We start from the raw sequence: 261,825 nt of genomic DNA, 5'->3' as shown, positions 1-261,825 counted from the left end.
GGGATTATGTGAGAGTATGTAGGGAAGGTTGTATTTTGTAAAATAATACATACCAGAAGATTTCTGCTTAAAATATAGCTTTACACACTTTTAAGATGTAGCTTGAGCAATCATTTCAGTAAAAATTAAGGGGTGAAAAAGACTCTACTATTCAGAATTTAAAAATGACAAGCACAGTAGATAGGGAGTCAATGACAGCCAAGGCAAGTGGCAAAAGCACACTTCATGACAAAATACCCTCCTGATGGTACTCATTTCCACACAACACAGCCAATGTGACCATTGCGGTTCTGCGTGGCCTCGTGCCCTCCGCCGCTCCACCTCGTCCGTTTCATCCCGCAACACCTGGGGGCGGAAACTCGGGTCTCCAGCGTAATGCAACGGGGAACCAGCCGCATGAGCTAAAGGTGACCTCCCTCAGCCAAGGCAGCTGAGGTCCCTGCTACACACAGGGAGGGTGATGACATCACCGTGTCCGAACTAGGTCCGCTACACCAACAACAAGCTATTGGGGACAACAGTATGCAATAATTACATAATTTTTAATTGTACTGTATATTGTATATTGTGCATTGTGGATTTTACATTTTATTGTGTGAATGTGAATGCAATCAAATAAAAGCTCTGGTGATCTCCTTGGTAATGTGAGAGTACATTCAAAAGTTACCTTGGAATACAATGAAGACGGACCTCATATCCTGAATGAAGACAACTACAACAACTGACACAGCATCTATAATGCTGCTTTGGATGTATTTGTACAAAAAGATGCTTTGAAAAAGAATAGTATATTAACCACCTGTAACGGAGCAGTGATATATCGAGTGTCAATGCTCATGTAGGCCACTAGCTAAATAGTTTCCGTTCTGCATTTACAGGAGATTATGAAACGCCTCGACTACAGCTGACAGCAAACTGATTCTTCTATAAAAAATTTCACCATTCAATAAACTTTCTATTCAGGATTAGACCGGTAAAGTTTTGTGGCAAGACTATAACTGTAGAGGACAAGATTAAGTCTCACGTTGAGTTAGAAAATCAAACCAGCTGCTGCTGTGTCAGGGATGATAGTCTTGGTTGTCTGAAAAACATCCCTGGCCAAACAGGATCAGATTCAAGGGGAAATGGAGTGGCTAGCAAATTACAGACTAAAGTAGGTTTGGGAAGTACACTATGTAAATATCAGGGTTAGCAGGCTGATATAGCACGAAGTCTATATTTCCCCATATGCAAGGGATTATTTTGCATACTGTAGGTGAAGTATGGTTTCAGTATGCAACAAATACCCCAGAAAGCAAGCACAACTGCAAGAAGTATTTTGTCCTAGTGTATCATTTTTTTCATCAGTTTCTTATTTTTATGCATGAGGGTCATTTTCCTCAAAATTGTTCAGAAATAAGAGTTGGAGTTTTGATCTTGATTTTCCCAAGACATGTTAATATTGAGTTTGATGTCCTTGAGATATTGTATTATGGGTTTTAGTTAGGTTTTGCAGGTCAGAAATGCCTCTCTCCTTGTTCACTTTCTAGGGCAGGACTAGTTTATTTTTTAAAAAGCTCTAACATGTCAGTAAAACTAGAAGGCATTCACAATTTCTCATTTCTTGCTTGTGAAAAAAGAGAAACAAAAGGTGTTACTTTATCAAAAAAAAACAGACATACTGTACAGTATTTCGGTATTTCTCAAGTATGGCAGCCCATTCAACTAAAATTAAAATGACATGAGGCTACTGCAAACTTTTAATTAATGAAGGAGATCAAAACAATCAACTGTGAAATTGCAAAAATGCTTCAGTTCTGAAGTGGAATTTAACATTCCAGAATTATTTTCTAACTGAAAAACAAAATGTTTTTTTGGTCTGCAAAATAAGATTTTGGTAAAGTACTATACATTGAAAAGGTGTTATGATAAACTATATTGTGAATTTAAAAAAATCAGCAAATGAAGAATAATTTAGAACAATAATATCCTATAGTAAATGAGGAACTGCAAAAATGTTAAAAATATTTATTTTTTGAACTTTCAAAGCTTCTCTTATACTTTAGGATATTCTTATTTTATCTGTATTACATTTTCTTCACTAGCATTCTAGTATGCAAGACATCCCCTTATGACATATGCACTAGATATTAACTTTTATATACACAGGAGAACTTTCAAAAGCACCTTGCTCAGGGAAAAATAGTTCTATTAATTCATAATTGTGAAAAAAGGAGGATTTTTTAATTTCCCAAAACTAAGCTTAAGTGAAAAAACTGTCCCCGTACAGAAAGGTGTTCAGAATCACATTACCAACATTTGAAAATTGCTACCACTAAAATATAGTGTATAACTCTAACAACTAGTTGTAAAAACTAGTTTCATCTAACGCTACAATATAAAACTACAGCAAATAGCACAACAGAATTCAACACTTTAGCTGAAAAAGGCTTTGCCCATGTTATCTACATGACTTGCCAAATGTCAACTTTTGCTTTTCTATATTACAATTAGTATATTTATTCATAAACCAAAGATCAGGTTACAAACTGCAATATATTTAATGATTCTATAAGATGCAAACATTCCACAAATATTGTTTTTTATGTGCCAAAATTTCACAGAGTTAGCTTAGCCAAATGATTTTTTAATGCTGACAAACATGCCTTCCATTTAACATGGCCTGCAGGGTATAATATAAACTCTTTCTGTCGTGGGGGAAAAAACTTCACACTATAATTTGCCTAATCTGTATTCATCTTTTTGCACTATGCGATGGTATTGCACAATGAGATATTTAATATGGGCTTTTATTCGGAAGGCAACACCTGTGCCTTCTACATAAAAAATGCTAACAGATTGTCACACTTTGTCATTGTCAAGAAGTCCCATTAACGCAAGATATTTTGCATTCCATAGCAAAGCTTGATTACAAAGACAGAATGTTTGTGTCATTTTAAATAGGGTACTGTCATCTTGAAACCTGCACTTGCTCCGTCTTTGCTTTACCACTCATTAGGTTGGCACACCTTACTGCTGTCAAGATTGCTCGTAAAACACATGCTCATTCAGTAGATGGATTTAAATAATGATGCATTATGCCATTAAATAGCAACCCTTTAATGGAAAGAAATTAATTTAAATGTGCTAATATTTTGAATTCTTTGGCTCTTGAGGCATTTTATTTTACTACAAAATATTCACTGTCAAAAACATATAAAACTTTAAAATATGATATCTTAATTAAAACTCAGTATGTCCTGAACATTTTTTTACCTCTGTGCTCCTGTTTTATTAAATTATAATAAGCATTAGTCACAAACAGGATGGCACAGTGGCGGAGTAGTTAGTATCGCTGTCTTGCAGCACTGTTGCCCATAGTACTATTAGCATGGGGTTCGTATGTTCTTCCTGTGTTCTCGTGGATTTCCTCTGAGTGATCAGGTTTCCTTCCATAGTGCAAAGACGTACTGGTAGGTTAACTGACTTCTGAGAAAGTTGTCTGTGGTGTGAGTGTGCATGTTTTTGTCTCTTTGTACCTTGCAGTGGACTGGCGTCCTATCCAGAGTGTATTCTGCCTTGCACCCGTTGCCTGACAGGACAGGCTCTGGCTTCCATGCAACCCTGAATTGGGTAAATGGATTAAAAATGGATGGATCTATGGCAAACTAAACATCAGTGTGTACTATGCACTATGCACTTTTTTTAGATGTTATTAGTCTCCCCCAGACATGATAACAAAATAAAATGCCATCTGAGATCAGGATTAACTTTAAAGGCCTGAGTAAATATGTGGACAAATAAATGTTGTCTTTATGGAGTTTTTAAACACAAGTCAGGGAGAAAATTGAATTATAATCACATCTACTTCCACTCTCCAATGGAAAAATTTTGCCTCTTGATAACCCTTTTGCAGATCTTCCTTCCATTGCACTGCTCCCTGCAGCCCACCTTCGCTATTGCAGCAGCTCCCTGGCTCATTCCTTGCAAGCAAGTTTGCAATTTTCTCAGCCAGGCAAGTTATGCCAAATAAACTAGCTATGCCATTCCCTGTGTTATCCTAATAAACTGCCTCCATATTTAATTAGGATTTGACTGAACTTCTGAAATAGTGCTCTTCTCCATAGTTTTATTTGTGTTCTCTGGTACATATTTCCTTGTTGATTTAAAAGAAGGCCATATGGATAACTTTGTCAACTGCCATTAAGGATCGTGAATGTTTGATTCAGGTCTCCTCTTGATCCTGGTGTTTCTAAAAAGACAAAGGTTTAGTAGTTTATCTGTCAGTGAAGGACATTCCTTTGAGCCCAAGAATACATCTGGCTGGTCATTTCTGGATAGTTTCCAAAGCAGCTTATGTTCCAAAATATGTTTTGGAACTTGCTGGCTAAAATTGTGCTGGGTAGTATTCTAAATGAATTCTTTTAAGTGCAAATGTACAATTTTACTTTATGACTTTATAATGAACATAATCTGCCAGGTATTTGTGCAGTGTTGAATTGTCTAAATCTTTTTTGAATTTCCACTGCAGTGTTTTCAAAATATCCTAATCTGCAAACAACCAGTTTACCACATTCTTTTGCTTGTTTGTTCGGTTTATGATTGACACATAACATTGGAAATACATTTAGTGTATGTTGTTATCACTGCTGTGACACTATGATTTCCCATGAGGCTCAAATTGATATGGCTTCTTTTCCCTTATCAATCCCTCCACCAGATTAGAAAAGAATGGACACATTGCACACTTATGTTGTATACCTTTGTATTGGAAATAGTTAAAAAAGAATAACATAGAGATCCACCCAAGATATAAGTAGGCCATTATTTAAGTACTTGTGGTTGCATTTAAAAAAGCAGAAGCCAAATGTTTTATATACTGCCATCAACTTGAAAATAGCATCAGCGTGGCATATACAGCATTTACTTTGCACTTACACTTAATGTAAAAATAAAAGAGACTGTTGGAACAGTAGGCAAGGTAGAATATGCTTTGAGCACTTGCCTGATCTTTTGGCTTTGCCAACCATTATCTATGGTTTCATATCCTTTTTATACAAAGATGTGCATTGTAGAACACAATATAAAAGGTCTGGGTAGTAAGTTAATACAGCTATGTTAACAGTTAAGTTAACATAGGGTATGTGTTCCCTTTTTGTTGAAAGTAAAAATATTGAGAAATATCGATGAGTCACTTGGCAAACATCTTCACCCAAAAGCAGAGGTTTGGATGGTAAAGTACATGTACATCAATTAATTTGCCAGACAATTTTATCTAAAGAAAATGTAATTACATTAAGTGTTAGGATGTTACATGGTGCTGAGGAGTCTCAATATTGGTTGACAGGCAGAAAGTGCATAAATTGTGAGTGAGGGTTAGTCATACTGTAGGCCTCTGGGGTCAGGTGAATCCTGAAGAGATACGTTTCCAGTTTCTTCTCATCAGGCAAGTGAGTCCGCAGCTCTGACACCTACCTCTGGGGGGCAGTGCGAGGACAGTCAGGCCTGGACATGCAGCCCCTCAGAGATGGCATTGCCAGCCGGACTGAAGAACTGGATTTCAGTACCCTAGTGGGAACGTAGGGTCTGACATTGGTCTGGAGGAATGCTCATGCTGTCCCCTGTAGGCCAACACCAAGGTTATGAAATCCACAAGAACACATAACAAATGCTACTGCAGTATGTTTGCAATAAGTAAACCTATCTCCACCCATATGGCGAAATCCTGCTTTCCCTGTGAATAGTGCGTGTCCATAATATATACAAAGCAATTATAAGAGACTGTTTTTACCACTAGGTGGAGACAACAGCTTTCTAAAAATTGTATAATTTAAATATTTTTCTTCTCATGTTATTTCCCTGCACAGATACTGTATTTTCTGAATTGATATCTTTTTAAACCTTTCTTGGTTAATCCAGTCTGCTAGAAACATTCAATATTTGTATTATCAAAGTTAAAACCATTCATTTCTTTTCTAGGAGGTTATGTTGGCATTTGTACGGTTATTGCTAGTTCAGTTGCAAAAATATAATGCCTAATCATTCATATTCATGGAATGGGATTATAAAAGTTATAAAATTATAAATAGTGCGAAGGCCTTAAGACTGGCAACTTAGATTTCTTTAACATCTTAATACCCAGTTAATTCTCTTATTAAATGTCAAAAGTCATCTTAAGATCATACACCTCTTGCAAGAACTGCTACTATTATTGCTAGAGAAAGAAACTTTAATTACAACTTACAAATGTACTTGTTTGAAGTTTATTATAATACTAATTTCCTGAATGCAAAGTTATATTGTTAATTACTTATTACTTCTATTTGACATTCAAAGAATGTTTGAATTAGTATTATCTTTGTCTGGCTATGCTGCCCTGGTTGACAAAACTACACTGAGTCAGAGGGCCATGATGTTAAACCAATCGTAACATTGTGTTGGGTGTGTGTTTCTTAGTTCAAGGCCAGATCTGTTTGATTAGTTAATTAGTTAATTAATTAGTTAATAAGTGTGGGACGGAAACCATTTATAGATTAATATCTTATTCCTTGTAATAACCTTTTATACTTACATTTTTACTTTACACAAAACAGAAATCAGTCAAAAATATGGCCAAAATCTTTAGCCAAACTGAAGTTTGTTTAACATATATTCATGTTATATGGGCATCCCACATTGTAGTGCATTTGCTGGGTAACAGAAATATAGTTTTCTTAAGCCCGAAACAGGCTAGTTATGAGATGATGGGCTTGCATGAGAATGAGGCCCTGGGAACCACCCAGAGAAGCAAGCTAAGGCATTACTACAAGGATAATGATTGGAGGGATGGAGGATTCAAAGCAACTAACACTGGGAAAGGATGGCTAATGACTAGTATTTGTATGGAAGCACAAAATTAACTCAGCGTTATCATTTGTGAATACTGATATTACTTGTTATACTGTAATGTGCATTTTATTCCCTCAAATGTCAATTATGCCTTTGTTTTTTGTTTTTTCTGCCTCTCGACTATCACACTTGAGTCATTGTGGTTGTGTTGTTACTTTTTCTCCATGGCATATTTTTAACCTCCTAGGCTGAAAATTAAACAAAAATAAGAGTGTCAGGTGGAAAGTGACAGTTGAAAATGACAAAAGCCCTAGTTTCCCCAGGCAAGCACCTTCTTTTATCCTCCCACATTTTTCCTTCTGTGCACATACCTTACTCACCTTGTTGTGTTTGATATTATTCTCATGAATATAGTGGGTGACACTTCAAATACTAAGCATGTAATTTTCCCAGCATGTTAGCACATTTAATACAATATTGTTCTGCCCACAACAGGAAACGTGGACCTAAGAAAATTGTGTAGAAGATAAGGTTTTTCACTCCTAAATACCTATTTAAATTACTGTTTTTTGAATTATACAAGAGATGTAAAGAAAACACCAGCAATATGAGTTTCAGCAAAACATTCTGTGCTGAAAATAATTCGAATCCTTCCAGAAGCCTTATCCTAATTTTTCTTGGGCTTTTCCTGTGACTTTTTCCTAGTGCTAAAAGTAGGGGAAAATAAAACATACAAGCCTCTGAAATATTAGACATATCACATAATGTCTTGTTTTAGGGCGGAATGTCAAATGATGCAGATTTAAAACATCCAGTATACTGAACCCATTTAGTATGGCTGAGCTTTTCTGCATGACAGCATTTTGGCACATCATCAGTACAGTAATAGAGCTGTCATCCTGTGTGCATCTCTCACATTACTCTGTGCTGCACAGATCATTTTTGTTCACCAACATCTCTATAAGCACCCTGTGGTTTGGGCTATTATCTAGAGATCAGTAGCATTGTTAGTTATGGACCCAGTTCCTTTATAGAAAGTCACAGCATTGCCTTTTAAAGCTAATTATTAAAGTTATTTTGTGGGCACATGCTTTCAATTACTGAAGTTGAAACTGTGTCTGGGTATCCTTAGAAATGAATTATAACTGTCAACTGGAACTAAAGTAACAACTATGTTAAAGGTCAACTTTAATGACTAGATCTTCCTACCTGGAGCTTCATGGAAGGAGCTACAGCTTATTGTTTAGAAAAGGGGGCAGATGGCTTCACCCCCATTCTATGATGTAATAGGACTTTTAACCTTCCAATTAATTAATATAGAAAATTAAAGATAAGATGGAGCAAGAACTTTTCATGGAATGGAAGTGCCAAGGATTGCTAACCCTGGTTAATAATAATATACAGCACAAGTCACTACAGTAAAAAGCTTAAAACAAATGGGCCTCATCTACACAGCTCAAATGAAGTATTAAATGCATAACTAGCCATTACCTTGATATGAGGACTGTGTATAGATTTGATCAATATACAATATACCCAGTTATACCTGGGCTATGAGGAGCTGTGAAGGGCAGATGGGGGACTGCTGGGAAATGTTATCAGGCTGGGGCAATGGGATTTATAGGCTAGCCTATAAATCCTACCTGATGCCTGTATTTAGTGTCCCTCGAACAGGTTTTCACAATTCCTTTATTTATTAGAGGTGCCACTCACTCTAATGCCTGTCTTTTACAACATTTGCTCTTTTCTCCTGTTTGTTTTCACAGTAGATCCTCATAACAATATCCTGCGGGAGACTTCAACCAGTTAGTCACACAATGCCATTGGCAAGCATTCTTTCTACTGTATTTGTATGTATTTTCTATACTGCCATTCTTTTATTCTGCTGACCCTTCAGGACATGCTAGCATCAGTGATGGTGAGGGGGATGGCTAAGGTTGTTAGCCCACAATAAAAATACACAAGGGAGCCTGAGAAAGTGCCATCACTGTCAGAGGTACAGTATCTGCTATAATAGAAGTGCTACAGTACATGGGAAGCAGCCTACAACTGCATCTCCATTTCTACAATGCAAACAATGCACAACTATTTCTGTGTAGGAATACAATGGAACTTTTTCCTGCTTGTGGGAGGAAAAACAAAAGTGCTATCAGAACTCAGAATATGTATTTATAAGCCTTTAATGTCACAATTGTAATCCCTCCCCCTTAAGGGTGCTCCGGCTCTTTCACTTTTTAGTTGATTTTGCATGCATGCTCCCTGTTCCTGCCCTTCCCTACAAAAGCCAGACACTCACTCTGTTCCAAGCTATGCCATGGAACACAGACGCCCGGAGGCCCACCTACCACCGAGTCACCCTACGTCTGCGGCTCGAGGGCATAGGCCTCCTATCGGCGTCCCGAACCAGCCAAGTCCGGGACTTGGAGCACCTGGTCCCGTTCCCCCTTTTTCTCCCTGACCCTTGGCCGGATCCAGCTCCAGCTTTTAACTTTGTCTTGTCTGTCTCGGATTGGATCACCCGGCTCTGGACTTTTCCCTGTACTGGATTTCCCTTCAAGACTCCCTTTGGACTTTTTGCTTGGACCGTGCCTCCCCGAGCACCTTCCTCACGCCCCCCTGTTTGTCTACCAGCCCAGTTCCTCGTCTCTTCCCTGTGTCTGTTCACCCCCTCCGGATTGTGCTGTCTGCTTAGGGTCCTGAAAAACACTTTGTAACATTTAATCTGTAACAAAAAAATACAAATATGCTTACTAATCATATTAATATTTATAATAGGGCTTTTTTTCTGGTTTTAATATTGCAGAAAAAAAACAAACTGCAAGGTAATAAGATAGACACCTACGGTATAAATAAATGTGCAGCAATATGATTGATGCTAGAACCTAAAGCATACCTGTGTGCAAAGTACACTTTTCAATAAACTAATGCCCAAGGTTTTCTAATTAGATTCTGTCACTTCTGGTACAGGATACACATCAGATCTAATTGCTTAAGACTGGGCCATTGTCATATAAACTGCATTACAATTCAATTCAAAGTGACTGTTTTATGCTGAAAAAAACCCTTGCAAGCAGCGTCAGAATTGATTAAGGCATAGGTTTAAGAGCTAGCTTACAGAAATCAATTCACAATCTGAGAAGAACATTTCCCTTATGAGTGAACTTTCTACCACTTTTTCACCACCTACTGAATGGGGTGACTCCATGTATTAAATTCAGTAAGATGTGGCAAAATTAACTTGCTTGGCTACAGACATTTTCCCAGTAACAGGAAATGTCCTTTTCTATATTGTTTCAGAGATATCCTGTGTAGTATCAAAAGACATAAATCTCATGAGGGTAGTAGTGAATAAATAACGTTTTTTTTGTTTTCTACTGTCGGTGTTGCTACAGTGATCATGTATTGCCATGCTTAAAGAATTAAGTGTAAGATTGTGTCAATAGCTATTGTGCAAGCACATAATATTAACTGTTTAATGTTAAATATTTTAAATAGGGAACAAGTACATTTTTTGAGTTGTTTCTCCGGATAACAAAATACTGCACTAAAATCATATGATTTTGTAATACACCAGGAGCTCAAAGTCTGGTATTTTAATTGAATTAGAATATACTGTACACAGTGGGTTAAATGTGTATGTCAAGCATAAGAATCCATTAAAAATGTTTTAGCAATGTAATAACCAGAAATTATATGACTATGTCCCACTTGAGTAATGAAGATCACCTGGCTGCTATTGGGATGTTTGAAAGCAACCCGTTTCAAAGATAAGGTGCTCAGAGAATGTCTTGCTTTACTGGTCAGCTGAATAGTTCACAAAAAAACAAGATATCCGATAATATGAAGCACAGGTCATATCTGGAAGGCAAAAGGTCAACACAGGTTCATTTAGTCTATCTGGTGTGTCATTTGCACACCACAGAGCCCAAGGCATGATAAATGTTAAGCAGAAATAACATACATATCAGCAGAAAGACTGTAATGCAGCATCTGCATGAAAGTGATCTGCAACTCTACAAATATTCAGCTGTAACCTGACAAAAGGAACAGTAAATCACCATCTTCTGGTGGCCAAAGAACATCTGAGGTGGCTATAGGAAGAATGGTGCAGTTTTATTTGCTCATGAGAAAATGGATGCATGCTGTTTTTCCCTCAACATACAGTACCTGACGGAGGTCAATGAGCGTTGAGCTCATACAAAACATTGTATGATTTGGATAAAAACAGCTGATTATTAGATGTTCCAAAGATAAGACAAGCAGCTGAAGTGGGTATTCCTGACAGTGAAATTTAAAAACAACAACTTGAAAAGAACACTTTCAACATTTTAACAAATAGTAAATTTAACCTCGACCTTGAATGAAACCTGATCCCAAACCCATGTAATCTACAGTAGAAGCAGACATGCATTTCTCACTCAAGCTTATCAAAATCCATCTCGTCATCCAGCAGATGAACGGCACTTACAGGGGCATGAATAAAATGGAAGGAGCCAAGTATTTCAACATAGACTAAACTTTTTATTGAATGTTAATATACAGTAAAAGCAGTTTATCTTGTAAAATCCCCTGCATAACGGGTTAATGACTTTATTAAAACATTTTTTCCATGTAGATTCACACAGTTTAAGCTGTAAATTAATACAAACAGCCAGTCACAATACATAACACAGATGAGAAGAAAATCTGACTGTACTGTTTTTTGGAACAGCTTTGCTTCAAATTATGTTGGGCATATTTACACATTATTGTAGTGCATTTTTCTCATTTGTCTGATTGGCACAATTTTGTCTTGTATAACAAAGGCCAGATTCAACCCTCAAAGAAGAGAACATCGGATATACATTAAAATGTGAAACGTGGAAAACAACCTTTCTCAAAAATTAACGTAGAATGTTTCTATATAAATACATCTGACTTCAATTGTGACTAATACAGCACTGTGCTCCTTCTGAAGACTGAAATATCAGAGGACAGGAAAATACAGCCAACAATTTAAGAAATTCTGTACATTTGAAAAATGAATACACAAAGGCAGTGTACAGTTTAAATTGTAATTGGTAAAACAAGTTTATTTAAGACATCTAGTCTGCTCTCAAAATGTTGATACATTTTGTTAATATTAACAGGCTTTAGTAATTGTCACAACTCCAACATACAGTACCTGCATGGAACAGCATTTCATCTGGACTCCTGGGTGTTTCAGATGGAAAAGATCTGTACTTGAACCACTATAGTTCTAAGGTCTCAGGTTTCCTTCTGAAAGTTTACCAAAGCTCACTTGCAGCTTTCTTGCACATGGTAGTCCCATTGTTTTAACATGTATTTCATGCATTTTCTACGCTTTACAAGGATTTCCCTTGCTAGTCTAGTCACTGCCTGAGGATGCATAACCACACTTTACTGCGCTTTACTACACTTATCATTTACCATTGCCGTGCTTTACTATAATTTCAATATGGTCTACTGCACTTTACTTCCAGGTTGGCAATATCTGTAGCTCAACTTATACCAATTTCTAAGTTTCAGAACTGCCCACATTCAGGTGTGCTGCCTGAAATGTAACTAGTTAGTTAGAGCTATTTAGTTGGAAATAACTGCAAACGGGTTGAGGAGAGGCTGTATTAAATTAAATTTTGTCGTGAGGGATATTAAGTAATGAAAGAGATTCCAGTGCTATTATTTCGACATCACTGTACAATATACAGTATAAATAAAGGTTTACTATGATATCCCAGGGCATAAGCCAAAATACGGTACAACAGTATAGTCACAGTGGAAATATGGTGAAGTATTAAAGTGTATAGCAAACCATGATACAATCCATTTGCCTAATGGTGCAAAGTAAGAGAATGTTGTACACATTGGAAAACAACAAAACTTAACAGTAGTAAACCTTTACAAGGTAAAAATTCATTTCGATTTAATTTAGTTTTTCTTTCATGAAACAAAATGAGCCATCCAGAAACTTCTGCCTTGCTATCTCAATTGTGATATTGTTTTCAGCACAAGCTAAAATGAAGGACTTTAAAATGTCTTGTCAATTCTCTTTGTTTTCAGGATTTGTTTTCTTTGTACTTTCAGGATAAAAGAAAAAAGCATGTCATTCACTCAAAATTATTTAAATATTCATATTCAGCCTTGGCAACAACTGTTGACATTATGATGTGGCTTTGGCACCATTTTCACATTTCTTCAGTCTTTCTAGTTGTCTTTCTAGTTAATGTCCTCTGTGTTGCAACCTTTTGTTTTAAAAATAATTTAATATTAATTTGCTTAAATAAAATAACATAATATGAGTAACTATAAGTTCATTTAAGCCAAAACCTTGTGTCCATTGAGTCAAGAATGCATTTAGTAGACTGTGTGTTTAGCAATACTTCACCAATACAGTTTTTTTTCTTTTAATCCAAAATGGCCACAGTGCATCAGACGGAAACATTCATTTACTGTACACTCATTGAATTAATTCTACTTACTTTGGGAACGTCAGCAATACATTTCTCTTTAATCACCCTTAATAAGGGTTTATATAGCTAAAATACTCATTTAAAATACTGAATTACAGAACTTATTTATTGCACTACATTTTCAGGCTTCCATTTAGTTATGTTATTAAAGTTATTTAAATGACTGATTATATAGGTAAAGTGCACTTGAGCATAATCACACAGCTGATTGTGAATATAACCAGGTACAGTATTTGAGTGGTGTGTTTGTGCCATTTTACTTTCAATCACATAAACACACTTTCATTCAGTAGCAGAGAATCGACATAGACAGCTAATCAAGTGTGTCAGTCTGAAATGAATGATTTTTAAAGAGTTTCTTTTGTTAAGGCACTTCTTTACTTATGCATAATTCCATAAATAATGGAAACAAAGATTATATTTTAACAAAACAAATTATTTTGAAGATCACCTACTGTACGTTGTTTAATATGCATATGTTTTGAAAACCAAATCCTTTCTGTAAATGTTCTTATTCATTTTTAAATTCACTTCTATTATTATCTAGTAATCTATCATCTGATTCTGTACTCATTAATTGATAGTGTTTTGGGAATTCAGTTTTCATGGGAAATCTGTACTAGGAAACATAGGAGTGGCTTCACAGCACTAGGACATAAGTGTTGTTTTATGCAGGAATAAATGCAACAACATAGTTTTTGTTTATATTATTTGCTATGCATTTGTTTCTCTTATTAAACTTTTGTGCTACAGAAGAAAATGTGTTCTTCTTTACCTGAAAGTAATCTAGGTATTCAACCCAATATCTCATAGATCCATAGTCTTGCTGCGGCTAAAGCTATCTTTCTGTGGTTAAAGGTATCTTTGAACTAGCAGCTAGTTTGTATCTGTCAAATTAATAATCAGAGCAGTGACTTTAGTGACGTTAATGAGGACTAGAATAGAAGCTAAAAGACACTGCAGCCCCCGTTGGAACTGGGCTGATTGCCACTAAAAACATTTCTAACCAAACAAGAAGCAAAACAGATGTGGAAAAATAGAAATAGAATATGGGTCCTCTTTTTTTATTGACTTGTTTTACTTTTCATTGCTGGAGCCTCTTGGTTCAACCCAATGGATGCTCACCAAGTGCCAGGACCATAATTGGTTAATGGGCGAAAGCTTTTATTTAATTGGCAGCATAGTTTTGGAAACTCATTTGGAATTTATTTGGAGCCAAGAAAACCAGAACAAATTTTGCGCTTTGAAACTCGTCTTGTGCAGTCTCTACTCTAAAGCTCTAAAATAGCTCTGCAGAATACATACAGCATGTAGAGAAGAAAACTATTACAATAGTGCTGCTTCAATTTTAATTCCTTAGGAAATATAATGAGGGCCTATGTGAGCCCGGGCATTCAAATGAGACCAATCTCAATATAAAAGAATATTCTTTTTAAACAGAGTTTTCCTCACTTTAAGCAAATTAAAATCCAGAAGGACAATGCTCAAATAAATTGTCTTTCATAAATATAATTACAATAAAATGAAAAATCAAATCAATTATTCTTCATATCTCCAACATTTTTTAATTTAAAGCACTTTTTTTTAAATACTAAGGACAGTAATGTTTCAGCAGTTTTTGTTATTTGTAGAACATATCCATTCTGTAAAGCTTCAGAACATGAGCTGAAAAAGAGCAAAATTGTGACACAACTACATTGGTAGGCATTCACACTAGGTTTATATACTGTACATGACTAATAGCCCTAGTAACCATACTAAGAAAAATTATGAAAGTTGTGTACACTAAAAGCTCAGCTAGCTCTGTCTTTAGGTAGAATACATTATGAATAATAATAATAAAATCACTTTATTAACCCTTTACAATTTCTTGCATTAGGAATTGTTTTTCCGCATACCCCAGCTTGCTCTCCATGAGGCACACAGATACACAGATAGGTAGAGAGCCTGGGGTCAGAGCGCAGGGTCTGCCATTGTACGGCGCTCCTGGAGCAGTTGAGGTTAAGGGCCTTCCTCAGGAGCCCAACGGAGTAGGGTTCCTCTGCCGGCTGTGGGATTTGAACCCACATTTCAATACATTTGAATTTCAATACATTTGAATTACATTTACAATGTATTTGAATACACAAGGCCTGATTGAAATATGAATGATGTCTGTATTATTTTTTAAACGTTTGTCTGTGGAATATTCCAAATACTGTAAGTTATGACCCTATAATATTTTATTTTTTATTTTAATATTTTATGACCCTATTATAATTATCTTTATATAGCCCCTTTCATTTCTCAAGGTGCTGTACATTTAAAACAATTATCAGCAAATTATTTAAAATGCTATTAGGATGTTAAAAGTCACTGTTGTTTCTTTAGCATTTGATGCTTCAATGCTTCATTTACCATAATTAATTTGAAGCTGCGACACTCATCAAGTTAAGTATAACGGTATGCCCTTCAAAGGTTAAATGTATATTCAGCTACTTCCTTCATTAGTCACTCTCCTGTGAAGATCAGTGCAGTGGAAATTACCCTATAAAATTAAGCTGTCAAGAGAAAAGCCTTGAAGCCTTATGGTCTGACACTTTCCAATAATTAGCTTCAGCAAGAACAATAAGAGAAATCTTGTCATAGCTGGGCAGACAGACCTCTGACCTGACTTCTTGCTCACTTGCACTGAATCTGTTTTTTGAAATCCATCAAAGTCTAGCCCTGTGAGCATTAGATTGTGGTCTTGAGAGAAATCATCCTGTGAACCTTTTACTTGCTTCTGGTAGTTATCGTACTGACAATCTTTTTGTGGAAAAAAAATCAGGATACCCTCTTCACGTTATTGGGAGTTGTGTATGCAATCATAAAGGGCAGCCAGTTTTTCGAGACAACATGTTGGAGAAATGGTTCCATTGCAGTCTTTGAGTTACAATGCACATAATGTTTGAGGGAATGCACATTCCTTCCTCTCCAGAATTTTACGACCACTGACCACTTTTTTTATTTTTGCCATTCTGTTCATTTACTATGAGTGTCTTACAAGTGCCTTTTCGAATATGTCACATTCTCAACGTAAACAAGGTGTCACAATGTAAGGGTATAATTACCACAACCCTCCACCCATTTTTAAAAATCATTACTCATGTCCCAGATGCTTTATGAAATATTTGTGTTCTTGTGTGTAGTTATAAAAGATTTATCAAATTAAATTAGCCTGTCTATAGAACTTCGCCTATATTTCAGGCATTTTCACTAGTGAAAAATATATTTTTCCTCGACATGTATTGTGTGAATGCAGGTGCAGAAGTGTGACAATAAAAGCTCAAGCCCCCTGACTTGTTTCGCTAGTTTAGAAAAAAAAATGATTAGGATGGACAGGAAATACAGTAGGTCTCTTCGTAGCATTATGCATGTACACCGCTTCTCCACTGATGAGTTGCATAAGAAAGCATAGACAAAGCTGCACAAGATAGTCATCAAAAAGAGATCTCAGAATACTATGTTAATACAGAATCATTTGATTTTATTGACAATGAAATTGTCAGCATTAACTTTAGTCTCTAGATGACACCATTCACAACTACTTTTGACTTCCATAAAAGCAAAGAACAATTCCAGCTACAGTATCACTTTCAATTTTACACTTACCTCTTTCCAATGATCTGATACCCCAGTGAGTGTCTGTAGGGCACATTCTGTTGTGTGCCAATAGATGACCTGAATCACATTTTTAATGTATTTACTGTAGGTCTGTGCAACCATACATGTATGGTACGGTACTTCATCTGCCAACTTCTGTAGTAAAAACTAGAGCAAATGGCCATAAAAGACACAACAGTTTATATGACTATATATGACACGAAAAAAGAGATGATACAGCATAGAGTATTCCTCCAACCCAAATTAAAATGTTCTGTTAACTTTTAAAGTATTTTAATATTAATTGAAACTTTAGTCAAATGAAAAAAAATGGCAAACTTCCTGTTTTGAGTGCAGTGGAAATATCTATTAAATGTATTTTCCTCTTGGTACTTTCTGTCAATAATATTGAGTTTGAGACTTTATTCATCAAATGTAATGTTCAGCACTGTCTCCCACTACCAGCTTTTTATGTAGGTAAAGTAATTTTTCAAAAACCAACATTAATCATTCAAACCCTGCAATTTAGAAAAGCTATTTGTATTACAAAATGACAAAACAGAGCAAACAAAAACCCATATAATGTATTAGATAGTCACGAAGAAGGTTAATTGCAATAGCTTAATGATGGAAATGCTATTGGAAAAAGCAGAAAAGTGTGTTACAGTTGCAGTTGCTCATTTTAAAATGGCCGACCTCCACAATGTTGTTCTCTGTGTTCAAGTGTTGAAGATTTCTGTAAAGCATAATGTTACAATTTTGTAATCTGGCAGCCAGGCACTTAATAGAAAAAAGATTTGATACTGTGCTTTAGTGCCAAGTTGGCTTCATTTGCCCAGTGTTTAACAAAGTCTTTACAAATCAAATCTTTGTGCAAAGCTAGATGTGTTTCTTCAGTTCTGCAAATAACTGACCTACAGTATTGTTTGTACTTTGGACTCTTTGTAAACATTATATATCTTTACCTTGGCTGCTTGTGTGCAATCATATGTCTTAGTGTTTTCATTGCTTATTATATAAACACCAAATCAAAACTCCAGGAGCAATGGTTGCTGTTATATGTTTTCAAAATTCTACCATACAGTATGTATCTCATTACAGCAAGGGGGTCCATACTAATATTAGCCTTATCTACTGCATGCTTTGGCCTTCAATTATATCTGTGACATTGTGCTGCTTTAAATGATACCTTTTCAAGGATGGTTGACGATAACAGATAAGATCTGAATATAAATATTACATAGGAGAAAACAATGTCACAGGGGCAATAGTACAATTTTCAAAGGCCACTTGCCAAGATATATTTCATCCAGAACCTTGAAAAAGACTAGACCACTGCCATTGCTATTACTAAACCTCAACTTACCACAGACTGATTTACCTGCTGCTTAAATTACTCAATTCAAGGCAGGAAAATAATGGTTTCTGTGTGATCTGACTGGGATCACAATGCTGACATTCTGAACTAATTATTTTAGCCATGTATAAAAAACAGGTGTTCAGAAATGTGTACAGATTGCCATTTCCTTGATATTTTAAAATGAGCTACAACAATAAATAAACTTTGCCAAATAAACAAAATGTGAGATCCTGACACTGATGGTCATGCTTTTGGTTTCTCCCTTTGTACACAATGTAAATGACAATACTTTCCTTCATAAACTGTGGCATACTCAGTCCTGTGATGCTACAGAACACCACATACATCAAATACACACCACATACAAAAAATGAAAATTTCTAACAAATGCTAAGGACAGCCACCTTTGGTATTTCTTTGGGGGGGATTTTAAACTCAAATCAATGGATGAAAAATGAACAAAAAAAGTATTTTTAGTTTTATTAATTGAGCAAAGACATCTGGGGTGACCATACAAAGTTGTCATAGGATGAGTATGGTGCTAGAACTGTACAATGGACATGCATTCTCCTATATTTTTCAATGCCACTAAACTAACACGGAACAGAATTGCATGGAAATATATTCTAGTTTCCATTTTAAGTAACATATTAAGTAACAATTTTTAAAAAGCAATCAATTAAATGTACAAAGATAAAAAACTGTCTATTTTAGGTGTCTTGCTACTGTTTATGTAAGTTATTATTTAAGCATAATACATACTGTATATATTTCTAACTCTGTTACTCAGTTTACTTAATATTCTTTCGTATTACTGTTTTTTGCACTTGCAACTGAATTAACTGAAAACAGCTCAAATAGCATGTTAGTGAGATGATCCTTCAGGCTGAATGTTGATTCTTTGTTTTTGTGTCCTTCAGCTCCAGGGTATTAAACATTGGTGTGTGATCTTGATATCACCAGATAAAGGGACAGAAATATGTGTCCTGATAAATGATATTCAGGAAGAAATCATTAAAGAACAATAGAAACAAGGGTAGATTTCAATATTATATTTTGACATGACAACCTACATTTTATTAGAAGCAATAAAAATGTTTTTTTTTCCTGTTTTCCCATAACTTTTCACACGACATTCAAGACGATAAAATAATAAAGAGGCTATTTAAGTAATAGCGGATCAAGTAAAGAGGTCACTTTCCTTTCGTTGTAGACTTTAAAATTCGCAGCACTTGGCGCCTGTCTCTCCTCATTGACCCAACTAATTTTGTGTGGGCTAAATGAATACATGTAGCATATTCTCCCATTTTAAATGTATTTACCTTAATATTTATGACCGTGTATTTCCTTAAGGACAGCATGTACTCCAATGCTTTTGGATTTTTTTTTAAACAACGAAATAAAAAAAGGCTATTTTTTCTTTATTCTCTCGCTTTATTTTTACGGCGAGGTACTGCCAAAGTCGTTCAAAAATGAGATGTAGAGACACAAAGAGCTGGAAGCACAGGTCACAACACGTTATCGCCGGCGACGCACTTATAGAGTGGATACTACTGGATGCAGCTCTTAATACATTGTCTAAAACTAGTATCAAGTGCCTTGGTGCACGAAATTAGAGCAGGGTCAGTCTGAACAACGTCTAGGCGTGCAACTCAAGAACGACGCCGTGGATTAATGGAAGCTGAGTTAAAAACTGGGTAAAGAAAGGAGGTGTGTTTTGGGGAAGGGGGGGCGAGGAGGGTTCTGAATCAAGGGCTGACTCATCCTTCTCAGTTTTCCTTTCTTGGATTAAACCCCTTAAGGTTAGATGGGCAATTTTTCGTCTCTCACAAAACTGTTACACGAGGAAAACATACTGTATTGTTTTGCTTAGTTGTAGTTACAAAATCCTTTTGGACTTTAAAACTTTTTTACTGTGCTGTTTGCAGGCCAAACAGGTTTTGTTTTTAAAATTGCAAACGATAACAGTATGTTTTATTTTCAGGTTTTAGGATTATAACGTTTAATAAATTTGCTATTTTTGTATGCGAACTGATGTCCCTGCCTTTCACTACACGTTTTGCATTCAATGAAAGGATTTTTTTGTTGCAATTGGCAAAGCAGTCCACGGGAAAGATGTGATAGGAGTGAGAGAGCGCTCTCAGGTTTCCACTAATGTAGTTTTCATATCGAATAACCAATACAAATACAAACGGGTGTGTGCACTTAAGGAATACCGAGAGAACCCAAGATCAAAATCAATTTCATCATCGCAGTTTATACTATGTGAGCAGTCTAATAACGCTGTGGTAATACATATTATTATACTTAGTGTCTAAGGTCTTTTCCCCACTACCAGTCTGCTCGTAGGGATCTAATTTTCATACCCCGGCAGGAACTCCGAGTGCTCATAACTGACATGTGGTTTCTCCAATAGGCGTCTTTTCGACTCGTTGGGATTATACAGGGCATCCTGCTAACTTGAAGCTAAACTTGAGTAAACAGATCGGTGACAAACAGAGCCTGAGAAAATGCTTTAACCGGAGGGCAGAAACACGGGATTTACTCACCGGCGAGACCCTTATAAAATAAGGTAAGGAATCACGGTTGTGTTTTTTTTTAAATAGAAACCCAGCATTTGTGTAACATATTAAAAGACGGTTTCGAAACTTCTAATAACGAAGGGGTAAGTTTTCGGTCTTTATCAAAATGCGGGTTACAATGTTTATTTAAAAAATATAGAACAAAGTACAATAAAATAACCAATAATAAAAAACGATGTACTAGAGGATACCCTTGCATTCAACACCTTTCCGCACTCGTATTTTACAGTATGAATGCGATAAACAACTAAAGGCATAATAGGACGCAAAAGCAAGCAGTGCAACCCAGTCACGTTTATTACTTTGCGGTTCATTTACAGTTAAATGACCAACTTTAGATGCGAATTAAATCTCTGGGCATATTTTATAAAGATTGTGTTTAGTTTATTTGTTGCCCAAAAATTAGCTTGATATTTCGCAATAGATAAGATAAGAGGAGTACAACACCACAAAACCCCATAGACAAACGTTAGCCCTTACATTTAAGTAAATTCAGTATGCTGATTTTGACATCCACATGATATAGTTGCCGCAGAAAGTAATGAGGTTTGTTATTATTGTGGCGGTTGCGTTGAAATATAATAATACAAAGTTTCTGGATCTACGGTTCTGTATAAATCTGAATGGAACCACACTTTTTGCCGCGTTTTGGATAATATGCTTTTAATATTACGTTTTAATTCGGTTTTCTGTGGCAAGGTCCATGTTTCTACCGCCACTTCGTTTTCTTAAGCTATATTGAAGTAAAGTTTGCGCGTATAAACCGATAAAGAACATATAAGATGCAAAAAGAGCAACATTGATTTCAAATAGGATTTCACATGAGAACGTTTCCATAGCATGTTGCATGTATTTCTCTTGGGAAAGGGAGATGCTTGCATATCTTTCATCAATAATAAGCCAATCCATAAAACAAATACTGTAAATCTAGAGGCTATTACTGTCTGACTTACATAGGAAATCTAAATTTTACTGGACTTTTACATCTGCATCAATTTCTACTTGTCTGTCACCCACATAATAGTGGCTTTTCAGTGTTAAAAACCACTTTCAAAATCACCTCCGCCTTCAATTAAACTCCCAACCATATCCATGAAATCAAAGTAAAGTTTGTATTTATTACACAGAGTTAGAAGAATGCGAGGAATCAGAGATCACAGTAAGCAATGCCTGAGCAGATCTGTTTTGTGATCATTTTGATTTCACCCACTACTAAGCTTATGATAAAAGGTTTCCCATTTGTCTGGATACCTTTAACATAGCCCGGATTGAAAATCCCTGCTCTAGAACAAAACGCATAATAATGTGTCTATAAAAGTCGAAGACCTTTTCATTTAGTGTTAGAATTTAAAATAATTTTAAGTAACAGGTGTCCATCTTTCTGAAGTTTTAACGGTTGTGCATTATCATGTGACTGCTTTGTGGCTTCTTATCAAATGTAAATGCAAGGTGTGTTCTGAACTGATACACTGTATGGAGACGTTACTGAGAGAAAAGTCGACTGTGAGTAAATGTGTCCCTTGTGTCTGGAGGGGAAGTTATACTGTAAACAGTCTGATCTGGATCCTAGGATCTCAATATGCAAAGCAATAAAAATTACATGGACCTCTCATAACCTGGACTTCAGAAAAATAATTATTATAATGGTACTTGAAGCACCATGATATCCCTACATCCAAGCACTGGAAGAGCTTTCTTTGGTTTCCCTTGCAATGCATCCTGAAAGTCTTGAACTTGCACTTATCTGTGTGATTCATTTTGGTGTCCTGCCAGGTATGGCTGCTTGGTGGTTTTTGTGAAGCTGAATCTGTAATATTGCGATTCACAATCACTCGTGTCCTAAAAAGTTCTTGGAGTCAAATCTCTTGATGCACTGAAAGGGAGAATTAGTGTTCCCCTCAACCAGATGGATTTCTTTAGTACTAGCTAAATTTAAAAGATCAAGGAAAATAGAGGAAAAATAGTCAACATCGTGTGTTTATTTACAATATTTTTTAAGTTAAGCCTCAGAGGCTCCAAGCTATAAATTTTTTTTTTTTCAGCTCACAGTTGTGGTTTCTAGTTGTCCAGGCAAATTAGAACAGATGAAAAGTTTTCTGGTGTTCAGGCATATTGAGTGCAGAACATATGTATTTCTTGAAGAGCATAGTCATGCATTGGTCAAGAGACAGAACCATGGGGAAGTTGTTGTAACCATTCAAATGAAATAGAGTTCAAAAGTTCAGTGTCCAAGTAGTGGAGTGGAATTGTTTTAGAAGGAAGTGTGTGCAATGCTGATTAGAACATGAGAGGAAATGTTTTTATGAATGTCTTGACACTCCTATTGAGCTTAAAAAAAAATTTTGTATCCTCAGATGTTCTTTGTTACAATGTGCCTGGAGCTGCCCTTAAAGTTAATGATTTATGGTTTTAAATTAGTACAGTGTAGAAATTGCATTTGAGGGAATTCCTTATATTGTATTACCACTGTGGCATTTTAAAACTGAGATGCTGCTCTCCAATACGTCTTTAGATTATCTGTGCATTGAGTGGGTGATTTGTTTGTGAAGTGTTTTGCTGGATTGAAAAATGCATGATATTTTCTGAAAACAATCATTAGAATTAAAGGTGAACATCTAGCAAGAAAATGATTTATATGGAATAAGAAATAGGTGGGTTACATTTTTTTGTTCCACTGTGAAGTTTTGAATGTTTTCCCATACTTTTTCAGTTCATTCAAACTATCTGTGAAAATACGATTCTTTGATCCTGGGATAATTTTGCCTTTGAAAAATAAACTGTTTCGTATTTTACTTGTATTTGAGGTTGGGGTGTTTTGTTTCATCTGGGTGTTTAAACACTAGGGTAGGAGTCAGGTCTGGAGGTGAATTAAATCAGTCAATGACTGCCAAGGAAAGCTTGTTATCTCACTGACAAAAGCGCTGCATATTGTAAGTTGTTGCTTTTAAGTCAGCAATCAGAGTTCAATTCCTCTTTGAACCTGCCTACCCCCTGAGCAGGTTCTGTAAACCTTTTTTGTTTTTTTTCCCCCATTGTTGGATCTTTGTATCAAAACCAAGTATACTACTAGGACATTAAAAACCATAACTTTGAAACTGAACCTGTAAAGAAAACATTAAATTTAAAGGCAATTAGCTACTGCACAGTCTTATTTGAATTGTTTCTCTTGCTTATTTTCTCTCGTCAACATCCCTGTAAACATTTATTAACATTTGTTTTACATTACATATCGGACCTTAACCTAATTGATTGTTAACCAATGAAGTGACTAAGAAGTCAAATTAATTGTCTCAGTCAGATGCTAATGGAAAGGTACCTCTAAAACCAGTGAGAAGCTGGCACTGGAGGATCAGGCACCAAAACCCCTGCTGATGAACGAGGTGTTTTCACTGAATTCTTATTGGTAAAATGAGGATGTATGTACTAGAATTTCACAGCTGCAAAACTTTAAAAAGTTCTGGTCAATAAAGCTATGAACACGGTCCTATACCTATACTGTAGGACAATATATTTTGCTAAATTGAACCAGAAAAAGACTGTGAAGTGCCCACTAAACACTCTGTGTGTGTTGTTGAAAATGCTGAATACAAAGTGTCATTCAAATGCCAATTTGGCTTATGGCCTGTTTTCTGAAGACCTTAATAACACTGTCTTTACCATATTTGGTTCTTTTGGTTCTCTAGTTTTCAGTTACTTTTTTGCGTCTTCCAATCCAAGTGGTTTATCTCTAGCTGAACGGGTTGGTTTTCTTTTTCCGCACAAGGGCTGTAATCTGGGTGGAAGCAGATCACACGCCAGAACCAGATGGCAGTTTAATTTCACTCAGGACCGCCACTTTGCAGTCCTGCGATGCTTAAAGTGCTTAAGTCAGGCTTCTATATACCTGGAGGGTAAATAACCTACAGCTCAATATCTCGAGAGGGACGTGCTGCATTCCTCATGCTGACAGATTTTTCATTCAACAACCCCATTCAAGATACCTAAATGGCTAGTGCTTCTGTCTTTGGGATTGTAAAATTCCAATGAATTACAGAATGACACTCTTGCATCAACATGATTTACCCTTAGCTTGGTCTGAAGTTTATGCATCGACAAGTCAAGTATGTTGTTGGAATGCCTCTTATAACCATAACCCATTAATTTATTTTTAAGATTCATCTCAGTTTCAGTTTTTAAACAAGAAATATTGTTTAAAATATTGTACAGAATCTTGAAATCCCTATGCTTAGATTTTTCCCTTTGCCCTTAAAGATTCCCATAAAACATATTTCATGGCCAGTTAACCTCACAAGTTGCTTTTGTAGAGGAAGAGAAGGGATGTTGATTTGGCAAAATAGATTGGGGTTATCAAACCTCAGTATATCATGATCATGATGTGACTATTCCCCTGTATTTTGTTCAATGTCTCAGTTACTTAATTCAACTAATTTACCCACTTGGAGCTTTATAGCATAATTTACTCAGTAAGTACTTTTTAATTTATTTAATCTGTTAAATTTTAGGAGCTAAAAAACAATTAAACATTTTTTTAATTTAGCTACAGTAAAAAAGGATTACTTAAGTAGGTCAGTTGTAAGTACTATTTGAAGAGAGTTTCTTTGCCACCTATTCTTGGGGACCCCAGAGTCTTGTTTTTTTCCAACTTGATTGAACTAATAATCAATAGACCATTTCAAATTGTTTTCGTCTCAGAAACAGTTGGAGATTTCAAGCTACCTGTTACAGCTTAAAAGTAAAAGTGAAATTTGCCACCTTGTTGAGAGCTGGAAATAAAGGTTTAATTGAGCAAATTATTTGAACCGGTGCCGTTAGGCACCAGTTAAGATCATCTGAAATTAAAACCAGAAAGGACCAGGGACACAGGAACCGGGGTTTGAAGACCCTGGGTTTGAGCAAAACCAGTAGAGACAGGTGTAGTACTCTAGGAGCAGGGGTAGCAGTTTAGCAGGTTTTATAAGTGATCCTTAGAGCTTCAGTTTTTTGATTATGTGAAATATTTCTGTTTTGAACAGTTGTGTAATCATAAGTCATTTGCAACTACAAGATCAGCATCATGCAGAGCTAAAGCATCACCATTTGCCATGTCTAGTTAAATGAATAAATTAAATTACATAAATGATCAAACTGTCTTATATTTCTGGTCTTTATAAAATTCTGATTCATGGGTGACCTTTACAAACTGCTTGATCAGGGCTTTCCAGAAGCAAGGCTCTGTAACAGTCTGTGTAACAGTCTTCTTTAAAAACACCTGTTATATACCTGTATATTACCTGTTTTCACAATAATGCATTTAGAATGAGAACTTTACTGTCCTCGAATTCTATTGGCATTGTAGGGATTCTGCCAGAAGAAAATATATAGACTGTTTCATGTTCCATTTCTCAGACACATATCATGTAAGAAATAATGAGAAAACACATTATGGAAAAAGTAAAAAACTAAAGGAGTTTAAAAGAAGGGAAGAAGAATGAAAGAACAGACCTAGTTTCTTTGGTCATGCTTAACCAGGTAATACCTCAGACTGTCCACCAGGGCATTCTGGGTCAACGATCAATTTTCTTGCTGATTTTCAATTCGTTCAAACATCTTAGATCAAAAAGATTTTTGAATCTGAGGGTCTACGAAAAGAAATCCCTGATCTAATGACATAGGGTGGTGTGTTGAGGGAGTGTGCAGTAAAGCATGTGGTTTAGAGTTGCGATTGTTGTATAAGATCGCATTCTAGAGATTGAAGAAATACCAGGTGCTACTGCTGGAGGTGCAGTTAACTGTAATGGCAGATAGAGACGGTTTGAGTGTAATATGTAACCTGCAGATAGAATCATGATACATCTCTGCATAATTCATCATCTCTGTAAAATCCAGTGATGCTATTCGGTGTCCATAGTCGTATCATACAGTATTTACATCCTTTCATCTCCTTTTCTTGGAGGTTGGAGATCATAAGATACTTATGAAATGCAGTAGTGAAAAGGAAGTCCCCTATAAGTTTAAGAACTGAAAAGTCCATATGAAATATTTTATTAAGTCTATTAGAGAGATCAGAGAGATCACTTTATTAGCCATATACAATTTCTTGCATTAGGAATTTGTCTTTTCGCATACCCCAGCTTGCTCTCCATGAGACATGCAGGCACACAGACGGGGGGAGAGAGAGACGCTTTGGGGTCAGGCACAGGGTCAGCCATTTATATTGCACAAGGGCCCAATGGAGTAGGATTCCTCTGCCGGCTGCGGGATTTGAACCAGCAACCTTCCAGCCACAGGCACAGATCCTTAGCCACATCTTGGTTATTAAGGTTTCAAATGAGAGCTCAAATAGGACTAAAATCAGATTGGACTTTGATCAAGCTTTTTATCATACTGTCAAGATTTTCTAAAAATGCCATGTAAGAAAAGCCACAGATGATCTTTTCAACCTACTAAATAAAACATGGATAATTATTTTAATTAGTGCGCTGAAACTAAATGACATACAGAATAATTCAGCCAGTTGTGCTTACCTTTCATCAGACCACATCATACTGTATATAGCAAGTGACAACTGTGGTTTATTAGAAAGTCAATGTTTATTAATACTTTTGGGAGGACTTACTTATATTAGGAAATTATACTTAGATGTATGGTTTAGGACAGTTAAATAGTCTTTAAATAAGGAGGAATCCTTGAACAGAGATGTGGACAAACAGAAGGCTTGAGTTAAACAGTTATATATTGTGATAAAGCTCTTTTTGTTACTGCAGAAACGCATTTCAGTTCTTTTTTTTTTAGAAAAGGAAATTCTGAATTGTTTTTGTACCTGTTTAGGTCTGAAGATAAAAAAACAAACTTTAAAATGGATTGTATGTCATCCATTGGCTTACATGGTTGTATTATTCGTATTGTTAGTTGCTTATTGCATTATATTATTCCTGTATTGCACTAGTAGTACAATTCTTAACCCTGAGAACAGGCCTTGTACAGTAAAATGTTTGAATAGAAGCACAGAATGCTGAAATATACTGTATAAATGTATTTCCTGTCTTTTTTTTACATAATACTAGTCTTCTGGAATGGTTTTGCTCTAACATGTTGTTGTCTGCCTGTTTACTGCCCACTTCATAACACCACCCCAGCTCAGTGCCAGTGTCGGTGCCCATTGCAGACTTGGTGGAATAGAGAAAAACTAGTCTAGTTTGAAACTTGGAACACTCATTTCTGCTGTACTAAGCCTCACCCTAACCTTTTTCCAACTTTGCTAAATGGTATCACCAACACTTCCAAGTAATGCATTTACATCTTGGCTCACAGTGACTATCCCTGTAGTCACATTGGGAAAATGAGAATGTGATCCTTTGGCCTGCCCATTCATGAAGCCCCATAGTGAGATACAGAAGGTTTATCTTGGTTTGGAGGAACGGAGTGTTTCTCACTGTCATTACCACAGGTCTGTCTTGGGTGCCCGAGAAATCCCAAAGGCCATGATTTTGAGACAGTGGCTGACTGATTTTAGGGAGTGCCACAGCAGCAGTGTGCCAATCTTAAACTGTTCCTTGGAATCCTGGTTATGGACACCTAGTGAAATGATCAGGTTTGAACTTATAATGTATCACAATCTGAACTCAAATTAAGTGCCTTGGGTTCCACTCAGGAGACCCCGGGAACTGTACTTTTCTCACAGAGTGCAGGCTAGGAAACACATGGCTATGTGTTTTTGCAGGTTCTTTTTTTTCCTGATAGCTATAGAGTTGAGCAATGTGATTATAACTTGAGCACCTGTTGCTATGAATAAAAAGTCTGAATTTGGGAGTTTATTTCCAAGGAGTTGACCATATCTTGAATGTATATGTAACTTTCGTGGTATTCCAAAAAATGTGAAATCCTATTGGGTATAAAAACATTTTTATTGGAGCGAGCGTATATTACCATCTGATGTGAAACACATTTGTAGATTTTGGCTTTTGCAGACTCCTCTTTAAACCTTTTTCTTTCACCATTTGTTTCAAGAACATGCTACTTTTCTTGTCTGCGTTGCCACTAGTTGAATGGCATTGATTTCTGCACTTTTGGTGTGAGCCTTCAAAGCTGAATCCAGGTTTTCTGTGAAGAAGTCCTAAATCTGAGATACTTTTAACTTGACCACGTTAATACAAACTACAGCCTTTAGTCCAGCCTGGCCATAATCTGGGTCTAGTCGAGATGCTGTAGATGGGATAAACGTGAGAGTTGAGAATATTTCTTTGTCACTTTTTTTATGCTCTTGAGCTGGAGGCAGGGTGCTGTTCAAGTATTTTTGGAACTGAAGTTGCATAGCAGAGCCATACCAAAGACTCACTGTTCAGAGCCAGTCTGTAATTTGTTAGAGCTACAGTACCTCAGCCAGCAAGTAAGAGCCTTGCCATTCCTAACCCACAGATAACAGTACCGTGGTCTTGGCATTGGTTTTAAATAAGTGGGGTGGGGTTGGGGGGGTATGGAGGAGAAAAGCATAGTTCCTACATATTGGATTAATACATTTTTTATAACGAAACCTATATATAGCTTGTAATGTAGAAGTGGAAATGCAGTAATCTTCATTTTCATATTTTGAATGTAACACATTCCCATGCTATCTCTAGCTCAGAGAGAGATGTTACTTTACATTACTAAGATTTTTAAACTCTCACTCAGATAAGGAGTAAAAAAAAAAACTCAAATCTGTGTTTCATTACACAGGGATTTTTGAAGCTAAAACTTCTTTAAACAGCAGTACGGAAATATGTATGGTATGCACACTAAGAATGACTCAAGTGAATCATACTTTGTCCAGTGAAATGTTTGCTCTTTCTCTGAAGTGCAGTGTTAAAATAGAGAATTATATATCGCATAAGGTATTGAGTCATTCATTACATAGCACAACACTGTTAGTATGAAACATAGCACTCAGTATGAGAAAATAAAATGTATAGGCTTTTTATTAATATTTTAAAATATATGACAGAAATATCATCAGTAAAATGCAGTTCAATGATAACCTGCTTGAGAAAACATTTTAGTGGGTGAATTAAGCTTCCAAAAATATATTTTTTAACTTGTTCCATCTAACATGAATCAAAAGACAACAGATTTTGCTGTAAATGGAGTATCATTTAATGTCTACATTAACAGCCTAGCATATGGCATATGGCATTCTGGGAAGAGATGCAACAGAACTCTTAATGACTTGCAGATTTTCTTTAACATAAATCCCTGGCATGTTCCTAAGTAATTATTCTTTGTGATGCATCTCTAAGCTTTCTGGTGTAATTATTTCCTGCCATAATGTTTATCTCTGACAAGCGCAGGTCAGAAAAGGGAGTTTGCACACCAGTTCGATGTACTCTAAGTTTATGAGCGGTACTCTAAGGTTTTTAACAGTTGGATGAATGTACCCTAAGTTCATGAGCGAATCAAAAACAGGATTTCCATGGAAAGCCCCATCATCTTTCAGGGGTGTAAGGGACTTTCATCTGTTACCACTAGAGCATTTTAACTGGAAAGGGTAAACTTGGGCCTCCTGTGGAATGCTGTTATGTTTCCTTTTCCCCTTCAAAAAAACTCACCTTCTTTTATTTCGACAAAATATCCCCCCTCTCCTTCCTCAGTTGCTGTAACACTGATGCCAGAAGAAGTGAGGTTGCTTGGTAATTTTAGGGTTTGAGGTTCATTTTGCACCATTGTCTGAGAAGACCATTCATTTCCCAGGGACTGTTGAAGCTTTGTAAAACACAAAAACAATCTGGGTCTGGGGCCTTTCTGCACTATGACTCATCTCCTTAGAACAAAATAATGCCTGGCAGGAATTGCTGCGTAGTCTGGAGCCTTATTCTCTTTGTTGATTAAAATGGATTAATTTTACCACAAAAAAAAAGAATGACAGGCGACTGCATTATCAGTAATTGAACCCCAGTATGCCCAATGAACTCGAGATTTCTTACAATTATTTTAGTTGTTTCTTTAAATCTGAACTTAACGTAACTGTGCTGTACGTCAAATTGCTTTGCCATTATATCAACACTGCAGTTGATTATTGAAAACTGCACTGCATGCTCTCTTAGCACGGTGTGTTTATTACACCAACAGGTGGGCTCCTGGCAGTTAGGTGTAAGACCATGGCATGTTGCAAGATGTGTATAATTGCTTTTCAGCTGTACAGATGGAGAATACTCTGCTTTTAGAAGGGAGGAAAACTGTCTGACATTTGAGTCACATCAGTCCAAATGGAATATCGCAGGAATGTGATGCTAATGCTATTTTATGTTCTATGTAAGATTGTGTAACAGTTTTGCTGGTGTTTTCTTAGGCGAGGAAGAGCAAAAAGGGAGTGACATGGCTGTGTTGAAACCAGTTTGTTCACTGCTTTGTATAAGCCTTTTAAGTCTGAATCAGAATGCCTGGATGCCTTTTTAAAAGCCAAATTCAGGCAGCAATCTGATGTAACAGTTAGATGATGATTATATTGTACTATGTATATATGCACTAAAGCTCACACGCCATTTGTTTGCTATGAAATTCTCATGCGAACCACAAAATACGAAATGCCATTGCTTAGGCCTGTTTTCCCTTACATTTCCATGATCTGCAGCTGTATGTGTCCTAAATGAAACAATAAATCTGACTGTAACAATGCAGTGTTCTGCATAATAGTTTTCAATGTGTGTTTTGTTTCTTTTTTTACCTGGCATTGAAAAGAGTGCATGCAGTGTAGCAGTTATTAAATAGATAGGACATGTCTAGTATTAGAGGACTCAAGTTCCCATTCATTTAATTTTGATATTGTTCAATTTAAAGGTCTTTTCTTCCTCCTTGCCAAAAATACTTAAATGGGACCATTTTTTTAACTGGACCCTTATGCAGTTGAGTTGGTAATGCTTATAATTGACATTAGACGCACCTAGAATCTGATAATATAACCTTTAAACGCAATGTGGCCTGTAAAACTGTTATGTACACCTTTCATCAATTACATCTTTTACGAGCAGGGTTCAGCATAGAAACAAACCTAGGCTATCACAAGTTCCACCTGCGTGTGAGCTGTCAGCCATTTAAAAATAGCCCTCGAAAGTTCCATCCCTGGCGAGGCGCAGCATTCCTGACTCCTGCGGTCCTGTAATGCCAGCCTGTATGGGAGTACGTAAAGATAATCCTACACAAAGAGTGGTGTATTTGGGTCAAACTCTCCCCATGCCACTAGTAAGGACTATTGCATACCACAGAAGTTGCTGAGCCAATGTCAACCAGGGAAGAAGTAGCTGGGTTTGAGGCACTCTGAAGGGATGACTCATTTGCTCGGAATACAGTTTCCCTGTGCTGCTGTGTAAATCATAGTAGACCTGTTGCAGAGACTGATTTGCAAAGACTTCTTTGATTTTTGCAAACTGGTCGTCGTTTGATCATTTTCCAAATGTTCTTTTGCCCAAGGAGTCGCATATAAACTGTACCTGTCAAATCTGTTGGCTTGTAAGGAGCAAATTTGCCATTCAGCTTTAAAACCTTTGCCTTGAATGATGAAAAAGTGCGGTCTAATATAAAAATTTGGGGAGTGGAAGTAAATGGGTTTAATTATGACGTTTTTTTAATTCTCCAATGTTATCCTCCTTTTCATTTAGCAGATATGTATTACAAAATACAATGCTTTTAATTGGCATTTCATTATATTTACACAGTATTCTTGTAGTTCTTGACTAAAGATAGATGTATATATATATTAAATATATAATACTTAATAGTATACATAATATTCATATTTAGGAGCGCTTTTTAAGAAACTCAAACTTGTGTCATGGCGCACACAATATACAATTCAGAGGCTTCTCAGGATATACTGAAGGTTGGCTCAGGCCTTACGGAATTTTACTATCTGTGTTATTACACATTATACTGCTTGTAAAGTAATTAAAGCTAAGACATCCTGGATGGTTTCATAACTTGAAGGTTGTGGGTTCAAATCCCAGGTGAGGCACTGCTGCAGTAGCCTTGAGTAAAGTACTTTACTCTGCTCGATCCAGTAAATTACCCAGCTGTATAAGTGTCAAACAAATAAAGAATAGTTGCCATTTTTTGTAGATGTAGTCAAGTACTATAAAATAAAATATACCGAATTTCTTTCAAAAATCTTTCTTTTCTTTTAGATTTAGAATATCTAAATGTTGCACATTCTATAGATATTCAGTCTTCTTTCTACTGCTGCATCCTTCACATTAGAACAAAAATTCATTCATGTCCTCAGTTATAAGTACTGTGAGGCCATTTTCCTTCTGTTGCAGTGAAAATCTTGAGAAGCAAAAGATATGAGCTTTTGTTTTATATGAGGGACAGATCCAGATTGCACCAACTTTTTCAGTATGCACTCCTGGGTGATGGATGTGGCTTCTGTACAACAGTCTGCAGCTATTGTACTGTTGTGAGCCAGGGTTGGATTGCATTCAGACAGTTTTGTTCTTGCTTTCTGGCTGGCCACAGCTGGTGAGGGCCATACATTGGATAGGTGCCTGCAATTTCCAGGCTATAGAAAACAAGCTGTATCCATGGCAGAGGTTTTCTCTTCGCTCTCCAGCCTGTTAAAGGCTTAAAAAGTCAAGAAACATGTGGTTACTCAGAAATGTCTTTTTCCTCAAATGGGTGCATAACTCACCTCTGTCAAATTGAAATGGGTGGCTTCTTTAGCATGTAGCCACTGGGAGAGAGTGTAAAGCAGTTTCATCACACTTTGTAGGCACAAAGGGCTCAGAAGAGTCATAGATGCATAAAACAGAAAATCACAGGAAGATTTCCCTCAGATCCTGAAACATGCACAAGTCATTGTCACAAGCTTCTTGTATGGTGGACAATTAAAGGTGTAAGATTCCAACAGTAATGGCGTGTTACTCTGAATACATGAAAGTTTAGAAGGTTTTGTGAGGTTTAATTTTAAACCATTTTAAAATTCTTTCTCACAGTGGCTCATTGGCTGATCGTAGTATTCGAGGAACTGAAATTGAGTGCTATGGTTAAAGCGATATAAATACAAGAATTAAATAATGACAAAGGCCTCCTCTGCAAGCCACAAGAAGATCTCAGCCTGTGTTTTTTTCTAACCACAGAACAGGCCTTCGAATAATCTGACACCTGGCTGCCAGACCAAAGTGCATGCTTATTACATTTTTTGTTTTATTTTTAAAGTTAAAAATAAAATACATAAACACCCAAGGCACATTTAACATGTTAATTTATTACCTTCAGTTTCCTCTTTCTCTTTCTTTCCCTTTTTCCATTATAAAATGCAGTTCTTAAAATAGGCATCCATTGTGTAATGTATCCTGTAGGTTAATTATCTGTGTGTCATGTGTATTACTCCGTGATGTACTGCATTCAGTGAAGCATGCAAAAGCAAAGCAAATAAACCTGGAAGGCAATACACTGCTTGCAGGCCCATAAAGTTTACTGCCATTTTCTCAGAAGTTGTGTGTGCTTCAGCTGTACATCTAGTACTGCAGAGCGTTCCTTTTCTACAGTTTGTTTTTCTGGGTGAATAGAGGCAACATTGCAGTGATTAACCATTAACCTTTACAGATTTTCTAATGCGATATTGGGACACAGAGCTATTTTGGAAAAAATCGATATAGAAGTAAAAATGGAACATCCAACATGTTTCTGTTGAATCCTTTGTGTTCTGAGTTTTTCATTGCACCATGTTTTTAAACTTGAAATGTGTGGCAGTAAGACATTCTACTGTAGTACGTAGAATATAATGAAATGGTAACTTGAAATTCAAAATTTGATTCCTCCTTGATTTTAGTGTTGTTAGTTAATTAATCCAGTTCTTCAAAGCACATAATACTGTAAAGTGCATAAATATGTTGAAGTAGTTCAGGTGGGCAGGTGCGTCAGCTAGCATAGGCTGCAAAGGAACAAGTAATAGATTTATTCCATGCTGAAAAGCGAATAAAGAAAACACAATGTTTTGGCTGTGGAGCCTTCTTCGGGTGTGAGAAAGACAGGGCAGATGGCAAAGATTAAGTAGCACAGGAGAACAAAAGCTGGGAGAATGGAGGACGCGGGAGCAGGGGAGAAGCGAAGAGAGGTGTGAAGTGTGAACTTGCATATGAATAGAAAAGATTACATGAAAACAAATCTGACGTTGAGAGACGGGGGAAGTTGTGAACCAAGTTTCAAGATAATTTTTGTTTCTGATGTCTTTCTGCTATGGGAGTTAAGAAACCCTTCTTTGAGAATGCAGAGGGAGAGATCAGTGTGATCATGGCCGTCAGAGGTGAAATGAGAAACAATGGGCTTGGCGAAATCTTTCATCTTCACAGCACTAACATGTTCTCTTAGTCTCCTTCTGGTTTCCCCAACATAGATAGCTGGGCAATTCCTGCAAGAGATACAGTAAATGAGGTTGCTGAGGTATAAGGGTTTGTCTGGGTGATCCGGAATTGTCCTGAGGGGCCTTGAATGAGTGTGGTGTTAGATGTGTACTTGCAGGTGATACAGTGAGCTCTGTTGCAAGGGAAAGTACCTGGTGTGGATGGTTGTTGAGGGCGGTCAAGGGAGCTGTGAACAAGAAGGTTACGCAGATTGGTGGTCGGCGATATGAGATGATGTGGCGGTCAGCAAACAGGGCCCCAGTGGAGGGATCAGCCTGTAGGATGGAAAAGTTGTTGTTAAATAAAAAGTGAATTGTGGGGAAAATTTAGGAAGACCAGATAATGTACCCTCAAAGGTCTTAGCCAGGATACTGGGGTTAATACATCTAGTTTTTGAACAGTGTCATTGGCTCTCTAATGACCAAGTGTCAAACCCTAGATTTATCTTCTCACCCTACAGCACAGTGTCCCTTGTCATACTAAGGCATTGATTTGGAAATTCGTATTGAGTGCTAAGAGGGCCACTTACTGGTCCATTAATGTGCATAAATAATTTATAACAATGGGAGTACAGCTGAACTCTTGTACATCACTGATCTGCACGTTAGCCTTCCTTCACCCTCAGGAGTTTAAGCAGAAATTTGGTTTAATCATGGGATTCAAATAGGAACTAATTCATTTATATAAATAATTCTTAATTGAACTGAAGACTACACATTTGTAGTCTAATAGTTTGGATTAGTCCTGCCTCTTCTAATAGTCCACAAACACTGGCACAAATTTAGAAAAGAAAATCAAGAAAATGTTTTCTTTCCCATGAAACAATTCAAATAACAGAATTTTGTCTATTTTTAGTGATAATTAGGAAACGTTTTGTTCTAGGAATTCCTCTTTTCTTGTTAGAGATGTGGAGTTATTGTATTTGTCCCAAGGTACCACCCTTGCATTCCTCTCAGAGGTCAAGGTTTGTCTTCACTGCATTGTACAGAGGAATTATTTTTAGATGAAGTGGTTAGGAGGGCATACAGATAAGGACAGAGCCCTGCTGTGAGCTCTAATATTAGCTTTGCCAAGTACAACAAGGAGAGCCTTGTGTGGCCTCATTATCCGGGGCAAATTTCCAATGAGCTGTTAGCATTGTAGAATGTCAGAATGTCATCTTCAACGTAATACTGTATTCAAAGGGATATTTAGCTTTTTTCCTCCTGGAATCTTTCAAACAAGCAGAGCAGCTCTGACGCTGAGGACAGCAGTTCGTAAAACTGGTCATATCCATTAGGCTTTTAGCTCTTGCACGTACATCTCACGGCTGTAAGGGTTTCAGCTACATTTCTTAGAAGTGTATTGTACCGAGTCTGGAGCCAAACTCCACTCCATGGGTACATTCCTTCAAAACTTACAGTGAATTTCCCAGAGTCTTGAGCCACATTATAAACTACAGTACACAAGACATATTTTAATAAAACAAAATACAAACTGTATATTGTCATCAGATATGAGGACAGTAATCAGAAACGTCTCTAACATTCCTTGCTATGATTGATTAGAAAATTTTATCAACTGTTATTTGTTTCTTCAGAAATTACTACCTTAATTTGCATTTAATAGGAATAACGACAATCTGACATAATGCATTAGCTATCAAAGTTGTTTTTGAGTTGAGGTTTAGAAATCGGTTAATAAAAAGGAGAAACAGTAGGGTTGACCTTTCAAAGTAATGTTTCCATCCAACAGGAGAGTGAAGTGTTTGACATTTTCTTTTTTTACATTTATAATCTTCAGATTTCCATTTGTCCATCACCCTCGATAGAAATGAAATGAATATAACTGTCCATTATGGTATGGAGTGTACAAGAGTTTAAACCTAATTCCATTTCACTAAAACCCTTCTTGGGTCAGTACTTGTAGACAAATGTAGTGAGGCTGATTAGTGTTTGAGTGTCTAATGAGGCAAAGATACTGTGTGGCTTAGTACAAATATATGGAGTAAAATTTGAGATTTTGAACAGTTTATTACCTTCTATGTATTTGTAAATTGTTTCTATGTAATTGCAGTATAATTGGGACACCTTACTCAGATTTGTCCTTAATTTGATTAGGATTTCAATCGGTTTGCTGTTTTGGAACCAGGAATTAGTTTACTCTTATTTCTGGAGACACCTGAGTTTTATTAACATAACATTTAAAAACTCTCAATCACGAGGAATGAACCATCCATTTAGAGTGGTGCTATATTCATACCCTTCCGGCGACATTCAGCATGGTTTCAGTCCATTTCCCAGATCATTTAAAGCTTTTTTCTTCATGCCGCAAATTGCTTGAAAATGTTTTGCTTTGCTTTTTGGTCTCCAGTAAGTTTCCAGTCATTGCAAATTTGTTAAAAAGTGCCAACTCTGTCCCATAAATAAAATTGTTCTCTTTAAAGTTAAGTCATTGGAATCAATGGTTTTGAGTATCAGTGTGTGTGGCCATTATTTCAGTTGTAAACTTGCTCTTTGAGGGTTGCCTTTAAGCAGACTTCCAGCAGTATTACAGTGAGGACTTGGTTTATTATACATTCCCCTGGGGCCACATTGTTACCAGAATCAGAATCAGAATCGCCAAATAATTAAGAACTGAAAAAAAGTATGTACTTTAGTTGCTTCAGGTGATTAAAAGTGATTACGGAAAGCAAGTTTTTGTTAATTTTATTCAATAGATTGCCTCCTTGAAAAAAAATCTGCACTCTGAAATCTGTTACTCTGAAATTTGTTACAGATGCTGCCAACTAAGGCACAGTTCTATAGTACTACCTGTCTCTTTTAGTAGAAATGTCTATTTTCCTCTGGGACAACATCTGACAAGTCCAGATGTTAGACAAAAGGAATTTAATCTATCTGTGTATGTAGAGTATATGTTTATTCAGTCACTTGTGCTAGTTGTTATTGTAACAAAGACTCAACTGAAGATGGCCTTTTCAAGTATGTTGTAGGCCAATTCATTGCGCATTACACTCCTATGATGAGGACCATATTTCATACTTTTGCCTGATTTTATATTCAAAATATGTCCATAAATATTTACTTTGTAAGCTCTGGGGTAGTGTTTCTTTTTAGCCTAAAATATAGGTTACCTATGCTTAAATGTTTTCAGAGACAATTATGAATTTATCATAATTTATCATAATTAAATACAATTATGACAATTATCTGCATTACAGGTCAAAATAGAACTGTAATGATGAACTATATATTATCCTATGGGTATGCACGTACAGTTAAACTTTTCCACTTCCGTTGTGTTTTACTATGTTTGTAAGTGACTGTGAAATGGCATTACATCTGTTTCATTATGTTTAGTATTTTTTCTAGTTGAGCTTTTGTGATTTAGGGAAGTTATGATTAATTTTGTATCTGAGTATCAATCTGGTATAGTAATTCCCATTTGGTCAAGCCATTGGCAAAGATGTTATCAGTTAAGTAACATAACATCATAGTAACTTGCGGTTATAGATAGCACAGACCCTCTTAGCACAGACCTTCTTCCCATGTGCTGCCTTTCAGTTAAAGGTAAGGATTTTATTGATTAAATACACCTCCAGGACTAATCATAGTTTACCAGAATTCACTTCTAAGTTCCTTTTGTTAATGTGTATGAAAGACATTGCACACAAAAGGTTTTGGCAAATATCCCACAGCCTCCAGTGATTCTTCATCCTGGAATGCTTATGTTATTGTCATTCATGTTCACCTGCTGTGCTGCAGGCCATGTTAAAATCTATATTATTAACTACCTGAAATCTTAGAGGTGAAAGGCACCTTAGTCTTTTTAAAGCAATGCTTGTTGCTTTTAAGGTGGCTCTCTGCATGTTGTGAGGATAATTTAGTTCCACCTCTGTGATAACATCAAGCCCAGTTATGCCAATTTCAGATAAATGATTAAAGTGTTACCTGTTTTTTTTCCATATACTGCGATGGTAGCTTTGTGTACACTTTCTAAGTCTATTTTGTGAGAAACAGAATTTAGAAAGGAACCCTTAAGGAAAAATGCGGGGGATTTGTGGGTTGGTGTTGCTGCAGGAAGAATGTTTCAAGCAGTGAATCTTCCTTTATGTTTACCTCAACAGGATGTCCAGTTTGACCATATCCCCTACATCGCTTGTTTTTGTTGTATTACTTTGGGATAAATCTGGATAAGTAGCCTTGACTGTGAGATGGCTCAGACATTCAAGATCATTTACCTTGTGGCTGGAAAGCAAAAGAGATATTTCTCTATATCGATTCCTTATAGGTGAACGATCCTGTAACACTGGGCTGCCTAAAATGAAATCAGTATTGTTTGCAGTGGTGCTGTGATCCAGTTATCTAGATATCCATTTTACAGTGTCAGATAGGAAACACAGTGTTTATACTAAGATGAATAATGAAGCTGGAAACCTTGGGTCACCAACTGGCAGTCCTACAGGCCTTGTTTTTCCCTTTCCACAGCTGCAGTATTTCTGTTCTGTGAGAGAGCACAAACTTTAATTGAATATTTCAATGTCTAAAACTGAAGAACAACTCAATTACATTTGAAAAGCTACAAAGAAGAACAGGACATTGTCACCCATCTTGAACATTAATGTTAGCAAGATGTTGCGGGCAAATTTCCTATGGGAAATATAAGGATCTTTAATCTGTGAATATATGCTGGTCATTTTACAGGGAAAGTCCTTGGTGGGACTGAAACTCATTCAAGGCAAAACTCAGATGAGTTTGGAACCGTTCCACCCACCCCCGCCTCCTCATAAGTTAACAACAAAGTTTTTAGGTGTTAAATAGAGCACACTTTTTATATTAACCAAAGTAATTAGGTACAAATTAACTGGACTGAATAACAGCCTTTTCCTTAATTTTAAAACTTTTTTATTTATGTTTTAAAACAAAACAGCATACAAATGTATCTACACAAAAAATAGTGTTAGAAAGAACAAAAATGTTTGGTTTTTTAACTGCAGTAGTGGTGGGCCCAGGCAGACCGGGGCCAGAAAAAGTATGTTGTTTTTTCCTGGAGACATTGAAAGAAGGAAAACAAATCACTGCTCAATATGCAGCCTCAAAGAGCTACAGAGGGACAGATGCAGAGCTGTTTGACTGAAGCAATTAAAAAAAATTCTACAGTTGAACAGAATTCAACAAACAGACAAACAAAATTATTATTTTAGCAGGAATTTTTACCAAGGGTGATTTATATTGTTGTAGACAAATAAATAGAACATTTATACTACAGTAAGTGTAAGAATAAGGACAAATCTAATAAGGTCCAGTAAGGTAGAATACATTAAGTTAATAAAATGACACTATGGATTATACAAAATGAAGACTGACACAAGTACTGATGAAATAAAATGAATTGATAATAACTAAGGTGGTATACAGTGTGGATACAGAAGATTAAAGACTTTGCAAATATATATCCCTTATTCGTAGTGAATGAGTGTGTGTGCTTCAGCGTGCTGTCTTTCTTTGCAGACTTGTGCTGAAGCTTACTCTGTGTGATAGACTGAATTGTTATACAATTGCAATAATCAACATATCCAATATTACAAGTAGGCCTAAAATATGTTTATTAGTGATCAAAAAGTATTGATTTTAAGCAGTGTAAGTAACAAAACTAGTTAAACACAACATCTTGCACAGTAAGACCTTGCTTAATTAGTTAATTAAGTACAATTAAAACAGAGTGGAAACACAAGGAGCTTTCTTTCCATTAAAATTCTTGCCTAAAGGAGGCATCTCATTTGTCAGAGTCTTCTTCCAGCTACCCAGTGGAAACCCACAATCACGTATAGTGGGTTTGTAATTGGTTTTGTTTGGCAGACTGAAGTCTAAATTCAAATTGGACCTAAGACCTCTATTTTTTTTTGCATGTGTGAAGTTGAATGACTGAGAGGTTTCATTTGGATTGGGTGTTGAATACCCTCTTTGTGATGTTTTTGCAGATGACAGGTTTTGCATCATGCCCAGGCTTTCTGATTGTCACTCTGATCGTACCTCTAACCTTCATCCCTGTCAAGACAGAAATATGGAACAATGAAGGTAAGACAGTGCTATGTGTGCATTGGCAGTGAGTAAATGAGATGCTGACCTTATGTATGTGGATGTTGCATAAACACCACCAGTCTCTTTTTTTTATGAATGTGGCTTTCAGAAAAGATTGGCCATAAAGGTTTACAGTTATGAGAGGGTAATCATCCTTTCATTTGTTTGTTACAACATTACATTATAGGATGTCATTACTGCAGTGTTTTATAGAAAGAATGTTAACTGTCTCTTTTCTACAAACTTTGCACATCTCCCTCTGAGGATACAGAATGGCAGTTGAACTGAGAAAATAACAGTAATGGGTGAAGGAAGGAAACTTTCAGGCAAGGAAAAGGAAATGCTGATGTTTTAAGTGTATATTGCAATCAGGCATTAATCAAGGAAGAAATCAACAAAGTTCTGTATTGAATCATATTAGCATGGAAGAGACAGAAGAGTTGTACCTTATAGAAACACTTAAGATAAGTCTTCAAGGCCTCATGGAATGTAAATGATAATTGCTCTTAAACAAGAGTTGTTTTGTTAGTGGCCTTTTGAATAACTCCTTCAACTGAGATGTCTTTTAGTTTTGTTGTTTTGTGTTTGTCATTAAATAAAATATCAGTTAAATGAAGAAAGATGACCTCCCTGTACTGGTGAAAAAATAACTGTGGCAAGAGCAGATTTGAATTTAGTTGGATTCGTTAGTCGGTGAACTTTGCAATTCTTATAAATTCACTTTGATCCAAGTTATTTTTGGCAACTTTCCAGCGTGTAGGCAGATGGATTGTCCTTCACCTGACATCAAGTTTCAGTTAGTGTCACTTAAAACACATTTCATTCTTGATACCTACCACTGATCGTTTTAGCAGAATTGTATACAACATTAACTTTAACGATTGCATTTTGTTACTCCTGAGTTTCATTAAACCCGAGGTTGATCAATATTGATTAAGCTCAGCTGTTGCTTTTGTTTTTTCCTGTAATGAGTAATAAACATCTCTTTTTGGACTCTATAGAAATGCCCCTGTTATGATGATGATGATAACTTAAAATTGGTTGCATTCATGTCGTGTTTCTAATCCGAAACTGTATGTACTGTACATGGCAGCTATTATACACCAATAGCCCTGCTACCCAGCAGATCAGGTGAAGAACTGAGCAGCGGCTTCTCCTGTTGAATTAAGGAGTACATACAGGGATTGCAGATTGTGCAATATTCTAATTTAATCAGACCTCTAGAGTTTATACCCTTGCTCTTACAAATAGTGCTGTATGCTATGTAACTGCTTCTCAAAGCCCAATGGGAGTATCAGAATTGTGTTTAGACTGCAGTAATCATCTGTATTTTTCTTTGGCAAGTTTCAGACATTGAGTATGGAAGACTGGGATCCAATGTCACCCTGGTGTGCAGCAGTTCCAGCGATGGGTATGTGCTAATTTCTGTATGTCGGGATCTGTTACCCAACAGTAGGGCTTGCAGAATAACAAACCTAGTCTTTGACTGTTGCAGATAATGAGTCATGACATGCACTGATTCTGTACAGATTGCCCTGTATTACTGTACTCTGGCAAACAAGTTGGTTTGGTTTGTGGTTGAATTGATGATGAGGTTGGAGACTGCAGTATTCTTTTATCCATGTGCCATCAGCTTTAAGTAAAGCAAATCAGATGGTACTGAGTTTAAATTGGACCTTCATTGGTTTCAGAATCTTAAAACTCACAAATTGCTTGCATGTGCAGTGAGCACTGCTATTCTGAGGCATGCATTCATATAATAAGGTAAGGCCCCTAAGCGTCCTTGCCATTAAAGACACTTGCTGCAAGTGCAGGTTCATGTCTGTGTCATTAGTGTCACTACCTGAGTGTGATGCCGATTCCTCACACAGAGACACACAGTTAGTTGACAGTGCCACCAGTGGCAGGAATAGGCTTGGGCCTAATCAGCCAGGCACTCTCAGCTCTCAGTGTCACAGTGATCCCAGTGATTTCATGGGTGAATGAGTTTTGTGGTGATGGCAGTGGGGGACGCACCTCATCTCCTGCATAACTGCGTCATTCATACTAAATGACTAATGGCTTGTTGGATAGATGGGTGGCTTGGAGATGCCTGTCTACACTCCCTCATTCTCCCCAGTCTAGCAACAGGGTTTGTCACTGTGAGCTGAGACTTAAAGACTCAGTTGGCTTTTTGAAATTGGATGGATATATAATGGGGGGAAAAAAAGCTGGTAATTATAAAATAGTCAAAGAATGTGAGGTGGTCAACATACAAGCCAGCATATCTTTTCAGATAGAAACTCAGAAGTGTACATATAGATAGCAATAATACAGATGTTGCTTATTTTGGAAACATTTTATCATGTGTTGCCATATCATTTATTTGAAATACCTTTTATTAAAGAGGTGTGATGAAAGTTTAAAATCCAATTTGAATCTATATGATGTTGTATTGTTAATTCCCACATACCTTGTACAAGGCTATCAGATGTTGCATTGCCAGTTTATCTAGCACAAGACTTTTTACAATATATCACAACACAACAAACAATTTTATGTGTGTGTTTCCTTGAAGAGTTGAATTTACTCTCCTCTTTACTGGCCTCACCTTGAAGTGACGCTCTTATTCAAGACCCACAGCCCATGATGCATTTGCAATAACCAAAGCCGTTTTTAGAAAACCATTACAGTAGACGATATCATTTTTCCCCCCAAGAAAAGCCTCTGCAGTAAATGTCTGTGATGTCCTGGCTTATGTTGTCATTTACCACCAGTTTTGTTTCTTGCGGTGCGTTTTGCCAGGCCTGTGCAGTGGCAGCACAATGGCAGCAGCTTGCTCTCTTCCCGGTTCCTTGTTCAGAACGGAAATCTCATTCTCATTAATGCGGACGCTTCCATGGAAGGCAACTACAGCTGCTACGACAGAACCGGACTCCTCCGGGTGACCAAGCTCAGGCTCGGAAGTGAGTGACTTCATTCATGCCTCTTCGCTACCTCACTCCACTACAGCTCAAACATGTTACGTGTTACACGTGATGCTGGCTTGTATTTTGTGCCTTATTTTAAAAACAAAAGGAAAGTATCTTTGTGTACAGTCAGGTTCACCCTACGACCATTGGTGGTTGTACATAATTATTTAAGACATCAGAATAAAACTGCCTTGAGGAGTAATGTGCTTTATTCTTTCCTTAGTGTACATCTTGCACAGCTCCTGAGATATATGGCTGATTTTTAATATTTCAAAAACATGCTTTAGATAAAATTTTCATGTAAGGACGCAAAAAAGCATTAGCTGCTCGCAGTTTCAGCTTTGTTTCCAGGCAGGCCTTCCTGATCTATAATCTCCTCAGACAAAATTCAAGTCATCATGTTTCTTATTTTAAAATACATTTTCTTCTACTTATGATATTCAAAACAAAAAAGTACTTATCATAGAGCAGGTTTTCCCATGACAGAATGAGAATGCTACATTCTGTCATGTCACTTCTTAATTCCTGACTGATACATGTCAACAAAGCACAAGGTTCATTTATATACAAAATGTGGTTCAATTCCTCTGCATAGGCGAATTGTTTTGTCCTGTTGATGATTATAGATACTGAAGGTTATATTTTTCTCAACATTTTGACAGTTGGAAGAAATTCAAGTATCCAGACAACTGTTAAAACAACCCTGAATGAATTACATTGTGTGGTTTAATAAACAACTGAAATTCTGAGTTACTTATAGTTTAAACACCTCTTACTTCTGGACAGAATCTTGAGTGTAATCTGTACTCATGAGCATACACACATTCTTGGCCACATGCAGTTGTATATATTCACATGCAGTTTGGGTTCATACACAGTGAGGTACACTATCCTGCCTACACAAAATTCTAACATACACACAAAATTATACCACGCGCACAAAAATGACACTTAAATAGTGTACATGCTCAAGCATGACACCTAGATTATAAAAAAGGAGTCTTTCTTGAAGAAATATTAGGTGGTTCTGTTTAGCTCTGCTTTTTTCTGAGTATGTGTGGTGTGTTGCTACCCAGTTATTAAATATCACAGTTAATTGGTCTATATATTTTTGAAACTGCCATTATAGAGATACATTACATTTTGGCATGCAAAATCTGATTCACTGCAAGCAAACTTTTTCTGATTACTTAGTACAGTCATCAGCTATAATGTATCTGCTCCCTGATGGGAGTATGGAACAAGTTACCCAGCCATGTTGTTGAAGCTAAGACCCTAACTTCTTTCACGAAATGGCTGAACTACTATGCACCCAATGGGCTAAATGGCTTGAACTCTCTTCTCTCTTTTGTAACTGTTCTCATATACCACATTCCTCCAAGGGTATAAAGCAGAGTCTTGTGTGATTTGCTTTTGACTATGCTGTTGTCTTCTTGAAAAATGAAGAAGTAAATACATTTACACAGCATTCCCATTCCTTGGGACTTACTTGTGAAGGGATATATATTTTAGTTGATTTTAGACAACTGTATGTCAGGAGCTGGAGAGTGAGACAGGAGTGGGAGAAACTGAGCCTGAATCAATAGTGCCCTGGCCCGGTGAAGGTCTGTACGTTTCCTGAGAGAAGAAGTTGCAAACCACATAGCACTTGATTTCCTGAAGGGAAGAGGAGGAGTAGAATGCTGAATCTGGGTAACAAAAGCTATTAATGAGTGCTTGTGTGTTTCTTAAACTGGGAGTCTTCACAAATTTACACAACGTGTTAGTGCACAGTGTGAGTCAAGTGAACTTTGCACTGCAGAATTAGTTGATTTCAAACTACATCATTGAATACGGAATTATATATACTGTATATTAATATGACTAATTTGAAATTAATAATATGATCAAAACAAATACATAATATGAAAATTAGTACTGCACTCCTTGTTCTTAAACATTTTAATATTTGGTTATACAGGGTAGGGTTCAGATGAAAATAATGATACCTTCAGCTTGTACTGCTTTCAGAATTTCTTGCAATTAAATGTTTTCCAGCTGTCATTTATTGTTTTAACAAGAGCTATATTTTTTGTGTAGTTTCATATTTAAGTTGTTTTTGTCCTAAAGTGTCAGAGTATTTCTTTTTTCTTGTTTTGGGGTACAATACATTGTAAAAATGCAAATTCAGTTACATGCATGAAGATGTTTTCTAGAATGTGTTTTGAACGTTAAAGATGAAATACTTAACCTTAAAGCATTTGGCTTGGCATTAGATGTGTAAACAATGGATAGCTGTATGATTTAAAAACCTTTATAACTACCAGATGAACATTAAGCATAACATAGGTTGCTATTATGAGGGATTCATTTTTGAAGTAACTTGCTATGTAACCTTTAAAAAACCATTTAAAAACCTTTAGAGGAAGTGAGGTCATGGATCACAAAAAAGAGCATCAACAGTCTGAGAATCACATGATACTACTTTTGTACTGCAAGCACTTGCAGTTTGAATGCAAGACTTTAAAAAAAGTTATATCACTGACTATATACAAAAATGTTTGCTTTTGATACTATAAAAAGAATGTTGCATTTTTTTAGCATATGATAGTATCTAAATATGAATTGAGGTAATTGTACATAATATTTGCATTTAGGCTGCTGATTATCCACAACTGGTTGACCATATGGGTGGCTTTGATTTTGGAAAAGTAGCACAGTGCACTGACTTGCCTCGTAATTTAAAGCATGATCATTTAATTAGTGGGTTGATTCTCTGCCCAGCACATTTATAGTTTTCAGGACATTTATAGGACAAACATGCTGGATACTGCAGGCCGGTTGCAAAGATTTGTCATTAGTCTTTTTAGTGATGTGCCATTTTGTTTTATTCCTAGAGGGATCTGGATTACATTGTTCTCTTTATTTGCTCTGTGCATTGTATCACTTATAAATTTGGAGGGATAGACAGTACACGAAGCAGAAATATTTTTCTCCTTTCGGTTGAGGCTTTCAGCAGTAATTGTTTTTCCATGCAGTAAAAAAAATGTGCAAGGAGTCACTAAAAGATATGTGGAAAGTTTAAATGTGACAGGACTTTTTTTTTCTTTGAGTGAATTTTATTTGGCATTTATAATTAGTGTATGCACATATTATTATGTTTGTTATAGTATTACCCAGTCCCAGTGTCTGCTTCTGTGGTTGTGGGTCAGGAGAATTTTTGATTTTTCAAAAATATGACTTGATGTCTCTTTTAAAAGAACAACCATAAATATTTCAGAGAAAAGCGAGTCGGCTTCCTCAATCCTAAGAAAGACACTTCACTAAGATTCTCTTCCAGCAGAGAGACCACAGTATACAGTACTCACCACACAAAACTGCTCTTTCATCTCTAAGAAATAGGCTTGCCACATGTTTGCGCCAAAATGTATGGTACAGTTCTTCATTTCATCATTTATAACTTGGCCATTTTCCTCACACCATGAAAGAAAGAGCACTGCATCAAAACACCACCATTTCAGTTATTATGTAACAGTAATGTAAGAAACACTTCTGTTACACTATTTAAAAAACATTTAGCTTTTTTAAAAGGGTACTTCTGTCTGACTCATTACAAACAGATCTGCTGGTGCGTGATATCAAGGGATCATATTTGAGGCTAGTAAACATATGTTTGTTACATCCAATTTTCTTTTCATGAATTCAGAATAGATTTTCCATGTAGAAATCTGAGTTGATATCCAGTCTGACCTTTCACTGTGTTTTCACGCGAGCAACATACTTTTTCTTCCATCCTTGACTAATGCGGAAGGAAGCTTGTTCTGAGCCTTTTCTCCCTCTCCTGTTCTTCCCTCAAAAAAATGGAAGTTCGAAGCAATAGAGACACATCCAACATACATGATGTATGTGATGGACACATCCAACAGTTCTTTTTTTTTGGCCTCATGTTATTTTTTTTCCCAACGTTTCCAGATTCTCCAGGGTTAGTGCGGGTGACCTGCAGGGCGCCTAATTACACCACTGTCCTTTGCTCCTGGGAGCAAATGGAGATGACCTTTCTTCCCACAAAGTACATCACAACGTACAGGTAAGGGGACACGGTTTGGTGGAAATTTGTTCTTATTTGCCGACCTGAACTTCAGTCTTTCATCACCTCTGGGTATTCTGCTTTTCATTCCACTCAAGTACATTACATTACTGAGCTCATTTTGGTCAGTTGGGAAAAGTTAGAACTGGCCTGGGTCTAAAGGATGTAATGATTTAAGAAGATTTGTAAAATATGCAGAGCTCTGACCTTGAGAAAGCGAAATCCCTTGCATCTGGAAACTAGCTAGATGCACCCAAACTAAGTGCTTAAAATGTTATATGTACATTGAAGAAACTGAATAAAAATGATTCTTTTAAACACACAAATTCACAGCTTTTTGTACCTCCTGCATATGAATAAGGACAGACTGGATTTAATTTGAAAGTATCCTGCTTGCATTTGTAACTTTTACTTTAAGTGCTTTGTACAATGTTTTTTTAATTCACCTTCTTTTGCACTTTAACATCCTGTCTATGCTGTGATCTGTGGTACAGTAGTTCAGCAATGCTGGAACTGTGTGCAGAAGTCTAAAAGTATTGTAGTGCAAGTTCTATTAAAAGCTTGTTATTGTAACATTGTGTTCATTTAGAAATAGTTTCATTTTCACACACCAGCCTGCGCAGTGCTGTCAGATGTTGTCCTCAGCTGATCACCAAGGTATATTTGGATTATTTAATTAGTTTGGTGTATTGATTTTTTGGCTAGTTTATCAGAGAAAATACACATTTAAAAAGTATCTCCATTCCAGGTTGCCACTGAAATTGGTGATCACCTCTTAACAAATGCAAAATTGAAGGAGATAGCGGTGAAGTAATAGACAGGGAGGTTGAGTAAGGCACATGGCTGTTAATTATTTTCTAGCGGACCTATCCGCCTATCTGAAATGTTTTTTTTGTTAACAGGGTTTTGATTCCCACATTCCTGTTGTGCAAGGTGAAATTGTGTTGAGGTGCATCATTATTTTAAGTTCTGAAGTCCACTAGTTTGCTTTCTCATGCATTGTTTTCCTGTGTAATTGCCTCTACTTTGATACTGTGAAAATCTCTTTAAAGTGTTGAATAGCTGAAACACCTTCACCAAAACACTTCAAGTATTTAATTGACTCTTGTTGCCAGCGTGTGAAGACATGTTTGGGGTCTTGTGACTATATATTATGTGGCTTATTTCATAATAAGCAATTTATTAAAATAACATCGTAGCCTGTTTGTTCTATAACATTTCATCAAACTTAATATACTTTTAATGAAATTGTCTACTGTATGTTACATGATGTTTAATTTGTTGGGGACTTTGTTTTTCTTCAGCTACAGAACTGTTGTAAATGTGTGTGTGATGCACAGATTGACTATACAGTAGTCACCCATTTTGTGGTCTGTCACAACCACATGGTGACAATCCATATTCGTTCACCTCCGTTTTTCAAAGTGTATTTTCAGAAATGAAAAAAAAACAAACGTGAAAAAAACTCTGCCACTTAATTTCAGGATTCTGGTACAATGAAGTCAGTCAGCTGACAGTCTTGAGGATCTGAAGCCTTTGATGTGGACTTTTAGTTTCCTGTTATTTAATATGATGTTTCCCAAATGGCAGTTTCAGGTTTGTGCTCTGCTTCATGCATGTTTTTTTGCCATGCAGATGTCACAGTAAGGAATAAGGAACTTTAAAATGAGCTTAGAAATTTTAGGCTTAACTTGGACTATTTTTTACTGACCATGTTCTTATATCTTCTACAGGATGGGAGAGGACACAGTCCAGATGTGCCACCAGGACTCGTACACATTAAATGAATGCATCATAAGAAGTCCACCAATCTGGCACCATTACCATGTTATTAATATCACAGAGGTCAACCCACTTGGATCTAAGTTCACATTATTAAAGTTACAGATACATGACATTGGTAAGTTACTTTTTAACCATATTTCAATCATGGTGTGGGTTTTGTTTAAAAGTGTCAATTTATGTATATAACTTCATTTTAATGGATACAGTTGGTTAATTTATAACTGTGACAGGATTTGACAGATGTTCACCAAGTCAGATATTTAATACGTGTATGATGTTGATGGATAATAAGAAATCATCACTCTTAGGAAGAGCTAGTATGAACCAGAAAAGCCTTTCTCAGAAATCGGTGATGTGTGGATGTGATGCTGCTCAAGCACATGATTCATAGCATATGAAACTAGTGATGTTTGGAAATGTCCAAAGCTAGGTAACTACTCAGAAATATTTGCTTTTCATTTAGAATCACCTCACCTCAGTTATTTTTATCATGTTCTCACCTCACAACAGACTTTGGATAGGTGTGTCCATCATGACCTCACTGCCAGCCTACGGGTTCCCAGAAAGTGTCAAAGGAGGCTCTTTTACTGGGATTCAGAGAGCCCTGGCTGACAAGTCCTAACCCCTCTCCCATTAGGCTTGTCCAAATAATCTTTTTGTGGTTCTTTAAGATGATGCTGCTGTTTTACCTGTTTTATCTCTATCCGTATTCTGAAACAATACTAGAGTGTGCAGCCTTCACTGTAAAACAGGGACATTATTTACTTTTCAGGAAAAAAGCGTATAGAAAGTATGCACTTTACACTATGCTTTTTGAGAACTGTAAACAAAATGCAAGCATTTCAATTCTTCTTTTATGCATTGCATGTCTCAGATTTGCAATACATAATGCCATACAATACATGATCCTTTACTAATATGTATTACACCTTAAGGTGTTTTTTCTAAGACGAAATCTGTCAAAGTAACAGCTTCTGCTCATGCAGTGGCATCAGAGTAAACTGGGCAAATCCTGAAAGTGAAATTGATGCCCGGCAATCCTAACATGAGCTCAGAGACAACACACCACTGGATAGATTTACAGAACGGGAGCTGAAATTGCAAAAACTGGAGCTGTGATAATCTGTATAGAAACATTTGTATTACTCTGGGATTCATTAACATCACTGATCTAACACAAAAAATGACATGTTCTCTATTTATCTCTCTAACTTTCTCAGTAAACTCAGCTGTTGCTTCTGGCAGGCACGAGGCAGTTGACCAGGCTGCGTTTGCATGCGGTCACGTAGGCCGGCAGTGGCCTCGTGTGTTTGTGTGTGTGTATAAAACTGACAGTGGCCTGTGTGTATCTGTGTCGTGTTACAGTGAAGCCTGATCCTCCTGAAGGGGTGATCGTACAGCCTGTTCCTGGCCAGCCAAGAAGACTGGAGGTGAAGTGGCAGTATCCTTCTTCGTGGATCAATGAGAAGCACTTTGCCCTCCGCTTTCAGCTTCGCCACAGGCCTGTGGGGTCAGCGGCCTGGTCCCTGGTGAGTTCTGTGTTTGGGTTTGCATGGAGGTCAGCCGGCGGTGGTTGTGTGGTCAGATGACACATGCCTGAGGTTACAATTGTTCTGTGCTTTGTTGTATTTACACAAACCAGCCAAAACCTTGTCCCTTGGACAAACTTGTGAAATAATCTAATGACATCTTTTTGACAAAACCGGCCACACATAGACTTATTTTGCTTTAAGAAAAGTCATTCATTGGCAGCTGTTTTTTCTTTGGAGGTGAAATTGGTCCTGCTATACCTGCCACATGAGTGTACATATTAAAATACATAATGGTGCACTCAGATAAATAACACTATGTATGGATTAGGATAAGATAGAATGCAAGTGTAACAGCAGCAGTCAAGTAAGATTGATATAGAAGTATCCGTAAAGATTTGTTTTCTGTCTGTTTTAACCTGCCTTTCGGTTTTATCACATCTTGGAAAAAGTTATTGTCAGAGTTTAACATCAGTTAATATGCTGTATCAACACAGCAAATACATGTTTATTGTATGTATAGTTTTATTGTTTATAACACAAATGCATGGAAGTTATATGTGTAATTACAATGCATTTCTGTACCTTTAATGTAACTGATTCAAATTCATTTATCTTTATTAGCTTGACAGTTGCAACAGAGCAATTATTTAACTATACACATTCAAATTGTAATCATGTGAAAATGGAGATACAAATGCTAAGTAATCAAACACATAAAGAATTCCCCAAAGTTTCACAGCAATTAACTTGCGATTACATTCTAGAAAGGATAATTAATGTATCTAAATTGTCCGTGAGTCTGTGTGTCCTGTGACGGCCTGGTGTTCAGTCCCTGTCCAATTGTATAGTTCAGCCTTGTGCCCAGTGTTTCAGAAATAGGCTTGGTTTTGCTGTGATCCTTGATTCCAGGGAAAGAATGATAATTTTTCAGTATTTACCTTTTATGGTGTGAAATGGATTACTAGAAGATGAGAAATTAGTAACATATACAGTATACTGGGTTTTTCAAATACAGCAAGATGTTTTTTGGTGGTATTTTTTCAGTTCAGAAAGCTTCCCTCACCCATACCTTATTTTATGCTGAAATATGCTTTCTGGTTCCTTAGGTGAAAACGACAGACACAAACCTAATAATAACTGATGCATTAGCTGGTCAACGTCACCGAATCCAAGTACAGGCAAAAGATGACTTCGACAATGGGGACTGGAGTGAATGGAGTCCAGAAGTGGAAGCCTTACCTTGGATAGGTATGGAGACTTGACAAGAGGAAAGACTAAACAGTTATCATTAACAAACAAAAGGAAGGTTATCACACTGAAGGCAGCATGGTCCAATTTTGTCTTTTTGACAAGAACAGAATTTTATACAGGCTTCAGAAATTAATCTGTACTAGTACAGGAAGTGATAAAAAATGTCAGTGTATATTATACTACTGGTGATGATCCTGAACCATCTTACTTAAAACGCTGAATCACATCTTATTCTGTGAAGGAGTTTCCTTTCTTATGCCTGAATTGTGTCAGAAAGTCTTTGGTGTAGTTAGGAAAAAAGAAATCTGTGCATCTAGGATAATGTCCAGCTCATTCAAATAAATGTATTGTACTCTATTTTACTATATAGGTACAATAGGCAAAATAGTTTTCTCTGTCTTCCTCGGTGCATATTTAAAGAGTGTAAATCCCCTGTCTTTCTTTTTCTTAAGTTTTTAAGGGTAGAGCTTTGTTCTTCTGAGGGTATGAGTTTAGTTTTTTTGCAGAATGCATTCTGAGAAAACTGGAGCATACATCCCCCAGTCATGCTTACAACTAATAAGCATCCCTGTAATCCTAAAAGTTTTTAGAAGTGTTTAGATGGTTGCAAACTTACCAGCTTGCAGAGTTAATTCTTCCATGACTGAAATACTAAGTGTTCTGCAGAGGTCATTTACACCAGAGTATCCATGTGCCAGAACTCTGGAGGCAAGAAGTGTAACAGCAAATATTTTATGTGGCAAATGGGTATTTTTTCTATTTTCCTCATTAAAGCCATTTGAAAGCCATAAGCTATCTATCACCTTTTTCCTTTGCTAAAATAAACCATTTGTGTTACAGGAATAGTTCATTTTAGGGTTTGTGTTGTACTATCATGTGTTATCACTTGCTTGCTACTCAGCCACAAGCTGACTTCCAGAAATCATGCAGAAAATCAGCAGTCTAAGGGGCTATGTACTCTAAGAACTGATTCAGATGAATTTCTGCTATCTTTAGGGTGAAAAGGAGCCTTCTAAATAGCTTACACGAATCACTGCCCACACACAGCTTGTGAGAGGTTTTGCCTGATTTGTCTATCAGGCTTTTTATTTGCTATTATTCTTTTTACTTTATTTTTAGAACCAACTGTTACACCAGCTTCTGCTCAGGATTCAGACTGGGGTACTGAAATTGTTGAAGAATCTGCAACACCGAAAACAGGTAAAGTCACCACAGGATGAACCAAGGTTTTAAACCCTAAGTGTTATTTTACACGTAAATGTTAGGAGCATCATCTAAAACAGACTGATATACACATTTATTATGTAGAATATTGTTTGTCCCACTATACTTGTTTTTAATTGGTATGTCTATTACGTTTCTTGAACAGTCAGTAAATGGTTGTAGTAAATAATGGTAAAATGTTGTAGTGGACTAACTGATTTAAAATTCATATTTACTGTATGCAGTTATATACAGAATTTTGAAATGTACTTTATATGTAGCACTGATCCTTGTGAAAAGGAGTTCATTTTACCTTTTAAAGTAAGCTTTTTCTATGTCTAGTATGGCAGCACTACATTCAAAATGAAATTATTTTATATGTAAAAAATAACTGCAAGACAAATAAACCTGTGGTCCATGTTCACAGAAAGCATAAAATAAACATTTGAAGTTCCCATAAGAAATCTTACGTGAGCTGCAACAAACTTGTATAAACTACAGTATATTGTAGTGTCTTATAACTTGACATAGAATTATTATATTGTTTTTTCCACAACAGTAAGTGAAAATGCATCAGGTACTGTTTGTTTTATGTATTGTGCCTTTTTCTCTTCGAAAGCATTTGGAGCTAGACCTAACTACAGTGTATATCTACATGCCTAAAATTAAAAGCTGATGCTTTTGTTGAGTGGCTTAATACTCATGGCTTAATACTGCTGTAAGTCTACATTTAAGAGCTAGAAAGACCTCTGTTTCCATTAGTGAGTCTCTCTCTGTTTGTTTGTGCAGTGCAATTTACTTTCCAAACAACAAACAGACCTTTAAAATCCTGACTTCAAATGGGAAGAAAAAAATAATTTCTAGCAAATTGTTTTGTAATCACAGTAAAAGAATGTGCTTGGTTTAAAACAGCGGTTAGGGCCTTAAGACGTCAATTTTGCTCTGCCCAATTGTTTAAAACTCTAGTGCTTATATAATGAAAACAGTGTCTTGATGTGTTGGCAAAATTCAAGACAATCTTTCTTTAGAATTTGGCTGAATTAACTTTTGTCCTTTTTGAATACAATAACATGCTTTTACTGGTTAAGAGCAGTCTTTTACCTATAGCTATATATACTTAACAGAACTGTTTTAAAACCTTGATTTTCTGAGGTCATATATAGTCTTGACATTAAGGCCATGAAGTGCTTTCAAACTGACTTTCCTGTTTGTAACGTACTGTACATGTAGCTCTGATTAGACCTCCAAACATAAATCCCAGTTCTACAGAAGTACTTAAGAACTTCTGGCAGTGGTTGTCAAATTATGTCTTAAACTTTCAATACCTATGAAAAGCAAAATCATCATCCTTCATATTGAAATATGGTTTTCCTGGTTTAAGGTTATAACCTTTCTGAACATTACACAAGCACATATGCACACCAAGGAGTCAACCATTAATGCTGTTAATGTCAAACTAAAATAAGATTAAAATCACTTTTAATCATTTTTATTTTTTAAGCTCAGCAGTTTATTTTTTTAAAGGAGAGAGAAGACAAAACTTTCCTAGCAGTTTTCTCGCTCATACATTCAGTTATTAGTCACGTATTTCTTAGCACTGCAGTGGAAGATTTGGAAAAATTCAAAGATAAAGACTAGCCTTGGTGGTTTAAATTATAATGAGGGGTTTCAGCTATATATAGTATTTAAAGAGACAAAAGGCTTAACCGAATTTTGTGAAGAGGATGCTGCAGTCATAACATTTCAAGCATTTCATTCACATGGCATTACTAATCCCTGTGAGCAAGTGTGTGTAGTATATACTGTAGATAGCAAATATGCACAACAGAAGAGAAGTATCACATCAGGAAAAGAGACCTATTAAACACCAACATGTACGTGCCTGTGTGCTAAATTTAAACAAGGAAGTTCAAACTCGCATCAAAAGCCTTGCGGGCTGCTTGTGTGTTTTTAAACTCTGTCCCTTTAATTATTCTTGTTTTTTTGTCTCTCCTCAGATGTACGTATCCAGCATTATGGCGATTTGGGAATGCTCATCTCTCTCGGGCTGTTTGCAGGAGTAGTTCTGGCTCTGCTGGCCTTCTTTGTTGTTTTGATCTGGTGAGATGTGCTGTTGCACAGGCATCTTTTTTTAATGAACAGCAGCCTCTGCTTTCCCTTTGGGCACACAAGATTTCAGCTTGTGATGTGATGGCTATGCTCTAGATATAGAAAGTTTTCTAGATTTCCAAGAATTATGAAAAAATCCTTCTGTGATTCAAAGACATAACCTGATGATCCATTGGTGTGTGTTTTATTACTCCAAATTAAAATTAGTTAATTTCTTAATTCGTCACTTGCATACAAATCTATTAATTAAGTGTGTTTCTGGACACTCCACTGAAAACACTTCATAGGTAATGGGGACTCCCCTCCACCACCTCCAGCATCTACCTGGATGAAGCGATGGCAGCCATAGTGCGCCAGAACGCTCACCACACATCAGCTATCAGTGGGGAGGAAAACAGAGTGATGAAGCCAATTTAGAGATGGGGATTATTAGGAGGCCATTATTGGTAAAGAAAAAATGGTAAATTTGGCCAGGATGCCAGGGTAACACCCCTACTCTTTTTGAGAAGCACGCTGGCATTTTATCACCTATGTGATATATCAGCATTTATATTTGCTATTATGAAACCTATTCTGATTAAATAGAATAACTCTTCATACTTCTTACCAGGAGATCCGCCCTGGGGGAAGCAAAAACATGTTGCACCTTGTTAAGAAGTATTTGGTGTATCACATGTGTACCTCTACACACAAACCCCCTTTTAGAAAGGTTCCCTCAGGCAATTAGCAATACACCGCACTCTGAGCAGAAGGAAAGAATAACACGGTTACATATAACATGCACAACATGATTGGTAACTAGTTATTAATTAACTGAGCAATACACACACCTTGTGCTGCCTTTTAAGATAAAGGGAAAAAATACACTTTTTGGATTTAACATGTCTTTCTTATTTTGTGGGTACACTAATGTTTGAGGATTCAGTGTTGAAAATAAGTCTTTAGAGTCTGTATGTCTGTGCCCGTGTCTTAGAATAGCTTGGAAATAGCTCTTGGTGAACAAAATATAAAAACAAATGTAAAGGCAGGGAATTCACAGCTGGTTTTCATTGTCATGCTACTAATGTTCTCATTCCTTTGGGCTAGTTAACCGAAAAATCAAAGAATTTACTGAGCTGAAGTTGTTACTGGGGCGGCACGGTGGAGTGCTTAGCATTGCTGCCTCACAGTGCTGGGGCCCTGGGTTTGATTTGGACCTAGGGTGCTGAGTGGAGTTTGGATGTTCTCGCCATCCATATTTATGTGGATTTCTTCAGTTTCCTCCCACAATCCAAAGACATACGTGTACTGTACTGTAGGTTAATTGGGTTCTGGGAAAAATTGGCCCCAGTTATAAGTAACTATTATTTCCTCTTATTTATATATATATATGTATCTGCATATGTACTATGGTTATTTTAAAACAGTTTTGTATTGCAATGTGTTACCCAGCAGTAGCAGTGTCTGTAATATTAGCGTAGAATGTTTTTAGAAACTGGGTTATACAATTTCGGCAAAGTAAAAGTATATTTCCTGGAGGGCTTGAAAATCGTCTCCCTAGGGGCTTTATGACATCCCATATATCACAAGGTAGTGAAAGTAGGCGTTTAGACTGTGTGACTTAAAGGTTGACCTCCATGCATTCTGGAGATAGAATCTCAGTTGAATCTTGAGGGATTTCAGCACTCAAGATGCCATTTGACTGACCTGTGTTCACTTTATGCTCTTTATTTAAAAAATAGTCTAACGGGGACAACTAGAGGGATAGCGAATCGCACACATTCAGGCTTTATACAGTATATCATTTAAATATATTCTTCCATAATGAAATGAAATTTTTAGTCGAGTATAAGCACACAGGTCCTAAATTATTATCATCTAAAGCTGTTATTATGTCAGACATGGAGATTTTATTATGTCAACCCCAATACATTGCACTTGCTGTTCTTATTCCTAATACAGAACTGCATGCAACAGTTCATGTCAGACCTTCGTTGACAAAAATCATGGCTGGAATAGCCATATTGTTTTGCTGCTGTATTTTGTTCTTACACTGTACAAAATGTGATTTGGGTATTTTTAAAGCATAGTGCTGAGGTTATGCTTCTTAGTTTATGCTGAGTGTTTTGATAAAGTGCTACAATTAACTAGAGATAATTTGGAACAGTGTTGAAACCAAGTCCAATGAAGAAAATCAGACTCATCTAGCTACACATCTCTTTAGTTAGTGTTTGTAACCACTCTGACATTTTATTGTAATTTTTAAGTATTTTCTAACAGTTATTTGCTGGTCCTGTACAACAATGATATGAGTAGAACCACAGTAAATCTCACCCTGACAGTGATTGTCAACCCAGTGATTTCTAAGCTTGTCTTTCTTGGTAATTGCAGGTTAAAACGTAAAGGGAAGGAAGAGGCAACAAAGCAGGAACTTACCTCAATGAAGAAGATGAAGTCACTGCCAATTTAGTGCGTAAGTATAAAGTCATGAAACATGTTTTGTCTTTATCAAAGTTTACAAGATTTTCTTTCGTATTTCAGTGCACTGCTTGCAGCCCCCTGAAAAGAAGGGGAACCGTAGCTGATATTTTGTTAGTGTATCGTTTGTGCTTGAGGAGCCCACTCAATAAGACTCAATCACAGCTGAGTCTATTTTACTCCAGTAATTTCAATATCAAATTTCTGTAAGAGATAATTAAGTTACCAACATTTTCATTAAAGGGTAATCATGAAGTATCCTTCAGCTGTGAGGGACAAGTATGACTCATTTGTATTACAGTTGAAAGTGAATATTAAAACAGACTGACATTTGATGACACAAAAATGAAATATGTCTATTTTGTCTTTTGGCAGTCTGTATGGCTTGATTGACATTTTGAGTTTACCGAAAACAAGTGGTGTCAGGCTGTTCAAGCTCATCTGTGAATTTTTGCCGAGCTTTGTTTTGTAACGTGAATGTCTTATTTTGATCTATTCATCTTTTGGCGAAAATGAATCACAGTAGTGAAAACAGAACTCTGTTTTGCGGAGGGCAAAGTGCTTGTAATACCTTAACAACTGAAGATGAAAAGTGAAGGCTGGAGGAAAAATCTTGAACAAAGGAAATGTACACTGAACTATAAAAATGCTTTTAGTAATTATAGCTATTCATGCATTCACACTTGAAATTTAAGCCTTTTTCCTGTTACCCAGGGTGAGGCTCAGATATTAATTATTCATGTTCTGCAGGAAAGCAAAATCTTACTGTTGTGATGATTCAAAGGAAATTTGATAAATAATTCACCTCGGGGGTCTTTTCAGTTACAAAACCTCTCATGTTTTGTTATCCCATGCCCCTTTAGAAACACAGCCAGTAATTATTCGAATAAGTGTAAAAAAACTGTGCTTCAAACATTGTTCCTGCTTTTCTGATCCTAGAGCATTTGTGGTTAAAATAAGACTGCATAGCATCAGCTGAAGCACACCTTCAGTCTTTGTATACTTCAGTTTCAATGTATAATCTCTGTTTAGTACTGCCCTGAAGGAGATGAAAATGAGGCTTCATCCGTAAAGCAACTGACTTTTGATTGAGAGTCTTATTTTCTACTTCAAGATCTACAAGAGAACTCACACTGACAAACACGTACCTCATGTCAGCAGCAATTACATTTAAAATGTTCCAGTTCTAGAGATTTCAGCTCCCACAAAATCCAAGTTAACAGAGTTAATGTTTCAATATTACTGGTTGCATTAGACATGCCATATAAAAACATAAGAAAGTAAGGTTACTAATGAGAACCCATCTGCTCCTTTTGCTCCTAAACTACTGTTCCACTGGGATTTTGAACAAATCTTCCATTACATTTCTCTGAACTGTCTTCAGTGATTTACCAGAATTGTATATACCCCTGTGATTTAACAGTGCTCTTTGTATCACTTTCCAGTCTGTAATTTGCATGGCACAGATGCAGTTTATAATGATTAGAAATTAACATTTTTAAACATCTTTAAAAAGGTTCTGATAATGTTTTTTTCTTTATTTCTAGATGCACAGATTGGCGTTTTCCAATGTCAACCCTTATAGGGTGTCCTCTGCCAGTATCACCACTGCCAGTAAAAGCAATAAAACAGAGCAAGGCTCAAGGCATGAGATCCACAACACTTTTCTCAAGTGCCTTGTGGTGCTAGTAATGGTTTCAGGTTTCAGTTTCCACTTTTTCAGTGGTTTTTATAGATATGCAGCAACTTTGTAGCACAATGATCGGAGACTACAACAGCACCTTCAGCTTTATACTCGAAGGACCTACAGTATATTTACTCACCATCACTTGAAAACCTGGTCATCCTGTAACATTTTGGACAGATCTCTGCATGCCTTTCATTCTGATGATTCTATCTTGGACTGCTGTGAAAAATCTTGCTATTCTGCTAAGTAAATTAGATTTGGGGGCATTATTACAGGTATTATTTTCTAGCTTTTAAAAAAATGAGTTGGAAGCAAAAACCCCATTGCTTGGAGCCACTGCTCTTGGTGATATTGATAAGTCAGGTGAGAGGCGTTTTGCGTACCAATTCTCTGACAGTTTTCAGGTGGTTTTAACACATTTGTCTCAGAAATTCAATACAGCTGCTACAGTTTGACAATTTCTAAATAACAGCATGGCCTGTTTGGAGTTTGGTGCAGTGTGCATGGACTCAGTATCGGTTGTAGGATTTCTCTCATCTTTGTAAGGGATCCTCTGGGGAGTTTATCAAAGAAGCACACATGGACTTGGAAAGGAAATCGAACTGTTGGACCAGTTGAAGACTTGATTGGTCTACCAGTTAATCCAGTGCCTAATTACACCCTTCTGAGACAACTCCATGCTCAATTCACTGGCTTGGCTGGAATGGGGATTGGATCTAAAGCTAACCATTCATTCATTTTTCCTTCCATGCTGGATACAGGAGAAGGGGACATTTAAAAAAACGAATAATACATATTTTCGTGTTCTGAGAGCCTGGTCCACAGACAGGTGTGGTCAATGATATGCTTTGGCTCGAATCAAACTCGCATAAAATGTCAAACGTCTAGCTTTTAAAGGGTAGGAAACATTTTGTAATTGACTGTACTTAATCAGTTTTCTGCTGCTGTTTTCAATTGTGGTTGATACTGGAGTAATGGTTTTCAAGCTGAAGTTGAGTTGGTGAAGATGGAAGCTGACAGGATTTTTTCAAGCAGAAAGTTTAAAAAACATACCTTTACTGTATGTCCGAAGGTACAAGCAGAATTGAGGTATACAAGCTAGAAAATACTGCATGTGCAGTGTTTTCAGTTTAGAGGAATTGTGCTTTGTATTATGTGCTGAGGTCTTTAATATCTCTGTCCACTAATTGTTTTTTTTTTTTGTCATTGATGTATTGAATTGTCAGGATATTTCAGTAGTATTGCCTGTTTGGAGTCAACTTGTTTGTGTGTCAGCACTTTTAGGTGATGTTTTTTTAAATGACCATATGCACAACCTTCCTAGGATTTTTATATTCTTAAAGAAATATGTGCAGTTAGATCTGACATGTTTAGTGTTTCATGGTGCATTGCTAAAAATATCAAGGCCACTAAGGTCTGCTGAAAGTGAGAGCACCAATTTGTGCAATACATTAAGCAGTGTGTCAATGAAAACGCCTCAAAGTTCTGAAGCACGGAGGAATAAGACAGATTTTAATTAAGGCCTGTGGAAAAATTCTTCCACTGGGGTATTGTTAATGAGACATTCACAGCACCCTTCACTGTTTAAAACATATATTTCATGGGTGTTTGTAATTTATGACAATGCTCAGTGGTGTGCATCTCTTCTGCTTAAAATGTCCTGATACTGGGGATCCCTGTCTTTTCTGTTTTCATCCAACCTCAGCTCATTTATTACGCTTTGATATTTTTATTCTTTTGAGTTCTTAAAGATGGTCCAGATTACAAGTCAGCCATATTTTATTTGATGAGTTTCAGTTTAGATGCATTGTTTTAGACTTAGACCTACAGTCCAATGCATAAACAAATACTTCCTGATCTCGGTTTTAAATGCACTTCTATTTAGTTTCCACTTGTTTTTTCTGGTTTGTGCTTCACGATGAAACTAATAATAATGATTTTATTGATTTAATGCAATCAAGATTAATAATTATATCATGCTCCCCTTTTTACATTTTAAACAAATTCAAACTTGTTAATCACAAGATTACAGTACAGTACATAACTACATATTGTTTATTTTAGCCTATGTAAACAACACATCTCTTGGTATGATTAACATTTGCATCTTGTATTTTTGTTGACAGTTATTGAAAAGACAATTCAAGCTCTGTTGTTTCATAGTTGTGTGATTAATAATTTAGAAAATTTGGAAAATTCTAAAATAACCCTTATGGACTCTTACAGTATGAGATTTTTCAAATATGAAAATTACTTAACTGTTGCACACTAAGTGTTCATACTGTTATGGGGGAGCAATAATGGAACAAGAAAACTGATTTTTTTTAAGTACGGTATTTTCTGAAATTAAGACATTAAGTGCTGAAAGTACTTTAAAAAAGAGTAGTTAAGCAAAAAAGCACAATAAAACAACAAGTTAAAAAGCACCTGTTCTGAAAACTAGAGGGAAGATCTGATCCCTGAATTTAGCAGAAGAAAAGCAGTTTTTACTAAAGAGAGATCAGTACAGTGGCGATGGGATTGTAGTGCAGGCTCATACAGCAACGCATAAAAGAAAAAATGAAGTTCATGAACAGCACTGCAAGATGGTTTTGACTTCCAGTGCAGGACATGGAAATACAGTAAGAGATCTTTGCATTACCCCACTGGATTTCTTCTTGCATTACCCCATCTAATGTTTTTTTTTTCTGTATTTGGAATATGTTTGAATAAACGTGCTGTCAAAGATTGCAGGTTAAACCAGGATTTACTCTTCAGGCACAAAGAAGTCTAGTGGGCAGGGTGCAGAAATCTCAATTGTAGTGATTTTGTGCATATTGGAATATCATGGAGGAGAAAAAAGGGGGTGTTTATTACTGAGATTGTCCTGTTGCAGTAAGTTTAATGTTGAATGCTAGGAGCTAATTTTGTTTTGAGTACTCTACAGGGAAGTGGAAAAGTGTGTTTTCTTGGATGGAGCTCAGCGTCTGCACAGGTACCTGCCAGTTTATCTCTGAGGGTAGTATAACTAACTGATTGTAATAGGTCTTATGTTCAGTGTGCTGTGGAGTCTCTGGAGTCGGAGGTAAAGATAGCTGATTTGCAATTGTGATATTTGTCAAAAACTTTCTGGCTGCTATGTGGCCTCTATGATGAATCAATAATTCTCTGCTAAAATGTGAACAGATGCATTTGTATGCTTTAAGTTTCAAATGAAATCCCAATTTTAATATGGGTTGTTTTTAGTATTGCAGTCCTTCCATTTTATTGTAACAGTTTAACCTTTCTCCAAGTAAATCTTATATGGAAGTATGCTAAAAAGTGTTTATAAATTTATATAAAAGGGTTTATATAAATATATAACCTGAATGCTATTAAAAAAACAAGTAAATATTAGGTCTTACTAAAAGAAAAGGTTGAACTTATTTGATCTTTTCCAAAACAGGTTACCAACCAATGTTATATGGTGTGTAATAGTTAACTTGGAGCTTAAATTGCAATGTGTTTAATTTGGACCAATCTTTGTTGAAACTAAAGAAATATTTTTTTTACTAATATACATCACCCTTTCAAACATTCTGACCAAATTACTTATCCCAATTTTTTTCCTTCAATTTTTATATACCACACTCAACTCCTACATTAATACTAGTCTGGTATTCTGCAGATTGTGAAATCTACATTATGAAACTGATATTTTGTCCAGATAATTAGTAAACCATTTTCTTTTGTGCCCCTTTAATCCCTTTTGAATGGATTTCAGTTACATCTATCAGCAGTAGCTGGCAGATGATCCCATTTGCATTGCATGCTTCAATGCAGGCATACCTACAATCTTAAAGTAATGAGCGCAATAAAAATGAAAAACACTTGTATTAAATAGCAGACTGGAGTATTCACGTACAGATGACGACACATAGGCATATTTGTATCACAACAGTACATGTAGCAGGTGTTGCATCTTAAAAGTCCAGGAGTATAAATCTGTAACATTGCTCTGATATTTCAGACAGATGTTTATTTAATGTTTGTGGAGAATGTTTCTTTTTTCAGATGTTGCATTAATGAAGATGCAATGTTATTGAGCTGTGTGTATTAAACAGTGATGTTAAATGAAATAGATGTCCTGAGGCATTTATGTATATTCATTGACTTAATTAAAGGTTTGCGAAATGGACCTTACTATAAAATTTTAGAAAAGGTGCGTACCGCAAGTATGTATTATCAGCATTACACTATTGTGATTCAACGTATGCTGTTTCTTTTTCTGATATTCTAACGTGAGTGCCTGCATTTGTACATTTGTATACTTTGTTTTACAGCTCTAATGGTTACAAGCAAAACAAGTTGAAAAATGTGTTGCCACCACACGGAGTATTAAGTTAAAATGTCTTTTGATCCTCTTGGTGTTCTTTGAAGATGTGGAGTTTTGAAAGGTGTTCAGCAGGGGTATTTTGTTTTACTAATTGAAGGTAACGTCATGAGAGAGTAGAAATACATGTGATCAGTGTAAGTTCAAAATGTGTCTAGGCCATCATTAATGGAGCTGGTGTTTTTCCTTTGTTCCCATCCACTGAAAGAGATTACACTTTAAAGCTTGTCTGTCGAGGTTCTTGAATCAACACAGACATTTTCTCAATGTTAAAACCCATCTTCCACAGTAATAATTTCAGGATGCTAAAGGTTGTTAAATTAGGTTATGGTGTTGATCAGATACGTTGGCGCTGTGCAAGCAGCAGACCCACTTGCTTTCCTGTATCAAAACCGAGAATTATGGTGTTTTTTTTAGTTGATGCCTTTGAGGCCATATTTTTGCTAGTATAAATATTTGCAGTACTAGAACTACAAATGTTGTAGTTTATTTAAGAATGTTGCACAACACCATCAAAAACCTGGCAATGAACCTCACAAAGTGAAATTAGTATTTTTAACTGTTAATATTTCCCATTTATTTATAACTTTAAAAAACATGTCATAGAAAATTATAACTAGACTCTGCAGTTTAAAAGATCCATTTATTGGGTGTTTTACAGTATGAATCAGTCCAAATGTCCAACTTTTTGTTTTACAATATTTCAAGAGTATCACATTGATTATACAAAATTGATGAATCCATTAGTACTTTAATATTTCTCAGATGAATAGCAATTATTTTTAAAAGTACAGTATTTTTGTTTTCGTTAGTTTCTGGATTGCCAAGACATGTTTTTGTTTTATGAGCTATCTTTTTATGTTTAACAGCTATACTTTGTTGACTAACTATGGTTTTCAGTTGTTTTCCACAGTAAAAAATGTTTTTTATCTTTCTTTTAACATCATCTGTCAGCACTGTACTAAAGTGGTAAATAGGTCAATGTTTTTTTTTCTTGCTTGAAGCACTGAAACTAGTAATTCTCTCATTTATCATTGCCCTAGGTTCACTTCTCATCGCTGTAAGCACACGACTAATGTGTCTACTGTGAAAAGATGTAGAATTGTATTTGCTAGGTGTGTGGCAGGAATACATGTTCCAACTTAAAGAAATCCCCTTTTCCAACACCACTAAAAATACAAATTTGATAGGTGTGGAGATGTTGTTGTCAGGATATATCTGTTCATATACAATGTGACATTCAAATTAATCCTTTTTTATGGTTTAGCAGATCTTATGCTTATCATATTATTAAAATGTCCTGTATCAATAAGGGATCTACCTCGGATCATTCTGACAAAGTAACATTGCATACTGTATTTGCTTGTATTAGTGCAATGGGTAAACTGATGAGTGGCTGAAACATGCATTTCCTTTTTGGTGGTATAAAGCTTAAGGGAAAAGAATCTAGGTAGTTATGGTTATGTAAATGAGGTAGTCCCTTCCTCTATTTCTTCGATGGTCATTCATTTACAGTGCAATTTTCTTACCTGTTACTGAACCTTGTGTATGATATACAATTTGCATTAAGCATTTCTACCAAAAACTGGCAACTGTTCCCTTTAAATTGTTTTATAGGCAGCTCTTTCATAAAATTGTCAGTCCCATTGTTGGTTTTGATAATTTTAGTTTAAAAGAAGCCCCGTGTAAATGTATATTGTGCTTTTTTTGTGTACGACAATATAAAGAATAAGCTGTTTTTGTCACTATCCATGTTTGTAATTCTGTGAAATAAAAGATTTATCACATAAATAGTTTGCTGATTTATTTAGTGTAGCATATCATGTTTGTCTATACTGTATATGCTGTAGGACCTTTTGCTGCCTTTTATTTATGATTTCTTTCCTACATTGGAAATGTCTGCAGCTTATTTTTAAGACGATAGCAGGCAGACTGTAGAGCATGTGTCTGGTTTTCACTCCATACTGTATATATGAAACATAAATCCTAAAATTAATTTTCTAAAGAAATTCAAACCTAAAATCCAATCAGTTAATTTTTGATGTATCACATTGTTGTACAATTTTCTGTTCAGCCATTTTCATTGTTTTACATCCTGGAAGAGAGGGTGTGTTTTTTTCTGTTGGAAAAAAAAGTATTCCTTCTTGTATGGGAAACAGTTCTAAAATGGTGTTAAGAAGTTCAACAAAGTTTCCAAAGAATTTATACTAGCATTTTCAAGAAGCTAACAAATGTCTAAAGGATCTAACATGTTTAAGTACCATAAAGGGTTCCAGTTTAAATGAAAGCAGCATCCTGCTGAGTTCTGTTCCAAGGTTCAATGCCTGATCTAAATGAGAAATGGAAGGCCACTCCCTGTGGTAATCAACTAATCAACTATGGGTCCTACAATGTTAAAAAAAACATGCAACAACAAAAGCGTTTGATGTTCTTATGTGTTTTATTCATTACGAAAGGGTCCTAAAATTACATCTCGGCACTGACAAGAAAACATCAATTGCAAGCTCTGAACTCTGGCTTTGTTTGTATTTCTGATGAATAAGATAACAAGCTATGTCAAACTCGTCAAGAACACAGTCCCAGTTCACCCTTGGCTCGATTGGCCAGATCATACCAATAACAAGGAAGAAAGAACAAGGACTGAAGTTCAAGGAAATGTCTGGCATGACACCAGTGTAAGTTAAAATATGTGCTGAAGTCACATAGGTCAATAAAGCTGCAGCATATTCTGTTTGCCTAAGTGCAATGTTACCTTTTCTGTATCAGATGTGTTGTGAGTAATGGCCTGGTTTCAAGTCCCCACACTGTTTGTACTGAGGGCATGCCAGCACATTTGGTATTCTGGATCCTTTATTTACATGCTGGTCCAATGTCAGTTCCATGTGTAACAACCATGTCTTTCTTACTGACACTTTCACAGTGAGTTTAGAATTTGTTTCCATTCACATGTATTTTAATAAGATTATATGCTTAAGGATGTTAATCCATTTGATAATTGCAGATTATTAAAGCATCTGTAACTGCTACATGAAAATGAGTATGTAGTATATATAGGTACACAAAAGAAATGCAACCCCGGGGTTAATGGGTTTAATTAAATATTTTTAAGTATAACATCACCTGTGAATAAGTATGTGATTATTTTGTGGTGCAAGATTAGTGAATTAATGTAAAATATATGAGAGGTTTGGTTGATATGTAGTTGGCAACTTTTTATTATTATTAGTAGTAGTAGTAGTAGTATTATTAGTATTATTATTTATAGTAGTATTGAAGACCACCATAAATATTTTCTATTTGTAAAGGTGTGGCAAAATTCCATTGTGATCAATTAAGCAGAGGAGTTAAATCAAGTGATTTGAAATAGAGATTATATGAGACACAAATCCACCTTTCAGCCCTTAGACTACATATTTGCTTCAATAATAAATTATAAGTGTTCATGATCTTTAGAAACTGGTCACTTTTTTAATTTTGTAAATTTATATTTGGGGCATTCAAAAAGTGCAACTCGCAAACATCATAATATTTCAAAATTAGGATTTCTACAAATTCTTTTTTGCCCTAATATCATCAAAATATAATTTAATTCCATCTGCGTCCTTAATCACATTATTGAAGCTGAAGCCTTTCCTTGTTCTTAAGAAGCTTGAGATTTAAAAAAAGCTATTAAACCTTGTAGGACAGTAGCCTTTGAATACCAAGTTGGGCTATCCTGTCAATATCACAATTCTTTGATTAGTATTTTTTTCACATTTTCTGTTTGATAAGTTTCCAGCATGAAATGTTACACTGTCGAAATGAAAGCATTTCAAAATTAGTTTCAAGTATGACATCCCTGCAGATTAACACAGCGTTGACGCCTACTGCAGGGCTGATCAGCCTCTGGTAGACTGCTGTGGGATGTTCCATCTCTCTTCCAGTGGTGCTGGAGCCAGCTGGCAAAGGTGGATCATTTGTAAGTCCTGTTAATGGCATTGCCTGCAAATATTCTACTGGATTCAGGTCAAGACCTAAATTTGGCCATACCAAGATTTTGACATTGTTTTCCTGAAGTTCTGCCATTATAAGCCTGGCACTATCCAGACTTGCATTGTCCAATTGGAACTCAACACCCCCCACCCTGGCTAATGGGGATGGAAAAAACTTTAAAAAGCTGTTGGCTTGTTTAGTTGAACAGTAAAGCAGCCTGCAATGTGCAAAGCATTTTTATGTTTTTTAGGTGACGTCTCCCTTCGTCATCATCACTGCCCTATTAGTTGGCTTGAACACTATGGCAATCAGCTTAACACTCACTGTGACATCTTCTGTCTTTTATTGGTGGATAAAACACTCCACCACAATCAGATGTTCTCTGGACCACAGAAGATGGTGAGTTAGTCATTCAGCTGTTAAGTTTACCCCTGAGTGTCCTCAGAGCTTGCAAGTCATTTGTATGCAAATAGTAAGCTTTAGTCATTCTGTTGATGCATGAGTTATATTGTTTCTGGCTGTAGTCACTGCAGACTGCAAACAATTACACAGATGTATAAGATAGACATAATGGTCCTGGATTGGTGTGTTGATACTCTGTCTTCCAGGAAGTAGCCTATCACCGAGTCAGTTTCCTGATGTTTGATTGTAGAAGCAGAATATTTCATTCACTAGGCAACATCTCTCCTTGAATCATTCCAATATCCAGGTGATTGTTATTATTCACGTAATAGCTTTTGCTGCTCTTGCATTTATAAATAATCATGATTTTTTTTTAAATTCAGGATTTTTGACAGCTTATACTGTATAAAATCAATGGATTAAGCTCATTTTAATAATTTTAATAACTGAAGTACAAACATCGAGCATCTGCTGGTTTTATGAGACTTGAGCTCAGTATTTTATTCTGTGGAACATGACTACTCAATCAACAAACTCATCTGCTGACTACTTAAGGTGAAAATAAATATTATGCTCCCTTCTACTACTGTTAATTTTTTACTGCTAAATTTTTCATCAGTATATAATGCAAGTATGTGTTTATGTCCGTTAAAAAAAGAAAACATAAAAAAGTATGTAGACTCACAATTGCCATCTTGTGGGCAGATTATGCTATTGTGCTTATATGATAAAAATCCTGAAATAACGTCACAAGGAGAAACAGAATCACGAGTTAATATATGGTTTTATTGATTGGAGGAGCAGGGGAATTCAATAATAATATGGATTTCAGCCTTACAAATCCTATTGTCAATACCTGTGGGCAATTTGACAAAAATACAGAAAGTAAACTCGTAGTGGACTGGACCTGAAAAAAAAACAGTATTTTTAATACCAAAATCAAAGCTTTGTAAATGGATGGTCTGTACATAGTTTTCACTTACTTCTGTAGACACTTCTGTGGATCACCATCTGACCTTGAGTTACAGGCTGTATCAGCTCCATTGAATCCAGCTCTATTGAAAACCTCAAACCATTGAATGTTTTTTTTTAATTAAAAGCCTTAATCCACTCTTCCCTTTCTTTGTGTCACTCAAAGCTTGACTGGGTTAGTGTTTTTTTGTCTCCACAGGATAGTTGCTCTGCAATCCTAAACAGCAAAGAGAATCCCTAAAGCATTAACTCATCCTATTTCAGTACTACTGATGGTAAATAAGGAGCAGGGCAATCTGATATTAGATTACAAGCACAAAAACTCTGAGAAAATGATTATGAGCAGATAACTTGTCTATGTACATAGTTACTTTACAAACACAATAAAATGAATTACTAACAGGAGCAAGTCTCGGTTTCACTTACGTCTTAAAGAAAACATTTAGGATGTATAAAAAATAATTTTAATAAAAATGGGGAAATAGTAAGTTCAAACTATTTTTAAGAATAGGCAATACTGTGCATAATATTATAAATATTAAATAATTATGAATTCATAATTTAATTAAAATGAATTTAACTTAGCCATTAAAATGCATTTTAAATACATTATGTAGACATGTTGCAATTCAAAATTATCACTTATTCTGCTATAACTAAATACTTGTGTATTGGGATATGTTTAAAGTAGTTAATTAAACCTATGTTCTTTTACCAAAGTACTGTTTCAGGTAGATGAAACACAGGCAAATTATTTTGTAATTAACTGTGTCTAAATACAAAAATTGCTCTGTTCAAGAAACCAATGTAAAACAAATGTTTTGAAGAGACGTAGCATGATAAACTTTTACTGTGCACACTATGTTATCACAATGAAAAGGTGAAATTTTGGAAAGCTATGAAAAGCAGTTTCACTCTTCTTAAAGAAATAGGCAGCCATGTCCCAGACACCAGCAATATAATTACCATATGCACTACATAGGAAAGATAACAGCACATTTTTATCACAAGAACTGTCACCTGGGTGTTGCTGTCTCCCAAACCTTAAGTCAGTGAATGATGGAATCCATTATACTAAACCAATGTTACTCTAATATCTGCATGTGCCAGATGACACAATAATTTAGATGGATTTAGGTATTTCAGGGGTGATGATCCCAATGTAGATAAAAAATGTATCCAACCTACTGAGAGTAAGCTATACAATACTGTTATGTATGTGAAAATAATAATGTTTCTTTTCTCGGCTCAAGGTTGAGAGCCAACTATTAAAAAGACTACCAAGTTCCAAGTTCTGGAACAAGCTCTGTATTTTCACGTTCAACAATGGGTTGCTCTGGTAACAATCCCTCATACCCTTGGCATCCACATTATACGGGTTTAAAAGAAAAAAAAATATGACTACAGAAAAGAAAAGCATCAGCGATAAGGACACTGGAATAAATATTCTATTGCACATCAATAAAAGAGTTGAACAAATTCACCCAGCACACTGCTATTCAGCAGTGATGCTAAAGCAACATTCTTTTGAGAGCTAATTGAGAGCTTATTGAGAGCTTATTCCTCTATGGGGATCTTCACTCTCGCTTAACAATCCCTTTCCCTCAACAGCAGATATTCCAGAGCTCAGGTTTAACACACTTAGTTCTGTGATGAGACATCACAGTTTTGCTCAAATCAAAACTTCAGCCCACCTACCAGTTTTCCACAGACATTACATGAACACAATTTGGGATTCCTAACTTTTTCATTATCAGTTGTTATAATACATAATTATATAAAAAACACTACATACGGTATTATCATACATGCAGATTCTTTAGAAAACAGGTTATAAAGAATTTTAACGAAGTTTACTACTTATGGATGTACAGTATTATGTAAGCTACACCGAGCATCATTCAAATTAAGCCTTCGGAGACACAGATCAGAAACACCTGCTGTCATACCATATCACCTCTACTTTTCCAGAGCTGAGGAAATATCACAGGACAACTTCCTGCAGGGTCAGGACTTCAGCTGAATGCCAGTGTAGACTGACATAATTTTGCACGAGCCCTGTTCTGAATTCACTCATGTCAGCCTTCATTACTGAAGAGATCCCCCCTTACAGAAGGCAGTGATCTTTTAGGCTTCTAACCAGCACGATGCAAGATTGATTGATTGAGATGCCGGGTATGTACCGCTGAAGGGGAAAAATAAAACTGCATGGCAGCAAACTGAGCTATCCCTCTGATAAAAATGACTGCAGATGACAAATGGTAAAACTGCTGCTTGTATAACCAACACCAAGCTTCTATTTCCTCACACCTCTACTAACAAGACAGTTAGACATTCAGATGTCCCAGTGCCCTGAAGAACAGTAAAACCATCATTAGGCTTAGTAGAATATTTTAAGGAACTGCAGCTGGAAGTTGCATGACAAGATACTATGTCATACACTGTTACAAAGTTTTCATTACATGCATGTCAGGTAATCTTGCCTGGGAGCGAAGTTAGAAATTAATTTGAGCTGAAATGTGTTCACTGCACATTGGAAGTGATGTTTCTTGGACGATAATATAACCTTTCCTGAAATGTGCATATTCATATATCAGACAAGACGACAGCATGATTGTGCACGTGAGGTGAGCCGTCTTCATCTTAAATATTTCAGGTTTGCAATATTTGGAACAAAGCTGTATGAGGAAGTCCAAGGAAATGGATGTTACCTGGACTCTTGTGCTGGGATTAGTTGATACGTTTCCACACAATGTCATGTCTGGTGGCCTGTTAGGATTTGGCAGAATTGTTTCTGGGACACTAAAAACATCCTGACATGTATCCAATTTGGAGTTGGAGGAATATAACACTTGTCTTCCATTTTACAAGAGTTTCTGTAAAAACTCCTTATAATAGTACCTCAGTTGCTCTCTGAAAACAGGATCGTAGGTATTGAGGGAGAAACAAACAAAACTTTTTTCTGCCTCAGAATCCATTCATTCCTTATCAGAAAGTCACCTGTTCCTGGTAAGCACTGTAGCAAGACAGAGCCTATCCCAGAAGCATCCCAGAAGCTTGGGGTGTCAAGCGGGACCACACCCTGGACATGCTGGCAAAACATTGCTTTGTGAGTACACGCACAATGTAAACATCTGCCCACCTAGACAGCATGCCTTTGGAAGATGGGGGAAAACCCAAACTGACTCAAAGAATGTATCCTCTGAATGCTCCATGTACATGATTCAGTAATGCTGTCAGAACTCAGGCAAATATTTAATTCATTTACAACAAAGCAGTCTCATGTCATAAAGTCACATCTATAAAAAAAAAAGATTAAAGGACAAAATTCATTGACTCTAAGGGAAAAAATATCACACATCTGTGCACTTTGCCCTTTGTTTTGGGCAAATTCCAGAATAAAAAGCAGTTTAATCACCTAGCACGTTTTCGGATGCCACAGGCCATGAGACATTTTCAGAGTTTCTTACATGGTTAGTACGAAGAAAAAATAGAATTTCTGAGGCAGCACAACCCCCTCACCTGCCCGAATTAATTTCTCACTATTCTACTGTAACTCAAGGACTCAAGATCACCACCACTGAGGAAAGATCCTGGACATGTACTTTATTCCAGTTACAATTTTACAGTGCAAATATCCAGAACAAAGATGAACACCTTATCAGCTACAGCCTCTTTATTCTTACACCCAAACAAATCTGATTATTAAACAGTTTTTTAAAAATCCCATTTGATTGAATTGAGATGCAGAAATAAATATGTGCAGAGGACAAATTGAATCTTAATCATTAGAAAACTAACAGCCTAGATCCGTCTGGCCTTTATGGTACAGTGTTAAAACCACAGGTCTATGTCATATTACTCAGTGGGACAGCAGTAGTGACAGTGAAAGTAATTTTGCTTCTTAGCCCACAAAACAGTAGGCCTTGGTGCACAATGAACACACAAATCGTAATATCCCGTGAACACAGTAACAACATTAATAAAACAAGAAACTAATGAGAAGTGGGTAGGGGTGTGAAGCAGGCATATACACAAATGACTGAATTCATCAGAAATTAAACACTTTATTCCCACACCAGTAAATGAAATCAACTGGTCTTGTGAATATTTTAAATGTCCATCATTAGAAAACGTGCAAGAATAAGTCTATGGTCCAAACCATGGTTCCTTTTAGTAATTTCTTCAGATTAAATTATGAACCTTCAGCAGCTCAAAATAAGTTAAAAGCTCAAAAACAAATGCCTTAAACCAGGAGGCATTAGTATGCACTACTCTTAAAAACACACGGGGGACTCACTTATTATCAAGCTAAAACAACACAAGTCCCATTCTTCACAGCAAATTGCAACCAAAAGCCCAATCACTATTCCTCAACACTGGCCTCCAGGCAGGTTGTGAAACACTGGTCTTCATGTGGTTTTGTGAAAACTGTCACACTCAGAGATCAAGATTCTCATGAGATAACACAGGCAGACCACATACAGTTCACCAATACAATACAGTACATACAGACTGTGTGGAGCAGTAATGGCTTGGTGCCACCTCAGACGTCTATAGCAATACCATGCTTTGTGGAGATCATGTCCCTGGTGCCAGTCAGGTACATGAGCACTGAGCAAAGGTGAGGTAAGGTAGTGGTGATGGCAATGTAGAGCCAGTGAGGGACGGGGGCGGTATTCCCAAAAGGACAGATCCACAGGCCGTGGCGCACACCATCTCGCACATGATGAGAGGCCAAGGAGATGAACAGCATCCAGGGCAGGAAGCACCAGGAGTCCTTCAGCCGGCACGCCCACATGAGGAACTTGAGAGAGAAGGCCAGTGCTGGAATCAGAGAGGAACAGTGCAGGGGAGGCCTATGGGGGAGGTTCAGGGCAGCCTGGAAAAGAATAATAAAACACCATGATCCATTATTGACAACTCAAGGAAAGCCCCTTTTCTTCATAATCTTAAAATGTGAAAATGCTAGTCTAAAGTACATACTTTATGTTGGCAAGATTCTTGTGAGAACTTGCAGGTACAAACCATTTCATTTCATTCTACTTCAACCGATGGAGCAAATGGTCTATACAATTCCAACCAAATCCACATGCAATTATTTAATATTAAGTCCAGATGTTGTTTGCACATTTTAAACATAAGCTTAATGCCAACATGGCATGCTGTTAAACTAGGACACATATTCTGGAGGCTTCATATCTATGTAATCCTCATTTCGTAAGATGAAAGGTGCTACAGAACATAAAGATGTTGTTTGATTGTTCTGGAAGACCACAAACACTGAAGGCTTAAGGATCAACTTCTCAAGTCATCTACTCTCCCTACCCTCTTTGTTTTATTTTTCAGATGGCTCTGCCCTCCTTTCAGTCTCTGCCACCTTGCTCAAGAGAATAAAAGGGGACTTACTTTTAGAGAGAGGGAGCCAGCCAAGAAAAAGTGGTCCAGGTCGATAATGGAAGCCAGAACCCCAGCCAAGACAACTTCATAGAAGTCACTCCTCTTCCTGAGCCCGATGACGATAGCCCAGGACCAGAGGCCTACTATGCCATGCACGGCATTGTCCGAAATGGCACGGAACCAGTCATGATGCTGGACAAAGGACAATTGCAAGAACCTGTCGGCGAAAAAGCAAAACATTCCCAGTCCTGTGCTGGCTACGACAGAGGCAGTGCTGAAGGTCTGGAGCAGAGCGCGTGCCTTTTCGGTCTCCGTAGCTACGTTGAGGGCAGCCATAGTGAGTGTTACTGTTTCCAAGCAGGGTTGAATTTTCCACAAAGCAGGCTTCTTCCATGGCAGTTCAACGCTGAATCATCCTGGAGCACATGCAATTGGAAAAGCAAGCTGGTATTATTTGTGAACACTGCAAACCATGCATAAGACACCATCACAAAATCAAGAACATCACAATATAGTTCTAATCAGACCAGAATGGCACAGCCTGATGCTGATGACAGCAAAATGAATAAATAAAGTTTAAGAAAGTTTTTGATGGAAGCGTGTAATAATTAATAAATACAAGACGAATTCGTTTGTAAAAGAGATTTAATTTTTCTGAGCCCTGAAATGAGCCTCTTGAATTATCAGCTAGGTCCAAAATTTAGTAGCATAACAAATAAATACGCAATAAGTTAGTGATTTACATTTATGTTTTGCAAAACATTTAAGCTATAACACAGCTTGCTGGAATGATGAGGAACTTTGCACTTTGTTGTGAGGTATAAAGATGCTGAGTGCAAGCAGGGTTCATTTATTATAATGATTTTGTTCCTATCAAACCACTCATCAGCCTTCTAAATAACCGAAAATGAACAACCACACCAACCCAGAGCCATCAGGCAAGGTTTTTGGTGCAGTAACAGATGCTCTGAAATCTGAAAACCTCATTTAAAATTTTAAAATCAGCCCTGGTGCACAGTGGAAACCAGCCAAGAGAAGTAACAAGGTAACATGATTTTGGAAAGCTAACTCACTGCTTCTACTTAATATGCATTGTACAGTATGGCATACCAGCTCAAAATGAATTTATTACTCTATAAAAACAGTATCTAAAGACATTTTTTGGAAAAAATATCTTGTATTCAGAGCCATTTGTACATGCCGCAGACAAATCTAATTTTTACTAAGAATTCTAATTCTTAGCAGCCTGTTTTCATTGCAGAAAAGAAGGCAAAAAAATAAGGTGGTGTGACATTTTATGGTATAGGCTTAAAAAAACAAATATATTTAGGGTTAGTAATTTCTTTTATGATAAAAAATAAGAATTTAATGTAAGATCCACACACCTGGTGAACAATCCCACAATCACAATAGCACAAAACACAAAATATGGGTTGGGTTAGCGTCAAATAAAGGTTGTTTTTTTTTAATATCCCATACTATTTCATTATACAATTTAATATATCAATACCTTATATATATTTTGGTATATCATATGCACATTTAAGCATATGTTCATATGTATTATAGCTAGCTTTTTAAATTAAGTAGATTTTTACCGTATAAAAACAAGGACTGTTGGGTACCAATAACACAAACCCTTTATTATCTTAAATAGATATAATGCAGGACAGGTCACAGTTTATCTGTTACATACAGTACAGAGGAATAAAGAGATTTTACTTTGTTTTCGTCGAAGATTTTTTTAAATACCCGATATAATAAGGTACAAAGCTAGCATGACTATCGCCTAATAAATTCCAGCACATGCTGCTTTTTATATTAAGGTGTCTATTTGACACAATGGGGAAACATGCCCAAAACATACAGTATAACGTCACCAAGGGAGTTTCCCTTCAGAGAAATCAATATGCACAGCTTATTAAATCATGTAACTAGAGTAGTGTCAAAACCTTTGATGAACTGAATGGGGAAATCGATACATCATGACTTTTTTTTTCAATTGACAAAGAAAATCTGCAAGCTATATATTAAAAGTCATACATTGCCACATGAAATCATATTGGCCTGCCTTTTTGCAGCTCGGCGTCACCACCGAAAATTATCCTTTCAAATTACAAAAAACAGAGTCAAATAAAGAAATAGGATTTCATACTAACACAATTATAAGGATAAGGGAACCTCTATTATACAATGTTTTATAATTAGCTGTAGCTGTAACATACTAAAACATCAAGGATTTTGGCTAGGAGCTGATTTGACAATTGCATGAATGTGATAACCTCGAAAAACAATTATTACCCCCAACAACAAGGCCAGGTATTAAAAATATAATTAAAACGTTCCGAATGTCTACAGAAACAAAAAATTCCAGCAGCACTCACCTCTGTCAGATGCTTACTTGTACAGTACCTTTCACAGCCCGGACACACTTTCCCTTTGAGCTGGGGACCAATAGCAGCCTCCCTTACACAAGTGCAATTGGTCAAACACCTCACACACTCCCACCGGATTGGTCAAGACAAGTGCCAATCAACCATTCAGGAAGAGACACGGACAGGACATGCAATGCACGAATCTACTGTACGGAAAATGCCTCAATACATAGAGCATTGTTCCATCTGGTGGCGTTAAGGGAAAATGATGAAAACCGTATTACTGAATTCACTGTGACGTGAATTGTGCAAAAAAATATAGATTTTTTTTAAATAATAATTTTTGCTGCCTATAATAGAAAATATGACGAAGTAACCTTAGAGCAGCGAAAGAAAAATAGGGTGCCAATGTATAGTTAATAACCAAACCTTTAAACACACATTATACTTTGCTGTGAATTAAAGAATTATGTGAATTTTGAACAACGTTTTTATTAAAAAAAATGCTTTAAGGCGAAACAAAAGAGAGGTGAGCTGTGTATTCTAGGATATGACTAGGCGGTACTATTGACAGAACAGACGGTGACCGACAGATGTGTGACTATACAGTACTGCAGTATATGTGTCGCTGTGATTGGTAATTAGTGTGCTATTTTGAAAAGTGATATTGTTCAATAAAATTTACTAAAACAATATTGCCAATTTATCGTAGCTGCATTTCAGCACGATTTACTGACGGCCCAAAACATTGACTCCCATGTCATCCGTGTGACTGTATTACAAAATCTTGTGTGTGCTGTATAAAGTACAGACACGAAAGTTAAATTCTCCTTATAAAGTACTGGTTTCAGAAATACTTAACCATTGTTAACAATATTCGCATTTGCAATTCGGAAATGCCAATATTTACAAAATGTGAACTGGTCATTTAATCGGTTCTAAAAAGTTTAAATACTATTGCAAGTCAAAGGAGCTCACATTCAAAGTACAGTAGCTGTGAATTTTAATCTTCTGCTAATGCAGTTTACATTGTTCAACTGAAAATCTGAATCAATATACCAAGGTCAGCTAAATGTCGAAAAAGTAATACTGTTTTAGCACAAAATTACATAACATTGGCTTCAGAAGGGATTAAACATGTATATGAGGCCAAGATGATGTGTTGTTCAACCCCATTCCCTGAATCCTATGCCTTCTCCATTCCGTGCCGAAGCCCGCGGTCGTTACAGTGGTATCAGAAGCAGGAAGGAGTGGAACGGTCAGAGGGCCGGAGCGACGCGGGGAGAGAGCCCTAGCCGAGCCGGAGGGTCCTGGCCTGGACGGAGAGCCTGCCCAGACGGAGAGGCTAGCAGGACGAGCCCGCGGAGCAGCCTGGATCGAGGGTTTGGAGTCGGCGGGACGCTCGACTCTTCAGGCGCGGGCTACGCGGGTTGCTTTAGCCATGCGCACGCAGGGTGGGCTGAGATCAGCGCCTGGGGGTGGACCTATGGGACTGTATATAGTGGGACGGAGGGTGGAAGACAGTCTCTTCCTTTCGTGTGTGTACTTTTCCCCGGTTTGAGTTAATAAATGTGTTGTTGAGTCCTATGCCTGCTCCATTCCGTACCGAAGCCCACAGTCATTACATTATTTTATTTAATGCTACACCGGGAGCGTCAGTTGTGGAAGACGTCTAGTAGTAGTAGTTTCGTACCCTGAGATTGCTCATTGTTACGGTGGCAGTGAGGTGTTAGTATCTACAACCTGCAGGGTATGACAATGACTCAAATTTAATTTCTTACTTGTACTGAATTTCCATCTAAACTAGGGAGTATAACTGGTTGCAGCACGTTTTGCAATTTTGTATTTTTTCTTCATAGTTTAAAACCTTTCTTGTGCCTCATGGCCACCAGGGGGTACTAAAAGTAAAGGCTAGACAATTTTCTCTCAATGGGCCTGTGACAAGTTAAAGGCTGCATGTTGAACGTCTATGTAACAAAATTCGTATTTCATTTGTCTTTTTATTTAATTAAATATGCCACATTCAGTTTAGATTAATGACACAAACTGTCACACATGTTTTTTTTTCTGTATTACTGCCCACTGTTTTCATAATCTGTCAGATTAAAACATTTCTCATAGTTATTTACAGAGAATCAGTGCTTTCAGGATGTCACATGACATAGCTCACGTAAACAAAATAATTCAAGTTAATTTGGTCTTTTCTCAAGTGAGGGTGCCAGAGAAATATTTCTGAATAACACTGGGATTGAGTTATCCCAAAATGTATATTGGTCTTAAACCATGATTGTTCTTTACAAATTTTAGTAACATTTTCTTTACAAATTGATTTACAAGAAAATGTATTTTCCTTCTCAAACTAGGTGAGATGGCTACATACTGTACAATATAGTCACATACAAAGTGTACTGTACAGGTATATATCATTTATAGTACATGCAGCAATGAATCAAGTACTGTAAAAAGCTTAAAATTGTATAGTGTGCTGGCATGACCTTATTTAGAATATTGTGGTGTGCATAATTGTAAATTAAAAAACTCTACTGCTATTCTGGAATTAGTCCGGAAAAGAGCAACTAGATACATTAGTTTAAAGGTATGTCCTACAATGACAAACTAAAATAGAGAAGAGTAGTGGACCTGATTCTAGAATTCAGAATCCTCACATGAATTGTCAAAGTCAACCCAATGGACTTTTTCATAGACAATGAAGCACAGACTAGAAGACACAAGTGGAAATATTGTGGAACAATACTGAAAATCAAGAAAAGGTGTCACTTTTGTATCAAAGGGTTTTGTAGGTCTGGAGCAAGCTTCATGTGTGTGAAGTTTTGGAGGATAGAGCGGGAGTTTGGAAGGAGGGAGTAGGATATCTTAATTCACTGTATTGATGAGCTGAATGGTCTTTTCTTTTCTATGTACAAATGGAATTCCACATGCGTCCACAGTGGCGAAGAAGAGTACTTTTCTTAGACTGAATTAGCCATTTAAACTAATGTGTGGATGAATCCCATATTACAGCATCCATTACCAGTACTGTCCAGTACTGGTAATGGTGCCAGTGCTGCCCTACAGTTTCTTGCCATCTGCTATGTTGCAGTGTTGTACTTATACATACGTGTGGAGTCCCTTTCTTTCAAACAGTTTGGATCAAAAAGCAATCAGTCCTGATATGTGTATTAAAGTGGGTAAAGTTTAGAAGGCTAGTGCACACACACAGATGGGGACGAAGGATTTATGGGCACAAACTGCATTCAATGTAGGTAGGGTGTAGTATTCACAATTTGGTTCAAAATTCACTATCATTCACTAACATACTTTTTTAAAAATTGTAGGTCAAACAAATCTTTTCATTTTTATTTGATGTATTTCATCATAATGTTAAAGAACTTATACTAGATAGTGAATTTATTTTTAAGATGGCAGTCTCATTAAATTTGCAGAACATTAAAGTCCTTCATTCGAGTCTGAGTTGGAAAAGTTGTATCCCAATGTCTGAGATGGGTTCCATCAGGCACCTAAACTATGAAATGGCTTTACTCATTACTTTTTAATTAAAGTAATCATAATAAGATTTTTTAAAGTCACCTTATTTTAGGTCATGTAGACCATAATTTTCAACAACAAGGGCTATTTTGTATCTCACCAATGTTAATGAGAGGCTGTATTTTTGCATGCAGATATTAAATACCATACAAGCATATTGTACTGTATTATGTACATTTAGGGTTTACAAATGTGCTGTTTTTACAGAAAATTCCCCATACGTGAAAAGGAGGGAAAAGTGCAAGAAAATGATTTATATGAAGATCAAGTTTAAGCACACACAGGAGGGGTATCAAGGATTATTTCAGTAACACGGAGAACAAGCAGCATGTTAAAACATTAACAGTAATTTAGCTATAATGATGAAGACACAGTAATATGAGAGAATTGTCTTAAGCTAAGAAATTGATTTTGGCAGATGGGGATTAAATCAGGTACTAGTGGTAAATGGTATTTTAGCAGTCTTATGTATTTTTTTTCCAAAATTAATAGAATAAAGATTAATTTAATTTTGATATCAGGATCATGAACCATATGTGTAAAGTAAGATCTGATTTAAAAAAAATGTAAATACCACTACTTGTGTCTTAGTTTCCTAGCCTTCCAGAAAACATATTCACAACATCATCAGTCAGACAGGCTACAGTGCTACAGTTCAGCGTAGATATTAAAATAAACTATTCTAAATTTCACTGTAGAATGTACCCTGAATATAAAAAATTAAAGTTAAACAAACTTACACTAAAGCAATGTGTTTTAAGTTTTTCAGAAGAGTAGAACAATTCTTCAATTTCTGAACAAGTAGAATTCTAAGAAACTAAAAACAAAGCAATGTATGAGGTGCCGTTTAGGCCATTATTCAAACTTTACCTCTCATCCACACACATATTGCTCTCATATTCACACAAAATGCTCTCACACTCTCCATTTTACCTCTCACATTCATATAAAATGCTCTCACACTCTCCATTTTATCTAAAAGACACAAGTTTGCTTATAATTTAATTCAAGTTTATTTTCCATGTGATAATTCATTAGTTTGGATATAAATATTTAGTGTAAAAATAAGAGAGAATAAGATCTTATCAAAATAACACACAATATTGGAATTTAGTAGAAACCTTTAGTATATACAGTACCAAGCAGATAACCGTATTTTGGTTCTTGGTGAGCAATGAAAACAGGACATTGCTTCTCTTAGTAAATATTAGATCATGTGTGTACAATTTTCTTTATTGAAGTCTTAAAGCAGAACGAAAATCTGCTGCTGTTTTGAAGCAAAGATGTCTGACCATTTAGAAGGAATAAATCCTACTTTTTTACTGTATGTGACAATCTCAAAACTGAGGTCTTTGAGGTTGGAACTCAATGTGAAGAAAAGGTGCATATTTTGAAGATCATTCAAAAGGAAATATTTTTTATATATTTAGTCACACTGTATTAACATTGTAAACAATTATTGCTAACAGTATTCATATTATATTGCCACACAAACATTAGATTATATAATAATAGGAGTTACCCTGCAAACATAAGAATGCAGACGTTTTTTAGTTCATCTTCACTTTTCATAGTACTGAAATTGACCTTGTTTACCTAACTGATTATTTTTAATTTGTGTAGTGTAAAAATATCCAGATTGTAATTCCTTTTCAAATCCTTTGGGTTCAAAATACAGTATTTTATTGAACTATTACTAGTACTATTAAGAATTCAGCCTACATACAGTGCCCTGCCAGAATAAAATAGGTGTCTGTGTAACAGATAACACAGAGAAACTGTTGGGGCTGTTGATACTGTAGAAACAGCTTAGTTTCATCTACGTTTCAACCAATATTTACTTTCTTACCATTAGAATAATAATTTTGCACGCCCCACTTTTCATTTTTTTATTAGTTAAAAAAGTTTCAAAAATCCAATAGATTTCGTTCCACTTCACAATTGTGTCCCACTTGTTGTGATTCTTCACATAAAATAAAAAAATTTATATCTTTATGTTTGAAGCCTGAAATGTGGCAAAAGGTTGAAAAGTTCAAGGGGGCCAAATACTTTCGCAAGGCACTGTAAATAGACATTTATGGAGCAAGTCAGGTCTTGGGTGGAGGAGGTGATACACACCCGTAGAACATATTTCATTTATGATCCAATAATCATAATTGGATAAAAAGTGCATTTGAGGGATCTTTTTATCACCCAATTTACTTACCTACAGTGCACCTGTGGAGAGGGGTTGAACAGGTCCACATAAAACTTAATTGTGCTTATTCATGTTAGCTAAATGAATCTCCTTGAGGGGTGATTTAAGGAGATCTAAAAATATCTGCTATGCTCCTACCCCCAAGGCTCAGACAATAGCAGACCTTTCATAGAGGCTTGTGCTTGCGTAGACATCCTGTCATGTCACTTTCCCTCACTGAGCTTTTCCGAGGTTTCTCGAGCCCAACCCCCTTTGAATCACAGAATCTTAATGTTTCCATTCCAGCTGATATTTTAATTAGGTTACTGAAGTATTCATTTACTTGCCTAAATGGATCTCTCTCAATTTCTTGGTGGAAAAGAAATCTGCTGCACAGAAACCTTTGAGAAGCAGAGGTGGTGAACATCTCATTATGTCAACTTGTCTTCCCAGTCATCCATTGAAATAGATGAAGAGTGTAAAACAATTCCAGCTTTGTACTGCTATTTAAAAAAAAAGCAACAGAATACGATTTTGAGCAAAACAACAGGTCCCACAGGTTCAACAGTTATCTTGGATCTCTTGCATACACAAATCTGCAGGCTGCAGATTAGCCCCAGCAGGCAAGACTGATGAATGACATTACAAAAGTGGCAAAAAAAAAAGAAAAGGCAATTTGTACTTTTCTGTATGAGAAGAGCCAAGTTATTCTTGTGCAGGTACAAAATGCATAGTAACACCAGCCTCTGGACTGCAACATTTCTTGCAGCTCAAAAATCTAGACAAATGTACCGTACAAGACAAGGAAAATGTGCATAGTAAAGTGCGTAATACTTTAAACACAAACATGAACACATATGCACCCAAACATTTATTTTATATGTACATTAAGAAAAATAAAGTATTTTGAATATTGATCAATTACATTTTTTGTGTAATTTTAATTACTTAATCACTCTTGACTGTCTGTCATACCATGGAACTACCTAACGTGTTCACAAACACTAAATCACCTCATTAGTGAGACAGATGATTGGTCACAGGCAATAAGGTAATTTAACTTGTTGAATGTCAAACCTGGTCAAATCAAGAAAATAAAATACACACCACAAAAAACAGTAAGTTTTGCAAACAAAGAGAATAATACCTTTGTGCCATCTGTAAGCTTTAGAGTCTTTTGTTCACTAAAATGTAGAGAGTCACTAAATACAGTAGATCAATTTATTGTCCATATACAATTTCTTGTATTAGTATTTTGTCTTTTTGCATACCCCAACTTGCTCTCCATGAGACACACAGACAGGGAGAGAAGCTTGGGGTCAGAGTGCAGGGTCAGCCATTTACTATATATGGTGCCCCTGGAGCAGTTGGGGTTAAGGGCCTTGCTCAGGGGCCCAACGGAGTAGGATTCCTCTGCCGGCTGCGGAATACGAACCGGCAACCTTCCAGCCACAGGAGCAGATACTTAGCCACTGCAAAAATTAGCATATTAAAATGCCACATGTAAATGTATCCTGTTTGTTTGTATTCTGTTTTAGATGTTTAGAAATTGATTTTTTTCTGTTTTTGTATGCTGCCAATTTATAATTATTTCTTCTTGCTGCAACCCCAAACATATATGGGGATAATACGGATGACAAAACACACTGCCCCATGCCAACCACAGGTACTGTAGGAGTTGTTTGCTATTTGAAATTATACAAGTTCCACGATGATGAAACTGATTGTTAATGAGATGCTTTTCTCACTGACATCACTTCAAGCTTGTAGCCAACACCAAGCTCATTCAATCATACACAGCTGCTTGGGGGATGCCCCTCACAGATGGCTGATAACATACGCCAGGTTTGAAATGACAGTGAGCCAGTATGGAACATTTAACATCACCCCTTTAGTGTGATTTTAAATCACATATACACTGTATATGTAAAATGTAGATGTAATGTCTTGAGTGCTTGTGTAACAAATACTGCAGGTCATATAGCATAAACCCATCATTTTGACTTAACAATGAAGGTAGATACCACTTATATTAGTACAGTGTTCTGTAGCTGGGTTTACATGCAAGTCCTGTTTATCATTGTTGCTGCACAGTATCTCATTTCTCAACTTCATTTTGAGGGAAGACAGTGCATGTTATCAGGCTGAACTATTCACAAACTATCTATATTACAGTGCTGTATAATTTACATGCCTAAAACAAAGGAGTGACCTTTTCGATCAATTTGCTTAATTTCTATTCAATAGTGAAACCTGATCAGTAACTGCATTTGTAGTGGGTAATAGTGTGAGGTTTTAAACGTCCACTCAGTCACTAAACATTCCTTCTTCATTGTACAGTATATTTTAGTTTTGCCAGAAGCTGCTATAATAGCACACATACAGTACAATGTTTAACTCCATGCATTATTTTCTGCTTCAAGACTGTTTTGCTACAGTGTCATTATTGTTCACAGTTTCATTTAAGACTTAAAGTGGAATGCAGATGCTTTATATAGCTGTTTTCCTCTGCACCACTTTTGGGCTCTTTAATCATTTTATACGATTTCTGACATAGGACTTGAAACAATAGATAAGGCTGTTAATTTGTCAAAGCAATTAATAAGACCACAAGCCACAAATGAACTGAAATAGAGCCCATCTGCTCTTTAACTTCTGATGCATTCAACTGAATCTGTTTGACAAAGTAAATGACAATAGCATTTCAATCATCACTGCACTTATTAATTTTCTTTGTCAGAACATATTCAGTTTTAAAGCTGTTTGTAAAAAGGAGGTGGGAGGTATTAATTGTTTATCATTAACTCATTGCTAAAGTGGAGCAGCTTGTGTAAAGACTGAAATCCACACAACCCTGGGAATAAATGAGAAGGAATGTTTTACAGATTTCTGAGTTCTACTTTACTGCTGTCTTTTTTTGACCAGGTGATCTGCCAGATCCAGACAGCTTCATGCCAGATGGTCTACTACACCATATAATCTCATTGAAACCAGATGACATATACAGTACATGCCTGCAACTTCTATGATGTCCTTGTGTACTTTGGAAGACACTGTCTTATGTCTTATGAGAGCAACAGAGAGCAACTAAGCCCAAAGCCTCCCTTTACTGACTGGCTTTTAGAACAGCAGGACATACAGAATTGCTTGTGATTTGTCATACTTTGGGGAACAGAACTAACTTGCGGCTGTTCTGGTTGCGTTTTTTCTTTCAATGCTCATACTTGAAAAGCTTTTCTTCCACTTCCTGGTAGGTTCTGTCTCGCACTTAGATAAGATAAAAAAATAAGATACTAACTGTATTAACCTAATCTCTCCTGCTTGAAACATTCTCCTGCTGTTTGCATTCCAAAACTATTGGGTTTTACAATAAATACTGTATGTGGTCATTTTTTTAAATATTAAGTATTATAGTGTATATTTTGTTGTTTCTACAATAGCACCTTGGTCTACTGGATCAAATGGGAAGGATTTGGTAATGCTCCATTTTCAAACTTGTCGAAATTAAACATGATTTTAATCTGGAATTTCTCATGAGTTCTGATAGGAAATTATAAAAAATACATACTGTATTTTGCCAATTCATCAATAATTTGATGCTCATTTTGAACTCCTTCTATGACTTCAATGTTCTATTGTGGTTCCTAGTCTGGTTGAAATTACTGGCTAAAGACTTTTTACAATTAGACAGGAATATTCCAGCCACCACCTTTTTCAACCATACTGAACATCTTTTTTATATACTGTAGGAAATTTGCTTTCAGTTTACCTTCATCTTTAATTTCTCACTCCATCCAGGCACAAACCGTGGTACCATAGATAAGTGTCTGCGGATATTCTAAAACATCAACAATTAAATATATCTCTGCAGCCGGAAATTACATGGCTGCACATCCTCTGGGCAGTCTGTTGACTAATTATGGTGGTATTCCATTCCATCCATCTATTTTGTAACTACTTCATCCAATTCAGGGTCACAGGGGAGTCAAAAACTTTCCCTCCAAACAACCAGTGCAACTGGTGCAATGCAGAATACACCATGGATAGCACATCAGTCTAGCATAGGGCACACGCAGATACACTCATACTTACACCAGGGTGGATTCATATACCAGTATGTTTTTGGACTGTTGGAGGAAACTGGAGCTCCTGGGAAAACCCACATGTACATGAGGATTGAACCTAGGGCTCCAGTGCTGCAAGGCTGCACTGAACCATCCTTTACATTATTCTATCCAGTCCTAATCGTCTCAAAAAGCATATTTATTCTGGTTGCTACTTTATCCTGTCAAAAAACAACAACAATGCCCAATATCATAAATATTAGCATGTTCATTTTCTTTGCAATAAATAGTACAGTAGGTTTAGTTTTGGTGTATGTTTATCGTCATTATAACCAAAAAACAAATCCTACCCAAAGTATAGGATGAGGCTGAAAAGTTGAAAGCACTCCTAAGAGTTTAGGAAAGCTTTTCTCGTTCCTTAATAGCAGACAAAAGAAGCGCCAGGGTGACAAAATGTTAACTTTTGACACCGTCTGAGGGGTTTTGTAGAAACTAACACATTTGAGAAGCTGTCAAACGAATTATGATTGAGGTTCAGCTGGGAGCGCAAAAACCACTGCTGCAGCAGCTCCAAGTGTAAGTCAAGACACGCATATCTCAAAGAGAGAGGGGTGTATCCGGAGGTGCTTGTGTACAAAAATTGAAAAATTACCTTCCAGAGCAGTCTAGACTTGTTTTTGTATTAAAAAAGAATGTGTGTTTAAAACTAAATCCTATGCCTTAGAGATTGTCAGCATGCCATGCTGGCAGGTAACATGCTTGGGTTCATACTGTAATTTAAAACATGCTTAACAAGTTAACAGGAGTTAAAAAAAATATTTCTCTCTGATATTTTTCCACTTCATGTAACTCTTGAAGTGGTACTCTCTGGATTGATCTGATGCAGGAAATGTAGGTGGGAAGATTTCCTGCGTCCGATGTATGTAGATACTGTATATAAGCACATATATGTCAAAAAATAAGTTAAGGAAATTTTGCAATTGCAATTAAATTTATTTGGTCTTATAATCAAAACACTTAGGTTCTTACAGTCTCTTTTCATTTATTTGTATCCAGATTTGATGTCTTTGGTTCTGTTATTCTGTCAACGATTGTGAGACGGTTTGATTTTTATTCTTCCATGCAACCCCAGTGATATGATTACTCATTTGCACAGAGAGAAAAATTTGGATAAAATTAAAACCTCAAATTAAAATTAAAACTTGCTACATTGTTGTCTGGCTGGCATGTTAACATGTACTATGGAATGTTTTGTCTCCTAGGAAACTGACATGAGTGAATGACACAGCTGCAGCTCTGATTAATCGAGCGCCATTATTCACTAATACCTGTATGAAAAACAAATAAGTAATCTGCTAATGAAAACAAATGTTCTAGTAGAATGTAAATCATATTACAAGCCTTTTGTTCTGAGGTGCCAAAATCACATCAATATTTTGATTTAAATATATAAAATACGATTACAAATGGATGTAAAATAATATAGACATTCTATGTTAAGAAGAGATATATAAATGCAGTAAGGTGTTTCTCTGAAAATATAAATGAAATATTTGGGAACCCTTTCTAATATATGGAAAACCCCCCAATCTATTAACCTTATTTAACCAGTTCTCAGTTTAGGGTCTAGATAAAAATAAATACAAAATACAATAAAAATATTTGAATCTTTTTTTATTAAATTACAAAAACCATAAGGATGAGCTCATTATTATATTCTTATGACAAAGATCTGTAATTTGCTAATTTCACTGCTGCTTTATGAACACAGAACAGAAACACTAAAATATGTAAGCTGAACAATAAGGTTTTAGTGCTTCATAACAATGAATCCGGAAAAAAGCACATCATTACTGATCTTTCACCCTTTTCTATTACACTGTTTGTATTTTAATTTGGAATGTTTAAAACAGGAGATGCTTATTACAAAGAGCAACCAATAAGTGCAAAATTGTGCCTCTCTCCTGTAACTAAAGACCCTTACATGACAGATATCTTTCCATGGTTGGGCCAGAACTGATATTCAGTTTGTGTGGATGCAAACTGGTTTATTCTATAATTTTAAGTGAGTCCTACATACGTGTAGAATAAACATATACTGCAGATTTATTAGCCACAAAGTAGTGGCTAATTGACTAGACTAATTTGCTATGCTAGTGATGTAGAGCCAGGGTAACCTTGATAATCTGGGGTCCATTACAAGTGCTAAATGAGCTATTGACCAACACATGCAATGTTATTTTTGTTCAGTTCACAAACAGAGCTTAGAAGATGAGCAATAGGGATCATGAGTAGACAGAGTTGATTTTTTTTAAAGTAATAAAGTTTACTGAACAAAAGGTGAGCATTTCTAAAAGGTATGCACACTGCACAAGACAGACAATGCTGCAGTACGCTGTTTAACAGCCATTTCGTACTAAGCAACTAATGGTTTGTGACATTCGTATTTTGTTTCATAATAGCTGCAATCCAGGACAGATACTTTTTAGAGAGCCGTGTGTAAACACCAGGTTTCTCTGGGTTACCACATCCACCCCCACCAGAGACAATGCCAACAAAATCATTACTGCATAGTAGCGGGCCACCAGAATCTCCCTGAAAGAGAAAAACATACAATATATAAACCACGTAATGTGTCAATATCCATTTCCTAACCACTGTATCCATTACAGGGTTGAGGGGAAAGTCAGTGTCCAAAAGCAAATGTACACAAGGCAGGGGACACACTGAACAGTATGCCAGTCTTTGTGTCACAATGCACATATAGACACAAACACCCTTAGCACAAGGCCAATCTCCACAGAAGCCAATTAACTAGTACTGTATGTCTTTGGAAAGTGGGAAGAAAAAAAAGCACCCAGAGGGAGAACATACAAACTCCATGCAGATAGCAGAATTGAACCCAGGGCCCCTCTGCTGTGAGATAGCAATGCTATCCACTACGCCACCATGCTGCCCATAGGTTTATATACTGTATTTGTACTAATTTTATTTCAATTTTTCTTAAAGGACAGTGTAATCATATAAACTCACCTTGCATGCATCTTCTTTCTCCTTCTTATTTCCAGCACACAACATGTTCTCAGTTATGATAGGGTTTCCTTTATAGTAACGATTGCAGAGTGCCCTGTCTACAATTATTACATCTGCCACTTGGAGGGTATCTGAGATTTTCACTATTTTCTCATTTTTTGTTCCCCAGCCTCTGACAGTGCATTGTTTTCCATTTTTAATGTCTTTTTTAGATTTAGGAAGACTCTTAGTACTGATTTTTTTCCCTTTCACTTTCTTCTTCAACTGAAACATAAAAAGCAACAGTAGAGAGGAATTACAAGCCAGTTCTAGCTCATAATGAATATAATGCTAGGATACAATGCCAAATAATTTGTTGTGTGAACAAAAAACAAGGTTATTTCTCTTCTTTTAATGATTTTGTTTTCACTGAACAGTAAGTAAGGCCAAAACAACAGACCCTTCAGGTTAAGAAAGGAGATTTGCAATATTTTTAAAATTTCTGAACAGAACTGAAAAAGTCCATTTATATTTGAGATATAGGAGATACATGAGAATACAATTGAAGTGGTATCCTGGCCCTGTCTAGGATGTACAGTATCTCTATTAAGACAAATAATGGGGAAGCAGATGGAACAAAGCGGATATGAATTTACTGAGATCTACAGTATTTTGCCATAAGATTTATCATCTTCTAACAGTTCAAGTCCATTGCGGATAGACCAAATGCTATCTCTATAATATCTATTATATGCCAATTTAAACCATTCAGAAAGTCATATACAATTTACACAAACCAAGTGTTCTGAAAATGTAATGAGAAAGAAAGGGGTACCTTCATTAGCATGATGTCATTCAATTTGGTCTTCTTGTCAAAGTCCGGATGCTTAAAACATTTCTCAATTTCTAAGCGCTGCTTGTATTTTTCCTTCTTAGAGAGAGAGTGTGCTCCAAGGAGGGCTGTTATTGTTCCATTAAAAGTCCTATAGCAGGATCAGACATATTGTATTCAATTCAGTGACTACTGGGTGCTGTTGAGTGAGCCTATTATCTGTGCATATAAAGTTGTTTTGTAACAGAAGAATGATAGGTTAGGTGCTTGCTCATACAGAAGAGAAATCGACTGAGGAACATAAATGTTTAATTATAATGGAATTGAACCATTGGTGGAATGGGATTAAGCCTTGGAGAGTTGAACAGCTGGGTTATGAGGGGAAGTCAAATGGAAAGGACACCCCCCAAGGCAGCTTGTGGATGGAATCCACAAGGGAAATGAAAGACAAGTTGACCAAGAATAGCCTAGAGGAACACAATGTAAGCACAGGGACACAGGCCTCTCCCTCAGTGAGCCTGAATATGGTGCCAAGGCCAAGGTAGGGGGCATTCAAAAGCCAGCACTTTTTCCTGAATGTTTCCAGTATTAATTGAAATGGAGTTGTCTTATCCGTCATTTATTAGACAGATACACAGAAGATTTAGTTCAAATAGGTAGCTGTGTCAAAATGCGTATGATGCAATAGAAGTAAAGGTTTTTTTCCATGCTGAAAAGAGAAGAAAAGAAACAATGTTTCAGCTGTTGTGTTTCTTTTCTGCTCTTTTCAGCATGTACTAAACCTTTACTAGTTCCTTTACATAAGATTTAGTTTTGTTTCGTGTTTATGGTCAGTATAACACCCACAAACACATCTTGCCCAAGAGTGAAGGATGAGGCTGAAGAGCTGAACATACAGTACTCCGATAAGTGTCACAATCGTTATCCCTCCTCTAGAGGGTACGCCTACCCTTTATGTATTGGTTTTTAGTTTAGTACATTCACCTGTAACTCATCCCCATCCCCTATATAAGCCCAGTGTTCCCGCAGTTCCGGGCTCAGCATCTGGAAGACGGACGTCCAGAAGCCTGCCTACCACCGGGCACAGGAGTGGCCCGAGGGCATACTGTAGGCTTCACCACGGCGTCCTGACCTACTGAGTCTGGAACTCGGAGCACCTTGTCCCGTTAACATTTTAACTTCCATGTTCCTGGTTCCAAGTTCCCTGTTCCTTGTCTTTGTCTCGGATGGACCTCCCGGCTTTGGACTGCGCCCTGATTTCCCCTTTGGACAGTTTTGGACTTGTTCGCCTTCGCTACGTCCCCCAAGCACCGGATCACTGCCGTCACTGCCCCCCTGTCTGTCATCCCATCCTGTTCCAACTGTGTTTTCCCTGTTGTCCTAATCCAGTCACTTCTGGATTATATACTCGCATAGTGTCTTTTACAACGCACTTCATGAGAGTCAGGACTGGCTCTCGTGACTAAGTTTATGAAAGCTTTTCTGTTTATGTAGTAGTAGACAAAAGAACCTCTACCAACAAAAAATTAACATGACAAAATGTCCATTTAACCATCCATTTGACACTATCTAATGGATGTTGTGGAATTATCTGTTTAGGAGGCCTTAATATATGTACATTTTCATTATTTACTTCTTAGATGTTGTAATGTGGTTATGTCTAAAAACTTCCATATGCAGTGTTTTTCAATGGCAACGTATGAATTTTACATCACTTGTAATGCAGTGAGAAACAGTTTTTACTTAAAATATGTAGTTAAAATATGAAAAGTCTTTATTGTAAAATATGTTTTATTTTTTTCAAATTCTTATGCAAAGAGACTCCATTTCACACCTGACCTTTTAGATACACCCTTTTACATGCAATGTTCTCTATGTTCTCTGAATATAATAGTTTAAGCAAAGTACATTAACAATATGTACTGGAGATATTTCATAGAAATAAAGTATAAGCACCTATTTTCTTTAATAAAATCCTGATTTCCTGAGAATAATACTGAAATAAAGTATTATGTTAAAAATGCACTGTATAAAATTAAAGAAAAACTACAATCATTCACATTTCCATATAACCCCTGAATTATTACTGACTTTCTAAAATGTGTATTCACTTTTATTAGTGGCATAATAGTAAACAATAAAAATACAGAACCAGGATTGGCCATAAACTGATAGCAGTTATAAGAGTTACTTCAGAGGCAAATAAAATGAATTTAATTAACATTAAATTTATTTATATTTTCCATCCTTCTTTTACTCTCCTGAGGGTCAGGTTAAGTCAAAGCCTAACTTGGCACGTACAGGGTATGCAAACACCTGTTTGCTTTTGCATTTAAAAGCTTGATTATTGAGATCAAACTCCTAAATGTGTCAACTTTAGAAATGGAATAGATTAAATAAAGGTAGAAATTTAAAGAGAACTCTAAAGAAGTAGGTTGTCTTCCTTTCTGGCATAACATCGTACGTACAGACTTCAGCAGGTAATGGCAAAGAATCCTTTTACTTACAATTCACAATGTGCTGCTGTCAGAACCCACTGGCTCTTAATCAGTGTGCCTCCACAAACATGTTTCTCGGATACCTGGATGGACACCATCCAAGGGGAGGAGTGGGCCTTTACTTCTCTACCCCCAACGATCTCAGAGCCAGAACCTGCTGAGCAAAATAGAAATCAGCACACTTCTTTCTTCACACTTTCTTCTGTACCAGAACTACTATAAATACTCGGGGACGTCACACATGCATATTCACAAATAAAACTGATAAACCAGAAACAAATAACAAATAACGGCCACACCTGTTGCTAGAGAGATCGCTGAAACATACAAAACATCAAGAACAAACTGGCTCCAAGTAAACATTTTGCCAACTGAATTGCTTCTCAGAACCACTTGCATTTTGTAACTTTTTTAAAGCAGGAAATGTCCTCTGAAACATGATATACATGTTTTTTTTTCACACCTAAACCATACGTGGTTGCATTACTGGCTCTTGAAGTCTGGTACAAAGTTTGTGTGTGTGTTGAACACGGAAGATCTGTGTTGGGCTTGGTGTCTCAGATTTTTTCTATATTTGTATTTGTCAGCATTAAAATATATGGAATCTTTGAAATATTTGGAAGGTCTAAGTCCAAGGCTTGTACAAGGGCTAAAACTAGAGTAGCTGTCTTGAAAAAATTGCTCAGTGGTTGTTTGTGAAAGGTGAGAGAAATAAGAATACATGACAAAGTCCATTGAGGCAGGGTCAGAGAGCATCTGGCATGCGATATCTTCTCAGAACTCTTTTTTCTCTGACATAGATATTCCACCCATTGTACTGTTTCCGTAGTAAATGAAGAAGCTGAAACTTGTGTTTTTAGGTAACACTAATGAAAACCTAAGAATTATTACAACCTCAATAGACCATTTGGACAATTTTTAGCCCTAATTTACTTTATGTCACAGCTAAATCTAGCAGGTTTAGGCCACATTGTTTCATAGCAATTGCACAGTACCTTGATGATAGATCACTTGAAAATGGAAGGTCTTATGGTTTCTTGGAAAAGTGCACCGGTTTGTTACTTTCTTTTGTTTGAAAAAAAATTATATCCAAAAATTAAATGAAACAACGGTTAGTTTAAACCATGATTTAACATTGTTCAAAAACCTTTTTAACCCTCATCTTGAATAATTCTAAATAATTGGTCATCTTTGCATGTCAATTGTACAAAACAACAAAACATATTCCTCATTTTAAGAAAAATGAATTAAAAGGTTGGTGCATTACTGCGAATCTGAATGCTTCAAGCTTTGGTTTCTCATTAAAGGTAATGGAGCTATGAGGTGTCCCACTGACACCAATGAGTCAACATATACTGTACTGTAGATAAGAATTTCAATTAATTATGCGTCTGTTTTTTAATTTAAACGTTCTTTTCAAAACAAAAGAAAGCTTGAATAATGCACGTCAGCTTCATATTCCTTGTAGTTAAAGGAGCACATCAACACCTTCCCAGAATAACTACATCAAGTGACTGAGTTAAAGATGTTGATGCAGGAAAAGTTTTTGAAGAAGGTGGAATATTGTTGTGTACGCTATTTTGTATTTTTAGCTACCACCACCTGCTTTGAACGTACACTATATTATTCTTCAATGTTATTCTGAAATGGATATTGTTAATGACATCCAGATACGTTATCATACTTTTTTGCTACCAAAATTTCCCTTTAGTTACATTATTCCATATTAATATTCTCTATTAAGTGGTGTAGCTGCGTACAGTATGTATCTTCCACCATAATTTCACAGAAAAGTGAATCAGGAAATGTTATACAGTAAGCACTTCAGACTTAAACAGTATCCAATTTTGGAATGAAATAAAGCTGAAAAATCCCTCATTCGCCCTTGTATGAATTGTATGAATGTCATTTATACTATGTATTGCACTAGAATAAGATAAAGTGTACTGTATTAAGAAAACAAAAGCCTTCAGGATTTTCAACTTGTCTTCTTTTTGACTGGAAGAAAGTCATATAGTGTGCCACATCCACCTTAAAATAACACAAAGCTCAATTTTATGCACCTTGTATCTTTAGATAGGTACAATAGTTTTGTACATTATAAATTACTCCAATGGTGATAAACATCAGCGGTTGATAGTTGTTTTTTACATTTTACATACCGATATGGAAGAGCAAGAAAAAACACTACAAAGGGGGGCATCTAAGATGTGAAGAGGTTTCTCAGAAATGAAGCATTTCCTGTTGAGTCATTTAACACCTGTTCTGCAGTATTATCTCTTGGTATACTGATTCTCGACTGGTAACTGTCCTTGTGATGACTGCAAATAAAACAGCATCAGAAACAAATTGTGTATGCTGGTAATAAGTAAACTAGCATGGCATTATTCCATACACCATTAAGTGTTCTTGTCAACACTTTGTTTATAACAAACACGAGGTGGTCAGGTACTAGCAGAGTCACTGCAAATTTATTGTTATTTAATTCTTAAATTTGTGCAGAACCATATATTATAGTTAAACAAAGATTACTATATAGGGTGAGAGTGATCCAATCCATTTCAACCAGATTCTGTCTTGAAAAAAAAAGTTTCAGATTGTGCCCCATTTCTCTAAATGTTTCTGGTCTGTATGATTGAAAATATTGTTTTATGTCATTTTACTTACCTTATAATGAAGGCTGGAACTTCAAATAAAAGTAAAAAAAATAAAACTGAAATTTTAAGTCCAACCACCTGCTGTTGTGTGCTGATTGTCAGCAGCAGGAGATGATGAAGCAATGCTTTTCTGATGATGATGAAGCAAGGTTGACACAAAGTTCCCGAGAAGCATTTAACAAAAATGACAGTTTAGACATATCAGTTTTTCAAGAGACAGCTATTCATGGTGTTGGAGTTCTGTACAGCATATGATGAATTAAACCTTGATGATTTTGTTCTCTGGAGATGAACTTCCATGTCAATAAAAATGGAGTTCATATGAATGACATAATTAAAGAGTCTTTTAATGTTTGAGTTTAATGCTCAGTAGCAGATATACTGTACCCTTAATTAGAATTAAGCTGCAATTTTCTTGTGAAATGTTACCAAGGATAACAGTGTTTATTGTTTAGGGGTATGTGACTGTTGGAATGTCTTCATACAAACCTTATGTCTGGATCTAGATGGTTTTGCACTACTTCGGATTCTAACTTTGAATTTAGTAGTTATGGCCATGATGAGCAATATGTTGCTTGATAGTATCTGACAGTTTCCTGGGGGGCATATTTAGGGAATAGGTCTCCAGGGACCTGTTCCTCACATTTACGATGAATCATGCACCTTAATCTCCAGTCACCTCTATTTCACCAGAAAAGTCAGTGCTTTAAACTGACAAGAGCATATAAACGTACTGAGGCAGACAGACATAAATTGGTACCTTACTGTCAGTTCTAGTACTTCCAGATTACACATTGAGGCAAATCATTCTTAATTTTAAAATTGTTTCAGTTCTGTCAAAGGAAATATAAAGGATTTGTTTTTTATATTTTATATTTAAATGGCTACCTTTTCTCAAGGGGAAAAATGATAATTTTAAGAAAAATACAATGCCCTTAAAAGTAGCTTTGCAAAGCACTTTACAGTAAGAAAAAAATAACAGATAGGAGATAGAAAATACATCAATTAAAGACAAGGGTTTAGAAAGCAAGGTGCAAGCAGAAGACACAGACAGCAATTAAATTAAAGCCTTTCTGAAGACGATGTTTTTGAAGAAGGATTTAAAAATGTTCAGGAAGGTGACACTCTGATATCCTTGGGGATAGAATTCCAGAACTTTGGGGTGCAGCAACAGAAGGCACGTCTAGTATATCGATAAGTTTGGGGTACAAATAGGAGACCAGAGTCAGGTGAACAAAGTTCCAATGTGGGGAGTAGGAAGATAATAAGTCAGATAGGTACTGAGGTGCCAAGCCATGTAGAGCCATATAAATGATCATGATGATTCTGAAGTTGACAAAAAACTAATATGAAGCCAGTGCAAAAACCCTAGGATAAGAGTAACATGATTATGGCTGCCAAATTCTGGACATACTTAAGTTTGTTCAGTGTGGATTTCCTGAATTCACTATATTTAGATATAGCGGATCGGGTATTGCAGTAATTAATGCTGGAAAAAATGAATGTGTTGATCAGCTCTTTGGCTACAGTCAGAGACAACATAGGACAGTCTGGTGATATTTCTGAGATGAATGAAGAATGATGGAAAAACAATGATTTGTTAAGTCTTGGTACTGTAGCCTCAGTTGTAAAACATACAGTATTAACTCAGAGACAACCTGATGATACTTTTTTTCAAAACAAAGTACTCTGTCACAGACGCACAGTAAGATATTCTGAGGCAGTGGTTTTTCATAAAACATACAAGTCTTATTTTGCCATTAAATGGGATAAATTTACATTTTCCTCATGTGTATGTTAGAGTGTGATTAGTTTCTGCATTTAACAGCCTGGTTTATCCAAAATTACACTAAAAGAGTAGCTGCAAGTTATTATCAGTATAGGGGAATGTTACTTTACTGGTAGAAATTACAGTTTTAGGTGTAAGGAATTATTTTTACATTAGTTACAGTACAGTGATCTATGTAGTCTGTATATACTTACTAAGTAAAATATCACATGATGTCTTAAAAACAATTTCTCTCACCATTTCAATTTTAAAAAGTAATTCCTTACACAAGTAACCTTTGCCTGAAAATGTGTAACTTACCTGTAACTTGTAAGTACCAATCATTTTAATCTATAAATGTCTGGCTATAGCTATGAAAAAAATGGAGCCGTGCTGTACTGTCACAATGTGTGTCAGAAGATGGATGGTTCAGTCAATTCGTGCACAGTCATAACCTTCCACATTTTTTTTGATGGGTACATGGCCCACTGCAGTGAAAAGAATTAAAAAAAATGCTGATTTATATAAATACAATACATTTATATAAAGTCAGTTACACTTTAGCTTCCTGTTTTAAGAGATACGGGCTTTGACCACATTATTTATCAATGTTATTATTTTATCTACAGATGATATACAGGTAAGTGCAAATTACAGCTTTTTTTATTTTAATTAAATACTGTTGTTAATGTCCATCTGGTAGGAAGACATTGCTTTGATTCTAACTAACCCTTTTCTAAAATGTAAAAGCACCTTAAAGCATCAGAAAAAAGGTTTCCTATATTTCTTTGGACTAATAAAAGTCAATAAGATTACAATTTTCCAGCTAGGCTATATACAGTATTTGTACATTTTAATGCTTAAAATTAAGTACTTTAGGTCCAAATATTGAGGATATTACCTACTACACTATTAATTTGAGCTTCATTTTGCAGTTATGTGCCTTATGTCAAATTGGTAAACTTCACCAAAACAAGAATCAATGGAGCAAATACAGTGCAATGTCAAACCTCTTGGGAACACCAATAAATGCAGAGCAGCAGACTTCACCCAGTACAAATACCAAGACAACATTTATTTTAAAAAACAGCAGATGTAACATTGGTCAAGGCATTTACAGTGCTTATAAAGTAACACTGTATAAAGGCAGGAGTGGTGATGACCTGCAACACCTCATGAGAGCACCACTGTCTAATAGCACCATTGAATAAAAGAGGCAGAAAAAACAAAGCAGGTTAAATTCAGATTCTCTCCCAATTCTCTGATGTTAATCATCCAGTACAATACAATATACATCAGTTTTGTATCATGCACTGTATTTTTTGTGCGGATGATTTAGTTTTATTTTATTCAAAAATATTTAAAAAATGAAAATATTTCAATACTTAAGATCTCCCCACACATACAGTCAAAAAACATGTGTGACTTCACCTGTAATCATTGCAATGAATAAAAAAGATGTAATTTTATTCTTTCTTAAAATGTATTAACTTCTTGTTGTTCTATTTACTTGTTCTATGTCCAGATAATGTCAATGAGGCCCTGATGTTTTAAAATCACACAAACAACATTACTGTATGTGTATTAATACACATGGTCTCATGATAATATGTGGTCTTCTTGTACGCTGTGCTAAGCAAATTTGTTTCATAGATGATCAAAAACAAGATCAACGAGTATGGATACATACTGCGTAACTATGAAATTACCATAAATTGCTTCCATCAGTGAGTCTGAATTATTGCTGTCCATAGTCATTACAGTTTGCTGTAGACCTATGACAATATTATATTATAACACCTGTTGTGTATGTTGCTATTGAATTTAACTGCCAATAGTGAAAAGAAAACAGAATTGGCCTGAACATCAGTTGTATGAATTTGGTTTTTGCCATTTTCCTGTAAAAGCAAATGTAAACAGAGAAACTGATGTATTGGCATTATAAAAAAAGTGTTTTCAAGCATTTTAATTAACTCTAGAAGTTATGTTAAAAAAGAAAGTGACAGTAAAAAAAAACAAAAACAGGTGGTGATTTTATTTAGTGTCTGAAGTGTGGCTTAGTCCACTCAATTTTTGGGACTACGTCCCCTATCCTGGAGGAAAGAGGGTGAATGGGGTTCTATGCCAAACACTGATAGTCTTCTACTGTAGAGGAATCACTTTGTGTAGAAATAACTAAAACAAATACTCTTCATAAGTACATAAAACAACAGGATGCACATTATTAGTAATATCCATCATGTTCCCTTCACACATAGCATTATTTCCAAGGCTACAAAAGCTGCTAAAAACCTGCCTGATGATGTTGATATAGCTAGAGGTTAAAAAGTGTTTTTGGTCAGTTTTGCGACAGCTGCAAACAAAAGCATTTTAGAGTCTAATTCTGGGAAGTGTGTCAGCTAAAATCATTCCATGCTGTGGAAGCAACCTTCTCTCTTTGCTCTGTTAAGACTTTACATAGACTTTTTATGTTCATTGCCCCTTTAATCTTTTGCATATGTATCATGCACTCCTATAAATAAAAGTGATGGTGTGGGAACAGCTTAAAGGTGTCTTGCCCGAAGATTTAAGTGCATGCCACCTGCTTTCTAGAGAGACGTGATGGAGGAGATCAGCTGGATGACACAAGTCAAGGTCGGAAATCATGCTTGTTATAAGGTTGCTGTCACACACTTACTGTACCATGACACACATTTACCTTCACACCGGTGGCTGCCTCTTTGGTAACTAATTGCTGAATCAAAGGAAAACAGTTTGTGTGTACTACATCCAGGAGGAAAAAGAATATCACAAAAAAATTCAAGTAGCATTCCTTATTCAGAATTATAAGAAAATGTCCTTTGAAATTCAGATGCTAGAAACCATGTTGTCTGTAATCCGAGAGGTGACATCAGGCAGCACAGGTGGAGCAGCACTGCTTCCTTATTGAACTCACTGAGCAGCGGCCAAGCAACTTTAGTTTTTCACAGAATCGAGTGGACATGTGGTTTTTGCTGCAGGACAGCTCTAAATGGGGGAAAAAAAAACATTAGTAAAAATGTGTAAGAAAAACACAAAATCCAGCTAGAATATTTAATCAAATAGTTCAGGTGGGTAGCTGCGTCAGCATGTGTAGTCTGCAAAATAAAACGTTATAGGTTTATTCCATGCTGAAAAGAGAAGAGAGAAAACACAACGTTTCGGCTGTGAAACGTTCTTCAGGTGTGAGGGAGAATATTTAATCAAATGTTTTAAGTTGTGTGCACAAAACATTCAGCAATGTCACAGAAAAATAAATCAACCCTTCATTGTTAATTTGAGAAAAAAAGCAAAATTGTAAAATTGGAACTTTGATGGACTATAGGAATTTACAGACTATTATGTCAATGCTGATCTCTTTACGAACACAGCTTGCAATTACACTACTGTATATTACATTTACTCAATATAAAAAACGTTAGTGGCCTAAATCTACAGCACATACAATATAAAGCTGATAATTATATTGTACTATGCATTAGAATAAATCATTACTTCAAATAGTTTTAATGTACATTTTGGCAATTTGAACAGTTTAGCTAAAGCAAAATTAAATAATGCCATAGAGTATCATTGCTCTGTCAAGGGAATCTTACAATTTTTACCATTCTATTATTAGGCTGAAGTTAACACATTACATTTTCAACACATTGGACACATACTGTAACATAACAGAGCACACATACCATTGTCATACCACTGGACTGAAATAAGAAAGAAACTGAATATACTGTAAATAACATGGTGGCTATGATGGAAAAGTATCAGCATATAACAGGCTAATAAATTAAGTGCTTTTTTCCAGTATCTTCAAGTTACAGTATGCACAGTAAACATCAATGAAAACTCCAGCAAACTAATAAGATTGGTTTTCAGGTAAATGCATTTGGTTCTGAAAGTAGACATCCATTTAATACAACGTATTTTACCTCTAGCTCTTATAAAAAGCATTTCAATTAGATCCAAGAGGAATATAATGTAAAAAATGAATAAAAATGTCAATACTAGCAATATTACCTTTTCCAGTTAAGAAAGAAAACATGAAGGAGTCACATGGTTTAATTCACTTCACTTTTTTCTGTTCAATTTCTTTTCTTGGAACAGAAATGGCAGAACGAAAAAAAACCTTCAAAAACTCTTCAAAGAACACTGTCAAAGTAATTGCATTATACCTCTTTTCGTTTAATTTATGTTCATACAAAACTGTAAAGAGGCAGTAAAGAAGAAACATCCATTTGGAAACATTCTGGCCATCACAGAGGACAGTCACCACCCAGGGCATGAGCTCTTCACCCCACTGCCCTCAGGCAAGAGATATAAGAGCATACGGACACTTACCACTAGATTCTTCAATAGCTTCTATCCACAAGCAGTGAGACTGGCGAACACATTTAGCCATCCCCCTCGGACCACACCTACACCATCACCATCTACCTCATTGTAATTTATTAATTGTACGTCTCCAGTCATTGTTTACACGTCTGTATTGTTTACATTCAAACTGTCTGCATGTTTACTTGCACATTGTCTATTGTTTGTTTGTACATTGTCTTGATGCACTGTTTGCACTTTGTTTTGTTTTTTACACTTGTTTTATAATCGAGAGACTTTCTGTAAGTAAGAATTCCATTGTACCAGTACCGGTTACATATGGCAATAAAGTTCAAGTTCAAGTTCAAGTACTGTACTTAAAAGCTGGCAAATTCAACAATATATTTGTTGGTAATGTTATGGTGAAAAATGAAATCTTCAATACATGAGAAGTCCAGATTATTGTATGCCATATTGTATCACACTTTAAGTTCTCACTTATTTAAGCAAGAGAGAGTCTCTGCTGCATGTACAGTATACTGTACAAGTGATCATTGCCAAGCTAAAGAAGAGATGGAGATTATCTGGAGGTTTATAAGAGATAGTGGATGGATTTAAGAGGCCCTACAACTCCACAGGATCATGTTGTATTTTGTTTTCCTGCTTTTGGGCATCAAAACATTGAGTGTGTCAAGTGACTGAATAAAATACTGTCATTGACTCATCAGCAATCTGGAGGATGTAGAGAGCTCTGGCTTCCCTAGAAGACAGGAAACAGGAGGTGACACTGAGGCCCAACTCTTCAGAGGCTTTGTGTGTTGCGTGCATAAAGTATATTATACTGAAAAGGACATAAATCACAGGCTATGTCTTTTTAATGAAGATTGTGATGAGGCAGTCCTAAAAAAAAAAAACCTCCCATGTCTACATGGGAATCCTGGCTGATTTGAAAGAAACCTTTCTGGTGTCAAATCAACACACCTATGTCAGCAGCAGCCCTTGTGTCAGTAAATATTAACTTCTGAAATTATGCATTGTTCTCTTCAGTAATCTCTCTCTCTCTGACAGAGAGCCAGGATCGTACATCGTTGGGCAAATGCACAGGACAGTGCCAAATTGCATTTAACAGGCCTGAGAAAGAAGCTCTTAAGATAAATGCTGGCCCTGTGCCTTCATCTCAGCAAAAACAGTTGCCCCCTCAGTCTTTCCAGTTCACAGTACAACATTAGAAAAACAGAGGAATAAATTAACATATTGACGTTACCCCGTGAAGTGATGGATGACTGTCTACAGTATGCCAAAACCACTTAAGAATTATATTTGTTTTTAACTTAGCTATTTTTCTATTTTGACAGCTTGATTTTGATCATGGACTCAGGCAACATGATTGATTTCTTTTGGACAGGCTTTTTTACCACTGTATTATATTCAATAGCCTTCATGGAGGTGAAGAAGGGATTCATGTGTTCAAAGCAAACACCTGTCCAAATCTGAAAAATTCTCTTTTCCTACAGGCTTCACTTTTTTCCAATATTATACATTGATATTTAGCTTTTCTCTGGACTACAAAAAACAACTAAATGCAATCAATTAATTATAAATGTGAATTATTTATAAGATTTCTTCAGAAAGGTATCATTCTTTAAATATTTCACTGCCTTTTGGTATGTTGTTTATTACTTCCAGAACAACGTTGAACATTACCCTTGTGGCACTAAAAACAGAAGTGTCTGACAAAGTCATTTTTTTACCATGAAGCATTTATGTTTAGATTTGTGTACTTGAGAAGAGATTCCATGTATCACACTGTACATTACCAAATACTGTATTTCATCTTAATATAAATACATTAAGACAAGAATTTAGAGCGTCATTTAAACTTCAATAAGTAATATATTGATGTAAAATAATTGATTCTGTACTATCCAGTTTTTGTAACAAGTTGATAATTTAATTTAGGCTAATTTGTAAAGGTGTCCATAAAAGCAGTTTGCACAGTTATCTAAAATTACTTGAAAGCTATATTGTGTGATCTGCTAATACAGCAAAAAATAAGGAACATACGAAAAGTTACTGAGAAGAGGAGGCCTTACTCTTTGGTTAACTGTAGCTTATTGAAATGAGGAGACTATTACCAACTGAAAGAGGTAAGCTTGGTAACAACAACACTTCATCTAAAGCAGTATCTGCTTTTTGTTCATTCTAAAAGACTATTCTCCTACTACAGCCTTGGAAAAGACAAAATTAAAAATAATTTCAAATCACTACTAGTGTAAGTTTTGGGATTTTCCCTATGAAAGTTAATTTCTCATTTGTACTGAGTAAAAAAATGTTGAAAACTATCATATAGTGTTTAATCACACAGTAGAAACACTGACATGCTCTTTTTTGTTAATTGTGTGAAAGAAAAAAAATGTACCCTGGGTACATTTCTGTAACAATGGGCCGGTAGGAGGTATGGATCCTGTGCAGGACTCAGGAGAGGGAGAGAGAGAGAACACCAATCCTTATCACTTAGCAAAACCTATACCAGGAAGCAAGCAAGGAGGTCAGGAAACAAGAAAGACAACCAGAGAGCAACAATCCAAAACACAAGGCAAAGTCAAAAACGAGAGGCAGGGAAGAAGATCCAAAACTGAAAGTAAACTAGTTATAATATAACACGCACTTGTGGATTCTCTTAGAACTCAGAGCATACTGTATATCATATCACAAAGGAAAACTAGAAAACCAGACAGGAACTGTTTATTTAGTGAAGACCTTACGGTCTCAGCAAACTATTTTTCCGAGTATATAACCTAAAATTCTATATATATTAACAGATGTATTAGAAGGTTTTAAAATTTGAAATATTTTAAAAACTTTTACAATTCAATTTTCCAAATGCAGTGCATACCAGCAAGTTATACGTTTTGTTAAAATTATTTTTTCTGCAATTATCTAAGTAGTTTTTTTAAACATGGAAAATGTATATTGTGCAAGTGATAACATTTACTCAAGTACCAAATTAGCTCTATTTTTGCCATCATATACTGTAGAAAATAACATAACATATGTTTAACAACCAGAAATGGGTTCTGGTGTTTTGATAAATCCAACTGTTTAAACAATTCTCTCTCCTAATGAAGATATTTAACCTGAACAGCTGTATGCATAACTATATTATAATGTATATACAGTATATAGCTTGTACAAATCAAAAGGCATATAATTATAAAGTTGTAGGTACATCTCATAATGTACTGAATATGATTTCAAATTAAACATAAGTTTCTAAGTTATATAATCACAAACAACTGCACACGTCTTTAAAATATAAACGTGGAATATAAACACCTGCACAGCAAACTTACAGCATAGCCCAGGATGTTTGCTGGTAAAGAGTGGAACCCTTGGTGATTTCTATTCAAATATTCGCAAAGGCACGGAAGAGCTAAGGAAACAGTCAATCTAAGATGTGATTGGTAATTTAGCTCAGTTGAAAGAAAGATAATTTAATCAATATAGCACTTGAGGAATACCCAGCTGTGGAATTATGAGAAGGGCGCCAACAGTTACAGTATTCAGTATGAATTCTGTATCAAGCTCCCACATTTTATAATAGCAACCTCACATGTACAATACCATGTACCTTTATTAGAATATCTCACGGTATAACATTGCACACACACTCAGATGTATTTTTTTACTGTAGAAGGAATTAGTGACTATTTTTTCAAACTATTCTTAAACATCTAAATTTATTTGTGAAGCAATTTTTCACTTTTCAACCTTTACTACTGTTTAGTGGTTCTGCTGTGGCAGATGGCTTCCATACTAAGCCCAAGTGGGTTCTTAGGAATGAAAAGCGCTATATTAAATTCAATAAATTATTATTACTACAAACCTAACGACACTTTGTCTTGGAAAAATGTGGTTAATTGCTGTAGTACACCTAATAATGATTCTCTTAATTTTGTAATGACAGCCAAAACCAATTTTCTTAAGAGTCACTTAAAAGTTTTCACCACTTGCGCCTTCTTGTTGAATAATCCGAATTCTGACACGTTTTCAGCTATTTCTGTGCTATTTAAAATGCAGAACATCAATTCTACAGGAGCCATGGTGTGTTCCAGTACAATTGCCCTCTATTATTAAGTAATTTAGAAATACCACATTTGTGACTGAAAGAAGAAACATAAAGCACTGCTATCCGAAAACACCAGAACCATGGTTTTCAATACATACAATGAAAAGTTTCTGTTCTAACAACTTTGATATTTTAAGTTCTTGGAGTGTACAATTTTCTCAGTGAGAAGCCAAAGGGATACTTCAACTGATCAGTTTTGTGTGATTTTAATTATGTACTGTGGATGGGCTTTAAGTAATCAGCTTGATTGCTGTGCTGTCCCTAATGTGTGATGACTGTTACAATAAAAATGCAATAACATTTCCACCATAATAACATCTGTTTTGTATTTCTTTAACAACAATTTTTTTTAAAAGACCAGTCTTTCGACAAATTAAGCAATCAACATGGAGAATCTGATAAGCTGACAACATGGGAACTCAGCAGGAGGCAGGAGATCAAATACTAATGTGCGGAGCAAACCAGAGAAGGGAGGAGAGGGAACAGGTGCAGAGAGATCTCGTTAGCAGCTCTTGGACCACACAAGGCTAAAAATATGTTGCCTTAAAAAAACTTCCCTTAAAAAAGGGCTTTTATTTTCTCTCATACCAAGCTAGCCCTACAGTTGTCTTGCACAGGACATGGGACTGGCTTTTAATGATCTCCATGGATAAAACATTCTTACTGGCACAGTATGTATTCTTTATGTGCACCACCCACTCCCTGGCATCCACAAACTCCACCCCAGGTTCACAAAGGCACCAAGAGCAGCAGATGTAGAGATGAAACTGGGTAGTTGGTGAAAATCTGGGAATGAAATCCCATTGTTTTATGATATACAGTAAGACCCCCATATCATTTCAGCTTAGCACTCTGCTTATCAAACACAAAGCACATCAGTGGAAACAAACACAACACATTCATAAATGTATTTCTATTTTTTATTTCTTTATGGCTTGTCACTTTGACGTTTTATCAAACCCATAAAAATAAGGTACTGTATATGAGCTAAGATGTTATTTTGCACTTTTACTTTTAAAAAGCATTTAATAAGAAGAAGATAATTTCCTCCATGTTATTCAGTGGATGCCCAAAAAATGATAGGCATTTCTAAAAAGAAATCTGATGCTTGGTTTTCCTTTATTTTATAATCATTAGGAACAAATATGGATGCTATAAACAGCTTTTCATTCATGACTACAAAAACAAAAACATGTGTTTATTTTTTATGTTTTATAAAGACTAGGGGCTTATTGACACTCTGTAAGCATTCTTTTGAGGAAAGGAAATGATTCACAAGCTTAAGAAAGACAGTGATGGATGACTTATTTGAGCTGCATCTCTTGCAGATGAATCATAGGTACTTTTTCTATTACTGTGAAGCCAGAAAGATGCTTCTTTTCTTCATTTAATTTTTCATATTCTCTGACTATAGCTACAAACTTGGAATTATTCTTTGCAAAAAACTTAGACAAAGTGTTACTGTAAACTTGAATGACCCATGATATTATGATATAACTGGAAGGGAGGGAATAATTAATTTAATTGAAGCCCACAAAACATTTATTAAATTGTTTAGGTTTTCCTAAATCTATTTATTTCTGGATCGTATTGCATTTATCATTCCTTTTCTAATAATAAATTTAATTTCTCTGCTTACATAACTAGATGCCAGACATTTTATGTAACTATAGATTACAAATTAATTATTATATTTTTGAAGTATATTATTATATTATTTATATATAGATAAATATTATTATATTATATATTATTTATTATTTCATTTACAGTATTTCCACATTAAAATATATATATAGTTGCTCTGTTCTGGAATCAGATAAGAGTCCAGATACATTCGAAACCTCAATGGAGTGTCCTACATTGATGAGCTAAAAGAACTGACTTTTTCCAGAATTGAGCAGACAAGACTATGAGGGGACCTTCAAGTCTCATTTACAAAGTCAATCCATTAAAAGTTTTTGAATAACTGATTGAGTTCTGCTTGTAATTGTTTTCAGTTCTTTTAGCCTGTCAGTGTAGGACATTCCTTTGAGCTCCTCACTGAACTCATTCCATAGCACCACTTTCTTGTATCTTGGTGACCTACTGTACAGTAGATTCTAGACAATATTTAAATTCTATGCTTTTGACTATACATCCTAACATTATTTTGCTTTCCCACATTGTCTTGGAGATGTAATTGATGCGTCAACACCTATATCTTTTTATAAATAGCTTCAGTGTTCAGTGTTTTCCATTTATATTTGTAGGTTATGTTTTTGCTTCCTATGTAATAGAACTGAGGCTCTCATCCAGCCATTTCTTGAAAGAAGTTATAGTTCCAGATTTCCTCAATTCTTTATGTAAAGTAATTCTTCCTGTTCTCCATTTTATATACTCCCCCATAGGGAGTGAAACAGAGGACCCAAATGTGTAAGCTAAGGGGAAGCACTTTGAAAACTGGTACTTTTAAAGCTGAACAATTTAAACAAATTCTTTACACAAAGGGTTGTGTAGGTGTGAAAAAATACACCCAGCAATGTTGTGAAAGCCATTATTCTGGCTTCTTTCAAGCAATGGCCAGATGAGATGTTTAGATCAATTATGTTTAACTTAATTTGCATGCTTTCTTATTTTCCTATTAGGTATATCACACTCATTTTCAATCACATCATTATAAAATAGAACGATATCACTTTATACATAAAGTTCAAAGGGGTAAGAATCAGAAGTAACAAATAATATCAAATGGTCTCCTCTTCTTTGTAATATCTCTCTGTGCTCTTTTGTTTCTACCTTATTGCCATCGACCTACGAAAACTCCTGATATTGGCCATGAAGTTGAAACATGTATGTTATGTCTGATGCCTTGATATCTGTTTTTAGTTCTAACATATTTTGTCTACAAAGAGAGTAAATGAGTTATGAAAGAGCTGAAAGAATAACAACTTTAAAAAATGTCTTACTGAGTGGCAAATAAATATCCTTCCTGAGATACGGATCTTTAAAAAATCAACTAGCCTGCTCACCAACTCTCGTAGGCCTTTGCTGCAGCTCAGAAAAGAATATCAGTTTCATTCCAGCATGCTGATGTTTATACAGTATCAATCAATTCTCGGCCTGCACCATTTTTTTTTACTTTAAAAGCTATTATTTTATTAACTTCATTAGCTGATTGCTGATCGATTCCCAGCATTTCAAAATCCCCAGCCAAACAAATGACAGCTCCTGAAATCAGCTCTGTCCTGGGTCTGGTATCACCTGTTCTTCACCAATAGCTCAGAAAAAAGTAATGGTTTTGCTTCGGTCTCCAGCCAACAGAACTGGCCCTAGTGCTGCTGTGGTCCCAAGGCCATTTCTGTTATTCTTCAGTTGGCCCAGTTTTACCTCTGCAGTAAATACTCTTTGCCTAAACACTGGGCCCCAGGCTGCTTTCCCACTTCCTTCCTCAGTTCTCTGGGTTTTCTCTAGTCCTTGGGTAAGGACCATATGGGGCTGATTTTAAATGTACCCAAACAGTTCATGTAGCATTAATTACAAGCCTAATGGAAATTCTGACTCCATATTCCAAATTGTTTTATGTTGTTGCTATTTGTTTTCTTAAACAGTAGTCCTGGGGCTTCCTGCTGTATTGATTTTCTCAGTGCAGTGAGTCTGTTTCTACTACTCAGCAGCAGATTTTCCTTTTGTCTCTGCTTCCTCTTGCTCCTCATCTGGAACTCCAGAGAACCAACAAGATTTTGGTACAGGTGTGTTTAAGCACGTGCACACAATCAGCTTTCTGCCTGAAATGCTGGAAACATTGCCTGGCATGTTTGTTTGTTCCCATTTTTTGTAATTTTGAAGTGAAGACCATTGTGAATGATCAATGACAGAAAAAAAAGTCTGAAATGCTAATTTTCACGGCTACAGCATTGTGATTTCAAACATAAAGCTGAAAAACTAAGGCAAAAATATCTATTTTTATTAATTACTAGTACAGACAAAAATAACAGCTTGACAGATTTAAGACAGAGCCAAGCACACAGAAAAGCCAATGTCTACAGGCAAAAACAGCATCTGATAACATTTAAATTAAAAATATATATTATTCTGTTTTAACGTAATTTAAAAACCCATTTCCACCTTTTACACCACTTATTGATGTTAACAGTATATATATAATTTTTATTTAATATACTTACTGCTCCAGGATCTAACAGGCACATCCTCAAATACAAATGCAATGAATGTTTAACAAAGAAAGCTGTTTTCATGAAAGATTTCACCTATACAGAACTCTAGCTGATACAACTATGTACTGTATGTGGTGTTGTCTAGAACATCAGTCTAGTTCAAGGCAATTTTCTTGCACATCGTCTGGGAGAATCAGCAGAGAGTTACCAGAGCCCCTCTGCTTGACCTGGAGCAGATAAGCCTCAGCAAAAGCTCTTAAAACAGCACAGATCTCTCCAAGAATTCTTTGTTGCCTAAAAAGCAGGAGGAGATCTTCTATGCACTTTAGCATCAAATAAAAACTTAATCTGCTTTGCGCAGTTTAAAGGCTGAGTTTGAAGTGATGAAAAGTGCTCTTCTCGGCCTCAGAAAATCACCCCACCTCCTACTACATTCTTAACCCTTGTTTATTAATTGTGCTAACTTTAACTCTTCTCTTTGTAAACTCCTTCTTATTGTAAAGTGCTCTGAGAAGCTACTTTTAAAGACATTATAAAGTTTATTAGTAGTAGTAGTGTCTAACTGATGTTTATAATTGAACATTGAATTGGTGGTATCATTTGGTGGATCACACAGTGCAAGGGCACCTGTGCTTTTAAAAACGTGGGTGGATATTTTTTTGTGAAATGAGTTGCAAATTGAAAGCTGTTTTTTTATGAAGTGACTTTTTTATATGAATAGATTTTATTATTCGTTGCAGTACATTAAGGGAGCTCACCAATAAAAAAAGAAATTCATCCAACTAACATCAATGCAATAAACTGGTTGAGAGTTTTGTTGGCCTTATTTATCAAATATTCTCTTGCTGCAACTAAAAATGTTTGCACCGGAAAATGAATTTTCAGGTTTACTTTCACATTGGAATATAAGCAAAAGTAATATTCTAGTATGTCTTATTTTTACTACTCAACATGTTATAAGAAAAAAAATATATGAAACAATATACTTCTTTCAAAACCTGTATCACATAAATGTATTTATTACAATATAATGTAAATGTGTCCTTCATTTAGTGTAAATACCTTAAGAAACTATTTTTCCCCATGACTGCCCCATCTTTTCTATACAATCTTTTCTGTTCATAGAATGATTCCCATATAATCTTCTAAAAGTAGATACAAGTAGTGAAAAGGGGGATAATATTATTTTTATAGTAACTTGTGTCAAAATGCTCTGTAAATAAACCATTTTAAAGAAATTTGGTTGCAAACTTGGTCTTGAACACACACAGCTTACCCTCTATTAGCTGTAATGTCTTTCCTCCCAGCAATGAAGAGCTATGAGTCACATAAATTTAATCAAGCACTAGAGGTCCAATGAATAAAAAGAGGAGAGTGACCCGTTTACATTCCCTAACTTAAAGGGATGTCTTACTCTGATAGGTTAATACAACTGAATCTTTTTAGTCTTGATGAAAGATGACTGTGAGTGAGACATTTGATATAAAATTATCAAGGATACTGACAAAATGTCTAAGTGGTTCATTAGAATTAAACAGTTTTATTCTTATGTGGCATTTTGTTTATTTCATCCTGCCAACTCAGAATCCCATAGTGTTGTGTTCAAGTGTTTAAGCTGTATTCAATGTAGCAAACAGAGGTGAAAGACTTAATTGGAATGGAGTTTTAATTGCTCTCAATTATACATTTCATAAGGCAATATAAAACAGGTCCCTATACACCAAAATAAGTTTAACATTATATTTATTTGAGCATGTCATATTTGCTTTTAAACATTATCCAGAGTGATAGCCATAACATAAACCTACTGCAGTCACAGCAGAGTAACAGTAAAAACTAAAATTAATTAATTAACAATCATTTTCCTTTTCAGACTACAGCTTAATCCCTCCCAGTGTACATCCCAGACTGCTGTGAGTTCTGATTTTGCTTATACATATTAGTTTTATGCTCTGAAAGAAAGTAAATACTTCTCCTTTAAGGCAGTCTGTCTTAATAATAACAACCATAATAACAACCATAATAATAATAATAATAATAATAATAATAATAATAATAATAATACTTTATTATATATAGCAATGAACAAAAATAGTAATAAAGGATAAAAAAATTTAGCACAAACAAACTCAAATGAAGTTTTTGAGTCTGGATCTGAATGTGCTCAGGGGTAGGTGATATATCCGATTGATATATTGCTCCTTGGGTAAAGAATTCCATAGCTTTGGGGCATAGCAAGAAAAGTTCCAGCTCTCATAGAATGTAGGTGAGTTTGGGAGACAAACAGAAAACCAGAATTAGATGAACGAAGATTGCTAGGTGGGGAGTAGGAATATAATGAGTGAATAGGCACTGAGGTGCCAACACATGTAGAACCTTAAAGGTGAGCATGAGGATTTTAAAGTCAACATGAAATTAACAGGAAGCCAGTGTAAGGACTCCAAGACAGGAGTAATGTGATCACTTGCGTGCAAATCTGATTCTGGCTGCTGATTTTTGCATATACTGTACTGAACTTTGTTTAGTGTGGATTTTCATATCCCAGCATTGCAGAAATCAACTCTGGCTTTAGATAGCCGATGGGAGGTGCTCGACCTTGTTGCAGTTTAGAAGAAGTCATCCTGGATTTTATGTCAGAGATGCAACGAGAGAGTGCAGAAAAAGTTGCTTTAGTGTCAGGTTTAGTGTGGGCATTTAGTAGATTTGAGTATCATCAGCATAAAAATGATAATTCTGCCCATGTTATTTTAATAACTGTTCAAGTGGGAATATATACATGTTGAATAGTAGGGGAGCCCAGTACTGAGCCCTGAGGAACACCAAAGTGTTGGTGAGCAGTAAAGAGTTGAACCATTTAAGAGCAATGTCAGAGACTCCAAACACAGTCTCAAGACAAGTTACTAAGACGTCATGATTAAGAGCATCAAAAACAGGGATTGGGATAGATAGAGAACTGAAATCAGCAGCAATAAACAATAACTTGTTAGCAAATTTAACAAGGGCGTTTCAGTGCTGTGTAATTGTCTGAAACCAGATTGGAGGGGTTCGAAGAGCTTGTTTTCAACATGCCCTCGAGAGACTTCTGTAGTAGTTGGTATGCAAACTGGTATTTGGCAATAGCAGCAGAAATTGCTATGCTGCACTGATTTTATTTTTTTTCCACAATAACTGAAAATGAAAAACAGCACCTCACAGTTGGAAATTTTTATATTGAGATTTCCATCTGAATGTTCATTATGCTCACGCCATACAGCAACCAGCCCACATAAAAAATGCACTCATTGATTTACTTATTTAATATATATTTTGAGATGGGCTTTTCTGATGTTATAGCAAAATAACACTTGTTGGTGTTGTTTATAAGGAAATCCAGAGTGTGCTGTTTTGCTTTGGAACATGCCATTTCTATTATGCATAAAGGAGCCCCAGCATAATGCAGTCTCTGCCAAAATCAATTAATATCCTCTGAAGGTTGTATGCTGGTATACTATTTGCATAAAAAAGTACATCAATGTTAATTGTAAATGCAAAAAATATGTAATATTTTCCATACAATTTACTGTAACCACTTACAAGACCCTCTTAGATTCAAAACAATATGAGTCAGAATTTCAAAAGTTGTATTAAAACTTATAATAAAAGTTGCAGAAATTGTCTATATTACTGAGACTTGTTTATACTGGTGGCCTACTAGGTAATTCCTGTAAAACAGATGAATTGCCCCAAAATTGTCTTGAAGGTTCCATATCAGTGAGTGTTGCAGTTCTTGCAAAGAAATCACAACAATCCATGAACAATAATGGCAACATCTCAAAACACTTCATACCATAACAGACAAGAGATCATGTGGTTGGTATACTTGAATAAAATGTTAAGCATTCAAAAATTTTCTAGTGGTTTGAAAGAGTTTTATTTTTTTCCCCTTACTAGGGGGAAATTTTTGCTCTTTGTGTCATGGTTTGAGAGTCTTGAATTTGAATCCCCTCTCTCCCTTCGGTTGTTTTTTCGAGAATGGGGCTTCCAATTCTAACTGTGTCTGGGTTGTTGTGGGGGTGTGTGGTGATACATTATTAAGGCTGAGGATGTGATTTCTGGTTTTTGCAATTGTTGATATCCTGTGCTTCTCTTTCACCTAGTAACGACTGTGTATGCTTTATCCACTCAAAACATTATTTCTCTTTGACACTGAATTAAGTCTCTTTTAGAGATGACTAATATTGGTAGTCTGTCCTGAAAGTGAATTGCACTTCCAAATGTGCCTGCTGTTTAGATGTTTAATGAAATTTAAAAAATGAATGTCAATAGTGAAATCTCACTTAAAAATATATATAGATATTTGCAAATGTGCTAATTAGGATTATGTGCTAGCCTCCTCTCTGAAGAGAAGTAAAGAAAGGCTGTTTAAACCTAAGGGTTTATTGCAAAGGACTGTAAGGTAATAAACTAGGAAGACTTTCTTCTTCTGTCTCAGCTTATACCCTTGTGATGTTAAAACCACATTTCTGGAATCTCTGGACCAAACCCCTGCTTGAACGTGCTGAGATTAATGTGATGCTGGATGCTGATACAGTATGCTACTGTTGTGAATCAGACCAAAATTAAATGATGGAAATACGTGGCCTCTTGCATTTGTAGAAATAAATCTCATCTTTGTAAAATTAGTAAACTACGTTTGCTTTTCTATAACAAGCTCACCAACTCTCTGATTCTGATCCCACTGCAATGGAAAACAAACTTGTAGGAAAAGAACTGAATTTGTTGCTTGAACATCGTACCAAATTCCTTAGATGTTTATTTAAGCAGAATTATTACTTTAATGGAAGTCAACCCAGCCCCTGACTAACTTTTACACTGCTGCAGTGAAAACCATTTTCTGTTGCACATTATTGCAGATACAGTATTTCTAACATGAGATCAGCACAAGAGGTTACTGTTGTCATGTTATAATGTGCAGTTAAACTGCTCATTTGACCTTCTTTATCTGAATTTATAAATATCAGACATTCTGTGTGATCAGGGAAACTTTATGAATTTCCTATCTTGTCCTGTTTTTGAATTTTTTTTTAATTAATAGAAACCCGTGCAAAAGAAGGAAGTGTTTCATAAGAAACCAATATTCAGTATGGAAATAAAAAATGCAGCAGGACACAGTAACCTAGAAACATAAGAACATGGCAAATTAAATGAAAGGGAAAGTAATAACTGAATATGATGCACACAAAGTAATCAGTGATAGTCTTTCTTCAAAGGGAAAACAGAAAAACAGGAAAGAATACATTCTTGTACATTTTAATTTAAACAAATCCCAGTTTAAGGGTTAACAAAGCAAAACATGTTTGAAACAGGCTTCTAAATTGATTTAAATACTTTATTATATATATGTGATACTATACTGCATATATAATATACTGTCTTTTAACTCTGGGTTTGATAAGATCACAAAAATATCATATGGTATCTTTGGGATATATCAAGTGAATAAATTCGATACCTTCTGACTTAATGAAATTGCTAATTTACAATTAGATCAAAAAGTTGAAAAAATATCCACACTAATTATTTGTTGAAGATTTATTTTTTTTCATGCAGATTTAAATTATGCTTTTGAGATTTTTGTTGAATCAATGCTCCTAGCAAACCATCAAAGAGAACATGGGAATTAGTGTTTTAATAGCCTAGAATCTTTCGTCTTATAAATCTCAACTAAAGAGTACTGAGAAATTGCATCATCACCTTTTAAAAGTCTAAGAATAGTGCCTTGAGATAAAAAAAAACAAGAAAAATGAAAAGAGCCAAATTTGCAAGCCATTCACTGGTTAGCATTATAAGGCCTTAGCATTTATTCTGTCCACCTACAACTTTTAGGAGTGACAAATGCAACCCTGTTAATAATACTGCATGAAATGTCTTTTAAGTGCCTCTTTTCAGCTAATACCCTAAACATTACAAAAGGAATTTGTTCACATACAGTACTGTAGTACATTTCAGGCCAGGTCAGGGTTAGGGTTAAAAAGAACCATCCAGTTTTGAAGCCATTTCTATATCTGCTTCCACATAAAATGACAAAATCGAAAGAGTTGACCTAATGAAGGAGTTTTCTTCACACTTGCAATACGACTCATTTTTTAAATACACATCCTGAAATGTGCAACATAATTGAAGCGGCCAAAACTATCCAAAACAAAAATGGGAAGATGGGAGAAAATTATCACTGTTCCGGAAGTTAACTCGGGCTCCAAAATACAACCTTGAGGTTAAAAAATGTAAAACTAGTGAGGGACTGTTAACTCTAACCCTAGGCAGGGCTTTAATTCAGCAATACTGCAATCTGTCTCTGAAGCCTTCCATTCATCAGATTTGAAAATGTTCCTCAACCCCAAAAACATGAGCCTAAAACAATCAAATCCAGTCATAATGGTTCTCGTACATTTCTCTTCATTAAAAATGTATCTTTAATAGGGAGGTTTTCAATGAGTTGAAAAATGTTAATACAGTATCTTAATGAGCATATCTGTATTTTGTCAGCGATCTAATGTGTCTGTCTTCATACAAGTACTTGGTAGGATAAATTTAATAGACTCCACTTCTTTCTTCATCTGTGGTTTAATTTTTAATAGTCTTCTTCATGGGTCTAGATAATTTATAAGACATTTCATGGGTGACTACACCAAAGACAAGAACCCCAAAGATGCTGTCAGAAATAACAAGTTTAACAAAAAGCTTTATAGTGTCTTTTTGCACTCTGAAAGCTAATCCACTCATCTTTCTTGGTGGTGGTGGTCTTCCATCCACCTTAAAATGAACTTACAGTATCAGATAGGTTAACTAATACAATAACACAGCATCTAAAATGAGTATGAAAAAGAGATAAACCATGCACAGAAAATGCTGACATTATAACCAGTGTCACAGTTTACTTCCTAGAAAAAAACTCCATTAAATAGATGAGACTGTCCAGAGAATAATGTAAATTTAGAGTGCATTTTCTTGTCATTATAAAACTTAAAAATGAATAAAGAGGAAAAACTTGATTTGCTGCAAGAAAGTGATTGAAGTTGTGGTGTTCACTTTGCACCCACAGCCTGACAGTCCATACAGTGTGTAGATGTTGTGCATACCAGCTCTGGAGAAGCAATATCATACCAGTTTCAATGTCATTAGTGTTTGCTGTACTGTCTGTAGCGCTGGTGCAGGAATATAACACTGTAAAATGAGCAGTTTTAAAAGGTTTTGCATTCTTCTTGTACCAGTTCTTTCCAGGTTGTGAATGACTTATTTATGGCTCTGGAGGTCAAGGAAAGTCATCTTGGTTTTGTTGAAGGTTTGTGCAACACTTTAAGCCAACTGTAGATTAAGCTGGTGAATTAATAATGAAATAAACCTTGCTCACTTATTAGGTTTAATCAATTAAGTTGCTTTTATTTAGCCAAAATCTGACAGTCTGCAAAAATGCAGAATCATGTACAAGGATGATATTGGAGAATACGTGCATGTGAGAACATTTGTGTACAGAATCATGTACAAGGATTTCAAGAAGGAGATGTTTATGTCCCGGACAGAATAATTTCTATTTTATTTATGGGAAAAGACTGTATGATGCTTTTCTGAGGAGAGGTGTAAAAACAACAAAAATCATTTGCATTTTGAATTCTGGAATTGGACTTCATTGACATCTAGAGATATTACATTAGTGAGCTCTTGGCTTTCCCTTAGCTTTGTCTCCAGGAACTGTGGTGAGCCTGACACAGGGGCTGCTTCCATGTCTCACTGTAGCATTTTAGCTGCCAGTAGGGCTTTCATGCCAAACTTCTGCAAAACTGAGTTACAGATAACAGTCTCTCTAACACGCCCTACAGTTCCTAGTCATTTGTGTCCCCCGCAATGCAAACACCTGCAGATAATTCCTATCTGCTCTCCTCAGAGACCATGGTTCTTGTTCACAGGCAAGAACAAAAACCAGATATACACCTTATACAGTACATACTGACCTGCATAATTCTCTAAATGTTAAATTAAATGGCAAAGAAGATCAGATTAAATAAAGGAAAAGAAAGAAAGGCTACCATAGAAAAGTACCATAGAGTGACATTGTTGAACTTCTGTTATTAGCTGATGGTTAGCATTTTGACAGAATCTGTATTGACGAGGTCATGAATTGAATGAACTGCTATATACAAAACAAATGCATGACCGTGAGAGTTTATGATACTTCAACAACTGACTGGGCAGCTTTTAGTGATCCATTAACTACTGTATTAGGATCTTAAGTAGGATGATCTGACTGCTTTGTTAAGTTGTTATCCTATGACTTTAACCTATGAAGTTATGTGTCCTATGACTATATTCTCAGATACAATGCACACATGAATTTTGCCAACAGTCCCAAGTCTGTCCAAGAAAAAGAGTTTAAACAAATGTCCAGATTCTAAATTGCAGCCCAATGTCATACTGTATTTACCTTATTTCCATATAGATGGATTTTGTGCCAGCAATTGAGTGATGCAATGAACACTCCCGGCTACAGCATGTGGGTTAGAACACTTTAATCTTTCCAGGCAAAACTGACACCCCCTCATTTTATGAAACAAAAAAAAGCAGCAGAATTCTTTTCTCAGAAAAAGAGCTGTCAAATTTTCCCAAGTCAAATAACCACCTCCTCCACACTTTTCCATGCATTACTTTCATTCTAAACAAGAATTCACGTCTCAGATTTTTTGTACATTTTCACAAAAACAGCACTCTCACTGATGCCCAACAGTAATACTGGTACAGAAAAACATATGCAGAGGACATGTAATGGTGGTGTGGGGGATTCAGAACAAGTTTAGCATAATATTTAAATGTCAACTGAAACTAGCCTCTGTCGATTATGAGTGATTTTTTTGTGGTGTCATTTCACTAAACAGAGCTACATGAAAATGTCTCTTTGAAAATTCAAATAGTTCTTCAAGGAGAGGAGAAAAATGGTTATTGAGTTTGAATAAAATTAACTGGCTCTGGTGAAAGAATAATAGTGTATAAAAAAACTTCTAACACATTACGATGTAACAAGTGCTATAAAGTGTCCCTAATCAGAAGGAAAATGCAGAGAAATACAGAACTACAGTGTAGAAAGTAGTAACAAGTAAACTCCAAGTGCAGGAAAAATTTTACACTTTGAAAAGGTTTCTTTTCAATTAATATTTAATATCTAGTTCCAAATTAGTTATCTGCAACAATATGCATTCTAGGGCAGCACGGTGGCGCAGTTGTTAGCATTGCTGCCTTACTGTGCTGGGGCCCTAGGTTTAATTTCCTGGGGTGCTATGTACTGTATATGGCCTTTATATCTTCTCTTCATGTTCGCGTTGTAGTGGATGTTGACTTTCAGCTGGGATTTAAACTAACTCAGTTATTTGCATTGTTAAGCGCCTTGGGGCACCCTTGTTGTGAAAGACGCAATATAAAAATAAATTGAATTGAATTGAATTGAATTTAAGATGGCAGACTTCAGAGAAAATGCACATGACCTATTCAGGTCAATCTTCTGTTGGCTTAAAACTTTAATTTACTGTCTGAATACTGGAGGTTCATATCTTCATGTAATTAAAGGACTACAACATTCACTTTTCAAGGCAGCAAATGTTGTTTTAACTTATGAAACAAAGTTTTTCATTAATTGGGGTACTTGAAAAACGTCTGTGACAATGCAATTAATCAACACTCCCTACTGTACCATATAATTTAACTTAATTAAATACGTGAGGCATGTCAAGAGCTGAGTAGGGCATGTAAAGTGAAAAGACAATCAACAGCAACTCACGCAGCTGCACCTATGATGAAATAATAAATCAGCGTGAATCAGTATAATTTTACCCCTCCACTCCAATAAATCTTGAGTCCCTTGGAGAATGAGACATGTGCATTTCCAGCTACAGGGAACTGATGATAAATATTAACATGCCATCTGATTTGACATGTAGAAAAAGCACACTTGTACCTCAGGCACTGAAATCTCTGCCAAATTATTCCTTTACTTTTAGAGTAAATGTGAATTGCATTTGTAAATGGTAATACATTCTTTTGTCTATGTTGATTATTTGTAAAGGAGTTCAAAGTAATGACAAAACAATAGTTTAGTTTTAAAAGTACAGATTCCTTGAGAGTTAATCAGGAAACTGTATGTACTGTATTTTTTACTGTATATTTCAGTACAGAAAATGTTTTTTTAATTAAATATACCAGCAGTAAAATATGACAAAAGCAAAGGTTATCTATCAATAATTAAGCAATGATTTCATTTAATCAGCTGACTTTTGTCAAAAAAGAGAAAAATACACAACTCTTCACTTTCTTTCAATTAATACTGTACTTAGCCTATGAGTTTGTAGATAAGATCTGGAGTTAATCTAGCACCTGCAGAATCCTGAGTCATCTATAAGCATCACCAACTAATGATCTGACTTCAAGGGTAGTTTCCCTACAGCAAACCTGAAAAATGTGAATGCACCAGAAACACTAAAAATGACAAGTGGTTTCTGGAGTTTGGGTAGTCATTGCAATGTATCAATGTCAGTACAGACAAATTGTGGTGACAGACAGTGGCAGGTGTTATTGAAGTGTGGTAACAAAAGGTACATTTGTTTTGCACAGAGTTGTAACGTACCATCCTGATGCCAGAATAGTATTGATAGAACCCCTGCAATTCTCTTGAATCATGGGCATGCTCCAACTACCACAACAGAGAGGCCAAACTGGCAATACCAAACGAATGGCAGTAAACCAAATGTACCATACCTTAAAAGTCTTCAACAGTAACCGCTGTCATTTTCCACCACCTGGTTTGGCCTGTTCGCTAGCAATTTTATTCTGTACAGTAATGCAAGAACTGAACAGCTTCAAGTAAAGTATGTATTTTATAATTTCCTGCCTTTCTTTCTTCCCGATACCACACACAAAAGACACAGCATGTGTGGTGTCAGACTGGTGGCTAAGAAGGTCCATCTTTGCCTTTGATATACCTGTCTTGTGGCAGCCCAGCCTTGCTACTTATCAACCGCTATTCTGCATGTGAATTATGATATCATAATTGCATAACCCTCTGCTAGTCCGGATCGCGGTCACCGAGGGGCACTCCTGTCTCCCCAGATGACACTTTTTTATTTTTAAGATAAACGCGAGATAAACAACGTTTGTTTGAAACCGCTCCACAAATTTTCTCACATGCACGTATTCTCCAATATCACCACAACAAAACCATAAAGTTTGTTTCCACAGACCTGACACTATTATGCAATAAACCAATAAATTAATGAACTAGCAGAATCCCAATAAAAACACACGCCAACCCGGCAAGCACAGCATGTCAATATCATACATTTTTACCAAAAACCGCCAAAGCAAAAACCAGCAAATATATATATATCTCCCATGTTTTTACCTTATTCTGGAGCATGATATATATACAAAATAACCCAGACTAGTTTATCTCAAGAGCTAGAGACTAGTAAACGTCATTGATTACGTAGTAAATGTTTGAAGAATGACCGCTAGAAAAAAGGTGATTTGATTGGTAAAAAACACTGTCATTCATTGTATTTTCAGCCATTCAGAGCCCTTAGGGGGTGAGACTTCCTCTAGAAGCTTCAGGCTGCATTTTTAGCTGTCAATCATTGACTCAGAAGGGGGTAATCAATCAGTTTTTTATCAGTTTCTTATCAGTGCTCCTTTTTTTCCACACCAGAAGGCAACTCCGAGGTTTTTTTTCATTGCATAACAGAAGATAAAGGCTCTCTAGCAGTGTCTAAAGGGTTGTATAGCAATTGCAATGGTCATTATTCTTTTTTTCAATATTTTCATGATTTTTTATTAATTTATTAATTTCATTCCAGGTCCAGTCTTCTCAAAACATGATGTAGAATTTTTTCTAATTGATCAATTTGTCCCAGATCTTTATCCAAGCTAGTAGTCACCTAGAACAAGGTTTTCAAATCATTCCCAGGCCTTTGACATGCATATAGTTGAAAAATCTGACCTCTGAAGACCAAAAAAACATGTTTTTTTCATATGTTTGTCTGCTGAGTGGACACATTAAGAAATATAAGAAATTTGACTATTCACACTCAAAGCCAAGGGGGTTAGCTTCAATTTAAGACCTGAACCAGGCTCCTGCTATGTTCTGCTGCAGAGATATAACAAATGTTTAAGGGGGAGGAAATTCAAGGCGGACATTGGCTAAATATGTCACTGGTAGTAAACGGTTAAAAAACAATCAAAAAACACTACTTGACAATAAATGGCCTTTGAGATTTTTAACCAGAATAAGCAACATCTTCCACTACTGGACACCACTCCTTAAAGACATTTCTCCCTATTCACTTTTGTAAGATATTCACAAAAGAGTTTTTCTTTCCTTTTGACAGTGTCCTCTACACAAAGACAGCAAAAACTGAAGTAGCTTTTTCCTGACTTGCTGCTAAGCTGCAAATATTGTCAGTGAGGAACACTGAGTGGCCCAGCTACATCTACACACTTCTAGCATGTTATCCACCTGAAGACTGCAATAAAAAGACTGAGAAAATATAGATTAGAGACAGCTGGAAAAATTTGAAAATTTTGAACGAATTACCCAGATGTCCAGGGACGGTATAGCCTGCAAAATGCCTCACATGAAGTAGATACGCATGTTATGCTATCTGCGGTACAGTCACAGTCCCATCTTTCATCCGGTGTTTATCAGGTTAGGCCCATGTTCATTTCAACCTCCTAAGGATAAAGCTGTTCCTGAAACTGGAAGCAGGGACTGAAGACACTGTTTGCATATTACAAAATTCTTCCAATAAATGAACAAGGTCTCACTCAGCATTACACAATATATTTATCACAGGTCTGCTATATTAGTTTTTTAAACTTGTACAGTATCTTGTCTCAGCTTATGTTCAGCCTCATCAAACCTCTCAAAGAACTTAGAGTTCTAAGTCCTTTTACTAAAGCTACCTACATGGAAAAAAAAATATATTTCTTACCCTTGCTTTTTTCACACTCCTGGAGATGACACTTCTGAAAGCTGTCTGGTCTGGTTGTCTTCTCACATAGGCTGTTGTTTTCTACATTCTTGGTTTCCTCATTCACACAATTCACAACCCTATGCTGAACCCCTCCACCACAGGTAACAGTGCACTGATATTAAAAGAAAAACAAGAAAACAAACATTTTTGCTTTCTTGCTCGCAAGAATCAAAATCTTCTAAATATACACAGCTGAACCTCATTGCAATGCTTACTAGTATTTATAATCAAGGGTCAAAAGAGCTACGGAGCAATCATTCTTCACATGAACAATAAACATTTTGACACTAATTGAACATTTAAAATTATATGCCTTCTTTAATTAGATCTTAAGGCTAAAAGTTATTTTTTTAACCTCCGCATGTCCTCAGGCTTTGCATTTTTGGCATTTTTAAAATGATTTTTTTTCTCCCCAATGCTCTGAAGAGGAAGCTTTCAAATCCACCTCCATGAAAAAGTGACATCAGGATAACTCAACCTGTTTCAGGACACACACAGTGTAGTTGGTATCAGGTAACGTCTTAATTTGTTTTCCTCTGTCCTTCACAGTCAGCAACAGAAACTTAAAGACTACTTTTATAATATAGAATTTTTGCCTAAATCCCTTGGAGCTATAAAATAGTTCTGAATCTCATGCTAATTTTTTTCTTTTTGTCCTGAATTGATTTTCTTTATCAGACAAATTACAAGAGTTGGTTCTCTCTTCAATAAAAGACATCATTTTGTCTCAAAATACACTTCATACAACACTAAAATTTTAATAGGAATGGTTTTATTTGAAAGTCATAATGTAGCTTTGTAAAGGATTTATGTTTGTGTATACATTTGCACTAAAAAATCTTTGAAATTGTTATTTGGACATAGGAGATAGTATAGCATACTTTTCACTGGAACACAACTGCTTTGAAAATCATCCTGTATGCATAGCAATTAATCATGCCATAGTCTATGTAATAAATGACCACAGTAATGATTTTATTACTTTATATCCAGTAATGAATGGCTTCTGTTCACCTTTAATTTACTTTTTTTGAATTGACAGCGATTTGGCTTCCTGACAGACTAAGCACACTCACTCATTCACACAAGGAGTTTGCACCAACTTTATAAGCAGTGTTTTTGACTTTTCACTTTTTATAAATAAAAAAAAAATCACATTACTTACTGAATAGCAAGTAAGATCAATAACATTTAAATTGCTACAGACATGAAATAAGAACTAGAGACTTAAGGACTGCTTTCAGGCATTTCAGCTCAGCCCAAATCCCACTAACATTAGATGTACAAGGAAATTACAGCAGTAACAAATGTCTGCCCCATCAGTGCCCATGTTTGAGCTGAGGGGCAGATTTCGGCACAGCTTTTTAATGAGAAGCACAAAATAGTGTCAGAGAAAACATTATGGGGTTTGCGCTGACAGTGTATATAACTTTGATTTTGCACAATAGTCTAAACAAAGCATTTATTTGTTGAAAGAAAGTTAAGTTCAGCAAAGACTATAATAATGTATAATGTTGCTTTATTAGCCCTATCCAATTTCTTGCATTAGGAATTCATCTTTTCGCATACCCCAGCTTGCTCTCCATGAGACACAGACACACAGACAGGGAGAGAAGCTTGGGTTCAGAGCGCAGGGTCAGACATTGTACAGCACCCCTGGAGCAGTTGGGTTAAGGGCCTTGCTCAGGGGCCCAACGGAGTAGGATTCCTCTGCCAGCCACAGGATACGAACCAGCAATCTTCCAATCACAGGCACGGATCCTTAGCTACAGAGCCACCACTCCGCCCATGTACAGTGGGTAAGCTGGCTGTCTGCTAGACAATAATGGGCAAGTTCAGATTAAATACATAGATTAGTGACTGAATAAGAACTGAATTTACCCTGTTTTCTATCTCTGTGTTTTTTGTTGTAATTTGTGGGTAATTCTTGTGCGTGTATTGATATAATAAACTATTAAACTGTTTTTGATATTAGTAGCCCCTCATTAATATTTAATTGCCTCACAATAGCTAGTACTGGTACTGGTATGGAAAAAAATCAATATTTGAACAATATTTGTTAAGTTGAGTAGGTTCATAATGCACATACTGCAGCACTTTGGTATTATTTCTGTTTAAAAAGGGAGTAAATTTACTAAATTAAACTTATTAATTGTATATTGTGAAGGGTTACACTCAAAAAGGTTACCCAATTTGATAAAGAGTAGCTAATTGAACCAAGGATCTTCTCTGGCGGTGTCTTGAAAGAATCTAGGGTATCAGCTTCAAGGACATGGATGGGTAACACTGTGTTAAAAGTGCCTTCTATTCTCTTCTCTTCCTTATTGTCTTCACTGATGTCCTCTAGGTTGTGTGTTCATTCTGAAGAAATCTTCTGGGTTAAACTGGGTTAACTCATCCTCATATTTCTGAGAATTTTTAATACTTGTTCTATATCTTGGCACTGAATGACTTTCCCTTAAGCTGAGGAATACAGTATATCTGATTGCTCTTCTCTTGACTGATTCCAGAGCAGTAATACAGTATATTTTCTGTAATGCGACTATCTAAATTGTACACTATATTCTAAATGAGGTCTCACTAGTTAATTGTACAATTTTTACATATTATCCCCTGAATTAAATTATACAGTTTTACCTATATATTCTAAAATTTTGTTTGCCTTTTTAATCGCCTTTCCATATTGTCTAAAAGATGAACAGTAAATGACCAGCCAACATAAACACCTAGTCTTTTTAATAAGTAACCTCAACCTTTTATAATTGTTTTCCATTTTACATTTATAGTTTTCATTTTCATTAATACCTTCATGCAAAACCCTGCACTTCTTGAGTTTCATTTGATGCATTAACATTTTGTAATCCTCCCAATTTGGTAGCTTCTGCAAATTTGAGTAGATTACTATTCCAGAATATTGATCATTGATATATACTGTAATAGTGAGAACAGTAGTTGTAGTACAGATTCCTACTCCATAATTATATCACCCCATTTTGAATAGTCACACCTTATTGATACTCTCCGCTTTCTATTTATTAACAAATTCTCAATTGTAAACACGTATGTTTCCCTGAATGCCTGCTGCTTGCAATTTTGCAATTTGAGAATTGATCTTTTATGGTTAACTTTATCAAAAACCTTCTGAAAATCTAAATACACTGTAGCATATGCTCTGTGAATTATTAATAAATTGGTTAGGAAAGGACTACCATTTCTAAAACCATATTAACTACCCCCCAAGATACTATTTCCATATAGGTGATCCTTTAATATTAGTTTAGATCTAATAATTATTTTCATAGAATTATTTATCCATCAGTTAGAGATGCAGTGATTCACTAGGGTAGGGAAAAGCCAATTCACCTAGTTTGTGGCCAATTCACCAACATACATTTATAGCCAACATAAAATAAACATAGAATCAATAAATGTTCAAAGTCCAAGTTTCAATGCTAAATTATTGACATCTTTACAGAAGGGCAAAACCCATGCATGCACAAGGAGTTCTGTGTGTGTGCTTTTCATGTACAGACTAGCTTTCAATCAAGCCTTGTGCTTCCACCCCCAAAAAAGAGCTGCTCTTGTTTCCACAGTCCCACTTTGAACAAGGGAAAACAATATCAATTATCAATGGAGATTATCTAACTTCCTGCACATGTGGGACCAGCCTTACCACATGCAGGTGCTGGGAGTTAGGTAAAACACAGCCTGACTAGCACTCTTCACAGCTGCTAGAGAAACACTCTGCTCTGTGTGTAAATTACCTCTTCCCAGGCATCAGCAACCCACTTGGTACAGAGACGTTCACTGCAAGGCTCAGTGCTACTCGGCCTTTCTTTCAAGTTGCAGCGATTGTACTCGGGGCAGTATACAAGGCGTTCTCGCAGGCCAGGTCCACAGCTCTTGGAGCACTAAAAGACATTAAAAATTTCACAGAATAAATATGGATTTTGTGTCAAACAAGCCAGCAGCTCTTCAGCTGAATAGTAAAGTGGTGTCTGATCTTTTTTCCTCAGATTTATAAAGTTCTACATTTTAAATTGTTTTATTTTGAAGACGATATTGATATTGATTTTAACAGGATTCATACTGTACATTAAACCTTTCAAACATTTTGGTCAATAGAGAACTTGAAAGAATATTAGTTCTCAAATCCTAACATATTTTGGAAGCATCAGCCACATCCATTGTTATTGTTAGCAGGGGAGGCATTTCCTTTTTTCCTGAATCAAAGAGAACTTAAATTAAGTTCTGCTTCACACAGTTTATTAAAGAACAATGTAAGCCTTTGAAGTTATATGACACAAACACAGGAGGTAGATGCTTAACTACATAATCCACATCCTTAGTATACCACAAGCCTTTTTTTTCACATTTTCTCACATGATAAAGATTAAATTGACATCAAAAAGCATTCCTTGACTCAAACAGTCCTGATAAATATAAGCTTAAATTAAGTTGTTCATTTATGAAGGACTGCGAGGCAATTTTTAACAAAGGCACCGTGGGGAAAATCCTTTTCATTGTGGAATGTGGCCATCAACAATTTAGGAAACTAAAGCAATGAATAATTTAACAAATAACAGTTCGATAACTGTGAAATCATCCATCTGTCAAAACAGGCATGAAATGCTAATGGAGTCATTTATCCTCAGTATGAGCTATTTTTGGTACAGTTCAAACACTGGAAGTGCAGGGACTGCAGCTAGTGAAAGGATAAATGGCAGCAGTACCTTGCTCCATGGTGACAGGCGCCATTCCAAGCAGCGCTGATGGTTACAAGGAGCAGATACAGAGGGCTTGAAAGCCAGGGCTTGGCAGTGAAAAGGTCGCAGCTGTCGCTTGCTCTGAGTGTCTATGCACTGCACATCACGAACTTTTGTGGCCTCTGTGCAGCCTTCTGAACACTGCAAGGAACATAAGAGAGCTTACAAACAAGAGGAAGGCCTCCGGTCCATCTCGCCCATGTAAAAGTTAGTTGTCATCCAGTGGTTTTCTGAAGGATGCCAAGGTATTGGCTTTAAGAACATGGCTGGGCAGCTTGTTTCACACTAACCCAAAACTTTGGGTAAAGAAACACCTCCTGTTCTCAGTTTCAAATTGAATTCCATGTAGTGGAACTGAACAGAAAGGAATGGGGGGTGGAGAGGTTCTCACTATTCTCAGCACAAGTCACAAAATCAACATAAAACACTTTTTGATGTTATAAATGCATATACTATCCATTTTTGAGCTGATAATATAACAAAAAAGGAACAGGTAACCATTGTGTATCATAAATTCAAACAAATTGGTCTAGGAAGTAACACACATATGTAAAACGTCTTCATTTCAAACTTTGAAAAAAAGTTTGCTTAGGAACCATGGATAATGTACAAAAAATATTAATCATAAGGTGATACAGGCTTAGAAACATAGTTGTTTATAATAATTCCAGTAGTTTATTAGTAAACTATTAAATACTGTTATGTACTTTCTGAAAAACAACTTGCCTGGGAATGACCTGTGAAACCGGAGGGTACACTCGAAAAACAGAGTTTACACCAGACACCTTTTCATATTTTCAAAGTGGTTTTAATGAAATTCACAGAGTATCAGGAGGTGCCTATAGGGGACCGAACAAGTGCAATGCAGCTAATTGAATTTGTGTTGCTCCGGCTGGCCTCTCTGTGGACAGATTACCCGTCAGGCAAAGCCTCTCTCACCTTACTCCACTCTCCACTTTTCCAGGCAGCACATGGGCGGAGATGGCACCTTCTGGCTGGGTCAGGCCTTTTGATGTTTTCACAGTCTGAATCCTTATTAGTGCTGCACACAACTGTTCTCCAGACTGCACCCAGTCCACAGGTCGTGGAACACTATCAGAGGAACAAGGTACTCTTTATCAAAGCTAGTCTTCCCAGTTTGGCAAAGCCGTTGTGGCTCATTTTGAAGAAATGTGTTATGACTCAAGAGAACTGTGTTGCTGTTTGTTTCACATATACATGTGTGCAAAATGGAGATTTCAAGACTTGAGTGAATAACAATAGAGTAGCCAGCCTCATGTTTCTCTGTCATTTGCCTTTTCTTCTTATCAGTCTGGGCAAGCTGAATGAGGACATCATCAAGGACATAAATACAATGAGCAAAAGAAAAACAGTAGAAGAATAGAAAGAAAAGTTGTATGTATGATTGAAACAGAAGTACATAAACAAAAGGAAACTCACAAGTCTTGTTATATTTAGAAATAATGCAAAATTATAATTTTTCATAATGAAAAACTAAACTTTCAAGTTGTTTTATCATCATATGAAGGCAATGTTTCAATATCCTGGAATCTCCTGAAGACTAAAGTGTGAACAAATGCTTACCTTTCTCCTTCATTCTCTTCATTCTCTGAGGCCCCATCCAACCACAACAGGCTGAAAGCCAAAGAAAGGAAATTAAATATGAAAACTCACCTCACTCCAGTTTCCAATGACCCAGTGAGCATTCCTGCTGATGTGAGGTTTGCCGTGGATGTTTTCATAGTTTCCTGTAAAGCTGAGGAAATGTCCATCTCTAGAGCCATAGACTTCTGGAGCTGCAGTGGCATTTCTCGTTGCCCATGGATCAGATACCTTCTTAAAGTGCTCTTTCAAGACTTTAATTGTTGGATAAACAGTGACAGCTGTATGAATCTTTTCTGTTTCTGAGTGAGGCATCCAAGATGTAGTGGGAGTTGTCAGTTTTGTCTTATATCTAATGGGTGACATGGTCGCTGTCCTTGTCCTTGTCAACCATTTGTTACTTGGTTTAATATGGGTTTTGCCAGTTGAAACAGTTCTGTGATAGGGAAGCGTGGTCCTGGCCAAAGGGCTCTGACTGGTATAAGGTGTTGGAGCAGTAGTTCTGTAAAGATCCCTGGAAGAGTTTATGCCTTTGTGTGGGCTACCTTCATTTGCCTCTTTTCGGGTCAAAGTGGAATCATCCGTTACATAGTCATATCCAGGAGTATATCTCACATGCTTATCTGCAAATATAATGTCAGGGGTACTCCCATGATCCTCGTCCAGACCATTATTTGGTTCAGGGTCCTTGCGATTGGTGATACTATCTCGAGAGATCTTAGGAATGCCCTTTGTGCTTCCATTTTTTACTACAATAAAGTTGAAATAGTAATCCTCACTGTCGACAGTATCTTCTGCAATAGGATTTGCCCATGTGGAGAGAGAAAGGACGCTGGTCACAACAGATGGACTGGTGATAGTCATAGCTGTTGTAGTCCATGTAGAGGTTGGGGTGGTTGTCATTGGATCTGGCTGGAGAGTTGTTGAACTTGGCTTAAGAGTTCCATTGTTGGGGGAGCTCTTTGTGAAGATTTTCCGGAATTTCAGAAATGAAGGGGGGAATGTCCTCCGGCTTGAGGGACAGCTCTGTAGGCTGCACAGAAGCTTGGAATGGGGCTTCTTTGATGGGTCACACTTTTCTGTGGCCACTGCGACACAGCTAACTGATCTAGACCTCACACCTCCCCCACAGGAGACCGAGCACTAAGAATAAAAAAGGAAAAGTCAACATTAATGAAAAAAATGTATTTTGCAAATTAGTTATAAACCTGTTGATGTTTAGAATATTGACTTTATTAATAGTTGTTAATATGAATATTATAATATATATATTGTAAGAGGACCCGGGGCAGGGTCATTTATAACCGGTATTTCCGGAACAAAACACTGAAAATACTCGATATAGACCTGGGCAAGATGGCCACCCAGGATAACCAGCTGACCTGCTATTGGAAAAAGCCTATGCAGCGAAACAAGGAGACACAGCTGAACTACATCAGGAAACAGGATAAAAATGCCCCAGAAGCGATGAGCCGGCGCAGTAGCCGATAAGGTGAAAGCGTTTTGGAGGAAGGAGAGATATTAGGAGTGTGCTAGAAGAGAATTAAGAATAACGGACTATTGGATACGGATTTTGACTAGGATTACGGATTACGGCTTGGATACGACGCAGAGGAGTGTGGACATACGGATTTGGGAACTTGGATTGTTTAAGGATACCGACTACGGATTGCGGAACGGATTTGGGGAGGCACACAGACGAAGAGCACAGGAGAACAGTGTTGTGTGAGTTAAAACTCTTATACGCCTATTTTCCCCCGGCGACACCACAATATATTTAATTAATTTATCTAACGTGCCTGCTTCACCTTTGTCAAAGCCTACCTGTAGGGGTCTCCTCAGTGCTGTTTAGTGACTGGGAATCATTCATTTCAAGATATATTTGGAATGGCAAAAAGACTAAGATTTAGATCAACTCAACTGCCAAAGGCTTGGTTTTTAAAAGATTTTTAAAAGGAAAAAACAGTCATGTTATCTTTGTGAAGGTAAAAATACAGTATGAGCAGCGGTTTTATAAACTACTGTAGCTAACTGAGAATTCGGATAGCCATTACTGTGGCACTTTGAAAAAAACTGCTCTTCAGGCCTCTGCCTTATTCTCCTTGCATCCCTCTGAAAGACAGGGTCAAGGAGATGGCAGGGAGTGAATAATAGCTGGGATTTGAACAATAGCTCGTGAACCCATGCAAAACAGAGTGGTAACAGTACCATAAATGAAAGTCTGTGACTTACTTGTTGTTTTTGCACATTGCAATATTTGCGATACCCTTGCATATAAAATGCAACAACTAAACAAAAATTCACATGTAGTGGGTGTGGGTTGGTCACACTCAGTGAAAATCAAAGACTGATGACGAACAAGAAGCTGCCTTCTGGAATTCTCAGGGTTAAACAAAAAGGGTCATGGCAGATGTGTGTTTGCAAAATAGTCAGTGGGTAGGTGGAAACCAGCGGAGGATGACTGTATGCAACCCACAGTAAGCAAAAGCAAAACATCTTTTACCAAGGAGATCTAATACGACAATTTCAATAGAATCTGATAAGACCTGCACATATAGACAGTGACAAAGGTTTATCAGCCATCCACAGTTATGTTTTACTTATCTTTTTGTGTCGTATTGGCAAAATTGATATTTTTCAGCTATTATACTTTTTTTTTACTTTTAGTTTTATAGTGTGACCTTTTCTAGCAAAAAATATAGCCAGACAACAGTTTTAACAATTGTTAAAAAAAAACTTATTACCAGCACAAATTGGAGTCCAGCAATTTCTAAGAAAAGACCTTATAAAGGTCAGAGCAAACAATAAATCCACTGAGGGTTTATTTCGCTTGAAATAATACGATATCTGAACTTTTAGCAGTTGGATGCTGAGACTGGCTTACTTTCTCACAACACACAGACAGCTCAGAGGGGGTCAGTACGTGCCTTGCTCCAGTTCCCCACAGCCCATTCGGAGCCACAGAGCACCTCTCTGTTGCACGGCACAAGGGACTTGGGCTTCAGGAGGTGTTTGCATTCTGTAAAAGGGAGAACACGCTCTTCTTCTCCAACAGTGCGCACACACAGCACAGTGCGTTTCTTCACACCAGATGGCCCACACGTTGCAGAGCACAGCTGCCAGCTTCCAACCCACCACCTGGAAGTAACAAGGTGAGGGGAATTTCAAAATGAATTATTTCCATTGTGTATCACTTTCAACTCCTGATTCACAAATCTTAAAGTTCAGAACAAACCAAGGAATCAACCTAATAATAATAATAATAATAATAATAATAATAATAAATGAATGCGTTACAATTAATTCTTCAGGCTTGCCTTTGCACTCACAAACCTATGCATGAGTACAATTAATCCATTACTGACTTCCTGACCACTGCGAAACTACACATTTAATTTGTATAAATCTAACATTAATGATAATATAAATGTTTAAGACAGCAATTATCTGGCGCTATATATTAACCAATATGCAGGATCTTCACCTCTGACAGACCCCCAATAAGAAATTCTGCAGCTGAGTTTGGATCTGTGTGACTCTTTCCTTTGAGAAAAGGCAATGTGCTGTTTTGCCTTAGGTAATGAATTAAAATGTATGTTTGAGAAAGCAGTCTTTACACTGAACACTGATACACAGCAATTGTATTGCTATTTTTTCTAGAGAACTTTCAACAAGTCATGTGCCTTGGGAATGTAATACCTAGCTTAAGACTTACAAATTCAGTCATTTTCTTTCTAAAATTTGTAATCTATAATTATTTTGAGTTATTTTTTCATCATCCAATTTGAAATGACCCCCACACATGGGTAACTTGTACCACCACAGGAAGGAAAAGAAAAAAAAACTGTGTGCTTTCCTCTGGGACCTGCAGTTTTCAGCAAATCCATTTTGCATTCACATAACCAGCCCTGCAGTGCTCACAGAAGACATTGACTGGAGGAGCACTGTAGTTCCCACTGATGGCAGTGGGAATGTTTACAAGGAAATTTTGGCAATTTTAGGAATCCTAGCTGTCAAGCCCACCCTCCCCAATTGTACACTACCACATGGGCATTCCAGGTCATAGTCACTTAAAGACACAGCTCAGATTCAAAACACCAGTAGCTGGAACACAGGTCAGAGCCCACACTCTTTGACCATATTTGTTGATTAAAAAGAGCTTAACAGAGAGTTGCTTAGTGGAGAGCTGACAGTATACTTTGTTTTACGATTTACAGTATACCTTGCTGGACAGTCCATAGTCTTGCATTTTCTCTGCCTGTCTAATGGTCTTGTGTCTGGATCACAAAGCGTCTCCTCTACAACTCCAGTCTCTGTCTCAAAACATCGCACAGGTTGCCGCTGAAAGCCTAACAGGAAACAAGCAAAATTAAGCAAAAACACAGACAATATCTTGCAATTAACAAATTTCCTTCAGGGATCTTGTTGTTTCAGTTGAAGTCTGACTTGTTCAAATACCTATATTAATCCTTATTATTGTAGGGTGTGTCTCAATTAATGATTCAGCAATATAAGTTATAATACGTATCACTATGAATGATAAAATGCACAGTCATTCATTTTAAAAAATTCAAAGTGTTAATATTATACCACAGAATGCACTACAGTATTCAGTTCATTTAATGCTGTTTCCTATATGTTACAGAAAAGATCACTTCTGTAAAAACCTACCCGGACTAAAATATGTTTGTCAAAAGATTAGATCCCAGTGTTCACCATTCACTACTCTTTTGACAGTGTTTCTATCAAGTTTACCATTTAATGTGGTGAGTCACAAAATCCTGCACCTGAGAAATTCTATTTTTCTCTGGTTTTCTTTGCCTCAGCCACTTTAACTTTTCCACTCATCAAAAGTTCCCTTCCTTATAGCATCCAGTGTACAAGCAGAATCGCTGAAATTCTGATTGTGAATTGCCATCTTCATCTGGCCTAGGTCTCTATAAAACTGATCCTCAACAACAACATCCAGGAGGTTCTAATGATGATTAACAACGCAAACTAGCCCATTTATAGCTTAATTGGACCAACATAAACATCCTAAACTGTTTGCGATATAAAGAGTCCTACAAAATACACAGGGCAATGGCCTCTAAGAATTAGAGTTGTTGAGTCCTGCAGCCAACATCAAAGAGGAACATCATCTGAGTATTTCAAATCGCCTTGGATTTACCTGTCCCACAGGTGGCACTGCAGTCAGTCCAGGCACCATACTTCCATTTATACTCTAGAACACTGATGTCATTTCCTTTCACACGACTGTTTCTTATCGTGTACTCATACTCTATCCCAGGGTTTTGTTCTTGGAACAGCAGCTAGAAAACAAAACTGATAGTTGATTGTCTTACACATAGCATAGGTTTCCAAGGGTTACCTGCTGTAGCTTTCCTGCTAACCAAACCACTGGTACAAGCATGGCTTCTAGGTGCTTCTCATTATGAAAGCAACTGAAGTGCTCACAGTAAAAAGCACTGTGTATCTAAGCAGGAGCAGTATTTGATTGGATTACTGTAGTACCAAACCAACAGACTGTGGAAATAAGTTATTGATACCTTTTACCATCTACTTTACATACAAAATATTAGGTTTAGCTTACCTTTAGTTGCTTAAGAGAATCACAGCTAGCCACCCAAATTCTATAGAACATAACAGAAATTAACTTATTTTTCAAATTTTTGCTGACTTAGCTATTTTTCTTCTCACAATGTTGGCATTCCTGAAGTGGCTATCTATCAAATACCTGAGTTGTAGATATAACACTCGCCATTCAGAAGTAATAGTTCTACCCGACAAAGACACTTCTCAAACCATCATATGCATAGTCACCACACAAACCTAAAACACCACAAGACAGAGACTCCAGCCTAAAGAGGAGTGTGGTAGGTGATGATTACATCTTCCCAATTCAAAAACAGAGCAATTTAGCTGTGAGAATTCAAACAGGTGAACATTTTAATTATCAGTAAACAAGCAACAATGTGCAACAAATTCCTTTTATCACTCAAGGACCAGTGTTTCCTAAACTAGCAAATTTCCTGCTTATTTAACCAATCTCACAAATATTTCCAATCTTTAGAGACAGGGGCTTAAGGGTGAGGTATAAGACTAACTGGATTGGAGACCTCTGGTCTGAAAGCCCAGTATGCTCAGCAAATGAGGAACCTGGCTGCTTGAGGCACTTGCAAGCCCCAGAACCACAAGGTCTTCATGCTCCCCCAGTTTTACCTGTAACCACACAGGCTCTCGTGTTGGGCCAGGGGAGGTGAGATTCTCCAGGTTCCCTTTTCTCTCATAGTAAAATGTCGTTCCTCCCGCCAGGTACTCTCCATTCCACTGGATGATGAAATTGCCGTTTAGGTAATACTTCTCCGGATCTTCACTCCTCAGAACCAGAAAATTCCCAGCCTCCTCCACTTCTTTCACTACAATATCCCTTGCGCCCTCTGGGATCATGCCCACATCCACATAACCTACAGGTTATGAAAAAATGAATATCACAAAGTCATAATGTTGACAAAGCACCTCATAATCAGGGTTTCATTTTCAGGATAGACTGTAAGGACTGATAATACTGACGTGCTCAACAATTACCCAGGCAGCTCAAATCAAATCCTCACCATAATCTGACCACACGTTTAATAAACTCAATACACCTCCAAAGCTCTGAAATTAAGGTATTTTGAAGAATTTCTAGCAGTTATCACATCACTCCCATTTGCATGATCCTATTGCAAAGTTAAAAAAAAACACTGTTTTACATGCTAGTCGGCATGTAAACCACTCTGAATTATATATTTGACAAATATGAACTGACTGTACATTGAAAAGAAAATGTACAAAATGAAATGTATAAATTGCATAAGTGTTTACTGTAGATACTGAGGTAGACATTGTTGGCTTTAGGTGGCATCCCTAACCAGTTTCCTGCAAGTTCAACTGCTTGGTTTGGGATGGTGACCTTATACAAATGGTGTCTGTGCCTCTCTATCACTGTATTTCTGACTTATTTGGTCTTCAAGACTTTGATTATGCCTAGGTGGAAATTTTAAATATCTAAAATAGATTACTATTTAAGTAATCCAGTGACCTTTCAAAAAATTAATTTGCACTTGAGCTGATTTAGGCCTGCTGTACTAAAAGTGATGAATATTTATGCAAATAAGAATTGTCTGTTTTTCTCTGATAATCTTGCTTATTTATATTCTAAATGCATTCCTAGGTTTATCTATGTTGAGATTCTACATAGAAATTCTAATTTGAAAGCACTGTAAAGCAACAAAATGTGAAACAATTTGCAGTAGCTGAAGGTGTCTGCAGATCACTGCATAGAGAAGCCAGGTTCTTATATGGATAAATATTCTCATAAAGGCATAATTATTTCCAGTCTCACACAGTCATTTTTCTAAGATAGTTAATTTATTGTCTCATTTATTCACAAATGTAGAAATGCCTCTAATTGTGAATTAAAGAAATACTATGATTATGTGTAAAAGCAAAATAAAAAAAGTCTGCTATCTGTTTGTTCTTTCATACAGAGCTTTGTGTTCTGCACATGATCATTTCTAAGTGTGCATAGAGCCCTCCTCTGTTTGTGAATACTGTTTGTGAATACCGAACTCTCTGACAGAAACAAACTGCCGTGGAGCTGCTAAAAAATGATTGGCACTCCTTGGCAAGGTTATTTGACAAACTTCTGCTCAAAGCACTTTATAGACCTAAATGCCGAAATCTCCTCAATCCTCCCCAAAAAAACAAGTCCCTTTACACCCTGTGCACAATTTTATCTACCATTTGCCAAACCATCACTATACAATTCTTTGATCACTGACATCACTGACAAAACCTGACAGGGTCAGAGAATTAATCAATCAAATATTGTATGTGCTGTGGTAAACGTAAAACACGACCACTTTGTAAGGATTTAAATTCCACATATATTTACATATGTCAAAATAGTGTTGACAAATATATTTGACATATACAGTATATGGAAAAAGGAGTAGAATTTAAGTCCATGGGATGTTATGTTATGCTGTACAATGCATTTAGAATACTGTGTTCAGTTTTATTCACCATAACGTCATATTATACATATTAAACAGTTCGTAGAAGAATAAGAAGAATAATTGAAGAACTTGGGGAGATTATTGTACTAATGCAGGCTAAGGGAGCTAAATTTCTTCACAGGATGACAAAGACCATGGGGAGGGGTTAAGGTCTAAGAAAATCCTAAGGGATGTGGTCAAACAAGGAAAAATATTTCACACTTGCAAGCCAGGGGATTGCCTAGACAAATGTTTGATTTCACTTATTGATTACTGAATGAGCAGGCCCCCTCACACTTGTTACCTCTCTTAGATTCTCTTAACTGTTATTCTTTATCTCTCAAGTGGAGATTTGTCTCCGAGTTGTCCTCTGTAGCCGGAACATTGAACTAAAAATTATTCTATTAGACTCCAAGAATGCCAAGAAGGTTCTTCCTTTGATTAACAAAATGGGCGCACACACACAGTTCATCCTCCATATTGCCTCACTATCACTAGTGTAAAGAGGATCTCTGGTTAAGTTTTAATGTAAAATAAAGTGCATTCTCTCTTCACCCTCTGGAATTTATGAAACACGGGCAACAATGCCACCTATCGGCCACTGAGTACCACTATTATATGTAGAACGGTTTCCCCTGGAGACCCCCTCACACTAAAATACATGACCCTGCTATCCTTTAACTCCTGGAAATCACACTTTAAAGTGGCTTCAATAATAGAGCTGCTGTCAGAGTGTTTCAAGCCAACAAGTCATCAATTGGAAATTAAAGGGAGAAAACGAAAAAAGTCCTTTTTCTGCGGAAAACACTTGCAGCCAGTGGGATTATATGGTTATGCCTAAACCTTTCAATCTGTCAATAGATAATGGAGCAAAAGGGATGACATATGCATCTTTCAATGCCTTCACATCTCAAATGATGCCATATTCATCACAAGTTGATAAAGTAACAAAACACATGTTGCAAGCAAAACTGGATAACATTTATCTTGTTATTAATAAGAATAATAAACACCTTACATTTACAAAAAAAAGCAAAAGATCATTTCATAGACTAAATCAATAAATAAATTAATTTTTAAAAGACTCTACTAGTAATGATGTTTATTTGAAGTACAGTTTGAGTCCGGTGCTTGAACAGAAGCACAGTTTCACATTGGACCATTATTGGGAATATTATCCCGAGTGCAGGTGCCACTAGATAAATTACGTTGGTGTTAGGTGTTCTTGAGATCCCTGGATATCTTTGTCCCATTTGTAACAATGAACCCTATGAACTCACAGTGAGAGCTGCACATCTTCTCAAACTGATGCAATATGCAGCTCATAATATATGAATAAAAACAACAACAGACCTCACATTACAGGAGCCTATATGACCTGCATGTGAGAGGGAACATTAATCTTCAATCTCAGACACCTGAGAGGATCAACCAGTCAAGACTCTCATTTGGAGGGAAGTTGGTTCCCTATAATCTAGAAGCTGCACACCTGAATCTGGTCCAAGCGTGCACCTTTGAATGTGCACTATTATTCCTAAGGCCTACATCAGCCCGTGTTTCTGATTCTGAGCTGTGCTGTCTGGGGTGTAGGCTTCCAGTATGTAAGATGTGGACCATCTGACAGGTCTCTTCAGAGGAGTCACGTGCATCTTGCATTCATCGCTCCAGTGTTGGTACAAAGGTTTCAAGCTAAATTCATTTACAGATAGGATTTCCAAATCAAGGTTGGAGTATAAAATAAAATCTAAACTGTTGATTCTAAACTAAGAAATAAAATCTATCCTGGGCACAAAAACAGATGAAAAAGAAAATTTAATCAGGCTAGTTTCAACCAAAGTGCCCTTATTAATAGATACCAGTAAGAATCAAATATAGGAAATAATATATTAATTTGCTGTTGTTGTTTCTTTGGTTCCTTCTGATTATTAATAGTAATGTTATAGTATTAGTGGTGGTGTAGCAATGATTAAATGCCAAGTAGAGAATTTTATGTGAACAGCCCTGATTATGAAATGAAAAGGAAATACACAAATAAGGAAAAACTGCAAAAGTTAAATAACAATTAAGCAGCAAGTTGAATAGCCTCAGTACGAGTAAGCCGCTTCCCTTTGTCCCTATACTGTACACTCACAGCACATACTGTACTAGTGTTTATTCACTCCTGAGGTGTACAGTATCTGGCCAGGCACATGGCCAATGATTTCATTAGCCCCAATCAGGCCCACTTTCCCTGGTGATCTCATAAAAGTTCCGATAGCAAAGGACTGTAGAGTATTTCCCCGATTAAAAATCAGACTGAATGTCAATGCACATGTTAACTGATGTGGAGTTCATGCAACAGTCTCATATCGAGTACTCTAAAAATCTTTTCAAACCCTACCACAAATAAAAAAATACATTTAGTGCAGAGATACCCTGAAATGCTTTAAAACATTTTTCTAACATCTTTAAAAATGCAGTTGTTGCCAAGCATAAAATCCGTTTGAAATCAAACTACAACAACACTTGCACTTATACAGATGCAGTATATTTATAGACTTTAACTAGTGGGGAGGGGGGTTATGTAGGATGAATATATGTATAAATTCTGTAACATTTCCACCATTGCATTTAAGGCCTTTGAATTTCCACCACTGAATTTTTAGTCAAAGTGAATGTTAGAAACAGACTGAATAATGCAGTCTTCACACCAAAGTGAAGGGACATAATCTCTGTTCTCCACCTGGACTTCAAGCAATGTCTCAGACAAGGAATGTTAATTTTCTCCTTTTTACCTGTAAAAGTATTTTTTCTAGCCTTTACTGGCAAGAAATTACACCTCATCATTTTGGCCTAGGGTAATTTTAATGACTAGCTTTGTAGGTGAAATTATGGTTTACATTGACACTGCACTTGGACAGATTTAGTCAGATGAGTCACATTTCACCTCAAATCAAATTTGCTACAGAATAATGTAAGCAAAGTGAGATAAATCCCCTATGGAAATGAGCAAATGAGCAAATGAGCTTGAAATAAGTGAAACTGGTGCATTTAAAGGTCTATTCAAAATAGACTGGTGAAGCAATATGCTTGTTAATCAAAGATATTAAATGAAATTTTCCATCAGGTTTTGGAAAGCCTACACTTTCTAAAAAAAGAAAACTGTTTTAATGTACATGTAAGAGTAGGAACAGTCATGTATCATGCATCATAGAGGACTTTTTGTGATCTCTAGTTCAGACACACCCAATCTAATTATATATAGTAGGCATCTAGAAAAAAGGTAACACGTTCCACAAAATGACAAGCAACAACTGCAGAGTACCGACATGTACACAACTAGATAGACTGTACTAAAGTCTTCAATTATTTCCTCTAATGCCTTGAGGAACCCCAGTTTTCATTCCACCTGTGAACTTAATTGGCTAATTGAACAAATTACTGAGATCAGAAGGCACTTTGCCTGTTGTTAAATCTTAATCTGTTGCTGATTGAGATGGGAGGACACTGGAGCACCTGAGGAAACCTGCACAATAAGAACATACAAATACAGATACACATCTGAGGCCAACGTTGAACCCAGGACCATAGAGCTGTGAGGCAGCAGTGATAAACGTCACACCACTGTACTATTTCTATGCAGCATTAAGAAGCTTGAATACACACAAAAGACACTTTTTCCAAGGTTAAACAGTTATACAAAGCTATAATTATCATTTAATATTAGAAATCACTAATATTTATCTGTAAGCTCTTCTGGTTAGGTGTGTTTCACTAGCATATACTTAGTTTTCTTGGTGATGTTTTTTTATATCATAAGTATGATACAATGAGTCTATTGCATTCAAGAATTTGTATCTTTTGCAAACCACAGACAGAAATGCAAAGATTTTCAGAGACCACACTTGATGTGTGTTTATGTATCAGTTCATAGAAGTGAAGCTCATCAGTAAACAGTTTTCTCATCAGGAGTGCAATAAAGCAAGCATAAAGCAAGCACTTAAGCTTCATGAGGCTGCAGAAGGAGACTGTACAGAACCCTGACTGCTGCAACAAAAACAAGATAAAAATCTAACTGCGGTTCCAATCTATGAAATAAGAAGTCTTGAAAATTAAGATCCATTGATCTAAAATCGGTGTTATAAAATCCCTTTAGATTTGAACTGAGAAAACTATTAGGGGATATGAATCAGGAATTCAACCACCTCAGAACCATTGTTAAAGCCAACCCAGTGGACTTCATAATGGTGAACAACACAAACCAGAGGCCACAAGCAGATACTAAGAAGAAATGCATTTAATACAGAATGCTTACAATGGGATCCTTAAAATGACTTAAAATGAATGAGTTCCTTATATGTATTAGCTACCAGCAAGCAAACGAGCTAGATGGATCCAATGATCTAATTTCAGACCTTCCTTGCACTATTTTCAAAAATTAATATGGACCTTTTAGAAGAAGAAAAAAATAGAAATAGTCCTGTCTAATAAAAAAACACAAAGTTGGAACAAATAAGCAATAATGAACAAAGTGAAAGTTATGGAAGTTAGACTTATAATAAATTAAAGATAACAGTCTAAATTTAAAATGCATACAAGTACAAAAAAGCTAAAACTGCCTTCTTCAGATGATGACTGTGATCTGTTTTGGCTCTTTGGGACAAGCAGTTAATCTATTCCAAGGCTGGAGAAGAAAAATGCAGGCAGCTAAGTTGGACATGAGTGACAGATATTGTGGAACTCAACCACTGCAGAACAGCAGGAGAATTTCAAAGCGAAATGAAACAGGAAGCAAGTCAAGGTTACATGGGAAAGAGGAAGATATGATCAGATTGAATTCTCTCGATAACATAGGGGTCGATAAATTTGGAACAGATTGCAGACACAATAATAAATAACTGGGAAGATCAGTCTGAAATCTGTTATAGTAATATATCCTTGACATGTAAAAAGACAAATAGCATATAAGATAAGAAGGTAGTTTGGGACTGCTGCAAAGACAATATAATTTCTGCAATTGCCATCTATAATAGGGAATGATAGAAAAAAAAATGACAGCAAGATTACTAACCAGCCTCCTAAATCTGGCTCCAATATATCCAATATAAATCAACACACTCACTGTCTTATCAGTACTTAATTTTAACAGGCTGCAAACTGGCCTATCGACATCCTCAGTAATGTCCACAGTATTTCAACCTAAAACCACACGAAATAATAGACAGGATGAAATTCATTACTTAAGGAACCCCAGTCTTCTTTAAATCTTATAATTACACTGGATGCTATTGCTGCTGTGTTCATGTTAATTTACTCTAAAAACTTTACAATTTCACAATAATTTGCTAGTTAACTTAACATGGTAACGACACAATCAGAAATTATTTACAATAAGTTTAAACATACCACAGTTAGGTCTATCTAAAGATGCAGGCATTTAATTGTGTAACATTTTTTATTGTAATCTGTTTGAGTATATAATCTATTTCCCATGAATATTGATATACTGAAGCACATCAGAGATAATGTGATGCCAGACAATATTAAAATTAATTCAGTAGGTTCAGACAAACTTCATATGGGGGCTTTTGCATAATCCAGTGGATAAGCAAGTTGAAATACAAATCTGGCACTTGCGTGTCTGCTTGAGGTTATCAGAGCTCCCTCACAATAAACTATCAGCCAAGGAGCAAGGACAATAACAGGGATAAGGTAGAGATGTGAATTAATCCTTGGAAAGGCTAGTAAGGACTGGAAAATAAATTAATGGAACCAGTAGCAAGTCCTTGTTTATCATGATGTGTGCCATTTGAAAACAGCTGAGGACAGTCTCAGAATCACTGTGTAGAAAGGTTACTTTAAAAAAAACAAATCTATTACTTGTGTAATGGACTAATTTCTACAATTATTTAAAATTATTAAAATGTTTCTGAAAAATATGTCTTCTCTTACACAAGAAGCTTGCAAATGTAATGGATTTCTTTTTAAAACTGTTCACAATAGTACTTACTCCAGCAGTGTGGGATCACAGTGAAACACAAGGCAAAAAACACAAGTGGAAACCATGTTTAAGCACATTTAAAATTGAAAAAAGAGACATGTCTTTAGGGTGGTAAAAAGTATAGAACAAGCTATCCAGACATGTAGTTGAAGCTGATGTGCTGGCTTTTTCAAGAAACACATGACTAAGATCTTCAGATTAATTAACTACTAACTACCAAACAGGCTAGAATGGTCTCTCATTAGTAAACAATTTTGGTTAAAAAAGCAGCAGCACAAAAAAATGAGTACAATACAGCCTTACCTGAGCCTTCCTTCGCAACAAAAGTCTTCCTAACTGTGTGGCAAGAAGATCCGTCTCCCAAACAGATACCACAGCGATCTTCTACTGCGTTGGAATCAATGGCGTAGTCGCATCCCACAGCCTGAGGGAGCACATCACCCAACTCTGAATCACAGACCAACAACTGCTCACTCCAGGAGTGAGTTTAAAAAATGGGGGGAGTGATTTTCCCGTAATTGTGAAATTGCATACAGTAGCTGAACACCTTCAAGGCCTCAAAAAACCTGGCTGATCAACTAATACACTATAAAATTATTCGAAATGTTAATGCAACCCCTTATATACAGTTCTGCTCAAGAATCAGCAAATACTTGTCTTTTAATATCTGCAATATACTGTAGATGTGTCTGGTACTTTTCTTCATATGCTTTGGAACTGTTCTGTCACTGCAACATTTTGGAAACACTTGGCTAGTATATTATCTGTTTATACTAGAGTGTGAGTTGAGACCATATTCATGTTTATTTCCACTTTTCTTAATGAAGATTCACTGAAAGGTTTAATTGCAATGCAATGGAAAACTTGACTGGCGACTTTAAAAGCTGCAAAGAAAATTATGCTTAAACTTTGCATGGAGTCTATTATGGTCACATTACATTACAGTCTATTTGCATTTAGGGATATACTGTACTCAATTTTGAGTGATCCAACTCCCAGACTGCAGACTTGAGTATATTAGAAGCAGGGACCTGAGCTCGGCTTTCCTGGTTAAGCATCTGATGGAGTTAAATAACACTAATTTTAGATTTACTTTATTAATTCACTATGTACCTGAGCTCCTTATATAAAATTATGTTGTCTATTGCTTTCATGTTTCTTTTCCTTTTCCAACAAAAATTAAATTGTTGATTGCAAATAAAATGGGTGGAGGACCAAAGGTTTTGATCATCAAGACTTGTTTGTTTATTAGTCATTCATTTGCTTCACGTCTATTCATTGCTATACGTAAGGCTAGCATGTAGCAAACTCATGTGAGAAACATCTGAAAAGCAGGTCATGAAGACATTTATTATAGCGCAGAAGCTGCAATATTTGGTTGACATTCGTTTTTTCCACTGCAAAAATATGCTTGCTAATGTGGAAGAATGAACTCTTGATTTCAAAAATGAAAATAACTTACAGGACTTGTAGAAAACGTACTGAAAAATTAACGTTTATTTTTAAATTCTAGTTTTATAAATGAAGCAGGCTAGTAAAGCTGTTCTATGGGCATACAGCCCAAAGATTAGCCATTGTGCAACTCAGGGACATGCACTGCTCAAAAAAAATGTTCTACACAAGAACAGGTGATGAAACTGAAAATTTAAATAGGTAGTAGAAGGTTGATCTAGGAAAATGCAACTCATCTCCTTGGGAAAAAAAACTAGCTTTTTGTACTTTAGTAATGACACTTGCAATTAATCAGTATGGATTGTTCAAGAAAGAGCAATAAGAAAAGCTTAAAATTTAAAATAGCTTCTTTATTTATTGGAGTTATTATATAATTACAAAAACCTAGCATGATGCATAAATGAATGTGACTGGACTGGAAAGCAAAATTAAAACAAAAATACAGTGTATCACAAGTTTCCTAGGAATCACTGAGAAAAGACAAGCAGTTTGTTTTTTCTTTATGTTAGCACGACACAGATAGGAAGATATTTAGAATTGTACATCAAATGCAAAACCTGATGTTTTTGTCACTGAAAACAAAGTTGAACTAAAATTCTGCACTTGACAAATGTACATTCCTTATGTTATAAAGCCACTGAAAACAAATGTTAACACAGCATGTTGCCACTAAATATTTTAGACAAGCTGTGATTTGATACCATCTACAGTACATGGAAAGTTAAAACTCATTGCAATCAGCTGGCAATTTTACATGCAAGTTTCTCATGAGTGTGGCTGTTGTAACTAAAGCAAGCAGAGAAAACTGAAAGTGCAAAGAAAATAGTCTATTTTCTATTTTCCAGGTACGATTCCAAATCTCAATGTGAGACATACAGAGACCACTCTTTCCCAAACCAGAGGAAAAAAGAAACCAGGTGTTTGGGCTCCTTCACATCACATGTTATCAAATGACCTCCTCTTGTCTGTAACGTTTTTATGTTCAGTGTGTGGTAGAGATTATCTGATTGTTGCCTCTTTAAGTCGTTGAATCGTAGTACTTTAATCCAACCAGCACTGCGCTTCTGTAACTGATAAGTGCAGTATTAATACAAACAAGAGCTGTAGCCTAGGGTTTCAAGATTATAGACAGGATCGAATAAAAACTTAGGTTTTAGCCGATAACCTGGCTCCTTTCAAGGAAAAAGCTCCTTCAGGCTCAAATAGCTATTAATTATCAAACGGGCAACCAAATGGCCTCCTCTCATTTGTAACCTTTTTTATGTTCTTACAATATCAGTCCACCTGCCTGTGGAAACTCAATTTTACGGAGCTTGGAATGCGTGATTCTTAGATGGCTCACAGTTCTGAACTATCTAGCCCAGTAAAACTATAAGATGTCGGGTAAGCATATACCGCAGTACATATAATTACATAAAAAAGAGAACATGATTACCAGTTCTCTCACTGTACCTTTCATGCTATAATTGTCAAGGATGGCGTTAGGAGCACCTGGTTGGACCCTATGCGGCACTGAGACTGTAGGTAGTAGCTAGTGATTGGCGCCCAGATCCCAAAGGCAAATGTCGTAGTCGAGGTAGAAGAGCTAGGTCAGGTATCACAAGAGTCATGTCGAGAGTATCCAAATCGAAAACGAGAGATCAGACAAAGTCGAAGCAGGAGGAAACAAGGTCGGGTAGCCAGAAATCAGGTCGAGAGTAGTTTACGCACCAAGGGTTATTCTCAATAGTGAGCGGGGACTGAGTGGAGTGAGAGGGTATAAATAGGGAAGAGCTTGAGGAATTACAATTGATTAATTAGTGCACAGGTGTTAGCGGTGAGAGACGCTCGTAGGAATGCAGTTCATGACAATTCTTTTTTGGCAACAGGATTTTGCTATGAAATTAAAAACATGCAATAAGGGGTTAAGTTATAAGTGTTTAAAAGTCATTTTAATCAAAACCCTGAGTTCAAGCTCTCAGAGTAAAGTACATCTACAGTACATATAGCAGGAGGAATAGATTATTTGTGTGTGTGCCATATTTTAATTTAAAATTTTAAGATATCTCTCTGAACTCCTCCTGACTGCTGGCACATTCAATTTAATATCTTGGAGTACAAATCAATAAAATACCTCACAAAAAGCTCCCTAGGAGTCCAATTAATTAAAGCTCAGAAAAAACAAATTTAGATCATTATTATAGACAGCGATAGAAATGGAGGGCTAACACATTTTTCAGATGTAAAAAAATATATTGAATGTATTGAACAATGAGTCCCGAAACCTCAATAATGTTCTACAAGCATACAATCACTGTAGGAAGCGTAAAAAAACAATGCATAATTGCAAAGCAGTGGTAGCCATTGAGACTGTTCTGAGACCTCAGATACCCTATGACAAATGTGAAGAACGTCTGTTTCTAGACAAAGCAGAGGGGTAAGAGGGGTAAGAACCTGGTTGCCACATGAGGGGGCTAGGACCATGCAAATACAACTGTGGGGTAACTGCCAAGGTGATGGTACCAAAAGAATGGCATCAGGATTCCAGGGTGAAATATTGCTGGAGAGTAGGCAATGATTTATGATAAACTGTCTGTGCAGACAGGTGCAAATGGGCTAATTCTTTCTCTGCTTCCAAGTTCTTCTGATTCCAAGTTCCTATTGTGACATTGTGGTATTGTGCACTGCTTACTGGCATGATGTGAGTCTACTTGCGTTTGTGAAAAGGAAAACCACTGTGATTTTTTTGTAACCATGCAGTTTTCACGATGTTACAAAAAATGGGATTTTAAATTTATTTTTAATTATTGATATTTAAGTGATTACATGCCTCAAGGTTATCAAAAACTCACCAACATTCCTCAAGATGCTTAAAACCAAATATATTCTGACCCTTTTAGAAATGAAACCAAACCAGATAACAGGGGAATCTGACAGGAGGGCATAAAAAATAGTCACTTCAAAATCACTTTCATACATTAAACTGTAATATACTTTAATATACTTTTAATTTAAACTGCAGTATTCAAAGGGTCAGCCTAAAAAATCAAGCATTTGAATATTATTCACTTAACATACAGTACATGTTGACTTATTGTTGAGATTTAAATTCAAACAGGGAAGAATTACTGTAACACATATGAATCCTAAAAGCATTTTTAGAAGACATAATCTGAAGAGCTCAATAACTGCAGAAGAAGAATCTGAAATTGCTTTCCAGCTGGAATGTGTGAAAAGGCCATTTTCCTTTACAAAATGAGAGCTCAAATCACACTTCTTTTGTAAGTCTGCTTTTCTAAATAAATCCAAGATTTTTTTCAAGCTGAAGCCTACAGAATGTCTGAGAAAGGCGTTCAGGAATAGTGTTTTGTGGTGTATAAAACAATATATTACTAAGTTTTGATATGAATAAAAGTAGAACAAAAAATGTTCAATCCTTCTGGTTGAACAATGCAGACAAGATTTTATTAAAGTATTCGCTGTGCAAAATACATTTTGTATTTAATCTTTTCCATTTACCACATAAAAGCATGTGAGTCAATGCCTTTCCATAAAAGCTGTCATACCGAGTTATAAAGAAAAGGAAATCAGCACAGTAGATCTTAGTGAGAAAAATTAATACCTAGATATGTGGTAATAAACGTTTCTCATGAATACAGTATTTGAGAAAGAAACATACCCAACACTACCTTGCATACACCATTGATACAGATGTTCCTGCTGCTGTTGTTCATAAAGCAGGGGGTCCCATCAGTTACCGCATCCAGCATTTTCTCTGAGAACTGTTCATCAACAGGGCGACAGTTAAGCTCACAAGGGTTTACTGTAACAAAATGAGCGGAGAAGAAATTTAAATTCCCGTTATTAAAGCCCTGTTAAACATTTATGTTGAAACAGTGAGCAATATTTATGTTAAACTCCAGTAGTTTTTGACTTTATGATCTGTAAAAGTTATTAACGGAGAAAAGAGTTTTCTTTTCTCCAAGTTGACTATATAGTAAACTAATATACAGTATACTACACTACAGTACCATTCAGGGGGCAGTCATGTAGGGTTAAAGCTACAGAAACCAAGATAAGCTCTGTCCCAGTGACCTACTGGGCCTGAGTAAGAACCTAGTTAATAATGGTTACAGACTCAGATGCACCATTTGCATCATTGAAAAGCAGCTATTCATTTTCAAGGCTGGACTGAGAGATGCCAAAAAGGTTAATGCTCTGTGAAACTCAATGTTATCTTTGTTAATCAGTCTTGTAAGCACATTCAGTTTTGTCAAGGGTAGTAACTCAGAGAGCTGTGTCCATTGTGCATAGAACAGTGAACCATCAAAAAAACAAAGGAAACAAAGAAAAATGTGCAAGACAACAACCTGGGACCCACAGAAAGATTCTTTAGGCCTGTCTTAACCTTAGAGTCCTGTACTAATAAAACACTTTGACTGGGCATTTAAGTGTACTGTGAGATAACACTTGGAAAGGAAAAAATGGGCAGACGTATCATACTCTCTTCTGTTCCTCTAGTATGACTCGTAACTGCATAACCACTGTTTGTTTCTTTACAGAAAACTAAAACAAAAAACAGACGTGCATGATTTTGACACTGCAGGCAGGATGGCAACAACATGAAAATGTGAATTAGACAGCAAGATTATTTAAAAATCCATAAACAGTATCAACACACTTAAAAGAAAATACAACCTGACATGCAACACATGTTATGCATTGGGACAGATGATAATGAGGTATAATGGGAAAAAAGGCTTCAGGGTTTCCTCTCCCAAGGAGGGCACAATACGTACCAAGATTAGCCACTGGAATCCACTCATACAGCTCATTTTTGTAGGGAACAGTATCAAATTCACTACACTGCATTTCACGGAAGGTGGGCCTGTCTTTGGGACAGGCTTTAGTGTTGCATATGCGGTATCTCTTGCGTTCTCCAGTGCAGTACTTCCCTCCATACTCTGGCCTGCAAAACACAAAATCATTTTATATATATATATTCATTACAACCCTGTGGCAATTAATGAAAAAATGTAATCATTTTCAGGAGTAGCAACCCTGGTTTAAAAATCTCTTAAGAGCCTAGTATATTTTATTTTTGAAACAGGTAATAAGCAAATCAGCAGCAGAGCCTGTGTGTGATATTCCCATAATCTCTTGCCACTTCTGCCAGTGGGAAGTAGATCATTATCATTGTATGTGCCCAAGTAAGGGGGCATCATAGTGGGGTAATTATTGCTATCACACCTGACAGGTTGTGGTTTGTGTTCTTGCTGCAGACACTGTTATTGTGCATTAAATTAGATATTTTACCCCAATCATTTCAGTTCACCCACCTGTAAAAGTGGGTACCAGCAAAAGAACTAAAACCAGCATGAACTCTGGCTCGATGAGCTACAGTACTTTGGTCTGGAATATATCCTTTAACCTGTAAGGCAGTGCACCAACACCTTCAGTCTGAAAATGTCAACTATGGCCATTCTAAAAAAAAAGATTCTGATATTATAATATAATATAATAGAAAGACCAAAGTGCTTGGTTGTGAATAGGTTGAGGGAGATAAATGTGGGCTTCCCTGAGGGTGAGCTAAAGGCACAGTTTATACTCTAAGTTACAACAGCTAGAATGCAATCTGAAAGATTAAGTGAAACTTCTTATTTTATTGACTCTGCAGACTATCAAAATAGGCAATTGTGGATTACATACTTCTTCAGCATATAGCTGTACTTCTGGCAGCAACTGAAAGTAGACACTTTCACTGAAAGTATTCTGAGAACATCTGGAATAGATGTATAAATTAATGAGATGACTTTTCCCCTCAAAACCTCTTTAGTCCAGATGTGTTATGTATTTTGCTGATCTTTAGCGAAAATTCAAATATATTAAGCAATTTTATTTAAAAACTGTTAATCATATTTTGCATATGGGCATATACTGTATTTTTTTCAGCAGTACTGCACAGAAGGGGTATGTAGTTAATTAAAAAATGTAATTATCTTCTCACTCAAGCCCTTATATTTATGAACCAGACATGCAATTAAAATAATTCAAAATATAGTGAATTTATCTAGAATCACCACACTGTATCACATCCAAATGACCCACAGGGCTAGAATCAGACATGAGAGACATCTTCCACTTTAACAAATACAAAGTAGTGTATTTCTAATGAGGACTTGCTGCTTAGGGAAGCAAAGACGTTTAGTAAGTCAGAGGTCCGAGTCAAATGTGCTCATTAGTTCTCACTTTTTCCTCAGAAACTATATTCAGAATGAAGTGAAGAGTAGCACATGTTAGGCATAACAGAAGTCAATTTGGTTGACAAATGACAGTTTTTATCAAAGTCAATGCAGACAAACTTGTTTCTTAACAGAGAGACATTGAAAAGCCTGAAAGTATTAAAGTAAATCTTTGTTTTGACTTGAATAAGGAAGTCACTCTCCATTTTTCCTGGTCACTAACAAGCAAATACCACATCAAACACAAAGTCACTTATAGAACATAACAACAGTACAAGAGACTTTTTAGAGCGAAAGCTATAAGGAGAAAAATAGGAAGGGGAAAGAGAGGTGTGTGTGTCAGCTAATTGTAAAATAGGCCAAGAAGCCAAAAACAGCTAAAAGGTGACGACCCTGCCTTAGTGCAGCAAGACAAAGAGTTATGCTTTTTATAGACTTATGGCATACATAGCCTCGGGTGTTCAGTTATTTCTGACAAATGTTTAGTTATTTCAGTGAGGTAGCATGTTGATTTAAGATTTTATATGGAGGTCTCTGACAAGCAGCACTAAGTACTTTTTAACTGTGACAGTACTACTAAATTTAGCTGCTTCCTGCCAACCCCCCACTGAAGATGGGTTAGTAACAGCCACATAAGTAATATGATGAAACATATTACTCTGAAACTTCTAATTCCAATTATTGATTTAGCTGCTCCTTTTTTACGGGCTGTGTGTAATTACTACTTTTAAAGAACAATCTCCCACTAGACAATACTGATACAAACAAAGCACAATGAAATAGATGTTTACCCTCTGAGCAACGATTCAATATTCATTTTTCTGATTCACAAAAAACAATATTGGTCTGGTGAAGCCATCATCTTTTCCCAAAGAACTAATGAAAATGCTAAAAAAACAGTAAAGACTTTGGTTGCAATTACTGTATGTTATACAGTAATACAATAGAGGAAAGCCTGTAATCTATTAGCAGACCTAAGAGGTAGTTACTGATTGATTCATGAGCAGATTCCATCTGGGCAACCAGCAAGCTAATGATGAATAAACTTTATTTTTCTGCAGCAAAAGTCTTCATTGGCAGCACACTCAACAAAAGCCTTAAATACCAGGAGCAACACCAACAAGTACTCTCCTAAAACTCTTTTTTTTTCACATATCTAACCAGACTCATGTAGGGCGCAGATAAAGACTCTTCACACTGCCTCTTTGTTCTTGTTTACTTCATGGCAGAATAGTTCTCTGCTCTATGGGCACACAACATAATGTAGATACTAAACAGCTCAACTACTACTATTATAGATGACATTATGCAGATAATCACCAGAATACCAAAGTCCACAACTCTTCCACAGCTTCATGTGGATGAACTACTGCCTTGATCAAACTCTGTGGGCTCCATCAGTTTCTACAACAGATGTACTGTACAAAGAAGATCCCGTCCACATTCCAAAATTCCCCGAAATTCCCCGAAAGCTCTCTGGATCCTATCCAACAAAGGCAAACATATCAGGATTCAACACCACTGAAAACTGGAGAATCATGTGGAACTGCATGGACCTTCATATAAACACCTCTTACAGAATCCAGAGATGAAATCAAATGCTCCAGCCTGCCACAGAAACAATCCAGATGACATACGCAAGATATGGTCATCAGCTCTGTTACTGGAAAATGAAAGAGTCAAACAACTGAGACTGTGGAGACATGATCAAACCATGGAGTGTACAGGTAATTAACAAGAGCTACAGTACAGAGTTTCCCTGGCAGCATTCATGACTAACACAGTACTGTAAAACTCTGGAGGAACACCTTGACTTACATAATAATTGTTATTTATGCCCCTTACAAAAGAAGAAATGACTGACAAAACGATTAATTGGGATTACATTATTTAAGTTCTAAATTATTGAAACTTTACAACAGTAATTTCCAGAAAAACAGAAAGCCTTTTCTCCTTCTTCTACTTAATTTGCGGTTATCATTCTATTATGCAATTGAACACCCTTCAAAATGCACCCTCATAGCAGTTTGCTACAGCAGAAAATTACTACAAAGCAGAAAAATACTACAAAGGTCAAACTGACTCCTACTATCCTTCAAAATTATTTGGCAACATAAACTGGAAAACGTGCTTGAGTGTGTTAATGAATAAGTTCCATGAACACTTTTTAGTCAAAATTAAGTAGGTTTTTTTTAATGGGGAAAAATGTTGAACAGTGAAAAGATAATTACTGTCATCATTTCAAATGTAAGCAATCAAGCCAATCAGAAGCATCAATCACTCAGTTGGTATGGAGGCATGGATTCGACTTGTTTTGAAGAGAGAAACCGCTTTCTGTATCCAGACCTCTGAGGTCATATGTATCATTCAAGGGTGTGTATGTCCAGTTAATACCGGCTTAGTCATAATCATATTCTACTCTTGACCAAAAAAAAAACACAGCATCTTAGTGATATATGATATAGGACATACAGTAGGACATAGGATATAGGATATAGGATATACTGTATGACATATGATTAAGATGCTGTGTTTTATTTTGTTCAAAATTATGATATTGTATGATATCATATATCTTTAATCAAGATATGGATTAAAAGAGCTTTTGTAAATTGTTCAAATATTATCAGTCCACTAAAGCTAAGCAGGTTTGAGTACCTGGAAGGGAGACCTCCTGGGAAAGCTAAGGTTGCTGTTGGAAAAGTGGGACAAATACTGTATGGAGTGCTCGCCCTGTGGTCTGTGTTGGTCCTTAAGCCCCAGTATTGTGATGGATACAGTATACTTTAAAAAAGGCGCCACCATTAAGATGTAAAACAGAGGTCCTGACTCTCCGTGGTCATTAAAAATCCAGGGTGTTTCTCAAAACGAATAGGGGTGTTACCCTAATGTCATGGCCAAATTTCCCCCAGCCTTCACCAGTCATGCCCTCCTAATAATCCTCACTTATTTATTGGCTTCATCACTTTATATTGGTGCATACTGCTGTTGAATCATCCAGGTGGGGAGTATACATTGGTGGTGGTGGAGGAGAATGCCCATTGCCTGTGAAGCTCTTTGAAAGTGCTATATACTGTAAATGTAAGGAATTATTATTATAAAACAACAACAAATTACTTCATGTAAATTTCTAAATTTAATTAGAAGAATTTATGACATTTCTACCACCATTTAAACTGCAAAATGTGCTCATGTTAAAAATAAAAAGTTTTGTTCAGAAAAGTTTTCTCTGGCCTCAGAGAGTTTCTCTTTTTAAAAAGATTCAATAATTAAATATTAGCTGTAGAAATTATAGATACAGTAGATCAATAATGCTTTGTAATGGTTCAAATGAGAATAAAATGTTTTATTGAGATTTTTGTTTCAACAATTTGCAAGCAAGATAGGGATTTGCATCTGGGAAATGCTGCATAACAATAAAAATGAAATTAACACAGATTAAGTCAACAAATGTTACAGCTCCACTAGGATTCCCTCAAACTGTCTGTTTATAAAGTCTCCATTCCCACTGCAGACAAGAACTAAAATATTTCCACATCAGGCAATTAATAGCTTTTTCACTTACTTAAAAGCTAAAGTAGTTTCTCATTATAGATTAAAACATTATGACAATTATCAATTATTTCACTAAAGTTATGTGTCACGCCTTCTACAGCCAGAGGGCGCTCCTTCTCTGTCCTGTCTGTTGTTTCCGGTGCTTTGCTGTCCTTCCAGTGTTTCTCTCTCTCTGGGGTTATATATTTCTTGGTCTTATATTTGCCTTGACTCAGTATTGACGTTCCGATGTCCTGAGACCCGCCTAGCTCCAGGTTGCCCCACGTCCACTACCTGAGGGCATTGGTTTCTACTGTATAGGTAATTTCCTGAACAGCTGAGCCCGGGCTAACCCCCCAGTTTTGCCGCTACGCATAGGGTCTTTTACGCTCTCCCGCCATTCCACGGTTCGTCCTTTCCGACATCCGTGACATTATGTGCCTTGCCTGATAAATATGTCTTTTGAATTTAAGAATCTTGAAATCTAGACAAAAAAACATAAAGACTTTGGTTTTCTTGGACCAGTTTGTTTTTTAGAGTGATGTTCAAAATTTTTGTATATCCATCTGTCTGGCCACCTAAGGCTGTGGTTCCCAAATCTGGTCAGTGGGAGACCACTGTGTCTGTTTTTTGTGATACTGTAACTGATGACTTAATCTGATTGCCTGTTTAGTCCTGAGTTTTAAAAATACCCAACTTCAAGGCCACCGTTTCCACTGAAGTTTTGAAAGAAACACCTTGACACAAAGTCCTGATAGCTAAGGCCATCTTTTGACTTCCTATTTTACTATTGTTTTACTAAAAATGACTTCCTAAATTTACTAATAGGTAATATTAATATGGAATCATGTAGCTAAAGAAATTTTGGGAGCTAAAACTATCAATTGTGGATGTTGCGGAAACATTTTGAGATTCATTTTAAATGTTGCTGTCCTTATAGCTGTAATGGACAATGAAACATTCATAGACTCTAATGTAGTGCATTGCGCCCAGGTGGCAGTTTAGTACAACAATGGTCTCAAGGAGCTCAGCATTGACTGGGATTCAAAACCAGGAGTTTTCTGGCGATAACGCAAATGATTCACCATGCCACATTAACGATTCACTGCAGCACCTGGAAGTTGTACAAAGTAGTGAAGTCCCACAACAGAATATTGTTAGAATAGTGCATTCTGAATGGCTGGATCTGTATGATTCCATATTAATACTACCTTTTAAGTGATATCAAACCGGCACTACAACTTTTGTACAACTATAACAACAGCAAATACAGTGTTCTTTTTATATATTCTTAGAAAAGTATAAACATTATAGCTTTTTATGAAGTATATAAACTTTACATAGTTAGAACAAGCATGTCAAAACTTTGTCCAAAATAACAACCATATGTTACTGAAGACTAATGTTAAAGACTTTGATGCATGAAATGTTTATGTTTCATGTTTAATTTGTTTTTTATATTTAGCTGCCACTACCATTCACTGTATGTACTATAATAGGTATATGTTATGTGTTAGACCAGTGGTTCTCAAACTTTTTGGACCAAGTACCACCACTAATCCAACCAAAGCATCCAAGTACCACCTACAAGTAATCTTCTCATAGGAACCCCAGAAATTCTCAATGACCAATATGAGCGCGCGTGCACATACTCACACATACATATAATAAATATTATAATAATAAACTTAATTTGACATAGCGCCTTTAAAGGTGGCTCCTCAAAGTGTTTTACAGACAAAAAACATTAACAACAACTGATAAAAAAGCACCATTTCAGTGAGAGGGGTGAGCCTGTTAAGTTGAGCAAAGCAGATGTGAATTAATTTTTCGAGCCTTGATACAATTCACAACAGAGTCTAACAGATATTAAATCGTCAGGCATTTTCTTGACGGCAAAGGTCTTGCGGTGGATGTTGTAATGCGCACATTAATTTCTGGAGCAACCTATCTAATTCGTGCAACTACACCGTTATGTCGGCTTGTCATTGCTCTAGCACCGTCTGTACAAACTCAGACCCATTTTATCCAGTCGAGGCCATTCTTTTCGATAAATTCATTCAGAAGCTGAAATATGTACTCTCCAGTAGTCCCTTTTGGTAGCGGTTTACAGAACAGAAAGTCTTCATGGGACATGTCCTCAAACTCGTATCTAACGTAAACGAGCAAATTGGCCAAATCGGCTACAGACTCATCTAATTGCAGTGAAAAACATCTGCTCATCTTAACGCGCTCTATCAGTGTACTTTTGATATATCCTTCATTTCAATAATTCTATGAATGACTGTGTCTTTCAGGGGGAGGGGGCAGCAGGACGCTGTTTAGCAGCTTTTTCTCTACACATAATACGTCAGCTCTTTTGCCAACGGTAAATAAGGTTCTTCAAAAATAGTGTAGCTTACCTGCTTTAGCAATCCCCAAGCTTGCATTTTTCCATGTTTCCGTTTTTATTTCCGTATTTATTTAAAGTTTTTATTTCATTCGCATGGGAGCGAAACACAGAGACACTCTGTGTATTTTTCTCAAATTAGAACAGTTAAATATTTTTCTGTTATCACGCTTTCGTGTGCTCACAAGATTACCTGCGTTCGTAGCACGTATTTCTATGCATTCCTGTGTTTAGAACGGTAGCATTGTTCCAAAATCACGCACATTCTCCTTTCTCCCTATTTGCTGGAGATACGGTAGCTTTTTTTAAATACAATTGGTCACTTGCATCCGTAGCACGCATTCCTATAGAGTGGTATAGAATTACAGAGTATCTCTTGTGTTCACTGAACTACTAGCGCGCACTGTATCGTAGTACGTAGGCTGCGTACTCGACACGTATTAAAATACAAAATATGAAAACCCGTCCCGATTTTTCAGCGCACACGACACAGTTCCAGGGTCATTTGGCTTACCACTTGGCGGCACTCCACATACCACTGCCGGTACGCGTACCACAGTTTGAGAACCACTGTGTTAGACCATATGACTTTACAGACACTACAGTACAGTACAGTATGTGTGAAATATATTTTTCATAATCAAAATTTAAAGTTAAATTGTTTCCTAATTACTTATTGCTGAAATTTTCATTAAATTAGGTATATATTACATGTACTTATATACTTATTTTCAGCTTCCCATTAGTTGGAAAATTCCATATTAATATTCCATTAAGTGGATTTAAATTTACACAGCAGAGAAACAGATTAAATGAAGCAATTGTTTCACTAACATCTAACAGACCACAAGTGCCACCTATCGATTGTCTTTGGCGAGTGAATTACACAACACAATGTGCCGCTTCACAGGTAACACGTTTAAAAGAAATACCTTGCGTTCTGAGTGGATGCATCTGTAAATATGGAATTAAGTTTTGTGAATCCTCAGCACCCATGTCTTTGTGCTGTTCATGCTTTCTGTAGATATAAGGGTGTGTCACTATGAGCAAGTGGATCAGATTGAATATATAAAAATTATATATAGAGTATACAGTAAGCTACAGTATGTTCCTCTACTTAATCCAGTAGTATGTTAAAAGTGGCAAGGTGATATGTTCTTCTCATGCTTAAATGTTTTTTTCTCAAAAAGATGCTATGTAGCCTAAATTGTGATGGGCACCTTGAACCATCAATGCAAAAATGACACAGACACTACAGATGTACCGATTTAGTATCTGTAGTGAAAAAAGTGAAAGAAAAACATTAATTAATTAGCACACGAACCAGATGTACAGTAAAGAAAGAGCATATCAAGCTAGATCATTTACTGGAGTGTTGATGCCCCACAGCTCTTAAGTTCTGGGCTCGAGTCCAGGCTGGTTTGCCAACTGTTTGGCTATTGAATGTCCCCTAGTATCCTTCCACTTCACAAAGACATAGGAGTGAGGTTCGATAGGTAACTCTTCAGTGTAACTCCCAGGCCAGGTTACTACCAGGCCAAGTGAACAGGGCAGAACTTGCCAATTCCCAGTCACACATTGGTGTATCCAAGAAGAATAAAAGGAAAACTAAATTGATTCAACAAAGAAGAGGAAGGCCTCTTGCATTATAGGAAGACAAAACCTACTACGCTAATTGACATTCAAAGATTGAGATTTGTGAAAGAAAAGTGTGAAAGGTGAAGATGAAGGGCATTGCTGATCACAGCAGATGTATCAGTGTGTATATACTGTATATATATATTGATGTGATGCAACCCCTTTCCTGCTCGCTAATTACCGTAATGACTAATGTAATGCTGATATACGAACAAATTAAATACAGGCTATGCAGCAGATACTCCAGTAGAAGGTTTCCAATGTGATCTGTGTACAGAGTTAACAAATTAAGCTCCATTTATTGGCGAAACCATCTTGAAGTAGAGAGCAATATTTCTATTGGATTAAAGAAATAGATTCACAAGCCTGCTTGTTTAAATTGTAATAGGGCCACTTCATGTCACTGGAATTTTTGTCGCCTCATTCCGAATCTCAGAAAATGATGCTGCACATACCTGGAAATTTAATTTATTTCTGTGATGTAAATTGAAGGTTCTACATATTACCATGTACATTTTACTTTTACTGTGATCTGAAATGCAATGATTCTTTCTAACCCCGAAATGTAAAAATAGCGTTGCAGTTCCCCTTTAAATCATATCTTAAAAGATGGAAGGAATCCTGCTCACTTTGGGTTGTTACACTCCCTCTCCGCGCTCTGAACTCCTGCTCCACACGTCCGCGTGCAGTGAGACCAGCGGCTCCACACTCCCCATCCACCATTCACCGTTTCAGGAAGCTTTCCCACAATCACGCACTCTCCGGAGATACACCACTATGAAGAAGAAAAAAACAGTAAGACTTGTGTGCATTCCCTCATTAATTATCTACAGGTGTTGGATTCTAGAATTTTAAGTGATTCATTCATTCTATCACCCCTAGAATCTACTAGTGGGTTGGCGCACCGGAGTACCTGGAAGAAACCCAAGCAAACACAGGGAGAACATTTAAACACTACAGATAGGACCCAAGGAATTGAACCAAGGGCCCCAGTGCTGCAAGGCAGTTTCATATTGATTTTTGACTGTCAAGGCCTTGGAGGTTATATCGTTGATATTTTATCATATTATATGCAGAGATGTAATGTTTTATGCACTGCAAATGGCAACAATTGCAATTGAAAGCATGCTATAAAAGAAATAAAGAATTACCATGTTTTTACCACCCTCTCTTTCTGCAGTACTGGTGTAGTATTATTGTCTCTGTTGTAATTTATTAGCATGATAACCTGTTAGTATGTTTGTCAGTTGTTGGTTTTTCTGACTTATTACCATGTTATCTAGAATCTTGAACAAGCTCTCGAGCCTTGCCGTTGAAACCAACATTTTGTTTTCCTTTCAAGAAACAGTTGAATGAGATCCTGACATCAATTAACTACCAAACAGTCTACATGGGATGAATCCCTTTCTCATTTTTATCAATGTTCTTACATTATTCAGATTAACATTTCAAAATGACATTAGAGATAAGATATTAAAGTCCAGGGAGCTCCTATGTCAAGACCTTGCCAGGAACCAAAAAGGACGTTTGACTGAAAAGATCTTTCTTGTTAGTATTTTCTCTGGATCTTCACTGAAATCATTTGATGTTTTTTAATCTTTATAGGAATATTTCTTGGATGATTTTCTCTCTCTCTCTTTTATTAAACCAAATCTGGAACTTAAACAAAAAATGCTAAATTACACTTTTTCAGTACTCAGAAATGTTGGGAGATTTCAAGATTCTGTTCTGTAACCAAGAACCAAAGCTCTTGTAAAGTCAAACAAGACCACGGTGAAAGAACACAGCCTAGTCATTTACACTCAGAAAGATTTATGGTTTTATCATATTCTTGTAACATTTAAATCAGCCAAGCAAAATTGTGCTATTAATTTTTACTACACAATATTTTACAAGCTTTTTTACTTTTTTTAAATGAAACGACTGGGAATAATTATACTAGATTTCCTTCTGTAGTACAGTATATCCTTACTCTCAGACATGCTTTACTGATTTAGATAAATTAATCTATTTTGTGTTCTGTGTACAACAGCCCAACTGTCATGTGTAATTTCCCGTAACCACATTTTCTTTTTTACTTTAAAGCAATGCTTCATAACATTAATTAAAGTACTTAAGAAATAATGGAATTTATTTCCTTCATTATAAAAATAACCCCATGTCCCAGCATTTTAAAGGAAAGGTAATTGAAAACACAGAACAATTGTTTCACGTGAAACATTATTACTCTGTAGATATCCAATAAAACTATAACTAAATGCTTCAATTACTACAAATTATTTATGGATATTGTAATGTTAAACAGCTGAGGAATTGGCTTAAATCTGGAACAATAGTGATTACAATACCAAGGAACCTAAACAGACAGCTACAGTGAACCTCTCTGGACCTCAAACATTTAAAGTAGAAAGAATAACAATAGCTCTTGAAATGAATTCACTGCCTTCATCAGTCCTTCCCCATGGGGAATGTTCAGGATAGGTTAGACTGGAGAGTGGAAATGAGGAATGCAACAAGCATAATTATTCTCTGAGAATAGATCAGGACTGCACTGACAACAGATAGTGATACTCACATGCACTTAACTTTGTTCCTACTTGTGTCATAACATCCACACCTAAGTAATTGACATACTGTAATTTCAAACTACTTTCCTTTCACTTATCACCAATAAAAGTGGACGTTCTTAGCAGTAATAAGGACTGGTCTGCTTAACTACTCATGTAAGTGCATGCTAATTACATTACATTCGGGTTACCCTAAAAAAACTGTAAAGAGGGTTAAACTTTAAACTTAAAAGGCTTGCATGCTATGTGCACAGTGACAACAATTGTCTGGTGTGTCCACAGTGTTCAGTGACTGACAGAGTTTCAGTGGTTTCTTCATTACTTATGAAACATTTTTTTGGGGTCACCAAATCCTATCCTCAAGAGCTGTAATTCAGCTGGGTTCTGAAGACTCTGCAAATATATGCATACATAAATAAACCATCTATTTATGTTAATATAGAGGAGTTATTATATTAAAATGTATGGTATGAAAACACAATGTGATCCCTATCAAACCCACATTTCTTAAAGTTGACCTGGAATAAAATGAAATTACAATTCAAATAGTCACAAATTATACATCTACTTTAAAATGAGGTCCTACTGTTTACAGATAATCACAGAAGTACAAGAAATGCAATTAAGATGCTACAAATAATCACATATTGTATTACATGCGCACTGGAAGTCCAATGTACAGTATGTTACCATTGTCAAATCCTGTGTATTCAAATATTCAGTGAAACTCTTAAGTTATCCACTTAAAAAACTTTCTAGGACTATTTTACTCTCCAATGTCAATCTTATGATTAAGAACATATGATAGTTACAGGCAACTCCCAAAATTAACACGATTTTAACACTACCTTAAGTCTTCCTTAGACAAGACTTGTGAATGCATTGAGGGACTTAGAAGCAGGTGGACCACCACCAATTCTGCCAGCTAGTTTGAGTTAATCTCGCTGTGACCTGGAACATAATAAACAACAGCAACTCACCATCTCACATAAATTCTACTCTATGTGAAGAGTTCTCAGAGAGTACAGAAATAACAAAAAATATCAAGATGACAAAATTTCTACAGTAATTAGCAACGGAGCAAAAGGCTGCCATCTTGTGCCATCAATCAGCATCCTCATCCTTGTTGCTCACTGCCTTGTGTGCAGTTTGTCTGTTATGTGTGCAATGTTTGGAATCATTCCTGCTGTGTGCTTGCAGTGTTACCCCTTTAGGCATGGCAGAAATGCATTCTAGTTGATAGAAAGCTGCAATTTTGTATTATTACAATGTGAACGTACTATATATGAGTATGAATTTCAGCTATGTAAGGTTTCGTGGTGAGCAGTTTTGAATCCTAACCCAAATGCGAATGAGTGTCATACCTAGCAGTAGGCATGCTAACACTTCTTTAGTAGGCACCCATGTTTCAGAGGTGATTAAAGACCCACAAGGCAAGAAAAGGGAAAGACTTTGCAAGAGGCCCTTGTTTCTAACCTGTTGCCTACGAGAACTTTGAAGTTCCAAGACCGGTGTCTGTTCACTATGCCTAAAACCTTTAAAAAAAGGCTGACAACAGAATATTTTAATATGCATTTCACATGAAAGGCTAAACATGGCTGCTTTCAGAGCACTTTAGGTAAAAATAAAATAATTATATAACCAGTGTGAAATTAAATTGTGAAGACTGTCTTATCATATCAGAAAGGAAGATCTTTACATCTCTTCCTACTTTAACTTTTTTTGTCAAAAATGTGATTTTATGATTAATCAGGTTTCCCCAAGAAACTATGAAGCCAATTTAGATGAAGAAAAATCTTCAGCTGCCTTACTTCTCCCTGAAGCTGGTTAAGTAGTTATAGTAACTTATTCTTATTCATCTTTCATTCCTAGTCATATATTATACATTATACTCGCCTTGTAGTAGAAGTTTTAAACATTCATACACCTCATAATTATATATCTAAATAGTATAATGTTGTAAAATTATTTCTATTCACAAACATATACTATGGGTCGAATGGTCTCTTCTCATTTGTAACCTTCTTATATTCTTATTTATGTTTTAAACTTAAGTTTATAGCCTAGTACAGGACTAAAAATAAGGTGACTGATGTTTAAATGACTTGATAAAAAAATTAAAAGATAAAAATATATCACAGCCATGTAATAATGTTATAACGAAGCATTACTGTCTTTGAGTTTAGTGTAACCCTTGATCACATGAATAAATGTGCCGTCAAAATCACAAGAATATCTGTAAATAATTCTAAAGTGTTACTAAGTCCATATTATTAACGATAATATTCTTTTACAACAGCCATATTATTATCATTATTATAAAAACCTTGCAGTTGATGCACCCTACTGGCATCCTTAGAGTGTTACTGTTTTCACCACCATCACCTTCTTATTAAAACGCCTATTTTTGAGACAGGATGCTTCAGATGTTTCTGTCTTTCATTCTCCGTTTCATTCTTTTTTAATCCCGTTGTTTGTACTTCTCATGATATTCCATTTTTAAGTCTACTTCAGATTGTGACACAATTATTTGCAGCGCAATTTTTCAAGCAAGAAGGGATTAGAATTTCTATCTAAGCTTAGCCTGGGGACACATTGCGAAGTGGGAATAAATGGCACAAAACTGGAAGGTGTGTTTGTTATCCATTGACGATTAAAGGAGACCTAGGTACAGACATGTGTTTCTTACATTTGAAAATTCCACTCAGGCAAAGTTAACTTTTCCTCTTCATCAACTCTGCTTGCTGCTGCACAGTTGGTATCTGCCTAGGCAATGAAGACCACAAATGCTTTCCTCCAAATCACACACCTGAGACCTACAGTTGCTGTACTGGCAAAACCTGGCACAAATACTGAGGCTCTAAAAAGTAGATCCAAGTGCCTGCAGGGTATGTACTGTATTTATTTTAAATGAAAAAAGACTAAATACTTGGATACATATTTTATAGCAAAATTTGTGCAGATTAAGGAATATACTTTACTACAATTATACTGATGCATAAAAGATGTGTAACACTTATATCTGAATATTGGAAAATGAATATCTGCATCAATTCAGATGAGTTCTGACATGGATTATATTCTTGATCTCAAAAACTAAACAAAGAAATCAAACATATCTGCAGCATCTCCTTTGTCTGAAATTATTTAAAAAAATACTTAAACATCAAAATGATAGCACATTCTTGACTGCATATTTTATGTCTACCACTTTCAAACATTTTTAAGTTTGTAAAGCAGAATCATTGTAGTGCACAGTAGAAACAAAGAAGAATTATTCTTGTAAACCAAAAACACATGATATCTTTTATCTGAAGTGTTTCACCATCTGTTCTTCAGGAGTTATTTAAGCTACAGAAAGTCCTTGCTTACTGCTACATATCTTAGTATATCTTAGAAAAGGCAGATGGACTCCTAGGGATTGTATAAATGAACACAGGAGGACAACTACAACATCAGATTTGAAAAAAAGCAGAACACTAGGTTTGTCATTCACATACAAAACATAACTTAGTAAATTACTTGAAATTCGAGGCTAATGAGAAAGTTGACAAGAACATTAGAGGAAGTAACTTGGATTGAATATTGTTACATAAAGAAGCACAACTATATTGTTACACCTAATAGACTAAATGAGGAATTGTCCTTCTTAAATTTTGCAATGCTGAATTTGTGTGACTCATCACCCCACATAAAAAAATATACATTTTCTCTTTCTTGATCAGTTGCCATGAAAACTGATTGAAAATAAGATTGAGTCAAAACATATTAGAGATGTAACTATCCACTATATTGCTAAACAAACTTTTCCACAGATTGGCTTTTCAGTGTGTCACATTCAGTATCCTTTGTTCCTGAGGAGAATGCATATTCATAGCCTAATGAACATTTAATGAATAACAGTTAATGAACAGTTAAGGATAGAAAGATGCTGCTGAGGTTTTTCCGCTTCAAACTTTGATATTTGTTGTGATTTGCTCATAAATATATCAGCAGCTTTTTCCTAGAAGTGTATTTCTGTCCTAGAAAATGTATTTTCATCTTTATATCATGAAGCAAAAGAAGTTAAAAATCAATAAACTGGTATTTGAAAGTAAAAAAAAAGAGAACTCAAACAGTTTGGAAGTAACATTACAGTATTTACACTGAATAACTTGAAAGTGGAACACTTAAAATTTTCTGCTTGTGGAATCACTATAATTGAAGTACAGTATAACACTTAAAAGAAGAAAAATATTTCTTTTGAACTTTCATTATACTAGAAGAATCAGGTACTGAAGGGTCATTACCCCACCTAAATACACAGTTAAGTGTAAGGTACAGATATAATGTAATAGGGAGGCAGAAATGTGGGTGAGAGTAGGATAACTCATGGAAATCATTCTCACTAATGAGAACTGCATGTACAGAAACCTCTGGAGTAATGCTAAATAATACTGTTAACATAAGATACTGTATATAGAAGTGGGCCCACCAGAATTTAGCCAGGACACCGGGGATAATGATCAAGTTTTCAGGGCTTTAAGGTAATATTTCTCCCTAAAGCATAATGTCCCCAGTTGCCATGTTGGGACTTTGGTTTGAAAATTTTGGTCTGGGGGCAAGAGTGCCACCTTCTGGTTCACCAGTACCACTGATGAGATCAAGCTAGATAATTCATGTGTTAAAAAAAAATGCAAATAATAATAACAATAATAATAATAATAATAATAATAATAATAATAATTCTTAATGAATAAATAATATAACTAAATCTAAAAATAAAAGTTCATTTTGAAAATAAATTATCTGATAAAACTGATTTTTTTAGAAAAATCAAAAAGTTGGAAAAATAAACATTTTAAAGTGAACTACACAACATATCTCTGGTTAGTGTTTGACAACACTTACTATATGTACCTACATACAGTACTACAAAAAGAATGTAATAATAAGTTGTTTTAAATAACAACCATCAAAAGATAATGATACAGGGGTTTACAGGACAGCATGAGTATAATTATTCTCTTCCAGCTGCCCTTTCTACAATTTCTCCTTGTTTAGGATTATTGTTTTTGTGCACTGATTACGAGCTACTCACTTCCTGCAGAAATCTGACTGAACACTACCAAATCAAAAATGCATTTCCTGCGCTGGTGCCAAAAAGGCATTCACAATGCAAAAGTGACATGCACAAAAGAAGACAGTGATCCAGTCCAATATAGGAACTTGGAGACATTCATGTTTATTCGGATGACATGTTTATCCAAAATAAGTTACATTTACATCCATTTATACAGCTGAGTACTTAACTGAAACAGTACGGGTGAAGTACCTTGCTGTAGGGTAGAGTACAACTGCACTCTCTCGCCCTGGATTTATAAATTACCTGGGACTTACAGGAATCATTCAGACCTAATCAGTCTGTCTTTCAGAGGTGGGTGGTGCACTGCAGTATCCAGGGAAAACTGCCACAGAGGGAGAATAATACAAACTCTACGAAAACTGACACCAAAGGAGTCAAATCCAAGAGCTATGAGACAGCAGACTTAACTTCCATGTCAACTCCCAAAACCTCAAAAAGGGTATTGAAATTTTTTACTGAAAATGAATAATCTGAATGCAGATCAGGATAAAACTGAATGGCAGGCAGAACTAATATGTGAATAGGCAAATAAATACCTTATCTTCTCCACATCTGGTTCCATCTGCAGGTGAGTCCAACTTGGAACGGCATGAACCATTCACTGAACACCAAAGAGTTTGGCAAACATTCTGTAATTGCACACACAAAAAAAGTTCCATTAAAGACTGCAATCTAAAGTATTTTATTACAACTTTGCTGGTATCATGCTAAGCCAATTAGTTCCCTAAAGCTCAGTAAAAATGCACATTCTTAAGCATGAATTCTGTATCTGAGTAGAGAACAGTAAATTGAGTGACTTGATAGTGAGGTAAGTCTCCCTCTATTTGTACATTGAGACTTTTTATCATATGTTATCATTTTTAATATTTAATTTCCATTATGAAATTTAATTAGTGTCACAACAATATGAATTGGACACATCTGCTATAACAATTGTTTGACAAACACTTTTTAGTAGCTACAGTAGATCTCATTTGCTGACTGGAAGGAATTAGATTCGAACAATCTGATTAGCAATCAAAATTTAAAATCTGACATTGAATGGAAGGTAACCTGAATTGAAATTGAAAGAAGTGGTTAGAAAATGCATGGAAGACTCTTTATTAGAAGAGTCAGGATGTCAACATATGTCGGCAGGAAGAGCAACAGATGATGTCCCATGCCTAGACTTTAATGTAGAACAATGTAGTCAGATTGCAATAAATCATTACAAGTCTTGCATGCTACTCAGACCATCACACCTTAACCTCCACTCTGATGTTGCTGTTCCATATTTTATATTTTATAGAAGCAATTGCCCCAAGATTTTCTTTCTTTACGTTTTATGAATAATACTATTTCAACCTGGATACGCAGTGTATCCAAGGTTTTCATTATTCCTGAGCCCCTCAGACATTAAAAATAAATTTGTCTTCCAAATTTCTAATGAAAACACGAATAAGAAATAAAGGTTTCTTTTAAGTCTACAGGTATTTCAGTAAAAAACCTAAAAAAGCAGGGCAACTTTATTCTTTTAACCAAATGAGAATTGATAAAGAAGATGAATCAATGTGTGTATATACTGTATGAATTCAAATAGTCTCTTCTCAAAATCAAAGGCGTACTACTGCAATGTCTTAGACACAGGTCTTGTGTAGAACTCACAATAGACCTGTGTCTAGAGTAATGAGGTATGTCTACAATGAAGCCGTTTTACTGCACTTGTACCTGAAGTGCAAAATAATGCATTATTTTATTTTATATCCACTTGTTGGATCCCAGTGTATACTAACAAAATGTGTACAATTACAAATACAATGCACATTATATTATAATCACTGAGATGATTCTTCCATTTCTCTCTTCTAAAAAAGCAATAAATTCAATAATGCAATAAAATGCAATACCTTCAGTCTATGAAGTTCACCAAATGAATGGAGAGAGAACAGGTGAGGACATTTTATCTTTGTGCGTAATCTGTATTCATGTTATGCTGCTTCACCTTTTAATGCCATATTCTTAAGAAAAATTCACTGACTGCCAATGGTTCCAAAAAGAAGATTTAAACAAGTTTTATATGAACTTTTGACTTTTATCTTATTATAAGCACACAAACACAAAGAAGGGCTGTGGGACAAAAAGGAAGATTTATTTGATGATAATGGAGCACTTCTCTCTGAGCAGTCACTTTTGAGTAGGAGTACAGTACAGTATATAGAAGGACAAGCATTGCTTCCTTCACTGTAATTAGCCCAATCAATAAACAGAAAGTGTGGGCTTAGCTTACTGAGAGCACAATGACTTTGAAAGGTGTTCACTTTTTCCTAAAGTAATACTGTTTAACACGGTGTGTCTTGGAGAAGCTTGAGTTTATTACAGTTAAATACAAAGTAGCCAGCCAAATCCATTTACCACTCTGGAAATGTTTTTATGCTATCATACTACACAATCTGGAGTCCATTAATCTTATTATACAACTGCTTTCAGGAAAATAAAGATACACCAAATATATATTTCTACAATAAGATTTTAATCATTCACTAATACAAGATGTCACACTGCATTGAGTGTAGTTCTGAAATAAATGTACAAAGGCCATAGAAAGACACCATTGTCTCTCAGAGATTAACTCTAAATACCTATCCCTGCAAGAGTTTCCCTACAAATGTACTGACTGCTTTTCTTGCTATGTTTATCTGAATTCTGCAAATGTTTTACTATAATAATCTTAAAATACACCTACCTCTTGATTTAGGAACACCTTGTTTACAAATTGTTTGCTGTAACTCCCACAGCACAGTACAGTAGCTCTGAGTGCTTGTGCTCTTTACCTTCTCTGTTTAACTTTTTAACTGCTATACTAGGATACATACGGTAGGGCTATTTACATAAACAGTGTTCTTTCACAATTCACATATAAAGTAATGGGATTTATTTTTGATTTTCCAAATTTTTACCTTATAAACAGCTTTAGAATTACATTGGTGAATCCAGGAATGGGTATATTCTAAAATGGAAAGCCAGAAAAGTGTTGGTCTGGAGGTGGTGGCGTGCTGAGGTTCTTTTGGTTTACCTGATCTATAGAAGATATACAGAAGTACAAAGGTCAAAAGTAATGTTCCCATTAAGATTTTATTCCATCTTCTGTTTTATGAAGTTATGAAAAAACTGAGTAAAGAAAACTTGCACTAAGACAAGAAATGTCTTCATTTCCCAGACTTCGTGAACAGATGTGGTCGTGTACAACGGGGAGGCCTTCAGAGAAAGAAGTCTTATAAGTACAACTTGAAGGCAGTTTTATACATGTACAATAGAGTACACATATTTGACAGATGATGTTTAAAGTAGGATGTTTAGGTATACCAGTACATCCACAATGCCTGTATGTGCTATTTGATAGCTTAGAAGCAAGTGAAAAACACATATTCATTTAACAAACATAAAACAGAAATAATTATTTTCTCATTTGTATATGAAATGGATAATAATTTAAATCAAAATGAAAAACAAGGAATCAGCCCTCTCGTTAAATTGACACTTTTAATATAGTTCCTGAAGAGCAGTCTCTGTTAATGACAAAGCACAGGCAATTCTTCAGTTCAAACAAATCCATTCTTACTTATTAATAAGACAGGTACTTAAGGTGAAAATGGCTGGAGAACAAGCCCTTGATTTTATTAGTCTGTTTTAACAGGAAGGCTCTAGAATAGGCTCTTTGATACAAAACTGATGATGTTTTTCAAATGAAAGTTGAAAGATGAATCATACAAAGTAATAATTTGAAAGATTAGTTACAAAGGCTGTCAGACCATGTCCAGAATTTATTTTTTAGAGTGGAGTTATTTTAGGATCATTCAATTATTACCCAGAGGCTTTTTTCTTTATACAATTAAGTCTCATCTGAAATTATGTCACTTTTCAACCATGACAGTTTTGAGCAATCAAGTTAACTTTGAATTTCCTATTTAACCCTTTGAATGCTTCAAAAGCAATTGTGCACTAAACACTCAATGGGATCCTGGGAGTAATGACTGTGTCATACTGTATGTCCTAAAAGTTTAAACAGAGTTGCAGTATAAAGCACTTTGATTATGTACTTGGAAATACATGAAATGTGCATTTAATTAATCCTAGTCATCATTCTAAGTCACACTTCTGCTGTCCCATTTTCTTTTGTTAGTTCAGTTATTTAAAAAAAAGAGCAACTTAACAATGTAAAAAAACGTAACAATATCCACATACAGATGAAATCTTGTGTCTGGGGAAAAAAGGCCTCTAAAGGAGTTCAGGGACTTATTTTCAAACTACTTGATATGGTTGTGTTGGATGGCTACAACATTCACAAAACAGCAACAGGAACATTTCTGTTCTAAGTTAAAACAACAACAGATCTTTGCAGTTTTTGCTATAGATAAAGTTTAAATGCATTATTGACAAACTATTAAGTACAAATGGAATGGAAAAATACTTTACTCTTTACTTCCATATGTCCAAACTTCCTTTTAACTACTAAACGTTCAAAGGGTTAAGGCTAATATAAACCCATAGCTGAACCAATCATTTATTGAATGTTCTAGCCCACAAAGATAGTTGTTTTTGTTTCTCTTTTCGATTCAGTTTACTTTTACTGGAACTGTATTTTTCCTAAGGAAAATGAAACTGAGAATTAAAGTCCCTTATGAGTGCCTATGTGTTTCCAATAATAGGCCCAACATATTGCTTTGGCTTGAAGATCAATGTGAAGTGCTCCAAAAAGTCAAAATCCTTAACATCAATGAAAAGGACGATTCAGAGGCTGTTTGTTATTGTAACTGTGCAATATCTTTCACAGTGTGAAAGTCGTCATGTCTACTTAGCCACCACTGAATAGAAACCATCTTCCCTGACAAATGAAAGATGCCCAGACTCCACAATCATCCATCCTACTTCTTTATCCTTGTTATTTACTTGTTCTACCAGCCCGGTTTTGGATTACTGATCCCAGATTTGTTGTGTCAAGATCAGAGTCATGCAGGTCAAAATAGCCACCATTAATATTCTAAATAATTAATGATAATAACATCTAAGAATTTGAACTAGATATATATACTGATGTGAAAAAGAAACGCAACATTTTCTGGAATAAGAATACTATAGTTATAGCTTATGCACTTTCACAAAAAGTTGTCAATTTGTTTTCAGCCCTCTGACCAGCAATACAGCTTGTGCAGTGAGGCACTGCAACTTGCCAATCACATGAAAGCTCGTTAGGTGCACTTTTTCCCAACCTGGTCCAGGTGGAACAATGTAGGATCAGGTCAACTTTAAAAAGGCCTTAATTCAAGGCTTAGCTCACTGCAAGAAAAAGGCCACACTTTGTCAGTTTTCTGTGCATTCCATAATGCCTCAAATGTCACCAGAAGCAAGGGAGAGGGCCATTAGCATGCTGTAGCCAGGCACGTCATGTGCTAGTGTTGCCAGACACTATGGAGTAAGCCGCTCCTGTGTCCCAACTGCAGAGAAGGTTTCAGCAAACTAGCAGGACAGATAACCGTTAAAGATCCAGGACACATTCAGGACAATCTTCCTAAATTTATGTCCATAACTCATATTCAGTTCTCGGTCATACTCAGAAGAAGAGCAGCCAGATTCATTGCAGGGAAAAAAGGCATAACTTAAAATGAAGATGTTGATTCAACTCTATCTCTTCAATTTTTCCTAAATAAAGGCTTAGGGGAGACTAAAATGTTTAAAGGAAGAAAAAAAAGAAAACAACACAACTTACAATTGTTAAGCATCTTCCAATGACATTTGGAAACTTTTTTCACACAAAGTACAGGCCATTTGTAAACTTCCAGGGAAATTAAATGGGGTTTAGAATGAATGTTCAGGAGGGATGACAACAACCAAGTTCAATCAGACTCAGCTGTCAGTAATTAGCAATCACTCCTGACATGATATCTTCTCCTAAAACACTATAAATACCGAAAGTAATCCCCTCGTCTCCCTCTCGTACATCTTGATACATCCCATCTCCACCATTGCAGCTCCCCCTTGGTCACTCCTCACTCTGCATAGGAGTCCTAGCCTCTTTGTCCTGTGGCCAGGAGGTTAGCCCTCAGCCAAGTGGGTTAAGCCAAATTTTGTCTAAACACTCCATAATACTTTCTTGGGTGTTGTTATCCTTAGTGAACAATTCATAATCTGAATAAGGCATTAATAGATTGCCTTATTAATAAGTGTGCATCATACAGTACATTTGTACACATTTATACAGCTGGCTATTATCCTGCAACAATCTGAGTGAAATACTGTACCTCACGGATAAATACTACAACAGTGTCCCCACTGATCTGAACTCACAACCATCTAATTGCAAGTTCAGAGCCCTACTACTACTCCATACTGCTGCTCAGTTAATACAATGCAGTCTATCAGAACAGAACTGAACACTGAAATGTATCCAATGTACCCTGAACAGAATGTACAGAAAAATGGGAAGATCTCATGGGCTGAATGGCCAGGCCATGGTTTGGTTATATTCCTGGTTCTTGGGGATACATAAGCATATGCTGATTCATCATTCCAGTTTCTAGGACTTCAGCAATTCAATGGTTTTATCTGCTAAAGCAAATGTTAGCATGCTTTTCAAGACTGCCAGAATATTCTCCTGTGATGGAACAGGAAAGAAAAAAAAGAACTTATTGTGGGTTAATGCCATTATTAGGGATAACTCACCTCCACTTCTTCACAGAAGGTGGCACTGGGTCCGTACTGCAGTTGGCACTGCTGATGGATAGTGTACAGAACCCCAGGAGCAGCAGCTGGAGCTGTCAGGTCTTTCTTAGAAGGGCGATCGTCCAGACAAGAACCCCAGCCACGACTTTCAGACAGGAATACAAAGAAGAGCTTGAGAACATCACTACAGGAAAACAATACTTTTCATCCAGAATCACGCAGGAAGCAATGTGTTTCTGACAACATGCCTAACTGAAGTGAGCAGTGGCATTGCTAATGAGTGTATCAAAGCTCCCTGAGGCAAACTTTGAAATTCAACAGCATGTTCAGCTTGACAGCATCTACTGTACCTGCTGTAAAGCTTGTGTGGGGTGGGGGGAGGGGGACTGAAAACTGGTTAAAAAAAACAATATGTAAGAAACACACGAGGCTGGAAAGTAAAAAGTAAGTATAGATTTCACGTGTGCCTGGTTCATTGCTTTCTACATTATACCAGCAGTCCCAGAGTCACCTCCTGATATGTAACAAATGAAGATGAAACCTGATAGAGAAAGATTCATACTTTTAAAAAATGCTCTAAACAGACTGTAGATGAAGAGACTCCTGCCCTGGTCCAAGATATACCATCCTACAGGTTTTATACATTAACATTAAACCATGATTTTCTAAAGGACCTAATTGGAATAACTGAACTAAGCAGGTGATTTGTTAATTATTCTAATTTAATTGCTCAATAAGATACAAGTGGACCCAATAGTTAGAAACAGGTGATTTAGGCTAACCTACTGTACAAACATACTAGAACTAGTGGTGGTAGCCCCCATTGTAAATTAACTTACGAGTGAACAATGATGGCCAAAAGCTTATATATATGTATATATACACATGCTGTACATTGTTTTTTCCTTCCCATTCTCTGAATTGGTTCCAGAGCAGCAATGTCCCTTTTTGTAGCACGGTAACCAAAACCATACACAACACTCTGAGACGTTCAGTCCTGCTCTGCAGCTCATATACTGTAGTAATTGAGGATTTAAGTTGCTGTATGAGCAGCAGCCATAAGGTAAGACTATGATCTGAAACCAAACTGTAATATTTTAAATGGACCGCATCTCCTGGACTTCAATGTGGCTTCCACCATTGTAATTAGGAAATACTGAAATTGAAACAAAGAAATCACAAGAAACAAGATACCTGATAAGGTAAGGAAATTACATGGGAAAAATGTTCACCACACCAGTAGAAAGTTACAAAATAAATTCAAATCAATTAATTATAATGTAAAAATACACATAGTGTCTAAATGACAAATTTCTTTGAGTCTTAAGTAATGTTTTATGAGAAATAATACAGGAAGAGAAAACATGCCTCTGAAAAGAAAGTCTAAAAAACATAAAACTATTCAAAATCAACATGGACACATTTTGTGACATTTTAATTTATCTGAAATAATTATCACCCTAGAGTACAAACAAAATAAAGAAAAATAGTCTTTTAGCCCTCTACATGGGGGCAGGAGAGTTTAAAACCAACCTTTCTCTTGCTAATATAATTACTAATTGATTTCTTCATTTTTTAATTTAGTTTGCATTCATCAGGTTAACTGATGAAAAAATAACAGACATAAGTTTGAAGTTTCAGAGGAATGTTAAACAATTTATTAGCTGGTTTTACATTTATTTGAAGTCAACTTTATTCCAAAGACATTTTCTTGCCTTACTTTTCCATTTTATCTACCAGTTTTATCCCTAGCTTTTAATATAATACTATTGGGATCTGATTAAGTAGAAACACATGACTTAGCTGGAAAAACCAGTGCAAAGTCTCATTATCTGGTGTGTAGTAATGAGGAAATTACCACCCAGCCCTCCAAAAGATGTATATACAGTAAGGATACATCAAGGATTAAAAATCAGAGAGTGAAAAGATGAACATTACTTCTTAACCTCATGTATTGGCATATTCCCATAATATCAAAATTAAAAGGGAAGAAACACCACTTATATCCCATGTGCTCATTGTAGTGTGAAGGGTTATCACTAAGTTTTAAGAAATTGAACCTCAGAGTGTCCAAGAAAAATTAAGACCATTTTTTTTAGTTTCTGAATGTCAGAGCCATTTGCATACATGGGTCCATTTTAATGGTCCAATGTCATGTAAGCTTTTATTTTATTTAATTAGGCTTAATGCCAAGCATGAATATTTCAGAGAGTAGGGAGCACTCACCCTGCAGTCTACTGTATGTAGGTCCTAATGCCCCAGTATAGTGATAGCAAGATGAGATGGTGTTAACCCTGGTGTCCTGGCCAAATGTCTCCCTGGCCTTTACCAATTGTAGCCTTCTAGTAATCCCTGTCTATCAATTGGCATCATTACTCTGTTTTCTTCCCCACTTATAGTTGATGTGTGGTGAGTGTACTAGTGCACTCTAAGGTCCTCTTTACCTGTAAAGCACTTTGAGTGGAGCATCCAGAAAAGCACTATATACAGTAAGTGTATGAAATTATTATTATCTTTCCAACACTGAACAATATTTCTAATTAAAACTGTAGCCTATGTTTCTGCTCAAATTATTTTAAAATAATTTGGTGTTTCTCTTATAAATATTCTCCTTTCTATCACTTTTTATTTCTAGATCTCACAAATGTTAAGAGCTGCCAGTAATATTATCTCATCATAGTAGTGCCTTCATCATTCATCATACTAGAACAATAATAGTAATAAACTCTTATCAGATTTTTCCAAGTCATCATTCTGGGTGCACAGAGGTGGTGATTCAACAAGCAATGTGTAGGTACACTGAATCAGATATGGACAGAGATTAAATTTATAGGTACTGTAGCAATGATTTATACTGAAACGTAGGACACACTGAGGAATTACAAAGTGCCATGAGGATAATTTAAGTAAGACATGTAAAACCACCATTAATTACACAAATACCAAATGCAGTGTAAAATCACTTTACAGAAAAGCTTTGAGTTTAAATTCATCTTGCATTGGAACATGCAAATGCATTAATAGTGAAAACTATTTGCTGGGCTTGACTCGGCAGGATTCAATATTTTAATCCCAGTGATGTTCCTAATGTTCAGTGCTTTGCTAACATTGGAGCTCTATACTCACTCCAGGAAGCGTGTGATGTAGTCCTTGCTGCAGGTTGACCATGTGAGCGGTGATGCATCGTACTGTAACTGGCGAGACATTATGAAGGGATGCCTTCCTTGTTCACAGTCATTTCCCTGCCCGTCGTGGTGAATCCCAAAACTGCAAAGACAAGAATTACAACCACAATTATTGTTTGTGAATAATAATGGATTTTGTTTTTCTGGATGAGATGTGATGGCTGAGATCTAGGACTAAATTGTATTCCTGAAAAACGCTACTTCAATTTGTGATCAGTGTGACTTTTTTGCCCTATTCTCCAGCAAACATCAAACATCAAAAACAACAAATCTCCATAAACAGGGCACTGTATCTGTCAATTCCTCCATCAATCACTTCTTAAAGTTTATATAGTAATATTATTTACAGTGTTCAGTCTTTGATAAATTATCTTTGATCATTTATTTGACCTCTGTGTTATCCTGAAATTACTCTATTCATACACATCCCGATAATAGGATGGAAAATAGTCAAATGTGAGATACACAGTAAAAAAACGACTAAATAGCATGCTTTGAAACAAACAAAAATAATAAATCAAGTAGGTAGCTGCGACAGGATGCATAGGCTGCAAAGGAACAAGTAAAGGTTTATTCCATGCTGAAAAGGGAAGAAAAGAAACACATTTCAGCTGTGGAGCTTTCTTCGGGTGGAAAGCAAAATAAATAATTATTAAAGCACCAACTATATTCTTATAATTTAATAATTCATTTAAACTAAATGCTTTAATTCAAAAGCAGACTAATCCAGACTTTTCTTGCTACATATTTGTGACTAATGTTACTTTAAAAACTAAGATTTTCAACTCCCTAATACCGTATGCTTCCAAAGTGCTTGTAGCTGAGCCTCTATACACTGTACTTCAATATTGAAATCACCAGCCTTCACATTTATGCACACACATGATTGTGTGATTGAACTTATGAAAGAAATATTTAAAAGATAAATGCGGCCTTTTGAGAGTTGTTTTGGAAGCTAATCAATATTTTAGAAAGTTTTTAGAAAAAACATATTTGAACGTTACAGGCAGAGAACAAAGAATTAACATTACAAGGAGCTACAGCACTAACACCACTTGCAGCGAACACATGGTTTTTCTTAGCAGTCTCCCGTTCCAGCACTTCTCAGGCCCAGTTTAGCTTCTGACATCTGATTAAATTAGTCTAGAAGGCAGGAATACTGCTACTGGCATTAAAAGTATCTTATGTTCTTAGGAACAGTCAACTAAATATTTGAACAAACATTAAGAAAACTGCAAGCCACTTACACAACTAACACCATTCCATAGTGTTTTAATCCCCTAAAGACATAAATTATTAAACCTAGACTATTAACTTCCTAAGAGACAAAGGTATTCTATGTCAGGAGGTAGTTTATTTCAAATGAGAACTTTTTGAGTCTGTTTTAAAGTAACATTTCCACAGAAGTGCAATAATTTCACATCTTTTTATACATTTTTAATACTCACCCCTAACACTTCCATTGAGCTTTTGACCTCTCAGATGGCATAAAATGAAATACATATATATGAATATATTTACAGGACAAAGCCAATACAAGAATATCTCAACCCAACTAAATTAACTAAATCTTATCTGTCATATGACAAAGACATGCAATATATCTCTTCAAAGATTCATTTTCTCAGAGCTGGAATTAATCTAGATTCAACAGCTATTGACATGAAAAATGAAAAGGTTTCAGCTGGACTGAAAGAACATATTTAATGGTACTGTATGTTATGTTATCTTTGTATTCATTTTTTGGAGAAATCCAATTTGCTTTGGAAATATCTATTAATGAGTAAAACTAAATACCGACAGGAACATATGCAGAAATAAGATTATCACATTTGTTGTCAAAGTTTTATTCTCTACAAAAAAATACTAAAGTGGTCATGAAATCTATCAAGAAACGACATAGGAAAAGGAAAAGTTATAATGCACTACAGTACGTTACCTGTGTCCCAGCTCGTGTGCCACTGTGAAAGCAACAGGGAGGCCAGAATCCTCATTGATATTGCAGCTTCTGTGGGCCTGACACATTCCAGACAGATGGGAGAGTCCCAATGTCTCGCAGGGCTTATTCATCCCAGCGCAGATATCTTTTCTACAGAATAAAACACCACCACCATCTGCATTACACTTACACTGAAAATATATAATATAGCAAAGCCTTCTGACAGACGAATCAAGGCAAATTGCTCTCAGTTTCCTGCTTTCATAATGTTTTCTCTGCAGTGTTTCTTGGATTGGAAAGGATTTTGTGCTAAAAGGGCAGAGGCATACTAAGCAGTAAAATGTCATTAGTCCTCTGCGACTGGAACCCCACAGTAGCGGAAAGAATACTGGCCAAGTGCTTCCAGGGCTCTGTGGGCTTCAGTCATCTAGAGTTTCTTTAGTCAGCCATTCAACAGTTATGCCAATGCCTAGACTGGTGCTGTGGACTTCCAGTGCTGTCAGTAAGAGCTGCATCACTCCTCCAGTAAACATGACTCTGTTGTATACATTAGTAGGCTCACTGTGTGAAAACTAGTTTGGTGATGCTTGTCTGAGGACAGCATGCATATGGTCTTCAAATGTTTAATGCTGGAGTGAGCATTAAGGTCATAATGCAAGCAGATTCATTACTGGTAACTCCAAAATTGGGAGGTACAGTATTAAAATAAAAATATTTGGGATAAAAATAGATTAGTATATACTTATATCTAAAAAAAGTGATACATTTCATATTATATTTGATATGAAACACTTTTGTGTTTTTCTTTTTACTTTTTGCTACAGTACCTGTTTTATGTTTACTGATTAGAAATCATTAACAAGTATTCCTGCCAAACAACTCAGAAAAATCTCACGTTGACCATGAGGATATATCACATCAGCACTGAGCAGGTCACACCGAATAAAGAAAAAGTATTAGTATAACTTCCCACTCTTCCTTACTGTTTTCAAAATTATTGAAAAAAAAAGTATGTGGTTGTAAGGGTCTGGAACAATCTTAAAACACAAATTGTGTACAAAATATTAAAATTATCCTTCATTAAGAAGAGCATCATAGACTAGTTAAATAGTTCTACAGAACTGAAAACACTGATTTAACAAGATTCTGACTCTAGCTTCTTAGCCTTAGTAAAATTTTTCTGCAGATTGTTCAGCATTATTTTGGTAATAGAGTAATTTAAAGATACCTAATGGACTATTCAAAGTGTTATTCAATACATTTGTTGTTAGTCTCACTGTCAGTATATTCCTATATTAAACAGAAATGTTTTCAGCAAATGTTGCAGATATCAAGAAATTATTTTATGTACAATTATGTATAAAGACAAGTTGTTCAGATTTCAAGCCCTTCACAATGCAAAACACATTAATTAAGTCAATGACAGTAGAAAGAATGCCTTCACATCTTAATTGCCATTAACTCTATAAAAAGGCTGCCCTGCCATTCGTGTTGCTCTTGATCTCCTCTACCTCCAAACTAATTAAAAAGTTTGAAAGTATTGTTTCAAGCGTTTCCTCCAAAGTGCTTAACTTTTCTTGATTAGAATATCAACCAGCTCATTAAGAAAATAATGTATCTTACTTGTCTGCATGTTAGTCATTATCCAGCTCCTTGATTTAACCAAGGAGAATCAACTTTTGTGTTTTATGCTTTAACAGCTTGTTAGAAATTCTCTTATCGAAGCAAAATGCGAGGTTGCTGAGTTGCTGAACCTATAAGATTATAGCACTTGCTTGGAGTGCAGGTTGAGCACTTTGCCTTTGCTGGTTCAGGCTTGGGTCACATAACTAGTCAACCATTACCAGGATCCACAAAAGGTGCATCACACAAATAACAGAAAGCCAAACTCTTCTCGGACCTGGGTGAAACATCAACTCCTGTGGCTTCTCAGGGGCAAGCAAGCTTGCAGTGACATCAGTGTGAGCTGCACCAGGGCTCCAGTAACAGCTGGGAATGGTGGAGTGTGCAGCATGCCAAAAGATGAAAGGCTCTGACAGAGGGACTTGTCAAAGGAGTGCAGCTTCAAGTCTTCGTTTTTCCAGTTTCAAGTTAGGTAGATATACTGTATATACTGTATTTTTTAAAATAAAACCAGTAACTCCTGTTACACATGAGCAAGCAAGCATGTCACAGTAGTGAAGAGGCACTACCAAACCAGAAGCAAGTTTCTCATGGAACAAAGTCACTTGCCTGGTAATGAGCACTGCAACATCATGGTGAGCAGGGTGAGTGTCACTTTGGGGGTTGATGCTCTTCTGCCATGTGCAGAAACTGGCCAGGGTATTATCTGCATGGTGGACGATCTTTAACCCTTTCTGTAAAAAGGCGATACACAATCCAGTTGAATTCACTGAGGACAGATAAAAAAGGGAAAATAAAAAACAAAAGATCATAAGAGAAGTATATGCAATCTCATTTCCTGTTTGATTGGCATACAAGAAACATGACCACACACCTCTTCTTCCTGCAGCAGGATAAGACGCACCAGAACAATGTGAATAGCGTTGCCAATGCTAGCATCATGAAAAATCCCAGTAACCTGTGTAAAAATCAGAGTAAAAAAATTAAATTACCATTCAAGTTTTAAGAGGAATTCCCAAAAACTAACACTCAGTTTCTACAAGCAAAAATCTAATAAGGATTTTTATTTTAATATGCTCAGTCCCCCATACATGTTAGATTAAAGGCTCTCAGTCTGAGCTCTGTGAATTCCTGGAGTGATTACAGTATCTCTAAATGCCTTTCAGACAGGCCCTCAAAGAAAATTCACAGGATACTTTCACATAGAATTACTTGGCTTGTAAAACAAGAACAAAATAGACATGAAAGGAGAGTGGGAACACATTTGGATGAAAAGAGCCTCAACTGAATTCTTAATGATTCATTGATCACCTTTACATCCAGTGAACGTTAAACAACACTTTACAAACCCATGTTTCAAAAGGTCCATACAAACCCTCAGTAATATACATTACTTCCTCAATAAAATAATAATAATAAATGTTATTTTATATAGTGCCTTTAAAGCTGGCTTCTCAAAAGCATTTTACAGAATGACAACAATAAAAAAACACAAGATACAGTATACACAATGAAAATACACAATGATAGGAGACATACAGTATATGAATATGGTAGTACTGAATACAGGGTACTGAATATGGTAGGAGCAAAGGGGTATATAACCAAGCCAGTTTAGTAAAGGCCCTTCTAAAGAAAAAGGTTATGACTCTAGATTTGAAAAAGTGTAGGGAAGGTGACTGTCTGATATCCTTAGGGATAGAGTTCCAGAACTTCAGGGCATAACAGGAGAAGGTCCTCTCACCCATAGAGTGTAGATGGGCTTGCAGGACAGATAGCAGGCCAAAATTATGAGAGTGAAGGTTGTGAAGTGGAGAGTATGGCGACAGTAATTCAGACAGGAACTGAGGTGCCAAGCCAAGCAGAGCCTTACAGGTGAGCATGAGGATTTTGAAATTGATACAAAACCTGACAGGAACCCATTGCAAGTACTCCAGGATAGGAGTAATGTGATCACTTGCACTAGATTTGGTCAGGATTCTGGCTGCTGAATCTTGGACATACTTAGAAACCCCAGCAAGTAGAGCACTACAGTAGTCAATTCAGGAGAAGACAAATGTGTTGATCAGTTTTTCAGCAACAGTTAGCGGTAACATAGGAGATTTAGTCTGGCGATTTTTCTGATGTGAAAGAATGATGTTTTGACAATATGTGGCACATGTGGGTCAAATGTCAAGCCTGAATCAAATATCACCTAAATGTTTCAATTTTGACCAAAGCTCAAGTACAGTTTAAGCTCAATAGTAAAAGTCATGTTTAAAGGCTATGGAAGGCAGCAGCAAATGTCATTCCTCTAGATAAGAAAGCTCTCACCATGTTCATGATTGTGAAGACATAAGACTCCACATTTTCAATGCCGTGATATTCTATCATCTTAGGGTCAGCCACAACCAGGGTCTCCACCCATCGCTCCTTGCTGACAGAGCGCTGAGCAATCTGTCGTCCTTCTTTGGAATGTTTTCTCTCCCAGTTTTCTCTCCGTCTTTCGGTTCTCAGAGAGTCTAAGTAGGAATCTATACATAGGAAAATTGTAAAATACTTTAGCAGCTGTATTTTTTGCGAGTTTTAACAAAGAAACATTCAATAATATGCAATCATGGTTGAGAAACAAGATCAATAAGACCACAGAAGACATTTGTATGAAAGCTTATTAATAATATACAAATGCTGCAATTATTTTTTTGCATTTTTCAATTTACTTGCGCTATTTCTGTTAAATTTTCTGTTAATACTAAAGCATTTAGTGTTATCAAAAATAATATTTTACTTAAATAAATTAAAGCTATGGGCGTTTTGATTCTACATAGGCACGCTCTATTATTTATATGGTCATATTTTTGCAATAGTACCAAGATAGCATTCCTTCTGCATTAATTGGTTGTATTTATATTCAGGTGGAGTCTTTGACAATCTCTCACCATTTTTTCTACTTGGAACTAGAGCTGTATGTTTTTCAAACATTGATTCATAATACTAAGGCAAAATGTAAACTTTCTTCTAATTGCCTTTTTGAATAATACTCTTCTTAGTGAACACTCATTAGAAACACCCATCATCACAAATGAGCTCATTCATTTAAGGCACCATACGGTATCTCTCTTATGCTACAATCTCCCTGTACTGTCTTTAGGCACCCAGATTAAAAGAACTAGTGGCAGACCTGTTAGCTCTTGGCTTGTCCTAGATTTGCTCATCTTTCGTGTTGGAATTAGAATGATTAAAGAAACTGAATATCTTTAAAGTAAAAAAAAAGGAGACAATGAGGGTAACTCCAGACAAGCATTTAAAACCATGACGATGAACCCAGAAACCTACTTCAGTGCTTCACTACTGAGACAAAGAACCTAGAATCCCTGAGGCATGTGTACAGCATTTATTCCCTAAATCATGATGCACTCCTTTACAAAAAAGGTTGTGCGTATCTTTAATATCACGGTCTCCTAATAATCCCCATCTATGAATTGTCTTCATTACTATTTTCTCCTTCCCACTAGTTCTTGCGCACTATGGCTGCCGTCGCATCATCCAGGTGGATGCTACACATTGGAGGTGGTGGAGGAGAGTCCCCACTACCTGTAAAGCTCTTTGAGTGTAGTTTCCATAAAACTGCTATATAAGTGTAAGCAATTCTTCTTATTATTATATCCAGCCACAATACTGTTGAAGCACACTGCCTGAGATCTTTAGAAATGACTGGATTTGTACAGTAGCATGGATCAGCTGTCAATCAGCAGCCACAACAAACTTAAAAGGCATAAAATGTTTGATTTTCTCAGTTCAAACTGTAATCTACAGATCATACAATCCAATCATACCACTTACTGCAAAAAAGCTTTTGTTGTAAAGGATTTTATTTTGTGGGACCTTATTTGCAGACACAATGGGGAATAAATGTTTTTCTATTGTATTTGTTATGGTATGGGTGGATTATAAAAACAAAAAAAAACATCTTACAAAAAAGTATTTGAAATTGAGATAAAATGAATAGACTTTATGCTACATTATATGCATTCTTGCTGGCAAATATTTACCTAGAATATCCTAAACCCTCTACAAAATTCTATGGAAACCTTTCTGCCAATGTCCTTAGATTTGACTAAACTGCAGATTGAACAAAGTAGTCATTGTTCCCAGGCGAATGCAGTTGCATCACCTTGTCTCCTCTGGTCCATATTTCTTTGTGACCTCCATAAAACTATGCAATCTGACCTTTTCAGATGAGAGAGAAATAAAGCATAAATTACTTTTACCTTGAGGACAGCCTTTTGCCACATTTAATTCCGTCAACCACATTCATACTATAGATGGTAAAGGCAAGCTTTCATTATTTCTCAGTATGCTAAATAAATCTTTACTACCATAAACCAATAAGTTAAGAATTTTAAAACACACAGCAAATCCAAAATGGTTTATTGTGCTGCTATTATTTATTCCTTATTAAAATCTTTCAACATAATAACAAACACGTAAAAAGCAAACCAATAAGAAAAATAGCTAGGAATAGCTTATAATTTACATAAAATCACTAGATGTGTTGTACATGTCCATACAGGTTACTTTACATATAAAGTTCTCACTGTTCCCATTTATTACCCAGTAGATTTACTAAAGATGCAACTTCAAATCCAGGTATTAAAACCTACTTGACAAAACAAGCAAATCTACGGAAGTTTTTTTTTAAAAAATATATGATGAGTCAAGTTGTGGTTGGTTATCTGTTGCACATACAGTATGGATACTGAGCATGTCTTACATGTGTTGCAGTATTTTTCACCAGCATGTTTGATCTTCAGTAGGTCAAAGCTGATACTGCTTATTTCAACTGTTAATAAAGCAGATTTTCTCTTTTTTCCCCTTTTCAGATCACAGGCTTTGTACTTCTAACATTAGATTTCCCAACAAAACCCACTCAGAAATTTGCACACATCTCAAAGCGCTTAATAATTCCTTCCGTTTTGCCTTTATTATATATTATTTGCATTTATTCACAAATAATTTCAAAGTGCTTTACATTTACGAGGGTATATTGTACTCACTTCATCCACCACTGAAATGGTTTTATAAGACAGAATAGAATCTCTGCTTACAGAGGGCTGTACTGTTTTTCATTCCTTGGGTCTCAGAAGCTACAGTATCTTGACCAGTTTTTTTCTTGTTTCACTGGATCTCTGAACCAATCTTAATTTAACTAGGTCACATTCGTAATGGGGTGGTATCAATTTTATTTCTTTCTATAATTTGTTTTCATCAAACCTTGGTTTATTCTTAATATTCTTATGTTACATTTTCCAGGACATGCAATGTACAGTAGTACTGTATATTCTTGTGTAATGCAGACTTTAGAAAACATTTTCTGTCTGATGTTGTATCTTCAGATTGAATGTGTGAAACTAATCGAGTCTTCAGAGATACTGATGTACTGTAGCAAGATGCAGCAAGTAATTCCCAGTTAATCTTGCATTCTAAACTAGACCTCTAGATAAGATTCCACAGGATTAATTAGGCAGAGGACTCCACAGGTTCAATTTACTGAAAATGACAAACCAGCCAAAATTTGATGCCTTTCAATTTCGTTTATGTATAAATTTACATGGTATGTACCACTTTTACAGACAACATCTGGCCATTCCCATAGCAAACATGCAGAGAGATATGTGGTAAAACAAATGAGAACAGTCTCTCCAAGAGAACATTTCTCATTTAATTCTGGCAGAGCATTCACTCATCTTTTGCAGGGAGAACCCTCTCTCCTTCTTGGGAAAGGGCAACTATCACTGGCTATTTGGGAAATAGCAGACCAAAGGTTAATTGCTGGAGTCTGTTCATAAAAAAAGCCAGAGAAGATACAGGGAAACACATGATGCAATAGGGAAATGGGAAGGAATTGAACTATTCCATGTCCAAATAAACTCTCTTCTGCATGGAGAAAAGAAAATTTGCTACCAATGATTTAATTTTACTTGCCAATAGGCACAACAACCAAAAGAAAGCAGAGGTATCCGAGATTACATCCAGCTATGGAGCAGGTGGTCATTAGGCTCCAGAACTAACAGTTAACTTGAGACAGAACAAGAATTTTGATGTTTCAAAACTAAATACAACAGCATCAGCAACTGAGTAAATAGTTGATTACTTCGATACATCCTCACAATAAAACAGTCAATGCAAAAAGGAAGTAATGATCAATGGATTTTTTCACATTTATTTCATATCTATGCTTAATTAATTTTCATAATCATCCATTCATAGTTCTTGCTACTAATCAGACTGAAAACAGCTGTTCAATTAATTTTAAATCTGCAGGGTCACTGAATCACTGAAAGATGCAGTTCAGTTTCAGAATTTTATAAAACGTTTTGTACTGTAATTGATTGGTAATTTTGGAACATGATATTATAGATAGATAGATAATACTTTATTAATCCCGTAGGGAAATTGATGTGTTACAGCAGTCCAGCCCAAGACAAGCAAAAACAGACATCAGAATAGTTATAAAACAAAAGACAACAAAATAAATAAAAATAAATAAATACATAGATGTGTGCAAAATGTGATGATCATAGTCACTGTATAAACAATAAAAAATATGATGACACATCTTCAACAAACAATCTGATGAACAATCAGTAAAACTCTTGTGCTTAATCTAGTCATTGATGACTTCCAATCTCATAGCAAGTTAAAAATTCAGACTTTTTTCCTAGAGTTAGATTGACCCTAGCTGTGGAGCACATAGTGTCAAGACCTTTCCTGCCATAATCTCATAACAGTGACAAGGCAACAATGAAAGTTATATTCATATAGAATTTGACTGCATTTTTTCATGAAAGGAAAGAAATTAAATCTTATAAATTTCTCTTTTTTCTTCAGATCTTCAGATCACAGGCTTTGACCTTCTAAAATAAATGTTTAAACTACACGTTAATATATTGCATGCTTATTGGGAATGAAACAAATATAAAATTAGTGTGCTTCCATCTTTGTTATGGTCCACAGTGAGGGGCTATGTGAACTGACATTATATTGTATGCCTGCCAGTGCAAATTTAACTTCACTAAGATACACATGAATTAGCTCATTATTTTCATGGGCTGTGTGCTGATTTTCTTTCCTCACTATGGACTACATGTCAAAATCACTAAGTTATAGACTTCCCTATTTTTACTGCTAATTTGTCCAGGAAGGCCAAAAGAGAACCTGTACTAACATAATTGATGCATTACACTTTATTACTAACACGGATTTCTGTATTACCTAAAAACAACATAGTTAAGCCTACTATGATGGCATAATAAAAAGGACAAACATCAGCAGTGTACTGTAAACCAGATTGGATACCAACAACTTGAACTATGCACCCACCAGTACTGTGAACACCTCTTGCTGTTGTCCCTGTGTAGTTGACATTCTAAGTACTGGAACACTTGTGTTTCAAAGCCATACTGGGAATGTCAGCCCAGAGGTCAAGTTATTTTTTATATTTACCTTTATGAAATTTTGACATGTTAAATCTAAATAGTATTTTCAGTTTTCCTATGGTTTAAATATAATTATATTGTTTTGCCACAGTTTGTATCATGCTTTTATTATGATTTCACTTTGCTGTGCTACTCTAGTATACTACGGAGTATTACTACACAGTTATGTATCTTGGTAATAATTCCAAGGCTTCACTGCACTACAACCTCCCAAATGGAGTATGGAATAATCTAGAGTGAAATCTGCAGATTTATTAAACTGTGCTTCAACAAAGAGAAACCTCCTAGGGATAAAAAGTTACTTAAGCATTTTTATGCAGCACCACTTCCCTTTTTTATCGGCAAAGTACTCATGACACAAAAAAAGAAAGCCCTCCCACACTTATTTAGATTCCTAAAAAATCCCTTTTGAACTGTCTCAAGGCTGAGACACTGGATGGAAACTTGTTTTAGATTAGGAGCATATGAATACACAGAGGATTTCAGAAGAGAGAAGCAAGGGAAAAAAGACTGAGAACTTCACTGGTAAAAGTATTATAAAACTAGTATTTGTGAACTGAGACCTCCTTAATATTATTTATGGACTGGAATTTGTTGAAACTATTACCATGACAAGTGCAGATTAAAAACATTTGCATTAAAACATTAAAAACATTTGCAGCTGGATGCAGTGTATTGGATACTGACAAGTAGAGCAAACAGCAGAACTCAAATATTTAGTTTTTAAAAAAAATTTCTCATGTATAAATGACTCCTACACTACTGTAAAGGAGCTAAACATGATTGAAAAAACATTGTGCATTTCCAAATAAAACTGCACTCTTCCTAGGAAGATAACTGGAGGAAAACTCCTAGTGATAATGGTGTAAACTAAGCTGTGTAATCTTCTTATTTTTATGTAATTATTCACAATTTCAGAAAAAGCTCTTTCTCGACATCACCTTGACAACAACTGCAGTTCAAAACTCCTCGTCTCATTCAGGTTTTTAAAGAAGACACGTCTGAATTAATCCTAAAAATTTACTGTCTGGGATTAAAACATTGTAGCTCACAAGTTTATTGAAATAGGTAAACTACTGCCTACTAAGAATATACCTGTATATATTTATTATTAAAAAACATAAAATTCCACCAACAATATCACACAAACAATTGTATTGCTATATTCACAGCCTGATTGTAGCTATGTACAGTAGCTCACACCCGATCAGCCTACCACACAGTGGTAGGAGTTAAAAAATGTACTGTAAATATAAAGTACTATACAGTATGTCATAATTAATACATAAGAGTTTGCATGTTATATAAAGTTTCACTTACTATGATACTTGTATTTTACAAACTGATGACACTCTGTCTCCTTTAACGTGTTGTTGGCCCATTTCACAATGAATTCCCTGAAAGGGAGATTAATTTGAAAATATTTTATACTTAATTGTATTTTAAGTTTATAGGTATAAATCTATTTGGGTGTACTAGAAATCCATAGTTCAAAATCTGTTTTAACATAGTTGTCAGTCTGCATTCTTAACACATACTGAAATAAAGTATGTGTTAAGTGTTAAAGTGTTAAATACTTATAACACTTATATGTGTTATAAGTATTTTCTTATAATTTGCTTCATATAACAGTATGAAGTTTTATTTCAAAGCCTTTTATTTAAAATATCTTGTTTTTTCAGTGCCATGAGAGAAAACTGTTGAGGTGTCACTGCAACGTAAAAATGCACAATAGCCCAGAGTATTCTTGCAGTGCAGCAGAAAGTGTCTGCTTCATCTGTCTGTCTCTGCTTCACCTGTTTCACCCCATTTGTACTGCCTGGATACAGTCACTGAGCTCATACTCACTGGGTATCTCCTGTTCCAGCTCTCTCACCGGTCAAAAACCCAGTTAATGTGTCTTAAAACTCCTTTATAGGGAACCTTGGACAAATCACTATCACAATCACTGTTAATAAAATACTAAATATGTACATGTTGGTTTTCCATCAGTCTTTCTGAAGAACTGTATCACTTTAAAAGATGAAATTCAGTTTTATAAGGTGTAGTGCTATTATCTTAGTGGTCAGATACTTCTGTAGTCCTGCTGAAGTCAAGTCACTGCCTTTGAGCCCTACTACAAGCAAATGAATGGTTCTTAAATCAGAATATTTGAAAAAATCAATTACAAAATGGAACTATGAAAAATCCACTTTGTGTTTTATTTTTTTGGGTTTGCAGTTTTTTTGGACTGCCTGTCATGAGGACAGCTTTCTGAAAGGTTGTCTTAAAAATACAGAGGATGAGGAAGATTAAGTGAACAAAAGATTCAGAAAAGGCTAACAGAGCCCAAGCTAAAATTCCAGAGACTCACCACCAGCCCAAAACATAATCGTTTTAATTGTCTGTTGCTGAATCCACTGAGGAATTCCTCAATTTAATACTGATATAAACAGAAACCTCTGAAGTTTTTCTTCCAAGCACAGACCTGGAAGTTGAAAGTATTTTACAATTTCAAATATACAGGGCATTAAAGGTGGAAAAACAAAAAATGTAAATGAATGAAAACAGCATACAATGCATACAATGGCACTCTGGTTACATTTTGAGTTGATAATAAATAGAGCTAGGAAACCTGAGCAGGATATTAACAATTTACTAAGCTAGTGTTGCAAACCCACTCTGTTATGAAAATGATCAAGCTGCCTAAGTCTCAAATATCACATTTACAGTACAACAGAACCAGTCAGGTAGTCTGTGAAATGCTATTAAAATACAGAATGACAGGAGAACTGTTTGTACAGAGCTCCTGGGAAAACAATAAAATAAACAAAAAACCCTCTGAGGATATTCACACAAAACTTAAACTTCCTTCTACAGTATGTCTTCCCTTTAGAACCTTAGATTTTACATTTGGAGCATTAATTGAATATGACTTTTCATAGACTATGTATTAGTGAAGTAAAAAAAAAACAGATGAGACACACAGATACAGTATGTCACTTTCATCACTAGTCAGAAATGTTGAAACCAGGCTGAAGTCTCTCCTGTAAGAGAAACTTTAAATCCTGTGCTAATCCACCAGCTTGTTCAATCATGTCTGCTTCAGCTTCATTGTTCATTAACTTTCCTTAGTGCTGCCCTGCAGGGACAGTCTTCTGAGGGATTTAAAGGGAGATCAGGTGCCTCTGTTGGGCACAGCCCATTGTTGAAGGGAAACAGTCCACTAAAAGAGAGCTCATGACATTTTGGACCCTTTCTTGTTTTACAGACACAACTCTGCCAAACACAAGTATTGATACAGTCAGAATAAAAGCAGAACATACACTGTATGACTGATGTGGGCTAGTCACAGGTCAATTTTTACTGTGTAATTAAAATCAGCTGTTTCTGGGAACTTTGTCAAGGGTAACCTGCTAAATGCTGTAAAACTAAAATTTGCATATTTGTATTTTAACCAACATAAAAAAATAAGGTGAAAAGGAAAAATCAAAATGTGGTTTATTAACTACTTTGGTAGGCTACCTTTAAAAGCAAAAATCACATGTTTTGCAAATCACTTTCATCTGTAAATCTTGAACTTTTCCCACCTGTTTATTTCTTTGTATGTTTATTTCCAATATTGTTCTTAGAACTACTTTATCAGGAGTCTTTTAATTCTTCCTACTGTACTTCCCTTTAAACCTTCAATAAACAGGGTTTAAGCTTCTGCCTGTTTATGCCATATTAGAAATAAAAGCAGCACTTTTAATTCATCACATACTGTAAAACAACTTTCAATCTTTGATTAGCATGTTTAATTTAAAAACCGTAAGAACAATAAAACTTTAAAGAAAGGGATGGTGAAAGAAATTCTAGCATATTCAAAGTTTACATTATACTGTATCTAATGTGACTGTGTATTGGGAGGTGCCGTGGCCAGCACCGGTAAAAAGTCAAAGCCCCGGGTGAGAGGACGGAAGCACCGGTGTGAGGCTAGCAGGGACCAAAAATAACACAGAGTGGAATAAAAGCAATAAAAAGTCAAAAAGAAAGAGTACCGCTGTGCTGCGTAACCTCCAGGCTGGGCTTACCCTATTTAACGAGGTCCGGCCTGAAAAAAAATTTAGCGGGGTCCTGTCTGTTGAGCGAGCAAGGTAAAAACAAAACAAGAACTGAGTGCGTAACAAAAATGCGTGCACCAGTGAAAGTGTGTCCCCCGGCCAAGCGTAATGCCTCACTAATATATAATACTGACTACATACTGTAATGAAACCATTTTTGTGTTCCATATGTGTCCTCAAATATATGTAAATAATGTATATAATGTTGCTTTCTATAGTTCACGTGGAAAGGGTTCAGACTTTTGCATAATACTGATGACACATCCCCGTTATTCTTCTGGCGATGACAAACACAGCACAGTTGAAAAGGTTCTTGCTCAGGAGACAGCACTGCAGTGCCTTCAGAATAAATTTAACTAGCTGGAAATCTAATAAAAGTCATGCACCGAGAGAGATATCAATTCAACTTCCACAACTCTATAACAAGCTCAGCCTGATCAAGTAACAACTTCTAGATGTAGCAACTCTGAGTTTAAATTTGAAACCAGAGGTTGGTGAAGTTTAGGAATTAATTCAAGAATTAAAATAAAAAAAATGAATGACTGCAAGGCCATTTTGGTTGTGGTACACATACCTGAAGCTGTTTAATAAATCAAATTACTTCAACTGATTCAGACTGAGCGTTGCTCACAACTGACCTCAGAGTGACATATTCAGTAAATGCTCACTCACTGTTCTCAATATACCACAACACTGTTGAGCTAAATCTTAAAAGGAATTGAGGGAATTAGGGGTTATCAATGGTTTTGATTTTTTCCCACTCATACTTCTTGGTTTGGGGAAGATCTCAAAATCCTATGCCATGAGAGGTTCTGATACAGAACTCGGAAATGCTCAGTTGATACCCCAGGTAGGGTTAGGGTTAATATTCACACACTACTTAGACGATTCGTAAGCTCAGTACTGGATTTTGGGGCTCAAGTGAAGTTTAGAAAGAGTGCTTTTTGCTCCTGTCTGAAACTTTTTTTCAGAAACTCTGGGGCCTGGATGGTGCAGTATACAGTGTGATATTTTTTTCCCAAAACGGAGTCGGTCGGATCAAAAGTTGTAACCAAGCATTATAGAATCTAATACATTTGCAAGAGCTTTTATCAATGGTTTTGATGGTTTCTCACTTATACATTTTGGTTTGGGGAACATGTCAAATTCCTATGCCCAGAGAGGTTCAGATAAGGATTGTGTAAATGCTCAGCTGACACCTCAGGTAGGGTTAGGGTTATCATTCACACTCTACTTAGACAATTTTTAAGCTTAGTGCTGAATTTTGGGGCCCAAGTGAAGTTTAGGAAGAGTGATTTTTTGCTCCTATCTGAATTTTTTTTTCAGAAACTCTGGGGCCTGGATGGTGCGGTACACAGTGCGATAATTTTTTCCCAAAACTGAGTAGGTCTGTTCAAACGTTCAAACAAGCATTAAAGAATCTAATACATTTGCAAGAGCTCTTATTAATGGTTTTCATTGTATCCCACTGATACGTTTTGGTTTGGGGGACCTGTCAAATCCGATGCCCAGAAAGGTTCAGATACCGATCACGGATATCCTCAGCTGATACCCCAGGTAGGGTTAGGGTTAGCATTCACACACTACTTAGACAAATTGAAGATCAGTAATGGATTTCGGGACCTAAGTGAAGTTTAGGAAGAGTGCTTTTTTGCTCCTATCGGAAACTTTTTTTTTCAGAAATTCTGGGGCCTGGATGGTGCGGTACACAGTGTGATATTATTTTCCCAAAACTGAGTCGGTCGGATCATAAGTTGTAACCAACCATTTCTGAATCTCATTCACTTGCAAGGGCTTTGGTCAATGGTCTTGATTGTTTCACACTCATACTTTGAGTATGGGGAATATGTCAAAGTCCGATGCCCGGAGAGATTCAGATACAGATCGCGGAAATGCTGAGTTGACACCCCAGCTAGGGTTAGGGTTAGCATTCACACACTACTTAGACGAGTTTAGGACTAGTTTTTTACTCTTTTAGTAAAATAACAGCATCTACACTACCTACAAAAGGTCATTTGGTTGTACAAACAATAGGTGAAAAAAGATTTATTCATTATTTTTACTCCACTTCATATTTCTATTTTCCTTTAGATTTATTCTGAGTGGACTCAGTTGTGCTTGAACACATACATCTCAAGGCACTCTCTCCACTCATATTTTCTCACTACAAATATCAAATAAAAAACTTCACTTACAGCCACATAAAAAATAATAGTGCTCTTAGCTTAGGGGGGAAAGTACAGCAAGTGACAGGAACACCATCACAATGAACAAATTGTAAAATTAGAAAACCTGTCCCAGAACACATTACTGCTATTCAAGATATTTCATGAAACAGAACTCTGTAATAGGGAAAGGAAGAGGACAGGTTATTTTTTGGAACCTGGTGCCGACTACGTTTTTAACTCATGTATTGAACAAAGGTGCCTTTCAGTTATTACATGGGGGAAAATCCTCCCTTAGAAAAATTGGTCTTCTCTAAGGACTCATTCTATTTAAAAACAGAAACACTTCAAAGAACATAATCTTTTTTTAATATTCACAGGAAACAAGAACTAACACAAATCTTTTTATATATATAAAGTGGTTTTAGGGGATTTTTATGAAAGGTGCTAAAAATACAAACTAAGTACTTGATTTTTGGGGGATGTTTCATTTCTGTGCTGTGTGTTTTTTTTTCAGTCAACGAACTGTGTTCTCCACTGCAGTCTTAAATAGCTTTGAACTCCTGATTTGCAAGGCATTAAAAGACATGCTTTATGAGGGAGCTCCATGATTCTCAGTTAGCGAAGGTAGCTGGTGAGAGTGTAGGCTATGGCCTATAATCCAGATGTTGCACGTAAATCTGCACCATTAGTCAACTGTGACCAAACCGAGGGAGTACTGATCTGTTGGGAGCCCTGAGAGGTTGCCATGCTACTAGTGCTACTACTGAGAACATCTTCAGTAAACAATAGCTACGAATAATTAAAAGGAAAATCAGACATAATTGCACTGGAATACAACAACTAGATTCAGTTAAACTGCTAATGATCTTATAGACATGTCGGTGTCATGTCGATAACTGACTTATAGAGCTCTAGATCTGTCAGTAGTCAAAACCAGTAAAAATGTCTCATCTTTAGTCAGGACAACTGTTTCTGACTGGAAGGGCTTGTGTGCATATACTTTAGTTCCTTGTTTCATGATTGTGAATTCATCGAATCTAAAAAGTTTGTAAATTTGTAAATAGTTTGCAAACTGCGATTTCTCTGCTATTTCTCTGCCAGACTACATTCCCTTTCCTAATTAAAGGGTGAGTCACTTTGCTCAATATCCTGCTAAAGCCAGTCAGTCGAGCTATTCAGCCTCATATCCCATAAGAGTTTAAGTTATAATTAATTTTTATTTTTAATTCTGCACAGCTTTTTTGTTCCAAACATCTGAAAGGATTGCTATGTCTTTTAATATTTACAGCCAAGCGTTGTTCTTTCATAAACTACATGAAAATTAAACCATAACATTACTTGTACTGAGGCAATGAATTTCAGGTACTGCACATTCTCATTCAGACAAGGTATCTGGTTTTGAATTACACCTTCATAAATGTAACCTTTTCTGCAGTTATGCAAATACATCCACTATGTGATATACAGTACTTTACACTATATGACTGCTAGCATACCAAAGAGAATTCAAATGGAAACTACTGTACTGTATGTGGAAGTATGTGTAAATAGGAGGTACTTCTTTATGCAAAGTGCTGCAGGAGTATGGAAAAGGAGACCCGGTCATGTAGTTAAAGCTGATACCCTGGCTTCCTTCAAAGAAATGGCTGGATCAAATCCTCAGATCAATAAGATACTAACTACCAAAACTGTCTAGATGGACCAAATGGCCTCCTCATGTTGGTAACCTTTTTATGTTCTGACCTACTCTGCAGTACAGCTCAAGCCCTCATTTTCTTCCAAACACTATGAGCATAATGGTCAGGATATACAGTAGTATACCTATATTCAGGAGCACTATTTAATTTAACCACTGTTGCTCTCACAGAAACCACAGCTAATCCCTCTATAGTTTTCCTCACATTTTCTTATTGATCTTCTTGTCATTTTACCAATTCATTTTTATTATTTACATTTTTATTTTTCAGGAGATTGCTATGTGCAATGCTCTTTACTCAGAGAGCTCTTTAATAAAAGTACACATTTTTGCATATATCATACATCACTGAAAATTAAAACATTAAGCTGTTTGCATAGCAGATATCATACAGTATATCTTTTGTGGAAGACATATGAACAGCTTTAAATTTATTATGCTTATTAACATTTGTCATAAACTGGGTTTATCACCAGCAGGTAAAGTATACTGTGAAATTCAGACTAATAGTGTGTATCACCACTGTTAAAAATCTAACAAGTAATTAATCTGTGACATCCTGTACCCAGCTCCTCCAATATAGCCTAGACAAACATGTGCCTATGCTGGTCTCTGATCTTAAGATTCCACAAATCATTACAGCTAATCCCACAGATGCTCAACAGGACAGGAGAAGCTGAAGGAGGGCTTCAATGACCTAACTTTTGAAGCTACAGTACCATCTGTGCATTTATGACAAAATGCATGGAAGTCAGAATCCTTCTCAGATACCAGGAAATCTGCAATCCTTATTTTCCAAGACAGATATTGAAACACGTCTTCAGCTTGAGAATGTGCACTGTCTTGCTGGAATGTTGTCAAGTCAGATAGAGAAGCAAGTAAGGTCCCAGAACTTAATCATTGTAGCACCTGAAAACAAGCAAACTTTGCATATGAATAAACAAGTGTTGCTAAAGCTGAGCGTTGTCCACCCACACTTAGCCTGCATTTACTCTGTCCTTGTTTTATGCAGATGTAAATTACTTCTGTTGAAATCACACTGATGTACTGTAGCTCAAAGCATCACAACACCCTGCAGTCAACCGCCTGACCATCACACTTGGATCTCCCCATCGACCAGTCTGTCCTATACAACAGATAGCATATTGTTCTGCATGTCCGTGCCACCTGCAGTGAAGCCCATAACTCATTGACGTTATAGTTATGAATGGTCAATTAATCAAATTAAAAAAATGTTGAATACTATTGAAAAGCTATATACTTTATTTAAAAAAAACATACATATGAAGGGTGATAAGCTTTTTTGATGTCTGGTACAGTAAACTAGTCATTTATTTCCATATCAAGGAAGTCTCAAAATCTGATCTGACCAGGTCAGCAAAAGCAAAAAAAATACAGGATCTGACATTATCCAATGAGTCAGAAAGTTTGAACCTAGAGTAAAAAGGAATGTAAACTCAGGTGTCAGTTGAGAAGTAAAAGCAAAGTTTTAAGAACAAAACTTAAGAATGGACACATTAAAAAGTTAAGTATTGATAAAAACATAACAGTACTTGGCTAAACACTGGTACTGCCAGGGAAATAGACTATATTTAGAACATGCTTTGTGAATCTGTATGTGTATTAGAATTATATAATTCTCCAGTTCAAAATCTGTTAAAATTATTCAGAACAGCAATTGCTTCCCTGTTTTTTTTACTCTGGCATTGACAAGCACAAGTCAAATGACAATGCCTAGACTAATTGCAGCGACCACTGAAGATGAGTATACAAGAACTGAGGTTTAGAGAGTTCAGCTCAATGTCAGTGACATTCTTAGCCATGGCTAAGAAGGGATCCCCTCAGGCTCCCTTCAGCTGCAAGATCAGATTATGTTATTGGAGTTATAGCTCAGCTGAGCTTCTTATCAGATATGAATATCTATATTTCTTATATTCTTTATACCCAGTGGCTGGTTGAGTTTCTGCTTTCTCGTCACTTTCCTCATCTAAACAGAATGGAAAAGGAAGACACAAAGCCAACAAAATACTTGGATATATTTTCAAGAATGAATAATTAAATTTCAAAGAAAATGATGTTAAAATTATACAAGACATCAGCTAAAACACAAACAGTTCTTGATTTACGCACTCTTAAAATTGTTCATACAGTATTTGGTTTAATGTGCCAAGAATATTTTTTTTTAGTTAATTCAGGATGAATTATAGAATTTCTCACTAAAGAATTAACTGACCTTGGGTGCAGTCAGGCAATCTGGAGTTTTGGAGACTCCAAGATGTAGTCTTGGAGACAATCTTTGTTGTGTGTACCTAATTGTAAGTCAGGTCGAATAAAGTTGCTTAGGTGACACACAGAGAGCTTGTCAGATTTGTCTGTATTTCCAGCCACCATTCACCTACCTTCCATAGTCTCACACTCACTAAATAAATATAGAAAATGTGTTTGTGGTTAACCAGAAACTCAAAAGGTATAAAATCTAAAAGAAGATCAATAATACGTTACAACAATGTAAACTACGGTGTGAACAAAGATCCACCCATCCATTTTCTAATCCGCTTTATCCAATTCAGGGTCATGGGGGAGGCAGAGCTTAAACCACCAAGCAATGGGAGCAAGGCAGAACCCACCTGCATGAGACATACTGTAGTCCAAGATTTAAAAAAAAAAAAATCATTCTTATGGTGAAACTGGTGTTTCATTTGTCTGGCATTTTTCAGGAATGCTTCTGCCTCACAAGTTCAGAACCATCTATACTGTGTTTTGTTATATTCACAACACAATAAAATATTCAAGATATTGTTGCTCTTGAGGGAGTGCAAATGAAAAGCAGACCGCTTCTTTCCCAGAAAGGAATGCCATACACGGAAAACACAAGGGAACTGAAACAGTTTAGTCTATAATAATATCACACGAGGACTAGTATTCAAAATCTAAAAGGAAGTAAGCAAATCAGTTCCTAACAGTTGTTATGAACATTCCTAACAGGAAACAGGAGACATTTCTTTACACAGAGAATGGTGAGAGTCTGTTACCAGCTAACTAATCATGTTTTTGATATTTACTCTGGTTTCCACTAAGAAACATCTTGATGGAATTCATTATCATTAAGGTACTAGCAGCAAAAACAATGAGATGGACCAAGTGGTGTCTGCTCATTTGTAACCATTCTCATTCTATCCTTAAAAAAAAAAGCTTCTAAATCTCAGCTTTGGAGGCATGTCTGCAGAAAGACATGCTGTAGTGAAATAGAGTAGGTGAATCAGAACAGCACGAATCAGGAAAGGACACAGACTGCTGTAGAGAACTACACACATCTGTTAAGATCATGCACTGCAGATAACCATTTGATTTGAATGAATGTAAGTCCATTTTTCTTTTACAAGCATACATCCTCATGATAAAAAAGGTTATTTGTTTTCTGTTACTGTGAAGTCTCACCTACTTTTATATTGGGAATTGACACCAGCCCTTGAAAACTTGGAAAAATCAAAGTAACAGTATTCACGTAGCTCTATCATTATGGCTTTGTTGAGAAAAAGGAAGCTGACATATCCTAGTCTCAGAAAAACATGACAAAATGTATTTTCATGACCAGCATAAAGCAAATATATCGTGTAGGTGTTTCTAGTCAATGCAGTGTGAGAAAAATCATGATGTAATAGTTTTTAACTACAGACTGGATGGTTTCTGAGAAAATAACACTAATTCAAATGGCGGTACAAAAGAGTTCAGAGCAGCACAAGGATATCTATTATTCAAAACAGTATGGCTACTCCAATTTTTAGCTCATTAAATTCAACAATTTGTCTAAGAGTGACATTGCTGTAGGTTTAAAACAACATCTGTACTAGGACTGTAGAACATTCTTAAGATGTGGAAAACAAAGAAAGGACACAGGCTTTAATCAACACAAGGGCAGACCTAAGAAATTACAGTAAAAAACTAAATGTGAGTCATTTGCTAACATAACAAAATCAGTACATTATTTCTTAGTGCTTGAAAAATTATTGGTCAGCAGTACTCTTACAGTCAATCTTCAAGGCCAGAGCTCACCATAAGATTGCTTTTCCCAAATGAAAGAATGACATGGAGATTAGTGATGCTTTTACCAGTAACAGGAGAACGGTAAGATACTTCCTATCTCCTTTTACATGAGGAGGAGAACACACAATCAAAACACCTTGTATGTATCACAGGTTAAATGTCTAGACAAAAAGAGCCTTTAGGAAAAATGGTACAGTATTTCTACATGTGTGAAAGAAAATGCAGTACTATTGTTCTGATAAATTATTAGTCTTGTTGGGCAGGTTAGACAACCATGACCTACCAAGCAAGCATTATAAACAGTGTGACCTCCTTTGATCAAATGGGACCCGACAGGGCAAGGAGAGGTAAGGCAGCAGATAAAACAACTCTCAAGGAATGTAGAAATTTTTGGCTCACAACGTACAGTGCGATTTATCCATTGTCTTCTAGGGATGTACAAGAGCACAGAAAAAGTATTACCACTAACCAAAACACAGCTATAGCTCATTAAAAGGAGAACTCTTTATGAAGAGGCTTACTTATTAAGCTTGTCATCAGTCACATTTTAATACCACAAGTTCTTCTGCAAAGTGCAGACCAGTAATGGAAAATCACAAGCCAAAACTACAATCAACCTTGTGTGGCCTAGTAGAGATGGTGACTGGGCATCTGGATCTTGCATGTCAAAGGAAGGGAACTATGACCAAGATGCAACTGCAACAATAACCAGAATACACTCAAGCGTAATTGGATTATGATGTTCTGTCTACTTTTCCAAAAACTCTTCCTCTACGGCAGTTTCAATTCCTGCTCCTGGAGGAACAACTGCTGCATTGTATGCTCTTTGTTTTGCTTTGTTTTGTGTCACATATTGTACTCAACACCTCTATGCCAAGGATGACAGTTTCAGCATGTCAGCTTTCCGTATAGCACATGGTTAGCATCTGCTGCTCAAAAAATCAAATGATCAAAATAAAAATCAGTGATCAAAACGTTATTGCTGGTAGAGTTAAGATTTACTTAAGCTAAGCTCTATTGCTTATTCAAGTCACTGTAGATACAGTATAAAAACAAAAATGTTTGTTAAGGGGAAACTTTGAAGGGGAATTTTTTTGGTTTACTTCTCTACTCCAAAAATCAATATTAAGATTTCCATGTGCAGCATGCCATTGCAAATTATGCAAATTATTGTTATAATAATGATGAGCTTTGCTCATTTGTTTCCGATGGCCAAAGAAGTGTAATTTTCATCATTCATTTAAAACAATTTCAGTAAAGGAAACATAAAAGCGAACATGACATAATGATTTCAAGAATATTCTATTATAGTAGAGAACTCCACTGTGTGCATACTTTTTTTCTACATAGAGTACAGTATGTGCAAAACTAATAACAGGCAGAAGGGAATTAAAACAGAATAATTCCATTACACAAGCTGTCATGGATTATAATGTCAAAGACATCCTAGAATTATTTTTGTAAATATATTTTCACAACGAAGACATTAAAATTCATTATTGTCACTGAAGGAGATTCAGCAGATGTATTTATCAGCTCAAATATTTTTTATGTAAAAAAAACTTTGGATTTTTAATGCCCTGCAGACAAGGTTTTAAATAATTCATGTCATTCTAATTCTCAGAGCAAAGGTGGAAAGGTATTTACATTTTTATTTTCATGCTCTCCTCAGCTTTCCAAATCAAATTTCCTGCTGCTGCAAGGATTTGTGAACTGTTTGGTTCTGCCTAATGCATTCTTCTTTGTACTTATCTGTACTTAATCTGAGGCTGAAGGCACTGTTTCGGTATTTGAATTCCACTGAAAGATACCAATATTGTTAAAGAATATTGTTTTTTCAAGAATATTAAACGGAACTGTCACTCACAAATTCAGCATTTTTATCTATCCAACACCAAATTTATGGACTGCGTAGCTGAAAGAAAAAAGCCATTAACCATTTACTTAAAAAAACTCAATCACGGTTAAAAAAAAACTTTAATCTAGTATACTACTGACGTTTACTTTGTTATGTTTTATCAAGCTGTAAAAAATTGCTAAGGTCAATGTGTATTGAAATAAGTATGCATTTTTTATACAAATATCCATTTGGAAGATTGCTATAATGTTCTCTGAGGGCCCTGCTACATTTAACAAGCTTGATTTGATATTCTAGCCCCCAAAATTGCAATGCTCCATCCCATTTCCAACTTACTCTTTACTTTGTTTTCTGCCTTTATCTTGCAATACTAAAGGAATGTATCTGTTTAATTGTCCAATGTTATTTTTTTATTCTTCAATATAAAATATACATGTATATACAGTATATACTGTAAACACATTTTACAGAAAGCAGATACCTGTATATCATTATACTACAGAACTTCATTTGTTGCTATGACCAGTGACTTTTCTTTCAATTGTAAATACACTGACACCTTCCTATTCTTTTTTGCCATACAAAATGGAAGTCTGTTTTGAGATTTCAAGATTTCTTATGCACTGTGTTCTTTGTGCTACTAGAGAGACATACAACACTTCTCTAACTGGCACTGAACCTCCTTTACATTTCCGTGGACTTTGTTGTGTGCCAAGAGGTCAACAACACCTTGGGTGGGTAGGTCACAGGAGCCTATCGGCACATCTTTATTTTCCCATGTGACCCAGGGTGTAAGTACAAAATTGCTGATACCAATTTGGATGCATCTAAAATAAAACAGAATTGTTAAACCCCATTTTAAAAGAAAATGTACAGCCTACAGTATATACAGTAACTTAGTAACTAAGTTCTGGAACCTTGAGTTAACCTGAGTTTTTTTTTATTTTATCTTTATCACCTTTTCTATTGTAAAAATGCAATTGAATGATAAATAAAAGAGCCAGTGGCAGTGCAGTGGCTAAGGTGTCTTCAGCTAGCTGTTAAACAGAGCCTCTTACGGACTGCTGGAGGTACAGTATGTCTCAGTGGCACTGTCCAGTCATACACCACTCTTGGGACTGCAAGTACCACGACCCCTGTAGGGCAGTTGGTATCAAATATGATTAGCACAGTTGAGACTACTCACTTCTGGTCACTGAGATGGCCAACTCAAGACCATCCAATTCCATTCCATATGGGACTCATGACTACACTGGACTAATAAGACACCCCATGATATGACTAATGATACCTATATTGTAGGGCTGAAATAGAATTGAAGTCTTTACTAGTTTATTCACCTGGGGACCCCTACAACAGTTTCTTGCTACAAAGGAAGCCTCTATATGTTTTGTTTTCAGGGGTAACAAAGGGATAGATTAAATCTAAGCACTACAAAAGCATGCATTTTAAAGGCATAAGAGAACAAAACAGCTTCCAGAGCTGTCTTCAGGTTTCTTTTAACATCTCCTAAAAGAAGCAGATTCAAGGAATAGAACTGCAGAATTTCTTACACACAAGAAAGAACCCACAGGATTTTCTACAGGTTTTCAGAAATTCAATGGGATAAATCTCAAAGCACACCTCTAAAAAGAAGAATAAAGTAGCTCTAATTGAATCCTGCAGGATACATGTAGGAATCCCTCTAGATTTTCTGACTACATGCAGCATTTTCTTGAAGAAATCATTCAAGTTTCTTCTTTTTCTTTGCATAAATGCAAGACACAACAAATCACAGAATGATTTAAGTATTTTGGCACCAGTATCGGCATTCTACCTCATCACGTCCTGAGGCAGTGTGAAGTGTAGAATTAAATCTAATTGTCAAGTGCTTTTTCAGTCAAGCACTTCTAATACATACAGTATCATATGCCAATACAGCTCAAATAATTACCCAGGATGCCACATAATTCTATAGTTCTGAGGGTGTGTCTTCTGGGGTTAATACAAAAATTTTATTTGAGTTTATTCAATCCAAATGAAAAGATCCCTAGAAGTGCTTACCTTGCAACATTGTGGAAACAAAATATTGCATGGCTATTTTGAAAAATGTACTGTATACATATGCACAATTAAGAACTATGATGATGCGTTTAACTAATTAGATGTCAGTGTGCAATCCCAGAGGTCTTCCGTGGGCTTCCACTGACTGACTGCTGAGGTCAATCCAGAAAACAACCCACACACATTTACCTACTGACACCTCTGAGCAGTGGACTCCTAATGATATGTATAAGGCTATCAACATTTCCACTGGACAAAACCTTTTGCAATAGAAGAAAAAAAAAACAATTAAAGAACTCACAGGAAATATAATTATATTATAATTATAATTTAACTTTGTTTCTATGAGAAAGGCAATTGACCTTTATTAAGATTAAATAGCAACAGAGTCATTTTGCTATTAGGATACATTTTATAATCTTGAACAACAAAAAACTAAAGCTGTATTTCACATACATTTATCCTTTTCAAGCCTGGAACACACGTGTTTGGAGTGTTTTCTACATATAATGGCTTGGGATAAGATTGACTCACCCACGTTTCACAAATTACACTACTGGTAACCTCTGCTTCTCATTTTTGTACAACCACAAATCATAAATTCAGCACCATTAAACAAAAATACCTTAGTACCATGCACTGTGTACCTCAGTACTGTGTTTAGGATTGTAAATAAGCAGATGGGTACAGATTGATCCCCTTTCTTCCTGGAACAACAGCCTGGCTACGGGGATGAGAATTCCACCCATATAAGGTGCAAACAGCTAAGAATCTGCAGCATGGGAGCAGAGGGGGAGACTTAGAGTGATGCATGCTGAGAAATATGTGCTTGTTACTCATTGCTGTTATTTTGGCTGAGGCTCAGGGGTTCGTCTTGTCACTGTTGAACTCTCAATTACAATCTCAGTAAGTGATAGTAGTTTTTCTTTCCACAAAAGCTTCTTTTTTTCTACCCGATGGTGCACTGCCATGAACTGATGGGTTATTTTAAATTGCCACTGGCCTGTGAGTTGAAGTTCTGAATTTGATCTCGGTCTCGGGATGACTTGTGTTACTTTCATTTACATTTGCCACATCTATTTTGAGACATATAGATTAGTGCGTCATGTGCAAGACTGAAACTTTAAAAATCACTTGGAAAGTGATGCATTTTTACACAGGGCCACACTTTGAGATTATGCAAATGAAAGGGTCTCATCACTTTTTGATAAAATACTCTGTGAAAGCTTTCATTCCTGAAATAGGCTGAAAGGCATTAATCTGGTACTGAGCTAGAAGCAAACTAACGAACTAAAACTTTACACAAATGCAGAGGGATATAGTACAGCAGTAAAATTGGCTCTAAAACACAGTAACCCACTTAGAGAAAGAGAAATAACATGCTAGCCTCAGGACAACATAAAAATACAATAATACAATACATACAATAGCTTCTTACCTGAGATGCATCTTAATTTGATGCACGCAGTTTCTCTCTATGCAACCTTACCAAGAATCATACCGTGGAGTCCAGTTGTCTTCCTTTATGCACTGTATTTACAACTGCTAAATTCATATTGACAGAGGAAGCTCAGATCTCTGTCATTTATTTTTGATAAATTAGTAAAGACTTTAGGTAGACTATACATAAATGGAGTACACCAATATTCTTTTTTTACTTTGATTTTCATTATGCTAGAGCAAACACTGTTCAGCAGCTTTGCTATTATATCATGAATAAAGAAAATAAATTCAGATTTGAGCTTGATGGATCCACACAGAGAGCTTCACTTACCAGATTTTTTATTAATACTGTATTTATAAATAACTTTTAAACTAAGAATAGAGGTAACTTTGTGGAATCAAAGCTGCAACATCCTAAATCCTGGCATCAAAGAATTTAACATATGCTGACATTATCATTCATGCCTCACTCTTATACCCATGAGCATTAGAGACTGCCTGTTTCTTTGGTATAATGATCCTTACTAACAAGGGTAGGAGCTCACAACATCATCTAGGTGGATCACAAATTTGCACTGCTGTCAGTTCTATTACTTCAAGCTTTCAGAAACTGGCAAAACTTCACAATGTCCTATGTGCTTTCCTTTTTGCAACACCAGCTCCAACCTTTAAATATGCATACTGCAGTCATGAGCATTGATATCAAACTCTCTCAGATTACTATCTCTCTGATAACTCTAGTTGTAAATGCTGTTAAAGTGCCATTCTGCATTAAAGCAATGGGAATCTCATAAAAATGTAACTCATTTAAGGGAAAATTGGCACATATTAACACAGAAGAAAAGAGATTCACATCAAATATGGATAGTTTCTGGGAATCAGCTGGTCAAACTTGGAAAATTGTACATTTTTTCCAAAACAATTTCAATCCACTTTTAAAACTAATAGTTGAAACATCTACAAAACTGGAAGTGCTTGCATCTTCCAACAACAACAGAGAAAATAATTAGTATATTTTAGTCATATATTACACTGGGAACATTAAACTTTAGGACCTTGGTTTAACATCTCATCCTAAGGATGTCACCTCCTACATCACAGTGTCTCCAGTCACCATACTAGGGCACTGGACTGGAAAGTCACAGATTGGCCAGCTACTGCTGTAAGTCAGCAAAACCTAGACAGATCACAATATTGCTATATTGTTTTTAGTACAAATATTTGACAGTTTGACAGGATGTATGAAACCAACTTGAAAAATAGTATTTTGTATTTTTGTATTTGGAATATCTTCATAAAGCTATAAATTAAACAGTTAGGCAGATAATATGTAAAGGTAGAGTGCAGTATATAAATTATAATGGTATTCATAAACAATATTAATTTTATTTAAACTTTATTTGCCTTCATCATGATGAGAAAATGAAATATGTTTTACAGTATTGCCTGCAGAACATTACTAAGGGTTTCTGTACATGATGGAAAGTCCAAAAAGTCAACTGTTCAGCACTTATTATAAAACACAGCATGAAGTACCTGAGAGACATTTCTCTACAGACGTGTTGGCCAACCCACTGATTAGTAGAAGACTGATTAGTAGAAGACGTTGCACTGTGTAGCCTGAACAGGACACACAGGATAATGGAACTGCCCAGCTTGCCGGTCCATTACTTCACAGACCAACAAGTAAGAGTTAGTTATGGAATACAAATAATTGCTTTTACTTTTGCTGCAGAGCCATGACTGTACAGGAATAATGCACTAGTGACGTGGTGACTAATACCTTATGGGGACAATCTCCCTAATGCATTAGTGTTTTAGCCACAAACATACTGTACAACTTCACAGGGCAACACAGCTGAGTAATAAGAGCAGGAAGAAGCTTTGGCAAACCTTTCAGGCCACAGGGCATTCTCCCATGATGGAGCTCAGCGCTTCGCCGCTGCCTCTGGGGCTGCTGTGGGAAGGAGCTCTGGTATATCACGTGGGGCTGCTGCTCCCCTTCCTCCGGCTCATGTTCACGCACAGGCTCTATGAAATAGCTCCCCTCTGGCAGGCTGAAGAATCCTCTCTGTAAAAAACGCCAAGCACAAAAAGTTTATCCAACACTCTGTGGTACTGTGCCAAACCACTGAGGGAATGTACTTCCAGCACTCCCACACCACTTGGAAGAACTTCACTAAAAATTAAGATTTAGCTCATAGGCATCAGGATTCAGTTCTATAATTAAGGGTAAGGACACTTTTTACATATGCTTTTTTAAATCCTGGTATTTCCTCATATACAGGTAAACCAAAATGCAATTCTAAAAAGTGTCACAACAATTGTTTCTCAGACCTGTGATTCAATTGAAGCAACATCTAATCAATTAATCCTTTCATTTTACACATCTGCAACTGTGTTCTGCATCTGACATCAATTAATCAGGACTCAGTAATAATAATTAATAATAATTGCTTACACTTATATAGCGCTTTTCTGGACACTCCACTCAAAGCGCTTTACAGGTAATGGGGACTCCCCTCCACCAACACCAATGTGCAGCATCTACCTGGATGATGCGATGGCAGCCATAGTGCGCCAGAACGCTCACCACACATCAGCTCTCAGTGGGGAGGAGAGCAGAGTAATGAAGCCAATTTATAGATGGGGATTATTAGGAGGCCATGACTGGTAAAAACCGGGGTTACACCCTTACTCTTTTCGAGAAGCGCCCTGGGATTTTTAATGACCACAGAGAGTCAGGACCTTGGTTTTACATCTCATCCGAAGGACGGCACCTGTTTACAGTATAGTGTCCCCGTCACTATATTGGGGCATTAGGACCCACATCAATTGCAGGGTGAGCGCCCCCTGCTGGCCCCACTAACACCTCTTCTAGAAGCAACCTTAGTTTTTCCCAGGAGGTCTCTCATCCAGGTACTGACCAGGCTCACACCTGCTTAGCTTCAGTGGGTTGCCAGTTGTGAGTTGCAGGGTGATATGGCTGCTGACCAGCAACTCTTCACACACAGCAAAAAAAGTGAAATTCATGAAATATCATACAGTATACTGTATGTCAGTGCTACAGAAGTGTTTTAACTTCCCTTTGAATAATTCTGCCAGAGATTTACTGAGGTTCAGTTTCACCAGAAGCAAAAGTCTATAGAGAGGCAACATGAAGCTCTAAAGATAAACTGTGCTCGTTAAAGTAAAAACTGGCATTTTTCTGAAGAAATTTTAGATTTTTAATTGGTTTAAATATGGATTTCATGTGTACAACCAAAACGTCTTCCTCTGTTCTCACACAAGCTTACAGTATACTGTTGGGAAATGTGAACAACTAAAGCTGAAAAGCGCTGCCTTTTAATTTAAAGATATAGACACTAACATGTTAACTTTATTATGCGGGATTCATCATGTATTTTGTAAACTATATGCTTTAAAAAAATAAGTAGAAACCATTTAGAGTTCACTAAAAATATATGCCAGGGAAGCAGATTAGAATTCTTATGCATTTCTTTTGGAAATTCATTGTCACTGACCCCCATAAACATTCATAAACTCCTTCACCCTTCCTCCCTCACAGTCAGGCTTGAAGCATCACATTAATCATCTGTAACTGAGATTCAGCAAAGTGAGTGAAAACTAAGCACAAACTACAGCAGAAACCCACTGAGAAAACATACTGAACACAAGGATTCAAAACTAGTTGTAAGAATTGCAACGGCAGGTAAAAAAAAAGCTGACAGAAAATCCCATTCATGCTAGGATCTGAAATATTCACTTTAGCAACCCTTTCAAACATTTACTTTGCATTCAGTACATAACAGAGGTAATGCAAGTTAATTCAAAAAAACTTACTGTATGAATTCCTTCTTTGCAATTCTGTTTCTCCATTTTTGTTTAGCAACTGCTATGTGTACTTTACTTACTCAAGACATCATTCATGCCCATTTTCACACGGGGTTAAGTTTCTGATACCCATGACTAATGCTTCTATTTTGTCCCAGAAAGTTTATAGACTAAATTCTCTTACTAAGCATGTTAGCTTTTTAGTTTTGCAAGAAAGGGAAAAAATACATACTACAGTATGTGGCAGCATTCCTTTCTGCAGAAACCTACCCAGAGAGGTTTATCTTTAACACAAAATTATTTTCATATTTCTCTGTTGTTTTCTCTGTTGTTTTCAAAATCGTGTTACGGATTTCATGTGTTATGGATTTTAAGCCTAATGGTTTAAACTGGCTTATTTAAAACATTAATAAACACAAACACACTATGTTATTAAGCAATAGTATCATGCCTGCAATATGATTCTCCTGCTTCACCTTTCACACAAATCATCTCAGATCAGCGATAAAATCAGTTAAGCAGTCAGACATGTCACCTTTCTTTTTCTTTGCATGACAGATGCTGTGAATTTGTTTTCTTTCTCATTACCTGAGGGATTTAGCAAAAGTGACATCTTGTGGGACAGGGTTACCGACTGTTGTCTTTCAGGACCTGGAGGTCAACACTTACAAGTTTTGATCTGCATTTTATTTCTGTGAAGGAACAATGGTTTTAAGGAGTAAAATTTGGACCTTTATCACTGTATACTGTATATATTTATTAGAAATATAATGAGATCACTTGTTCTGAATATAAATCACTTCTAAACTTAGACTTCTTTATTTAATCCAGCACCAGTTTCAGGTTATTTCACACTAATGGAAATTTCATATGCTACATATCTCAGTTATTTATTTGGGAAATGTACAGTACACAGACATGTTTAGTCAAATGAACATGTATAAAATCTACTATTGCACTTGTATAAGAACCTTGCAGGTTGTTAAACTGGAAACGGAACGAACTGCTGTGCAATCGTAGAATTATTTGCTTACATGGATTAATACTGTATTATTTTATAACACTGTAAACAATCTACAGGACTATGTTAAAACTGGTTTCTTGGTTTGGGTAGTTTGGTTTGAAACAATGGATGGATATGCTAGCTGTTCACATTTGGTTCAGCTGTTCTGATTTTGAAGAGAAAATACTTTTCCCTGCTACTGAAAAAAGAAGCACTGAAATATTTTAGGAAAATATATATGTTCACTACAACATTTTTATACATGTCAGTACATTCCAATGTTCTTGAAACTAATGAAACAACGGCACTTCAACAATCTGAGGTAAATGTTTGCGCAAAGGGGATTTCATATGTTTTATAAAAAATAAGATCAAATTATTCTTCCATTTGCACATTTTTCTTGTCAAGTTGTACATTTGTTCTCATTGCATTTAATACCATCTCAGTTTCCTCTTCTTTGTCACGTGAACAAACTACAATGTACAGTAATTACAGTACTTAAGCATCCAGAAAACCTCTCTCCTAATGTTTCAAGAATCGAGTCAATGGTTTGTAAAAATCTTTGTTGTAAAACCCTGTCAAAATCATGCTACTCTAGGTGAATGCCAGATGCCAAAAAAGTTGCCCCCCGCCTCCTGTGAACCACAGCTGGGACACATCAACTGCACTGTGAGTGGTGCAGTTGGAATCTTGTTAATTTCAGGCTGTGACACAAAACACTTTTCCCTGCTTCTGAAAAAGGTGAAGCACTCAAGAACACAGCTTGATCCAATACAAAATATTCCTCATGAAATAAAACTGAAATAGTTTAACTTTTTTGAGATCCACATGACTGCAGGGAAGGAAGATGACATAATAAAAAATCGTTAAAAACCAGTCAGACAAAGCCTTACTTAAAATTCTCATTTTACAAAAAATACTATTAAAGACCATTACAGACTCTGATGTGACATCTCCCCCCACATGAAAACTATTCTATTATCTTTTTAATTAGCCTTTTAACTTTAACAAATTTGTGTCTCTTGGGAGGTCTTGGTTTAAGAACACCAAGGGTCTCTCAAGTGACTCAACCAGTGAAGGCAGTAGCACAGAGCACAGACTTAGTACTATAGCCCAGACACTGCTGTTCTGAGTACAGGCTGTGTCATTAGCTGGCTGTGGTAGGACTCCCCAAGGGGAAGCACACAACTGTCTGCAGGACATACTGTAGAAGATTAGTTTGAGAATCTTGCAGGCAGAGGATGAAAAGAGACTAAATATGATGGGACTTTCTTCTCAGTGTACTTCACTTACTGTAAAAACACTGCCTATACTGTATATTGCTGCACAAATATTTTTTTCATAAGGTTAACAAAGGACTGAAAGGGTTTGACAAGTGAACATGTCTCAGAGGTAAGACTTAGAAAGAAGCTCATCAAATGAATTTTGTATTGGTCCACTTTGAAAGAAACCCTCAATAGTGTTTTTTTTAACTTTAATGTTCTACACTTTAACAAGGCAGTATTCTTAGAGCTATTGCTTAGTATTGAAGAGCAGCAACACAAAAATGCAGTCATCCGGATAACCCTTGACAACAAAGTGAATTTTTTTTTATTTGAAGTCACATTTATAATGAGAAAATTTGTTTCGGCTTTTACACAGATGTATGGGTGCTGCTATTCAACTGAACCTCCTGCATTAGAGCTGTAAAATCTGCATGGCTTTTTCATGATAAAAAGAATCATTAACTACCTAAAACATGTACTGTATGTGAAGGACGGAACACATATCCATGAGATTATAACAGCAATGATTTTTCTGGACACTGACAACTCCACTAGATGTTACAAAAGTCTTCCTTTAACTTAAAGAGGCAGCTAATCTCAAACCTTAGACAAACAGCCGTTGAAGATTAAGGGGAGAAGAAAGCAATGCAACTAAAACAGCATCCAGTCCCATTGAAGCCAAGCATTTCAGGAATGATGGGGATTTGAGTACTGCTGGCAAAACAAGAGTGTGCCTCTCAGAGGAACACAAAGAACTCTGGATAAATAAGATGATTACAATAATGGGCAGAAACTTGCAAACCTGTGCCAATTTACACCGAGGAGGTCTTTTTGTGAAGGCTTGCTGATTCTAAGGAGGCTTAATTATGTGCATTTTATCATCCCCAACAAGGCCTAGTGCTTTAAGGGCTGTAAAAACATGAAAATATGCCCCTACTATAAGGCAAAAAAGTAAACAATCATAGGTCCTTATAAATAAATCAACTAACCACTAAAAAATTATATCTGATTGAAATGCACTGTGTCTGCAAGGAGCATACTCTATAACAGGTACAGAGACATATTTGTGGACACCCCAGTGATGAGGGGCTCCACCTGAAATGTGTGGCTAATACAGGCTTGTTGGATGACAGTGTATGTATTGTACATCAGCAAAAAAAAACACTGTTTCACAGACCATGACGGATAAACTCAAAATCCCTAGGGCAATAAAGCATGAATGTTTGAGAAGGAGCATGACGAAAAAGCAGGTTCACACATTTTTTTGTATTGTTAAGAAACACCATTAAATTGGGCTTGTAATCCTCTGATGTACCACCCTGAAGGCATAAAAACACTCACTTGCTCTGTAACTATTACTGTACATGAGAACTTATAAATAAACACAAGCCCTTTACCAGTCATGTGAAATCAATACTATGACCCAAAACTGAATCTTACAAATTCTTGAAGTCAGTCTCCTTCAAGCAAATAATAAACCCTGATATTTAAACCAAAGTCGGGAATTAATAAATGACTTTAGGATAAGTTATTTAGTACATATATTATCATATATCACAATGCTATTATAATACATGATCTATAATTCAAAGACAAAAGATATACAGATAAATATCCTGTACATAATTCAGTAGCAGTATAGCATGTCAATAATTCAGAAAACAAGATGCACCAGAATTTTCTTCCTAAATATTATTCAAAGGCAAGCTAATAAAACTAAATTAACAATGTACCAAATTTGTCTAACAATATAAACATTAGGTTAGAATGGGACCAAATTTACTTCATTATTTCAGTGTAAACACAAGCAGACTAGTTTCCTAAAACAATAAAAATAACTCTAGTCCACTTCCAAATAAATGTAAGACAACTGAGCTACTGTAAGTGTGAACAGCTAGCATATCAACACATTGTTTCAAATCAAACTACCCTAACCAAGAACCCAGTCTTAACACAAATTTGCAGATTATTAACAGTGTTCACTTTGATCTAAATCGATAGTTACAAACAGCTCCAAACAACTTAATTAACAAAGTAATGTAGCCAATTCATAGAGGGGGATTATTAGGAGGCATGGGAAATTTGGCCAGGAGACCGGGTTACACCCCTACTCTTTTCGAGAAACACCCTGGGATTTTTAATGACTACAGAGAGTAAGGACACAAAATCTATAATTTATTATTTTCCATAAATATACAGTACTCCTGATGTTGACACTTAAATTTACATTAACATCATAGCACGGTGGTGAAGCGGATCCCATTGCTACATCACAGTTTTGGGACCTTTTGTTCAATTCCTGGGTTGCTATCTACTTGGAATTTGCATGTTGTCATGTGGGTTTTCTTCCAAAATCCAAAGACATTTGACAAATGGTTTCTGGGTTAAGTGGCCCTGGTGTGAGATGGACAGGTATCCCATCCAGGGTGTATCCTGCCTTGCTCCCATGATTTGTGCAATTAGGCTCACACTCCCCTGTGACAATGAATTGAGTAAAGCAGCTAGAAAATGGATGGATGGATAGATTTTCTGTAATGCATAATTAAGATTAACTGTGTCTACTGCCTCTGGGAAGCTGTGTAAATAAGAGACATCATAGTAGATGATGGCATTTGCACTAATTTTGGAATCACCATTTTGACCACAAATCTGACTGCCAACGCATTCAGAACAAGTAGAAGTTCTACTTCACACTGCGCTCTGGAAAACCCAGTGTTTTCAGACTTTGTGCTGGTTTCAAAGCTATCCCAGAACCTTTTATGCTTTCCTACACCCACATAGATCTTGCTTCATGTGTTAATGCTCTTTTCCCAGAGGCCGGGGTTCCACCATCTGGACTAGGTTATATTTTATCTTTCTTTCTGGTGTTGTGGTTAGGAACCTCAGCATAAAAAAAGAGACAGCATGGGTTTTACTGAAGGTTACCACTAAGCATTTTTATCCAAATTCTGCAGATTACTAAAGTTAGGAGAAAAAAATGTTAAATATTCGTATAACCAAAAACATATACTCTTCAAAATCCAACATTTAGCTACACAGAATACCGCTGAATGCTTATAATGTGAAATCAATATGTAAAAGAACTGTGTTGACCAGAGAAAGTTATAATAATGTAAATGTTATGGGTCTATTTGACATTATGGACATCTTTATCTGAATGATACATACAAGACTGGAATATGTAGTTCAGGTGGGTAGCTGCGTCAGCATGCATAGGCTGCAAAGGAACAAGTTATAGTTTATTCCATGCTGAAAAAAAGAAGAAAGAAAACACAACGTTTCGGCCGTGGAGCCTTCTTCAGGTGTGAGCTTGGAAGAATGGAGTGAGACTGGAATATGGCTTACACTGGCTTACCGGTGAGATATCACCTGATAGAAGAGTGGCATGTCTCTCAGTAATGTCACTGCATGCCACCTGGCAGTGCTCAAACAACTACAGTATGTGCCTCCAACTGAGATGTCCCACTTACAATTGCTTAATATCCCAGAGTCAGTCTGGGACCATCTGGACTCTACAGCTCAACCTGACAGCCCAGTGCCATTTGTGGTTGTACCACTCCAGATCCCTGTAGGATCATAAAAAGATATTGCCAGCATTTTCTGGCAGAACACTATGACTGACCAGCATATCATCGTCCTGACAATAAATAGTCTTCATTGATCTGATTTACATCTGATAAGCACAAATGCAATTCCAAGATCTAGAACAGCTACAGTGGTAAGAAACGAGTCTTGTTCAAGTAAACTTGAAGAATGTAAATTAAAATTATTTTTAAAATATTTACTACAGGTTGCTAGTGAATGCCATATTGACTTCATTTTTACTTATATTTATGTTTGCAGTTTTTATTTTACCGGAGTAAAGTGAATTCTGCCTTTGTGTAAATATACTTTTCATGAAGAAAGAAAACAGGAAATTAAGATACAGTAAGCATGCCAAATGTTCACAGCAGCATGAGTGGATAGCTCAAAATCACATTCAACTTGTCACGCTCATTACACCTAGAGGGCGCTCTACGTTCCTTCTGTTCCTAGTTCCCTGTGATTATTCATATCTTTCTGGTGTGTCTTGTTGTGTAGCCTATTTATTTCCTGCTTCTGCTCTGCTACTCGCTCAGCAGACCCACTTAGCACCAGGTCACTCCTGTCCTTGGCCTGAGGGCATAGGTTTCTATACGGCTTCTCCTGAACAGCTGAGCCCAGGCTAACCCACGTCTCTCCGCTACGCATAGGGTCTTGATCGCTCTCCTGCCATTCCACGGTTCGTCCTATCGGACTTAAGTGACACAACCCAAAATAGCTAATATATAATTTTGAAAAGATATTTATTGCTAGATTTCTTTATTGCAATAATCTGTGGGAAATCTTAGAAATTAATTATTATTCAAAATTTCATTAAACTTCAGTCATTTTTGCATGATTTCTTTGGTTCTTAAAATGTATTAAAATTGGAATAATAAATATTCCTCTTAGCAATGTCAAATAATATAATTAGGAAAACTGGATACACTTACAGACACTACTAAAGTCTACAGAGCATCATTATTAAAAATTCACCTTATGTCTTAAATCACTTAACCTATCAATTAACAAGAAATCTCAACTGCTACTTGCAAGGATGAATGAGTAAGGCCATTTCAACAGTAATGATTTATTACACTCAGAGAATACCATTGTTGGGCACATAAGGTTGCCAGTATATTTGTTTGAGAATGTATTTACAGTTTTAAAACTGTCCCAAGATGTGTGAGGAGGTCGTTTGTTTTTTACACTGGCATGAAAATCGAAATGCGAATGCTCCCATGTCTCTCAACCTGTAAAAACATGTGACTGAGTGCATCGTGGGTATATATGATCCTGGGTCATATCACTAGCAGGCTGTGACCCAAATTAACCATGTAGTGATGCACACAACTGGATGAGCATGACCATCAGATGTATTGTGATTTGTAGACCAGGCTCTCTCAGCAAATGGTAACACAGTGACCACTATGACACCACTTGCAGGCATGCTTTGTCATCAGTCAGGGACTTTCCTTTTCTCCAGATGGCACTGAATGTCCTGAATGGAGCTGCACAGCCTTTATTGAAAGACGACTTGAAGGTGGGCAGATCAGAAGACTCTGCTCCCACATCCTAATCTTCCCCAGTGTGCAGTTATAGGATTTGCTGCCAATCCATTAAAAATGTGCAATTGGCTACTCCAAAATTAAGTGGCTAAATAAAAAAAAATAACTGACATTTGTAAAATCTACAAAAAATTAAAATATAAAGATCGCTTATTTTCTGAAGTCACATTTTCTGAAACGGGAAAATACAAAAATTGTTTTTTGTCTGCAGTAAAGGTTGAGGTTACCCAGCATCTTCCTGCCATACATCATGACATTGTGCATGTCTAGAGCAGTCTGCCATTCTGCAAACAAAGTCAATTAAATGGATTCCACTAAAAATCAGAGAATAAAAGAGACAAATTATTGGAATGGAGAGAAAACTGAAAAGCAAAAACACATCTCAGAAAGTATAAATGTGCACGCGTGCCTTCAGCAAGGAAAACACATACACACAAGAGCTGCGTAAAGTCAGGCTAAATCCTAGTTAAAACCTTTATCAAAAACATTCATCACAACTTCAGTCCAAGCAAAGAATCAGAATCCGTAATAATCTCAGTCAAAGAGCTCCAAAGATTATGGTCCTAGCCACCTACAGATTTCAAATATAAAGAAATGCCTGCACAACAGACTGAAGTACATGTGCATCTGCATAATTAAACAACAAAATCACAGAGGTACTCCTGATTTCCACTGATGAATTAAAAATTAAAATTCTGAAAGCATCCCAAAGATGAAAAAGTAAAGGCTATCCATACAAATATGAGAATATTTGATACTTTCTGGGGCACTTTATCCAAGAACAAAACTAAAAACTAACATGAAACCTAACTCCCCCAGTCCTCAAGGGTTCCCCATTTACATAAGCAAAGAGATATTGTGGTTAAATTAAAGAGCTACTGGAGGGAGTTTAATAAAAGTAAACAGTTATCTTCACTGAGCAAGTTCAACTACTGGTAAGATAAATCTTTTCATACTGTACATTAGGGTTCCTCAGTCTGGGAAGACTTCCATGGATTATACATCAAGCCTTGCTTGAACAGATGTGAACCCCCTCTGCAACAAAAGCAAGGCTTGTGGTCAAGGATAGAGACGGTAAGCTTTGTAGCAGTGTAACTCTCAAAACACACGGACAGCTAAGGACTGGCCACAGTCTGGTAGCTGCAGGTGATGCACTGTATCACAAGGTCCTAGATTATTTAATTCCTTTAAAGAGTCCAAAAGAATGCCCAGGGAGTCCCTTCAACACTTTGTTTTTCTCTCTGCCATGCCTAATGTTTTACTATACCTGGACACAAAATCTTGTTGCACACAGTTTGGCAAAGAGTACTGTGGCAGCTTCTTGCAAAGCATGTTACAACAAATAAAGACTGACTGATTGATGGATGCAAATCAGTCTTCTACAATACAGTAAGTGCTCGTCAAGCCCTGGGGGAACATGAAAAAGTAATACTGCAGATTCGGTTCGCATTTTGTAAACGTATACTTTTTTGTTTCGTTTATTGTTTGTTTTTTAACAGTGTCTGGCTTTGACTTTCCCTCAGTATACTGTATAGAGAAATGGTTTTGAACATTGCAGCTGCATGGTGGTGTGTCTGTTGCCCCACAATAGCCCATTTTCAAAAGGTCCCAGTTATGAAACGCTCTGTGTTGCATCACAGTTACCACACATTAGAAAAATGTTCCAACACAATGGAAAGCAACTGCCATTTTTGCACTTCATCAGTAAGGGTCTCTTTCGCACCGATGAGTTCTGATCACAAAAAGCAACCCCACAAAAGTGGTTCAGACACAGGACAGATTCTCTATAGTTGTGGCATGCTGACTCTGAAGTGGTATAGGAAGTATGGTTTTGTGCAGTTCTACGCATATTGTATACTCATGGCTGTATACATGGGAAGATAAAAAGTACCACAAATGATTTAAGGACTAACTTCACTCAGTAAAGACAATACATTGCACTTTAAAAATTATGATTTTAAAACCCTTATACTTTCAAGCCATTAACACATATCTGTTCATTCTTGCACATCTTAGCAAATCAGTGAAACTTGAATTTGGCTTGCATTTTTACAAACCCAAGAGCTATATATTCATGAAAATAATGCATTGTGAAAACGGTCTTTTGAAATGTAAATGCTTCTGGGAACGAAAGGCTTATCCTCTGCCCTTGCTTCCTATATTGTGCTTAATTAGATTGCATAATGAATAATTACCTGTTTTGACAATCAACACAGTCCATTTTACAAAACAACTTAAGTATCCCTCTTTTTTGCAATTTCTGTCATTCTGTATTCATTCTGTGTACATGTGATGTTAAAAGCAAATTCAGTCCAGTCATTTTCTCAAAGAGAACAACTTGAACTTTTCTAATGGGGATTCTTCATTAAATATAGACCTTTGATGCCTGGTGACTATTTCCCATACTGAAAAGCACCTTGCACATCAACTAGAAAAGCATAAGCCAGAAACAGAGAATGTGTCGCATTTAACATGCCTATTGTACACCAAAGTGTTTTTGTGCAGATCCAGTGCAGGCCTAGGAATATTTGTGAAGAGCAGAGCTAGACTTTTGTTGGAAACCAAGAGTGAAAGTAAAAGACATCATTGTAATGATAGAAAAATATGTTTATTGCCGATTTAGAGCCTATACCCCTGACATTGTAGATATTCTGAAACTACAGTAGCACAAGCCTACTGTACATATTTGTTTACTTACTAGGGGACACTTTTGCTATGATATTCAGCAATGTATACATATCCAGTACACTTCTACTCAGGTGGAAAACACCTGAAGAACAGGAAATCCCTATTAATATTACTGGAGTAAGTTGTATTTGTCAGAAAAATCATCAAAACATCTACTGGACTAAAGGAAATACATTCACAAGTCTGTTTGTTTACAATGTAATAAGGCTACTTCACATCACTGGATGTTGTGTTGTCTCACTCTGAATAGCAGAATATGATTCTGAGCATACCTGGAAATGTAGTCTATTACGTGATGTAAGTTCCCTGTCACTGTGGTTTGAAATGCATTCATCAATGCTGTTTCTTTCTAACCCTGAAATATAAAAATAACTGTATAGCTCCCCTTTTACCGTGATTTCAGTATGTGAAAAGCAAGGCCTTTCTTACCAAATAGGAAACTTTTAGGAAAGTAATATGCTGGAAATACTTAATACTAGGGTAAACATTAAGTGTTTAATAAATTCACCAAAGGACACCAAAGGTCACACAAAATGAGCTGCAACACAAACAATCTACTCCACATTCCCTCCACACCAAACCAAGCACAGATCAGCTGTTAGTGCACAAGAATGTGTATGAGAAGCCAGATGTTACTGTAACGTTATGCTAAGAATAAGTCCCATTTTTGTATGGGAGGGGGAGGGAATTATTTCATTCCTTCCATCCATTGCCACCATATCTACAAAAGGTCACATGGAACAATTTACTTGTTCCACCAGAAGGACATTCATTCCCTTATCCAGCAGCTTAAACCTAGAACAACATTGCTGCCAAAATCAACACTGTCTCTTGCTCTAAAACTGCATAGTTCCACAGATGTATAGAAAACAGCCAAACATGTTTTAAGATGTCTGGGCAGGTCCACTGCTGCACTTACAGTGCCATGAAAAAGTATTTGACCCCTTCCTGATTTCCTCTACTATTGCATATTTGCCACACTAGATGTTTTCAGATCTTAAGATATAATGTGAATAAATAACACTAAACACAAATAACAAATATCTGCAATAACAGATGAAATCAGGAATAGAGGAAATACGTTTTCACAGCACTGTACTGTACTTTCCCAGAGTTCCCAGTTAATGTTAATTAGCAAGGTATATCTATCTATGATAAATCATGTTCATATTTGTTTTGCTTTATTTTCCTCTTGAAATACTATTTCAATTAAGAAATGTAAATGTCACCACTGTTTTTTTCTCATAACTTATAACTGTCTTACATTGAATTTAAAGAATAGAACACTTATCTACTTGACTGCGTTAACAAATACACTCTTGAAAGATAACTATTATGTCTTTTATGCATGCACATCTGAAAGCTGGACACATTTTAACAGCAATCAATATTTATTGAAAAATATTTATGTTTTAAAGTGCTTAATTATTTAAAACATGAATATTAAATATTTACTTCCTATTGTATATTAATACTGTTTTTTTTCTTTGCTTGTCACTATAAAACATCCAAAGGAACAAGTAATAGGTTTATTCCATGCTGGAAAAAAAAGAAGAAGGAAAACACGTTTCGGCCATGGAGCCTTCTTCAGGTGTGAGCACCTACCTGAACTACTAAAACATCCAAAGCTGCATTTTTATCTTTTTAAAGTCCAAGAACAATAAAAGTGCAAGAGGGGAGAGACTTGGCCCTTTAAGGGCCTTAACCAGTTCACTTTGACAACAAGGACAACCCAATACAGATAAAAGGTGCTCTGAAGCCAGAAAAGCATTATTCTGGTAAACAAGTGACAGCATATACTGTATATGTGGTCATTTGCTCTCTCTTTAAGAATACATTTTTATTTGAAGCAATTTTAGACATGAAATAGTGATGCAGTGCAGAAATTGGACCTCTTCTTGTGTCTATTGCAGTAATTAGATCAGCCACTGGAACACAGGGCAAATGTCCCATGACACCCCATAGGTACAAAGACTCAACAGAGTCTGAAATCCAGTATATGAAATTAGATGACCTAGGGTGCAAGCAAGTTTCCCTTAAATCCTGTAAGGTACACAGTCTAGTGCATGATTCGTTTTCTTCCAAAAGAGAAGCAAGGAAAACAAATGAAAACCTAATAGAAAGTGACAGCTGCTCTACACCATTAACATCAGGAAAAAATCTGTGCAACATAAATTATACAGTCAGTTTCTAGTGTTAGGAAAAATTAAGCCATTGCTAGACAATTCAAAGACAGCATTCTATCTTTTTTCCAAGAAACTGTGACTATAAATTCATATTGTGAAACAGGCGAACTAATCTTTTCTGGCAGTTACATCTTGTCCTTTGGGAAACAACGCAAAACTCATAAAAGAAATGCCATCAGGTAGCATCTTCTTAAAATTGATTGTGAGCTGACCTATCCACTGCTTCCAACTTCCAACTGGACACACAGTGATAAATCACTGGACTAATATGATGAGAAAGATAAGGAATATCCCTTATAATATAATGCAATAAGACTTCAGTCCACAGTGCAATTTCTCAAGATCTACATTTATATTGAAGAATTCCCAAGTGCTTTGGGAAAGCCTTAACAACAAAACAAAAAAATCAGTGGAAATTCAATTTGACAATATGATGCCCCAACCTGCTTATCTGAAAACTTGAACTGTACTTGAAACCAGCATTACTCTGAAGCTGTCTTTGGTCCCCTGATCTCACAAAACAATAATTTGTGTTTCCCTTAAATAACCCCATTTTCTGAAATAGATCATGCAAGTGTTTTTATTACAACTTTTTGAAGTACATCAGTGAAACTAAACAGCAGGGCTCCTCTGAAATGTCAGGTCTTCTTACTCTCATTTCACATTTAAGATTCTGCAACACACTTTTGTGCAACACAAAGGTGTAATATTCCCCCTTCTTCAAAAGAGCTGCCAAGCAACATTTGATATATATTTTATTATTATAATCAAGTACTTCTATCTTGGGGCACTAAACTAACATCAGCCTATCTGTTATGTACAACAACCATGTGGAAGTGGTTTATTTCTTCCTGTACCTTAGCTGTGCACTTTGGTGTAAATGCCAAGTCTCTGAAACCATGTGGACATAAAGAATAATTGCTTTAGAAAGGGCTCTTCTGTCTCCTGCTTTTCCTGCACATGTCCCTTAATAAAAAAAGCATACCAGCAGTCTGGACAAAGAAGGCCTTAAAACCTTCTGGTAGTGAGATTTAGTTAAATATAAGATTATGATCCCAGTATTTGTGTTGACTGTTCAATAGACCACTTTTATGAAATTTTATTTTTTTCTCCATCCAATGGCATTTTTTTATTATCAAAAGAAAACATTCTGCAACTATTAGACGTGTTGCTAATTTAAGAAAAAAAGCTTTGTTGTATTTTTTTGTTTTTGCACTTGCAATGAACTGTGGAAAATTGTAAAATCTGTAAAGGACGAGGAACTGCTTTCTCCATTCCTAAAAAGGAACCAGTGAATGCCGCATAGCTCTTAATAAGTCAATATTTCAACAGATGTCAGAAACAAAAAGAAACTTTCTCTTATTACAAAATAAAATATTTCCCCTTAGGTGAACACACTTCATCACAAAAAGAATGTGTTTTATTGACACACATGATCTAAGCAGATAATGTTCGTGCATTCAGTAAACTTAAATTGTGAATCTAAACGCTAGGTAGCACTTACGCAGACAAGTTTAAAGATTTCACACTATTAAATGTTAGATTTCAGTAATATATTGTTCCATGAATTTTTCAAAAGCAAGTGAACTGCTCTTTCTAGCAACAAATTTAAAGTAAAAAACAGATATACAGTAAGGAAGCACTATGGAGCATTTAGGGCTCATGACTCAAATCTAGGGTTGGGCACTACTACTATACCATTAAACAAGGCACTTCATTCAGAATGCTTCACAAAAAATATCCTACTATAAAAAATTGATGCTCTCTAAATCTTTACTGTAAATGAGTAAATGAGATATACAATTACTCTTAATCTCCTTAACTGTATAAGTAAAAGTCTTTATACAGATGCAGTATAGTTAAACATTCAGCAGACAATCCTATACTGCTGAAGTGTGCTCCATCAATATAAAATGAAAGAATAATGTACTGCATTTAGCATCACAAAACAAAAGAACATTTTTCCAAATGTGATTGTCTAATTCTGATGGTTTTCTTTTACAATACAGTTTTGCTGACAGATCAACAGCAGCAATACGCATTTTTAAGAAATACTCAAATCATCCTGAAAACAGTGAGCAAAAGAATGCGTGACCGCTTCCAAACAGAACTTTTGTGAACACAAAAGCACATTCCAGTGCTGCTGTATGCCTGCTGAATGTTAATTGCAATGTGAAAACCAATTAATATTTGGGGATGCTGTAGCTGTGCATTACTTTGAAACCTTGTGGAAGTGGCTCACCACTGTGTAATATTATTAATAGGTTTATGAATTAAATGTATTACTTAATCTGACATTTTTATGGTAAAACATTTCTAAATCTCAAGGAGCTATTGTATTGTTAATATTTATCAAACTTCCACATTATTTTGTCTAATGTATTTGAATAAATGTGCAACATCTGGATGCATACTGTTTCATTTAAAAACTGACAGCACAATATAACACTCTTCATATTCATATTCAGGAAAAGCCATTCTGCATCAAAGCTAATTTAAAATAACTTATGATATTTTTTTATTTGGTTTTATAACCAATTGTGCAGTTACAGTGAATTAATGTAAAATACATTCACTGTAGCCAAATCCTTTAAGATACCTCAAGATATGCACCATCCCATTAGAATTTTCTTTTGTTAATATGCACACATAGGACAAAACCAGAGAGTGTTACCCTTTAAATTAAGTAAATAGGTGACCTCAGGAAAGTGCCTGGAACCAGACTGAGAATACTGTATGATAAAAGGTAATGATAATAAATGACTTAGTGAGAAGAGTGATTTTTTGCAAAGTCTGTGAGCCACTGATCTGTGACCCAATACACAAACAAAAGGGCAAGAAATAATGCCTCATTATATTATTGAATAGTGTAGGTAATTACCTGTTCTCTTTGAGACCTCAAAGGTACAGAACCTGTTAAATTAAAAACAGATTGTTTAAAGTAGAAAAATACTGTCAACCATCTTTCCATACAGTATATACTTTCAGTATATACACTATTTACTTCATACAGGGGTATCTCTTAGACATGGTCAAATGTGTTTTGGTCACATAATACTGCAGTTAATTAATAATTAAGTAATCATCCTTTCTCTTTTTCACATTTAAGTAAAAAAAGGGATTCATATCTGAGTACACACTTTAACAAAGTGCATGTAATTTGTCAGCCTTCTGTCAGTTACAGAAGTTACAGAAGAGCCAAAATCTTCCAATTAGATTGTAATCACTAACTTAAAATAGAACAGATTTAGATTTTCCTCTCTTAAGGAAATTAAAATACTAAAGAAAGTGGGAAAGTGGGAAAGAGTCTAACACTGATGAAGAACTATTGTTCTTAACATAATCTATATTTGTCAATTCTGTAAATGTTTGGGGATATCGTGGTGGTTGGGTACTGCCTCTGAAAAACTTACCGCGGTAGTGCAATACATACCACTGTATACCGCAAACTATTTTGAATGTTTATATATTTGATTTCTTACTAAAGCATATTGAGATGTATACAATATAAAGTCATGAAAATTATGTTGTTCTGTTGTTTTATTGGAACCAAAGAACTAGAAATAACACTGAACAGTGTAACAGAACAATTTAACAAGATGCAGATTTTTGTCAATCATTAAATGATTAAATCTTTTTTCCACAAGGTATTGGAGGTTCATTGTGCTTAGCAAGATTATGTAAAATTCAAAATATGAAAGGTGCTTGTAAGTTGTAACATTTTTTCTTTACAATGAGTAAAGTTGACATTCACAACCTTATGAAACATGTTTAGCATGTTCAATTGCCCTTGGCTATTTCTTTTAAAACTTCATAGAATCCTCAATACTTGCTTAAAACATTGCTGAGACAAGAAATTCTACTGTATATTGACTTAAACAGCTTAAGAATCTGCAATCTTACATACAAAAAAGAAAAAAATCAAAGCATGTCTAATGGTAGTAATGGTATTAAAAACATGATCATGAAGACTAGACTTCCTTCCCGATTAGAGTAAATTACAGAGCAAATTATTAGAGAAATTACAGAGCGTGCTGGTACGTACCACGAGACTGAAGGACCGCGTTTTACTGGTGTACAGTTTTTACCATGCACCTCTAGCAGTTAGCATCAGACTGAGGCTCTGGATTCAGTTCTGGTTCTGGGGTGCTACCTGTACCTGCATGGAGTTTGTAAGGTCTCCTTGTATTTGCGAGGGTTTTCTCCTGGTGCTCCGGTTTACTCCCACGGTCCAAAAACATACTGTTAGGTATATTGGCTTCTGGAAAAATTGGCCTTAGGTGTGAGTATGTGCATGTCTGCCCTGTGATGGATGGTGTCCCATCCAACATGTACCCTGCATTGCATCCGTTGCTTGCTAGAATAGGCTCTAGCAACCCCCTTGATCTGAATTAGAAAAAGCAGGTAGAAAGTAAAGCTGGTATCACTTGTTCTTCTTTGCCATTTTCCTTGGTTTAATAATAATAGCAGTACAATATATATAGAACTCCTCTATCTCACTTTTCAAAATTCAAATGAGCAAGAAGGGGATACTGTATCACACAGCTGGGTGACAGTTTAATTTCATGAGTTCTTTTAACAGTTTGTTAACAGTAAATGAGTGGTCGTTGAGTTTAGATTTTAAACTATTTTTAGTTTGTTGTAAATTAAATACTGTATGAATCTCAAATGCCCAAGAAGAGTAAGGGGCATATTCAAAATCACTGTCTAAAATATAGATATCTAAAACACTATGCACTAATAGCTGTTGTGACATAATATGGGGTATAATTGTTATGGAGGTGATACTCTCATCAGAGCGACATATGTTGCTACCACAGCTACAAACATAGCTACAGGAGCAGCAAGAGCTTTGTAACCTAACAAGCAGCAGCTGTGGGCAGTTTTATAATCCAGCTGTGTACAGTACTTCCCTGAAGGAAAAAATGGATGGGACATTAATCTGAGTTTGCTCAGACTCGAGAAGGGGTAAATAGGTAGCTCCTGTATTATGTTACATTGTCCGCCATTCTTATTTGACCACAGATGCAACCAAAAATTCTGAAAACCAGCACCCAAAGACTTCCATCTACTGACAAAATAAAATATTTCTTTTCACTTTCATGTTTCACAGTGCACACTTTAGGACACAACCTTGAAATTCACTCAGATTAAAAATAATTACACAATACATTTTTGCTGTATTTGTTAGCTTCAAGAACATGTTCAAATTATCTGTCTAATTCTAAACAGTGCATATCATAAAAATGTCTGGTCCCAAATGAAACATTTAATTGGTTTTCTTTCCTATTTTGATATCGGAGAAGGTACTGTACTTCACCATGCAAACAGCTTGCACCATTCAAACAAGGCTGACTGCACAAAGTGGAGAATTACTGCCTTGTCAGGTGGTGCTTTTAGGTAACACACTGCCCAGCTTATCTGTAGACTGTGTGATCAGGACAGCTTTCCTCCCCAGTATTATAATGGCATTCACAAATGAAGCTTGGCTGATAACCTGGCAGAAAGATATTTTACTTTGGATATGGATTCATCATAAAATATTACTTTATTATGATAATATATTAACCCTCTCAGGAGAAACACTCCTCATTTTAGAAGCCAGTCTTGAAACAACCACAGGCATTCTGTCACACAATTTAAGCAGCATATTGACATTTATTTTCTCCTATTCTGACTCAATCATCTCCCAAAGTATATTAATACTGATAACTCTTTTCTTTTTCATGCTCATATCAAGCTCAATTATTAGCATTTGAAAGTGTTCAAGGGCAGGAGATTTGTTATTTATTAGACACTGGTTCAGGCTGGCTGTGTGTTCCAAATATTGCACTAAAATATCTTTTCCCACAAGTTCACTCTCCTGTGGGTGTTTCAAAGCACTGTGCAAAAGGAATTGTAGTCCTCAGGGACCAGAGCTGGTAACCACAGAATGTCAGAAAGGAAAGTAATGGAAGAACACAATCAGTTGGTGAACGGAATGACTGCAGACTATGTACTGTAGTATGCAAAGACAGGACCAGCTTCCCTGCTCACGAAATGTTTCTACAGGGGCTACAGTACATCTTTCATTTAGAGTAAAATTCAGTCAGTGGCTGATGTCAGATCCAGACAGACACAGGGGCTGCTAAAGTGTGGATGTGGCAATACTGGCCCAGGTCCAACAGAAGAACTCAAAGGTTCAATTATACAACATTTTCTGAAAACAATTTTCACATAGGTTGCTCATAAAAAAGAAGTTATGTATGGTATGCCAATGATGGCTTGGTGAGTTGTATTTCTTTATTTAATAATCTATAAGAACAAAAGTGAATTGTCTTCATCAGCACACAAAGTATTTCATCATAAAATAAGAAGAGCCAGTACTAACAGGAAGAAAAAAATTAAAAAATCTGAACAGGATAACTAACAAAGTAATGAAAAAAAACAATATTGTTCTCTGAACCCTCTTGCTGTATAGGTCATGATCACTGTTATGAGCATGATTAAAATATCAACGTAAAAAGTAACAATTTCTGTATTCTGTTGACCTGGTGCCAGAGAGAATAATCTTCTGAGTTATAATGAGAACCCTCGGTAAGCTTCTGTCACAGTTATGCTGATTTAAGCATATACAAAATGTATAACTGTCCATATGGTGTCATATGTCCATGCCATTGCTTCAGCAGGCAGAGGGATAATCTGGAGATTAATGTTGGGTGCTTTTTCTTCCTCTGTCTTGGGGATGTTCATCATTCGAGAGAACAGACAAGTTAAACTTAAGACACTCGTTAGATGACACCATCTGCTTTCCTTGCATAATGAAGTGTGAACAGGAGCATATTTATTGCTCCCATAAATTACACATGCATTTTTTGAATCACCAAATCTCACTATTCACAGACTCTGTGCATGGTATACATAAAGCAATAAGTTTTGAAGGAGTCCATGGTGAGTATTTCCGTTTTAAAAAGTTGCCACTGACATTTAAAATAAAATTGACATTTACTGTAAAAATGTATTTAATAACACCTTTTGGTTCTATCATAACTTTCTAACAGCTGCAGCAAAAAGTAACAAAAGCCCTTCAGCTTCACTGAATTACAAAAAGCTTGTAAAAATAATATGTATGAAAAAGGACATGGGAAAATTGTTACAGCCACTGCCTTGTCTGTTTCTCTACAGCGTGTAAGTGTGGTTTGGAGTGTAACTCAGTTTATTTAAAATCTACCAGAAAGAGTACACTTTAAATACTAAGAGCCTAAGAGGCTGTCACAGATGAAGAAGAAAGTCTGACTTGTCACTGTGTAAATCTGGCAAGGCCCTCAGGTGAGGTATACGTGGAAGAAGCTAAAACAATTTCCAACAAGACCACACATGAGAAATATTTGGGGAGTCCTGTTAATGAGTTCAAACACCAAAAAGTAATCTAGACTGAGTCAGAAACCTGACAGTATTCCATAAGACAGGCAGAGCCCTGGGACATGCATGGAGACCTGAACCCAGACATGTTTGAAAACGCCACTGCATTTGTGCACACTACTGCGTGTCCAAGTTAGTTTTTCTTGCAGTTTTCCCTGCATAAGCACAAAGGAAAGTCAGAGGTGAAACAAACAACATTTTATTTCTGTGGAGTTGTCTCTTGAAGCAGCACATAATGTATATGCAAAGACAATGAATGTATTAGCAATTTACCAGAAAAGTAGAATTTTTAATATATTTTATTAATGTCATATATTGAAACTAGGGTTAGTACAGTATATTAAACCGTTCTCTAACACACTGTTGAGAAGCTCTAATAACCTCTACAAAGAAATTCACTGACACAGAACATACAAAGCATCATCGACAAAGGAAGCAATTTCAATGCCTTTATGTCTCAGTGTTTTTTTTAATTCGGGTATAATGTCCTACACCTTAGAATGGGTCAGTTATGCTACTCTTCAGTTTTTAATATCATATGGAGGCAACCCATATGACATGTAGAGAATAATTACAATCTTAAAGTCATTTGCAACTGCATTATGGGAAAAAAAATCATTTTATATTCTTGGCAGTATTTCATCACTTCAAAATTATTTTGTTTCCTCTGAAATTCTTGAAATAGCCAAGACAATATTTCTGCTCTAATTTAACTAAAAATATCACTCCAGCATTCCTAGCACATATAGATTAAAATATGTGATTTTCTGGCCATATTTGTTGGTGAAGAAAAAGAAGGAAGAGGAGAAGGTGGAGAAGGAGAAGAAGTACTTTTCAGATATCTTGAGATCAGGCCAATAAGAACAGCCTGCAGATAGAGTATGTCAATATCAAAGCTGTTCTGCTATAAACTGCCCATCAATTTGGTTTACATTCTTTGGGAAAAGACTGGAGGTGTCTACATTTACACAGTTTTCATAGTCCCTACAGCCAAAACCCAAACAATTACATTTGTACAGACAGCTATTTCGACGAAACTGCTCACACATTTTACACAGTTGTTAGTGGTAGTGGGTTGAGCAATAGGACTGCTATTGCCAAACATAGTAACAAAACGTCTCTCTAATACTCTCTTTAAAAAATGGTCATGATTCATTTTTGTTCCCCCAGTTTATCTTGAGTCCCCTGCTTTGCTCATTTCAAGCTGGATCTCCTTCTTGAAGGAAGGCATGTCAGCAGAAACTTTGAAGTGAAAACTGGGAGATAGTCAAGGCTCAAATCAATAACAGATTCAGTTGTAATTCACTAACTCCCTTTTTTGTTGGTGGTTTGTAATTCACAAAGCACAGTCAAGGTTCCCTTCTCAGGTCAAGGAAACATGTTCTCTATTAATATTAAGAGCACTGGCTGCACATATATCAAGACAAAACAGGGCGTTAGTTTTTTCTAGAAAAACCAACATTGCCAGCAGCTGGAAGTGCAGTTATAGTAGTAGTGCACCTTTCTATCCCTTACTGTCCAAATAAAATGAATTACTAATTTTCAAAGATATTTCATTTAATACTAACGATAGGTTCACTTTTTCCAACATAATACTCAGAGTAAATTGACCCAATAAAGTACCTCCGTCTTCAGCAGATCAATCACACTAATCACTATCTCAGTGATTGTAATATAAGCTTTGTTTTTTATATGGACTAGAAATGTCTTCTTATTATAATATAACTTACACTTATTTGCTTGACCTGAACCAAATTTACCTTTATTGTTTACATAATTTTCTGGATGGAAAAGAGAAAATCATTTAAACTTGTCTGACTGGCACAAAGGATTAAAGGTACTGTATAGTGTGAATAAGCTGCAATGAGCACTTTTAATACATTTGTACCTAATTAAATCCACTGATTTCCTTTGTTTACAATTCTCCATGGGATATGGGCTAATTTAATCCTTCTGAGAATTTTCACTGTATTCTGTAGCATTCTATTAATATTGTAGGTAAATCAGAATATAGACCTGCAGAAATTATGTTCTCTACGTTTCTCTTAAAGGAAACAGAAAACACACATTTTCACCCCCACAATAACACTGTATCCTGGCAACCAAAGAATGCTAGTGCTAAAGTTATTAATTGCCCAAATTAATGGAAAACTCAGATTAATAATGTTTCTGTCTCACATCCCTACGTAAACATATGCTTATGTCTATCCATTTCACAGGACTAATTTATACATACAGTACATTACTTGGAGAGAGAGAGCTATACAGTTACAACACAATACAGTACATGCATGACTTGGCCACACTAACCAAGCAGACACTGAAACATTCAATCCCTGTGGATTCTGCCTTATGTTTACTTTACTGTTGGTGCCACTAAATGTCTTCCTCATTACAAAACAAAAGAGGACAGCATTTTCCATGGAATGCCTCTGGAGACCTGGAAAGTGATGGAACATGTTCACAAACGCAGCTTGGGACCTTGCAGATAATTAAACGCAAGGCATATAGAGTGTGGCGTAGCATTCTTGCTAACTGGCCTTCTCATACGGTTAACAGCAGGCCCCAGTGATGCCACTCTTAGCCTGAAAGCTCTAAGGAATACTGGGCTTTCTCTGTCAGGATGCATAGCAGCATCAAATGTAGGACATCCAGAGAGCCTACTGCCTGCCGTTGATCAAAACGAGGTCCTGAAACTCTTGTACATGAAACCTGAGCAACTCCTGCTCTACACAGGGTATATGGACTTGCTTAAGGATATGTTATCCGTCCCTTTGCACCAGCTCCCACTTGTTTCTGTTAAATGGACTTTCACTGCATTTTAGCTTCGGTTTTGTTACTGTACTTTAAAGCTTCTGACATAAAACGGCTCAATCATGATATGACCTCTTAAAAGCATTTATAAAATAAAATGTATTATTTATAATAATATACATGCAAACTACTGCAAGTGTTGCCGATAGCAGACCACCTGATAAAAGAACTACATAAAAGTGCCTAGATAAGGAGATAAGAAGATAAGGAAAACAATTTTGTTTTATTTTTTCTAGCATCTCATTTTTCAGCTAGAGCAGTCCTGAAGCCCTGAAGAGTACAAAGTGGTGGCTCTCCTTCTGGTGAGAGAAGCTAAACCAGAAAATTGGCAGATGGGTTTCACGATTCTGTATTCTACTGTGTTTCTCTGACTGGAGTTTCTGCTTTCTTTTCAGATCATACAGAGGATGAGAGAACTTATAGGAAGGCTGTTTTGTAGAGTGCAAAGTCTACCAGACTGGACAGTTTAGAACTTGCAATGTCAATGTCTAAAAAGGTTGTACAAGCTACAAACCTCGGGCTCAAAAAGAAAATTCTCATTAGAACAAGATGAAAAAGACAGTCCAGAGCCTACCTGACAATATGAAGTAGTGGTCAGGGATCTGGAGCAGAGGGTTGCGAGTTCAAATCCTGGATGGTGCACAGCTGTTGTACCCTTGAGCAGGGTACAGCACTTTACTCACGATGTCCCAGAAAAACCCCTGCTGTATAAATGGATGTCCTGTCATTTGGAAACATCCTAATGTTCTTAATTACAAATGTAATTAGATTTGTGGGTCAGGTGTTAAACTTGTAAAATTTGAGCTGTTCAAGAGAAAAACTCGACGCTTCATACAAAAACAAGGAATAACAGGAAAAGTTGGATAGTTGGTAAATATTTGAAGGTTTGTTACAGTATATACAGTATGTAAAGGAAAGTAATACAGGCTAAACAGAAACAGAAACAGAAACATTGCATTTGTGAACACAGACAAACTGTAGTCTTTTACCCCAGAACAATGAAAAATGTAGACTGTCCTCAGCACATCATAGGCTCCAAAAATAAAAAAATAACAAAAGCAAGAAACTACTGTAGTTCAAATAGTGCAATACTTTAAATTTATACTCGATGGGTTTTGTTAGGTTCAATTCCCTGCTACAGAAAAATCCACTGATTAAGAAAAAGAAAAAATAACAGCCTCTTCTTTCTTATGGTAATTTGTTTTAACTCTCAAAGACACACATAAAAATCATAAAACAATCCAAGGCATTAATAACTTCGTTACAAAGCAGTTGTTTTATTGACCCATTGTCAATTCTAACAAAATCTTAAGCTGAACCCAAGTACAGGTACAGTTCTTCCTAACTCAATTACTCTACTGTAGGTCATAAGTTGTTTCTGCTAAGCCTTCTGTCGCCCCTTCTTCACTTTGCTGGTAGTCCTACACCTGCATGAAAAAGCAAACTGTCGAAGCAACAAAAAAATCAAATAGTTTTGCATTTTTCATTGTGGCATTTGCTACAAACTTGCAAAGTTTTCAAAAGTAAGGAGTGACAAAAGCTGTTACTCCAGTTCAGAGAGTTCAGAATTTTAACCAGAAAGCAAGAGTTTTCTGTAGGAGGCTGATTACTTGGTCATATCAAGACAACTCTTGATGTTTTTACATGTGTTTTTGAATCCATCAGTTGCATAATAAGTGCTTATTAAAAACAGCTGCTCAATAGATGCTTCCTTTTCCCCTTTCACTATAAGAGAAGGTTAAACAGGAATTGTAAACTGCAACATATCCCTCATGATTCACACTCATGAACATGCTCTATTATTGTTTATCCTTAATTGTGGAGGAATCAGAAACTGTAGCAGTTAATCGTCTTTCTGTATGTGCTGTCACATGTGACAATTTCATTATTTTTCAGTCATTCCATCCGGTTTGATTTCTTCATTACAGAAAAATTAACTGGCAGGCAGCTATTTTTTTGAATTATGTGGTATACACAAAATTGCAAATACTCTGAGATTGGCTTGTGTGAAAGGCTTGTATAAAAAAGGAATAAATTCATAGTAAGCACCTCACCTTCAAACAAGGGTAATTTCTGCCAAAAGCCAATCTTGAATGTAACTGAATTCCTTGGTGGTGGTGCTGAATTTGAAGATAACAAATTCAGTCTTTCTTCACAGACAGCTGAATACATTCGAGGGCTGCTAAATTTATAATACAAAGTGGATATTCTATAGCATATCACACTTTAAAGAGATTTTAACACTCCGCCCATAGCAATGTGCAATTTTTTTCTTATATTTGTTTGCTTGATTGGGCCAGTGTTAAAGAAGCCAAAATTAATCAAGGCTGTGAATTCTGAATAGAACTAATCAACATTCAAATCACAGGATCTGCTTGATCTTGTAACATGGTTAAGTTAAATGTTCTTGGTCAATAGTATTATTAAAAGAAATGTCTATTTTGACATGATAAAAAAAAAACAAATGCCATTACATTCTGGTGAATCACTAAATTGTTAAATTTCAGTGTGTCTGCACAAAATCTGGGCTCTTTTTAACCTCAAAACCACTGACCTTACAAAGCTTCAGTTTAAATTTGGCACAGTTTTCTTATGGAGTTCTACAGGTAATGGGGCTTCCCAAAACTCTTACCCAGCTACTTTGTGTTCATTCTGAAGGATATCACATGCTCCTGCCTTGGTTAACAAGGGAATTAAACCACCAACTATTATTAAATATACAATTGTGTTCCTCTATGAAGAAGAGATCACTTTAGGACTACATTCATTTGTGAGGTCTTTTATGTCAAAATATAAGTTTTAAAATGAATTTAGTATCTTTCAAAGAGCTCAAGACATTAAGTCTGGAAACTGAATTACAAAGCCTAATTCAGGGTTAAGGAAATTAAAATCAAAATGCCTCTTTAAATGGAAAGTCCATGAAGTGCACACTTAACTTTTTTCCTTAATTACCATATATATGAGGAGATTTCTTTACCCTTTGCTTGAATCGGTCGTAAAATTCCCAGTCTTCATTTTTATGTTCTTATTAATCTGAATTAATGATCACAGATATGCAAATCTCCCTAATGCAAAATAAGAAAAAGGAAACTAATTGAAAACCGTGTGCAATTTAACAATGGAGCTCAAAACTCAGCAATGGAGAAATAACGTTTCACACAAAGTCTAGCAATTCCCTTTGTCAACCTGTACCTGAGAAAATTAGCTGTTTTAATTCCTGTTACTGTATATACAGTATTTAAACCTAGCATTAATATGACACACCTGACTGATAAAACCTGTGTTTTACATTGTATTTTGCATTATTTATACATCAGTAATAACTGAAAGGCAGCACAAAATGAGGAGGACTCCTACAAATTGCAGGTGGGAGTCTAAATGCTTACAGTACTTGCTTAAAAGCATACTTCGGGTCTTCATCAGCAGTTCTTAGGGAAAACAGTCACTTGTACATGTCAAACGAACAGACAGGTTGGTGTCATTCTACAATGAGTATTAGCACAGTCATCTGTTACCAATCTGATAGCATACTTTACTTCTTTAGAACTCAAGTTCTTACTTTGAACCTTGATTTCAGAGTCTGGAACTCTTCCAGAGACTGAAGCTTCTGCAGATCTTATTTTTTCTGTATCAAGTCAAATTTCTGCCCACTGATGCTGTGCTTAAGTACACCATGCACTCCTGTTGTAACCACGTCATGATCTCAAACTCTAAGACTGTTTAAATCCAAATTAAACACACAAAACTAACACTGAAAGAACACTGGTTTTAAAATCAGGGCTTCAACTGTTCCCCAAGCCCATTTAAGAGTACTTTGGCATGTAGTACTTTCAGTGCTTGAACGGAAAAACTGCTGCAGTTACTCAAGATGCAAATTTATCCAAGCAGGATGCAATCTTGCTTCTACATCAGCGCTAAATAAAGCAATTAAATATTCAGATGCAATTATGTAGCACAAGAGGAAAATAAGGACTCACAAAACACCTTAATTTAAAGGAGTAGCTTAAATCTTCAAGATTGTCATATTTTTATTGCATATTGTGCAGCATATTTATGAATGGATGGTTCAAAACTTATTGCTGAGAAGTGTACAGGGGACACAAGCAAGAGCCTGATGTAAGGCCTACATTACACTTGTCGGTTTTACCTGCTCACTTAAAACAGCTCACAGACTTGCTTATGTTCTGGATATTACCTGTACTGAGATGCAGTATGTGAGCACACTTGCAATCTTGGAGGACACAAGAAGAAGGCAGCACATTGTAAAGAAAACATAAATATCATTACTAGTGCATCTGGTTCCTTGGTCAGTGCTCAGACCACACATTTTGATGCATTCTTAAAAATCACACCTTAATTCTTAGAGCTATATTTTATTAGTCATTACTATAGTAAAGCTATACTTTACTAGATGAAAATAAAAAGCCCTGACCTAATGATAATGAAACAATGTTCATGTGGAAACCCTACATTATCAGAAACTTGTCGAAGAAGGTATCTGGGTTACCTCTTTCTTTAAACGACAAATGCAACCCATTAGACAAAATGTTATTTAAAAACATTGTTGAAATCATTCCTGGATGCCAATTGACTTTTAATTTGATTTCTATATATGATAAACTGCTTAATAGAGTGAATTAGATATCACTTGTTTTGATTTGAAAATTTTAAACCTAAATTTATTAATCATGCCAAATGGCTACGTATTCACTCAATATTAGCTGTTCTGAAGAGAAAGGTCCCAAGTGGATTAGAAACAATTCCTCTGAATCTAGTGTCTGTCCTCATAAGGATGACTAAAATCTTGTTCATACGTACATTCTTATGGGCATAAGTCACCCCTAAAAGGCTAATGAGGACAGCTCCTGGAGTATGAACTCTCAATGTAGGGAATCTATCATTCTACAAAGGATTCTGTCATGCTCCACACCTCACTCCTGGCAACCAATTTTATGTTCAATGTTGGGAGTTAAAATTGCACTTCAGATTAATTTTTTGTTTAGAATTTTGCTTCTTGTCAAAATCAATCATTTAATGTGGTGTAAAATGGACAATCAAACACAACATGTTGACTGGGATATGTCAGAAACAAGTGTGTTTTCAATTAACTAAACATTTGCTCATCTGTTGCAAGCTTCCATCGCTGAGTTTCTGTTTATTATGTGAAAGGCTTTGAACAGATGTGTGATACTCTCCACCATCACCATAAACATGCAAACCATTTATTTAAGCAATCACAGTTGCATATCTTAGCCTCCCCAGTCACTTGCTGCTTCCTTCAGAAAGTGCTGCATGAACAGAGGACAATGAGGGCTGCCCCAAGGAAAGAGAGCAAGGGTATCTCCCATCTCCTAGTAAAAGAAAAGAAAAACTTCTAATTCACAGAAGACACACTACATTGCACAGTAGTGGTCACACAATCAACTTTATCTGCACCTCTTAATTTGTGACTTTAAAGTGATTTTTTGGATGCCAGTGAAGCCTCCAAAGATGTTGTGGTTGTTTGGCTTTGGTAAATTGCTGCAATTACTTGAAACTTTAATATATAAACCACATATTTTTTGTTTTTCTTTCTGCAAAAGTGAAAAGACATGCATCATGAAAATTAAAAGTATTCAGGGCTGCAGAGAGAAGACACTTCTTTAAAAAAAAGTTGTAAAATTATTTTTAAGTTGTGTCTGCAACTAATTATACCATTGTTGTTGAAAACAGTTCTTTGAAACCATACAGTCTGATGACATCTTCAGTTCAATAAGCAACTAACATTTAAACTAATGTGGCTTCAGCAGTCTCCTCTCATTTGCAACCCTTCTTCTATTGGCATGTTCTCTCTACTTAGTATTTTAACATATTGTAGTGCTTTCGGGTTCACGTGGGTATGCGCCCTCGCTGCTGCCGCTGCAGGTCGGCCCCCCACCACTGGGGACTTGAACCCAGGCCTCCAGTGTCGCTCAACAGGTGAGCTAAAGGGAGATCTCCCCTCCCTGCTATTCATAGGGAAGGGCAGTGACATCACGGCGCTGGCAAGCCAGCTCGCACATCCTGTAATGTCGGCCGTACTGTATGTGTTACAATATAAAACTTCATTTAATTTCTCCAGCAACTTCACATAAGCTGGCATCTTTTAAGAAATGAACTGATAGAATTCTTAAATCATAGCAAAAAGAAGCAACATGAACCAAATGGTCCCCTCTAACCTGTAACACATCTTTTGTTGTTATGTTTTAAGTATCTTCGTGGCTTTTGCAGTTTCAGTTTTTAAGATACCCCTACATTGTGTTTCACAAGAGAAACTGCACATATCATAGTGCCTAGTATAATCCAAAACTACAGTTTACAGAAAGATGTTATATAAAGGCAAAAGTGTTCTAAATGTGCATAATCCAGTATAAACTGGAGGTTATTCAATGACATCACAATAGCTACCTTTCTACGCTATCATTTTAATTCATTTTGTGTGTATGTGTGGTTTTTCTCCAAAAAATACTGTAGCAAAAATAGCTACAGTACTGAAAATTCCTTCTTTTCCAGAAAAGAAACAACAGCTTCCTTACAACAGCTTGTTTTAGCAGTTTTTCCCAAAAAGTAATCCCACAAACAGCACATCCCTGAAGCAAAATATGATTATGCCCTTTCAAAACAACTAAAAAAGTAAGTGGATTTATCATTACCACTGCTAAATTTTATATTGATTCCAAAAATCAGCTTAGATTCATTTACATAAGAAAAATAAAGAAATATGTAGCTCTTTGGGTCTGCAACTATGAAACAGGGCTCTGTAGGAAAAAAAAGTAAGCAACACCCATATATGGATGTATTGTGATACTGTATCTGCAATATAGTCAAAATCTAAACAGAAGAGCAAACTTCTCAGTGAATCACCACTCAGTTAGACTAACAATCGGAACTGAGAAGGACCCTGAATCACTAGCACATCCAGAAAAGCAGTTCATTCTGTCTCATAGGAGTTGTTGGAATGTTGTTGCAAAAAAATTACGTAATGCATTAAAAATATTTATGTGTGTGCTTATTTTTACTGTACTGCAGAGTACAGTGAGGATATTTGTGGTGTGTACAAGTTCAACGTTGATTCTTGTCATTCTTATGTACAAAATTAAACTAAGAAATTATCTTTTTTTGCGCCAGTTGGGTTTTCTTTCAGGGAACTCAAGGAAGGGCAAAGTTCATACAAATACTGTACTGATCTGGAATCTCCATTAAAGCATGTGTTATAGTCTAAAGAACTTATTGTGAATGAGGAAGGTTTTTTTTAGCCTTGAATGAATTAAGTTGCTTTTTTTAATCCTAAAGTAAATGTTCAATATTTTGTGCCTACATGAAAGACTAATATTTTATTAAAACTACAGTTTCTAGAATTCCAAGTGTTATAGGAAACATCCTTAAAAACAATAAAAGCATCTATCTAGAGAAATGTATCACACATAATAAAACTCAGCAATGGAGTTGCTCTTCTGTGCTGCATTAGACATGAAGATATATCCTGCAACTCCCACTCTGTGCCACTTCAATCATCATATTTTGATAATGGACAGTTTTGACCTAACAAATGAAAAAAATCCAAACTATTCACATCAAACAAAGCTTTCAATATCAATAAAGACAAAGAAAAAGTTAAAAGATCTGTTAGGATACTATCTCTCAAGTTATAATGTCATATTACATATTGGTTTTCTAGGTGTAAACATAATTGAAAAAGCTTACGAATTTGGAGCTAAGAGCTATCAAACACTAAGGGCAAGTTCTCATCACGAATGCTTACTTGAACATTTGACTTTAAAGCTGGTCTGGATGTCAAACCTCAAGATTGATTCTGAGTCCCCTTGACACTTGTTAAACTAGGAATAGTCAAATATGTGATTTGTACTGCCATTTTTGGTCTTTTTTCTGCTACTTACTGCAGGTCATGATCTGGACATAGGGCTGTCTCTGCAGTAAATTCATCAAATGAGTTTACTGATGTCAAGAATAAATATTCAGTTCAGATAGCCTCAAAACGCTTAACACTTTACTAGGCTAATCAAGGGAACTAACAGCTGTGTAGCCCAGTAAAAAAAAATATTTCCCTTTTTATTGTTCCTTTGTGAATAAAAACCTAAACATTTAGAAATTCAGAGTGTTTCCATTGCATTCCATTAAGCCACAAACTACTGCTTGACTTGCTTACAAAATGAGTTTTTGAGCATGCACACTCAAGCATTCCTGCTTTTTTCAGAGGTTCTGGGAGGGTAAAGTTGTTAGAGGAAGCCAACCATATCTGTTTTTGAATATGCGATATTTTCATAATTAACAAAATGACATGATTTTTCTTTCCTATGAGAATAGCCTTCTCTTTACAAAAGTTATGAATTTCAATTGTATATGGTTCTGTTCTCTTTGTGACCCCCAGTGATCTGACTATTTTTGCAATGAATTCATGGCACAATTAATCTCTCACCTCAGTTTCCAATGGATCATTAATTTAATTGAGTAATTTAGTAATGTGGATATGACTTCAAGGCCTTATTTTCAACACAAAGAAGCAGGCAGCAAGACCAAGCAGGCAAATAAATAACAGGGCCCAGCTCATTTCAGGACTATTAAAGTACTTGTGGCCTAAATGAGCATCATTATACTGTAATTCTCATCATTGGATTATATTGTTTATTTACAGTTTCTTAACACTAGTCTAAAAAATCTATAAAGGGCCACGGGCCACTGAGATCAAATCAGGGTGGTTTGAATGAAGCCCAGGCTAATGTATTTTAGGACCTAAAAATACATTAGCCTGGGCTTCATTCAATTACTCTTCTTTACTTCCTTACAGGTGCAGACAGGATGAAAAAGAAAAGAAAATAGCAGAACATTATGTGCTCTAATTCCAAATTGCTCACATCAGGAATTAATAACTGATGACCTACTGTACTGTATGTGGTGAACTAAATTGAATAGAGGAGCTCAATAGATTTTATTTAGAAACATAAATGCAACACCACCACTCACAATCAGTATCTACCAGAAATATGTTTTATATTGTGGGTAACATGATGGTGACCAAGATAATGTTCAGTTAAAAATAAACACAGATCTTGTTTCACAAGAAAAGCATCTTGTTATAGCAGCTGTAACAATCAAACACCTGAACAATTGTATTACAGACCCTTTTATAACCATGAAACTTGTAACAATCCACTTACGGGCATTAGAATATGACTTAGGGGTATATATGGTGTAAGAGGGCAGTAGGAGGCAGCATGTTGGTGCACTGGTTAGCATTACTGCCTCACAGCTCTGAGGCCCTGGATTCAATTCCTGGGGTGCTATCTGTGTGGAGTTTGTATGTTCTCCCAGTATGTTAGACAGCTTCTGGGAAAAGTGGTCATAGGTGTGAGTGAGCACATGTGGTGGACTTGCATCCTGTCCAGGGTTTACCCTGCCTTGCTCCCAATGCTTACTGGAATAGGCACTGGCTCCCCTGAATTGGAAGAAGTTAGACAAATGAAGGATGTTTTACTGTATATTGTTTTAAAAAACTATACAATTGAAACATTTTATCTGTATTAAAGATTGTCTTTGCTTTCATGGCCTTAAGCACATGTTGGATGGTTAAAATACTAGTGAAATTTAAAAGTAGCCTTTATCATCATAATCTTTATCAGTCTTTTCAATGCTATTTCTATAGCAGCTATATTCATGAAGCTCAGCTAGCATGACCATTACAGGACACTGCAATATTAAAATACGTCATCTTAAATTACCTTTATTTTTATTAATAAAATATATTTCCTTTTTTTAGTTTTTCAAAAATCCTCCCACACTCTATTAATGTCACCCCTCTGCAGGAGTGGCACTAGATGCTGTTGTGCCTGTTGTTTTTGTGTTTGCTCTTGGACCAGATATATACAATATAACTTTCTTGTCTATTCACATGACGTTTGCTCTGCACTTGAAGAAAATTGTCATAATGTGACTAAAAGTCTTATGTGTTTGAATAATTTCATGTGAGAGTCTTTCCATGACTACACAACCCAGTTGTTTAACCCACAATCCCAGTCATTCCCAAGTTAATTCTCTAAAGGCCTGGGCTTAAAGTAATGGGGCTTAAAGTTGCCATTAATTAATTTGTTTTATATCACAATAAACACAATTAATCTGTTTTGAGCAACACCTGTTAGCAACGCACATTTGAAAAGGGGAAGTCTGAAGTCTGAAGTCTGAGCCTAGCTAAACGCATTTGTGCCCACCAAGGCTACAGCAATTGAACTGCACTGAAGATTTACATACCAACAACCGGTATTTTGTTATGCATACCTCAATTGTTTGTGAAAAGGTCAAGTTTCCTAATCAGGATCACCCAGAGCTTGTAAGAAAAAAATAACAAGCAGAAATATGATGCTAGTAATCAAATTAATCAAAGAATACTCCATTGTGCCAAGTATTGGAAGGGAGAGAATGTCAGGGCAGCTGGGAAAAGTGACAGACCACAGCACTAGGGCAAGGCCATGAAAAATATAAATTCCCACCAATTAAATCAGCTTGGTCCACGTGGTCTTGACGTGGAAGAACAATGATGAATGCAGGCTGATATCAAAAGTGGTGCTCACTGTCCATTAAACTGAACAGTATGCTCCAATTCAAACCAAAAATTACCCAAAAGGGTGACATGGAGCAAAAGCATTTCTGAACTTTCAGGTGAACAAGATTAATCATGGTTCTTTTATGCATGCTCAAACTATTTAGGTCCTACAGCACTGCTTACCAACAGGCACTACTCATGACATTGTGTATCACATACTAAGATAGTCTGCAAAATTGTCATATATTCTTCATAATTAAACCCTGCCTGGGAAATATATTAAGAGAATCTCAGCTATTTCAGTAAAGGTTATAGCTTTTTCCACCTAGGAACAAGAAATGAAATATCACTGCCTTCATTATACAGTATAACATAGGATGCAACTCACCTTCAGGGTACAGTAGTTCTTTACAGCTGTCAAAACACTACAGGTGGAGGAGGCTATCACCTTAATGTCTCAGAATCCAGATTTCCAGAGCCACAGGGCCTGTTCCATTTCGGTTTAAATGAGAACTCAGTTTACTTAGCTGAATTACCAGTTCTATTAATATTGCAATTTAGCCACATGGCTCTAAAGCCACCAACTTCTGAGATAAGTCAGCTCCTGTACTTTGAACACAGAAAGCAGTCTTCCCTCTGAGCAAACCATGTGCAAACTACTCAAATAATTCATTTGTGGAGTGGAACACTTTGCCCAAAGGCAAGATCCAAAGTGCATACGGATCACTATTAAAACATGACATTGATGATTTTAAAAACCGTTAATATGTCCAGCTCCGCACATTATGTGAATCAGAACAGCTGATATTGAAGAAAGAATAACACCCAGCTGCCTCTTAGAACTTTAGTTTCAATTAGTATTCTTTTCTAAAATGTTTTTTAGGAACTATTCTTTTTTTTCCTGGAGCCATAGAGCTGCTGCCAAAAGGCAGATGAGATTATAGGGATTTCTACACATTTTAAAGGTTTTCATAGCCTTTAACGTGGCAGAGAAACATTACACTATGATTTCTGGAACGTGGCTCAGAAATTCACCGAGTAACATGTTTCATGTTTTCTCTGACAAAAATCTGGAACACTAAGCCTCACAAACTTCAGGAGCAGGGGCTGGCAACAGATGATGACAATTCCATGTCCTTTTTGTTGAATATGCTATTTGTTTTTTTGTGATAAAAACATCCATCTCTTACTCCACAATCCCTGTGCATAATGCCGTTGTCAAGCCACAGATACTAAACCTTATGTACATACAGTACTGTAGCACAAGCAATTCATGTTTCAATGGCGAAACCAAGAGTTAGAACAAAGTCATACTGAGGCTTAAAGCAGGCAGTATCCCAGACAGTACTGTCTAGCAGGCCCAGAGAAAAGATAACTACACCTTTTCAATCTGTGTAAACAAACGTTAGGGAGAAAATCTTGTAGCCCTTTCATGTCTATTTATGGAGGATCCATATTTTAAGTGACTCAGACACTGACTTCTAGATGAAAACAATATTATCACTTAGACAACACCAGTCTAAAGAAAATAAAATGAGCTTCATTTTTTTTCCAAAGTTTTTTTTAATGACATAGATCTATGACACGCAGATCTACTCAGACACTATTTCATTTGGTAAATCAATGATTCATAAAGATTGTTTATTATAAACAAAACAAATTTGTATGTGAATAAACCACAGAAGGATTAAATAACAAGTCTGGAAATGTTTTCAAAACATTACAGTATGTCCATTTTCAAGGTTTACAGTATAAACTTGTATTTCAAACGACTTGAGTTCAGCAATGTAACTAATGCTGTTCTCATATTCAATGTATTTTGTAACATAGGGTTAATGTTAAAGTTAAAAGTTGTTTGTTGCAGGCAAATTGACTAATTACTATGACGACCAAATCATGGATATTCTGAGCATCCTGGATTATCCTGTTCATATTAAGATTTTTTAAAACAATTTATGCAGTACTAATTCAACCCATACTAGCTCTGACTAGGTATTTCATGGTGAATTAGGTACAAGATAGTAAAAATATGAGGGTAGTACAGTGGTTAGCTTTGGTGCCTTGCTGCCCTGGGAGCCTGGGTTTAAATCCTAGAGTGCTTTCTGTAGGGAGTTTGCATGTTCCCCTCACACTTATTGCTTTTTTTTGGGGTGCTCCTGTTTTTCCCCCACATTCCAAAGACACACTGGTAGGTTAACTGGCTTCTGTAAATTTGTCCCTGGTGTGAGTGTGTACGTGTCTCTGCAATCGACTGGCATCCCATCCAGGATGTATCAGGATATACAGTACTGTAGCTTCATGCTTCCCAGGATAGGCTCCAGCTGACCCTGAACTGGATAAGCGGTTATTGAAATGAATGTAATCATGTGAATAATAAAATGGAAATGACATACCTACATAGTGCTAAACTTGAGGTTGTGAAATTCAGGTGTAGTTAGCAGGTTTGAAAACACGTAACTGTTTCTTACCAGTCCGTTGCAGGTGCTTATAGCTGCTACCCCAGCGACAGAACTGGAGTTCTCCACGGTCCCGATGAAGTGACAAGAGTTGAGAGTCGAGGAGTGCATCTTGGTTGCGTTTGGACTCCCGGATCTCCACTCCAGAAAATACTCACGTGACAGTAAATGGTGGTTGACAGTAAGATCGAAAATTATATCTTGACCGTTGTGGTTCAATTTGTAAAAGACACGGTGTTCTGCAACTTCCACGTCCCGTTTACTCCTCAGCTTTATGTGATGCGCTAAATTGTGAGAAACGAACTCTCCGTCCCTGCCAACTTTCTGCGGGTGGACCAGAGCAAACTCTGTCTGAGACCTAAGAAATTGTTCTTTGGGAAATCGAAAGAAAAAAAGCTTTTTTTTAAAAGTGTGCATGTATAGCAAAGTCATGCAAATTTCACTAATTTTCGTAGCTCGGTTTAATTCACAAATAAAATTTTGTATTATGAAATATTGCATTTTATACGGCGGTATTCCGTCTTCATAAATGTAACAACCGTCCCCCTTAACCTTGCAAAATTAAACCATTAAAACGTTCAAGTAATCAAAAAGGGCGCTACTTTTTCCTATAAGAATATGAATGGCGTGACCCCAAAACAGTCCTGTGCACAGAAACTTAATCACTGTCGACGCACGAACACATGCACATTTTAACTGGCAATTAGTATGTGCACATCTATAGCATGTATTTTTTCAGTCGGATACAACAAATGTAAAACAACAATTAAGACACTAACCTTGCTCCTTGTCTGGGAAGTAGAAATTGCCAAGCTGTGGGGATCTAGCATGGCTGACAGCCAAAAAGAAAACAAACTGTAACAGAAAGAGAATCCGGCTCTCCTGGAGACATAGCATGTTTTAATTCACCAAATCTTTCAAAGTAGAGGAAACAAAAAGTTGACTGAGTTGCATAAGTGCTAATGACTGCCTTGCCACCGCTTGATTGTGAAATTGCAAGGATGAAGACGTGAGGGGGAAACAGAAAAAGGGTAAAACATATATCGTGTAAAGTAAAAGAAAGCTGCGAGATTGTGAGGGGTGGAGTATCCACAGAGCAGTGTCCCGTTTCTTCAGGGGGAGAGAAGGGAGCTTCGCTTGCAGCTGCAATGTTTGAAATGAGATAAATCACGCTGTGCTATTTACTCAGCACTCGCTCAGTCTTACAGGAGCTTTGCTTAAATTAGGTTTTAGGTTTTCAACGAGTTAAAATTTCAATGAATGCAATTCTTGAGTTATTTCGGGGGGCGATGAGGGGATACAACTTCTTTATCCTTAAAGGCTCATACTAGGTGACGTACAGCACCCCCGCTACACAACAGATCGGGCAGAGAAGAAATTGATTCAGTATTAAAAGGAGCAGGAAATTCAGGGATCGTGAACTCTCCAAACTCTTATGACCAAGTAGTAAAAAAACACAGAACCAAACTCGGTTTAATTTACTATGAAACAGCTTGCAGAATCTTTAGGTAAAAGTATCCGAAAATTACGTCACTCTTGACAATAAATAACATGGACACATTTTTGATAAGTCACCTTTTAGTTCACTCTTATCGTTCTTGATAACAGTTACTAGCCTGTCAGGGTGAAAATAGTGGTAATGGTTTTTGGGACTACTGTGCATAAAATCTTGCTATTATACTATACATGGAGAACAATGTATGTGTTGTGTGTCTGTTTGTTTGGTCTTGGTCCATTATATTGATTGATATCAAGGACAGGGGATAATGAAAACTTATACTGTAGAGGGTTGCACACAGTGTGTGAGAGTAAACTTACTGTATGCGACTGAATGTTCAGGAAACAGACTCTTAGTTTTCTGAAGGGTAAGGATTAAGGCAGTGGAAATGGGGCAGGTGGGACTTCCATATTACTACTCAATTTGTGAGATTTGCAGCTTAAAACTAATTTATACCTACTCTTTTTCATTAGTTTTTTTGAACATGAAAAAGATATTTGCCACAATCCTTTCTTAAAAAAGGTTTTATTTTCCCAAAAGACATAATACTGTGTCTGTCACTACAACAAAACAACTGATACTTTAAGAAAAAAAGGTCAAGAATTTAAAAAATATTCAGACAACCGAGTTTACAAATGTTAGACTTCCTTTGAAAACATGTCAGATATTCAAAGAAGAAAATAAAAGAATACCAGATCTATCAGTTATCGGCTTCACTTAATTTAATTGTGCCAGTTGCTTAGCTATTCATTGTAAGATTATTTTATTTCTGTTTCATTAGGATGCCCTGCTGTGCATTTTTTTTGGCCAGGCCACAAATGTCTGTTCTGTCAAGCAGCCTCACAGCATGAGAGCAAACCAATTTGACTTTATTTATTCAAGCCGTTTATTTTCTGTGTTCATTTACCATTTGTAGGTGGTTGCAGTATTTTATATTATGTGTACTGAATGGTACTTGGGTAACACTTTAAATCCTATTTATAAATCCATGAGAAATAGCTTCTAACTTTAATAATGTAAATAATTACGTTAAATATATCACCCCTGTTAATGACCATGCTATTAATCATTCATAAGGATATTTACTATGAGTATATTTAGACTGCATTACATTTCTCTTCATCTGTATCAAGTTTGTACTGAACCTGCAGCCCCTGTAATTAACTGTTATCAAAACATTTGTCAAAGGGCAAAGAACTCTCTCTCTCTCTCTTTCTCTCTCTCTCTCTGAGACAACAGCAATTGTTTTGTCCACCAACTTAATTAAAATGCTGAAGCAACTGCAATTTCAGAAACACTTTCTGGGTTGTTTGTTCCACCAAGAAACCATCTGTCCTCCCATTCACAGGGATATAAAATGCAGCAGAACATGACGATTCACAACTTCTGAATAGGACCAATGCTGGTCCAAGAACCAAAGGTAAAATGTTGCACACAAAAACAGTATTGTACAGCTCACTGTGATTACTGTACATTGGACCACCACTACAATTACAGTCACACTATTACAATTTTCACGCATTCAGGATTCAGAAAACTCACAATGACATTTGACACTGAGCAAAGCTGCCGGATATAGTTACGTTACAAGATGTTTTACTTTCTCAAACACCAGCCACATCTCTTCTCAGGAAACTGACTTTGGTCAAACTGCTATTAGTCAGCTGTCACTAAGAGAAAATCAGGTTGATTGACTGTCAGAACTAAAGCAACAGTTGCTGATTATATGGGTTCTGAAATAACTGTTTCAACACAGCCATTTTCATTTTTCAAAGGGACATTTTGATACACAGTATAATCCAAGATGGTTTTGCAAAGGCTAAGATTAATTTACCACAAACCTTCCTAGTTATATCTTTTCCACACAAGATAGTTTTACTGTATATAATTTTGTACAATATGGCCAACAGAAACATACATAAGCCACATGATCTTGTTTTTACAGAGAGAAAGAAAACATAATTTGTAAATCAAATCAGTACATTCAAAACCTTTAATCATAATCATCAAATATTTATTAATAATAAATAGATAAAAAAGACATTTGCAGACCCATGCAAAACGTGCCAGTCAAAAATAACTATGAGATCTTCTATGCTTCCCAAGTTGCAGAAGTCTTGTCCACTTTGATAATCTTGGTAGTAAAAATCATCTGAAGGTCATTATAACACCCTAGCATACAATAAGAAAGTGGCTGGTTCATCACATGACAAATGTGTAATTTTCTTCCGTTTCCTCTGCTATAGGATAAGTGTGGCTCTGTTGCACTGTGATTCTCTGAGTAAAGACCTAGAAATCAAATACGACATGAATCCTAAAAAACTTCTTGCCTCTCCCATGTCATTACTGAGATGGGAGGTTTTGTCGAGAGCTCATTTACTGTTAGAATTTAAAGGGTTCTCTAAATTACTAGAGAAATTTCAGCAATGCTTGAAATCTAATTGATTAGCTGTCCAAGTGAGCCTGAAGGGTGTTTACACAGTCATTGTGCTTGGATAATATGCTCTGTGTGCAATCAAGGACATTTAAAACCTTTACAAAACTCTTCTTCTCAATGCTCAATCTGATCAATTAAGAAAACAATATAATACATGTTTGTTTTATTATAAAAGTGGTTTTGTAAAAACTGAATTGCAATTCACATTGAACAAAAGCATTCAAGATGAGTTATTTCTTCATGATACAGTACATAATAAAAGTAGTTATGCAATACTGCATTTCTAATATTGTTTTTTTATTTCTTCCAGGGGCTCTGAGACCATGCTTTGGTTCTTGATTGTGCAGTATGTTAAGTGGGATGGTCAATTGGACACCTCCTGTGATTGCTTCCTAAATCATTCTTCAAGACTTGAACAAACAATGTATTGGTTGTCCGGTTTGGAAGTGCTACATTCCCAGCATACTCACCTGTGTGAGTGCAATGGAGTCCATGAGGCTTGTTTGAGCAGCAACAGTCACATAATATTTGAGTAAGCATTTGACAGAAGCTTTCTGTCTGATCATGCCTCTCTTTTTTAAAAACATTTCGTGATTTTACTCAAGATCTTCCAAATGTACAGATATGATACTTGTCTTTCACTACTTCTGCCTGAAGAAACTGAAGGATTGCAGCAGTACTCTTATGGGTCTTCTGATGTTCTGATTCTGAGCAACATATTGGAAAAAAGCAAGGAAGAAAATGAGTTAATGAAAGAAAAGATGAGCACAACTACAAATGTGATTAGATGTTTAAAAATAACGATTGAAGAAAAATATTGGTATTTTTAGTATTTTTAGTATTTTTAGTATGGGTAAAAATGCCGATAATGAATTCTAACCATCTGAACTAACCTTGGTCCTTGCCCTTAATGTTACCCTAACTAAAAGATAGTAAGGTGGGTTGATTCTTTCTCCATTCATATTTTTTTTAAACATGTTGTTAAAATGTATTAATTAAAGTATCAACAAGTAATCTCATGTATATCTACAAAATATAACATTACTATCTCTTTGCAGTGGTACAGTATGTGAAGAAATTATTCATAAGACTCAAGCATCGAAGCAGCTTTCCAGAAGCAGCACATAATTATATAGTAATTAGTCAATATTGAATTAAGTGCTCTGTGGCTGCCATTGATTGATTTTTAAAACTATTATGTGTTAACATCTGCCTAGTCAAAACAGCTGTAAGGCAGTGTGCAGAACAGCAGACAAAAGTCCTTCAGAGTGACATTGTATCAAACCAGAAAGTCTGGTGCTACCCAGTGGCCTTCATTGATGCTTTCACTATGATCAAAGGACTCTTCCCATACCATGAAAAAATACCAGCCTCTAACAGTAATTCCCCCTTGCAGCACACTCAACCATGTGCGCAAAACCCCCTGTCTGATGCAGAAATACTGTATGTTAAAGGTCTGATCACTGCACAAAATATTTTTCTATTGTTTGACACACTGTTTTTTATGGGATACATGTAAAATCTTGGAGGACACTACTAGAAGTCCTGAAGAATTTTGGTAGCACTGGTCGTTTTTATAAATTTTAGGATACCCAATTATTTTGTCATGCCCATATAACGAGTTTTTCATGTCTGATCTCTTAGTACAAACCCCATAACCACACATAGGACAGAATGAAGAAGTGTTGACAGACTCCTCTAGCCCACCCAACATCAAACTGACACTGCTAGTAGGCTTTTAATTCACCTACTGTACTTCCTTATTGATACTATACAGAAACCATGCAACTTGTTGACTTTGATGCTCAAGAACATGACCCTGCTTCCACTAAAAGAAAATAACAACAATTTAGCCACTCAGGGGGAAAAGAGAATAAGAGAATGAGGGAATGATTTTAAATAATCTCTAAACAAGAAATTTCAAGAACTGCCTGACTTGAATGTGGTTGTGCTGTAAATGAAATGCTTGAAATGGCTGCATGGGGAAACTCTCAGACTGATAATAATCCCCCAGTACGAAATTGCTTGAAGCTTTCCTTAAAAGATCCTCCAAAACTCTTATAGGACATTTAGAAAGACAGGCAAACTCTTAAAGCTCCTTAGTCAAGGCTACTGATTTCTCCCCGAGCTAAACTATTAAAAACTGATCTATTCAATGCAAACAAGTAATGGTGCTGCCTTGGGCCAGAGTTTCTTAACTCTGATATAGAAATTGCAGAAGTGTATGGTCCTGCATCAGTAGAAGTAAGACAAAAATTAATTGGATTTGTACAGTTTAGCATTAATATGATTTTATTCAAGGTGAGTCATAAGAAAGCTAGGATTTATATCAGCTATTGAAACAAAATCAAACAGAGTTTAGATATCAATACAGATTTGATTCCTGGCTTGACAGTAATTGAAATATGGAAATAATAGATTGATAGTAGAAATGCTGGTGCTCAAATAGACTTGGATGTGTCTACACAGTGAAACACAGTTGCAGTGAGGATGCATCCCTTGATTTCTCCAAACACCTTGAAAACAAGCCAGAAATGTCAGAGAAATATCTGAACTAGTCTCAAAGTTGATTATCAGGAAAACTCTATCAACACAAAAAACATGGAAATTCTTATTCATCCTTTTACTGACAGTTCAATATACTGTGGATATATCTTGGCGACAGGTATAAAACAGAAGATCTACACAGGTCTGGAGCCTAAGTTTTTGATGTGGGTTTTATTCAAGCAATGGGATGTCTTAAATATGGAAGATCTTTATGTATGACTTCGGACTTAATAGGGAGCTTTATCTTTTGTGTCTTCCTTTTGGAGGTGCTGGATTTCTGAGGACTACCTGCAGTAAATCTATAGAAGTTTTCAGATAAACTTATTTAGTCCTTACTTTCATTTTGTGTGATAAGACTAAATTGAACAAAAACAATAACAAATGTTAGACACACAACAATGGAAACTGTGGTAGGTACTTAAATGGATATTTTAAGGGGAGAGTACAATCAAATGCATTGGATAAAAATGCTTTTTTGTGACCCAAGTAATGTACAAAACACTTATATTATCTAAGCAAATTTAATTGTATTTGATAAAGCAGACTTTAAAATAATATGTTTAATGCTGAATATATAGTTGAAAATACAGAAATTACAAAACAATATATTCAAGAAATGGTCCATAGGCTTTTTTAATTACATTTGCCTGCTTGAAAAATAGAATAGCAAAAAAAAAATGAAAGCTCTATTTTTGTGGTAAAAAAATATAAGCATGTCTTACAAATGACAAACAGTTCATCTTAAGTAACAGCAATTACCCTCTTAAAAATCTAAATGTGTGTAGTTGAAAATACATGCAAAGAAAAATGAAATTTCTTGAAAGGAAGAAAAACACCTTACAGTGACAGAGTAATGCATTTGTCACATAATTCCAACAAGCTATAAAACAGGAGTCTAATGTAATACATTAAGTAGAAAATCAGGTTTTTGTTTAGGATTGAATGAACTGAACAGCAAAAAAGAATATTGAACAGAATTTATTATTGCTCTAACAGCATAGTCTGTGCAGCACAAGACAAAAATATTGAGAGGAGTGTTCTTAATGGATTTCTGTAATCTTCTTTCTTGTTTCTGTGTATCATGTCAAGCTGGTGAATGCTTTCTATAGACCACTGAACACTACCATCCTCTCTTTAATTAGAATATGAGGTATCTAGACTTTGAAGACTGTTGATATTGGAATAAAACAATAAAATACAAAAGAAGAAGAATACTATGAATTAAAAATGTCAATGACAACTGAACAAATGTTAAACATTTATTTTTGTGTGTTTTTTCAGTACAGTGAGACCCTGGAAATTTAAAAGACAAATATTTGTTTAAAACATGTGCTTATAGATGATCACATAAACGACTATTTACAGTATAAAGATGGTGAGTCCCTGAGTCCAGGCCTTCTGCAGTACAAAGTTATTTTCATGTGCCCCCCTCAATTTGAAACCATCTGTCACGACCACCAGCCAGCGGAGATCAACCCATAAGCGAACTAATCAGCACCAGCAGCGGGTTAATAATAACAAGCGCCACCGGACGTGTTAACCCACCTGCACAAGCTCTACCGTGCGGCACACTGCACTATGTATACCATCCTAACCCGCTTCCCGCTGCTCGGTATTGAGTCTACTCGTTGAGAGCTCTACCTGGCGTTTTTCTGTACCAAGTATATTCTGGATTCTGGACTCCCCTTTTGCCTTTTTGACTTTGGACCTCGCCTCTCATCTTGGATTGTTCGCCTCCTGTGTACTCCCCGGAATCCGACCTACCTTAATTCTTTTGACCACGACCTTGCCTCTTGTTTCAGATTGTACGCTTCTATCGTACTTCCTGGATTCTGAATCACCTTTTTCCCTTTGGACCACGAACTTGCCTAACGTATTGGATTGTTCGCCTGCCTTGCCAACTACCCACTCCTGCGTCTGCACAGGATCCACATACTGTATCTCTCCATCACGGATTCCTTATACCATCCTTATGATATATGAAAAGAGATGCTGCAGTTTAGGTAGACAGTGCAGGTCATTAAACAAAAGACTCTTCACAGTGCAATCTGATCTCTAAAACCACTGCACAATTATGAGAACTGTTTCTCTAAACCAATTCTAGTCTCAGCAATACAGGCCTAAATGCCTTTTCTTTGGACCCATACACAAGTGGCCATCATACAAATGGTTCCAAGATGTTGTGGAGGAAGAGAATTGACAAAGTGAAGAATTGTGTCTACTTTTTAAATACTAAGTGTAATGCCATGGTTTGGTGTTAAAAAGCTCATGGCCGGCTGAGGGGAAAGAAATCCATCTGTGAGACAGTGCAGATGATAGAAAAGGTTGTTGGCTATGAAGATAAGCAACAGGCTGACAGAGAAATTGGAGAAGTCACCGGAACCACAGGACTGCCACCTGTCCTGGTGGGGATTTAAGAAAACAGGGGTGGCAGGATCAGAACTGGGTAATGCTGACAATGGAATAAGCTGGTTTCGCAGGTGAAATTGAACTCTTGGTGAGAGAGCACTACTTGGACAAGAGAAGCTCAATAACAGAGCACCGGGGCAGTGGTGAGCAGGAATGAAATACCTGGTTTGATTGCTCCTCAGTTGGTGGCAGGTGACTGAGAGAGCCTGCTATAATGGGTTTGGGTGTCACTGGGCAGAGTTGAGCTCCTCGTGTGAATGAGATCAGTCCATGTGGAAACTGAGGATTGGGAGCTCTGACCCACCAAGGGGTAACACTAAGCTGCTCTTCATGGACCAAGCAGTCTATTGGACCATTGCAAGCTTAGGTCTGCTCTAGTGACAGACCTCCTATTGGTGCATATTGAATAAGATGCTCTAAGCCACTCTAAACGTGACCACAGAGCTCACCTGACAGGACACTGAACAGTAGCAGCAGCCGGATTTGGGTAACAGTGGAGAATCAAACCCGGTGCCTTTGCTCCAAACTTGGAGACATGCTGGCCCTCAAGCACCAGTAGTGAACACCCCTGATCTCATTGATTGCTTTTCCTTACTGTATAGTATACTGTATTTCATATCACAACATCCCAGTCCTACTCCTTCTGGGCATAGTGTCTTAAATTCTCAGTTAATGAAATGGCCAATTTGATAACTTTATCTTTTTAATTGTTTTCAGCTCTGAAAATCCCAGAGACTTGGGATAAGCCAAAAAGGTTTAAATATGACTTGGTATCTTCAACTGTTTAGGAGCTGAAAATAATTAACTAGATATAATTAAGCAAATTATTACTTTAATTGAGGGCTGAATCATGCAGCTAAGTGCTGTATAGAAAGTGCTGTTTGCTGAATTTAACTGATTCAGCAAACTTCTGTTTTTCTTTTTTATGCTCAATAAATATTGTTTTTTCAAATTGACCAGTGAGTATGTAAACCTTTTCCAATGTGTAAAGATTATTTAAACCCTGAATAACAATGGTAGTTCACAACCATTAAAAATGTATTCAGCTGCAAACCTTTGACATTTCAAGTTTCAACACTGGAATAGAAAACAAATGCAGTCTGCAAGTTATAGGTGAATGCCCCTAGCCAGCACAGATTATCAGTGCCGGTCAGCTGAGTGGTTTGGATCAGGTGGTTGCTCTGAATTTATTGTCTGAGTGGATGACTAGTGGAGACCTCAAAAGCAATAAACTCAAACCATAAATTAGTCTTTTCAACTTGTTCATTTTATACTGAGGTATTATTGATGTTCAGTTTCCATCCAAACCTCTTTACATATATATATATAAATATATATATAGGTTTATTCCATGCTGTAAAGAGAAGAAAATAAACACAACATTTCAACTGTGGTGCCTTCTTCGTACACTTTCTTTATCACCTCTCACAGATACATCTCACCTTTTAGCCTGTTTCAATCTGTATAATTTACTGACATTACTGACATAATCCAGTGGACGTATCTGCTCTTCCAGGCAAAAATAATTCTAGACTTAATTTACTTTTCTTTGTTGCTTATTATTCAGAATGCTCTTCATTGTTCTGCCACAGATAGCTATTACCTTTTATCAAGAGTGCCATGTCCATGCTCAATTCCTGAGAGACAGTAGTATCTTCTCGCAATCAATCTCTGTCATTAAATTGCTCTGATTTATTTAGATAACAGCAGGACACAGTTTAGAGCTTCTATCCAGGTGCCAAAAACATTTTTCAGCTTGAATCAAAAGCAATTTTTAATCATCATCCTTAAAACACAGTGGAAAAAAGTGGATTAATATGTCCAATGAAAAGGCAAATATGATCAGAAATAGAAGCCAGAAGACACTCTAAAAGAAAGCAGTTTGGCACCTCTGGAACAGACTTGTTCTTTGTGAACCACATTTTCTTGTTTATTCAAGTCTTCACTTACTTAAATCAACTGATCAAATTTAACTTTTCTTTTTTGGATAGACTTCATGGTATGTGTCAAGAGTTGAAATGATTTTCGTATAACAATTGGGTAAATGGATGGACAGACAGAACAGATGATGATAGTCATCTTTCAATAAATTATAAGATTGAATTATAACATTTTATTCTACTAGTTTTAGATAAATTGCATTACTCTTCAATTGATCTAAGGATTAAATGAACTTTGCACATTTTCAAAGTACCAGAGATGGTTTCTAAATTGATGATACACGTCTGCAATTCCAATGCAAAGTACAGTACAACAATTAATCAGATTCAAGAAAAATCAGAGCATTGTGATTATAATACCTATAAAAGAAAAAACCCAAAGTAACCATACTAATTACAGAGAGGTGTGGTTTCATTGCTGTTTACAGAATGAGGCAGCTATAATCATAGAAAGAGGAGATGCAGAAATATGGATCATTGCCATTCAAGAATTGATTAATAGACTTTGGTATACATATTTCCAGGTGAGATCCTGAAATAGTCAGTAATATAAGGCTCTGTACTATACTACATATTAAGCACAAATGCTGTAATTTGAATATTGCAGTTCATGGCATGATGAACCCTTTTGTACATCAGACCTGTAGACCCGTTGCAAAAGGTTCACTACAGGATGCCAGTGTCTTGGATGAGAACACACAAATTCTTTGTTTTTTCAACTTTTGCTCAAATAAGGGACAACTGTTTAATTTCTAGTGAGTGGCAGTTGAAGGGCTGAAGGCATGTTTGTGCGGAAATGTGACAATTTGCCAGTTTTGTTTTAAAGTCTAGTACGTTCCATTTGTTAGAAGGCGTAGGAGTATGAAACTCTTTCTTTTGAAGTCTTTGTAAAACTCACAGTAATTATTTATCTTTAATGAACAAATATTATGTTGGCAGTGTTGTTTTGTTTGTACAATATATAATACTGATTTTGTTTTTCTGGCACATCCTAGGCTCCTTCTGAAAACAGTCTCTCACATACTGTACAGCATCAGTGCAGCAAATCTGTTGACACACCGCATTTCTTAGTTTCCTTTCCATTTTATTGTGTCAGCTTCATCAGTGTACCATAAAGCAATTCTGCAGTTTTATTAATGACTTTACTACATCTCATATCTATATTGCTTCTCCATGATGAATTCATTCCTGAAACGGCCATGCCAAAGGCTGCATAATGTGAGGATGTGATGTCCCTTGTTGGAATATACCTACAGTAAGACACAATCCTTGTCAGATTGTATTGGATAAGGAGCGGTGTGAGTGAAACACATGCACAAAAAACACACAATGAATCTGTTCATTTAAATAATTAAATAATTCGTTTAATTATTATCGCAAAGGCCAAACCGCCACCAAAAAAACAACACCATGCTTGAATCAATGTAAATTTACTAAATTTGTTGTTCAGTGAATAATGGTAAAACTTTTAAAAATCAAACTTTAACTTTAAAATGTGTTACTGCCAGGGATCTTTATTGTATACAATATGTAAGAGACAAACTCCTTCTGTCAGGAAAATGTGTTTAAGATGCACAATTACAACATTTTTGGCAGGGTGCTGGCTACAACAACTGCCCTCTAATGTACAGCAAGTGCTGTCACACAATGGAGATGATAAACACTTGTGAAGGGAAGTGTTTATTTACTTTCAGATAATTCTTCAGCTCTCCATTTGGCTGTTCTGACTTCACTGGAACCCTTTGACCCTCCCTCTTTTACAGTATACTGTATGACCATTCTTCCCCCCCTGTTGTACTGGCAGGTGGGTGAGGGTAATTGTGGAAGCTAGTCCTTCCTTGACTCTGCCAGCTCCTTTATGCCATCTCAGTAGTAATCAGAGCTCAAAGCAGAAAGAATAATATACCCCAGACTGTTTTTTTGTCAGGATCTAGAAATGGTCGCTGTTAAGATAAGTGAGGGAAGGACTCACTATTGTTGGTATAAATTGCAAGGCCAACAGAAAGAAGAGCAGAGCAATATTACTGAACCCTTGTGATCTTACAGTGGAAGCCTCATCTCTCCTCATCAGTGTGGACTCCACTGAAGGTGCTGTGTGTAAAATTACTGATAACTCTGAAAACAAAAATTTTGGAGGAGAATGAGGATTACCCTCAAAGACCTGGAGCTGGTATAAGATTAGGAAATAAATCAAATTGATTAAGAATCAGCCATTCCAAACTGGTACAAAAAGAAGACTTAATTAAAAATAATAAAATTAATGAAAAAAACATTTCTATGCTTTCCTTTTTCTACTTCTTTTTCTACTACTGATCGTTCCTGTAATATTTCACACTTACAGGCTGGCAGCATATTTTTTTCCTTCCGCAAGTCAGCTTTTCAGTAGGATGGCAGAATTGCACTTAGACTGGCAGGCATATCTAAAGTGTTTGCAGGCTTCTGCATTTTACATAAAGACTCATAATTCATGCAACCTGAGTAACAAAAAAAAGATATTGCTAGCATAAAATTGGGAAGTTGCATCAATGCAAAGCTATGCAAAGCTTCAGGATCATGATCTGCTTATATGAAAATGCTGGTACCTGTACTATACAGTAATAAAAAAAAACCTGCTATCCAGAAGAACTGACAAAAAGCCAACATCAAGGGCATTCTGAAGTGTATGATTTATTTTAGCCAATCCTGGAGTATTAAAAGACATGAGTACAATAATATCATAAAAGCAAAAGAAAATCAGAAATTCACTAAGCGAAGGAGTTTCTTTATTTTATTTGTCCATACTGTATCTCATGATAGAAGCTGTTCTTATTGTAGAGGGCAGTCTTTGTCACAGTATTTAGTCAAGGAAAAGATAAGAATAAAGCATCCTTGAAGCAGCATTTTTGGTGTGATGCCAGCCAGTAGTTTGTTAAATGCCTGTATATTTTGATTACTGATTTATTTCTGTATATGGTGCTGAGCAGAACTGCAGAGTAGCTTCAGCCTAATTGCCAGGGGTTCTTTCTGACTGCTTTCGCAGCAAACCTCAGAGAAAGATGTCTGAAACCAAAGAAATGCCTTCCAGACTCAGTCCTTTCTGCATATTACTCACCAACCTCTCCACTAATAACTAACAAGATGAATAACAGATCATATTAATGGATCAAGCAACTGAAAGTATTAGGTACTGTGTAAGAAAATGGTTCCAGATTACATACAATAAATAGGTAGTCTTGATTAAATCCAAACAAGAAAGGAAAAATCACTGTAAGATACTGACTGTTATAGAAACTCACAATTTCCAATCTTGAATTGACATTTCACAGGGAGATCACTCACAAAACTGATTTTCAATACCGCTTTAAAATACATATTGTGGATAGGCCAAAATAAAATGTGGTGATACTTGGCCCACACCTGTACCTCATTAGCACTGGGCTTGTCGAAGACCTGTTCTGCAAGACACACGTTGTCAGCAATGCATTAACACCTAGTAGGTTCCCAGAACATACTCTTGTTCTGTTTTATATACTCTTTATGTTCAGTGTCTGAAATACAGCAGTATCTGTACTCAGGTAATGGCATTTGCTCTGTGGCTCTCTTGTAAACCGTTCTTTCAGATGCAATACTACGTAATGCGCACAGAAGAATCAGAATTTAAAAAATGAAACTGAAAGGCTGCAATGTATTATTGATGCAACTTAAATACAAACAAAAGAAAAGCTGCTAGCAGAAGGAGACCATCATCAATTATTTTTAAACCCTCCAAAAACCTTGGGCTGCCAATCCTCAATTGACACAATTCATCACTGCATCCCTCCCTTAAGCATAGGAAGGATTAAGGCAACATACAGTACACCTGTTTTCTGAAATGTGTACTGTCAGGCTTTGTCACACTGGACACCCACATAGCAAATGGTTGATACAAGGCTGATTGAATTATTGGCAGAGTAAGGACATACACAACCCCAACTGATAATATTCCAAGATCACATCACCTATCACAACACAGGTGATCCTTCTCCTAGAGAACCAAATGCTAGCCTTACTGACATAAGCACCACACCTGCTGGTTCTTATAAAATTAATTACCGGAGTTCCGAACTGGTTAAGTCATGTGAGGGTCCTAGTATGATTTCCAGAGCACACCACCAGGTTAAACATTCAAAGCAATCATGCTTCGAAGGCAGGAGATCTTCCGCTTGGGAAAGATGTGTAATCTTCTGGTTAAACTTCCACACTATCTGACCTTTCTAAATAATTTAATTTGTGAAGCGATTTCACCAGTAATTTCACCTTGCTATTGTTAAAATGGAATTCAAAAACCTTGAACAGAATTACTCAAAGATCCTAATAGTGCCTTTTAATATTATGACAATTTTGATTGTTATTAATACAGCTTAGTTTGGGTGAAGGATACCAATCATGTTATTTAGCTATTTTTACTGTCATTGATCAGTGTCTTTTAAAACATGAGTCTTTTAAAACTATATAAAAAGTGTGGTTGTAGTTAATCCATCACATTTACCACTCAAATCAAATTAAACAGAAAATACATATTACAGAAACATGATAACCACTTAAAACGTTTTTTTACCATTAAAATCAAAGTAAAATAAAAATGTTAGACAATAATATAGAACTAATAATTCTGCACAATTTGAATAGCTTAATTAGCATATATTATGATATTGCAAACATTAAAATGATTAGTTTTATGTTAGTTCAGAGAAGAACTTAATTAACCAAAATGATAGAGATAAAAATTTGAATTTAAAATTACCTCTGTAACACCCATTCCAATACTGTATTCATAAAACTGGAAATAGGAATTCACATCAAAATAGAAAATCTTGCAAGTCTAATTATTTAGAAATACATTTAAAATAAAAAAAATACACCTAGAACATTAGAAAAACATTATCTTATTATTAACACACCCATGCCACAAAACAAAATGTATATACAGTAGTTTTGTATAGAGGCCTTTACCATGTTAAGACAATGTTAAAAATGCTGTACCGTGAAAAAGGCATTTAAAAATTAATAACAAAAAAGTGAACTAAAAGAAAATCTTACTAGGAATCACCAGACTCATTTGAGATTAAAAACAGAGATTATTACATTTTACAAAGATCTGCTTAAAGTATCAGAAGAACTATCTAAATATTATAGAGTGGTTTATTCCCATTATCTGTTAGGTATAGGTATACAAAGAAACATTGTAACTTAAGTGTCAGTATTATAAATTATAAATATTAATACCATTAGTTTCATCTTCAATACAAGAATCAGTAGTACTGTATGTTCAACTGGGTTGACATTTTTAAACAGAAACAGAGCATCTGTTAAATCCTTGTGGATTCAGCAAAGAGCTGTAAATTTTGGGAAGATAAATTAAAGTCTTTCTCAGATTCCTTTTGATTAACACATTTATTTTCAAGAGCTGTTCTCAAATCCTCGTTAAATTTTCAAGTAGGCTGATAAAATGTTGTGTTATAAAGTTATAGGGACATCTCATTTTTATAGTGAACAGCATCCATATGTTATTGCACTTCTTCCTTGGTCATTTTGTCATTTTTGAGCTATCAATTCACACAAAGATATCCATTCATTCATCCATCCATTTAGATAAATTAGGATACATAAAAAATATGTTGGTCTAGTTCTTTAATACCCCTCCCTCTGTACTTAGCAGTGTTTACTGTGGAACCACAAACCACAAGGGGGCGTAGGTGTTTTTTCATTGCATTTCTCATTCGCCTACAGTATGTACTTAATTCTGCAGCAAGTTCATGAATGAAACAAAGCACATAGTCTTAAGAAGTGCTGAACTGTAAAACATGTCAAACTTTGTATTAAAATGGTCAATGTTATAGACAGGAAATAAAGAGAGAGCTTTGGACAGCCATAAATTGTATCAATTATACAATATTATTTTCAAATATTACCAATTAAAATTTCCTTCATCTTCTATTAGGCCCAGAGATCCTTGTTTTGACTCTTTTTGTGATCTCACAGTGTTTTAAATTTTTGTCCAAAAATCTCTGATGATGAAGAGGATCCAGATGTGATTATTCTCCAGTGACTTCAATTGAGGGTGTGGTGCCTCAGAGTTCAT

The 261,825-nt window shown here is 36.1% G+C and overlaps 4 protein-coding genes and 1 long non-coding RNA gene across 5 annotated transcripts; 2 read left to right on the top strand and 3 right to left on the bottom strand.

Annotated features, from left to right (window-relative positions):
• Nucleotides 1-19,886: 19,886 nt before the first annotated feature.
• il11ra (interleukin 11 receptor subunit alpha) lies at nucleotides 19,887-64,854 on the top strand. Its single transcript, XM_015340244.2, has 13 exons — nucleotides 19,887-19,971; nucleotides 20,678-20,833; nucleotides 41,148-41,244; nucleotides 42,592-42,658; nucleotides 44,032-44,192; nucleotides 48,150-48,264; nucleotides 49,998-50,164; nucleotides 51,415-51,578; nucleotides 52,688-52,829; nucleotides 53,952-54,032; nucleotides 56,033-56,135; nucleotides 58,515-58,596; nucleotides 60,149-64,854. The coding sequence occupies exons 3-12, from the start codon at nucleotides 41,148-41,150 to the stop codon at nucleotides 58,591-58,593; spliced, it is 1,176 nt and encodes a 391-aa protein (XP_015195730.2). The 5' UTR covers nucleotides 19,887-19,971; nucleotides 20,678-20,833; the 3' UTR covers nucleotides 58,594-58,596; nucleotides 60,149-64,854.
• Nucleotides 64,855-73,570: 8,716 nt separating this feature from the next.
• On the bottom strand, nucleotides 73,571-79,254 carry tmem267 (transmembrane protein 267). The gene is made up of 3 exons (XM_006627237.3): nucleotides 77,770-79,254; nucleotides 75,395-75,801; nucleotides 73,571-74,867 (listed from the first exon to the last, which is right to left on the bottom strand). Exons 2-3 carry the CDS (start codon nucleotides 75,719-75,721, stop codon nucleotides 74,532-74,534), a joined length of 663 nt encoding a protein of 220 aa, XP_006627300.1. The 5' UTR covers nucleotides 75,722-75,801; nucleotides 77,770-79,254; the 3' UTR covers nucleotides 73,571-74,531.
• A 9,951-nt stretch (nucleotides 79,255-89,205) lies between these two features.
• On the bottom strand, nucleotides 89,206-94,337 carry LOC102691265 (granzyme K-like). The gene is made up of 5 exons (XM_015340226.2): nucleotides 94,188-94,337; nucleotides 93,898-94,042; nucleotides 91,394-91,541; nucleotides 90,580-90,843; nucleotides 89,206-90,141 (listed from the first exon to the last, which is right to left on the bottom strand). The coding sequence occupies exons 1-5, from the start codon at nucleotides 94,285-94,287 to the stop codon at nucleotides 89,971-89,973; spliced, it is 828 nt and encodes a 275-aa protein (XP_015195712.1). The 5' UTR covers nucleotides 94,288-94,337; the 3' UTR covers nucleotides 89,206-89,970.
• A 5,026-nt stretch (nucleotides 94,338-99,363) lies between these two features.
• On the bottom strand, nucleotides 99,364-245,981 carry adamts12 (ADAM metallopeptidase with thrombospondin type 1 motif, 12). Its single transcript, XM_006627246.3, has 24 exons — nucleotides 245,674-245,981; nucleotides 244,907-245,265; nucleotides 207,439-207,616; nucleotides 183,047-183,246; nucleotides 181,608-181,691; nucleotides 181,343-181,467; nucleotides 179,111-179,260; nucleotides 177,113-177,253; nucleotides 173,987-174,131; nucleotides 167,827-167,919; nucleotides 160,228-160,373; nucleotides 150,595-150,764; nucleotides 149,485-149,618; nucleotides 144,668-144,788; nucleotides 136,565-136,809; nucleotides 135,513-135,654; nucleotides 134,565-134,691; nucleotides 133,270-133,480; nucleotides 130,415-131,485; nucleotides 129,680-129,832; nucleotides 128,708-128,881; nucleotides 127,739-127,885; nucleotides 123,933-124,086; nucleotides 99,364-101,319 (listed from the first exon to the last, which is right to left on the bottom strand). The coding sequence occupies exons 1-24, from the start codon at nucleotides 245,789-245,791 to the stop codon at nucleotides 101,204-101,206; spliced, it is 4,704 nt and encodes a 1,567-aa protein (XP_006627309.2). The 5' UTR covers nucleotides 245,792-245,981; the 3' UTR covers nucleotides 99,364-101,203.
• On the top strand, nucleotides 245,844-249,257 carry LOC107076510 (uncharacterized). The gene is made up of 3 exons (XR_001477732.2): nucleotides 245,844-245,925; nucleotides 247,741-247,812; nucleotides 249,140-249,257. It is a non-coding gene; the product is annotated as an uncharacterized lncRNA (long non-coding RNA).
• Nucleotides 249,258-261,825: the final 12,568 nt, after the last annotated feature.

Source organism: Lepisosteus oculatus, chromosome 3 (assembly GCF_040954835.1).
Source record: "Lepisosteus oculatus isolate fLepOcu1 chromosome 3, fLepOcu1.hap2, whole genome shotgun sequence".
Lineage (NCBI taxonomy): Eukaryota > Metazoa > Chordata > Actinopteri > Semionotiformes > Lepisosteidae > Lepisosteus > Lepisosteus oculatus.
Note: the sequence above shows the minus strand (reverse complement) of the source record. Positions and strands in the feature narration are given on the sequence as shown.

Excerpts from the sequence above, each read along its gene's own strand:
- il11ra (XM_015340244.2), top strand. The coding sequence starts at position 41,148 with ATGACAGGTTTTGCATCATGCCCAGGCTTTCTGATTGTCACTCTGATC. Across the intron at positions 50,165-51,414 it reads GTTACAGATACATGACATTG|TGAAGCCTGATCCTCCTGAA; the intron begins GTAAGTTACTTT and ends GTCGTGTTACAG. Across the intron at positions 51,579-52,687 it reads GGTCAGCGGCCTGGTCCCTG|GTGAAAACGACAGACACAAA; the intron begins GTGAGTTCTGTG and ends CTGGTTCCTTAG.
- tmem267 (XM_006627237.3), bottom strand. The coding sequence starts at position 75,721 with ATGGCTGCCCTCAACGTAGCTACGGAGACCGAAAAGGCACGCGCTCTG. Across the intron at positions 74,868-75,394 it reads CTGGCTCCCTCTCTCTAAAA|GCTGCCCTGAACCTCCCCCA; the intron begins GTAAGTCCCCTT and ends ATTCTTTTCCAG.
- LOC102691265 (XM_015340226.2), bottom strand. The coding sequence starts at position 94,287 with ATGCAAGTGGTTCTGAGAAGCAATTCAGTTGGCAAAATGTTTACTTGG. Across the intron at positions 94,043-94,187 it reads AGCGATCTCTCTAGCAACAG|GTTCTGGCTCTGAGATCGTT; the intron begins GTGTGGCCGTTA and ends TTTGCTCAGCAG. Across the intron at positions 90,142-90,579 it reads AGAAAGAAGATGCATGCAAG|GGAGATTCTGGTGGCCCGCT; the intron begins GTGAGTTTATAT and ends TTTCTCTTTCAG.
- adamts12 (XM_006627246.3), bottom strand. The coding sequence starts at position 245,791 with ATGCTATGTCTCCAGGAGAGCCGGATTCTCTTTCTGTTACAGTTTGTT. Across the intron at positions 167,920-173,986 it reads CCTTCTGTGAAGAAGTGGAG|AATGTTTGCCAAACTCTTTG; the intron begins GTGAGTTATCCC and ends GTGCAATTACAG. Across the intron at positions 149,619-150,594 it reads GATTCCAGTGGCTAATCTTG|TAAACCCTTGTGAGCTTAAC; the intron begins GTACGTATTGTG and ends ATTTTGTTACAG.